The sequence below is a fragment of the Cryptomeria japonica genome, chromosome 3, assembly GCF_030272615.1.
Source record: "Cryptomeria japonica chromosome 3, Sugi_1.0, whole genome shotgun sequence".
NCBI classification, from domain to species: domain Eukaryota; kingdom Viridiplantae; phylum Streptophyta; class Pinopsida; order Cupressales; family Cupressaceae; genus Cryptomeria; species Cryptomeria japonica.
In genome coordinates this window covers 278,813,402-279,101,759 of record NC_081407.1, presented here as the reverse complement: position 1 = coordinate 279,101,759, position 288,358 = coordinate 278,813,402, and the positions used below count along the sequence as shown (strand labels likewise).

General features: G+C 34.2%; 1 protein-coding gene across 1 annotated transcript; it reads left to right on the top strand.

The window, feature by feature from the left end:
• The first annotated feature begins 240,253 nt into the window (after positions 1-240,253).
• Positions 240,254-240,682, top strand: LOC131874095 (WW domain-containing protein C660.06-like). Its single transcript, XM_059217335.1, has one exon. It carries the CDS (start codon positions 240,254-240,256, stop codon positions 240,680-240,682), a length of 429 nt encoding a protein of 142 aa, XP_059073318.1.
• The last annotated feature ends 47,676 nt before the right edge of the window (positions 240,683-288,358 follow it).

Sequence of the window (288,358 nt, the reverse complement as noted above, 5' to 3'; positions counted from 1 at the left end):
GATGATTTGTAGGAATCATGTAGGTTAACTAATTAATTGAAATTAATTAGCTAAGAGGAAGATTTGTGAGGATTTGATTTTTTTAGAAGAATAAAGAAAGGGATTGATTTATTAAATAAATCAATCATATGCTATAGTGACAATATTAATTATATTTAATTAATATTGAGAGGAATTTGAATTAACATAATTAATTAATTAATTATGCGAGGAATTAAAAATAATTAAAATAATTATTTTCAAGTGTCTACAGTTTACATTCATGGAGATTGATGGTGATGATTGTAGATAGTATATCTATCTGACTCATGGTTATTCTAGAGCATTGAAGATGTATTCAAATGTCCACAACAAATTTTGGCTAAGTGTGACGATTTCAACCAACAGACTGTTAGATAGGGTTCAATATTCTAGTCCACATTGAGTCACATTGATTCATCTTCACTTGTGGTTGTAGTATGATGTTGGTGGTTGCATTATTGATTCTATCTAGAACACATGGTGCTTTATTGTTATTCACGGCATGGTGGCAAAACCATGAGCAATCATCTTTGAATTGATGTGTTGAGATATCTTTCAATCAATTCCTATCTATCATTGCTAACCATTGGATGCATCTTCCATAATGAGGATTTTATATTTTAATCAAATACTACCTTTCACTCCAAATTGACAAGAAAAATTCTACATTGATGACTACATAGAGTCACCTAAAATATTTGATAATTCTTAATTGTTGACATCTTTGACATTGTTGACTTTAAAATTCATCAATTCTATTTTAGAATGGGCAATCAACCAAATTTAGGGTTATTCGCTAACCATTCATTTCATTCTACTTTGTCACCTATTATTCGATCACTCCAAGGTGCTGGGTAGCAGGTCCTCTACTCGAATGATCAATTAGTTCATACCATGTGGGCCGCTCAACTTAGTAATAATTAGGTTGGGCAATAAACAATCGATAGCCAGTCCAACTAAAATGCTCTAGTTATTGTGGATGAAATAAATGCAAATAAAACACTCTGTAAGAAAGATTTTACAATCCATAATGCATGATATCATGCTATTTTTTATCACATAAATGATGGATTTGAATGCTTCATTGGCATTATCATTGTGTGGCATTTTTCTGTGACCTCGTTCAATCATACATAATTTTATGGATGAATTCTTCATTCGTGGAAGCCCAAATACAATCTTTATTTTCCTTCTGTGAATAAGATAGTAGGAATCTGATTGAACTCATTACTTTTCACAAGTTGTGAAGATTATTTTTTATGTTCTTGTTATGCAATACTAGAGACTTGTGAATACATAGTTGCTTTATTTTGTTATTACATTTTCTTCCTCTACACCTTTGGAGAATTATAAATAATGTCCCTATTTTAAATCAATATAAGAAAGAATATCTTTTTAGGTGGAATAAATGTGATTTTGAAAAACAATTTTATATAAAACCTTAGCAAAACAAAATATTGTCATGATTTCGTATTACATGGTGAAAAGAAATAAAAATACACATTTCTTATAACTATAAACTATTCTATTATAAATGAATTTTGCATTTGTGGAAGCCCAAGAATGATCCTTGTTTTACTTCTATGAAGAAGGTGGTAGGAAGTTGATTCAACTCATTTCTTTTCACAAGTTGCAAAGATGGTTTCCAATGTTCTCATTTTTCCAATACTAGAAAGTTGCATTCTACTTAGTTGTTTTGTTTTGAAATTACTTAGTCTTCCTCTGCACCTTTGGGGCATTATATATAATATTCCTATTTTCTATCAGTATAAGAAATATTATATATTGTTCAATTGTCTTTGCAAGTGGAATGAATGTGAATCTGAAGAACAATTTTGTATGAAATCTTAACACAATTTCTTTTTCTCATGCTTATGTATCTCTGTTGAGCACAAAATACCACTGAGAGGGGGGTGAATCAGTGGTTTCTAAACTTTTTCTATTTCTGATCTAACCTCAAAATATCAGTTATTCACTTAACTATTAAACAGTCATACATGTAATGCAAGAAAGAAGACCAAAGAGATTATTCACACACAAGTAACTCAAGACACCAAATTTATGAGGAAAATCCAATACGGGAAAAACCTCGATGAGAAAATCTATTGGAGACTACTGCTCCAATCCAGCCTCATAGGTAAAATAGTGACTTACAAAGATTTTGGGCACCAACCCAAGGAGAACCAACCCCTGCACCAAGCTTCAACTTGGCGATGTATAGTGAAATACTATTTGAATACAATTAAGGCTTCTTGTTGCAAATGAATTCTACAACTCTTTGAATAAATAACTCTTTGCTGGTTGACAGTCATTTCTCCTCCACTGAATCTCGCACTACTAGTTGTGAGATATCTATCTTTGTTTCTTGACCTCTATTATCTTTCTCTCCTTCTCACACACAGTCTCTCAACATATTGTGTCACACTAGAATGTTCTCTGCTTTGCCACACCTTGCCGGTTAGGCTCAACTACAACTCTATAGTTCTGTTGGTAGAATCCTGTCACTAGTATGCTTGTTCACGCACCTTGCAACTTTATTAAAATTATTTCTAAGGCTAACAATACTTCTCCTTGCTCCCTCCTCCATTTTTTTCACAACATTAATTCTTCCTGTCTTGAGCTCTCATTTCTTGTACAGTGATTTCCCAACATAACACAATTCAAAAACCTGAGCGATAAGGGTTTTCTCTTTCCCACACATCATGAGATCCAATCCCACCTTTCTTGGATCGATCACGTGTCCTTGAAGGATGTGCCTGCACACAGTTTCCATTGTCCAATGCACATTTTCTAGAAAATGGCAATCTCGAATCAGATCTCCTGTCATGAAATCAGTTGACACATAAAGTGCTTCAGTAGTTTCCATTTCGAGGACTTCCTGAATTGGATTTCCTTTGCATAGATTCAGGCGCCAACTGCTCCCTGACCTTCCTCTGTCATTCCTTCTTCCTTGAGCCGCAATCAATTAGATACAATCCCATGATTTGAGGCTTCTTCATTAATGGCGATTATCTGTTTGATCGACACTGTCGATAAGGCTTGACCAACCATAGCATGATTTCCACCTCTGCTCTACATGGCATCACAATGATTAAGACATGGCCCACCAACACATAGTCTATCCAGAAAACACATACCGGTGCAACCATTTGCTAGTAGAGCTTTCTTCTTCTATTAACCGGTAGAGCACCCTATACTGGTAGCACATCTTTACCTCTGGTGGTGTGAGACAACTTTAACATTCTGCCTCTTCATCATAAGCAAGCAACCATCCTCCATACCACTTTGTATTTATTGGTAGGACTTCATTGTTTATGCTCACCCTTATGTGAATGTCCATCATGTCGGTTGACATCAATGACAACTTAGTGCCAAGTGCCAAAATGGGAACAATTTCCTCGTTTGGCATTGATGTCAACTCTTAGAGAGACACTCAATACCAGTACATTTCTCCCCCTTTGACACAATGACAAAGGATACTGTGCACTCCCCCTTTGACACAATGACAAAGGATACTGTGCACTCCCCCTTTGATTCATACCAAGCTCCCCCTAAACCACATAAAACCTACCTAGGTAGATGACACAACTCCCAACTTGTGTTAGAGGTACTCAAAAGTGCTTACCGGTAATGGTTTGGTGAAAATGTCTGCTATTTGTTCACCAGTAGGAACATAATCCATCCTTACCTCCTATCCTTCAACCTCCTCTCTGAGAAAGTGATACTTGATAGAAATGTGCTTTGTTTTGGAATGCAAGACTAGATTCTTTACTATATTGATAGTACTCAAATTGCCACATTGAATGAGAATAGGATAAGTGATGTCCACCTATATATCTTTGAGAGTCTACTTCATCCAAAGCACATGAGAGAAGCATGTAGCAGCAGCAATGTACTCAGCTTTAGTAGTAGATAGAGAGACTGAGTCTTGTTTCTTGCTAAGCCAAGAGACCAACCGGTCACCTAGAAAGAATGCACCACCACTTGTGTTATTTCTATCATCAATGCATCCTACCCAATCAACATTAGTGTATGCTTCCAAGATAAAATCTACCTATTTAGAATACTACAAACCATAGCTGAGCATTCCTTGTAGGTACCTAAAAATTCTGCTAACAACATTCATGTGTGACTGCTTTGGTGCAGCTTGGAATTTGGCTACCATGCACACTACCTGAACTATATCCGGTCTTGAAGCAGCTAGATACAGTAGATTGCCTATCATGGATCTGTATAGTGTCTAATCCACCACTGGTGATTCATCATTATTTCTCAATTTGTTGCCGGTCACCATGGAGATACTTACCAGTTTGCAATCATCCAGTTGGAATTTCTTCAGCATCTCCTTTGCATGCTTGACTTGTAAGATAAAGATTCCTTTATCTTGCTATAATATCTGCAAACCAAGGAAGTATGTGAATTCACCAAGAATTGACATCACAAATTCTGACTGCATTTGATTAGCAAATTCTTTGCAGAGAGTTTCCTTGTTGCCTCCAAAGATAATGTCATCTACATACACAACTATGATGATCATGTGATTCTCATCTTTCTTTATGTACAAATTTCTATCTACACTTCCCTTTTTGAATCTTTGCTCCTTTAGGTACTGATCTAATCTTGAATACCATGCTCTAGGTGCTTGCTTTAGACCATACAAGGCCTTCTTCATCTTGCACACAAAAGTCTCATCATCATGGAGCAGAAACCCTTCCAATTGCTCCATGTACACTTCTTCCAAATTTCCATTTAGAAAGGTATATTTTACATCCATTTGGTATACTTTATAACCTTTGTAGGCACAAAAGGCTAGAAACATTCTAATTGCTTCTAATTTGGCTACTGAAGCAAATTTTTCTTCAAAGTCAATTCCCTCTACCTAAGAGTATCCTTTCCACACTAGTCTAGCCTTATGCCTTACAATCTTACCTTCTTCATTCATCTTGTTCTGGTAGACCCATTTTGTGCCAATGATATTCTTGTCTTCTGGTCGGGACTAATTCCCAAGTCTTGTTCTTCTCAATTTGGTGCAATTCTTCTTCCATGGCATCCATCCATTCTTGTCTTTTATTGGCCCTATTGAATGTTTTGGGTTCAACTACAGTCATGAGACATAGGCTGACTTGTTCATCATTCCGAGAAAGTCTTCTTCTAGTCTGCACACCATCCCTCTTATTTCCCAAAATTTGCTCTTTCGGGTGATTCAATCGTACATACTGGTTGGGGACCTTCTTGGATGCTACCTCAGGTTCAGTATCCGACCAAAATTTATCATATTAATCACCAGAGTCATCATACTGGTTAATTTGTGTTTGACATCCTTTGTGCATATCTTCATCAACTTTTACATGCACTCTCTCAACAAATCTTCTTAGTCTTTTATTGTAGCATTTGTAGGCTTTGTTGTTCGATGAGTAACCAAGGAATATTCCTTCATCACTCCTGGACTCAAAACTTCCTAGGCCATCCATATCTTTCTTTATAAAGCACTTTCTTCCAAATACTTTTAAGTATTTAACTGATGGCTTCCAGTCATACCATAACTCATAAGGTGTCATTTTTTTGTTTGTTCTTAATTGAACCCAATTCAAAGTATATGTAGTAGTATGAACAACTTCTTTCCAATATGTGTCCGACAGACTGTCCTCATTTAACATGGTTCTGGATATCTCCTTGATTGTCTTGTTCTTCCTTTCTACCACACCATTTTACTGTGGTGTTCTAGGAGTAGAGTATTGCCTTCTAATTCCATGTTTTTCATAATAATCTTCAAATTCATTTGATGTGAACTCTCCACCTCTGTCTGATCTTAGGAATTTTAATCTGTACTCACTTTCCTTTTCCACCATCTTCTGAAAGATCTTGAATCTCTCAAATGCTTGTGATTTATCTTGCAGAAAGGTGACCCATGTCATTCTTGAGTAGTCATCAATGAAGAACATAAAGTATCTTTCACTGGCAAGTGCTTTTGTTCAAGTTGGACCACACATATCTGTATGCACAATTTCAAGTGGTCTTGAGGTGTTGTGCTCCTTTGTCCTGAAAATCACTTTAGTTTGCTTACCTTTTACACATTCATCACAAAATGTGTTTACCGGCTTGATGATGGGTGTAATATTCCTCACACACACCTTATTGCAACTAAATTATCAAAATTTATGTGGCCTAATCTTCTGTGCCACAACCAACTTTCATCTACTTGTCCTAACATACATTGGGACTCATAGCATTCCTTCAGATTATAAACATTTCTATCTTTTCTCTTTCCCTTTGCCACAACTTTACCGGTACTGTCTTTCTTTATTTGGAAATCAGTTGAGTCAAAAGTGAATTTGTAACCCTTGTCACACATCTGACTCACACTCAGTAGATTATGTTGTAGGCCTTCCACATAGTATACATCATGTGCCTTCAGTTTTTCATCAATTCTTAGCGTTCCTTTTCCCTTTATTTTGATGGAGGAATTGTCTCCAAACCTTACTGATCCACCATTCCAGTCTTCAAGTTTGATGAATTTCTTTTTGTCACCAGTCATATGGTTTGAACAACCACTATCTACCACCCATAGATTTTTCCTTTCAACATGAAAGGCGATCTGTACTATGAGACTTGATATTACCTTTTCCTTTTCTTTCTCAACCCAAACTAGTTTAATTTTCTTCTTCTTGTTAGCTGCTATATTGAGTTTAGGTTCAGTTAACAGCTCTTGATCTAGATTTACGTTCATCTTCTCGATCTTCTTTTTTTGCATAACTTTGGTATGTGTCTGAATTCTTGACAGTTATAGCATTTTACATTCTCATTTAAGGGGACGTCCTTAAAATTATTGTAGGGTACTAGTTTATTCTTCCTACAATCAAAAATCTTATGACCATATCCATTGCACTGATAGTAGACAACATTCATATTCTGGAGTGCATTAAAAGGATTTCTACTTTCATAATTCATAGAAGGCTTATTGTTTAACCTACAGTTAGCTATTATGTGCCCAAATTTGTTACGCCGGTAACAGTAACCATGGAAGTTTGAAACATACCTGGTTAGGTTGTCTTAGTCCTGAATGGAACCTCCTCATTGGGGGTCTTCCCTTCATGTTGTTGAGTCTGGTGAATCTTTCACGGTCAATTATTTCATTTCTTCCTGGGCCTGCATGTTGGTGCAATAAGTGTGGCCTCTGGTTCATTGCCGCATACAGATTTGAATGGTGATTTGCAAAACCATCTGCATATGTCTTTTTGCTGGTAACCTTTCCTACAGTGAATGTCTTCTTTCCTTCACCTTTAATTGAAGAGGTGAACTTTATTTCTTTGCCAGATTTATCTTTGTGGGTTTAAATTTGACCTTCTTCAAATCCTAAGCCACCAGTGTCTTTGGATTGCTTTTGTTTTCCCAACATCTTATCTAAGGCCTCAGTGCTACCTTCATACTTGCTCCTTATTTTTATTTCTTCCTTACTTTCTTCAAGTTCCTTTCTGAGTTTTCTATTTCTGCTTACAACTCTTGATGCTCCTTTTCTTTCTTTGTCAGATCAGAGCCTGTAGCTTTACAAATCCTCTTAGTTTCTTACAGCTATAGTTTTAAGTCAGATATGACTTGACTGGACTCATATAGAGACTGCTTCAAGAGATCTTGTTCATCTACTACAACAAGCTTAACCCTCTTGAGTTCTCTTCTTGTTTTACTCAATTCTTCAAGTGCACTGATAAGTTCACTCTCCAAATCCACTTTAGCTTTAATATCCTCTTCTTCCTCATCTTAATCAGTTGGTCTATCAAGTGCCATGAAGAGATTGACTTTTCTATCATTCTCATGGTAATCATCTTCTGATGCATTATCTTCATCTGTTGTGTCATCCTCAATTGTATATAGGTTGTTCTGGTTCCCGTAGCCTCTCCTTCCTTGCTGGTGGTCATTCCTTTCTCTATCTTTGTTGACAGATCTTCTGAACTCTCTTGACTCATCTCCACTGCTTTCTTTGTGAGGACAATTTGCAGCGAAGTGTCCTACCTTCCCATAGTTGAAGAATTTAAGTGGTAGTTTTCTTTTGTACCGAGCAAATCCTCTTTTGAGCTTCCTGACAAATTTTTCTACTTTTGCATTAGAGTCTTCACTGGATTCTTTATGAGTAGCATCTTCTTTGCCCTTTTTGGTGACATTGAATGATGCTTCTTTCCTTGAGGAAGTATCATCGGTTGTTCTCATCTTATAGGCTCTCAAAGAGCCAAATAACTCATCCATTGTAAAAGTATTCAGATCCTTGGCTTCTTCTATGGCTGAAACCTTAGTATCATATTTGGGAGTGAGAGATCTAAGTATCTTCTTGACAAGAATCTCATCTCCAATCTCTTCTCCAAGTCCTCTAATAGTATTCATAGTTTCATCAAATCTGTGAAGATAGTCTGCAATCTTTTCATCATCTTTCATTTTGATACTTTCAAGTTGGCCCCTTAGTGTTTGTAGCTTGGCTTCTTTGACTTTTTCATCTCCCTCAAACAACCTCTGCAATTTATCCCATGTCTCCTTTGTTGAAATACAATGATTGACTTTGACAAATTCATTATCGGATAGTTCACTCAAGTAGCATGTTTTGCCTTTGCATTATTCTCATACTCCTTTTTTGCATCCACATCAAAGGGAGGAGCATTAGGAACAACATACCCATTCTTGACCGACATCCACACATCAAAACCAAGAGAGGAAATATAGGTCTCCATTCTTCTGCTCCAGAAGGCATAGTTGGATCCATAAAAAATGGGGGCTTTTGAGGAAGCAGACTCACTTCTTTCCATTGTGTTCAAAGTCTAGAATCTACCAAAGGTTTAAAGATAACCGGGAACCTAAGATCTGATACCAATTGTCAATATAGAATACCACTGAGAGGGGGGTGAATCAGTGGGTTCTAAGATTTTTTTTTTTCTGATCTAACCTCAGAATATCGGTTATTCACTTAACTATTAAACAGTCATACATGTAATGGAGGAAAGAAGACCAACGAGATAATTCACACACAAGTAACTGACAACACCAAATTTACAAGGAAAACCAAATATGGGAAAAACCTCGCTGAGAAAAGTTGTTGGAGACTATTGCTCTAATCCAGCCTCACAGGTAAAACAATGACTTACAAAGATTTTGGGCACCAACTCTGCACCAAGTTTCAACTTGGAGATGTATATTGAAATACTATTTGAATACAATTAAGGCTTCTTGTTGCAAATGAATTCTACAACTCTTTGAATAAATAACTCTCTGTCGGTTGACAATATTTTCTCCTCCACTAAATCTCACACTATTGGTTGTGAGATATCTGTCTCTATTTCTCAACCTCTATTATCTTTCTCTCCTTCTCACACACAGTCTCTCAACACACTATGTCACAGTATGATGCTGCTTGCTCTGCCACACTTTACCGATTAGGCTCAACTACAATTCTATAGTTCTATTGGTAGAATCATGTCACTGGTATGCTTTCTCACGCAACATGAAACTTTCTTCAAATTCTTTCTAAGGGTACCAATACATCTCCTTTCTCCCTCCTTTTTTTTTCACAGCATTAATTCTTTCTGTCTTGAGCTCTCATTTCTTGTACAGTAATTTCCCACCAGAACACAATTCAAAAACCTGAGCAATAAGGGTTTCCTCTTTCCGACACAATCTTCATGAGATCCAATCCCACCTTTCTTGGATCGATCCCTTGTCCTTCAAGGATGCACCTGCACATGGTTTCCATTGTCTAATGCACATTTTTTGGAAAATGGCAATCTCGAATCAAATCTCCTTTCATGAAATCAGTCAACACATAAAGTGCTTCAGTAGTTTCCTTTGTGAGGACTTCCTGAATCTGATTTCCTTTACATAGATTCAGGCGGCAACTGCTCCCTGATCTTCCTCTGTCATTCCTTCTTCCTCAAGCTGCAAACAGTCAAATACAATCCTATGATTTGTGGCTCCTTCATTAATGGCGATTATCTCTTTCATCGACCCTATCGATAAGGCTTCACCAGCCACAACACGCTTCCCACCTCTGCTCCACATGGCGTCAAAACAATCAAGACATGGCCCAACAACACATAGTCGGTTCGAAAAACACATACTAGTACAACCCTTTGCTGGTAGAGCTTTCTTCTTCTGTTAACCGGTAGAGAACCCTATACCAGTATCACATCTTCACCTTCGGTGGTGTGAGACAACTTTAACATTTTGCATCTTCATCATAAGAAAGCAACCATCCTTCAGATCTATTTGTACTTTACCAGTAGGCCTTCATTCTTTATGCTCACCCTCATGTGAATGTCCATCATGTTGGTTGACGTCAATTGCAACTTAGTGCCAAGTGCCAAAATGCCAACAATCTAATGACAAAAAGAAAGAAAACCATAATGTTTCTTATAGAAGTAAACTATTCTAGCATAAATTCAATGTGATTTGCAGGCAATGTCATTACATCCTCCTTTTTGCATGTTTTCCTCTTTGCTCGCTTATACAATATAACTACAAAGAGTTATTGAAAGGTTATTTTTTCTTATCTAAAGAAGATAGGTTTTTATTTCCATTGTTGAATATCTAGCTTGCAACAATGAAATAGTATTGCAGTGGAATAATTAAGATCCATTATAATTGGACTCATTTAAAAAATCTAGTGCCTACCTAACATTTTTAAAATAAGTTGTAAGGGGCATGGAGGAATCGTAGGAAGTAAACTATGATGTCTATATTTACCATAAAATTCACCTCCTTTCAGGTTTTTTCACTCCAGTCATTAATTTACAAGCTATAGTGTTTTATGGTATCACATGCCTCTTTATAGTTAGAGCTTAGGTGATTTCCTTTCAATCTAATTGGAAGAAGTTTGTCATCAAGATATTTTGGGTTTTATCCACAACTTCCAAAAATTTTAGGATACACTAGATCCACACTTTTGTTGAGAAGTGTAATTTTTTATATGAATTCTCTCAATTACAAACAATTTGTAGGTTCATTTTTTCTAAAACTTCTTTTTGTGGGTGAACGTATCCAAATTTGTATTGTTATGATGAAAGAAAAATTAAAAATACCCATCAAACCCCATAATGAAGCTTTTCAAAGGATCTAACCTAAATTTTGGAGCTCCAGTGCTATAATATATTCAAAGGCATATATATAAATTGGTTCTCTTGGTGGCCTTTCCATATAAAAGAGTTTGGTTTCCTTCTCATATTAGTATGTTAGTGATATCATGATTTTATTATATAATTTGAGTTTAGTTAATGGTAAAAAGTTTGCATATTTTAATGTCAAGTTTATTGAGCCTGCTTTATAAAATTTTGATGAAGGTAGCTGAAAGTAAACATAACACTAATAAATTAAATTTAAGTTTACCAAATCAAATACCCCTACTCTTGGCTTTGTATCGGGTTGTGTTTCCGGTTTTCCTTTGGTTCCTTAAGGTGCTCTATCGAGTACTTACCTTATGCTTTCCATGGTTCCGATTCTCTCTCTACTGACTTCCAAGTCCCCCTTTTGGGTTCGGGGGCTCTCCTTTCTGTTTTAGAATGGGCAATCAACTAGAATTTAGGGTTTTTCACTAACCATTAATTTCATTCTACTTCGTCCCTTATTATTCGATCACTCTGAGGTGTTGGGTAGTGGGTCCTCTGCTCGAATGATCAAATCAGTTCATACCATGTGGGTCGCTCAACTTAGTAACAGTTAGGTTGGGCAATAAACAATCGATAGCCGGTCCAACTGAAATGCTCCAGTTATTGTGGATGGAATAACTGCGAATAAAATGCTCCGTAAGAAAGATTTTACAATCCATAATGTATGATATCATGCTATTTTTTATCACAGTAATGATGGATTTGACTGCTTCATTGGCATTATCATTGTGTGGCATTTTTCTGTGACCTCATTCAATCATACATCATTTTATGGATGAATTCTCCATTCGTTTAAGCCCAAATACAATCTTTATTTTCCTTCTATGGATACGATAGTAGTTCAATCTGATTGAACTCATTACTTTTCACAAGTTGCGAAGATTATTTTTGATGTTCTTGTTATGCAATACCAGAGACTTGTGTATACATGGTTGTTTTATTTTATTATTACATTGTCTTCCTCTGCACCTCTGGGGAATTATATAGAATGTCCCTATTTTCAACAATAAGAAAGAATATATTTTTTTAGGTGAAATGAATGTGAATCTGAATTTTTTTTTTTGTATAAAATCTTAGCAGAACTAAATAATGTCATGCTTTCGTATTACATGGTGAAAATAAATAAAAACACATGTTTCTTATAACTGTAAACTATTCTATTATAAATAAATTCTGCATTTGTGAAAGCCCAAGTATGATCCCTGTTTTACTTCTATGAAGAAGGTGGTAGGGAGTTGATTCAACTCATTGCTTTTCACAAGTTGCAAAGATGGTTTCCAATGTTCTCATTTTTCCAATACTAGAGAGTTGCATTCTACTTAGTTGTTTTGTTTTGTAAATACTTAGTCTTCCTTGCACCTTTGGGGCATTATATACAATATTCCTATTTTCTATCAGTATAAGAAATATTATATATTGTTCACTTTCTTTGCAAGTGGAATGAATGTGAATCTGAAGAACAATTTGGTATGAAATCTTAGCACAATTTCTTTTTCTCATGCTTATGTATCTCATGGCAAAAAGAAAGAAAACCGTAATGTTTCTTATAGAAGTAAAGTATTCTAGCATAAATTCAATGTGGTCGGCAGGCAATGTCATTACATCCTCCTTTTTTGCATGTTTTTCTCTTTGCTGGCTTGTAGAATATAGCAACAAAGAGTTCTTGAAAGGTTATTTTTACTTATCTAAAGAAGACGGGTTTTTATTTCCATTGTTGAATATCTAGCTTGCAACAATGAAATAGTATTGTAGTGGAATAATTAAGATCCATTATAATTGGACTCGTTTAAAAAACCTAGTGCCTACCTATTATTTTTAAAATGAGTTGTAAGCGACATGGAGGAATCGTAGGAAGCAAACTATGATGTCTAGAATTACCATAAAATTCACATCCTTTCATGTTTTTTCACTCGAGTCATTAATTTACAAGCTATAGTGTTTTCTGGTATCACATGCCTCTTTATAGTTAGAGCTTAAATGATTTCCTTTCAATCTAACTGGAAGAATTTTGTCATCAAGATATTTTGGGTTTTATCCATAATTTCAAAACTTTTAAAGATATACTAGATCCACACTTTTGTTGAGAAGTATAATTTTTTATATGAATTCTCTCAATTACAAACAATTTGTAGGTTCATGTTTTCTAAAACCTCTTTTTGTGGGTGTTAGTATCCAAATTTGTACCATTATGATGAAAGAAAAATTAACAATACCCATCAAACACCATAATGAAGCTTTTCAAAGGATCTAACCTAAATTTTGGAGCTCCAGTGCTATAATATATTCCAAAGGCATATATATAAATTGGTTCTCTAGGTGGCCTTTCCATGTAGAAGAGTTTGGTTTCCTTCTCATATTAGTATGCTAATGATATCATGATTTTATTATATAATTTGAGTTTAGTTAATAGTAAATGGTTTACATATTTTAATGTCAAGGTTATTGAGCTTGCTTTATAAAATTTTGATGAAGGTAGCTGAAAGTAAACATAACACTTCTAAATTCAATTTAAGTTTACCAAATCAAATGCCCCTACTCTTGGCTTTGTATCAACTTGTGTTTCAGGTGTTCCTCTGGTTCCTTAGGGTGGTCTATCGAGTACTTACCTTATTCTTTCCATGGTTCCGATTCGCTCTCTACTGACTTACAAGTCCCCCTTTTGCGTTCGGGGGCTCTCCTTTCTAACTCATGTGCTACGTCCAAGGGTTTCACATGCACTTGTTTCCTTGCTTCTCTAGAGAAGGATGTCTGATTGTGGATAATTGTTCAACTAAAGGTCGCTTCTCTGGAGAAGAATGTTTCATCATGGATAGCTTCTCGACTCATCTACTGCTTCTAAGAGTTCACAAGCACTCTCCCCTCGCTTCTTTGGAGAAGGATGTTACATCACAGATAGTTGTTTAATGAAAGATAAAAGGGTCATTCTCTTTCGGTCCAGAATTCTCGTAGTTTGTGTTATAGATCTGTTTGATCTTTGTGGTGTTGTACTTGAGATAACTAAGGATAGTTATGCTATTTGGTCCCACTTTTTTGTTGTTCTAATTTTTTTAGGTGGATCTGTAATGGGTTGGGGCCTCTCCCTACTTACTTTAATATAAACCCTTAATGAAATTTAATTAAAATAATTGATATGAAATTCAATGTAACATCAATGAGCTCTCAATTGTTGTACAAAGAAATATGGTCTTAGCTATTGCATAAAGTATTGTATCTTGTGAATTTATGATTTTGTGTTATCATTGATGTCAACCAAGGTCCAGAAGTATGTGATCAATTGTGTTGTATGTGGAGTTTTCTCATGTATTCATATTGATGTATGGAGATTGATGTTGATGACTATAGATGGTATAGATAGTTGACTTATGACTATTCTAGATCATTAAATACAGAATGTCTACAATAGATTTTGGCTAAGTGTGACAATTTCAATGAAAAGTCTGTTAGATAGGCTTTAATAGCCTAGTCTGTATTGTCACATTGATTCATCTTCTCTTGTGGTTCTGGTATGATGTTGGTTGATGCAAAAGAATTTTATCTCTAAGTTTTTCATGTTCTTATTTGTTCTGCAGTTGGTTTGGTGTCGGTTTGAGTATCAGTCATCTAGTGATAGTGTACCTGTTTGTAGGAATGCTTTGCATTCCTCTACCTTATGATGTTTTTGGTATTGTGATTCTTTGATATAGTATTGTTAGTGTTAGGTAATGCTATATTGTGCATCTACAGGTGTTTTGGAGGTCTACATCCAATTTTGAACATGTTTGAATGGGTTGCAGTATCGGTTCTATCTAGAACACATGGCTCTTTATTGTTGTTCTATGTATGGTGGCAAATCCATGAGTGAACACCTTTACATTGATGTCTTGAGATCTCTTTAGATCGATTCCTATCTATTGTTTCCTATCTATTGTTTCTTACCCTTGGATGTTTCTTCCATAGTGAAGCCTTTATATTCTAATCAAATAATACCTTTCAATCCAATTTGATAAGCAAAATTCCTCATTCATGACTATATAGACTCGCCTAAAACATTTGATAATTCTTAATTGTTGGCACATATGATATGCATCTTTGATCTCATGAACTTTAAAACTATTCTTTTCTATTATAGAGTGGACAATGAACCAAATTTCGGGTTGTTCGCTAACCATTGATTTCATTCTACTTTGTCACCTATTATCTGATCACTTTGAGATGTTGGGTAGCAGGTGCTCTACTGGAATGGTCAAATTAGTTCATAAAACATGGTGTGGTCAACTTATAATAGTGAGGGTGGTCAATAAACAGTCGATAGCCGATCCAATTGAAACGCTCCAGTTATTGTGGGTGGAATGCTTACGAATAAAATGCTATGTAAGAAAGATTTTACAACCCATAACGCATAATTTCATGCCATTTTTTGTCACAGAAATGATGGATTTGAATGCTTTATTGGCATTATGATTTTGTGGCATTTTGTTGTGGCCTCGTTCAATCATACATCTTTTTATAAGATAGTAGGAATCTGATTGAACTCGTTGCTTTCGACAAGTTGCAGAGACTTGTTGTATACATCATTCTTTTCTTTTTTTATTACTATATCTTCCTCTGTACTTCTGGGGTATTATATATAATGTTCCCGATTTCTATCAGTAGAAGAAAGAACATCTAGTGTTCACTTGTCTTTGCAGGTGGAATGAATATAAATCTGAAAAATAATTTTCTATAAAATCTTAATAAAACAAAATTTTCTCATGCTTATGTATCTCATGTTGAAAAGAATGAAAATTACAATGTTTCTTGTAATAGTAAACTATTCTACTATAAATCCAACGTGGTTGGAAGGCAATGCCATTACATCCTCTTTATTGAAATGTTAAATATCTAAAGTTCTTGAAAAGATGTTTTTGTTCATCTAGAGAATATGGGTTTTTATTTTCAATGTTATATATATAGCTTGCAATGTTGAAACACTATTGCAGTGGAATAATTAAGATCCATTATAACTGGACTCCTTTAAAAAATCTAGTGCATACCTAATATTTTAAAAATTAGATGCAGGGGGCATGCAAGAATCACAGGAGGCAAACTATCATGTCTGGTTTTACAATAGGATTCACCCACTTTCAGCTTTGTTCACTTCAATCACTAATTTACAAGCTATATTGTTTTCTGATATCACATGGCTCTTTCTAGTTGAGCTTAAATGAATTCCTTTCAATCTAACTTGAAGAAGTTTGTCATCAAGATATTTTGGGTTTTGTCCATAATTTCAAAACATTTTAAGCTCACTTCTGCTAAGATGTGTAATTTTTTATGTGTATTCTCTGAATTACAAATAATTTGCCACTTCATGTTTTTTTAAACTTCTTTTTGTGGGTTTTTGAATTCAAATTTGTACCACTATGATGAGAGAAAAATTAACAATATCCATCAAACCCCAAAAAGAAGCTCTGATAAAATCTAACCTGCAACTTTGTTCCAGTGCTATAATATATTCAATGGCATATATGTAAATGGGCTCTTTAGGTGCTCTTCCATGTAGAAGAGTTCAGATTTTTTTCTCATATGAGAATGTAACTGATATTTTCAAATTATAAATTATGATTTTTATAATATAATTTGAGTTTAGTTAATAGTAAAAACTTGTATATTTTAATGTCATTGGGTCTGCTTTATAAAATTTTGAAGTAGGGAGCTGAAAAGAAAAATAACATTTTGCAAGCCTAATTTAAGTCAATTAAATCAAATGCATAGATATTATCATTAATGAAATTTAATTTAAAAGTAATTGATATGGAATTCAAATGTAAAATTAATGAGCTGTCAATTGTTGTACAAGGAAAGATGGTCTCAGCTATTGTATAAAGTATCTTAGTTGTTGCATTAGAATACTTGATTATTGTGCAAGACTACTTAACTAGCATATCTATATTTTAATTTTTCTATGTAAGAACGCTAAGAGATATCATTATAATTCTTGATCTCTTAGCGAAACTATATTTTTTAAATATACTATTTAAAATTTCAACTCAAAAAATGTTATATATTATAATTTATATCAATAAAAATATTTTACAATAAAAATAGTTTAATATGACCTTATCAGTACTAAAATTAACGTTTTTATTCATATGATTAAGTTTTAAGGGTTGTGTTTATTGTGTTAATAAAGAAATACATCATCTCTTATATGAACACTTAACCTAACTATTAGGTGCTATTTCTTTAGTTCCTGGACTTACAATTGGTTGTATTATTGCATGCATTCTCTATATCATAGAACTCAAGTTATGAAAAAGTAACACTAAGACCATGGGTAAGTGCACCAAGATGGTGAATAGAAAAGTGGCCACATGCCAAAAAAAAACCAAATTTTTCATAACCCGTGCGGGCTCTAAAAATTCAAAAATGTGCTAGGCTTGTTAACACCAAGTATAGAGAAAAAACAATTTAAAAAACCAAAATTTCCTCAAAACCTATACGGGTTTTGAGGAACATTTTTTTTTAATAAAAATTTAAAAGTTTCTCAAAACCCGTACGGGTTTTGAGAAACATATTTCTTTTGTGTAGGCCACGGGTTTTGGCCATTTTCAATGCCAAAACCCGTAGAAAAATAGCAAGGAGAAGAAAAAAAGACATAGAACCCGCACGGGTTTGCGACTATTTAGGGTTTTCCCAACATCGAGAGCAATTTTCAATAATTGCACCCCATCAAACAGGTAAGATTTGATTTGTTTGATTGTTTTTGTTTCCATTTTGATTAAAATAGGGTTTTTTAATTGATTTAAGTTTTGTTTTTATTAATTTTATGTTAGATACTTCAAGCAATCCCCAAAAATGAAATAGACAACAAAGACCTCCTCCTGCACAAGCAACACAAGAAAAACCTATTAACATTGCACAAGAGCAACAAGAAAACCCTCAAAATCCTAAAAATGCTACTCCTTAACAACTACCACCACCCCAAAGTTCCCTCCATCTCATCAACTGCCTTACACAAAATAGTGCCCAAATTTCTATATTGGTGAATAGGTTGAGGACCTCTAGGCTTGAGCACCACTCAACCCTCGCCATAACACTAGAAACAATGGCTAATAGTACAAATGAGGTATCTAGGGAGGTTATGAAATGGGGTTCATGGAGGGATAGATGACAAACATTTTATGTGGATGTGTTGTCATATGATCAAGTGAAGAAAAAGGGCATAGGTAAAGATGACATATGTGCTCTTTTCACCGATCTTGTTAACAGTAACAACCTAGAACTAAATAGGAATTGATTTCCTATACATTGGTGTGTTCATGCTATGTTGAAAGAATCTTTTTGGGATAGGTGGTATATGGTATTTGACCAACCACCTTGTAATAATTGGGAGGTGCCTCTATATTTTTTTAGAAAGTTGTATTGTGAGTTTATCCTCAACAAGAGTCCAAATTACTTTGACATCCGAAAATTTTAGGGTAGAGGGAGAGGCTTTGCGCAGGATAGACCTAGGGCCCATATGGTGGTAGACCCACAACATAGGAGGTGTACAACTCCTAAACCCATGGTTCATGTCACTGTCACTATATCCTTGTAGGAGTCTATGGAATTACAGACTCTTCAGGCAGCTGCTTCATTGGTTGATGTCATTGTTCAGTATGGCATACGGTTGGTCGGAGGAGAGGATGTACTAGGACCTCCTTCATCAATGACACCTCCTTCATCAGCAACACCTCCTTACTTAGTGACACCTCCTTCATCAGCAACACCTCATGCATCATTTGGCACGAGCCAACCCATTCAACATATGTGTCCCACCTGCTAGGGTGTATGTTCTGGTGTAGACACTGACTCGGACAAAGATGGTTCGCCATCTCATTCGTGTACATGTTGCGGGAGTAGATGCCATGCTTCCACTACAGAGGATGTGGCCCTCACTGACAAATTGCTCAATATGTTCTACCCTCTCTATCAGACATAGGTGCGTTTAATTATGTTTATGACATGTTATCAATTAAGTGACTAAATCTTATAAAAATAAATGAATTTTTATTTTTAGAATAATTTAAAGTGACATATAAATAAAATGTATTGCAGGGTGCAGCAAGTGGTGGGAGTACACCACAAACTGTCTAGTCGACTCCATGGTCACGAGTAGTTTTGCCACCAGAGGTAAAGATTTGTAAATTTGTTAAAAATATAACAATACATTGGTTTCAAAATATCTTTTGTTAATTATATGTATCATTACTTGGTATTTTGTAGGGCTTATTAGTGGCTAAGATGTCCCAACTTGATGATATCATGCTTTTGGCCATTGACTTTGGCTAAGATAGCTATGCGGTACCATTTAGATTTATATATTTTTGACTTAAGTGATATATTAAATACATGCTCTTTTCCCTTATGTTAATTTTTTTCCGTTAGTTTACCCCACCTGCCTCGACGATATCTCATGTGGGAAAGCCATCCTCTAGCACTCTGAGGCAGAAAAAGATATCCTCTCGGACACCCAAATGACAGAAGGTAATTCACTATAATTTAAATTTAATTGTTGAAATGTATTATGATTAAACATGTATATGTAGATATTGATAAATGCACTTAATTTATTTGTTCTATATACAAAAACATATGGGGTTTATGGAACTAATATATGCACCTGATGTCGATGAGGTTCAGCAGAGGGAAGAGGTGATATCTTCATATTCACTTTAGATTGCATTCTTGCTTGTTCGAAATAACTAAATTATTTTATGTCAATATCATATGTTATCACTTTTCATACAGGAAATGGTAATTGTTGCATCAGATTCCACTAGGCCTCCTGAGGTTACGGGAGAACTATACGAGGCTTCGGTGTGCATTTTTTCTATATATGTTAAAAATATTTGTTTTATCTAGTTTATCAACAACTTTGTGTTATTAACTTGTATGATTGTCTTTAAACTATTACAGGCCCCTTCCAAACTTCCTACTGTTATTCGACCATTCCATTTTAGTAGAAGTCCTACACGTATATTATGGGATCCAACATGACGAAGGGAAAAGGTATGTCTGTCTTAGATCAACTCCTTTTCACTAAGTGCACAACAAAGTTGAAACCATCTAGTTAACTCCTTTTGGTTCACTTACCATGTATATAGGAAATGGTCATAACTGATTCATCTGTGACTTTGCCTCCTACGACCACAACACATCCATCTGAGGCTCTGGTAGGCTTTATTTTTTTAGTCTATTCATGTTTAGTTATTATGCTTTATTTGACATATATGTTATTAACATGTATTAATGTTGTTTTACCAGTTACAGCCTCCTTCAAAACATTCTACAGATCCTCAGCCTCACCTAATTGCACAAGACAAATATGAGGCAATCAACATTTCGATTTCAAACAATTTAGAGTTCAGTATTTAGTTATTTTGATGTTATATTGAGAAATATATCTGATTTGACATTTGAATTGTCCTTGTGTACCCACCTGCAGAGCCACATACTGCTTCGAAGAGGCTCGATTTTGATGATCCGCCATAGTCATAGATACTAATAGAGACATATAGTTATAGTTGCGGTCATTGAAGGACCAACTATTTTTATATTCAACATTTTTATATGTATATATCAACTTTGACAGACATGGCACATGCCACATTTTTGTAACTATTATTGATTTGGCATCTATGCCATTTTTTTATATGTACATGATTATTGTTCATTTTGATATATATGAAACTTGATATTCGATCCAATTTGTTCATTGATATATATGAAACATGATATTCTTGAAAATTAGTTATTTTCTACTGAAATGTGATCAAATTTGTTCATTGTGTATATGTCTTGAAATGTGATCCAATTTTTTCATTACTTGTAACTCATATGGAGTATACTTTTAAACTATCTATTGCTCATATTGTGTATACCCAAGTACTGATATCGGTAATGTTGATATTGTGTATTTTGATTGAGTGAATTTTCTTTGAGTCCTTCATGCATGAAGAGATTGGAGTGAATTTATCTAAGGATGAGTCGGCTTAGGTAAGATTTTCATTTAAATTTTATTCCATAACAAGTCGGCCTTAGGGTAAGAGACACACCTATTCATCCGAATTTCCTATAAAATAAGAGTTGGAGAACTTATGGATGATCCATGTGAAACAATGGGGCCATGTTGTCACTGCCTAAAAAAGCTTCTCTTAGTTTCAGGAAAATCGATTCCATTTTATTGTGGTGAGATTTTTTCTATCGCATAAAAAACTGTCAAAAACTGTCAATGAGAGGTGGCAAAATAGTGCATCTTCCATTTTTCTTGTCATGGGAATGAAATGTCAATGTGAGCACATCCAGGTGGTTGGGTTTATGCTAGGTGTTCCTTTGTCTTGCTCCCCAAGACATTTGATCATTATGAGCCACCTCGTAGTCACGTTTTCCCTTGAGCGCTCAAAGTGGGAAAAACAGTCAAAATTTAACGTCGCATAACTTGGAGACCGTGGCAATTATGGATGATACATGTCAACCAGTTAGGTCATGTTGTCTCTACCTAAAAAAACTCTCTCATTTTTGAGCAACTCGATTCTATTTTCTTGTGGTGAGATTTTTTCTGTTGCATAAAAATCCATCAAAAACCGTCAGTGAGAGGTGGAAAAATAGGGCATTTTTCATTTTGCTTGTCGTGGGAACAAACTGTTAGCGCGAGAACATCTAGGTAACTACATTTACACTAGGTGTGTCATTCTCTCACTCCCCAAGACATCCGATCATTACGAGCCACCTCGTACCGACGTTTTCCCTTGAGCGCTCAAAGTGGAAAAAATGGTCAAACTTTGACATCGTGTAACTCAGAGACCATGGCACTTATGGACAATCCATGTGAACCAATGGCTTCATGTTGTTTCTTCCTAAAAAATCCTCTCTCATTTTCGGCCAACTTGATTCCGTTTTCTTGTGGTGAGATTTATTCTGTTGCAACAAAAACCGTCAAAAATCGTCAATGAGAGGTGCCAAAATAGTGCATCTTTCGTTCTACTTAACGTGGGAATGAACCATCAGTGTGAGCATGTTTGGCTGGCTGGATATATGCTATGTGTGCCCTTGTCTTTCTCCCCAAGACATCCAATCATTATGAGCCACCTCATAGAGACGTTTTCCCTTGAGCACTCAAAGTGGAAAAAATGGTCAAACTTTGACGTCGCGTAACTTAGAAACCATGGAACTTATGGACTATTTGTGTTGACCAATGGGGTCATGTTGTTGCTCCTAAAAAATCCTCTCTCATTTTTGGGGAAATTGATTCTGTTTTCTTGTGGTGAGATTTTTTTTGTCGCATAAAAAATGGTCAAATACTGTCAGTGAGAGGTGGCAAAATAGTGCACCTTTTGTTCTGCTTGTCGTGGGAATGAACCGTCAGCATGAGCATATTTGAGTGGCCAAGTTTATGCTAGGTGTTCCCTTGTCTCACTCCCCAAGATGTCCGATCGTTACGAACCACCTCGTAGCGACGTTTTCCCTTGAGTGCTCAAAGTGGAAAAAATGGTCAAACTTTGACGTAGCGTAACTCGGAGACCATGGAACTTATGGATGATCGATTTGAACCTATGGGGTCAGGTTGTCTCTATCTAAAATATCCTCTCTCAGTTTTGGCTGACTTTATTTTGTTTTCTTGTGGTGAGATTTTTTTGGCGTATCAAAAACAGTGAAAAACCGTCAGTGCGAGGTGGTAGAACAATGCATCTTTCGTTCTGCTTGTTGTGGGAATGAACTGTCAGCGCAAGCACATCCAGGTGGCTGGTTTTACACTAGGTGTGCCCTTGTCTCACTCGCCAAGATGTCTGATCATTACAAGCCACCTCGTAGTGACGTTTTCCCTTGAGCGCTGAAAGTGGAAAAAATGGTCAAACTTTGATGTAGCATAACTCGGAGACCGTGCCACTTATGAACAATCTATTTGAACCTCTGGGGTCATGTTTTCACTACCTAAAAAGGCCTCTCTCAGTTTTAGACTATTCCTACTAGCCCTTCAAATCGGACAATTCAACAATAACTCAAAAATTTCCCAAAACACTTCGAAAACAATTTGCATATTCAGATACCCATTTGCAAGTTATTTAACATATGTTAGAATCAGACTCAGTTGTTTATAATCAAATAGTAAAAATTTATTATCAAATGGTACAAGTTTATTACAAATGTATTTATAATCAAATGGTACAAATTTGGGATCTAAAAATTTGCAAATCAGCCCCATGGACACTTTCATATATAAAATTTGGCATCTTATATAAATGATCAAGCTCATTACTATTTATATTTACCAAATTTTGCATCTAAATATGCAAATTACAACTCGTTGTTTTTTATACAAAAATTAGAGTCTAGATTTGCACATTACAACTCATTGTTGTTTTTTTATACAAAATTTAGCATCTAGATATGCAAATTACAACTCGTTGATGTTTTTATATGCAAAATTTGGCCCAATTGTAGAATACAAAATTGTCAAAATTATTCTACCATATTGTAGAATTATTATTTTAGATGGCCCAAAATCAATCAAGTGAACCTTTTGGATCAGCTCTAACCCTTAGTGTCTAGGGTATTGCCTCGTGGTCTGATTCATGAACTTTCCACAAATCCTTGTTAAGAGGTCTACCACGATATTTAATCAAATAAATATTTGTTGAAACAAGAAGGTTTCAGTAATGAAGAATATGTCTATGTGTCTCAAAGTCCTCAACCAACCAGGCATTAGAATTTTTGATAGGGTTCCTACATTTTATAGAAGGATAAGTTAATGCCAAAATCAATACAATGAGTACTGAATAAATGAGTTTAAGATGTCTCAATACAACTCGACACAACAATGGTACCTTCTAAGCCATGTCCCTGTCACAACAACGGATCCTATTGGGTACTCAATACCCTCTCCATCAACCACTGTAGAAGTCAATTTCTTTTGGGCATCAATACAATGACACAAAAAGTAATATGTTCCTTCTTCATTGTTCCCATCTGCAATAACTGAATATACATGACTTGCATTTAATAGAAGGAGATAAGTCAAAACCAAAATCAGCATAAGTTAACACTAATAAATTAAGCTTAAAATTGTAGCAAATTGCAACCCTTTACCTGGTTCAGCTATGTCAGATACATGGTCCAAATCCACTGACGCTTCAATCTGGTTCATTTGTAGTGCTCTAGGAAGTTGATATGTATCTAGGATTTGCAAAGGTCTACAAGACCATTGGTTAACCCACTCTTTTGTTTCACATTCATCCCACAAAAAATGCATGCACGAAGAGCAAAAGTATGCAATATATCTAGTATAAATAAGTATTGATGTTGCATTTGAACTTCTAAATAAATACATGTCACTTGATCCAGTAAGTCTACAACAATCTAGATAGTTTTCAATATTAGATTCACTTATTAACCAAAAATATCTAGAAACCATAGACTTACTTGCATTACCTGGTCCCATCGTAGAGTTACACCATTGCACAATTGTTTTTGCATCTATTAAGATTGCACCACCTGCGTACTTCAATTATTCTCTAGTAAGAGCTCTTTTCACACATGCTCCCACACCATCATGCTCTCCCTTTCCATTCCCTGCTTGAATGAAATTCCAAAAATGTTTCACACCTCTTGTCACATGCATCCTAGTGAACCAGTAGAACATCCTTGCATTCTTGAATTGTGCAGTGCAATTGCTCGACCATATTAAGTGTTGGTTGTATCTTATATCTCTTTCCCTTAAACTATCATAGAAGACTTTAAAGCATCATTGCACAAACTCTAAGGAATGAGTATGATCATCATTGATATAGAAGTGATATTCTCTTATAACCTTTTTGTCTTCCTTGGTGCTATCATGTGCATGCATGAATGCCATGTGTACAAAAATTGTAACTTGTGTAGACTACTAATACATAGATCGTACTTCATTTTGTGGCTTTAGTGAATAATTATTTACAAAATCAATGATACAGACAATAGTGCTGAGGGGGAAAGTGTCCTTACAGAACTTGAATTGCTCATATAACCACCTAGCTCTATGTGTGTGACCTATGTACTCATACACTAGTTTCTCTTGAAACATCTTCATAAAATCAGCTATGCATATATCCCTTTTCACTAACTCGCACCTCTTTAATTCTTTTCCAATAGAAACTAGTTCCTTACCAATTTCATGTGTGCTATCTAGATGTAGGCATCTATGCATCTATTGTAAACCGCCACATGTAGGACAAAAACCTATCAAACACATCATCTTATAGTAAATGCACTCGTCATCTCATCTACATAGTAAACTTGAAATAAATTCTCTCGATGACTTAGGAGGTCCTTGTAGACCACATTCTTGCAAAACATCATTACTATGCAAAGTACAACATATATAGAGATAAATATCATAATGCATGGAAAATTCAACATGGACCCTACAACAACATGTAGTACATGCATGATTAATCTCAACATAAAATATTTTTGTCATCTCAAAAAATCTTTGACCAATTTTAATCTGAGGAAAGCTTTGAAGAGACCTTTCATGAAATTGTGTTTGAGTGGTATCTAAATAGTGTTTTGGATGTGGCTCGCGATTACTGATTCCAATTCGGCTTCTAACAACATCTCTTTGGTTGGGTGAAACCCTTGTGTTGTCATGCCAATATTTCTCAATTAATGTTCTTAGTGCATCAACAACAACCTTGTCCTTGTGTGGGAGTCTACTGGAGAATTCCCAAAGAGAATTATTTTTAGGATCCTCGATTTTCTCTCACCTCTCTAAGGCATAGTGTAATGTGGTTCTACTTATCCTTAGTGACTTGCTTGTTTTGCTTATTAAATGATATTTTTTCATTTCCTTTCCCATTATGGTTGATGTGATGACACAACGAGTAACATTAGCATCTTTAGTGCATGATTTCAAACCAATGGCTTGGTATGCATCAAAAAGATTTCTCACAATGGTTCTTTCACTATTATTTTCAGATGTTCTTAACCCCAAAATTTTTAGTGTCTCTCTAAATTTCAGATTTTTAATCATTTCAACAACTAATTGGCATCTTCCATTTTGATTTAAGTTTTCAAAATGGTTATTCCAAATTCTTCTAACTATTATTCTACAAGTTCTTTCAGATATTTTATCATGCATTGGATTCACAATATTTTCATCAATATCTATTAGGAACTTTGGTTTTCTACGAATTATTATAAGAGGTGTTAAGATTGGTGCATGCTCTTTGTTTTCATTAGGTGCATTATGTGCATTGATCACATCAAATTCAAATTGTAAATCTTCTTCAATTTCATTAACATGTGCATTCACCGAATTATTTTCAAATGGTGTATGTTCATTGCATTCATCATATGTATTTGAATTGGTGTATGATCATTTTGATTTGGTGCATTCATCATATCAATTTCAATTGTTAAATTTCATCACTTTCATTAGGTTTATTAGATGACATACCTTCACGTAATCTCTTCATACACTCCCTTTGTCTTTCCTTTGCTACCTCTCTTTGTTCATTTGTTCCTCTCTTGTTATTTCCCATTGTCCTACAGATAACATCATGATGACAATCCATAATCAAATAGAAAAAAAACAACAAATAATCACCATTTTGTTAAATCTAAAGTAACAATAATAAAATAACTTCAAAAAAAACCAAAATACAAGACAAATAAATCATGATCAAAGCAAAAAAACAACAAATGATCATGATTTTGTTATAATATAAAGTAACAATGATAAAATAACTTAAAAAATAATCCAATATATGAGACAAATAAATCATTCCAAAGAAGAAGTGACAAAAGAATATGAAAACCTGACTGTTACTGTCCCAGAAAATCATGTGCAGAAGCAGTGGTTCCTTCAAACAACTTTCAATGCTAGTTTTTAAGCCATTGGGACTAAAATATATTCATATTTTCCCATAACTCGTATGGGTTATAGAAACCTTTTATGTCAATGTTCACAATTTCTCATAACCCATATGGGTTATGTAGAACTAGAAGTTTTTGCCTTAGTTATACGTAACATGTACGGGTTATGTAGAACTAGGAAAAGGAGAGGGGGAGAGGGAGAGAGGGAGGGAGATTGCGAAAAGGATGGATAGGGAGAGAGAGGGAGATTATGAAAAGGAGAGGGGGAGAGGGAGAAGGTGAGAGGGGGGATGGAGAGAGGAAGGGAGATTGGGAAAAGGAGAGGGAGAGAGGGAGGGAGAGGGAGATTGGGAAAAGGAGAGAGAGAGAGAGAGAGAGAGAGAGAGAGAGAGAGAATGGGATAGGAAGAGATAGTAGGAGGAGGAAAGGGTGAGAGACATGAGGTAGAGAGAGAACAAGAAGGAGAAAAGGGTGAGAGAATCAAAAAAGAGAGAAGTGTGAGGGGGAGAGAGATGAGATAGAACTCAATGAAGATAATTAGCGCTCAAAATAGACAAAGACAATGATGGGGGAAGGAAGATGAGAGAGAGAGGAAAAGAAGAGATGCATGCATGTATACAAACATATATCTATATAAATATAGATATGCATATATACATACATAAAATTGTATTATATAGGTATGTCTAAAAAATTTGTAGTAAATTTTAAGTTTACAAGCATACATTATTATGTCTTCATAACCCGTATGGGTTTTGTGAAAAAAAAAATGTTTTTAGTTCTTCATAACCCATACAGGTTTGGTGAAACAAAAAAATGTTTTTAGTTTTACATAACCCGTACAGGTTATTTAAAATTGTGAATATTACTTTTTGTTTTTCAAAACCCGTGTGGGTTTTGGCTTGGTAAGAGGGTTGGAAAATGACACTAAGGCTTGCAAGCCCATTTTCTCCCCTTTTTTGTCCATTTACACATTTTTTCATCCTCCAACATGATTTCTTAACTTCTTCATCATCAAGTTTACAAATGTTCAAGTGGGTATCTCTAAAATTACCACCATAATATCACACATCTTCTTAGTTTCTGACCATATAAATTTTTCTATTTTTTGACAACATTAGCATAGAAAACATTAATTTTCTTTATCAGTGCCTTGACAGTCCTCACACACATATGTCTACCATTTTTTTAATAAATTTTGATATATTTGACCAAATTAAAAATAAATTACATGTTATTGTTCTACACTAGATTCTATACACTTTGAAAAAAAACATTTGCATTATTTATTATTTTGATGCAAGTTATGCCCAACGCACAAACAGGTAGCAAATTTTCAGGATGTGGTTACTTCCAGAAATCATAAAAAAAATACTCAATGGAAAATTACAAATAAATACACAACTTCTATATCTCACTCTTACCTATCATCCTACCAAAGGGGTTTGCAAAATACTAAATCTAACTATATATTTTGTGCAGCGCATGAAAACAGCTATGTTATATTTTTTTGAAAAAATTAGGAATAGTTTTTTGTGCATGAAAGGTTTGATGCTCTTAATATTATCCCATTTTAAAAAAGTTTAGTAATTTAGAAACTATATTTAGAGTACTACAATTCTTATTCTTTTCTCAACTCCTAGTTTTGAGTGCATGACCTTCAAATAGCTCTTTGAAGTTCAGGTTTACCTATTTTCTGAAAAATAGTGGCCACTTATACCCCCATTTTTTTTCACCATTTTGGTGCACTTACCCCCATTTGAATGGAAAAATTCTTGAAATTGTGAAGTTGTTCATTATCAAGCATCAAAATAGAAATTCTTCTCAAACAATATGCAAACAGGATTAACTAAAAAATATTCTAGAGAATGTTAATACAAACTAAATGAAGAATTATGAAAACCACACAACTCAATATCTAGATTGTTCATATCGCAATAAAAATAATAAAAAATATATGACATGTTTTCGTATTGCATGCTACTTAATGAGAATCCAAACAACATATTTTTTCCACGATTGGGTAACAATTTCCATTTACAACCAAGGCAAAAGTATTCAAAGTCATGGTCAGATTATTATTTACAAAAATGCATCTCTTCTTAATAACTGATTGTAACATACACTAAATATTGGTCTATGAAGTATACATAGTCAATACTTGTCATGGTAATAATACATAATGTAAATTAAATAAAAAACAAGAATAACAAAATAAAAACTAAATTAAAGAACAAGACAAGGAACACAAATCTATAGTGGTTCACCAATTGGAACTATATCCACTTTCAACAAGGGGAAAATCTTCACTCACAGTTATTAGATACACCATACATGATCTGCACTCATTCTTATATACAAATGTTTAAATATTTGAATATGAAGAGACATGGAGAAATGGAAAGGAATGGTCATGTGACCATTGGGATTCAGATTCCTAGAAATTTCCTGTGTGAAGGCTAATTGGTACAACCATGCACTATGAAATCCCTTGCATTTCCAATTCTAAAATCATAAGTCAAACAACCTGCAAGATATTAGCTTTGCAAACTCTTGTTCACATACACTTCAAATAAGCCTTATCCAAATCAAATCAGAGTCAAAGAGATGAATGAAGAAGAGAAATGCTAGATCTTTCTTTGTTCTTTGCCTAATTCATGGGATTCTCTTTTTATGGCTATCGGTAGTACTTTTGTTGTTTTGAAGTCTAAAGATGTAGTGGCTGCCCTAATTGGTGAAGAGATGCAAAGGAAGGCATCCCACAGTTTGAATGAAGCCCTAACTTTTCATGGAAGACCTAAGGAGAAAGGCAAGAAGAATAAGAAGCACAAAATGTCCAAATCGAAAGGGAGATCGAAATCTCTTGGAAAGTTCAAATTCATTTGCTAGAATTGCAGTAAACTAGGTCACATCCGTAAGGACTGCAAAGAAGAAAATAAGAAGAAAAAGAATAAGATTTATTATTATTTTGAGTCTGAGAAGGAAGATGGTGATACATTTATTACAGCTTTGGCGTCTCATGTAGGTAATGATGCTTGGTTAATTGACTCAAGTGCATCTTTTCATATGACTGCCAATAGAGATTGATTTTCTAAATATGAAGAATTTAATGGAGGTAAGGTGTACTTGGGTGATGATTTACATTTAGACATTTTTGGGCGAGGTAAAGTTAGAATCAGGTTTTCTGATGGTAGAATAAAAAGGATTAATGATGTGTTGCATATCCTTGGTTTAAAATGAAATTTGTTATCTGTGAGCAAAGTGATAGATGTGGGTGTGTAGGTAGTCTTTTCTGAAGCAGGATGTAAGATGATTAAGGGTGCTATGGTAGTTGCTAGAGGGGTCAGGTTTGGCACTCTGTATAAGCTAGAAGCATACACTATTGAGTGTAATAGCACTTCTATAAAAAGTAAATTTTTGCAATATTTAAGGGTTTCACCTTCAGCAAATGGAAATGGATTTTGGGTACCTAAGGGTGCTCTTTCTTCTAAATCAAAGTTACCTGCAGAGAAGATTATGTTATGGCACTAGAGGCTTGGCCACATTGGAGAAAACGATCAAAGGACCTTGAAAAATAAAAACCTTGTTGAAGGTTTGAATGATTGTAATATTGACTTTGATTTCTGTGAGCATTGCATTTATGGAAAACAAAACTGCATTTAGTTTTACTCGAGTTCTCATTAAACTTATGGTATTTTGGATCTTATTCATTCTGATGTGTTTGGTTCTGTAGATGTTCCATCGATTGGAAAATCCACATATTATGTTTCATTTATTGATGATTTTAGTAGAAGGATATGGGTATATTTTCTAAAGAGTAAATCTGAAATTTTCAGTCAATTTAAAGAATTTAAAGCAATGGTTGAGTTGCAGAATGGAAATAAAATTAAAAGCTCGAGGACTATTAATGGTGGTGAATTTTTCTCTAATGATTTTGATAGATTCTGTAAAGTGTATGGCATTAACAGACAAAAGACAAGACAACTCCGTATTCTCCATAGCGGAATGGAGTTTTAGAAAGAATGAACATGACACTGATGGAGAAGGCTAGGAGTATGTTGAGTCATGTTGGTCTAGAACAATTTTTTTGGGCTGAAGTTGTTGCCACTACTTTCTACCTAATTAACAGGTCTCCTACATCAGCCCTTGTGGATAAAATGCCTATGGAAGCATGGTCGGGTCACAAGCCTTCATTGAGACATCTTCAAGTTTTTGGTTGTGAGGAATATGCACATGTGCCAAAGGAGAAGCCATCAAAGTTTGAGAACAAGGTTGTGAAATGTATCTTCATCAGGTATAGTTGTGGTGTGAAAGGATACAAGCTTTGGTTCCCTGTTGCACAAAAGGTAATTCATAGTAGAAGTGTTATTTTTAGACAAATTAAGTCTCTTTCTGTTACATTGCAGCCATAATAGACTAAGAAGGAAGATGTGATTCAATTTCCTTCTACACCTGAAAGAGTTGAATCGATACCCCTAGATAGGCAAGAAGTGGAGGAGAGCTCATCTAGCTCTGAATCTTTACAAGAGGAGGGAGAACCTCCAACTCAACTTGTTCATAGGTCTACAAGACATAGACAACCACCTAAAAGGTATTCACCCAATGATTGGAGATGTATTTTTTCTTTGAATACTAATGTGGACGAACTGAAATCTATAAAAGAGGCATTAGGTATGAATGATGCAGAATCCTGAAAGATTTCTCTGGAAGAAGAAATGGCATCTTTGAAAAAGAATGATACATGGGATCTTGTACCATTGCTTGAAGGATGAAATCTTGTTGGTTGCAAATGGGTGTTCAAGAAAAATATTGGTTCATATGGAAGCATTGAGGAGTATAAAGCAAGCTAGTTGCAAAAGGCTACTCTCAGATTGAGGGTGTTATTTATGGTGAGATATTTTCTCTAGTTTCCAAAATGACATCCATTAGATTTTTACTTTCTATTACTGCTCCTTATGATTTAGAGGTTTAGAAAATGGATGTGAAAACTACTTTCCTTCATGGTGATTTGGAGGAGGATATTTATATGACACAGTCGGAGCACTGTGTGGTGAAAGGTAAAAGTAATTTGGTCTGTAAATTAAAGAAATCCCTTTATTGCCTCAAGCATAGTCCTAGGACGTGGTACCAAAAATTTGATACATATGTGTTGAGTTTGGGACTTGAGCATTTAAATTAGATCACTATGTTCGTCATAAATCTGATGGTGATCATTTCTTCTACATTGCATTGTATGTTGATGATATGGTATTGATTGGTAAAGGGAAAGGTATGATTTCAGAACTAAAGTCTCAGCTCACAGCTAAATTTAAAATGAAAGATCTTGGTGCAAAGAAACAAAATCTTGGGATGGAAATTAGAAGAGATAGAGTGAACAAAAATCTATGGCTAGGCTAGAGTAAGTATGTGAATTCAGTGTTATAGAGGTTCAATATGCAGGATTGTAGACCATTGTGTGTTCCTTTTACAGTTGGAATGAAATTATCTGATGCAGATTGTCCTACATCCCCATCTGAGATGGAAGACATGAGTAGAGTGCCTTACCAAACTGTAGTTGGAAATTCGATGTATGCTATGGTATGTACTAGACCAGACATTTCCCAAGCAGTGGGATTTCTATTCAGATATATGTCTAATCCTGGTAGAGTTCATTGGGGTGTAGTCAAAAGTGTCTTCAGATATTTGAAGGGTACTTGAGAGTATTTTTTATGTTATCATGGTAATTAAGTTGGAAACATGATTTCCCTTGATATTCATGGTTATGTCGATTCAGAATGGGTAGGTGATATTGATAGGAGAAGATCCACCAGTACTTATGTGTTTATTTTATTTGGTGGTGCAATTAGTTCGAGGAGTAAGTGACAAACTATGGTTGCTTTGTCCACTACTAAAGCAAATTATATGGAAGCTACTCATGCTTGTAAAGAGGTCATTTGGCTTAAGAGACCATGTTCAGACATTGGAATAAAACAAGGAGCCATGACAGTTTATTGTGACAATCAAAGTGTGATCTGCCTATCTAAGAACCCAACATTTCATGCCCGGACCAAGCACATTGATGTTTAGTATCATTTTGTTAGAGATATGGTCAAAGATGGCAGGGTGAAGTTGGTTATGGTAGAGAATTTTCTTAATGTTGCAGATTCTTTAATGAAGACTATGAGCAGAGAGAAGTTCAGATGGTACTCAGAGTCTATGGGCCTCATGGCCCCTAGCAATTGATTTATTGTGTTGATACTCCCTTTTCTCTTGCAAGGTGCTCGACAAGTGGGAGATTTGTTGGGAAAATGGTGTCTCAAACTTGCATTTACATGAGGTTACTATTTATAGTAATTTTTCATTTGAGCATGAAATGGTGCAAAATTCTCCCCGAAGCTTCTGGTTGGCTAGATAAGCATTCCGGTAAAGTTACGTCGCAAGATCACAACTAGTTTTGAAGATATTAAATTTTATGTTTTGGAGGGGTCTAATGGAAGGTTTAAATTTGATTTTGAGGACTTTGAAGGCCCTAAAACATACTAAAAAGTGGGTGTAAATGGTGTATCTATTTACGAGGCAATAGAACACTACACGATATTTCCAATGCTTCAAACAATTCGTCAATAGGACACACCGCTCTCAAGTTATGGCCTCTGGAAGTTTGTAGTCCTCAAATAGGAAATATAAAATACATTGGACACATAAATGAGTTTTAAAAAGGGAGGGACATGTCATAGGGCATCTATAAGGGAGATAAGGTCGGCTAAACCTTATTGGGTGGTTTTAGCTCATGGTTTTGTAATACCGTTTGACGGTTTCTTGTATTGTATCTCCTATATATTAGATGCACGGGATAAAGGTTGTGTGTGAGAGTCTTATGGCTATTGAGTTACCTCTGAATCTCTGATTAGTGGTACTCATGCGAAGATTTTTCTCTGCAAGTATATTATAATATGTTTTTTTTACTGTGGAATAATATATTGGGTGGCTTTTGGAGTGTGAGGTTTTTCTCCCGAAAGTTTTTTCCCCATGTAAATCACTGTGTTATGGTTTGAATGTTATTATATCTATTTCTATTTTCATAACTGTTGTGATGATCTGTAAAAGTTTTTGCGTCACCCTCCTCTCAAGGATAGTGTAGGAAGTTGTTTTGCTACTTAACTTCCTTACAATGCCAAGGCTAACACTTATAATATTTTTTAGGCCTATGGATCTAATTGGCATAGATCCTCCAAAATAGGTTCTAAAAAACTAGTATGTAGGATTTTAGGTCCCTAATATTAGATCTAGTCCTTATTTTTGGTTTTGAAATGTTCACTAAATGTGAAATAATATTTTTGAATTCTGAAATAGGATATGACTTATGTTCTTGAGTTGGAGGTTAAATTCAAGGCTAGAAATGGTCCTTAAAATGTCTAGGGGAGTGAAAACTAAAGAAAGTGCTAACGAGACTCACAATTAAGGAATACAATTTACAACACTACAATCATGTAGATGGCTCAAGAAAGTCAAGAATGTCTTTTTTTTCACAAAAAATCAAAGATAAAAAAGTTTCATTACAATTAAGGATTTGATCATTAAGTCTAGCATTAAACTTATTTTTGAAGTATTTTATATGAAATGGACATTTTTATTGCATCTAGAAGCCTCACAAACCCTCAAGTTTATATGAAATATACCTAGGGTTAAGCTTTGGGATAATTTAAGATATTTTTAAATTTTGTTTAGTAATCCAAGTTGTACAATCTATACATCATATGGATTTGCATTTTTTAAAAAGATCAACATTACATTGCAATACAATGTATCTCACTAGTATTCTACAACAAATCAAACAACCTACAAATCCAATTAGACAAAGTTACAAACTGATTTAGCTAGCAAAATTGCCTTGCCACCAAGTGACTATCACTAGCCAATGATGCCACCCCTTACTCCACTCCTATGGGATAAATTCACTTTGTTGGAAAAAAACTACTTACACATTTGAATTTATAACTTTTCATGTAGTTTTGAGTAGTCTCAAGCAGTTTTTTGGCAATACAAAATGTACTTTTAGGAATAAAAGAATCTTAGAATATTTATTGATTAATATGAACATAATGCCACTATTTCTTCCCTCTCCAATTAACCCTTTTCCAATCTAGTCTTATTTTTTGTCGTCAAAATTTCAATGTTTTACTCTTGTTAATTTTGCTACTTTCTTATCTATCATGTTTTATATGAGCTATTTTTTGAGTTGTGTAGTTGTGTATATAGTTCCTAATTTTTGTATCTATCTTTATTTAATTTTAAATTGTAGGTTCTCACAAGTGATATCATGTAGTTATCACTTTGAGAACTTTTAGGGCTTCATTCAAGCTCATAATATTAATTTTAGGTTTAATTTTTAAAGTGCACTTTTTGTATATTTCTCCTTGATGAATATAGTTTAACTTTGACCTATTTTTAGCATTTATAGTGCATTGAGATCAAATATTTTTTTCTAGTATGATTGGTGGTAATTATGATCACACTAAGTATAAAGTGTCATTGTCATATTTTGTGGAGGTGTAAAGGTGATGGAATCATGTTCATTAGTCTAAACATGAAAAGTAGGAACCATACCAATTCACATCAACTCACATTGTTTAATAACCAATAGGACTAGCTACAAACCCTTGGGAAAGCTAGGCACATGAATTGGCTATTTCCATGTAGTGATTTGATATGAAATGATAAGATAAAATGATGAACTGCAAGAACTAGGTATAATAATGTAAAATTGATAGCAATCAACATTAATATTAAGCTACAAAATAAATATGCAAACTCTGAGGACATATCTAGAAAAAGGGATAAAAAAGAAACCTATTTTTGCAATTTGTGCCTTGAAGTGTTGGACTATGTGGCTATGTTTTCAGTTCCTAAAGGTATTTGATGTAGATATTATAAATAGATTTAGGACTAGGATATTGTGCAGATTATCTCCTTGAAATTTTGTTAGAAAAGTGTTGGAATACGTAGCTAAGCCACATTGTCTAGGGTTTTCTACTTCTTCAAAATCTAGATCTTGTTGGCTTAATCTACACTTTTTAAATTTGTAATCCTTCTCTATAACATTTGAAACCTATATACACAATAGAGAAAAATGGTGTTGGGTGTATAGGGTTTTCTAACGATCAAACCCTAGATTTGGAATTAGCTCTATAATGAAGAATTAATAGAAAAGAGAGCTTACCCTTGTAGGGAAAAGACCAGATCAGTAGCCTAGGAGATTTCGAAGACCATCACGGACTACATCGACCATTGGAGGGAGTGACAGGAGAGAGGTGTCTAGTGGTGGGGTCATGGGTCCTCCACCACCACCAGATAGAAGGGGAAGGAGAGATGATCCTGGGGCTTGGACTTCTAGGGCTCAGACTCTAACGAGGTTGGCTGGCTCTGAGGGAGGGAGTTCATCATAGCATTAGAGGGCTCCCTATGTATCAATTTTGTACCATTTTTGTATGATGATGTAGACACCTTCGGGTGATGTTTGTAGCCATATGTATTTTGATATCATTGTATCATGACACTTATGATTTTGATATATATATACACGAGATGATTCATCCTTACATAAACTATATGCATGTGTACCTATGTGATGTTACTTCTATGTGATGCTTATGATATGGATGAAAATATGTACAAGATGTAATGCAATGTGTTTTATTTTATTTTATATGTTTAATATGTTATGCATATGAGAATATATGAAATGCAGATGAATATGATAATGCAAATAACTATTTACATGATGAGAATGTAAAATCTACTAACATGTGTTGTGTGCAAGATATGGTGAAATTTTGATATCTATATGTATGTATGAAATGCTAATATGTAGTAATGCAAGTGCAAACTAAATGAAATCCAAATATTTTTGGAGTGTCATTATACTCAGTCATGTGATAGCGGGCTACGTAGACACTAGAAGGACAATGGAGGCCAATCAAGAAAGGGGGATTGAAGATAGAAGATATGTAAGTGAAAGAGCTTCTTGTGCTTTATCATCATTGAGATTTATTATGGAAAATAGGTTACGACAATCCAGATATAGGTTCGACCAAGAAAGTCATTGTATCTATTTGCATGGAGATCAGACAGTTGCAAACAAGGAATGCCCCAGTTCATACTAGACTCACAGTGTCCTCATATCCTTGGACAAGTCATAGCATTACTAAGAGATAATCCATAGACAAGAAAACAAAAGGAGGTAAATCATATCCCATCCTCACCTTTCTAGTCAAAGACATCCTGGAGATATAATCTCTAGTCAGAGACATCCCAAAAAAGCTAAAAGACATGTCACCAAAAAGATAAAATAAAAAGAAAACCAAGACTTGACACCATTATCCATTGTAGTCCTCAAGTTTAGTGTCTCTTCTCACTTGTACAAGTCTATTGGTTGTTCGGGTTTGACAGGGGATGTATTTGTGAAACATTTATGTTAAACCCTAATACTGACATGTGGCCATGCCTATTGACTTTCTATCTCTTGGGAGGGACTACGAGCAAGAGAAAGGTAGCTTCAAGGTAAAATTACTTCCATTACATAGAAGGGAGAAGAAGTAAAGGATGCCTATTTCATTTTCGAGGATAGATGTTGAGCCCTTTGATTATCATATTTTTGAGAATTATTTTATAAACACCTACTTTGCATTTTTCCAAGTGTTGGGAGTCAATGTATAGACCAATATGCTTGTGCATTTGATGATGTTTCCTACCATATTCAACACACATATACCAACAAATTTTTTTGAATTTGCCTCATTTATTTCTAATGCCACTCAGAAGGCCCTTCTAGATATCAAGAAAGGTAGACCTATTGTTCATTTAAGGTGGTATTCTTTATTGTCCCATATTCTTTTGTATTGTGGAAGTAAGGCTTGGAAATGGAGATTAGAGATAAAGTTGAGAAAGGTAGATGAGAAAAGTAATAATTTTGTGATCCAAGAATGGATGTACTTATGGGACATGCATTGTGAGAATTCCAATTATGTCATATTTGAGGAATTCTTTGTCAATATTATGATGTAAAATTTGGGTTGGCTAGTCAATTGGAGATTATCTGATAGTGAGGAGATTTTTGAGGCCCCTTGAGAAAGCACCTTGGGAGACTAGTTAGTCTACCCTAGGTATTGCTTCCATCAGTGTTTACGGTGCACCAGTTAAACTCCATGTTTTGCCTAGAGATGTACTAAATGAAATTTATTTTTTAGAAATTATTTGGTAGAATGATTTTGACAAGATTAATTTAAGAGATAACAAAAAGGTATCCTTCACTCAACCAAATCTATATTTCTTTGATTTTGAGATCAAAGGCAAAGAAGGATTGGACTTAGTATATTTCAAGTTACTGCCATATCAAATGGCTTTTGAAAAATTCATAAATTGTGATACAGAACACTTTATTTACCACACCAAGGTTGGGGTTAAATTGAAAGACTTTGATCACGAACAAGATTAGATTGAGGGCTTAATTAGATATACTTCTGTTAATGTAGAGGTTTAGAGGAGAAGATAGATATGAGTTAAGGTACAAATGGTAGATAAAAAAATGATAAAGATTGAGCAAATATACAAAGGGGCACACATTGATTTCGATGACAACCGTCATGATAGAATGATCATAAAGTTAGAAACAAGATGAGAGGAAGCAAATGATGTTAGAGGATTGGCATGCTCTACATTCATGTCTGATGATAAGTTTATGAAGTCCCTACAATTTAGGGACTTTTTCCTGAAGAACAAAGAGGAGCTATTTTCTATCATGGTCAGAGAAAGGTTGGCATCAAGGACTCATGAAGTTAATGATTGATTTATAGTCAAATTATTAGAGGAAGTTACTTTTTATATATCAAAGATGACCCCTAAGGAGGCAAATAATATTGCAAGGAATAGTGGATGTCTGTTACTAGAAGGATGAGACCTCTCTTCTGCAATTTTATTGGATTCCATAAGAAAGGGATCTTTATTTTTCCCAGCTTTACCAACTAAAGAATAGGCTTAGGAGTTGTATTTTGGATTAGGTTATAGCTCTCAATATAAGGAACTAGTAGTTTGGTCAATATTTTTTGATGACTATAAGCATCAGTTTACCAAGAAGGTGGGAGATCTTATTGGCAACTTGGTTGTTACAAGATCGAGTGACACATTTGCAATGCAATTAGTGTGCAATTTGAAAGATTTTGACAAGCTACAAGCTGATTTTAGTAAGTTGAAAATTGTCAATGAAAAATTGCTTACATAGTATTATAAGGTGGTGTCACTCCTCCCTTATCCATATGCTAGTTCTATTTCTTCTACTCCTTTGTCTTTCTAGCCATTAGATGATGGAGAGAAAAGAGTCAGTGAATTGCTTGAGAAAAATAAAAATGTTGTTTCACTCCTCCCTTCTCCATATGTTAGTTCTAGTTCTCTTCCTTTGTCTTCCCAGCCATTGGTGTTAGATGCTTCAAATTTAGTTTAGGAGTTAATAGCCCTTAGGTATGAAGTAGAAATTTTGGAAGATGAGCTCAAAAGGAGCAAAGAGGCCCAAAAAATGAGAATAGATGACGGAGAAAAAAGAGTCAGTGATTTTCTTGAGGAGTATAATAAGGTGGTGTCACTATCAAACCCTTGTGAATTCCTCTCACTGGTGTCTGATCAATATATTTTAAGTTAGATGATTATAAAACTGCTAAACCACATGACATCCAACATCATTGGTAGTGCCAAAAAGTTCTGGGAGTGTTATAAAACATTGAGAGATGCAATAAAAGTCCATGAAGAGGCACATGTGAGATTGTTGTGCTTCCAAAAATGTTAGTCTCCTCAAGTTAAATTTTTAAAAGTCTTTCTTGATCATGCAAAATTTGATGTTAATAGTTCAATTCTATTTCACAAATATTTGCAAAATTTGATGAGTTTGGAACCACCCTTCACACTAATAAGTATTTTCATGTCTTGTTAATTAAGCTACATAAAGAATGTGAGCAAATGCCAGTACTAGTAGATGAGATACTAACTATTTTGACAACAAAAGGTAATATGATGAAATTTTCTTATTGGAAAACTAATTTTTTCCTTTCTGTTTGTTGTGCAAATCGCATAATTAAAAATGATGGTGTTATAAACTTGAATATGATAAATGTTAGACTAGACAAGCTTTATTGCATTGAACATGAAATGGGAAGTCTTTGTGTTGCTATGATGATAGTAATGGGACGTTCAAGTCATGACAATTAGATTTATCATGTCACAATGGTAAATCAATTTTTCTAGTTTGAAGCCTAGAGAAAATTTGGAACAAAACAAAATTTTCCTCCATTGTAATTGTAAATGTAATTTTATGTTTGAAAGCGAGAAACATTGTTACATATGCAATTATATTTTCATAAAAGAAATAGCATAAAATATTATTTATTCTCATGCTTGGATCTCAATATAACCAACCCAAAAATGTGTCTCAATTTTCTATTGATTTTCCAATTAATGAATACATATAAGTATTTCTAATTTATAAAGTACAATATCTCTATCTTTTTTAAATCCCAAATAGAAAAAATGGGTTGAAATGATTTTCCAATTTATTAATAAGTTTTGATGGCTCGTTGGGGGGGAGATAGACAAAAGTGTTAATTTATTTCTTCTTTTAGCAAAAATCAAAGAACCCACAAGTCCAAACTGGGAGTGGGATTACCTAGCCACTAAAGGTTTCATGCAGTAGGAGAAAATTGATGAGGAGGATGCTATGGAGATAGTGGGTGTGTTGCAACTAGTACATGGGGAGGAATGGGTTGTGGAGAACAATCAAAAGTGGAAGAAGTTTCCAGGTTTGAATTTCATGCCGACTATGGAAAGGATTGTCCGATCATAAGGCAGGTCAAGAAAGTGAGAGAAATGAAGAAGATGGAAGATCATCACAATGTTGCTGATGAACAGGAGTAGGGTTGAGAAATACCTGGTTGATGGTCGAGGTTGTGTTTGTGAAGATAAGAATGATCGATGAAGGATCATATATATATTTTTCTATTATTTTTCTTTAGTAAATCATTGGAAACACTACCATGTACGTAGTGAATAAAACAATTTTTTGGTTTAAGTTTTTTGTAAAACAATAGTTTGCAAACTGCTATGATAAGATTAGTTATTAGTTTTATGTTTATGTTTTATGTTTTTTCTCCTATTCTTAGGAAAGGAATTGTCTATAAAACAATACACTGTTATTATAATATATATTAAGTTTCCAATATTAGTTCTAAATTTCTATGAATTAATTTGAGTCTTCTTCTTCTTCTTCTTCTTCTTCTTCTTCTTCTTCTTCTTCTCATCTCTCTTTTTTGTGTCTTTTAATTTCATAATCTTTAAATTTGGAGGGATGAGCATCAACAAAATAATTTTAATATTAGATAGTTGTTATATTTGCATGATTTAATATAATTTTATGTTTAATTATTATTAGATTAATTTAAAAATAAAATAATTAATAAATAATATTTTAATTAAATTTATGCTACATTTCCTAAAAGTATATCTTATTATTCAACCATGGAAGGTTCTTAGATTTATAAATGATATTGATGAGTGTTGTATATTTTCCCATATTCAAGTGTAATCTCATTTGTATTGAAATATCATTGAGAATAATTAAATATGTTTCTCCATCTTAAATTCTTAGAGGGCAAGTATACATTATCCTTTTGTATGCAACCTCGACATTAGACATTCTTCATAGATATTTTACTTGCATGCTCATTATCATAAAGGCAATGGTTACAGTGTTTAGTAAAACTATCACATGGGATTGGTTGCCACAACATTGTGATAGATATTAGTCATTACTTAAGCGATCAAAAACAACCTTGTCACCTATACTCAAAATCCTTACAGAGATTTAATCTAATACTTTGGCTCTATTTTTGCACACTGATTAATTATGGGCACTCTTTCCATGCTGAGGAATGAGTACTACCATGCACCACCTCAACTTCCTTGCAGTCATCATCCGATCAACCATCCCAATTTGGCAATGTGTGATAATGCCCATTAATATCCCGCCATCCTTTCTTTTAACTTTTTTGATAACCATTTTAATACACAATACTACCTTTCTTCGATTCTTTCCATATGTCCCTCTGTATACTTTGGGATTGAGTTGGTCCTATAACTTGTGCCACATATTTCTTAGCTAGCATCTGTATAACATTAAGAATTTAAGATGAGGAGTTGGCCACTCATGTGGAAACTTTTATATTATGTGGTGTTGTTTCATATTCTCATTCAATCTTCTCGATGAATCTTTCTAGCCTTAATGTGGAGTTGGTGGTTGCCTATTATGGACAATCCTATTAGGTTGAGGTGAAAAAGATGTCAAATGGCTTTCTTGAGCACGATTTCAACCTTTAGAATAAAGTGCATTATAAAAGGTCATCAAATTTATTTCATTCAAGAATTAGAATTGGAATCCATAAAAATAGTGCTTGTGCATGTTTTTTTGGTTGATGAGAATCGCTATAGAGTCAAATTAGACATTTCTTCCATATTTCTGGCTTCACTTCTAGATTTTGGGGGTGGAAAAGTTGATATTATCCTTATATTACGAGAGGAGTTTGATGGGGATTTTCTGGTGGATGATTTGGATGTGGTGGTTTGGGCGAAAATTGGTGTAAGTGTCCCTTGGGTGAATGGCATCCATAAACTAGATGAGGGAATTGAGCCAATCATTCACTAACCATTTATTCTAGGTTTGAATAATAGGGCACTTGGCCGCCATCATTCATTGGGTTATAGTGGGTTGTTATTTCCTATGAAATATAAAGGCCTTGGAGGTGGTGGATAATTTTGATTAAGTTGTTCTGCTTTGCATAGCTCGTGCAGGATGGGGTTTATTGGCTTGGAGAGTGAATTCTAATTGTAATTTTTTTCTTTTTGTATTTTTATATAATTAGAGAATGTAGATATGTCACCATTATCTTCTCTGACTCTTTTTGTACTTTTGGCCAGGGAAGCTAAGTTTTCCATTTTGGTTAATGGGGATCTATAAATGTGGTTTGAAATGTGTACTATGATGTGGGTGGTTGGTTGGGTAGCAAAAATTTTGTGGTTTGGGATTTTGATCGTCTTGGAATGTAATATATACTATGTACAACTTTATTCAATATAAATAAAAACATATATTACCAATTAAAATAAATAGTGATATAATTCACTAGTTAAAAAAAATTATTATTTTTATTTGAAGCATAATTTGCTAAGTTAAAATTTATAGTTTTATTAATTTCAAAAATTTCGCTTGTAAAAATTATTTTTGGGTTTATATCAAATGTTTGTTTTGCCAAAAAATATTTAATTTTTGAAAAGAAAGATAAATATTCGTCAACATTTTCTACTGATTTCTCCCAATTTAAAGAAACTTGCCAACCAAATTTGTATTATGTTTCCACAAAAAATGGAAAAATTGCCAATATTTTTTTTGATCTTCGACTAATGAAAAATTTGCCAATATTTTACACCATTTTTGAGAGGGGGTTTCTTAAATTTCTCACTAGTGGAATCTTGTGTCTAAACCTACACAAGAAAAAAAGGAGGGAAAAATGGTTGTGGCTATATAGGGGCTTTCCTTAATCAAACCAGCATTTTGGTGTTTCCACCTCCATAAATAGCCAAGTTGGATCTAAGATACAATTGTATGACTTGAACCTTAAGTGTGTCTAAGATTGCGGTGAGAAATAAAGTGCATAAAAATAAATTAGAGTCATACTCAAGTGGATAATAGTGAACCCTAGCTAAGACAATTAAAAAGGTGGTGTATAGACACCAACACAAGAATGCATGAAAAACATCAAATCTGAAGCTAAATTTCATAAATGCAAGAATGTGATGAATTCATATCATATATTTGAAGAGAGTTACAAGATAATCATTAGTTAGAAAATCCTTATCATTTTCCACATTCTTTGAATCTTCCATCATGATGAATGATAATTGATATAAGACAATGAAGATTTGATGTTGTTGATTGTTGTTCTAATTTACATACCCATAGACTCTAATTTGGTAGAGTTTTCTTATTATAACCTGGATAGAGTATTCATTATTATCTAAAATGAGGAAATCCACTAGCCTATATATGAGCTACAAGATTAAAGTTGATAAAAAGCCAACATAAAATGGTCATAACTAGAAATCAAGATTAGATTTTGAAATGTTTGTTGGGAAAATGGTGTCTCAATCTTGCACTTACATGAGGTTACTATTAATACTAAGTTTCCATTTGACCATGAAATGGTGCAAAAGTCTCCTTGAAGCTTTTGGTTGGCTAGATAAGCATTTTGGTAAAGTTACATCACAAGATCACACCTAGTTTTGAAAATATTAAATTTTATGTTTTGGAGGGGTCTAATGAAAGGTTTAGATTTGATTTTGAGGACTTTAGAGGCCCCAAAATTCCCTAAAAGGTTAGCATAAATGGTGTATCTATTTTTGAAGCAATAGAGTTATTCACGATCTTTTTGGCACTTCAAACAGTTTGTCAATAGGACACACAGTTCTCAAGTTATGGCCTTCATAAATTTGTACTCCTCAAATAGGAAATATAAAATTCATCGGACACATAAATGAGCTGTAAAAAGGGAGAGACATGTCATAGGGAATCTAGAAGGGAGATAAGGTCGGCTACACCTTATTTGGTAGCTTTAGCCCATGGTTTTGTAATACCGTTTGACAGTTTCTTGTATTGTATCTCCTATATATGAGGTGCGTGAGATAGAAGTTGTGTGTAAGAGTCTTATGGCTATTGAGTTACCTCTGAATCTCTGATTAGCGGTACTCATGTGAAGATCCTGCTCTGCACATATATTGTAACATATTTTTGAATGCAGAATAATATATTGGGAGCCTTTTGGAGTATGGGCTTTTTCTCCCAAAATGGTTTTCCCCACGTAAATCATTGTGTTATGGTTTGAATGTTATTATATCTATTTCTATTTTCTATAACTATTGTGACATTCTATAAAAGTTTTTACATTACCCTCCTCTCAAGGTTAGTGTAGGAAGTTGTTCCACTACTTAACTTCCTTACAAGTGGTATCACAACTTATTTGCCTTTTCTTTCAGTTGTGGGTTGTTGGGTTTTTTGAACTAATCCAGATTTGAGTGAGAGCTTTTGTAGTAAACACTTTTTGATCTTTATTCAAGAATTTTCCGATGACAAGTTCATTAGGGAAAATAGAGGTAGAGAAATTTAATGGAACAAATTTTGAGATGTGGAAGCTGAAGATGGAAGATCTGCGAATAGATCGAGATCTATGGGATGCTTTTGATGTGAATGTTCAAAGGCCCTCAAAACCTACTATGGCGGCTCAGTATGATGCTATGGACCAAAAAGAAAAGGTTCTAATCAGACTATGGCTGGCAAAATCTATTTCAATCAATATCCATGAAGAATACACTACAAAGAAGCTATGGACTAAGCTTGGTGAGATGTATCAAGAAAAATATTTATCAAATCAAATTTTCTTGAGGAAGAAATTGTATTCCTTGAAGATGGAAGAGGGTGGATGAGTTGTAGACTACCTAAAAGTATTCAATATGTTGGTAGCTCAATTAGTATTTGTCGATGTTAAGTTAGGGGCCCCAAGATAGGGCAGGGACAAGGGCACCACACCCCTTTCTTAGGAGGAGAGGGGCGCCACACCCCTATCTTTCCGTTATCCAGGACATAAAGCAAGTTTTGGATAGTGTGGAGTGCAGAAAAAGTGTAGTTTTTGAGGGTTGAGAAACTCTCGGATCTCCTATCATCCTTGGGGATTCAAATCGCCAACATGAAGACCCTAATGTGGTTACAAATTGCAGGGGTTAGAATTTTATGACACTACATTTAGCCCCCACTTTAGCGGGAGTATAAGCATATGCCAATACTATCGGTAAAATACAGGGAAACAACATTGAAAGGCTTCTACCATGTCAAGGAGGCAAGATGCACCAAACCCCCAGTGGACTAAGGATCTTACAACATCGATTGAAAAAATAAAAGGGAAGATCAAGAAGGGAAAACCATGACTTCAAGTAGCAAGGTTCCCCTTACTATGAGGCATGAAAACATACCAAAATTATAGAGCAAAGCAGAGTTCCCTAATTAACTTTAAGTATCAAGAAGGAAAATATGAGCAGAGTGTATTCTCCCACGTTAAAGCTATCACGCATGCCTTATCGAGAGTGATTTCTTTAAGGTAGGATACACCCAGGAGAGAGAAAAGAAAGGGAGCATGTTATCACAAGGATTTAGCTCCTATTCAAGGAATAAACCCAAGGATAATGAAGCACAAAACACAAGGTAGTTTCATTTTCCTCGGGGTCAGTATGTTGTATAATAACTCATGTATATCATGTATGTATATGTGCATATAATAATCGTCATTCCCCCAAAAAAGTATACTACCTTAGAAGAAAGGGAATAGAGGATGTCTTTTGAGTCAACATGAAAGAGACCAAAAGAGATCTCCATGATTTGTATCATCCTCAAGTAGACATTAAGGGAAAAATAGAAGAATAGGGATACACATAGAATAATAGTCACAAAAAGAGAAAGAAAGGAGAGAAGGAGAAGATCTTCAGTGCTAATATTGCTAATCTAGCACGACATCTACCTCCCGATCTTGATGATCACTATTTTGGGAAGGCAAGAAACATGCCAGAGGAGTGATATAGAGCACATCAGATGGAGCTAACACAAGATCCAAACAAGGATTATTCTCACGGGATAAGTCACTTTGTTCGATTCTAGGAGCTAGGATTAGAATTTTTGAAAATTAAATTTATAAATGCTTGTCTACATCAACATATTAATAGTCCCTATCATAATCTTTAGGAGTTGTATTCCATCATGAATAACATTTTCACTCATTTCTTCATCAAGATTTATAGACAGAGGAGCGCAGACATGAATAAGAGTAAAACCATCACATATTTTTTGCAATTTATGATTTGGAGATGTAGGTTCAACATATTTCTTAGGAGAAAAGGGAATCATGTCAACTATTGGAGTCTTGGGAGATTGAATAGTTTGAGGAACAACTTCATGAGCTTGAGCACAACGCCTTCACTGACAGTCTTTCGCACAACGTTTTCATTGAGTCTTAGCAAAATACTGAGAGGAAGGAGGAACATTTTTTGAAGGAGGAATAGTCTCCTCTTTGATAGTTAAAGGTTTAGGTTTATGTCTTTTAGGTTGGAAAAGAGGAGAGGTGTGTCTCTTCTCTCTATAAGAGGAAGGAGGTGGAATTGTGCCATATAAAGGAGGAATATTAGGTGTAGGAAGGAGACCAAGTCCATCATGGGGAGGTGGTATAGGTCTAACCTTAGAAGAAATATTATTGTTCTTGTTAGGAGAAGGCATAGTTACATCCATAGGAATAGATTGAGGATCTTAGGAAGAAGATTAGTCCTATCCATTAGGGGAAGGAATTCATCTTCAAGAAGGATGGGGATATAAATTGCTGGGGATCACTCCTTTGTGGAAGACATTGAAATTGCTTAGGCCAAAAGAGATCAATAGGAACACCTGGGCTTCTTTCAGATGGTTGAAATAAGTTGTGGTTAACAATTATGATTTCTCTTTTGTGAGGAAATTTCAAACACTTATTAATTGGAGAAGAAATAGCCTTCAAGGAAGATAGCCAAGGGTATCCCAACTTCACACAAAATTTATCAAAACAAGGAATGATAAAAAAGTTGACATCCATAGATTTAGTGTGGACTTCAATAGAAAGGGCGATAGAGCCAATGGTAGGACAAGAGAATCCATAAAATAACTTCACAACCACATTAGTGTCATCATAGATCAATTTATGCAGTCATAAAGTGAAAAGATACTCCTCAGTGATGACAATAACCATGCAAGAGGGATCAATAAGAGCACCGCAACAAGGTATGTCCTTAACCTTCGCAACTATGTATAAAGGGCCATCGGGTGCTTTAATGGTCTCACTAGGGTCAAATGTAATATAAGGGTCCTTAGGTATCACTTGTTTCTCTACCGTATTCACTAAATTCAGAGTTGTGGTAGTAAGATCAGAAGCAGAGAAAGAGGTATGTTCAGTCTCAATCACGTTAGAGGTATGAGAATGCAAATTATTAGTAAAAATATTAAGATTTTGATTAGGAGGACCTATTGATTTGTTTCCCTTATCATGCACAAATACCACAGATAGAGTATTATTATCAATCAAATCTTGAATTGTACTTTTCAATGCAAAACATTTCTTAGTATCATGACCAGGCTGACGAAGAAATTGACAAAAGGAATTGCTATCAAAATAAGGGGATGCAAGCTTAGATGGGTCAATTGGCTTTATAGGAGGAACTTTGATTAAATTTATTTGTAACAACTAAGACATAATACTATGTAAAGATTCATTCAAAGGAGTAAATTGTCTTTCTCTTTTAACGAATTTAGAAATAGGAGGCACACCTGTTGTAGCATTCACATTGTTGGTTTTTATTGTATCATTGAACTTGCTGAAGCTTTTTATTGGTTTGAACATCAAAAATGGCTGTTGAACACTCTCCCCCTTATCACTTGGAGCCATAGGAGTAGATTGTTCCATTTGATTCACAACCAGTTGATAATCGTGGTGTTGCACACAACTTTGAAAAGGAAGTAAACTTAGATAAAAGAAGATTTTCCCTAATATCTTTTTGCAAATTAGAAATGAAAATTCTTTGAATATCATTATCAGGTATAGGAAAAGAAATTTGAGCATACAAATGCTTATATCTACCAAGGAAATTAGTCACTTTTTCTTTAAGACTTTTCTTATAATGCAATAAATCAGTCAAAGTGATTGTAGGACCAATGTTGTTTTGAAATTGTTGAATGAAAGCATTTGCTAATTTTTAAAAAGAAGTGATAGAAGAAGAAGGCAAAGAGAAATACCATTGTAAATCCTTATCTCTTAGTGTTCTTGTAAACACTTTTGCAAGCAATCTTTGATCATAAGGAAAATCAATACACAAGGTTTGAAATGTTTTAACATGCATTAGAGGATCACCTTTTCCATTATAGAGTTCCAATTGAGGGACCTCAACATGCTTAGGCTGGACAACTTTAACAATATCAAAGGAAAGTGGGCTCACAACGTCAAATGTGGGCACACTAAACTTGGATTGACTCACGAAAGCAATTTGTTGTTGTAAAGAAGACATAGTTTGAGCAAGACTGTTAATGGTCGCTTCGGTAGAAGAATTGATGTTAGACATGGTTGATTAAGAAGGTGGTGTGATGTTATTGAAAGAATGCATGGATTGAGAATAAGGTGGTGGGACATTATGATAAGTAGGCATAGGTGATGATGAACAGGAAAAGGGACACTCAAAGGAGGAATAAAATTGTTGAATGAATTTCCCCTTGTGTTACATTGATTGGTTGAGGGATAATAGGAATACTTATTGAAGACATAGGTAAAGATGGATGATTAAATGAAGAAGAGAGATTTCCCCCATGACTAATTCTTGTAGGAATGACATTTTGAGTTGAAGTAGCCATGATGTTTGAGGTAAAAGTAGGAACACTAGCCATTGGAGTGGTAAAAGGATTAGAACAATTGATTTGATTTGAAGGTTGTGAATAACCTAGGTTTTCAGAACAACTCTTTATAGGAATGACATTGAAATCAACAATATGAGAAATGCCATGCGATATATCAATGTCATTCTTATCACTTTGAATCATTCATTCAAGGCCTTAAATTAATGGAAGACCTTCACTATTAGGGTACTCTTGGGACATCCATTGTTCAAAGTTATCAAATTGATTGTCCAATTTTGAAAGTTGATCTATGGAAACTATAGTCAAAGCTTTTTCATGTTCATCATGTGATTCATCCATTAGATAGATAGGGACATGATTAGGATGAGAAGAATTAGCATTATCCTCATTAAAGAAGATACCCAAATTATGCTCCATCTCCTCGATAATTAAACCTTGGGAAGCCTTAATTCTAATGCTTCATCTAACGGGGATAGTGTAGGTAGGATTAATAGTGGTGAAACTCATGCACTAGAGGGAGAATTTGAAATTTTGGATTTGAATTTTGAATTATAGGAACAAAGTGCACAAAAATTGAATAATGCAAAATTTGGGAAAATAATGATTAAACAATTTGAACTCTGAAAGAAGAAAATGACACAAATTTCCAAAAATAGTTTTATGATAAATGAAAGGAAATTGGAATTAAAAATTAGGGCCAATGGGATACCTCTTAATTTTAAAATTGGCAAAATCAAAAATTTTAAAATCAGGGCAGATTATAATTAACCACTTAATTTTAATTTTTTTCTTGAAATTTGAAATGTTGAATTTTGAAAGTATTTTTATTTTAGAGGGATAAAAAATCGACAGAATCAGCCAATTTTCTGGATTTAAGCTATTAAATACGGTCATAATAGTTTCTCAAAATTTTGGGAAAAAATTCAAGGACTGTGTTGAAAGTCCACATGGTCCGATTAACTTTTTTCCAAATTTTGAGGGATGAAAGTTACGATGATTTTAAAGCTAAGCCCCCAAAATTGGTGGATTTTATGATCTCTAGATAGGCAAAATTAAGGTTTGAATGTGAAAATATGACCCTATTAGGGTTTTGGGACCTAACCACTTAATTTTTGAAATTTTGAATTTTGAAAATGGAGGCAAATTAAAAATTTGAATTTTACAAAAGACGATAAGTCTGAAAACAGCCACAAATCTGAAAATTAAATGGAAATTCAATTTTTGCACAATTTCAAGATGATTTCTAAAAATTATGGTTTTGACAATTAACCTCTTAATATTATGAATTTGATTTGCAAATTAAACAAGACAATAAAGAAATTGAATTTGACAAACAAAGCAATTTTCAGATCTAAGACAATAGCAAGCAATTTTACAAGACACAAGTTCAATTTTAATTTTAAAAACTAGGATTTTGAATGAATTAACCATTGAGTTTGCAGAAAAATTAAACTTGTAAATGAAAAATACGCAATGATTTTCAGAATAAAGGATGCAAGATGTCGGGTTCACCATATTGTGATGTCAAGAAAAGTAAATGATGGAGAGACCAAGAGGAAATCTTTTCTTCCCTCCAAGGAGAGATGAAAGTTTCACTGGGGATTTCCCTTCAAACACTTTATCCACAATACATTAAAAGATGGGGTGAATTCACTAGATCCAATCTTTTAGGGAAGACATTGAATACTAAATGAATTGATAATGAGATAAAAAATGACAAGCTAAACCCTCTTTTAGAATGGAAAATGGTTGAATTATGTGTTTTGAGACTATATGTAAAGGTAGAAAAGAATTGATTATAACTTGAAATATAAGCGTGGGATTAAGTTGTGCACCTGGGTCTACCTATGATATGTCAAGAAGAAGCCACCCTGCAAATTTGAGGAAAAGTTGTCGAGACTGTGCTGAAAGTGCACATGGTCCTCCAAGAAATTCATGAAATGAAAAGGGGTTTTTTATGCCTTTGTAAATGGAGTTTGAATCTACAAACATAGCTGTGCACCTGCAACCTACACATAGAAAAGAGAGGAAAAGGGGTTGGGATTGGGGGTTTGCCTTCAGGTCAAACCCTAGTTTTAGAATTAACCAAATGATGAAAGAAAGTACTTGCAAGTAAATGTAAATGAAAGACTGAAATGTAATTCACCTCAAGGGAGGTTGTACATAGAATTCCTTGTATGGAATTGAATGTTGAAAGTGATCTCCTCTTCAATGGCTGAATCCTTGACTTGAGTGCAACACTTAGCCTTGAAGGGAGACTTGAGAATGCTCAATGCTTGAACTCATGGTCGATGAAAAATTCACACTTATACAAATGAGAGGACAAATGTGACTTATATATTCATCAATTCGGGTTAATTGACTGATTTTTCATCATAGGCCGACATAGGGAAACTTTTACCGCTCAAATTGAAAAGGCCAATGCAAAGTTTGAATCAAGGGGCCTCAAGATAGGGAAGGAACATGTGTGCCTTTCCCTTGTCCTAGGGGAGACAGGGGTGCCATGCCCCTATCCTGCCCTTATCCAGGAAAGAAAGAACACTCTGGGCAGTGCAGAGTTCAGAAAAAGTGCAGTTTCTGAGGGTTGAGCAAGTCCTAGGTCTCTGATTAGGCTTGGGGATTCAAATTGCTAACGTGAAGACCCTAATGTGGTTGCAAATTGTAGGGGTCAAAATTTTATGACACTACAAAAATGAAAATTAAATTAAAGGACAAGACAAGGAACACTAGTTTATAGAGGTTCACTAATTGGCTACATCCACTTTCAAGAAGGAAAAAATCTTTAATCGTAGTTAATAGAGAGAGTATATATGGTCTGTACTCTTTCTATTATACATATGTTTAACTCTTTGAATATGAAGAGACAAGGAGAAGTGAAAAGGAATAGTCATGTGACCATTGGACTTCACATTCCCAACATAGAAGAATCGTAGAAAACCATTGTTGCACTACGCAAGTGGAATTGTAGGAACCACCATTGTGAAATGATTAGAAAACCATGTTGATGTTACATTAATTGATTTGTATGCCTTAATTTACTTTTTCTAATTATAGGTGAGGTATTTTATTTGATTGAAACAAAATAAATTGAAACCTTAATCTTATATAACAAGAGTATTTTGAGAAAGGAAAGATTATACCAAATGTTATAGTGGAGGTCATGGCGATTGCCTTTAGAGAATTGGTCATTGTTAGTACTACCTATGATGGTCATCAAACTAAACCAAATATAATTAGTAAATTTAAGAAAAGTACACATATCATATGCATCTTTCAAACTATAAGAGGATTTGTCTATCGTGCAAGAGCACTTACTTGATGTGCACTCTTTTAGTTGTTGCACAAGAAGATTTGGTTTTGAAAAGGAAATTTTTGTTGTATAAAAAGATTTAGGTGGTGAGCAAGAAGACTTAGTTTTGTACAACCTCTTAGTTTCTATATAAGAATATTTAGTTGTTGTGTAAGAAGATTTAGTTTTTTCATAAGAGGACTTAGTTTTCGAGAAAGTGAATACAATCTCTTAGCATGGGAATATATGCAGATTTTAATAAAGTAGTGTTAAATATATGATAAATATTATAAATATATAGGGATGATGGATGGGGAAATGAATCTAGCTTCACATAATATTACTTAATTTATTGGTAATTAATTTTATTACGCCATTTAATCAAAATGGCCTAAAGCTAAAAGTGAATTGGCATTAGCATGGAAAGTTCAGGACTACAATAGTAAATTTTAATTGATGTGTATGTTATATTAGGAATTATGTCATGTTAATCAAATAAGGTAGATTTAAAGTAAAATTATTTCCTCAGATTAATCTAAGTTAACCAAATCAATATATACATCAACAAAAAATAGCTTAGATTAAAATAATATAACAAAAAAGGGATGGAATTAACTATCTCTCAACTCCTATACAAAGAGAGGTCCTATTGGCTACACAAAGTATCTTAGTTTTCATGTAATATAATTTAGTTTCAACATAATAGGAATTTAGTTTATTGTGTCAGAGAACTAATTAATTAGAAAAATAATATAGTTGGATTCATGGCATGTATGTAAAATTACTAATTTTCTGTTGTTGCACAAAGAAAGGCCTCACTTGCTACACAAAGAATCTTAGTTGTTACATAACCTCTTAGTTGCTACACAATATGATTTAGCTATTATACAAAAGGAATAGTTGTTGCACCGGATGATTTAGTTATCTCAATGTATTAAAAAATTATATTGAATGGGTAGGTTTGAATGCGAATTCTTGTTTAAGGAAAAATAAGATAAAAAATTTAAATTAGAAAGTGATTTTTGTATTATTGATTGATGAGAATTTCATAAAACTATATACAAGAAAATTTATGATGTCTTTTGTATTATTGATAGATAGGTTTCTGATAAGATCTAGTAGTCTCATTGCAAAATTTTATTGATATTTGACCACTAAAATCTTGTATAATGGCTAAGTTTGAGCCTCCATGTCTAAAATCAAAAACCCTTAGGCTTTGTCTAATCCTATGATATAATCTAATGTTGACTTGCAGTAGGAAATCATTCTTTAAGTCAGCCTTCATCTCTCAAGTCTTGTCTGAGACCAACTACTTAGTCCTAGTGACCACCTGAGCCCATTTTATTGGTTTTTACTAAGTTTGCCAATATGGTATACAAAAATTAATAAAAACTATTATTGTGCCATTGCAAGATCAAAATCTGCTTGATCTTTAAGAGCCACATTGATCCACTAGTATGCCAAGGCTTAGTGCATGAGCCCATGATTGATGAGATGCATCTTGTTTTGGCATGCACTCCTATAATATAACAATGTGTGGCTCCCAGATGGAAAGTGTACTTTGAGTTGGTGAAATGTGATTGGTGTATATGACATTGAATCATGTAAGTTTATTTTATAAATTTATCATCTAAATATTAGCCATAGATCTTGTTATGATCTGACTACATCAATGATTGGCATTTAAAATTCAAAATGGCTAGTTCATGGTTCCTTGGTCGAGTTACTCAACATTAATGGTTATTTGATCAAATTAGATTAGATTAGATTCTTATTCATTTCTTTGCAATATATACATGAATAGGACTCTTTTTCCAAACATGTTCGATTACAATCATATTTTCTAAGAAAACTAAGTTCTATGTCAAGAAAAGTGAAGAACTAGGGTTTTATAGACTAAAGTGCCTATAAGTGAAAAATAATCAATTCTTCAATCAGTCTACTTTAAACTAGTATTAATCATCATAAAATTGTCTATAGAGTGATAATGGTGAATGGCTAATCCTTTGTGATTTCTAAGAAACGTTAACCTATAGAAAATTATTGAACATGTAAAATGGTCAGGACATCTCAGACCAAGAGGGTTTTGAGAAAGATTTGTTTGTTCAATGTCTAGGATTAGCAAATAAAAGTGTGAGACTATCTTTGAAGAAGAAGAGAGATGAAAATTTTGCGTGTGCATTGGGAGTTTTTAGGGATGCAGTTGTACCCATTCCTAAATGGTCTTTATTTTAACATTGATACAATAAGAGATTGTTGATACTCCCTATGAGAAATGAATGGTTTTTAGAGATGAGAAAAGTTGTGGAGTCCAATGTGTTTATGGATACATACTTTGTCTAAGTAGTGGAAAAGATATATGATGTTCAATCAAAGAGGGTTTTAGCTCTATAAATGGAACCCCAATCATTGCATTCACAAAATCCTATGTTGCTAAGGTGTTTGACCTTAGTAGAGTTATAAAAAAATTAATCAATTTTGAATCTTTCAAGGCCAATTATGAAACTCATAGCATTATCTATATAGTAGTGTAGATTCCAAATCATAGAGTTAAGTGTCTAGATGGAGAAGGAGTTATTATTTTGGAAAGAATCCCTTCAATATTGAGACCTTTAAGGATAATTTCATAAAGACATGTTATTCATTGTGCTAGATTGTGGGTGAAGATGCCAAACAAAGAATGTCAATTCACCTAATGTATATGGGCATGGAAATTTAGGATGAAAATATAAATGTGGAGTTTGATTTTTCTTCCTTTTTCATAGAAAAAAATGCATAAATAATTAGTAGCCATAAAGGATAACATTGTATAATTTGAGTCCAAGGGGTTGAGCTTAATTTGTTAAAACATTGAGTTCTCACTATGGAGACCCAAGTTCAACTCCCAATAAGGACATCTAACATGAATTCTAAGCTATAAATATTGGCCTTCCATAAAAATGGGAAAGGTATAGGGTCAATCTAATAAATAATAATACTAATAATAATAATAATAATAGTAATAATAATAATAATAATAATAATAATAATAATAATAATAATAATAATAATAATAATAATAATAATAATAATAATAATAATTCAAAATACTACGGCTTCAGCCTATTACCTACCGAAAAAAAAAAACATTGTATAATTTGATTTCAAGTGGCACTCTTTGATGTGCCACATGTTTGTATGTGATAATAGAGAAGTTTGGGATTAGAATATAAGAAATTGTCAAATATAGCCAAGATCTAGAGCACAATTAATAATGCAAAAGAGAGACAACATATTGATAAGAATAGATGTATTCTAATAAAGATGCAAAATAAGATCATCTGGATCATTAAAATTACATACAATGTAGATGAGCTTGCTTATAAAGGAAATGCCATAGGGATATGTGAGCACACAATCATGACCTGTGGCTCAATGAGAAATAAGAGTAGGTGAGAGTAGGTATGAGTAGATAGGAGAAATAAAAAAGATTCCATAAGAGGTGAATCACCCAGCGAAGGTGGAATGTAACAACAAGATAAGGCCACAAAAGTTGGAATTTCTCCTACATGCATGATCACTATGTGTAGACTTCCCTAAGTGTCTCATATCCAAACTACAACAAAATGCATTGCCCTAACTCAACTTAAGTAAAGTATAATTAAGAGACATAATTATGAGATGTAATTATAAGTGCAACTTAGGGAATGTAGACTCAAGCTAACAATGCAAGATGGGTCCCGACTACTAGGACATGTTATCTACCCATGTACAAATGCAAATGCAAGCAATGCAATGAAATCTCTCACAAACAAAGAAAGGAAGAAAACTGTGTGGGAAAAAAACTCTACCCCAAAAGAGAGATGAAAACTATACAAAACAACTCTCGAAGAAGTATGAGAAGGACAAAACCCCATGTGAGGAAAAAGTCCCTCCCATAAGAGAGAAGAAGAGATATCAAGTATCCTCCCCTCAATACAGAATCCATACCAATGGTAGAAGCTCAAAAATTAATGAAGAATTTGCTTCATTATCATCAAACAATGTTCCTCCCATTAGGAAGAAACAAAACCAAAGGTGAATCTATGAAGTCTCCCTTATCATGAAGGGAAGATGTAGGAAAAAAACTCAAGATGTATGGAGCCTTTGAACAATGCTCAAGTGTCCCCATGTTGATGCTGAAATTTTCCCCCTCCAAATAAAGTGTCATGATCCACACTACTAAAAAAGGGAATCCAAGATCTAGTGGAGATGAATGTATAACATAATCCAAAGACTCACTTGTCTTCTCCAAGGATAAAGAGACCTCCTCCAAGTGTTGTACATAAGAATCCATAATCATGTCAACCTTGAAAGAATGATCATGAAGAGAATGAACAAGAGGGTCAGAGTGTTCCCTTGCAACAATCAAAGAAGGATCATCTTCATCAAAGAGAAGATGAATATCATCAAGGATGTCTCCCAAATCTGCAATGTATGACTCCACAAACAAACTCGAAATGATTGTTAAGTAGTCATCCCAAGGAACTAAATCTGGAAGACAAGAAATACCTTGCTACACTAAATCACAAGAAGTCCAAACTCTAGTAACATCTGCATCAATAGGTGCAATAGCAGATGTGATATCAATGGGAGGAGATTAAATGAAAGGCTCAAGAATGGGGTCACATTTAAGAACACCCAAAATTATCCTTGATATATGAATTCACACAGTAAGTGTGATCATCATGTGAAGAATAAATCTCATCAAGAGGAAAAAAATATACAAAGTAATATAACCAAGATGCATGATCCACCACCCCTATAGCAATGATAGCTCTAGTCTCCAAGTATCTTATGATAATTGAATCAGGTGTGAACTCCACAATTTTCTTTGTTTTTCCCTGAGTAATTTGATATATGGAAAGAAGATTGTTTGTCAAATGGGGTACACACAACACATCATTGAAGGAGTTATCCCCAATGGCAATAGATCCTTTCCCAATCACATTCAAATATGTATTATTTCCCATCAAAATCGGTGACATGCTGCAACACTCAAATGAAGAGTACCTAGATTGTGAAGATTCCATATGATGAGAAGCTCCTAAATCTAGAAGCTATCTCCCTGAATCATGACTTGTAGCACAAAGAGCTTGTCTCTTTCCTTTTGACTGTGAGGAAGAGGAAGGAGATGAATCCTTCTTCTTGTAAGTGGATGGAAAATAAATGTTTTTCTTGATGATGTTGGTCAACTCATCAATCTACTTGGTGTGGCAATGATGCTCATCATGACCATTGTTATTCTAATATGAACAAGAAAGCCTCTCCTTATATGATTTTACCTTAGGTGAGGATGTAGAATCATCTTGTTGTGGAGAGGAGAATTGTGCTCTATCTTGTTGTGTCTTAGGCTTGAACTACTTCTACTACTTGTTAGAATCCTTTTCTTGATTCTCTTGATTAGCCACCAAAGCCATAGAATTTGAAGGTTTGAGAATCACCATTCTTAACAACTTTGAGTGCTCCAACATTAGCATCTCTATTAATGCATCAAATGAGGGCATAGTGAAAGAACTACCTACTATAAAGTGTGTTGGCTTGATGATGTTGCTGTTGATGTATTAGGTTGATTGATGACTTGTATTTGGTTGTCATTGATGGCAACCATTTTTTTTAGTCATCTAATTCATTTATTCCAACTGGTAAAGCTTAACCGGTAGTGGAATCAATTAAATTGTGAACCGGTAAATAGTGATAGAGCTATGTTCAAGCGGCATGTATGGAAGATTGGTGAAGAATTAAGTGTTGTAGTTTGGAATGAATGTTCATGACATTGGAACCACATCAACAGATTTGATGGAATGAGTGAGTTATGATGTTCTGAGTAGTCAATCATGAAGAACATTGAATCAGTAGAACAAAATTACTTAGATCAGTAAACCTGTAATATTTTTGTGTTGTGTTATGTTTTTCCAACATAAGGAAAGTGTGATGAGAAATATTGAACAGATATATATTGAACCTAAGAAATTGTTCCAAGGGTTCTTGGCCGACTTAGCAAAGTTGTTTATAAAAAGAATATATTGTGTGATGATGTATGAGATATGAAATCTGTAGTGCGAACTTGATTGTGTGGTGAAAGAGGAAGCTCTGTATTGATGTTTAGTCAGTATTTGAAGTAGAACTGAAGTGGATCTTATCAAGCACATAGGTGCTACATGCAGATTAGTCACATGTTGTTCCCTAATAGTTGCAACAAGATAAAATTCTCTAACAAGGTCATTCCTAATAGGGTGTGATAGGATCCTCTAAGGTCCGAAGGTTAAATCCCTTAACAAGGTTACACATTAACTTGTGTTGTTTAAATCCCATAGTTGGGTAGCTCCTAACAAGCCTTATTGTAATAGCTCATAACTAGGCTAAGACACTCTTAACCGGGTGTGCTCCTAACAGAGCATTTGTAAGATCTTAATTGGTCAAATCCCTATTCTGCAGATAGTTGATCTTGTGGGTACCTATTCCTACCGTGGTTTTTCCCATTTGGGTTTCCATGTGAAAAACATTGTGTTATGTGGCTCTTATGTTATTGGTTGTTAGCTTATGTGGTTATTTTCCTTGCATGCTTATTAAATTTCAAATTGATAAAAGTGCTGATCAGATTTGGATTGTTATTTTTGCTTGCACTGATTCACCCCACCCTCTTAGTGCCTTATAATTTTATTAAAGTGATGACTTTGGAAGCTAGAAAAAATGGCACATATTCAAATGGAAGCTTTCCTAATCAATTGTAGACCAACTGCACATCCTTCTTATCAATGCTACAATGCTTCAGCTACACTCTTAGCTCATTTGGCTTAGTGGCATAGTCTTGGATTGTATAAAAGTTTTTTAGGATCCAACATGGTGAGATCATTATCAAGTTGATAGCCCCTAATCTCATTATGTTTGTCATAGAATTTTCCCAAGACATCCCGTACATCCTTAATTGTTGTACACTTTTCATTGTTGAAGATGAGATTCTTTGATATATACTTCCTTAGTGTCCCTATTGCCACAAAATTTTAGTGAGCCATTCCATGTGAGTATTATGTTGAGTTTTAGGATCATCTAGTGTAGTGATAGTTCCATCAATATAATGAGTTAATCTCATTTCCATGAACTTACTCCATGCATTAATTTTCCACGAAAGACAGTTATGTGGAGTTAAAAGTAGAAATTTAGGAGAACCCATGGCAACAAAATGAAAGAGAATAAATAAAAGAGAGGCACAATCACTCAATATACCCCTCCAAATTCACTCAATCAGAGAACCCCCCAAAAAAAATAAAAAAATGATGATTTAGCACTTTATACTTAGTGCGATTACAATGACCACTTGCAAAACAAAGTAAAAGTGGACTTCTAATTTTAACTTTACAACTTCCTCAAATAGCCTATAAGAAACTCAAATCAATAATGCAAGAGATGTAAATTGAGATCCAAGAAAAATACAAGCACCGATTAGGCCAAAAATGACAAAATACTAATAGTACAATTTCTACTCAAAATGGTGAAAATCTGATAGTGCCACGTGAAATTAGACAAAAAATTATGCGCTGTAAAAAAATTGACACTTAAAAAGGAGGTTGTATGAGCTTGAACAAGGGCTCTAAATTTTTCAAAATCGAGGATTAGATAGGTATAGCTGTAATAAACTAAAAATTCTAATAAATATATCCACCAAAATTAGAAAACACCACCACCACTACAAAGAGCATGAAAAATTAGCACAAAGAAAATAAAATTGCACTAAAAATGAGCTAAAATGAGTGAGATATGGGCATTCAAAGTTAGCCTCCAAAACCAAAAATCTCAATGAGAGGAGGTCCAAAATTTTTCAAAAAGGTGCTGACATAGGCTAATGTCAACACTTCATGATCCTAAATTTGATGGCCGTATGACCCTCACCAAACTATCACACCCCTTGCGTGGATCCCTATGGTAGCGTGTTGTACGAACATGTTGACGTGTTCGATGACATGACTATATGAATATGAAAAGTGTCAAAGATATGGTAGTACAAATGTACATGTGTCTTGTTGATTGGAAGCTAACTGGGTGCCTAGGTTGGCAATTTGTAGGCTGATGTGGGCAGGTGATATTGCAATCTGTATGCTAATGTGGATTGTATGAGAAATTCCATGTGGTATAGTGACTACATTTGTGTTGGAAAATTAGTGGAGGCCATGTGGCACCGAGTTGCAGGTCTTGATGAATCAAACGCCTCCACATGTTGGATGCAAATGTCATTGGAAAGGTAGGAGCCTAGTGTTGGTGGAATGCGAGTGGAGTCAGAGTGGCGCAATAGGAGTTGAGGTGACCACCAAGGGAGACACTGGGGAGGTGATATGCAGAGTGGTGGAGAACAGTGGCAGACAAGCGAGGCGATCGGGAGAAAGGGCGATCGTCAAGGCAACAGGCCCAACTAGATGACAAGATGGGGGTAGGGACCAAACACGTTAGTGGGGCCCATAAGAAAAAAAATTAAAAACTGCAAATTTATTAAAATAAAAAATGGAAATAATAATAAATAAATTTGTAGAAAATAAAAAATATGTATATATTTTGCAAAATCATACCTTACTATATATCCAAATTGGGCAAATTTTTCCTCCAAAGCCCAAAAACTAATTGTCACCAAATATAGGCAAATTTATACTCAAAATTCATGGAAATGGCCTCTTGGACACGATGATGATGTCAAAAAAATCATAGTTTTCCCAAAAAATATGTAGCTCCTCAAATTCAAAAATTGAATGCTCTAAAATCTCTCAACAGAAACTACTCAATGAAGCTCCAATGGCTCTGATACGATGTAACATTTTGTCAAATATAGCCAAGATATAGAGAAAAATAAATAGCATAAAAGAGAGACAAGATATTGAGAAGAATAAATTGTATTCTAATCAAGATGCAAAATAAGATCAGCTAGATCATTAAAGTTACATGCAATGTAGATGAGCCTTCTTATAAAGGAAAGGCCATATGGATATGTGAGCACACAATCATGACTTGTGGCTTGATGAGAAACAAGGGTAGGTGAGGGTAGGTGGGAGAAATAAAAAAATATTCCACAAGAGGTGGATCAATGACTGAATCTGGAATGTAACAAGATAAGACCACAAAAGCTGGAATTTCTCCTACATGCATCATCACTATGTGCACACTTCCCTAAGTGTCTCATATCTAAACTATGATAAAATGCATTACCAAAGTTTACTTTAGTGGTGAATATTCCCGAATGGTGAATTTTTCACATCGACCATGTCGGAAATGGCGAATATTTGGTACTGACTAGGGTGGCCATGTCGCCAAAATATTATCAATTTCTGTCAAAGTCACGGCTCGATCGTCATATGTTTTATGTAGTTAAATGTTTCTATGCAATGATTTTGCCAATACAATATATGGTGGACACACGGTAAATTTAATTATTTTTCCTACACTCTCTGAGGTTGCCTTAATAGATGACCTTAATTCGCCTATACGCATGTGAATAATTGTTAGCCAGGGGACCCAATTCGCCTGATATCTTGCCACCGCGTGTCTCCATTCACCCCAACTTTTGCCAACTATATTGTATTTGCCTATTATTTGGACGACCTATAATTGCCTCAAAAATTACATAAGTCATATTTTGACGACCTATAATCACCTCGAAAATTGCATAAGTCGTGTTATAGTTACGTGGGATTCGCCAAATATTTGCATACCATATACAATTCCCGCGGAATTTGCCATATAAGGATTGGTATAAATACATGCAAAGATCAGATCTATCTCAACACAATCTGGTGGGTTCTAGGCTCTGAATTCTGATCAATAGAAAAGTTTCAGACCAAGGAAAATCATTGTTGTTGACTGTATTGGCGACTGCTAGTGACCTAAAGAGTAAAGCATAAAGGTGAGCGATCATATTTTTGAAGTGGTATATTATACATTATAGTCTATTATTGCTTCTTCAGCAAATTGATATTTTTTTGGCAGCCTTTATTTCGTTGGAGATGTCAAACAGGAAGAGAGGTAGGAAACCTGAATGTTGGGAAGGCCAGGAGAGGCCAACAAAAAGAAGAATTTTGTCTTCGTACTTTGGCATTGGAAAAGATTGTGGTACTAGTAAAAATGAGGAAGGTACATCATCACAAGTACAAGTACAAAATTTGCCACCTGCACTGCATATTGAAGATGACGACAAACCTGATATCTTAGATCAGGATGATCTTGAAGAAGATTATCTAGTAGATACCCAAGTTAGCCAGAATGATGTAATTGACTTGGGTGATAATGCCATTGATGATAATGCATGGAAGGGGAAAAGAAAAGTCATATCAAAAAAGGATCGGGAGTGGGATATGTCAGTGAGGAATTTTCAAATTAATTGGGTATCAAAGTATCCATTAATTGAACCAGTGGAGAATCCAATTGAAGACGAGCCTCCAATAGAATGTAGGTGTAAGATTTGCACTTGGAAACATAACAAGGAAATTAGGTTGCAGCTAAAATTTGACACCATAGAGAAGCATATGGGTAAAGTTTATGAAAAACAAATGATAGATGGGGTTGAAAAATCAGTGATAAGATGGAAAACAAAGGATGAATGTAAGCATGTGAGGAATTCCGAAGAGTATTATTTTCATGAGAAATTACAGACGAAGCCTGCTGAAGTTAAAGGTTCTATTGAAGTTGTTTTTGGAAAAGCAATGGAAATAGAACATCTGGGAAAAGTTGTTCAGTTAAACATTGTTTTTCATATTTTGAGCAGAGGGCGTTCTATGATATATTTCCCATCAATTAGTGGTTTATTACACTTTTTGAAAGTTCCTAACTATCCTAATAGACACTGGTCAGTAAACAGTGGATGGGAATGGGCAAGTTGTCTTGGTGAGGTTGAAAAAGAAGATGTATAGGAAAAAATAAGAGAATCAAACTTCATTGAATTTTCTTTAGATGAAGTTACAGCAGTAGACAATACTTCATGTATGCATGCATGTTTATACTATAGAGAATCATACCCACCAATCTCATCTACTATCTATTGCTAAAATGAAGGAGATTGCGATAGCGGAAAATTTATTTCAACTAGTAATGAGAAGTTTAATTGAATATGGAGGTATGGATGACATGATGGTAGCCAAAAAATTGGTTTGTGTTGGAGCAGATGGAGCTTCAGTAATGCAAGGTCACATGAATGGTCTTTGTACAGAGATTGAAACTTCATTTGCATCGTACATTACTACAATTGACTGCATGACTCACAGAATGAATCTAGCTTTTGGAATTGTGAGAAAGTTTGCTTTGGTTAAAAAATTTGAAATTTTAATCAGAGAGCTCTACTCACACTTCTATCAAAGTCCCAAGCGATTTATGGAATTTCAACACTTTGCTGATGGATTAACTTATGGGAACCAGCTTCTCAAGGATAATGATAACGGATGGATCTCTTTGGATGGTCTAGCACATCGAGTGTTTTCAGAATATCCATCCTTGATTGGACTATTTCACACAACTCGCGATGAATTAGATCAACCAAAATTTCCTAAACTTCTTGGCAAGTTAAGTAATTTAGAGACACTCTTAAATTTAGAAGCTCTTCTGCACATGCTAGAGGAAATGAGGAATATTATGAAGGCTGCCCAAAAAAGAGCTTTGTATATTGCAGAATATGCTACGCTGCATAAGATGACATGCATGACCCTAGACAATCTCTATCGAAATCAACCAACACTATCTGATGAAAAATTTGTTAAGTGGTAGACACTTAGAGATTTGAACAATCCTAATAACTTTTTACAAATTGGTGTAGATGGGGAGGTATGTGCCAATGTATGGGGAGTTGAGATACCAGTGCACTTCTATGCCATGGTCGACCTCGAGGAACCAGGAAAGCGCCCCAAGAAGAAACTAGCGAGAGTTACAAAGGAAAATTTTGACAAGATTGTTGAGACTGTAACTAATTCTGTGAAGAAAATTGCATATGATCTTTCCTCACAAATTAGAAAAGGATTCCCTCCTGACAACCTACTTGAAGCCATGTCTATTGTGTTTCCTCATTATTGGAGCCTCAATAGTGCATCTGATTTTCGAAGTAAGTTACTGACTTTGGTAAAATAATTTTGCATATCTAGAGAATTTAATGGAGTAACTATAAATGGAATATCAGATGAAACTCATCTTAGAGAGCAATCATCTCATTTTGTATACACTATGAAAAAACAATATGCCAAAATGGAGAACACCTGTGAAGAGAGATCAGTAACAAGGATTTGAAAATATATAGCTGAGAATGCATCCTTGCATGATTCAATGCCAGAATATGTGAAGCTTGTTGATTTATGTCTTACCATGATATTGGGTTCGGTGGAAGATGAGAGAGTTTTCAGTGCTTTGGGGTTCCTAAAATCAAAGCTAAGAAACAAACTAGACAAAAATTTGGAAAATTGCTTGAGGCTCTATACATCTAGGTATGATGTCCACACTTTTCCTTACGATAGGGCACTGTAAATCTAGAGGTACAAATGTGAAAGAAGAGGTTTGGGCAACACTTCAAACCAAAGTGTTAGTGGGACTACTAGACATATTGGTAGCATTGAGATGTAGCTCGCTGAAGATATGCAGACTCAGACTCAGAGTTAAGAAACCACAGACGAGAATCAAGAAAGCACTAAAATTGATGAGGATGAATGGCAACTGTAAGAGATTGGTATTTATTAATCTTATTACTATATCTCATCATTCATATTACAAAAGCATATTACTTTTTGCAATTAGAATTTAATATTGATTTGTAATTGTTTTTTTCAACTTTCTATTTCCATATTTAAAATAGCATAATAAAAAAAACCATAATGTGTTTATTGATATAGAGATGTTTATTGTTTATTTATACATGTTTGAGTGTAAAATATATGTGATACATTTCAAAACCATATGATACAATTCATTCAATAGTAATACACATGTCGAGAACTTAGATTTTCATTAATTCTTTCAAAATATAGCCATATGATACAATTCATTCAATAGCAATACACCAATCTATGTGATTCTCCATGCCAATTGCAAAAGTGAATACAAAGTTTCAGAACCCTTTGCAAAATTGCAATTGACCCTGAATTCCCTTTTATAGAAACAAGGGAGCAACAACAACTTCAGGTCGAATTGCAAGTTTGCAACATGTGAACATTGAACATCAAAATCACAAACTCAGCACATATTTATATGGCCATCACAGGTTGTATTAGCAATTTAACATCTGCTACATGTTTGATGTCTCTTGTTCAAAAACTAGAGTTCAAAATTAAATATTAATTCACACAATGACAAATTAAACATAGATAATAGCAGTACCTAAAACCTACTAATCAGAAATAGAGAAATGCATAAATGTTAAACCAAGGGAAAATTTGAGAATACAAATTTAATGGCTGAAGTTTTGCACTATGCATCATAGATTCATAGGCTAGCTGCTGGATTAGCAAAATAGCAATAGCGAGTGTTGTTTTTTTCCTATTCATAAAATAGATTCATAGGCTGGATTAGCAAAATAACAATAGCGAGTGCATCATAGATTCATAGGCTGGATTAGCAAAATAGCAAATAGAAAAAACATAAAACCTTGAAATTAAGAATAAAAGAAAAAAATTGTGCAATACATACTATGATTCTTAAGAATTCTATGCCAGTTTTGTAGGGTGCTCCACTCTTCGTCTGATGGAAGGTCAATATTCTATAAACTATGGAAAGTCAACTCCAACTTCGTCAAGATTCAATATTTAGAATATTTTCTTGACATCACTGTTTCATCCAATACCGAATTTAGAGTTGTAAATGGTTGGATGAATTCCAGAAAGCTTTTGGGACTTGTGTCCTTTGGAAGAAAGTCCAAATCAGACCTCATTTTTATCTCCATGCTTTTTTTGTAAGATTCTTCTCCATTGAATTTATTTGATGTGTCAACAGGCATAGGAAAACCAAGTTTAATCAAATTATTTTTCTTTTCTTGCAGCTTCATTATCTTTTTTCCACAACTGTCCATAAGTTCTGATGTTTCCCTTAGCTTCTGGCATTTTTGAATGATAGATGACGTCTTAACTGTGGCATCAATGCGGCTCTTAATTCCCTTGGATGCCAAGTAGTTGTCACTAGAACTATAGACTACTTTCAGAATCTTTTTTTCCATTTCCTCTTTTGAATAAACATGTGTGCTCTTCTTATAGTGCCCTTTAATTTAAAAAAAAAAATGTCTCATACTTTCAGTCAATTGAAACCATTCACACAACTTCTCAATCCTCTGTATTATTTGCCGCCAAATGTTTTATTATATATACTTCATTGTATTTTTCATATTATCTTTCAATGTATCCTCCAAAGTTTTTATTTTATCATTTGCATTGTGCAGTTCTTCTTTCATTTGTGCATATTTTTTTCTTTCTTCGTCTACTTCCTCTTGCAAATGTTTTTCTTTTTCCTTCCCATGATCCAATAGGTCCTGTAATTTTCTCATTTCGGTGGCAACAGACTCATAACTTTTGTATAATTTTTGAAAACTGGCTTTTTCCTCGACAATTTGTTTACTTAGCTAGTTTTTTGGTTAGGTCCTTCAATTCTGCATCGTTCTTCTCCTGCTCTGCAATTTCTACTACAGAGCCCAAATTTTTTATCCTTTTTTGTAAATCATTACACTTTCTATCTACTGCTTTCCTCCTTGATTTTTCATTTTCCAGGTCTACCTGTAACTTTTCTATTTGTTTCTCTAGTTTATTTTTTTCTCTCTACACCTATAGCAGCGAAGTGTAGACCACTTCGTTAGTCATTTTTGACACACTAATTTTTTCCACATTATGTACTTTGGAAAAATCCATTTGGAGGGTGCTAACTTGAAATTGAGAGGGATCTATCTGATTGTGTGGTGGATTTTTATCTTTAGATGGGCACGGGGGCATAACAACCATGAACTCCATCATATCTTTCTGTGGGTCATATTTTGGAAATACCCTGTTCCTTGCAGGTTGTTCGTTTACAACTTTAGACACGGAATTCCTATGAAATGCTTTCTTTTTTTCTTTATTTGCTTTTGTTGTGTGTTCATATTTTTCATAGTAATCACGAAATTGAAATTTTGGGCTTGCTGAAGCAATTGAATGTTTGAAAGGTGACATAGAAATACCATAGGCTCCAGTTCCACTTATTCCTGTGGTTTTAACTAATGCCTGACTAGGATTACCAACAACAATTCCTGATGCTGTCCCACTCCCACTAACACTTTCATGTGTAGTTTTCATAGTCTTTTGAGGTGTATGATTTGAAGCTGCAAATGATTGATTTGTAGTGTCAGTTGCACTTAATATAGGATTCTCAATAGTATGAGATTGAGTATCTACCTCTAGTGGCCTCTTGCGAGAGATATTTTGTTGTTGCCCTTGTCCAACACCAAGACAACTACTATCAGTAGTAGTACCCATGCCAACCCCACCAATCATAGCGGCACTTGACTGAACAATAATAGGAATACTATCCCTAGATTCCCCACCAGTGGTAGTGGCACCTGATTCACCACCAATGGGAATACCATGATGTGGTGGTGGTTGTGGATTTGAACCTGAAACAAATGTAGGTGGACCCTGAGGGTAATGAGTAGTACCTATCCGTGATGAATCTGAAGAATCAAGTCTAATGATTGGTTTATAAGGACCTTTTGATTTTGACTGTGATGGAAGTTGTAGCTGAAGTGGATACTAGATGCCCTCTCCTCTGGGACCTAGACTACCACCTTCAAAACCCATTTTTTCTACAAGGTTTTCCCCTTTGCTATATTTTTCTTTCATGGACTCACTGACTCCATCTAATATTTTCGAGGCTGTAGTAGTTGTTGGAGGGGGCTCAACGGAAACCTCATCATCATCTTTAGTCCCGTCATGCCAATTTTCTAAACTCTGCATCCTCGTCGATGCTCTCAAATTTTGCACTTGTCTTTGGTTCACCAAGATTCCTCCTCATAGTCCAAAAACCATTTATTTTGGTTTGAGTGAAATAATTCTCTTTACATTCATGTAGAGTTGATTTGGGAATAGATTTGTTAGATGGATTAACAAATTTTAGGTAGAAATTGTAGAACCTCCTATTTTGGATGCCTTGGCCCTCCTCTGTTGTCCTCTCTATGTGCATTTGCAATGCCATAATTTGTGATGAAATTTCTTCTATTGAAATGTTTTTGTCAGCTGCAATTTTCTACATCTCTTTTTTAACCTCATCCCAGGACTTCATGCTTCTAAGCTTTTCTAGCAATGGTTTACTTTAATGTTGACATAATGCTGAAGAATTCCCATTTTTCTTAAGCCTTGCTTGAACTACACCGATTGGATCATATTGCCAAAGACACTCATCACCAAAGTTAAAAACTGTCAAAAAATCATGTGCCACATTGAATTCTTTTCTCTCAAATGTGAACCCTCTACATGAGAAAGGAAAGGAGGGAAATATGCTCTTCTTTTGCTGACCATGGAAGTGCCTATCTATGTTGTCCAATTGTCGTACATACTCTAATGCAAATACCCTGTCTGTCACATGTACTGGAAGTCCGTATGGTTTTATTGCCGATCCATAAAACCTTAACACAATGAATTCTTCCATGAAGAACCAGTCAGCCAACTCTATTTGACTTCCGAGTTGAATGCAATCTCTACAAGACACAAACAACCTAGGCATTGGAGTGCTTGTAATTTCATTATACATTGGTGCCAAAAATAAGTCTACAAAATGGTTGTAGTTCTTTCTGTTATCATGCATCCTTATCTTTGGGGTCCAATCATATATTGGAGACTTTGTTCTCTTCCCAGTCTTCTCATCAATCTTATAGCTCACAATTTAAAGCTTATTGGTCTTGAATATTGCATGATACTTGGATAGGAAGAGATAGCACAAGTAGGAGGAGAACCTAAATGTCTTACAGGAACCATTTTTTATCATCAGTAATTGTTTTTGCATGGATTTTATAATGTGCTCAATAAAATTATATCTTACTGGCTGACCTACATAATGGATATTATAAATCATTTCAAGAAGGCTTGCACCCACTTCCCTATCATTTCCCAATCCTAGGCAAAATGAAAGCAAGGAAATAGTATCCCTAACCCATGGAACAAATATGTTAGAATCATAAGGAGGCTTGGGATTCTGATCCAACACAATACTAGTACCAATCTTTATTAGACCTTTGATAAATAAATCTCTGCGACTTGGATCGAGACTCTCATAATTCCCTACTAGTTTTTCAAGGTCAATTTGGATGTTTGAGTTTTGGGCTTCAAATCCTAGGTTCAACAAATGAGCAAATTCTCCCTCGTTTATGGATAGAATTTCCTCTTTTATATTTTTATTGACAATTGCTTTTTTATATTCATCATAATTTTCGATGCAGACCATGACAAAATCAGGGCAAGGGAATACTTCAGGTAACACCATGCTTCCCAATCCAACATCCCACGATGTGATTTTATTTGTTTTTTGTTTTAACATTGGGTTGAAAACAGTAAATTTTGCACTGGATGCATCTACTGCCTTACTAGATAATGTATATCTAATATCTATGATACGCTTTTGACCATGGATAGCAGGGTCATAAATATCATGGTATTCATTAGTGAAACCTGGTGTTTTAACCAGTTCGGTTAGGTGCATTTTGTTTTTCACTTGGATTCTTGTTGAACTACTACTTCCCATTTTCCCCATTACGATTATTGTTAATAATTTAAAATAATGCTAGATAAAAACCTGAAAATGCTAACCCTCAAATTGGACCATGAGATTACCAAAAGAAAAAAATGCTAACCCTCAAATGTAGGTGTTCTAGATTTTACCCAAAAATTGGAATTTCTAGTTCACTAGATTGGCACAAACAATCTTTGTTGCAACTTGCATTCCTCAATCTAGTAGCTGTTTCTGAATCTCCCTCGATTTTATAGGTTTGTCCAAGAAATGAAAGACGATTATGATTTATGAGTCTCTTATTTTGAAAACTCTGAAAAGTAGACAAGTAAAACCTAAAGGGCAAAATATCTAGAATCATGTTGTAATTTTATTAATTACTATTAATAACTATTCGATGCCAGAGGAAAAAACATTCATTACTTCAGTATAAATTCTAAGGACATTAAGAATCATGTTGTAATTTTATTAATTATTATTAATCTATTCGATGCCGAAGGACAAAACATTCACTACTTCAGTATAAATTTTGAGGACATTAAATGTAATGCATTCAATTCTGTGCGAAGTTCTCTCAAATGTGTTCACTTCCCACATTCAGGCCGAAATCCACCCTAAGCCATTGATCTTTGCTCATCTAATGGATGAGGAACCAAGGTACTTGTTGTGACTTTATAGGTCTATTTTTTAAGTCTGTTTAATAATTTTAAACTTTCACCCGAAAAAGTTCTTTATAGAGCTACTTATATTTAATTAAATTTAAAACATTTCAATTCTAGGTGAAATTCTCCCAAATGTGTTCACTTCCCACATTCAGGTTGAAATCCACCCTACGCCATTGATCTTTTCTCATCCAACGGACGAGGGACCAAGGTACCTGTTGTGACTTTACGGGTCTGATTTTTAAGTGTATAATAATTTTAAACTTCTGCTTGAAAAAGTTCTTTAATGAATTAATTGTATTTAATTAAATTTAAAATGTTTCAATTCTAGGGGAAGTTCTCCCAAATGTGTTCACTTCCCACATTCAGGCCGAAATCCACCCTAAGTCATTGATCTTTGATCATCCAATGGACGAGGGACCAAGGTACCTATTGTGACTTTACGGGTCTGATTTTTAAGTCTGATTAATAATTTTAAAATTTCTGCCCAAAAAAGTTCTTTAATGACTTAATTATGTTTAATTAAATTTAAAATGTTTCAATTCTGGGCGAAGTTCTCCCAAATGTGTTCACTTCCCAGATGTGGGCCAAATTCCACCCTAAGTCATTGATCTTTGCTCATCCAATGGACGTTGGTACCTGTTGTCAGTTGTCATGGGTCCCATGACTTCTGCCAGTTTTCAGGCACATCACCATACTCGTGTCACTTGTCCGGGCAAAGTTCTCAGAAATTTGTTCACTTCCCACATTCACCCCGAAATCCACCCTAAGCCATTGATCTTTGTTCATCTGACGGTCGATGGTACCTATTTTTAGATGTAGTTGGTCCCACAACTTCTGCCATTTTTCTGGCATGTCACCATAATCGTGTCACTTTTCAAGTTTGATTTGTAGTCTATTTAATCATTTTAAACCTCCGCCTGAGAAATAATTAAATATAATTTAGTCTATAGACTTAATTATATTTAATTACATTTAAAATGTCCAATTCTGGGTGAAGTTCTCAGAAAGGTGTTCACTTCCCACATTTGGGCCGAAATCCACCCTAGTCTTTGATCTTTGTTCATGCAACGGTCCATGGTACCTATTTTAAGATGAAGTGGGTCCCATGACTTCTGCCATTTTTCTGGCATGTCACTATACTCGTTTTACTTTTCGGGTCTATTTTTAAAGTCTATTTAATCATTTTAAAATTCCGCTTGAAAAAGAGATTTATAGTCTATAGACTATAGACTTAATTCAATTTAATTAAATTTAAAATGTTCAATTCCGGGCAATAGCTTGAGATAACTATCAAATATAATGTTAATATAATTTGTAATTAAAGATGTGCAATACTTTGAGATAACTATTAAATATAATGTTAATATTATTTGTAAAAATTTCAAATTCAAAAATAGTATAAAACATGAAACTTAGTTTCTAGAATAAAACAAATAACTAAATAAAAATATAAATTTTGATACACAATTTGAAAGGTAAAAGTTTAATATTAAAAAGAAAACATTCAATATTAAATCTAAAATATTAATTTAAGGTTTAACAAAATTATTTGAAAATATGTTTACGATATATAATTTTCAAAAATAGTTTAAAAATATATATAAAAGTTCAACATAAATTTAGTGTATTAATTTAAAAAAATGTGCAACTATAGTCCTCAACCTGTTAAGGCGAGCAAATTTGGAAAGTATAAATGCCAAGGTGGCAATTAATTGTTGCAGACGGAGTTGCCTGCCACATGTCGTGTGAATGGAGGAAGGGGAGGATGGTAGGAAATCTTTTTCCTGATCTCATGGCATTAATGTCTTATCGTGCACATTCATTACCTAGCCTATAAGACGGAGGCAGATTTTTTTACCTTTTGATCTGTGTAGTGTGTACCACTTTTTGCTTTGAAGCAGCTGCAAAACAAATCTGTAGTTCATAGAATCGTACCTTTTGTAAGACATTTTTTGCAGGAAGTGATTTTAAAGTTGCAGGTGACAATGGAGGCCAATTTCACACTTCAAACAGATAAGAAGTTGGTGCCCTTTTTGGGCAAAGTATCTGATAAACGAATGCAAGGACTGTTCAGGTTTAAGGAGGAGAAGTTGTGGGCGGTAGCTCGACTGATGGTTGCAAAGGAGGTGGCACATATCAGTCACTGGAATCAAACTAACATGGAGGTTTACTCTTTGATTATGGCGTGGGCCTGTGAATTCAAACCGGAGGTGGAAAAGGTAAAACTCACATTGGTCAAATTGATTGATGGGGAGTTTTTGATTAACCCGGATTCAATCTTAGAGTGGGTGGTGCTGGGAGTTGGCATTCAAATTAAGGAAGGGGATGACCAGGAGGAATTGATTCCTTTTATTCATTTCCCAATTTACCTCAGCAATCAATTAGTGGTACAACAATATAAGCCCTAGAACAACAATAAATCATGATTGTACTTGCTGATTTATGATAGTACAACAATGTAAAACCTTAGAATAGCTATAGAACATGGATGTACTTGCTGATTTATGACAGTATAGCAATGTAAAAACCCTTAGAACAGAAATTTTGATAGTGGTATCTCCTTCATTCTATGTCTCCAATTTATCCCAAATAGCTTTAGCAGTAGATTGGTCTGATAATCCCATGATTTGTTGATCTGACAAGGCGCTCAAGAGTGCTTCTCTTTCTTTGCAATCATTCTCTTGATCCTTACCCAATGTCAGATCAACAAATCCATTTATGATAGTATAGCAATGTAAAAACCCTTAGAACATAAACTAATTAATTAATAGAAATCTGGGTTAAATTTTATTAGAAGCTAAGGGTGATAAATTAACATTTAAAATAAAATTTATCAAATTGAAATCAAATACAAATTTACATATAAATTAAAATTATTGAAAAAGACGTAGGTGATTTTTTAAAAAATTTTCAAATGTTAAAAAAAACTTATTAAAGGAGATCTTAGTTATCAAGTTTCACTATGTTGTCTTTTTATTATTCTATACATGGTGATCTTAGTTATCTTTTCTTTTTCCTATTTAACAAGGTAATCAATTCTAGTTATTATGAAGTATGAATCTATGAGACCTAATTTCTCTCCCTTGTTCATCCTTGAAAAATAATTAGGATACTGGTTTGTTATACCTGGTCTTATTATAATCTTAAAAGAAAACTTTGAGAACAACATAAACCATCTACAAATTCTTTATCTAGTTTCACTGTATAAAATAACTCATGATTATACTTGTTCTTTCCTCGCAAGACCGACTCAGAGTTTTGAGACACTCTAGCTCTTTCAAGTTTAATGAATTTGCATGTCTCATAAGAGCATTTACTAAGTTTCATACAAATACTAGCTCAAGGAGGACTTCAAGTGCACTAGCTTGTATGCAAAATATATGAAGACAGAAGGAAAAAGAAATAACATCTTGTCACTTATTCATCCAACTAATTGCACCACCAAATAAAGTAAGCACATAAGCATTGATGGATATTTTTATATCAATATCACCTCCCTAATTTGAGTCCACATAACCATGAATATCAAGGGAAATCACGTCTCCAATTAAATTATCGTCAAATCAGGAATAGCATTTATTGCACTTGTATTATCACACAAAATCTTTATTGGTTCAGGTATTTCCATAATAGCATGGATAACAAGTTAGTTAAAGATGCTCTTACTAGTATAGATGCAAAGTTTAATTAATATAAGGATTACCCCATGATAATGTCTATTATGGAGTTGTTATCAGTATTAAGCTTATATATTTATTTCTATCATGTAATTCTTACAATAACATAAGAGAACATCCATCTTTCTAGAACAAATGTTAGATTGTATTGGATTATGGTAGTGATTATGATGCTATGTTCCTAGTATTACTTAAATTGGACCTAGGATCTTTGAATGCAGAACCCCTCCCTTGTCCCTTATAGACCCTTATAAGAGACACCTATATTGGTAAAAAGGAAAGCCAAACCATCGACCTCCGAGGAGGGAAGGGACTGGGAGGAGGCGACCCAGGGGGATAGTGAGACTGAGTGAGCGGCCTATCGATAATGAACTAGTTTTTTTGCTTGCTTGCTATAAGTTGTGGGCAAATTTTGTATCTTGAAACTTTTGAATTAATAGAATGAAAAAACCTTTACCAATAAACTTTTGTATGTTGATACTTTTGAAATTTAATATTTTTAATGACTATATAGTATATATTTATAAAATTATAATCAACCATAATCAATGTACAAATAATTAATGGAACGAATTGAATTTTTTTTTTTATAGAATTACATAAAAAAGATCATGGCATTAAATTTATTTCCATTGTTTAACAAATAATTGAAATAACGTAGCTCATATATAATAAGCATTTGAAAGAAATTAATTAATAAAAATGAAATAGAATTATAGAAAGCATTTTTATATCCACAAGACTGTAAGAGGCAAACTGAAACAAATTGAAATTTGAAAAATTATCATTAATATTTATGCTTTTGAAATTTACAATGTTTTCATCAATGACTTGAGTCCCCCAAAAACTTAAAAGCCAAAATGAGTGAGCCATTGACACTCAGCCTGTTAGGGTTTAAGGACATAGGAAAAAAAAAACACAGGTAATGGAATTGTTTACAATTTTGCCCTAAGAATCTGGACCTCCTTCCATGTAGAATTCTTCAGATAGCATAAGCTGAGAGAATTCTTCAAGCCACATGTAGTTTGGAAAGTCATCCAGGAAGAACCATTTTTGGAGGAAGTCCCTGCCAATCTATACCAATTTTCTGTGACGCGCCAGCTGCTCCACATTCAGGTTTAGGAGAAATGGTTGCCTGGCCATTGGCAGCATTTGGTCAGGGAGGAGAAGCTTGGATAAATCACTCATCCAAGGGATCCCCACCCCTACTTCTGTAAGAACGACAAGAGTAATGTCATCTACAAAGAAGTCTTCCTTAAAAACCTTCCTCAATAGCATCAACATATCCACCTTGTCTCCTCCCAAGTCCAGAAGAGATGCTAAGAAGCAAGATGTAAGGTCTGTGTTAACATGGTACCTATTTTTGTTTCATAGAAATTCTCTACCTAGCAAATTGTCTGCACAACCTCATTGGTGAACGACCCAACCTCCTTGTAGACTGATTGGAGGGTTGGGTCTCTAACAGAGCCTAGAAAGGCCCTCTGGTCCTTTGTAGAAATGCTTCTCAAGCAGATGGGAGTGTCCATCTTGAGAAAATAGATTAACAAATTAAACAACCTGAGCAGTGAGCCTATAAACCTAAAATACTATGAGCTCTAACGATTTATCTACCAAATGGAAAAGGCTAATTGAAGATGAAAGAAGCAGAGATCATATATAAATTGTTGTAGCTCTTGATTGTAATAATTACTTCTTTAACAGTATTAACTGCTATAAAATTTTTTAAATCTTTCGTATCTCTGCAAATCTTTCACATAAATGCATGAGTGTGGAAAATTGGAAACAACTATGAACCAGTACCAAATTTGGCAAGTATCACATTGGAAGTTGTGGGGCCAGAGTGGATTGCCATAAGTAAATAGATATATATTAAATGAATGAAATTATCGATCATGATTCGTGACATTTGATACGTGTCTATTGAATCCAATTCCATTCCCAACACTTTCTGGTGAGCTATGTTCTCTTCAGAAAATTGGGCCGAAATAAAACTTCAGCCATTGGTCTATGATCATCGAAAGGTTTAAAATCATTGATAGATTTTAGATATGTGTCACCCTTTACGTGTCAAAGAGGCCACACTTATTGATACATCGTGCAGAGTCCGGACTCAATGTATTATGTGATGTGATGTGTCTTGTCTATTAATGGAAATGAGTTTATGAAATTGCCAATGAATTATATATTGTACCATAAATAACAAAATATTTGCCAAAACAAATTAAATAATTTTCAAGAAATGGATAAAACTCGCCAATACATTTAAATAATTTTCAAGCGGTGGATAAAAATCGCCAATACATTTAAATAATTTTTCCTTCGGAGTAAAATTTTTCGCTCATACAATTATAATTTTTTTCCTTTTAACAATAATTATTCGCCTGCCACAATAAATATTTTCCCCATAGAACAAGGTATTATTCGCCAAAAATTTATGGCATTTTCGTACCCTAGAAAAACAATCACCAATACAAAATAATTTTTTCCTCATTTAAATTTTTTTTTTTGCCATTGATATGAAAATTTCCCCCCGAAAATAATGTCTGATTCGCTAGGATTTTACATAGTTGCCCGGGGGGTTTCTTAAAGTTATCCCTGTGCATTACCCTAATTCAACTTAAGTAAAGTATAATTATGAGACATAATTAACACCAACACAAACCTTGAGGGTGTGAAGATTTTATGATAATAAAAAGCCTCTCCAAATACAATATTGAACCTATTTATGGGATAAGGATTGTGGGAATGAAGAAATTTCATGATTTTTGAAGAATTTTTTATCAAAAATGTGATGGCATATCTTGGAGATCATGTGGATAGAATTTTTAAGAAGATAATGGATTTCATTAGGTCATATAAAAGGACTTTGGAATTGGGAGTTAGACACAATTGGAGAGATTAAAAAGTGAACAAGTAATCCACCTATTTCAAAAATTATGGGTTTCCTTTAAGACATCATTTGTTACAAGTAAATTTACTTAGAGGATTTCCTACTTGTACAAATGAAAGGTTCTTCCTTTCCAACTGCTCTATAATGGTGTGATTTCCAAATGGTCAAAAAGTAAGGCCTTGATCAAATTTACCCTTTGTTGAATAAATACAACATGTCCTATGCTTTTACTAAGGATAGCTTTGATTGTAAGAGATTTATCAATGCAATCAAGTTTAGTGTGAAGAAATATCTCATTTTTTATAGGAAGTATTTTGATAAAGACATGACAAGTAATTCCTCATCATTTGAAGAGCTGAAAGATAAGCAAAATAAGTGGCTTAGAAATTTGAAGGCTAAGAAAGAGAAAATAAGGAAAGATCCAACATTCCAAAGCTTTTTTGTAGAAGAATAGGATAGGATAGTTAGGATTAGAAAGATGTTGGAGAATAAAAATCAAAAAATGGTTCTTGAGGAAGAGAGGCATATAATTCATATAGATCCTAGTGTTCTATTGAGGTGATATGCCATTCCTAGAAGCGGGGAGCTAGAAGGGGCATCTCAATATGTTGTAGGCATTTATAGTCGAGAAATTAAGAGGTAAAAGGCCTCAGAGGACAAAGGCAAGATTCCAATAGAGATAATTGATGTTTAAGATGTTCATGAAGAATAAAAATCTGCTCAAGTTTATCCTCAATCAACTAGTATAATAGTGCCTTCAATTCCATTCAATAGGAGCATTAATTTTTTTAAAGTTGGCAACAATGAACCATGATACATAAGGGCCAAAGCTTACCAAAAGTTTTTGTTTGATGATATTTTTGTAAAAACAGAAGAGTTTAGGGATTTTATGGTATGAAGAAGGCAAGATGAGTACAAGAATAAGCTTGTAATGGAAATAAACAAGGTCAATTCTTCACAATGGTAAGAGGTAGAAAATAAAGTTTTATTTGAGTTTGTTATCAATGCTGATAGCATAACTTATGATGAAATGAGGCAAATGGTGATTGTGAGTGGTATGCTATTGTTGCATAATTGGGACTTATTAAGTGCCATTGCATTTGAAACCATGAAAAGACAAAATAAGGATGTCTTCTCCATTGAAGAATAATTTGAAGAAGTGTTTGGGACTAGATTTAGCCTGTCAATTGTGGTATTAACAATTTGGACATGTTTGTCACCAAGTACAAATAAGTTATAAATAGTGGAAAGTGTTGATAAGTTGAGTCTTGTTCTAAGAAGAATATTAGATACTTGAAATCCTAATGCAGCAACTTTAGTAGTATATAAAACCATTTTTAGTCAAGAAATTGTAAGGAAATTAAAGTAGGATCATAATGAGTTGCAACAAAATTACGTGGAGGTACTTGTAAAATTAAGAGATTTGGAGGATAAAGAAGCAACATCCTCTAGTAATATTGTGCCTATAATCATGTCCCCCTAGTGAAGCTTTCCCATTAGATAGAGATGTCCCTCTTGCAAGAATTATAGAGATGAAAGATATAGTGCTAGAACTAAAGGTAGATAGAATGCAATAATATAGTAAGATAGTGTTAGTTTTAGTTAACCACTAATTAGCGAAAATTAATGGAAGAGTGGATGATGCATCTAAGGAAATTGTAAACCTTAACCATGCCTTACAAAGACTTGAGTATGATTTATATATTCAATAGGATATCATATATATATGGATGCCAAGGAATTCCATAATCAAACAAATGGCTAAATTGGCTTGACATGATCCTAATAAACCGCCTAATTTGCAAGGAGTTCTATAGACAATGGGAAAATTATATGATGTTGTATCATACATTATGAAGCTAGATAAATAGTTGAGAGAAAATTTGAAGGAAATTTACTAGATTGATGTCAAAATATTTCCAAGCTTTAAAGATTAGAAGTGTCAAGCCAAAACCCTAGATTAGTGGTTCCAAAATAGAATTCAATGTTGTTATACCTAATGTTATGTTTTTGGTGTATTTTGATGGTTAATATAGGGTTAGTCAATTCAATTTTCATTGAGTTAATTTCACTAAAAAAGGTCTATGACAATATTGGTAGAGAACAAAGAGCAATTTTAGATGCCCAATATGTCAGTCATAATGAGAAGTTTGCTAAAAGTATTTAATTCCAATTGCCTAATGATATGATGTATGAAGATTTGGAAAAAAAACATGAAATTGATTAATACACATTTGCATTTCAATTGGTCATCAATTTTCTATTAGAATAAAATCGTGCAAATATGACCTAGATTTTACAACTTTTAAGTGGTGTAACAATTTTTGGCCTATTTCAATAGACCAAACACTAGGATTAGTTCTCTTGATTAAAAATCATGAGATTGAGCTATATATTTTAATTGACAAAACCGAATATTTTAATGAGAACAAGGTTCCATTTTTGTTTTTGTAATGTAAAAGACAAAATATTGTAAGAAGCATTTATTAGGTCCTAGGCCAAGATATTGTATACTTTTTCTATAAAATATGAAACTTTTAATATTATAAGTGATCTAAAATATTTTGAGCATTTGAGTTATATAGTAGTCAGATTCGATCTAGTGTAAAGTTCAGCGATCTTGGAGAATATTAAATAAGAGAAGTGCAACTCAATATTGCAGGTTATATTTTTAATGTGTTATTTACATTTTTGTATGAGAATTTTCTATTCATATTGAATCTTGTATAAAAAAAGCGATGTGTATATTATTTATGATTTCCTTCTTGAATGTTATAATTTCCTTTTAAGTGAAGATACTAAAGGTTTATAAGCATATCAATATACATTTTCTATATGGTATATCTATTTTACTGATTTTATTCACGTAATAGAACATATATAATGTAAACAAGATATGGGGGAACACTTGTTGTGTTATAGGATCATTAAGAAGAGTTACATATAATACCCTTCCTTTGACATATTATTGTAAATTAGAAATATTATTACTATTAGTTCTTTGAGTATGAATTTTTGTTCTCATAAGAAGGAATTTGCATGTAGAGTTTGACTCTATTTCTATCTAGATAGACACCAATCTAAGGATACCGTCTAGTTAAAAACCTATATTTGGATTCTCTAAAATTTAAAAATAAATATTATACTTTTTATATTGGCTCAAGATCTTCCATATTCTCAAGGTGTTGAACAAGATAAATACTAAGGTTTTAGCCAATCTAAGGTAGAATCCATTCAAACCATAATATAAGTGTGAGAAAATTATACTCAAATCAATGTCAATGTGTAGAGAAAAATATTTTAGATATTGAAGTAAGGGCTATCCACAAGGTCTAGTAGAGCCTAAAGTGTAGAGAAGAATAAGTCATTACATCATCTTCATTGACCACTATATTAGAGTCATGATCCTTGAAGATAGATATTTATAGAGATAACAATAAAATAAGTTGGAAACACCAATAGATTGGAAACATTGTGGGGGAGTTGTCCACAATAGAGCCCTAATCTAGTTATCTATTTTACAATAATTGCAAGTTTACTCCCTGATAATCCACCACATAATGAAAATAATCAGAATAATTATGCTATGGGTAAGGAATCTATGGAGGGGCTAATAAAAATCTAAGTTGAAATTTACAAACAAATGCACTAGGAAATGCAAACCAAAATGTAAACCAAAATCCCCTAGGAAATCAACTTGCATGTCAATGTTCAGGGAAATGTTAATCATAAAATGCATTCTAATTAAAATATTAATAACAAAAAACATTTTGGGTAGGATACCTATGCATCTTGAGAGATATAGACAATTGGATATCAATAGTAATATTAGATACCCTAAATTTGTGTCAAATGAAATTAATATTGCACTATTAAAATTTTGAATATTAATGCAATATCTAGTGAGGAACATCTAAGGGCATTTTCAAATCTAATGGATGACATTGAGGTAGAGCATGAGGATTTGGTTATGAAATTGTTTATGTATTCTTTAATTGATGAAGTTGTGGAATGGTATAGGAACTTTCTTGATGCAAGTATAAGATCATGGGATGAATTCAAAAGGGTAGTTAGAGAAAAATATGGGGATAAAACTAATCCAAAGTTTATTATAAATCAATTTACTAGCATTACAAATGGGTCAAATGAATTTGTTGATTCTTTCAATGTTAGGTAATGAGAATTTTGAATAAGGTTTTGCCTAACATAAGACCAAATGAACTAATGTGTATGGTTTTGTATACTAATGATTTTGATGCTAATATGGGATATGAGCTTAGGAATAAAATTCATGTATCTTTAAGAGATGCTTTTAGGATTGTAAGAAATATTGAAAATAACAAGAAGACATTTGTTGATTGGAATAAGAATCTATATAAGGTTTTTTTGCAAAATCAATACACTATAACTCAACATAATAGATCAACATTGGAAGATATATTAGACAAGGTAACAAGTTCTTTAAAAGATTAAATAGATAAGGTTTCTAGAACAAAAAAAAGGCTTAGGTTTTGAAAAATGTTTTAATCAAAAACAAGAGAAAAAGCGTTAGTCACATGACATGCCATAAAATGAAAATTGGCATAAGTAAAAGCCTATTTACAATAATAATAATCAGAGAGGTCACTCAAGTAAAGAAACTTCTAGTCCTTTGAATAAAATTGTTAATATGATTGATGACACTCCTTAGTGTGTGGTCTATTAGATTCCTAAATCACCATTGCAATGTATTGTATCTAAATATTTTTTAGAATAATATTAATTCTTGTGAAGTATGCAATGAGCCTCATTGTAATAAGGATGACGTGATTAAAATGTTAACTAGTTTCGGAAATATAAGAGGGAACTTTAATTGTTTGAATGATCACAATGTAGAGATTCATGTGATTGAAATAAGATATCAAAAATAGTAGATTTGTAAGGAGATCCTTTTTGATAAAGAAAATAAGGATAATTAGGTTTATGGCGTAGATTCATACATCCCTAATGTTGGGTTGAGGAGACAATTAGATGAATAGATAAAATATTTAATAGATATTTCATTTTCTAATGTCAAAGGTAACTATAATCTAAGAAGAACATAGGTCAAACTAATGATTTTGAAAAACCAGGAAGCTTGTTCATGAAACAATCTAGAGTGATGCAAAAAATTAGATTGCAACTAAGTATTCAAAGGAAAAAGGAAAGACTGTGGAATCTCATAGAAGGTAGACTAATGATAACAAAAAAAACAAAAGGACCAATCAAATACTAGTGCTAAAATCAAAGGTGATGCCAAGACTATTTAGACTTGTGATAAACGTAAGATCAATAGTACATCAGGTACAAGCCAAATTTATACTCATATGCAAAATTAGGTTTCATTTAATATGACTCAAGGACTATCTCAAATGAATGTTTATGTACCATTGCTTGAGATGATAAAAAATTAAGAGCATAGGAATAAGGAAGTGGCTTTAATTTTTAAGATCACTAATGAAATAAAACAAAATAATAAGCATAAATCTATGATGGGAAAATAATATATAAGAAGAATTACAAGAAGTAATAGAAGTTTATTTGGGCACTACATTGACTAAATGTCCATCTTAGATAGAGACATTTTTTGTCACTTTTCTTATAAATGATTTGTTGCTAAAAAATTGCATGCTTGATCTAGATGTATCTACTAATATTCCCCAAGTCATTATGAAGCATTTGGAGATGCATATAGAAAAGACTTGTGGCAGATGTTTTTCCTATTGAACACTTTTAGATGCTCAGAAGGGGGCGTGAATCAACATAAATTAAAATAACCAATTTAACCATTCATTCCAATTACCACATGTGTAGAAGAAAAGAATGGAAACAAAAGAATAATCACACATGAATACCAAGATTTTACATAGAAAATACAATGAGGGAAAAACATGGTGAGAACTATCCCACTATATGAAAATAGGTTTAAAAGTTTTAGGCTCAAGGCTAAGGAATTTTGTTTCTCCTAATTTTGACTTGCAAGAATAGGGTGCACAACCTTAGTGCAAGATACAATGGACTTGTAAATACTACAAATCACTTGTTTAGGAAAAAATACAATAGATCTGACTATAATGAATCAATATATTTGAACTATGGAGAAACACGTTGTCTGAAATGTTGATTATAGTTCACTATTGTTACATATTTGAAATTGACTTAATCATTTCTCAACTGCAATTTTGAACCTTTTCCCTTACAAAATATACCATATGAAACTTTGAATCTTAGTCATACTAAGTCTACCATCCACCAAATAGATTTCATGTTTATGTACCATTCACAACCAAAGCAACATCATTTAGGTTGGCCTAGTTAGATGTAATGTGTAGGATATAAACAATTGGCCCAAAATAATCTCCAAAGAAATGTAAAATAAAAAATTAAATGTGTGATTTATCACATCATTTCATCACTCCTTATTATCCATTTCAAATCGATGCCTACATCTCACACACTACCATAGAAACTAAAACTATATAGGTCGACTCCAAAAGATAGATCTAATAAAGCACACCAACCAAATTTACTAAAAACATGATGCAAAGCACCAATAATTTTGCAGATGCACAAAATAGAATCACCTAACACCAATTAAATCATTGATCAACACCATGGAAACAACTAAATATGTATGAATGTGCAACACATTCCTACGAATTGTCACACTATCATTGTACAAGTTGTTGCTCAAACCATCACAACTAAAATTGTAAATAAAATGACAACATAAAAATTAGAATTCATATAAGGAATTTGCATCCACCAACATTGTTTTCTAATTTAAAGTAATGATGAAGCAATACACCATAACGTGGACCATAAAACTATGTCTAGTCTAGTAGACTATTCACCAAGATAGTCACCTTTAACCAACTTCAACTGTGGACGATAGAATACACTTACAAAGTTCCAAAAAAATCACAAGACAATATAATATACCATATAAAAAAACTACAATTATTCTCCACACATCTGAATGAAATCATAACCAATCCTTTGATACTATGTTACTCCAAAATAAAACTAATCAAACTTCTCGACCAAAGTTATCATCAATAAAAACAAGTTTGAAATCAATAACAAAAACTCATATTTGCAATAATCTCCCCCTTTGTCATTATTTGTAAGACTTATGCCAACAACAAATTATTATCATATCACTCCACAAAAAATTCTCTGCACCTTTGATATTAAGTACAAAGGGTGCCTCCATAATACAACACAAAGTAAATGAGTGTATACGACTCCCCCTTAGGGTAAAAGAAAATTGGAAACTAAAACTATATTTCACCATCCTTCCACTTATCCACATATGTATGCACAGGAACAAATTTTTCTTAAAAATAAAAAATAAGTAATCTACATAGCTTGAGGCATAATTCCATTATGAAAAAACTTGAGATGAGACCAAGTGGTCTTCCAATCATTCATCGTAAGGGTCAAAATGTTGTATTGACTTTCCATCTTCAAAAGAAGATCCTCTACCTTGCTGCAGTTTCCTAGAACCTTTACTATCTAATCCAACTTTTGAGATTCAAGAAGAAGTCTCACCATTATTGTGATATGCAAGTCTACAATATCTCTCATATGAACCAATGTTCTCATCTTGGCCTCATTAAGAATCATGACTAAATCATCTCCCCATAGTTTGTTGATGATCACATAAATGAATATAATATTTAAACATAAAATTATTTTTTAATAATTTGAGTTTTAGTTGGGTGTAGTGGCCCCATATTCTTTTCTGACAACCTTCATCACATAGTTAGACTTAGAAAGTTATCTCGTTTAGCAAGCAAGTAGACCATATAAAGAGTCATATATAAATTTTTAGTTGCAGCTAAAGTAGTGAGTTGTTCATGAATATTATCACCTATCATTTGTGCCTATCCAAAGAACTCCTATTTCTTCTAAATCACCTATATTAATACATCCTATTGTTGTAAACCTTGGACTAATAATTTCCCATTACTTGACCTAGAAGAGTGATAATGTCCCCTATTTGTTTATAAAATTTATTTAAAGTAATATCCTTAAGAACTTTTGCTAACTCTTTTATAAGGTTGAGTAGCCATGAATTGTTAAGGTGCCTTACACATTACTCTTCCTTTTATTCAAAATACTCTACTATTTTATCCTTTGTTTAGGTATTAAGTGCAACCATGAAAGGTAAACCAAAGACATACAATTAGGTATGGGTTAATGTCTAGGATAATATATCCATCTAGATTTCTTGTGTGATGGTTGATAATGTGCTACATAAGCTAGGATCAATTCAACACATTGAAGGGTAGCTAGGAATGAATCTATATGAAACTAATCTAAAGTTTACAATGATTCTAGAATGAGTAGTGGTTTTGTATTCAAAAGTCCTATTATAGAGATCATCTAGGATAATATCACCTAAATTTGTGTTAGAGACATCCTACACTATAGTGATAATATTTAATACATTGGATACTCCCTATAATTAATCATTCATCATGTTAGGTATCCTCTCTAATTCTCAATTTTTTTATCAACATTCTTGGTAAAAAAATTATTAGAAATTTTACATTAGGTGATATAGCCTAAGAAATTATTAAACAAGCTTACCTATTCACTCATATCCTTAAGCATATTAAATTTCAAAGATATTATTCAACCATAGGAAAACAATTTAGAAGATGATTGAAAATATTAGGAATCAAATATACATACTAAAAAATATATAATTGTTTTGACATACTAACAGGAACGAAGAACTTATAACCAAATATTAGGTTATTATAGATTTTTGGAACCTAAAAGAAAGTAGTGTATGTTAATCTAGCTAAAAATTTGGGAGTTTAGAAGAACCATGAACCTATAACCAAGTCCTAGGTTCCTACTGGATCCTAAAGCTCAATGGGAAACTATTTAAGGGAAAACCACCATAACGTATAAGCCAAGTTGCATGATGTTCCATGAACCCTAAACCAAATTCTTGGTTCCTATTAGGTCCTAGGTCCTAAGAGTAAATAAAAGGAAATTATTATTTTGAGTTGGCCATGAGGATAAGGAGGAACAAATAATTTTGAACCAAGTTATAGGTTTTGTAATCCATTCAACTTTTGAGAAAGTTCTAGAAAAGAATGTGAATGGCAATTAAAAATTATTAGAGAGAAAGAGAAATATTGCATGAAAGTTATGGAAAGGAGTTGAGGGTTGAAGAGAAATAGGATCTTAGAATGTTGGTTCTAGGTAATAAGTATCATCTAAAACTTGTGATCCACATGATGAAGTTAGAGGTCATGGTGTTAAAACCTAGGGAAGATGAAATGGGAAAAAAATATAAAACATGAAAAAGTTCTAGCTAACTAAGGGCTACACCAAGGAAAGAAGAAGGAAGAAAAGAGATAAACAAGGAAAATAAGGATAATCTTCCCAAACTAATAATTAAAATTAAGCTTTAGTGAATGATTAAGATCTAGGGTTGAGGAATGAATGACCAAAAACTAGAAGAAGGAAAAAATAAAGATAAAACAATTAGAAAAGGAAAAGTGAAAAGGTGGAAAGGGAGAATGAAAGAAAGGGAAATATTTCCTTAATAAGTGTAAAGGAAATAAATGATGTGAATTAAGAATGAGTGAACATAATGTAAGGTACTTGAGAACACAACCAATCAATTAAAAATCTAAGAAAAGGGGAGAATGATGACAAGGAGTAGTTTGTAGGGTTTCTAAGGATGTGGGGTGAAGTAAAGTGATTCCCAAAGAAATAAATAGATTGCAAGGGGTACAGAGTTTGTTATGTCATACATTAATAAATATAGATATAGGTAGGAAGGAGAGATGGTCAAAGCTAAGGAACATGAGGAACCACAAACTTGGAACTAGATTGCAAGTTCCAATTGGGATGTACACTTTGAAAAATAAGAAATAGAATAAAAGAAGAAATAATGCTCAAAATTTGGGGTTGGGAGTTTGTTGGAACAAAAAAATTGGAACTAAGTTCCATGTTGAAAGTGAGTACCATATATTGACAAGAACTAAAAGGGTCTTAGGGATTTGAAAATCTCTAGGACCCATTGGATAAAGATATAAGGACCTAAGAAAAAAATAAAGGTAACAAGTGACCAAGGAAAAAAAAAAAAAAAATAGTAAAGAGGGTCATCATATCCTTGTACACAAACAATAACATGCCATGTATGTAAGCTATAAAAAATCCTCTAATGATTCTCTAGAGAAATTATCCTCTCCATGTATGAGGAGAGTCAATAAATTCCCTTGTGATTAGAGGTTAGAAGCTACACTTCAATTTTTTGAGGATTGACCCCCAAAATTTGAGCATAGCTTAGTTGTGGACTATTCTTTCAAGGCTTCTTGGGTTTTGAAATCATCACTATAGGCCAACTTTCTTTTTTTTGTAAGATGTATAGACCTAGAAGTGGTTTTGCTTCTATGATTAGAATGGGAGATGTCAAAGTGAAATCCTAGATCTTATGTTCAAAAGATTGATATTGATAGAAAATATTTAAAAACTTTAATAGAGAAAACATTGAGTGTATGTCTTTTATATATAATTTGAATATCTACTCTCTCTCCTTGGTTCAATCTATAAAGACAAAAAAATATACAAAACCTTTTTGAATTTTAGTAATGAAAAAGATATCTAATTCAACAAACAAAAGAGAGCCCAAATAGGTAAACTAAGCAATAGTCTAGGAAACATAGAAATTTCCCATTAGAGACAATGAAATTTGTAGTCTAGGGTGAGAAGGAAAGAAAGGAAGAATGGAGAAGAAACTAATGAAATGATTAAGAATGACTTGAACATGGTGGGATTGATTAAGAGAAAGAAAAAATACTGGTAAGGTTATGCATGGCATCAAGGTAATTCTACTCATGAAAAGTTCTCTAACCAAGAACATGAATAGTAAAATTCATGTCAATTGGAAGAAGTACATCTAGGGGTGTTTTAGTAGACATATCTTGTTGAACACTTTGGGGGAAAATTCCCTAGGTCCCTTGAATGACGGTGCCATTTTCATCTATCCTTGAACATTTAACTCTTACAAGAATGATTTAGTTACATAAAATTGAGGCTATTAAAAAAGGAAGAAAACATTCTAGGAATGGTAACCTATAACACACCACAAAAAATATAGAAAAACAAGACCTACTCCTACTTTAGAAGAGGTAATGTGAAATCAAGATGATACAACACAAAAACCTCAAAAATCTCCTCCTCTCTCTTCATTAGTTGTTTTACAAGATTAACATTGTTACGATATTTTTTCATTTCTTCACTTTGTATGATATTTTGATGATTTCTTTCTATGTTAGGTTTACCACATCTTCTTGTTAGGTCCCGAAGACAAATGAGAGGGGGGGGTGAATCAGTTGTCAAATAAATTTAAACCAAAAACAATTTAACCAACTTAATGCTTAATACCAGTAAACTAGTTAAGTATGCCAGTAGACAGTTATAACAGTTAATTGCTATACAGGTAAGGATTAGTGCATGAAACATAAACACAAAGTCATCCACAACACATAACACCAATATTTGTACGTGGAAACCCTATAAGGGGAAAAACCATGGTGGGAAACCTTACCCACAATCAGATGATACTACTGTAGATAGTAAGTGTACATAAATGGGGTCTGCACATGCAGAAAAGCTAGTAGCCTAGAGATCATTGCTGAATCACAAAATCCGAGTCACACTGACTACAGTTGGATGGTTAAATCCAATAAGAATGTACTACACAAAATAGCATCTTCATATGCTGGATTCAGTACCGGTGTAATGCTCATATGCTTCCACAAAAGCCCTCCTTCAATCTTCAAAATGATGTCAGTGTGTATAGCTCTGCTTAATCTCGCATATACCTTCACACAATCCTTTTTCGCGTTTCCACATTTGATCTTACAAATAAAATCTTACATTTATACCATAACCTAAGACCAATTTTATTAGGTCGGCTCTACAAGATATTACAATAAAAACATTTTACAATCAATATAATATCTGATACAATAACCGATTGAACATGTCGGCTTAATGCATTTACAAAAATAATTAATCATCTCCATAGCATGCCATGTTGATCTGGAAAAGATAAACTTGCCAGTGTAACCCTAGACCTATTTGCCGGAAACAACAAATATGCAACTATGAATATACCAATGAACAAAACTCTAGGACAAGATGTCCAGACAATGTCTTCGAAATAACCATGTGTCTTCCATGCTATTCCAAGTGTCGGTGATCATTATATCTTGTCACTGTATCAGGTACCAGTAACTATGCAATAGTTACTTGCTTGCCGGTGAATGTTGTTGGATCTCCAAAGTGCTAGTGTTTTAGTAGGTGTTGACATCAATGACAAAACCAGACCAAAATACCAACAATCTCCCCCTTTGGCATTGATGGCAACACAAGATGGAAAAACCATCAGAGTGCCAAAATAGAAATGCCAAGTACCAAAAACCAATAATCTCCAAAAAGATTATAACCAGAAAGTAATAATCTGTCCTAAATAACAATCTCTCCCCCTAGGAGCAACATGTGTTTTCCAAAGGTTTTCCATACTAATCTCTCCCCAAAAGATAATAAAGATAATGTGTTTTTCCATAGATATCTCTCCCCCTTTGACATCAAATGCCAAAGCTACAATAAAACCAAGTTCATATACAAAATACCAATCAATTCAGTATAGCAACTACTCCCCCTGAGATGTAGCTTCCTCATCAAAGACCAGAATAAAAGATTTCTCTGTTAATTCTGCCAGTTGATGACAATCATCAATTGTCTAAATCTCTACTAGTGGTGGTATGACTCCAAGCTGATCTCTGAGATATTCAAAAGTCTCCTTAGGTAAAGGTTTAGTGAAAATATCTGTAATCTGCTTAGTATTCACATAAACCAATTTTATCTCCTTTGCTTCAACTTTTTCCCTTAGAAAATTCAGTTTGATAGAAACAGGTTTGGTTTTAGAATGTAATACCAGATTCTTAGATATATCAATTGCTGCAGTGTTATCACAATAGATAGTAATAGGTTCCTTGTATTTTACCTTAATGTCTTTCAACATTTTCTTAAGCCAAAGTACCTATGTACAGTTAGTTGTTGCTGCAACATATTCTGATTCTGCTATTGATAAAGATGTACAACTTTGTTTCTTACTCAACCAAGAAACTAGTCTGTTTCCAAGAAAGCATGCTCCGTAGGTGGTGCTTTTTCTATCATCCACATCTCCTACCCAATTTGCATCTGTGTATGCACATAATTCAAAGTTTTCATCTCTAAGACAACATAATCTAAGATTTATAGTGCCTTGCAAGTACCAGAAAATCCTTTTTACTATTGATTCATGATTTTCTCTAGGATTACTTTGAAATCTTGAAACAATACATACTGCATTCATAATATCAAGTCTGGTTTGTGTCAAATACAGTAAACCTCCTATCATAGATTTGTATCTAGTTGGATTAACAGGTGTGGATTCATCCCTTTGTGATAATTTGTCATTTGTTGTCATAGGTGTGCTTACTGGCTTAGAGTTCTCCATCCCAAATTTCTTTAGTAACTCATTTAAGTATTTGGATTGACTCAAGAATATACCTTTATTAGTCTGTGAAATCTGCAATCCTAAAAAGAATTTAATTTCTCCAATCATAGACATTTCAAATTCTTGTTGCATTTTAATAGAAAATTCCTTACACAATTCATCTTCTCCTCCAAAGATTATATCATCAACAAATACTTCTATAATCAAGATGTCATCATTAGTTACTTTATAATATAAATTGATGTCTGCATTTCCTTTAGTAAAACCAATCTTTAAAAGATACTTATCCAATCTTGCATACCAAGCTCTTGGAGCTTGTTTTAGTCCATACAGAGCTTTTCTTGACCTGCAAACGATATCATTATCATCTATCAAAAAAATCCATCAGGTTTCTCAATGTATACTTCCTCTTAAAGATCTCCATTCAAAAATGCACATTTAATATCCATTTGATAAACTTTGTAATTCTTGTGTGTTGCAAAAGCCAAAAATAATCTGATTGCCTCAATTCTAGCTACTGGTGCAAAGGTTTCATTGTAATCAACTCCTTCTTTCTGAGAATATCCCTTGCACACTAGTCTTGTTTATTTCTGACAACCTTACTATCTTCATTAAGTTTGTTTCTAAATACCCATTTGGTTCCAATTACATTTTTATCTTTAGGCCAGGGAACTAATGTCCAAGTGTTATTTTTCTCAATTTATTCTAATTCTTCTTCCATAGCTTTAATCTAAATTTTTTCTTCACATGCCTCATTAATAGATGATGGTTTAATTTGAGAAATAAGACATACCTCTTCATTTGCCAATCTTCCTCTTGTCATAACTCCTTTAAACTTGTTTCCAATTATCTGATCTTCAGAATGATTCAGTCTTACTTATCGGGGTGTCTTTGTTTGTTGTTGTTCCTCAATTACTATGGAATTCTCAGATGATACTGAGGTAACTGGATCTTCATTCTGTACCGATGGATTTAGAGTAGGTTCATTTGTCAAAATTTCTGTTGCCAGTTCACAGTCTATATACCTTGAAGTTCCTATGAATTGTTCATCAATCTTTACATTTGTACTCTCAACAATTTTCTGCAATCTCTTGTTAAAACATCTATATGCTTTGCTCTTAGATGAATAACCAAGAAATATTACTTCATCACTTCTAGGATCAAATTTGCCAATATACTCATCTCTTCTGATATAACATTTACTTCCAAAAATTCTGAAATACTTAAGAGTAGGAGTATTACCAAACCATAGTTCATGAGGGGTCTTACCAGTTTCACCTTTGATGTGAACTTTGTTAAATGTATAGACCGATGTGCTAACTGCTTCTCTCCAATACACATGTGGTAGGTTTGCTTCTGATAACATACTTCTTGCTGCATCCAAGATAGTTCTGTTTTTCCTTTCAACAACTCCATTCTGTTGTGGTGTCCGAGGTGCTGATAGTTGTCTTTTGATTCCATTCACTTCATAAAATGTATTAAATTCCTTGGATGTAAATTCACCTCCTTGATCTGATCTTAAACATTTTATTTTCTTACCGGTTTCATTTTCTATGATTGCTTTGAATAGTTTGAACTTTCCAAGTGCTTCTGATTTTTCTCTGAGAAAAGTAACCCAACACATTCTAGAATAGTCATCAATGATTAGCATGAAATATCTATCACCTTGTAAGCTTTTAGTTCTAGCTAGACCACATAAATTAGTGTGAATCAAATCAAGAGCATTATTGGATTTTTCTAGAATACTTTTGAAACTATCTCTAACTTGTTTTCCAAATTGACATTCCTTACATACTGTATTCTGAGGTTTGACAATTTTAGGTAAATCTCTAACTGCCTTAGTAGTACTGATCTTTACCATGCAATCAAAGTTTACATGACAGAGTCTCTTATGCCATAACCAACTTTCATCAATATGTGCAATTAAGCATGTCTTTTCATTGTTATTCATATGAAAGATATTACCTCTAGTCTGATTACCGGTTGCAATTTCCAAACTAGTTTTGTTCATGATTTTACATTTTCCATTTTTAAATTGTAACTGAAATCCTTTTTCAACTAATTGACCAACACTCAAAAGATTATGCCTTAATCCTTCAACATAGTATACATTGTCAGTGTTATGCTTACCATCAAGAGATATTGAACCCTTACCTTTGATTGAACAAGCTTTGTCATCTCCAAATCTCACTAAGGCTCCATTGTATTCTTGAAAGTTCAAGAATTTACCTTTGTCTCCTGTCATATGATGTGAGCATCCTGAATTAATGACCCATTCATCCTTTACTTCAAATTTAGCTGCTAGGGCCTATACTACCAGTTGAGTAGTAGGTACCAGTTGATCTTCTGTTATAGCAACAAAAACCCATCCATTGTTTGCTGGATCCTCATCAGAATCATCAGTCACACCTTCAGCAGCAATGTAACAAGATTTGTCTTTATTCTTCTTAAATCTATATCTCTGATATTCAGGGTTAGGCTTGTATGTTCTTCTAGCTTCTTCTCTTAGTCTAGCATGTCTATCAGGGCATCTTGAAGCCACATGACCAATCTTATTGCAGTTAAAACATTTAAAGGGTGCTTTACCTTCATACTTACTTCCAACTGGACCTTTAGGCATTTTCCTTGCAAATAGTGCTTCAAGTTCTTCAAGTTCTTCATTTTCTTTCCTACTTTCTTCAAGTTCTCTTGCATAAAAGGCTTTCCAATCAGATTTGTCAAATGATGGAGCAGATGATGTTGATGCTTTAAAGGCCAAATCTATCTTTATAGTAGCAACATGACCAAATTCTTCAATTTCAAAAGCTGAAAGTTTCCCAATCAATGTATCCCTAGAAATTGATGTATTAGGCATTGTTCTTAACTCATTTATAGCAGTGACTTTCATTTTATATGCCGGTGACAATCCTCTTAAAACTTTTGAAACAATTTCATCCTCACTTAAGGTTCCTCCACAACATTTAATACTCAAAACAATTTCATTTACTCTTTCCATAAAAGAAGAAATCCTTTCATCTTCTTCCATTTTCAAATGTTCATACCTAACTCGGAAGCTTTCAAGTTTTGCAATTTTGATTGTGGAATCTCCTTCATTTAGTGTTTCCAAATGATCCCAAATAGTTTTAGCAGTAGACCTATCTAATATTCCCATGATTTGTTGATCTGATAATATGCTCAAAAGTGCTTCTCTTCCCTTGCAATCATTTTCCTCATCTTTTGTCAAGTTAGCTGGACTAGGCTGACCTGGTACAACAATAGTATAACCATTCTTTGTAACTTCCCAAATGTCTTTTCCAATGCAATTTAGATGTGTCTCCATTATGATCTTACATATGCCATAGTTGGTTCCATCAAGTTTAGGATTGTCCTTCCTGAAATAATTAGTACACATTGGATCTCCTCAAGTTGTTAAACTTCTGCAAAAGAGGACTAAGCTTTGATACCAATTGTTAGGTCCCAGAGACAACTGAGAGGGGGGGGTGAATTAGTTAACAAATAAATGTAAACCAAAAACAATTTAACCAACTTAATGCTTAATACTAGTAAACCAGTTAAGTATGCCATTAGACAGTTATAATAGTTAATTGCTATACTAGTAAGGATTAGGGCATGAAACATAACACAAAGTCATCCACAACACATAACACCAATATTTGTACGTGGAAACCCTGTAAGGGGAAAAACCATAGTGGGAAACCTTACCCACAATCAAATGATACTACTACAGATAGTAAGTGTACATAAATGGGGTCTGCACATGCAGAAAGGCTAACAGCCTAGAGCTCACTGCTCAATCACAAAATGAGAGTCACACTGACTACAATTGGATGATTAAATCCAATAAGAATGTACTACACAAAATAGCATCTTCATATGCTGGATTCAGTACTGGTGTAATGCTGATATGCTTCCACAAAACCCTCCTTCAATCTTCAAAATGATGTCAGCATGTATAGCTCTGCTTAATCTCGCATATACCTTCACACAATCCTTTTTCGCATTTCCACAATTGATCTTACAAATAAGATCTTACATTTATACCATAACCTAAGACCAATTTTAGTAGGTCGGTTCTACAAGATATTACAATAAAAATATTTTACAAACAATATAATATCCAATGCAATAACCGATTGAACATGTCGGCTTAATGCATTTACACCAATAATTAATCATCTCCATAGCATGCCATGTTGATCTGGAAAAGGTAAACTTGCCCGTGTAACCCTAGACCTATTTGTTGGTAACAACAAATATACAACTATGAATATACCAATGAACAAAACTCCAGGACAAGATGTCCAGATGATGTCTTCGACATAACCATGTGTCTTCCATGCCATGCCATTCCAAGTGCCTGTAATCATTATATCTTGCTAGTGTATCAGATACCAGTAACTGTACAATAGTTACTTGCTTGCCAGTGAATGCTGTTGGATCTCCAAAGTGCTAGTGTTTTAGTAGGTGTTGACATCAATGACAAAACCATTCCAAAATACCAACACTTCTCACATTTTTTATGTCATTTGTACTACATATTTTGAAATATATTTTATATTATTATTTTTTATTTTACTTTTAATTTTCACTTCTCATTATATGTTGTAGCTTGTCTCCCTTCTCTACTTAAATTCGGGAAAAAATTTCAATCATATGATAGTTTTTCTCATCAAATAATAGATCATTGAATATAATTAGAAATATTTATACAAAAAATCACTACACAATTATTACCAAAAACCTTCACAATCATTTACATAAAGTGTAGAAATATAATATCTATTAGAAAAATGATATATCACAACTTTTAAAATGTAGAAATATAATATCTATTAGAAAAATTGACATATCACAACATTTATATTTCTAATTATATAAAAGTAAAAATTATGAAGATAATGACATGGTTTAGTATCAAACTAAAATTCTATAATAGTAAAAAGCAACCCAAATAACTATATTATCTATATCAAGCCTATTATCTCTATTAATTATTCAATAAATTAATTTCACAAAATTACTTATAATTCTTCAACCATTTCATATTTAACATTTTTGCACCAAATACATTTTAATAACTTTAAAACTGAAGTAGGGTGCAACTGAACAATCTGTACCGAAACCAGCTTTATTATATATTTCATAGCATATATTTGCTACTTCTGCTGTCGACCTAGATGAAACTAGAACCCCTTAATTCTCAGGTCCATGGCCATGGCCAGGAGGACCGTGCCCACCTCTCCTACCACCATGCCCACCACCACCATGTCCACCGCCACCATACCCACCACCACCGTGCCCACCATTATAATACTTCTCTTCCGCCACCGCACCGTCAATACAAATATGAGGCCCAGCAAAATATAGCATATCATCTTCGTAGGAGACGCCATTACTAACTCCCAAACATGCACAGATAAACAACTAGGTTTGAGAAGCTCTAGAATGATGTTTCCTATTTATAGGCTTTCAACACGCCAGTGTATCAGTCAAATGATCTACATTACCACCAGGCAAAATAATTGTACATGAGATAGTTGATAATTTTACTAGGAGATATTTATGTGTACTTTTGTAAAATGTTTGATAAACTATGCCGATCCCGTGAAACCCTAAGTTTTTGACATTGAAGGATATTTGATATTATCCTCATCAACTGTTTATACCATCAAAGCCTACGCGGCGTTCTCTGCACCACATTAACAAATCATCGGTAAAATTGATATAGCCATTGCTGAGAATAAATGCATAAGAGATTAGATTCTCACGTGGCCATTCTGGCGAATTTGATATGTATCATGTCCCCATTACCCACTGAATCCATGGACTAAGGAAAGAAACAAATGTAGTTGTATTCATTCACTAACGACATTCAAATCTGAATCTGTATTCATTCACTAACGACATTCAAATCTGAATCCATTGTCCACCCCTTGGACCCTAAAATACACTACCTACTTATACTGAGTCCACTATCATCCATTCTTTAGCTCCAATAAATGTCAGGGCACATTTATGTTCACCCCATCCAATTGACATTGTTTAAAGATTTATTAGTTTAGATATGGTGGGCTTTGTGGGTGTGTTCTGTCCAGCATACCTACTTGATAAATCTATACCATATGATTGTTAGGTTCACCTTGCCATTGTCTATCTAGTCTTTAGAATGTACATTTTGTGTTATTTATTAATTAATTAAAAAAATTCATTTTATTCTGATTTTCAATTAATTAATAAATACATTCAAATGTACATTTTGGCAGCTGTCATGTGCAACACTTATCATTATTAAGATTTTTTACTCACTAAAATACATTTATGTTGGTAGAGGGGTTAGTATCTCGACACTTCATTTTGCAACCATGTAGTAGCTACAAATAATGTTGTAGACTTACATTTTTTAGAAGTGTGAAATGACCTTTTTATCTATTTATAATTAAAGTTTGGACTTGTGACTTAACATACAACTTGTCACTTCTTTTTTGGCAGATGGCCCTCTAGTTTGGGGCTTTCATTTCTTGCGAGACTCTAGGTTTCTTCACTTTAGCAGCTATGTAATGGTTCGGGCCTCTCTCAGTTTAGTCTATTTTAACTTAGGAGAAACTTTACATTCAAAAGAGGGGCTTCAATCTACTAGATCCAAATCCAAGGGAGACAAGGATGTGAATTCCAAGTGGATTGCAAGGATTGAAGAATGTTTTGCCCTCTTTTGTAAATAGGAAAGTTGACATGTTGAGTTTGTGGAACAAATAGAGAAAATGAGTGAAATGAGGAGCTACTGGTTTGGGATTGTATCGTAACTTCAGATCTGAGCTAATTAGATTGATAAGAATCTACCCTGCAAATCTAGAGAAAATTCATCGAGATTGTGGTGAAAGTGTACACGGTCTATCGAAAAATCCACGAAATGAAAAGGGTTTTTCCGCCACTACCAATAGAGTCCAATTCTGAAAGTATAGCTGTGCACCTGCAACCTACACACAAAAATGAAGGGAAGAAAGGTTGTGGATAAGGGTTTGCCTTAGTCAAACCCCGGTTGAGGAATCAACCTTGAAAGAAAGTAATTGCAAATGCTAAAATATAAACAATGGAATTGTATACCTTGTAGATCTGCAATTTGTCGATGATGATTGCTTTCCTTCTTAAATGTAATCAAAATTGTTGCATGAAATGACATGTAACATGATAAAACCCTAACACACACACATATATTGTAATATTGCTCCAATGGATGAATGAAGAAGAGTTGAATGCTTGATGACGATAATGAAGACCTTTTACTTGAATTACCTTATATTATCCCCTATCCTCCTTATGTCAAATAAGGGAATTGAATCTCCTTTATACATGCCTCAAGGATTAATTTTCAATCACCGAAGGCCGACAAAGAAGAATTGTGAACTCTAAAGTCAGATTGTGCATAGGAAATCGGGCAAACCCAACATAGGGCTACCCTAAGAGGTGGGGACAGGGGCCTATTTTGGGGACTGGATAGGGTTTGGAGGCAGGAATAGGTCATGAGCAAGGAAGATCCCAAAGGTAAAAGTGCAGAAAGGGGTCTTGGTCAGAAAGGAGGATGTCATCGCCAAGGTGAGGAGCTCAAATGTGGTTAAAATTGATAGGGTCGCAATTTTATGACACTACATTTAGCTCCCACTTTAGTAGGAGTATGAATTACGACAATACTGTCGATAAAGTAGAAAAAATAGAGATGAAGATGAGAGATGTAGAGAAATACTAGGAGTATAAGATATCACTAATCTTGAGGAACAAAATCCCCCAATACTTGGATCTTTAACTCACTCAAACATATGCCAGAGAACACAAAATAAAAAGGAACAAGATGCACAAAACAAAAACAAAGTGCAAAAGATACATGATAGACACAAGACAACAAACCAACTAGCAGAAGAGATCTCGATACTTAGATGTCTCAATCAACTAATCAAGACACAAAGACAAATACCATCACATAAACACAAGTGATCATATAATAGAGAAAAGTTGACATCATCCATGAACCATCAATAGAAAAACTATGGGTTCATGAGAGGAAGGAGAGAGAGGACATGAGTACACACTTTGGTGATCTATGAGAAGAAAGGTGAACAAGAGAGAAACCATGGACATCTTGCTGTTACTACTTATCAGATTGCCATTAGTTTTATGTCAAAGTTATACTATATACTCTAGTCAGTTATCTATTACCGAAATATTCAGTCGGTATGTACAGTCTAGTCGGTTACAGAAGAAAGTAGTCACAGAATGCAGTATACACCAAGTTGTCTACCGAGTATCTTTACTTGTCTACCGAGCAGCAAAGATGACACATCGAGTTGATTTACACTGAGTGAAATGCGTTACCAGATTCATTGAACTTGGACATGCATATGAAAATGTGTTACAAGATCAAGGCACATCTAACCATTGTCACATTGGAAATTGCACTTAAAGATTGTGTATGATTTTGAGGTTATCTAACCAATGAAATATTTTGCATGATTATTCATCCAATAAATCATGTTTGTAAGATTGAAGCAATGAATTGGATCACCGTCATAAGAGATCTATTTATATAGCATGAGTTAAAGAGTTAAACGTGTGTGCATGAGTGTAAGAAGATTGCTACAAAGACACAAAGGTCACTGAGAAGGTTTTCAGAGAACAGTCGAAGAACAGAGTAAACAGAAGGGTTTACCGAGTTACTATATGGGTTATCGAGGTATGCTATAAGCAAGGTAATCTATTCTGAGCACATAGAATCTGCTATAACATTCCAGATGTAAAGTTGCAGATATTTGTAATCATTTTATTGTAGTATTTTGAAGTTGTAAGAGAAACCCTTAATAGGGTAAAAGACTTTAATCAAGTCTATAAAATGTAAAGCCTCTAACCAGGTGCATCATTTAGATGAAGTGTTGTTAAATCCTTTAGCAAGGTAGATCTAATAGATCTTGTTACTCCTAATAGGGTAAGCTATCAGAAATAGCTAAACATGTAGCTCTAACCAAGTACTCTTTATTATTGCAGTAGTGAAGTTGTGGGTGCCATCCCCACCGTAGGTTTTCTCTCTAACCAAGAGTTTCTGTGTAATCAAAATATATGTGTTATAGAGTGAATCATGTATGATTGTTATCTATTTGTTTTAGTTTTATATTATGTTACTGCACTATTCAATTTATGCATAACAGTAAAGATATTGTTGAAGAAATGTTTTGAAGTACCGATTCACCCCTCCCCTCTCAGTACATTAGCTTTCCATATTGGGCCTAACACTTGACCCTAACACTAGGTGATCCATGGAGAGAACAACATGGAAATATTGCCCCCAGTATCTGTCTGGGTGATCCATGTAAGTGAGGGGAGTGAGAAAACTATTAGCTTCACCCAACCTCAAGTGTGTGTGTGCAAATAAGGTTTGAACCACCTCATAGGAGTCTATGCCCGAGTATGCTACAACCTGTTATAGAATATATAGTACAAGTGTCAAGAAAGGCATGATATCTCACTCTAAGAGTTTGTGCTCAAGTTCGAGAATAATCACCTTGCATAGGAGAAACATAGCATCATCTCTCTCTAAGAGTCTTTGCTCTGGTTCCAAGAAAGACCCACTATACCAGGAAAAAGTAGTGTCATCTTTCTCTAAGAGTCTGTGGTCTGGTTTTGAGAATGACCTACTATACAATGCATGAGAGAAGTATGGTACAAAGGAGCAATGTGGGTGCCCCCCCTTAAGATGTCAACATAGGTTAGTGTTGATATCTTAAGGAAAGTAGAACAAGGATACCTACCTTCATCGCAAAGAAGGTATTCATTATGCAACAATGTCATAAATCCAAGCAAGAGAGGGGAATACTCTTCAAGTAAGGATAAGATAATTGAAAAGAGATATCTTGTTGTAATTATAAAGGTGATCCTATTGCTATTTACTAAGTTGTTGTTAGTTTTATGCATAAAGTCATTCTATATACTCTAGTTAGTTAATACTACTGAAAACTCCAGTCGCTAAACACCAAGCTCACCGGTGTCGGTTATAGAAGAAAGACAAGTCACTAAGATGATACACACCGAGCTGTGAACCGAGACATTATGCAGACTATCTAACGAGTAAGGTTTATATATTTACCGAGTAGCAAAGAAGGTATATCGAGTTAATCTAAACCGAGTGAAAATGTGTTACCAGATTCAATGAACCTAGACACACATATGAAACGTGTTACATAATTCAAGAAGATGAAACCGTTCTTACATAGGAAATTGCATTTAAATATTTTGTATAATTTTGAGGAAGAATATCCAATGAAACAATTTTTATGTTTATTCATTCAATAAAACATGTTTGTATGGTTGAAGCATGAACAGATCATCATCTTAGAGATCTATATAAACAGAATGATTTGAGTATATGAGATATGAAAAGTCAATCAAGAAAAGAGACAAAAAGGAATGACATAGTTCAGTATGAAGAAAGAAGATTGACTGAGATAATCACAGGTTACCGAGAAGATTTTAGAGAACAGTTTAAGAGGACAAAATATACAAAAGTGGTTACCGAGTTGATTTATCAATTACCGAGGAATTCTATGAGCAAGGTAATTTTATATTGAGCACATAGAGTCTGCTATAACATTTCAGATGTGAAGTTGCAGATGTTTTGTAAAGATTTTTGACTGAAATTTTAAGTTCTAATAGAAACCTTTAAGAGGGTAAAAGACTCTAATCAAGTCTATAAATTGTAAAGGCTTTAACCGGGTACAACATTTTGTAGAAGTGTTTGTAAAATCCTTTAGCAAGTTATATCTAAAGATCTTTATACTCCTAACAAGGTAAGCTATCAGAAATGGCTAAACATGTAGCTCTAACCGAGCAATCTTGATTACTGCAATAGTGAAGTTGTGGGTGTCATCCCCACCACAATTTTTCTCTCTAACTAACAGTTTCTACGTGACAAAAAATTTTTGTGTTATGGAGTGATATTTTGCTTTATGTTATTTCTATGATTATGTTTCAGTATTACATATCTTTGAGATCAGCAATACATAGTTTTTGTTTATCAGTAAAATTATTTTTCAAGAAAAGTTTTGAAGTACTGATTCACCCCTCCCCTCTTAGTACATTAGCCTTCCAAGTAAGACCTAACAATTGGTATTAGAGCCATATTCTTGGTAAAGGGTCTAACAGCCTAAAGAGAAATATCCTATCAATGGAAGGCTATAAACAATCTCATAGGATTGTGAATCTTGAAGAAAAATCGGATCATGCTAATCAAATGATTGTAGATATGCAGAGGCAAATGCAGAGATCACTGAAAGTTAGAAAAAGGTTGTCTGATGATTTACAGGACTCACAAGAGTTGGTGGAAAAAATTGAGACATCATCTGAGAACAGCATATTAGAAGAATCTAAAGAAATGATTGCAGAATTGAAAGAAAAGAACAAAGCACTTAATGAACAGCTGAAAGCAATGAGAAGGGAACATGAGTATTTTAGCACATAGATGACTAAAAATATTTTTGCATGGAGAACAACTGAAGATAATAAGTGAATTATAGAAGGAGAAAAACAACAGCTAGAAGCAATGGTGTCTGCAAAGAATGAGGAAATATCAAGGATGACTATAGTTCAACATAATCTATCTGATCAATTGGACTATGCACATCATGAAGCTACACTAAAAGAAAATGAGAACCAAGCATTGAAACTTGAAATATCAAGATTTAACGATGAACTAGAAGCAGAAAAGAAGTCAAAAGAAAGATTGAGGAAAATCCATGAAGCATCAAAAATGTTGGATGGGCAACTGAATATGAGAAAACCAAAAAAAAATGCAAGACTCGGTTACAAAGGAAACAACTCTACCGAGAAAGGGATCAACACTACCGAGAAAGGAGAATCATCAAAGCAAGCTAGAAACAAAGAGAACATCAAGGACAAGAAGCCTATTTGCAACTACTGTGGAAAACAAGGACATACTGCCAACATTTTCTAGAACAGAAAAGGTAAGCAACCAGATGTTACTAGGTTTTATGGTTATTATTACAATTGCAATAAGTATGGTCACACATCTAAGCAATGTAGAACAAAGTCTGTCAACAACTGTCAGAAGGAAAAATACAAAGGGTTTTGCAAAAATTGCAATAGATATGGACACAATATCGAGAAATGTTGGTTTCCACACCGAGCAAACACTAGAAGCTACCAAACTAACAGAAATCTCAATCGACAATATACTTCAGTACCATGGGATTACAATACAAGAATTTGGTGTGAATGTTGTGGAAGATATGGACATATAAGTGCAAACTGTATGATAAGGTTTGGAATGAACAACCAGAGATCATGGAGAAATCCAAGAATAACATGCTTTCATTTTCACAAAGTTGGACACATAGCTAAAGACTACAAAGACCAACCGAGAGGAGATACTGAGGAGATAAGAAGCAAATTGCAAAAATTTTGGAAAAAGAGGGAAAATGTGTCAACTAATGAAGAAAGCACCTTACCTACAGAGTCAGGTGCATCTACTTCGAATTAGTCAATAAAGGTATGGAGGGACTACATTCTCAAAGATTAGATCTTAATAGTTCCTATATATTTATGCACTTAATTCCAAAATCTGCATAGCTAAGATGCAATAGAAAGTTCAAAAAATTATCTAGTCTTTTGATTTACTAGAGAAGTCGGTAAAAGTATTAAACCTGTCTAGTCAGTAAAAGCTTATAAGAGAGTTAGTTGGTAAAGTAGAACCAAGTGCATTTAATGCCTACTTTAACCTAACCACACAAATCCCGATAAGGTCAAGAGGAGATATTTAAAGTATTGAGCGCGGTCATCTTTTACTTACCAGTTTTCAAAGTGAAGAGCAAAGCGACTCAAAAGGCGATCAAACATTTCCAAGAGCGAATTCAAGGTATTTAGCAAATCTAAAGTTGTATTTTTAGTAGTTAATTGATCAAGTCAAGTTGTGAATATTTGCAAAGTATTTACTAAGTTGGAAGCGTTTTCTGGTTATTTGAAACCCTAAGCTACTTCGTAAGTAGAATTTCAGTTTGTAATGGCCCCCAAAGTTCAGAAACCTATTGTAGTAGAAACCATTGAGAAGCCTACACTAAAATACACCTTACCTCCCAAAGTGTCTTCCGAACCTGATGAGAAAACTGCATTTTCTTTTATTCCAGATAGGGTTCTGTTGATAGAAGATGTTAGATTTTATACCAAGTGCAGAGTTGATGAGCTAGGTCATACTGAGACTAAGGATATGTATGATAAATTGTGCACCGATGGAAAATTGGATAGAAAGTTTGAGCATTTCAAAGTCAAGGGATTAACCGAAGCCCTAACCTATCCTCGAGTCTTCAAACCCCAATGGGTCAAATTTGTCTTGAGCCTAGTACATGATGATTTTATGTGGCTAGAGGATCAACCTTTCAAGATCACCAAGGAGATTATTCACATGATAACCAGATACCCTAAATTTGACCATTCCCGAGCACAGAAGATGATTTCACAGAAGGAATTGATAACATTAATAGGTGTTGAGTCTGATAGCAGAGGTCTTAAGTTGAACAATGTGACATATGCAGAACTTAATTTTTCTATTAGAGTTATTGGTTATTGTTTCTTTCAGTCGGCAAGAGAAAATAGTTTACCATGTGCAACTGTAGATTTGGCCTATAAAATTGTTAAAAAGGGTATGCAAATTGATTTATGTGAAGTGTTGTTGAAGAATCTTTTTGAAAATCTAAATACAATAAGGAAACTGAAGAAGAATAATACTACTAATACACTAAAGTTTGGGTCACTCTTAGTGTGTATGTTCTTCTAATTTCAGAAATTCTTTCCATCAGTCGGTAAAGCTGTTTGGGAATTACACCGACCTGTCACCCATCAAATAAATGATTTCATCAATCAGCTAGGTGATAATTTCAATATGATAATGGATGACTACTTCAACAAATTCCAAGAAAATATGCATAGCAGGTACAGGATTCTACCTTAGCTAGAGGAAAAATACAAGGATACTATATGTTTTGAATTGGATACAAACTACTGTTATTTCAATGCAGTAGAACCCAGGACTCAATCATTACTGCCTATGGGTTATGAGATAGATTGCAACATTGCTCAGTAGTAGATAGATGCTTTTTTAACACTTCCAAGGCATTCTACTGAGAAAAGATATGGCACCTATGAAGAGGTGAAAGAGAAAGTAAAAATGAGCATTGTTGTTTCGAAGGCTGCCAAAAAATCCACCAGAATGATCAAGGATTTAACTGAAAAGTTTGGAGAAGGTTCTACCTCCACTCCTACTAAGAGTGATCAACTTTCAATCAAGGAAGAATCTGAAGCTCAAGAAGCAGCAATTACACTGAGCACCAAGTTGCCAAAGGGCAAAATTTTGAAAAGAAAGAAACAGGATGCAACCAAGGTATCACTGACCCCACCAATGAAGCGACCGAACACTAGATGATTTGTTGTGTCACTCGGTAAGAAGCAAAAGAATGTAGAAATTCCTAAGGTGACAAAAAATTATAGAAAGAAGAACAAAAGACTAATTTTGGAAAGTGACACAGAGTTAGAAGATGTAAATAAACTTCAGATTGTAAAAGGCACAAAGGAAGATGTACATAGTGTCGATAATTTTTGTGCAAAATTGAAGAAATATGGTGGATTTGGGTCATTTAGATATGTAAAATATGATACTAGAATATATGAGAGAAGAGGAAAATATAAGAGACTGTAATTAGTACACTTCTCAAGTTCTGAGTAGTTCCATTGTAAGTGACTGGTTTTCTTCCAGAAGCATTATACTCACATTTTGATAATAGATGGAAATATGATATGGACTCGGAGAAGAAAATAAGAGAAAGAGTTATGGTACATCTCTTTCTAGATATGTTGGTAGATGAAACAAGAGATCACTTGAAAAACTACCAAACAAATTTTCAAGTAAAACAAAGGGCCTTAAAAATGATGAATGGACTATATCTTGAAGTTGAAAATGAAACCAAAGAGAAATGCAAGAAGATATTTAGGATTCAGACTGAAGAGCCAAAAGGTGAAGAAGAAATAGTTGACATCACTGAGCAAGATCCTGCTTCCACTATTCAGATAGATGAGGATGTCATAGACACTGAAGCACAGGAAGGAGAGATGATAGAAGGAAGAACCTATGCCAAACTGGTGTCCAGTGAATCAGTTTTGGAATAGATTAAGCCTTATCCTTAGATCACCCAACAAGTCTCAGCCGAGAAACCTCAGGACACAGATGAAGGCACATAGGCTCTAAAGGATAAACAAGATGAACCTACCTCTCAGGCCACCGATGAGCAAACTTCACAAGTTCCTTCAAGCACCAAGACAATTGCCATTGAAATTCCAAGCAAGGAAACACCAAAGGATACAATTGAGACTACAGGACTGACAAAAGTGTTGCCTCTACCGAGCAACATACCGAGGAAGGACAAGTCTCCAAAGCCATGGTACCCATTCAATCGGCAAAGGCATCATCAAAGGAGAAGAAAGAAAAATGACACAGTTTTAAGGTAGATCTGTCAAAGTCTATTGCGCTACCGAATGTTGACCTAACAAAATTGAAAGGGAAAGCACTGATAGAATTCGGTGAGATTTGTAAAGCTGAAGCAAAGTAGGAATGATAGATAGTTATTCAACAGAAGAACCAAGTACTTTAGAAGGTCAAAACATTATTGACAGAAATGATACTTGAAGCTACCATCAATAAAGATGATGTTATCCACGTGCAACTGGATGAACTACTCACTCAATTGGAGGAATCTGGAGTAGAAGCATCAGAATACCTTAGAAAATTGAAGGAAAAAGAGCTAACTGCCAAGATGATTGAAGAAGTGCAGAAAGCAATTGCTATAGGTAAAATAAAGCTTATTGAATTCATTGCTGAGTTGTCCCCTCAACTCAGGCATATTATTTATTTATTCCAGAAGTTATGTACATTTTCATTCTTCATCAAAGATATCAAGAATAAGACTGAAGTCATTGAAAAGGAGATCATTGAGCTCTCAAATAAATTGACTACCGAGCCAAATCCTCTTCAGAATTTTTATTCAAGGCTACAAACACTTATGGCTCAATAGTTAGACCTTCAGAATGAAGAGCATAAAATAAGGATGGATATCATGACTCTTCGAAAATTATTTATTCCCCATTTGTCATCAGTTCAAGAGAAAATCAACTGAGCTACCCAATTGTCAACTCAAGTCGAAGGAAGCACTTTAGATGGTTTGATCACACTGTCAGCTCATATTACAACTTAGATTACAATACTGGAAAGTGTCAAGGATGCACTTAAGAACACTCTTATAGAAGCTCATACAATGTATAAATCTATTTTTGATCATTTGCCCCCACCAAATGGTAACTAGTTTTGATGTTTGTCAAAAAGGGGGAGTGTACCAAACACATGACCGAGCATGAATATCTGAGTATACAATTGAAATTGTTAGGGGGAGCATGTAACATCAAGAGCATGGAAATACAGAGCATGGAACATCAAGTTATGTATAGAATATTGATAAGGGGAGTATGTATTTGAGTATGTATTTGAACATTGTATATACTAACATTTCAGTTTATTTTGTAAGTATATAGATTTTGTTTTATGACTTTGAAAGGAGTTTTGTCAAACATACCAAACTAATGTCAAAAGGGGAGATTGTTGCTATTTACTAAGTTGTCATTAGTTTTATGCCCAAAGTAATTCTATATACTCTAGTCGGCTAATACTACTAAAAAGTCCAGTCGGTAAACGCCAACGTCACCGGTGTTGGTTATAGAAGAAAGACAAGTCACCGAGATGATACACACCAAGCTATGAGCCGAGACATATGTAGAATGTCTACTGAGTATGGTTTATATGTTTATTGAGCAGAAAATAAGGTATACCGAGTTAATCTGAACTGAGTGAAAACGTGTTACCAGATTCAATGAACCTAGACACACATATGAAATGTGTTACATAATTCAAGAAGATGAAACCATTACTACATAGGAAATTGCATTTAAATATTCTATATGATTTTGAGGAAGAATATCCAATGAAATAATTTCTACATTTATTCATTCAATAAAACATGTTTGTATGATCAAAGCATGAACAGATTATTATCTCAGAGATCTATATAAACAGAATGATTTGAGTATATGAGATATGAAAAGTCAATCAAGAAAAGAGACAAAAAGGAATGACATAGTTTAGTATGAAGAAAGAAGATTGATAGAGATAATCACAGGTTACCGAGAAGATTTCATAGAACCGTTTAAGAGGACAGAGTATACAGAAGTGGTTACCAAGTTGATTTATCAATTACCAAGGAATTCTATGAACAAAGTAATTTTATATTGAGTAGATAGAGTCTACTATAACATTTCAGATGTGATGTTGCAGATGTTTTGTAAATAGTTTTGACTGAAATTTTAAGTTGTAATAGAAACCTTTAAGAGGGTAAAAGACACTAATCAAGTCTATAAATTGTAAAGCCTTTAACCAGGTACAACATTTAGTAGAAGTGTTTGTAAAATCCTTTAGCAAGGTAGATTTAAAGATCTGTATACTCCTAATAGGTTAAGCTATCAGAAATGGCTAAACATGTATCTCTAACTAAGAAATCTTGATTATTGCAATAGTGAAGTTGTGGGTGCCATCCCCACCGCAGTTTTTCTCTCTAACCAAGAGTTTTTGCGTGACCAAAAATCTTTGTGTTATGGAGTGATATTTTGTTGTATGTTATTTCTATGATTATGTTTCAGTATTACATATCTTTGAGATCAAAAATACATAGTTTGTGTTTATCAGTAAAATTGTTTTTCAAGAAAAGTTTTGAAGTACTGATTCAGCCCTCCCTCTTAGTACATTAGCCTTCCAAGTAAGACCTAATAGATCCTTGGAGGAGAAGAGATCGCTATTCAAAAGAAACACACAATGGTCTACAATCTTGCATGTTGAACCTCTATAAAACATAATTCACATACTTACTTAAAATCATTGTAATATTCATCTTGGAAAATTTCAAAAAAAGTTAGTCGGACCATGTGTGTTCCCGCCACGGTCCTCGACTTTTTTCCCAAAAATTTTGGGAGACTATTATGATTGTATTTATTAGCCAAAATCAAGAAGATTGGCTGATTTTATCAAATTTTTAACCCCCTAGAATCATAAATACCTTCAAAATTCAACATTACAACTTTCAAGAAAAATTTTTAAATTAAGAGGCTAATTATAGTCTACCCTCATTTTAAAAATTCTAATTTTAAAATTAAGTTGGCATCACTTGGTCCTAATTTTAAAATTCCAATTTCCTTTCATTTTTGGAAATTATGTCATCCTCTCCCCCCAACAAAGTTTGAATTGTCTAATCATTATCTTCTTAAATTTTGCAAGGTTTGTTCTACAACTAAAAATTTAAGTTTTCCCTCTAGTGCATGAGTTTTACCACTATTAATCCTACCTATCCTATCCCTGTTAGATGAATCTTTAGAATTAAGGCTTCCCAAGGTTTAATTAACAAGGAGATGGATCCTAATTTGGGTGACTTCTTTAATGAGGATCATGGTAATTCTTCTCATCCTAATCATGTGTCTATTCACCTTATTAATAGATCCCATTATGAAGAAGAAGCTTTAACTAGGGTTTCTTTAGATCAACTTTCTACATTGGACAATCAATTGACAGCTTTAAACAATGGATGTCCCAAGAATACCGTAATAGTGAATTTCTTCCATTAATTGAAGGTCTCTAATGCATGCTTCAAAATGATAAGAATGGAATTGATATATTGTGTGGCATTGCACATATTGTTGATTTTAATTATGAGATTTTGCCAAGACCAAGAGCTCAATGAAAAGTACAATAGAGAGACAAAATATAGGACAATAATAAACTATATTCTCATCAATAGATAAATGATCAATAGATCAATAATTATTCATACAATGAATATGAGCCTGCATATATAGGCAAGGCAATATGGATATGTGAGCACACAAACATGACATGTGGCTCAATAAGAAACAAGGGTAGGTAGGAAATAGGTGTGCTAGGTAGGAGAAACAATAAAATATTCCACATGAGGTGGATCACCCACCGAAGGTAGAATTATCACTCCACAATAAGTGAATATCATAAAGTAGTAACAAGATCAACATCATAAAAGGTGGAAACTCTCCTACACAAACTATCCCAATGTGGCACGAACACACAAGTGTCTCGTACCCAATCTACTATGAAATGCATTTCCTTGGTAAACTTAATTAGGGTGTAATAATATCCATGATTAATAATTATTTACACCAACACCTCGGCTTAAGTGCAACTTAGGGGAATGCACTTAAGTCTACAATGCAACTAAGAAATGCAAGATGGGTCTCAGCTATGAGGCCATGTTAGGTACCCATGTACAAATGCAAATGGATGCAAACCAATGCAATGAAATCTCTCATAAAGTGGGGAAAGAGAGAAAAACCCAATGGGACAAAAACCTCCCCCAAAAGAGAGATGAAAGCTATACAAGAGAATTCTCATAGAAGAATGTGAGGAACAAAACCCCATGTGAGGAAAAAGTCCCCCCCATATGAGAGAAGAAGAGAAGGTAGGAAGGAACCCCTCAATGTAAAATCTGCACCAATGATAGAAGCTCGATGATGTATAAAGAAACTTCTCCACGAACATCAAAAAATAGTCCACCCTTTAGGAAGAAACAAAACCAAAGGTGTATCCATGAAATCTCCCCAATCATGAAACGAAGATGTAAGAAAAAAACTCCTGATGAATGAACTCTCTAAAAACTGCTCAAGTGTCCCCATGTCGACACTGAAAGATACCCCCTGCAAAGGTGGTGAACTGCTCCACACTGCTGAAAAAGGTACTCCAAGATCTAGTGGAGATGGATGTAGAACATATCCCAAAGACTCAAATGTTTCCTCTAAGGATAAAGAGACCTCCTCCAGCTGTTGTACATAAGTATCCACAATCATGTCAACTTCGAAAGAGTGATCATGTAGAGAATGAACAAGAGGGTCAGAGTGTTCCCTCGCAACAATCGAAGAAGGATCATCTTCATCAAAGAGAAGATGAATATCATCAATGATGTCTCCCAAATTTGCAATGTAGGATTCCACAAACAAACCTACAATTTTTGTCAAGTAATCATCTCAAGAATCTGAAGCTGGAAGACAATGAATATCCTGATGCACAGAGTCACATGAAGGAAAAAATGTCGCACTATCTGCATCATCAGGTGGAATAGGTGATGTGATATCAATAGGAGGAGGTGAAACAAAGGCTCAAGAATGGGATCACATGTGAGAATCCCCAAGTTCAAGTACCCAAAGTTCTCATCAAAATCTAAACCATCACAAGAAGTGTGATCATCATGTGTAGAATCGTCATATGTGAAATCATTATCATCAAAAAAATCTAAAAAGGAGTATAAGCGAGATGCATGATCAACCACCCCAATCGCAATGATAGCTCTAGTCACCAAGTCTCTAATAAAAACTGAATCAGGTGTGAACTCCACAATTCTCTTAGTTGTGCCATGTGCGATATGATAGATGGAAAGGAGATTTTTTGTCAAATGGGATACACACAACACATCATTGAAGGAGTTATCCCCAATAGAAATAGATCCTTTCCCAATCATCTCCATGTATGTATGATTGCCCATCAAAATCTGCGGCATGGTGCAAGGCTCAAATGTGGGAAACATAGACTGCAAAGATGCCATATGATGAGAAGCCCCTGAATCTAGAAGCCATCTCCCTAAATCATGACTTGTAGTCGCACAAAGAGCTTTCCTTTTCTTGTCCCAAAAAAGTGAGTCTTCCCACTTGTAGAAGCCATTAGCTCTTACCCTTTTCCTTTTGATTGTGTGGAAGTGGAAGTTGATGGATCATCCTTCTTGTAGACATTAGGCAAATCAATGTTATGCTTTTTGAGGATATGTGTGAGCTCATCAATCTTCTTAGAATATCAATGATGCTCCTCATGACCAAAATTTTTACAATAGGCACAAGTAGGTCTCTCCCTCTTTGTTGAATTGTCCCTCTTGGAAGAGGATGAATCTCCTTGTTGTCAAGAAGGTGATCCTTTGTCCTTGGGCTTTGATTGCCATTTTTTCTTCTTTTGAGTTGTCCTTTCCTTGATTTCCTTTGTTCCCATGATTTTCCACTAATGCTTGAGACTTAGAAGCCTTAAGAATGCCCATGCTTATCAACTTAGCTTGGTCCATCATCAACATTTAAGTGAAAGAATCAAATGTAGGAATTGTGTAGCTTAAACCCATTATCATCCTATGGGTTTGGAAACTAGAAACAAATGTTGCATATTCTTGTGAAAGTTTGCCCATCAAATTGAAGATCAATTGAGTATCCTTCTTATCAATGCCACAATCCTTGAGTTGTGCCCTCAACTCTTTTGCCTTAGTGACATAATCTTGTACAGTATCAAAGTTCCTGGGATCTAACATGGTGATATCACTATCAATTTGATATCCCCTAATCTCATCAACTTGACCATACAAGTCTTGAAACTTTTGCCAAGCATCCTTGATTAGAGTACATTTCTCAATATGAAAAATGAGATCCTTTGATACATACATTCTTAAGGTACCAATTTCCATGATATTTTTAGTGAGCCAATCCAAGTGACCAATAGGATCAGCTTTAGGATCAGCGGGAGCAACAATAGTTCCATCAATATAATGAGTTAGTCCTTTTTCCATAAGTTTACTCCATGCATCAATTTTCCAAGTAGCATAAATATTAGGAGTTAAGTGAGGAAAATTAGAAGAACCCATAGAAGAAAGATGGAAAGAACACAAAAGCACAAAAGCACAAGAGGCACCCCCCAAATTCAATCAACCAAAGTACCCCTCCCCCAAATATGATGATTTTGGCACTTTATATGTAGTGCGTGTACAATAGGCCACTTGCAAACAATGGCAAGATAGAATTATAATTTTTTTTTAAAAGTGCCCCAGTAGCTGATATGTACAAAGGAAAAACTAGCTAGATAGATCTATGCAATACAAGTGCCAAATTGGCAAAAAAAAACCATATGCTGAAAGTAAAACTTCTACCCAAAAATTCCTCAAATTGATAGCATATTATGAGAGCAGACAAAAAATTATGAACTTTCAAAAAAAATGGCACCTTAAAAGGAGTTCATATGAGCCCAAACGGAGTCCCAAAAGTTGCAGAAATGAGGATTGGACAGGTATAGTAACCAAAAACTGAGATTTCTGATAACTTTGTCCATCCAAATCAGAAGATAATTCCACCACAAGAAATCACACTAAATTCTATCCCATTTCAAAAAAAAATCATTAAAAAAGGAGCAAAAATGAGCAAGATATGACCAGTTGAAGTTGAACTGCAAAATCAAAAACCTCAATGAGAGGGCCCTGCAAAACTTATAATTTCTAAGAAAATTTCCATCGCAGCTTCAAACTTCCAATGCCTCTAGATTTGGCCTCCAAAGTCGTATTTTGATGAAACAAAAGGAAAATATTACTTTCTTGGACCTCCTCAATGCAATGGTAACCTTAGATTTGAGCCATCAAGCTTCAATAATAACCTGCAATAGAAAGCTCCAAAATACAGAACCCCAAATACCATTAAATTTCTCTCAATTAGCAAATGAATGACACTCTAATGGCTCTGATACCATGTGAGATTTTGCCAAGATCAAGTGCTCAATGAAAAGTACAATAGAGAGACAAAATATAGAACAAGAATAAATTGTATTCTCATCAATAGATAAATGATCTAAAGATCAATAATTGTTCATACAATGAATATGAGCCTATATATATAGGCAAGGCAATATGGATATGTGAGCACACAAACATGACATGTGGCTCAATAAGAAATAAGGGTAGGTAAGAAATAGGTGTGGTAGGTAGGAGAAACAATAAAATATTCCACATGAGATGGATCACCCACTGAAGGTGGAATTATCACTCCATAATAAGTGGATATGATAAAGTAGTAACAAGATCAAAACCATAACAAGTGGAAATTCTCCTATGCACACTATCCCAATATGGCACAAACACCCAAGTGTCTCATACCCGAACTACTATGAAATGCATTTCCTAAGTAAAATTAAGTAAGGTGTAATAATATCCATGATGAATAATTATTTACACCAACAGTAATTTCATGCCTATCAAGAGTTGTGCTGAAACACTAGGTTACTCATAACCTTCAACACAAGTCAATTCCTCTATTCCTATGACCAATCCTATGACTAGTATTCCTACTTTCACATCCAACATCATGGCTACTTCAACTCAAAATGTCATTCCTACAACCATAGGTCACAGGGGCAATCCCTCTTCTTCATTTAATCCTTCATCATTACCTATGTCTTCCATGAGTATTCTAACTATTCCTCAACCAGTCAGTGTGACACAAGGGGGTAATTCCTTCAACAACTTTATTCCTCCTTTAAGTATCCCCTTTCCTACCTAATCATAATGGATGCATACTTATCATAGCGTCCCACCACCTTATTCTTAGTCCATTCCTTCTTTCAACAACATCACACCACCTTCTCAATCACCTGTGTCTAACATGAATTCTTCCACCGAAATGACAATCAACAATCTTGCCCAAACTGTGCCTTTGTTACAACAAAAAATTGCTTCCATGAGTCAATCCAAGTTTAGTGTGCCCACCTTTGATGTTCTGAGCCCACTTTCTCTTGATATTGTTAAATTTGTGCCACCTAAACATGTTGAGATCCCTCAATTAGAACTCTATAATAGAAAAGGTGATCCTCTTACGCATGTCAAAATATTTCAAACCTTGTGTACTGATTTTGCTTGTGATGAAAGATTGCTTGAAAAATTATTTACAACACTATGAGATAAGGCCTTACAATGGTATTGATCTCTTCCTTCTTATTCTATCACTTCCTTTCAACAACTAGCGAATTCTTTCATCCAACAATTTCAAAACAACATTGGTCCTAAAATCACTTTGACTGATTTGATGCATTGTAAACAAGGCGTTAAAAAAAAAGTGACTGATTTCATTGGTAGATATAAGCATTTGTGTGCTCAAATTTCTTTTCATGTACCTGATAATGATATTCAAATAATTTTCATTTCTAATTTACAAAATGATACCAGGGAAAAGCTTATTTTGTCTGAGTTTACTTCCTTTCTGCAGTTGTGCACAATGCTCCACAATTATCAACTAGTTGTGAGTCAAATGGAGCAATCCACTCCTATGGCTCTGAGTGATAAGGGATAGAGTGTTCAACAACCATTTGCGAAGTTCAAACCAATAAAAATATCCATCAAATTCAATGATCCAATCAACAACAACCATGTGAATGCAACAACCGGTGTGCCTCCTATTTCTAAATTTTTCCAAAAAGAAAGACAGTTTACTTCTTTGAATGAATCTTTGCATAGTATTATGTCTCAGTTATTGCATAGAAATGTTATCAAACTTCCTCCTATAAAACAAGTTGATCCTTCCAAACTTGCATCTCCTCATTTTGATTACAATTCCTTTTGCCAATTTCATTGTCAACCTGGTCATGATACTGAGAAATGTTTTGCATTGAAAAATAAGGTTCAAGACTTGATTGATAACAATACTATATCTATGGTAGGTGTGAATTCAATAAAGGGAATAAATTAGATGCTCCTACTAATCAAAATCTTAACATTTTCACTGATCCCTTGCCATCTCATACCTCTAATGTTATTGAGATTGCTCCTAGTTCTCTATCTTCTGAAACACTCATTTGTCTAGCTTCAAACTTGGTTAATATGGTAGAAACACAATATACACCTAAGGATCCCTGCATTACATTTGACCCTAGTGAGACCATTAGAGCACCCGATGGCCCTTTATACATAGTTGCAAAGGTTAAGGATATCCCTTGTCGTGATGCCCTGATTGATCCCTCTTGCATGGTTAATGTCATAGCTGAAGAGTATCTTTTCACTTTACAATTGCATAAACCATTATATGATGCTTCTAATATAATGGTGAATCTATTTGATGGTTTCTCTTGTCCTACCATCGGTTCTATCACCCTTCCTGTTGAGGTTCATTCTAAATCCATGGATGTTGACTTTGTTATCATACCTTCCTCTGAGCAATTCCATGTGAAGTTAGGCTATCCATGGCTATCTTCCATGAAGGATATTGCTTCTCCAATCCACAAGTGTCTTAAATTTCCTCACAATGGAGAAATCATAACCGTGAACCATAGCTCATTTTGTCCATCCAAAAGAAGCTCCGGTGTTCCTATTGATCTCTTTTGGCCTAAACAATTTCAATCTGTTCCATCAAGGAGTGATTCTCTTTTTCAATCTTATAAAAAATTGAAGAATGATATGATCTTATCTTTAAGTCAATCTAGATCACCAACACTTGACATTCCTATTATTCTTCAAGATGAGGTTCTTCCCCTCTCGGATAGAACTAATCTCCCTCCTAAGGAAAATTGTCCATCTACTCCTATGGATGTGACTTTACCTTCTCTTAAGAAGAACACCAATATTATTCTTAAGATTAGACCTATACCTCCTCCTCATGATGAACCTGGTCTACTTCCTACACCTAATATTCCTCCTTTCTATGGCATAGTTCCACCTCCTTCCTCTTATTGAGACAAGAGGCCTACTCCTATTGTTCAACCAAAAAGACCTCAACCTAAACCTTCCACTATAAAGGAGAAAGCCATTCCTCCTTCTTCTTAGTCTTCCACTAAGACTCGACAGAATTTTTGTGCAAGAGAATTCTGACAGAGACATGCTATGTTTGAGCTCGTGAAGTTATCCCTCAAAATACTCAGTCTCCTCAGACTCCAATAGTTGACATGATTCCCTTTTCTTTTAAGAAAGATGTTCAACCTACATCTCCAAATCATAAGTTGCATAAAACACGTGATGGTTTTACTCGTATTCATGTTCTTGCTCCTCTTTCTCTAAACTTTGATGAAGAAATGGGTGAAAATGTTATTCATAATGGCAATACAGCTCCTAATGCTTCTAATAGTGAGTATGAGTATGTTGATTTGGACAAACATTTATCGGATGAGTTTTCACAAACCCTAATCTTAGCTCCTAGAATCAAACAAAGTGACCTACCATATGAGCATAGTCCTTGTTTGTATTTTGTGATAGCTTCATCTTCTATGCTCGATATTGCTCCCCTGGCGTGTTTCTCACCTTTCTAAAATAGTGATCAATAAGATCAAGAGGCAGATGTCATGCTAGATTAGTGATATTAGCACTAAAAATCTTTCTCTCTCCTTTCTTTCTCTTTTGTGACCATTATTCTATATGTATCCCTGTTCTTCTATTGTTCCCTTAATGTCTACTTGGGGACGATGCAAATCATTGAGATCTTCTCATGGTCTCTTTGATGTTGACTCAAAAGACATCCTCTCTTCCCTTTCTTCTAAGGTAGTGTCCTTCTTTGGGGAATAAAGATTATTATATGCATATACATACATGATATACATGAGTTATCATATAACATACTGACCTTGAGGAAAGAAAAAGTACCTCATGTTTCGTGTTCATTATCCTTGGGTTTATACCTTGATTGGGAGCTAAATCCTTGTGATAATGTGCTCCCTTCCTTCGCTTTCTCTTGGGTGTATTCTACCTTCAATTAATCGCTCCCTATAAGGCGCATGCAATCGCTTTAACATGGGGGCATACACTTTGCTCATATTTTCCTTCTTGTGACACGTAGAATTATTAAGTGAACTTTGGTTTGCTTTGTAATCTTTTGTATCCTTGCTTTCATGACTCATAGTGAAGGGAACTTTGCTACTTACAGTCATAGTTCTCCCCTTCTCGATCTTCCCTTTTACTTTGTCACTCAAAGTCATAAGATCCTAAGTCCACTGGAGGCTTGGCGCATCTTACCTCCTTGATGTGGTGAAACTCTTTCAATCTTCTTTCCTTGTACTTTACCAATAGTATCGACATATGATCATAGTCCCGCTAAAGTGGGGGCTAATTTTAGTGTCATAAAAATGCGACCCTAGCAATTTCCAATGGCATTAGGGTCATCACACATGTGAACTTGAATCCTCTAGCTTGATCAAACACCTTCTTCCTTGGCCTCCACATCACTCTGCCCTAGAGACATGGGCAGGATAAGGGTGTGGTGCCCCTGTCGCTATCCTATTTTGGGGTAGGATATTTCTAGAGCATGTCTTGTGGGTTGTCTCATGAACGGTAAATCCCCCCAATGTCAGCCTATGATGAAATTCAAATCCTTCAAACATGTATTTAAGGGGTAATTTTATCTCTCATTTGCATAAGTTGGATAGGTCAAAATTGGAAAGATTCATGTTGCACAAGTGATAAAGCATTCAAGGATTCAATCATTCTTTTCTAGCATTGAGAATTTTCAAGTTTCCCTTCAAGGCTAGGTGTTGAATTAAAGTCAAGGATTCAACCATTGAAGAGGAGATTGATTTCAATATTCAATTCCACACAATCTTTTCCATCAACATTGCTACTACAACCTCCCTTGAGGTGATTTACAATCTAGTCTTTCATTTACATCTACTTGCAAGTACTTTATTTCATTATTTAGTTAATTCCAAAACTGGGGTTTGACCTAAAGGCAAACCTCCAATTCCAACACATTTTGCTCTCTTTTTTATGTGTATGTTGCAGGTGTTCAGCTGTACTTTTGGATTTGGGTTTCACTTATAGAAGTGAAAAAAACATTTTCATTTCGCGGATTTTTCAGAAGACCGTGTACATTCCTACCATAGTCCGGACAACTTTTCATCAATTTTGCAAGGCTACTTTGTCTCGACATTTTACTGCCAAATCCAAGTGCACATATTCATCCCATTTTCAGATCTCAAGTTATAATCATTTATTTGTTACTTTTGCACTACATAATTCAATCAATTTCCTTTCCAAATCAAACAAAGGAATAAGGGGATCATCATAACATCCTTAATTCATTCAGGATTTAATCTATCATCTTTGTGTGGAGATTGGATCTAGTAAATTACCTCATATCTTCCTAATGTAATGGTAGAAAGCGCTTGAAGGATAATCAATAGTGACATTCTCATCTCTCTTTGAGGGAAAGGGTTAGTTTTTGTCTAGATCTATCACTCATCATTTTTCCACCAATACACAAGCTTCAACATCTTTAGGTTCAATCTTGGAAATCAAACATACTTCTTCAACAACAATTCTTCTCCTAGTCATCACACCTTTATTTTTATCACTCTAGGAGGACCAGATAAATCAGTATGCACATGATCTATTAATCCATTAGATGTATACTACTTACTCTTAAATGAAGTTCTTGTTTGCTTTCTCAACTAACATTCTTTACATACCAGATTAGAAGGTTTCACAATCTTAGGCAAATCTCTAACAACTTGAGTAGAACTTATCCTTATCATGTAGTCAAAGTTAACATGACACATCCTTCTATGCCACAACTAGCATTCATCTATCTGATAAATCAATTTAACTTTTCTCATCGACATTCAAATGAAAGATATTACCTTTAGTATTAGTTCCTGATGCAATCTCCACATGAGAGGTATTCAGAATCTTGCATTTACCATTCTTGAATTGCAAATGATATCCCTTGTAAACCATCTATCCAACACTCAAAAATTATGCTTCAAACCTTCAACTTATAAGACATCATTAGTATTATGCTTACTATCAAAGGAAATAGAACCTCTACCATAAATTACACAAGATTTATCATCTCCAAATCTCACTATACCACCATCATACTTCCATATTCACAAATTTACTTTTTTCACCTATCATATGATCTGAACAACCACTATCAATTACCCATTCATATTTCTCTTTAATATTAACAACCAAATATTTCTCCTCACCAATGCAGCTTGTAGAATTCACTGGTACCGGATTATCTTTCTTAATAACAATAAATACTATAGACACCTAAAATTGTCCTCTTTAATTAAATAAATATTTTTTATGTATTTAATTATTCAAACCTAATTCTTCTATTAATTAAATAAATCTTTATTTATTTAATTAATTCATTTATCCTCTTCTAAGTCTTTCCTCATTTAAATAAATACTTTTATTTATTTAAATTGTCTTTTTCCTAAATTAAATAAATACTTTATTTATTTAATTAATCTCATTTCCTCTATTAATTAAATAAAACTTTATTTATTTAATTAATTCATTAGCCTTTTCTACCCATGACACATGTCATTCATCTCTTACTTCCTACACAACCTACCCTCTCATTATTTTATTATTTCTTCTACCTACCCTTTAATCCTAGCTGACCATCTATCTTTTACACCTCTTAATCTCATCCCTCCATTTCCTAGAGTGTCTTCTATATAAGATGATGCAAGTCTTTCATTATCAATTCTCCTAAGCTCCTACGCATTCTAATCTCCTAAGAACTCCTATGCATTCTAATCCCCCAAGATTCTAGCATTCGAACTTTTATATGCGATCAAGCCTACTTGCAACCACATTTCTGTTCTTTGTTGAGCTCTTACGCACACATACAATTTGAGAGAAAATATATCAAGCCAGATCAATCGGGATAGGAAGAATGGAGATTCAAACCCTAGTGGACATATGATGGTATAAGCTTTGTGATTTTGTTGATTTGCATTGTCTTAGGTAATCTTCATATGTTATGGTGGATCTTTGTTGTTGTTGTTAGGCTAGGGTTTTGTGGTTGAATTCATTTAGTCTTTCAATATTATTTTTCCATTATTCTTTTCACCATAAATTTTTGGCACAACCAATGGGACATGGATTTTTGTTAGATCTATGTCTTTTTGTAGGTTTTTCTAACCCTATATTGTTGTTGTGTAAAACGATTTGGAGAATAACCTTGTGTAGCTAGGGTTTTGGACACAACATCAAGATCTTGGAGAGATTTGATCCAATCTCCCAAATGGCTTAGAAATTTTTCACCAAATTTTGTTTGCAGGTCAAGGATAGCATAAAAATCTCTCAATCCAAAATTCATAATTTTTGGACTATATTTGCATTTTCTATGAATTGTTTATGATTTTTCATAAAAATATAATTTTCAGAGCAAATTAGTGAATTTTTCATATTTTTTTACATTTTTTGGAAAGTTATGAGAATTATACAAGGAGTAAATTTTTTTGTGATTTAAATTTGGGTGAAAAATATTTCATGCAAAATCAGATTTTTTAAAATTAGGGTTTTACATTATTTTGATCAAATCTCATAAACAGCATTGAATTTTGGTGTCAAATTTGTTTTGCAGCTAGAGAACGACATAAGAAGTAGTTAGTTAAAAATTAATTTATTTTGAAGTATATTTGAATTTTCTATGAAGTTTTTATGAATTTTCATAAAAAAATAATTTTGAGAGAAAATGAGCGAATTTTTTGGATTTTTTAAAAGTTTTGGAAATTTATCTAAATTATACATAGGATCGGTTCTTTGTGATTTTAATGTTTATGCAAAACAATTCCTAAAAAATTGGGTCTTTAAAGATTAGGGCTTTGCATTATTTTGATCATATCTCACAAATGACTTGGAATTTTTGCAGGACTTTTTTTATGCAAGTTTAGAAGAATGTTAGGAGTTTCCAGTAAAAAAGTCAGTTTTTGGATAAATTTTGCATTTTATATGAATTTTTTATGTTTTTTCATAAAATATTAATGTTTGGAGCAAATTAGAATTTGTTTTCGATTTTCTTATATTTCTAGAAATGTCTTGAAATTTTACAGGTGCTCTATTTTTATGATGCAAAATAACTCATGGAAAATCAAATCTTTGAATTTCTCAAAAAAACGCATTGTCAAAGGCCCCTATTTCACACAGTGTTTTGGGATTTTGTTAAAATAAACCTAACTTGTTTTCTTGCAGGAAGGGGTAATCTTTTGAAACAACCCAAACTACTAAAAAACCTTTGTTGCAGGATCTTGGAAAGGGTTTTCTTTTGATTTTCATTGTGTGCCTTGTTTTCAAAGATTAGAAAACTCTTCAATTTGTGCACTAAAATGGAACCATTGTCTTTTGTGTCTTGAGAAATAGGCTCTTTGTGTTTTAATATTTAGAGGGTCTCCCTCCCTATGTGGTCATTAGGATTACTAGTGAGAAGGGAATGACCCAAGTGGTGGTGACGAAAACCCACCTCTTCTGAACCACTATAAATAATTGTATCCATGGTGAAAGCTATGGGTAACGTGTGTTGATTAGTTCATACCGACACTATGTCTCCCCATTAACCTGTTTGATCAAATTTATTTGATTAGTAGTAGGGCATGACCCCTACTGGCTAAGATCCTTCTATATTTAGAGATCTTAAAGTGCCACATGTATGGCCACATGAGTGGATGCCCTTACTAGAACCTTTTTGTTTAGAAAGCCAAAATATTTCTAGTTGTTGGGGTAGGAGGCCAGACCTCTGGAGTGGCCCACACAAATATGGTTCTTAGTAGATATACAAATCTCGCCATGGGGAGTTTTCATGGGGACTGGTGCTTGGCTGCCTCGGAGAAGTGAGTATCGTGGGTGGAGCTAGTGGGGTCAAGCATTTAAGTATATGCTTTGAATAGCGTAGCCTCGGGGGAACCCCATGTGGGATCAACAACTATTGTCCTATCCAACCATAAGAATTGTGCTTGTCTTATTTTAAACATTCAAACATTCAATATCAAACATCAAAACATTGTAAATTTGGTGTCTTCAAGTGTATGCAAAACATTTCTATATCAAACAACACACTTTCTTTTGAGTCATTTTGAGTCCAAACATTTACAAACATAGAGTCCTCATCAACATTGTGTCCTCTTGTCATGAAAAATGGTCAAAAATTCAGATTCGGTCACAAAAACAGCTTTACAAATTGGAAAAATTTCACTCAACTTCTAGAAACGCGTCTGTGTCTGACAAAAACACGTCTATGTCCTATAACCACGTCCGTGTAGGACAAAAACACGTATGTGTTATCATAAGAAAAACTGCATTCACAAATTTTGGAAACACATCTATGCAGTGTTTAATCACGTCTGTGTTGGGTAACCATGTCTATGAAGTATACATGGACGTCTATGTTTAGAATTAAAAAAATCTACAATCCAACAAAATAAGAGCAATCAATTTTCATAATTCTTGAGCTTCCTAGGTTGTTTCTTTGGGTTTTCATCTAGAATTAAACCTATTTCTCGGTCTCACAAAGTTCATGATTTCTTTACACCTTGCATTACATTCACATTTGTCTAAACTTGAGTCAAAAGGTCACTTGCTTGTCCTCATCTTACTTTGTCAACATAATACATACAACAATATTTTGCTAAGTGGTCTCGTATCAAGGTCTATTACCTTTGAGTCTCATTTGGTCTTACTTAGAGTCAAGGTCAACTTACGTCGTCAAGAGATCTATCATCTCTTTGGAAGTCACACCTACTCTACTACATGCATACTTGGTCTTACAATTTGGACATTTCAAGTACACCTAAGATTCATTTACGTTCCATCCAACTCTTGGTCTTCCATACTCTTTCCATTTTTCATCTAGTCTCACACATCCTAGTGAATACCTAGTTCATGGTTGAAACCCGTTCCAAAAAATCTAGGAGAAAAGCTAAAGAGGCTCAAGAGTCTGCAAACATGAGTGGCTATGAGTATGACAATGATATATTTTTCAATTCATATCATACCACATTACCTGACATGGACATCTATAGAAACATTCTGAATGTTGAGAACACGGATGATACAAACAATAATGATGGACAAAATGACAATGTGGACAATATTTCAGTACATTCATCCGAAGTGGAAGAGTCTATCATGGATCCCCATTTTAATAGACTGGTTGAAGAGATCATGAGAAGAGATAGACAATATTTCCTACAAGTGATGGCACAAAGTGGAGCTAAGATACCTCATGATTTTGACATGTCCCAAATAGTGGAAAATCGATCTATTCAAGAAATTCAACTCAACATGGATCAAAGGAGACCTAAAAGTGGAGGTAATAGAGGACCATGTTTTGTGCCTGAGTCACCATCATCCTTGTTTCAAAAACCGGAGATCCCAAATACACATGGTCACTCTTATGATACTCATGAAATAACATCTCATGAAAAACTCTATCTACACAGACCCTTATGGAAATCCTATGTGGATAAATACACTCAATCACATACCAATGCTAAGGACCAACCTTAAAAGCAATTGGATAACCAAAGACATGCTCAAAATTTCTTTTTGCAATCATAAGCCTTCATTCCTCATCCACTTATTCTGTACATCCTTACCATTTTGATGATACATCATGGACCTTTAATGGAACTTCCTCGAAGGACCTTTTTATTAGGGATGCCCAAACTTCTTTAGGTGACAGGCATACGGGCTTGTGTAGTCCACATGCTAGTAATTCTATCTCATTTACTTTATCAAGGAAGATAGTCACTCACACTACACATCATTCAGTCAAGGAATGTTGTAGCTATAACCATAAAGTAAAGCCTCCCACATTTGAGGTGGGTGATTTAGTTCTCAAAAAAAATCCTAAAAACCAGCAAGACGGAGAGAAGAAGGGAAAGTTTGAACCAAATTGGCTTGGTCCTTACATCATTACAACAATCTATGGATCAGGTATATATCAACTTTCAACACCAAAGGGAGAACGTTTGGAAGATCATATCAATAGCATGCACCTTCATAGGTTTTACACATAGCTCTTATGAATATCTTAATTCAAAAATATAAAAAATGTCAAAAATACAAAAAACTTTAAAAACAATATCAAAAATACAAAAAAAAAAAAAAAATCATAAAAATAAAAAATCGCTACTTGGTGAAAACCTCGCAAATAGGCGCCTTGTGACACAAAAAAAAAATTGAAAAAAAATAAAAAAGGTTAAGATAATTTAACTCATCCAACGTTGAAAACCACTTCGGCAATGCCCTAGGAAAGTACCATGGTGAAAACTAGGTTACTAGCGCCATGTGTAGATACATTGGTCGTCCCTCCTTCATAATTCAATCTCATCCTTTCACTTTGCACACACTCACAACCTATCCATCCATAATGACCTTACCCATTCCCATCATGTCATGTTATTGATCTACCTAAGATTGATTAGCCATTCATAATAATCCCTTCTTTTGACCCCTTTCCATCCATAATTAATCAGCTCCTATCTATGGATAAGGAAAATCCTAAGTCTAGTATTGGGTGTGGAACTAAGAGCATCACATGTTCTGATGAGTACAGTTTCTTCTAGTTTTCCTTTGTCTATCCACGCAAAATCCACAATAAAGAAACACTTGCATCATAGATCCACAATAAAGTTTAGCCTTCTCTGCAATAAATTATCAGTTTTAGATGAGACACAATAGCAATAGACTTTCAACAAATCAAATCTTTCAACAGACACACAAAACTATGGTTCAGTGCTATCTATCCTTTTGTGAACAAAAATATTGTGACCACAATCAAATAGACTTATACAAGTGACAAGAGATACTAAAATTTAGGACTATAGTGGATGTTGGTGTCGAGTCTTGGTTTTCTTTTGATTTTATCTTTTTGGTAACATGTCTTTTAGCTTTTCCGGGATGTCTTTGACTAGAGATCTTATCTCCAAGCTGTCTTTGACTAGAAAGGTGAGGATGCGATTTGTTCACCTTCTGGTTTTCTATTTGTGGATTGTCTCTTAGTAATGTTATGACTTGTCCAAGGATATGAGGACATTATGAGTCTTGTGTGAACTGGGGCATTCCTTGTTTATGAATGTCTGATCTCCATGCAAATAGGTACAACCTATTTGCCATAATAAATCTCAATGATGATAATAGCACAAGAGGCTCTTTCACTTCCATATCTTCTACCTTCCATTCCCCCTTTCTTGATTGACCTCCATCGTCCTTTGTGAGTTCGTGTAGCCTTCTATCACATGACTGAGTATAATGACCTCTCATCATATTCATCTGCATTTCATGTATTTACATTTGTATTTGCATAACATTAAAAGCATAAAAGAACAAAAATATATTGCATTTTATCATATACATATTCACATCCATATCATAAGCATCATATAGAAACATGCATCACATAGAAGCAACATCACATAGGTACACATGCATATAGCTGCCACAAGGATGAATCATCTCATATATACATATCAAAATCATAAGTGTCATGATACAATGGTGTCAAAATATATATGGCTACAAAATCACTCGAAGGTGTCTACATCATCATACAAAAATGGTACAAAAACTGATAGATAGGGAGCCCTCTAAGGCTATGATGAACTCCCTCCCTTGGAGCCAGTTGGCCTCGATGAAGTTTGAGCCCTGGAATTCCCTACCCCAGGATCATCTCTCCTGCCCCCCCTATCTAGTGGTGGTGGAGTACCCATGACCCCACCACTAGACACCTATCTCTTGTCTCTCCCTCCAGTGGTCATCGTAATCCACGATGGTCTTTGGAAGCTCCTAGCCCACAGATCTGGTGGCACAACTCCATAATACAAGTCCCTCTAGTAGGCTATCTCCTCCCCTGCCCATAGAACATAAGCGTATTTAGCCCCTGTGTCCTTTTTTGCTTGCCTTTCCACCCTCAGTGCTATCTCAGCCTCCATGTAGAGTTGAATAGCCTTATCTCTTTCTCGCTTAGTGTCCACTAGTTGTCTCCTAAGCCTAGCCCCATCCTTCTCTAGATCCTGAATCTTGTCTCCCTATCCCTGGCAGATCTCTCTCAAGGATAGTATCTCATCCTCCTCATCTCCTAACTCCTCACCCTGCCCCTATCCCTGTCCCTATCCGAGAATATGTGCTGCTAGCACCTATAAAGGTAGTCCATCTTTACCTCTGATTACATGAGCATGTCTCTCCTCTTCTCCATTTTTCCTCCGAGCTACCCTCCTCTCTACTACTCCACCTCACCTCCACCATCCCCACTATCATCCCCACCATCACCCTCTATCGTCTCTCCTAGATCTGTCAACCATGGAAATAGATGCTCTACCCAATATACATTGTACTCTGCATCCATCCTTATGTCCTCCACATCTGTCCAAATATCCCAAGGCATGGGAACCATCTCTAGCATCTATGCCACTACCTGATCATAAGACAGTAACGAACCTAAATGATCCTGATCTCTCATTGTCCGCACATCCATCCTTGAGCCATGTGGCATCCATCGTATCATGCCAAACTGCCTGCATACTCTATCTATCAACTAATGCTCAATAACATATGGTGTCTTCCCAATCAGATACCTACTCGTAAACACATATGGAACCTCTAGTATGTCATCCTCCCACTCCTCACAATATAGGTAAGGCCTCCATACCACACTATCTACCTCATCGATCACTTGGCACCAATACTCTAACCTCCAAATTTTTGGCTAGAAAGTAATCATATCATACAAATGCACATAATTGTGCCCATGTCCCTTTCCTCTAAAGTGTATTGGTCATGTAATCGAAAGATGCTTATATGCCCATAACTGTAATAATGTCACTTTGCATCCAAATCCATCTAATCTGTGATACATAAACTGATGCAGCTCATAATACAATTGTGCCAATAGAAATGACCCCCTTGCAAACCTAGTGTGCTCAGTCACCAATGTCTCTAGAGTCCTCCCCCATCCCTCATGTCACCCTATCTGGACAAAGGAATCCACTGATAATTTCTACCAGCACCGTCGGTAGCACCAATCCTATAGCTGTCATGGAGTCCTAGGCCACATTTCTTGCCCTCATCTCTAGTCCTGGATCTTGTAACACTCATCTCAATGCCTCTTGATCTCCCTTTCAATTGTAAGGAACCAACTCCCCATCGATCGGTATCCTCAGTATCCTATACACATCCTCTAAGGTGACTATCATCTCACCCATCAGCAAATGAAATGTGCATGTCTTTGAGTGCCATCTCTCAGCTAATGCAGTCAGCAACCCCATATTCACCTGAAACTCAGGCATATACATAAGATACCATAATCCCATGGCCTTTACTACTGCTCTATCATCAAATGTCATCTCTACTCGTAAACCCTGAGTCGAAGGGAATCTCTTCCATGACTCTAGCATAGGTAGGTCCTCCTACAATCAAGCAAATCAACTATGTCAATCCTAGTAGTACTCCCTATTCATCACTAAGTGCTACTTTTTTATCCTAGTGCTTATATTTATCATATGGCACTCTATCCTAGTAGTACTCCATGTTCATCACAAAGTGTTGCTTTTATCTTATCTTTTAGGGCACCTACTTGAGTGTGTCCTCTTGAGTAGCTTATCCAATTAAAAATGTATGTTCTATCACAAAATTATCAATTTCAGCCTAATCCAATTAGCAATGTATGTTCTATCACAAAATTGTCAATATCTATGGTACTCCCTCTTCATCACAAAGTGGCTCGTTCTATTCTATCCTAGGGCCTTTGCTTGAGTGTATCTTCTTGAGTAGTTTTCTAATTGGCAACGTATGTTCTATAACAGAATTGTCAATCGTAGTCCTCTTTGTTATTGTAGCCTAACCTAGAGGACCTGTTTGAGTGTATCCTCACAGTAGCTTATCCAATCGACAACGTATGTTTATCATAGAATTGCCGATTCAACTTTGAAGACATAAATGCACATTCATGAAACAAACACACTTACATACTTCATAGACATTTCTGCATTTCACAGACGCACTTGAAATACACAGACGTGCCTCTGTTTTGCACATACGTGATTGCCTTGCATAAACGTGCCTGCATTTCACAAATACGCTCTCATTTGACATAGACGCGATTGTATCCTATGCAGACATGCTTAACCTACCCAGACATGCTTGGCACCAACGCAGATGCGCCTTGTTTTCTTTTGACCCACTTGACATTTTCTAAAACATACCTAACATGCATTTATGACAAAAATTATTGCAACAAGGTACAAGCAGGGTTTTTGGCACTTACCAACTCTCCTACATCTTGCTGGCCTCTGATATCGGCGAATACGATCGAATCAGTGCACCAATGCCATCACTATTGATTTCTCTCTACTCTCTCTCCACTCTGATCTCTTAGGTGTGTGGATGACAACGAGGATGTTTTCCCTCGTAGTCTATATTAAAGACTACCCTAGCCCTAGTCCCCCACGTCTGTCTTCTTTATCCTATGACGTTGTCACTCTATCATATCTTGTCATTATTTTCTAACCTTTCTTTCTTATTGAGAGATTGTCTGCAATCTTTTCAAAAAAAATTAATCCAATCTCTTGAGGGAGCATATCATTCCCATCTTGGGGCAACTTTGTACCAATTCATCTTATCTTCTTTGAAACAACACAACAAGCTACATTGTCTCAAAGAGGGACAAAATGTAGACACCTAAAATTGTCTTGTTTAATTAAATAAATATTTGAATTTATTCAATTATTTAATCCTAATTATTCTATTAATTAAATAAATCTTTATTTATTTAATTAATTCATTTATCCTCTTCTAAGTCTTTCCTCATTTAAATAAATACTTTTATTTATTTAAATTGTCTTTTTCCTAAATTAAATAAATACTTTATTTATTTAATTAATGCCATTTCCTTTATTAATTAAAAAAATATTTATTTATTTAAATAATTCATTAGCCTTTTCTACCCATGAAACATGTCATTCATCTCTTAATTCCTACACTACCTACCCTCTCATTATTTTATAATTTCCTCTACCTATCCTCTAATCCTAGTGGACCATCTATCTTTTACACCTCTTAATCTCATCCCTACATTTCTTAAAGTGTCTTCTATATAAGAGGATGATTCTTTCATTATCAAGTCTCCTAAGCTCCTAAGCATTATAATCTCCTAAGAACTCCTACGCATTCTAATCCCCTAAGCATTCTAGCATTCGAACTTTCATATGCGATCAAGCCTACTTACAACCAAATTTCTATTCTTTGTTGATCTCTTGTGCACACATAAAATATGAGAGAAAATATATCAAGTGAGGTCAATGGAGAGAGGAAGAATGGATATCCAAACACTAGTGGACATAGGATGGTATAATCTTTGTAATTTTGTTGATCTGCATTGTCTTAGGTAGTCTTCATATGTTATGGTGGATCTTTTTTGTTGTTAGGCTAGGGTTTTGTGGTTGAATTCATTTAGTCTTTCAATATTGTTGTTTTCATTATTCAGTTTTCACCATAAATAAATACAAAATCATCTTCTCAATTCCTATTCTTTGATTCTTCGTTTGTCAAACCTTCATCAGCAGCATAATAATAGTTCTTCTGATATCTGTACTTTTGGTTATGCTTGTAGGGCTTATCATACTTATCATCCTTCTCATATCTATCATGCTTATCAAATTTATCATGCCTATCATATCTTGACATTCTTTCAGGAGACCTAGAAGGAAAATTTCCTATCTTATTACAAGAGAAATATTTCAAAGGTAACTTCTCGTCATACTTATCGGCTCCCTTAGGAAATCTCTGAGCAATTAGTGCTTCAAGCTCATCCAACTCTTTTTCTTGCTCTTCCATTTCTCTCATTTCTCTTTCATATCTAGAAATCCTAGATGAACTTTCTCCCATATACAAAGGCTTTAAATGCAGTCTCAAACATACCATGAGATTCTCCAAATTTCCTCAACCTAAATGCAACAAGCTTACCAACCAGCATATCTCTTTCCATGGTAGTCACAATCTGGATCTCATCAATAGCAACAACTTTATATTTATAAGAAGGAGTCAAAGATCTCCACCTTAGCAACAATCTCATCTTCTTCAAGAGTTTCACTGATACATTTAATGTTCATGACAAGTTTATTCACTTTATCCATAAAGGATGATATGTTGTCATCTTCTCCCATCTTCAACATCTGATACTTTCCTTTCAAACTCTACAATTTAGCAACTTTGACATGTTTATCTCCTTCTTACAAAGTCTCTAACTTTTCCTCGATCTCATGTGCAATATATAAACCCATCACATTAGTCATCTCTAAATCGGTCAAGGCACTCAACAATGCTTCCTTAGCTCTTATGTTATGTTCTACATCCTTGATCTCAACTGCAATAACCAGACCATTTAGAGGAACATTATAGGTATTCTTTGTAATCTTCCAATAATCATCTCCAAGATACTTCAAATGACACTCCATCTGATCCTTCCATACAATGTAGTTGCTTCCATCAAATCTCACTCTCTTTCTTAAAACCATAGCTTTCCATTTCGAATCTCCTCATGTGGTCAAACTTATTCCAAAGGATCTAGCTCTGATACCAATTGTTGACAACAACAATGAAAGAAAACTGACAAGGGCAGTGAATCAGTTTTGACCATTTTAAACAATTTAAGCACTATTTTAAATCTGATCAATTGCAATAACAACAAAGATAAACAAGATAACAACAACACACACAACATGAATATTTTGATGTGGAAAACCCAGTTAAGGGAAAAACCATGGTGGGAACCTACCCACAATAAGATGATACTCTGTAGTAGTATGTGAAAATATTATAATGGGGAATGCACATGCATTAAGGAATACTTCCTAGACATCATTGCTCAAAATAAGAAGATACCCCTAAAGGCTACAACCCTAGGAAAGGCTCATTTCCTTACAAAGATTCAGTCTCCAATCTAGATTACATGAACTGAAAGGATAGCATCTTGTAATGCTTGATGACAGTTTTGGTTAAAGATATTTTTCTATCTCGCAACAATATCTTCTCTACACTTCACATTGAAAGATGAATTCACTTAATCACACATACACCACTCTTAGATAATGCAAACACAAACACCATTCTCCAAATTACATGAATATAACACCCATTTATATAAATCATCAACCTTGACTACAAGGTCGACTCAACCCTTAGCACCTAATTATAAAATTACATCACAGGATACATAGATTGACCATCAGACCAATACAATATCATTTTTGACATAGCATGGAGCCAAATCAAATCCTCGAACACACAACACCACCAAAAATCTTGCCAAGATCAAATGCAACATGCTATACCACCAAAATGTCACATAACATGAAGAACATCATAAAACCCATAAGATATTCAATAATATGAACAAGGATAAATGAATAACTACAAAACAAATAGGACATGATTAGGAAAAACCAACAAGCATATTAGAACCAACCTTAATAGCAGCACCAACACCACTTAATCAAATCTTCATTAATCAACATGCTGATACTCAAGAATAATCAAACAACAATAACTGGGACTAGAAACATAACTTGTGGAACACCAAATCATGAACCATCTAAATTGAAGATACACATGAACATCGCAAACACTCCCAAATCTGCAACTCAAGATATAATCATTCTGGAGCACAATAGATCAAATACTAGAACACTACAACACGAAACACTGAAAACCAATCTTCATAATGAAATCCATAACTCGATAAAATCACCACATATCATCATGAAATCAATATTGAATGGAGTATCTCTAGCATATGAAACAAATAAACCAACCAGATCAACTCACTACAATCACCATAACACTAAAACAACTTTGTACAATATAGGAACAAAGGAATATGTTGACGTCAATGACAATAACATATCCCAGCAACAACAATATCCAACACTTTTAACTATGAAATAGCATCACCAAATGCCCGAGTACAGTTTTGGTTAAGTACATAACAAAAATTCTTATAATTCTCTACAAATTTTCTCTGTTTTGATTATTTGCATTATAGTGGAGCTCTGATCTTCATCATTCTCACGAGAATCTACACAAAATTGCTCATACAGACTTTGCGCATATCCGTCAATTTCAAAAAATGATCATATAAAGTTGTCTTATATATCCACATCATTAATTTAGATCATCACCATGTCAGCTTCAAGAACATGACACAAAATATGAACATGCTCACAAGTCGGATAAATTCCATCTCCAATGCATATGCAAACCAAAATAAAATTTCCACACACTTCCCACATGACAACTCATCAACCTCAAACACATAATCAATTACCAAAATCAATCCACAAGATCCACAAAATGAATTATCACATTTTACAACTGATATGCATTGTTCCTACCAAAAACATGATTATCGGATCTCATAACTTGCACAAAAATCATCATCGAAAGGCCACAATCCTGGAATAAGACATATTACATATCTAAAAACTTTCCCTGAAATCCGCAAATCATAATACGCAACCAAAATAATCCACTCACCACCAAACTATTCACTTTGTCAAGCACTATGTTCCACTTTCCAAACTTAAGAAAAATTGGACTTTAGACTTCTGGTAGGATGAATCCATATAGTCCTGAATTAAATCTCTAAGCTGGGTTGCCATCAATGACAACATCTCAACATACTTTCAGTGTCTCTTGCCAACACACACACTATGGTGAGACCCATAAAATATCAAACATGCTAACAATATCACAACACCTAAAGAACACAAATACGTTTCCAAACCTCTAAACTAATATATCCATTATACTGAAACTATATCGGATGAAGATAACAATAATATTCAACACCAACAATAGATTTAGAACCCAAGTACTTCTGGAAAAACCAACATAGTAATTGAACCAAAATATCATCAAGATAACTCTGCACCATAGACATTCTAGACCAAAAGTAAAACAATAAGTTTCACGTCAATGACAACTACATCAACACATCAACTCATATTTCAGACAAAAATAAATTGCCACAATCCAATTTGTCAAAACTATATATAATATAATAATAATTTACTATTAGATTAATATGACTACATCTTAATCATACGTATGTAAACAAATGATCTATTCCATTCTAACTAAAATTCAAAGTAAATTATTAGAAAAAAATTGAATGTGTCGTTGAATAGGAATCTCCTTAAATACTTCAGTTGCAGTTATATTGGGGAGTTTAGATTTAAATAGAAAACTAACTTTGGGAGCTAGAAACAACGAATGACTAGTGGAAATAGAGAGTTGAGACTAACTCGTAGGCATTGATTACATTTTGGAAGGAGAATCTTCTAGAAAATCTTAAGTTATAACTTAGTGGGGAGAACCAATTTCAGCCACCATACCATTTCACATTTATAAAAAAAATTGCATGATTGGAGGCTTGAGAAAGAAAGCCACGAATCTTCCTTACCTGCAGGCGTAAGGATATGGATATGATAAGGTAGGTGGGAGCATTAGTAGGGAAGATGAAGAAGGATTACTAGAAAAGAACTCAGGGATGATGCCTTGGGGACCCTTAATCCTATAAGTTTTGAAAAAGTCAACAATACAAGTTCTAGGTATGAAGTAGAAAGTAGATGGTTGAATTAGAATAGGAGATTTAAACTCCATAAATATTATATAAAACATATGGTAATGACTCGGTCCATATGTATTATCAATCTGTTTAAAGTGAATAGTTTGGGGCTTGATTGATTAGATAGTGAAGTGTAATATTGCCATTACCATTAAAAGACTAGGCTTTCTTCATAGTGAATCAATCTGCATTGACAAGAATCCATTTAGAGATCTCAAGATCATTTATTCTTGATGCAATTGTGTAGAGGGGATTTTCTACCCTCAAAGTGATAAACCTTAATGAGCAAACCTACCTTCGCTACATCACTAAATTGGTGCTCTCGTGAGATAGGAAGATATAATAATAGTAAAAGAAATCTATACTAATATGGAAATAAAAGAAGTTTATACACTATTGGAAATTAATTTTATTGTACAAAATTAAATGCTCAACAATATATATTAAGTTTACTGATAGTTTGTTTGGGTTTCAGGCTCAGGATGTCAACACGCTTCGTGGACGTTTGCACATCATGTTGTGTTTGTATGAATAGAGAAATAAAAATTGTTGAGTAGTGTTCTAAATCTGTTTTTCAGTCTTCAAAACTATTTGTCACCTAAACAAATTAAGATAGGGAATATTATTGGTTTTTGCCTTAGTCAAACTCCCGCTTTGGTGTTTACACGTCCATGAACAACCAGATAGATAGATTTAGATAAAAGATAAATAATAAGGCAATAAAAACAAACTCCTCTAATAATAAAAGTAGGAAGTTATATACCCCAACTTGGTGGGGTCATCAATTTTTGTTCAGTGCTCAAAATCAAAAGCTATTTATATTGTTGGAAGGACCTCAAAGACCTCTAATTTTAGCCCTTTAGATCCGATTCCTTTACCTATTCAATTCAAAGGATCAATGACATTTTTAACTTCAAATTCTCTTGTGAAGGCCCCTAAAAATATAAATAACTAAAATACCAAAAAAATGATTTTTTGTTTTTTATTCCATTTTTTCTTGTTCTCTCACTCCTAGCCTACTCTAGATCACCCTTGGACTATTTTGGATCACCCCTAGACTATTGTAGATCAACATCAATCTAATCTGGATCAAGGGGTCACTTGATATCACAATATATTTCTTGGTAGGGGGTTAACAAACATTTTAATATTGATATTTTAAAAATAAAGATAAAATTTATTATTATATTGACCTAGGAAGTAGAATTGGGATAAAAATTAGCCTTCAAAACAACCATAGGGCTTATTTTGGGGAAATTATTCTTTAGACATATCAAAGATAAATAGATGAAACACAATACCTAAATTGAGGGAAATTTCAATGCTATCAAGTATAGAATTAACATCACATTGTTCTAAGGACATGAGAGGGTAGAAAGGAAATTTCTTTTAGGCAGTTATATCTAAGGTAGTTTATAAGAAAGAAATGATAGTTAAAAATACATTTCTAAAAGTCCTTAAGGGTGTAGTATTTGATAAAAAAATAATCTTAACTCATCTTAAGATGGTAGTAAGACCCACACAAATATCCCACCTAAAATCTAATCAAAATTTCTTGAAATTTGAGAAATGTATCGATATGCTTTTTACTCTTCAATTTTATATCTTATAGAAAATTTAACCTTTTATAAATCCAATCATAATTATAATTCCTTCTCTACTTAATTCAAACCTTAGAATTCTCACAATAACTTTTCTACCAATCCATCACATGGTAAATTCTTTAGAGTCTATTGGATCATAACCCTTAATGAACTATAGGAAAGCAATCAAAATATCTTTGTAAATAATATACTATATGATGTTTTTCTCTTTATCCTCCTCATAAGAGGAAGGATCAATTTGTATACTCTCATCCCCTATAATATTCTTCCAAAATCTTTATTTATAATGACACATAAAGGGCTATAACATCTCTACATAATATAGTTAAATATTAGATTAAATAAGATACTGTAAGCCACATAAAAGAGGCCAAATAAGGGTTCATTTTCAAGGAATAATAATTAATTATAATTTGTAGTACAGTATTATAGGAAAATCATTATGACACAAACTAACTCAAGGCTCAGAATAAAAGATTATCTTATGCAGTTCCTTGATATATCATTTTGAAGGGGCATTGATACAAATAAAAGTCTAGTTAAGAAAAAAGGACATAAACATAAGATCAGAAAGGAATAACATTATTAATGTGGTCAATAACTTTAAGAGGTAAGGTTTCCATTTCCCTCCAATTTCTTAAACCATTCATTATGACTCCTAAGTTGGTCAATAAATTAGTTGTCCTCTTTCATTCATGATAAACATGATCCATACACATTGGTGATGAAGACAAGTAGTTCTCTATAATTTTTAATGATATTGTTGTCATTGTATTAGGGTGGAGGAAGCCCCTTGAGACAGTTGTCCTTAATAATTAGAAGATAATTCTCTTGTAGCGTAGCCTTAAAGCTCTACTAAATTATCGTATTTCTCAAATATTTATTTTTTAAAATTTATGAAATCGTTAAACATATCATGTTTTGAATATTTAAGTTACTAAAAGTTTAAGAATATGTTAATAGAAGGATCAATGAAAGAGTAAAGATTAAACAAATTACACTCGATATTAGATTCAGATTTTATAAATATATAGAGAAGAAAACAAAGCCACAGAACTTGCCATATCTTAACTAATAAATCTTTAAACAATCTCAATTTGGTAGGGTTGATATCTAGTTTAGCACAATGGTCAGGTGAGAATCTTATCTCTTAGTAACTATTTTAGCCAATGATCGCCGCGCACTTTTTGATGGTAAAACAGTGGATGAGGATAATACCAAATATCCTCATCAACACATAAGGTTTCGCCACTGGATTTTTAGTAAGCAGTTTACAAAAACACATATCAATATCTTCTGGTAAAATTAGCATCTCATGTGCAATAATTTTACCTGATGGTAATGTAAATAGCTTATAAATATGAAATACCATTCTGGAGGTTCTCAAAGCTGGTTGCTTTATCTGTGGATGTTTGGGAGATAGTAATGGCGTCTCGTACGAAAGTAAAATGCTATGGTTTGGTTGGCCTTATATTTGTATGGACCCTGATAGACGGCGCGGTGGCAGAAATGAAAGATCACAATGGTGGGCATGATGACCATTGGGGAGGTTGGGGAGGTGGTGCACCTGGCCCATGGGGACGTGGTGGTGGAGGAGGTTGGGGACGTTGGCCTCCTGGTCCATGGGGACGTGGTGGTGGTGGAGGTGGACTTGGTGGTTGGGGTCGTGATCCTGATCATGGCCCATGGCATGGTGGTCATGGTGGCCGAGGTGGTGCTCCAGGTCCATGGCAAGGCGGTCCTGGTGGCCCAGGTGGTGCTCCACGTCCATGGTAAGGTGGTGTTCCAGGCCCATGGCAAGGTGGTCGTGGTGGTGCTCCAGGCCCATGAGAAGGTGGTCTTGGTGGCTGAGGAGGTGGGAGTTGTGGTTGGGTTGGTGCTCCTCACCATGACCATGCTAAGGGATTGTAGTTTCATCTAGATCAACAATAGAAATAGTATAGTTATGCAATGAATTATGTAATAAAGTTGATGTGATAGATTGCTCAGTTGATCCCTAGTTCATTTATTAAAATGTATTTGTTCCAGAAATGAAATAAGAGATTCTAGTTTCGATCACAGATTGCTCAATTGGTGTCTACTTATTATAATGCATTTGCTCCAAAAATGCTTCATATGAATGGTAGAAGAATTCTAAGTAATATTATAATGTTCTTGTATATTTAATAAAGATAATAGGTTTGAGAAGATATAATAATAATTTGGGTTGCTTTTTAATGTTCTAGGATTTAATTTTGATACCAAAGCATTTCATCATCAAGTTATAAATCTATTTTTAACAAATTAGAAAAAAAAATGTTGCAATATGTTAGATTTTCTATTTTAAATGAATGTGAATGTTTTTGACAATTATGTAAATTTTTGTATCAGTATTTGTATGATTGTAAATTTTTTTTAATTTAAATCAATAGAAGATTTAGTAATAAGAAATGAAATAGCAGGAAAAAAGAACAACAGATAAGGGAGACAAGATGGAAAGTATGATGAAAATGAAAATGAAAATAAAAAGTAATACTAAAAAAATATTTAAAACTATGTAGTAAAAAAATAAATTAAAAAATGTAATAAGATGTGGACAAACCTAACACAGAGATAAAGCATCACATTATCATTCGAATAATTTAAGAAAAGAAAAAAACGCATAACAATGTCGATCTTGTTAAATAACTAATGAAGGAGGAGGAGTTCTTTGAGGTTTTGTATTTTGTCTTCTTGATTTCACATTACCTTTTCTAAAGTAAGAGTTGGTCTTGTTTTTCTATATTTTTTATGGTGGCTTATAGTTTATCATACCTAAAACGCTTTGTTCTTCTTTAAATAACATCAATTTTATGTTACTCTATCATTGTTGCAAGAGTTGAAGGTTCACAGACACGTAAGAATGACACCCCCACTCAAGATATAAAAGATATCATAACCCTATTTAGTAAAATTTCTATATTTGAGTCATGGATGTATGGAGTGATGAAGCTTATCTATGTTAAAGGTCACCCCATACATTGGTTGCAAGAAATTAGCAATGAGTAACATTTAAAGCTATGAGATTTCCACAATCCATTTTGTATTTCTAGTGTTATTTTTTTCTGGATTCGATTGTGTGTATATTTTTCCATCAACGTTTCGAATCACACTCTGTGATTCATCATCAGGATGAAAAGAATTCCCAAGACATGAATCACGGAGTGTGATTCGAAACGTTGATGGAAAAATATACACACAATCGAATCCAGAAAAAAAATACACTAGAAATGAGTAACATTGTTAAATAACCCAATTCATTCTAAGAGGGAATTTGTAAATGACATCCTATGTGATGTATTCTTGTGTTGTTAAAGTACAAAATAATGGTTTAAACAAGGTTGGAGTTTTGGGCAATAACTTAGGTCAAAAGGTGGTCTATCAACACTATCCCCAGTTGGAGTTGATAGAATCTTTCAAATATTACCGAAGAGTGAATGATGCAATCAGTATGAGATTGGTCAGATTGATGGAAGGGGATAAAGCTAAAATAATCTTAGTTGATGCACAACATGCCATTAACCCTCATGGGAGTTTCTTCATACAATTCCCAAAATTCTCTTATATCCGAATTGAAGGATATTCAGGTTGCCTATACATGCATTCGAGGTACCTAAAAAATAAGGCCGTGTTGTTCGAATTTTTATGGAAATCTCTAAAATTACATCAAATGTTTGATGCAATACATTGAGGATGTGTAAAGCTACCAGAGAAATAGATGCAAAGTTGAACATGTTAAATCTCAAGGCTAACTATGATCCTTATAATATAATTGAGCAACACATCTATAGAACTGGAAACCTGAACCTCATTTAGAGGATTATTGGGCGGATTGCCAAGATGACCATGAAGTAAGAATGAGGCATTACCATAGGTTGACTCTAAAATAGATCAAGACTCTCAGTGTTATAGAGGTCCCACAACAAATTATAGAAGATGATGAGAATGTCATGGAATCGGTATATAAGTGAGAATGAATATTTTATCAGACCCTTTCTGATCCAATTGGTCTGAACCCGATGTTACTTCTCTACAAGATATTTCAAAAAGGTTATAGAATTCACTTAGATAATATGGATTACCCACTTTGCTCAGACTCTCAAGAGACAAGGGGTAGAAATCACATGCTCCAAACAAGATAAGCGAGGAGGGAAAAGGAAGGTAGATACCCCTCTATATGATTATTTCTTGTCATAGAAAAAGAAAGTTGAGTAGATAAGAATGGCTGAAGCCATACGATCAATTGAGGAAGCTGATATGCCACCAACAACAAGAGTGATAGTTTTTGCCCCTCATAAGGCTATCACCTTAGCCCCTACAATGGCCACATGATTTGTGGAAGCCCAAGGTTATACTATATACCAGTCCCTAGGCCTACTCAATTTGAGGTCGGTGCATCAAGTAAATCTACCATTGGTAATGGAGAATATTGTCCTGCCAATGAGTAGTCACCATGCATACATAAGTTCTAGAATGGTGCATTCGACTCTAATTTCTCAACCCAGCATGTCATCATCTAAAACTCCCATCTCACTCTCCTTAGTGCCTGAAGTTAAGAAGGAGATAAAGTTGGTTACCCCTAAGAGTAGGGTAAGGGAAGAGTCTACTACTATTATAACTACATCATCTTTGGTTCAAATAGGCTTGAGAACTAAGAAGCTACTTTTGAACATTCTCATTATAAAGTTCAGGAAGATCAAAATCCTAAAGAATCTCAAGTTTCGTTTCCTATAATACCGTTATCTATGCACATCATGAACAAGATCCTCTTTCTATGCATCATAAAGATGTTGATAAAGATTTCATGGATAATTTTTATGTTGATTCTCATGCACAAGCTCATATAGCTCATATAGATAGATGCATTCAAGGGTTATGAAGATTAGCCTAAAGAAAATTCTTAGGGTTTATGAAGACCAACCTGGAAATGTGGCACATTCACATGAAGATTGAGCTATGATGGGAGATAAGGTGGTGTGAGCTAAGCTAGCCTTAAAGTTCTTTAAAAAAAGCATAACAACTTCACTCAAAGCTATCCTTTGATCAAAGGCATTATTTTTTTGAGAAATATTTTATTTTGGATCTTTGTTCGAAGGTGATGTAAGTATCACCTTCAAATAAAGGTTGACCTTTGAATGGAGGTAGGACCTTTTATTGGAGATGATTGCAAGAACTTCATTTAAAGGAAATTTTTTGAATGAAGGCAGTTGCAAATTTTTTTCTCTCTTAGAGTTTTTATGTAATAAATAAGTCTTATCATTTATCTATAAAGTAAATGTTATTGGTAATTTAATATAAGTTAGAAATTTGCATAGCATACTTTTTTTGATCGACTAATCTAGGATATTTAGCCTATCCTAGACTAGGTGAGGCCATAATTGAGGGACCTTATCTATTGTATGAACACATAATTATCAACACTTGTGAGCATGGTAGCCCATTAGGGCCAAAGAGCCCATGAATAGACTAACCCAACAAAGGTATGGAACATAGGCATGAAGACAGGTACTAAGTCACTTATCATTAATGACATCAACATCAATGTTGAGATTCATACATGCAAGAACATTGGATCAACAATGAGCCAATGGAAGTTTAGATCATGATGGCCACAATAACAACACCACTACTTAACCATCAAATGTGAGATAACTCCCAATTTGTGTTGTATTGTAAGGAATCTTATTCATTTTTCTCTAAGATAGTACTTTATCAAAATCATTTTCAAAGCTAACTTTGTAATGATATTATACACTTTTCTCAAAAAAATAATGTAAGAGAGATATTTATTTGTTAATGTAAAATTTTTGCTATTATTTGGTTAATTATTTTTCAGAGTTTTATTTTAATTTTCATAAACACATTTGTTGTGCTTATATTGTAGTTTACTTAGTTTGTAACTAAGCATTGTTTATTAATATTTTGAAATGTTATATGTGTAATAATTGGTCTAACTCATGGATAAATAAGTATAGTTTGTGTTTGATGAACACAAATGCATTTAAGGACTTTAACTTTGGAAAATAAAACATAGTAAATAAAACCTTTTTAAAACTATAGGTCACAATTGAAATTACTTAAATGAATTTATTATTGACTCCATTCCACTATAATTGAAACCAATCTATACTTTTAAAATCACACACTTCACATATTTAAGTAATAAATCATTTAGAAAGTAATTTAACATGTTTATTTATTCACATTTCATGTAATGGTAAAAAAAATAACAAATGGTTCTATCTAATCATAGAACTCTTGAATTATTGCATAAGACTTAGATATGATCAAAATAATTAAATTATAACTTTGAATACTTTTGTTATATTTTAATTATTTCTTAAATTTAACCTATAATTTCCTCTGAAATGGATAAGAAAAATTAAATATTTATAAATATAATTGTATATATCATTAAAATATTATAAGAACACTCTCCTAAGTCTTAAAAAATCAAACTATAAATTAGTTGATATGCTTAATAGAGAAGATGGAGAAAAATTAAATATTAATAAATATAATTGTATATATCATTAAAATATTATAGGAACACTCTCCTAAGTCTTAAAAAATCAAACTATAAATTAGTTGATATGCTTAATAGAGAAGATGGAGAATGGTAAAAATGAAATGCCTAAAAAAGACAAGAAATAACATTTTAATTGAAAAAAACATATACATTCCCAACACCTGTCATGTTAAAATATAATTATTTCACCATTTATTATGATTTATAGCCCTCAATGTTTTAAGAAATATAGATTGCTTGTGTAAATAATAATGGTATGAATCATATATAATAATAAGAATACATAATATATTCTTCTTTGGAAGCTATAATGTGATTCTAAGAGTAAGTAGTTTAATTTATTTTTGTGGATTATAGTTTAAATAATAGTGATTTCTCAATAATGTAGTAATTTTATTGTAATATGTTATATTTAATTTTTATTTATTTTAAAATTCAAATATGATAGATTAATGTGTATAGATAATATTTTTTTCAAATTTATTTTATTTAATACTTTTTTTTATGTTTATAATTTTTTTATTTTGTAATTGAGACCAACAAAGTAAATGATTATACTATTACACATAGATTACCATTGATTTAATTAATAAATCCAATATATGTAAAATAGATTTAGTTATGACAAGGTATAACAATTAATCTCACATCACATTGCAAGATGCAATAATTAATTTATGCTATTAATTTTTTGTAACTTAAATGAAAACAAGAATTAACTTTTACATTTTTTGGTATATATATGTATGTATGTATGTATGTATTTATACATACACACACACATACACACATACATATAGTGTAAACACACACACACACACTGCATTTTATTTTTTGAGGAAACGTTTTTAAGATTTTAATTTTTTTTTATTCTCCAATCTCAATTTTGAGGTGAACTTTTTTATATTTATTATTAAAATTTTAAATTTATTTATCAAAAAACAACAAATCATAACTTCGTATATAAATTTATTTATCAAAAAACAACAAATCATAAATCATAAATTTATATACGAAGTTATGATTTGTTGTTTTTGATAGATAAATTTAAAATTTTAATAATTAATATAAAAAAGTTCACCTCAAAATTGAGATTGGAGAATAAAAAAAAATTAAAATCTTAAAAACGGTTCCTCAAAAAATAAAATGCAATACTATATCTAACTAGTTACTTTCAAATGGAAAGTTATTTCTTACTAAATTCATTTATAATGTCGTACCTCAAACCTAAATCCCTTTCTATATCATTCAACAAGTTCATGATTCCCAAATTTATGTAATATTTGTTGATATGAATATTTAATTGCACCTTATTATACTAAATTTACGTAGGTATTTTATTTAAGTAGGATAATTTAGTACATGTTATTTATTTTTCCGTGGGATTCTATTTTTTTTGTACCTTCTTAAAATTGAAAAATTAGTTAGAGTAGTCTTTTCATTTTTTTTATTCAATATTTAAATATTCATTTTATAGTTAGGTATTAGACATTTGGTCTTGGGTTCAATTTCTAGTGTAAATTTTTACCACGTTACCAATTCTATAATGTCTTAAAGTTAATCTATTTCTAATTTTTTTAAGAATCATTATAGTTAGGTATTAGACATTTGGTCTTGGGTTCAATTTCAAGTGTAAATTTTTACCACGTTACCAATTCTATAATGCCCTAAAGTTAATCTATTTCTAGTTTTTCAAGAATCATTATAACAAATTCTAGAGGATTTATCTTTTTGATTTTATGACATGTAATTTTTAGATCTGTATGGAAAAAAATTGAGCTCACCATAACATTGTAAAATAGATTAACAAATCTACCTAGTAACTTAGTTAACTAGTTGTACTCATTCTTCTATCAAAGTCCCAAATGACTTTTAGAATATCAAAATTTGCCGAGGGAATAATTCATGGAAACAAGATTCTTAAGGATGTTGATACCATATGGATCTCCTTTCGGGGACCACCAGAAAGAGTTTTCTCTGAATATAAATCCCTGATTGGTCTAATGTACGAGCAACAAGAGTTAGTAAACAAAGCTTCTGAAAATTTACATTGGTTAAGCGATGTAGAGACACTCTTAACTTTGTCTGTTATTCTCCCACTTTTGAATGAAATGAGAAACCTTGTGAAATTATTTCAAGAAAGAACTCTGTATATTCAAGATTATACTAGTCTACGTACAAGGTTAATAATGACCCTTGATAATATGTATCTATCAGAAGAGCATTTTATAAAGAAAGAATTTGGTAGTTGGCATCAGATGACAGATCTAGAAAATCTTGATAATTTTTTAAAGATAATTAGCACTAGTTGAGAGTTATGTGTCCGCGTATGTGTATAAGAGATACCAATGCACTAGTATGCCATGTCTTCTAGTGGTTACATATGCTTAAGTAGAATGAGAGATGTACTTATTACCAGGGAAGCTTTTAACAATATTGACAGTTTTATAAAAGTTAATTTAAAGAAAATTGTGAGAGAGGTTTCAGATGAGATTTTAAGTCAATTCCATCAAGATGAACTATTATAATCCATGTCTATTATGTATCCTAATTATTGGCTCAGTTGTAATCGAAAGGATTATTTTAATAGGTTAAAGTGTTTGAATGATCATTTTTGTAAGAAATCCATACGCAATGTCGATGGAAAGGAAATAGATCTAGAAGTAATTTATATAAATATAAGCTTTCACAACAATCATCTGAATATTCAACAACAATGAAGGAGAAAGTTAAGTCATTGGAAATTCCCCACCTACCGGTATCAATAACAACGGTTTGACAAAAAATAACTCAAAGCACATTATTGATTGATGCACTATCATAATTCGTCAAACTTGTTGATTTATGTCAAACCATGATATTGGGATTTGTTGAGGATGAGAGAGTTTTCATTGCATTGGGGTACTTAAGATCAAAGACAATAAACCAACTAGACAAGAATTTGGAAAATTGTTTGAGGGTGTATATAAGTAATTATGATGTTCAAAGTTTTCCTTATCAAAGGGAACTAACAATCTAGAATTCCATTTATGATAGGAGAGGGTTGTGCAACACTTCAAATGCTAGTAATTTTTATGGTGGAGAAATTGATGGTGGCATAATGAATGATAGTCTTGAGTTCATTTTAAGCAAAGGTATGCAAACCCAACAAGATGAATCACAGGTTATAGACGAAGCTCTAGAACAGGAGGAGTCAGATTCCAATTGGAATTTTGAATTGGATGGTACTAACAATTGACAAAACAATATTTTCTAGGTATTTATAGTTTTAACTTCAATTCATATTGAATCCCATCGCCTATTCCAAAATACAAACTGTAATAGTCTAATTGATGATATTATATACTTTTTACTATATAAGTGGATGTTGACATGTAATTGCAATTTTAAAATTTTCTATGATTCATTGTATAATTTAAAATGTAAACGTTGTCTTTAAATTTTATTTATTAAACAAAATTTTTTAATTTGTATGTTTCCTTCAAATTAACCATGCTTTTAATTTTTCATATTTTCATCACATCACACAAGGTTTATACATCATAACTTTATAATTACGAAAGATCATTTGGTAATTTTAGTATTTTTTTTGTAAAAATAGGTGTGTGTACTGTAAGTATTGACATCCATTGTCAGATCATCAATTATCAATGATGAAGGTTCAATTCCAGGCCTAAGGTCTCATAGAACAATTTTTTTACAAAGCATAGCTGGAACTAAGACAAGTGTCACCTTTCTATTGTATTGCGAGTGCCATGGCAATGAATTATAATTACTTGACGGCTAACATTTTCAGCACTAGTTTGGTTAATGTTTAATGTAGTGTATTTTTCTCTATGTGTTTAAACTTTAATGTTACATATATTTTATTTTTCTCTGTGGGACCATGTGAAGACTACTTCCTTAGTTACTTTGTTCTTTCCCCTCCATCACATGGCATCTTTTAGACCATGTGGAATACTATGTGTGGGCGAGGGGAGTACTTTTCACATAATATAATACAATTAAAAAGTATTTCCCCACTGCCCCTTGCAGTTTATTTGACCATTTAGATATCCCTAGGGGTGAACACATCATGTATAATTGCATCATAGAATAATATTTTTTTAAATTATACAATAACTATGCTTTTATGTTTTAATATTTTTATCACATCGTGAAAGGTTGTTATATGAAAACATTATAATTATGAAAGCTCATTTGGTAAATGTAGTATATTTTTTTCAAGAAAGAGGTGTGAGTATTCATGACCACTATCAGATCATCAAATATCAATGACGAAGGTTCAATTTTGGGCCTAATCTCTGAAAGAACAAATTTTGTACAAAGAACGATCAAAACTAAGACAAATGTCATCTTTCTATTGTATCAATAGTTCCTTAGTGCTGAATTATAATTTATTGAGCCCTGAGCATTCGATGTATTTTCTCATGTGGGACCAACCTTTAGGTCCAATTTTAGGCCTTAGTTCTAACAAAAAAAAAGTCATACAAAGTGTAACCAGAATTAAGACATGTGTCAAGGTGGATCCCAACTTGGAGCAAAGATTTTAAAAGTTCATTAAAAACAATTTTTTAAAAAATTTTATTTCCATCAAATCACATTGCTTTATTCTGTCTCATATTCATATGATGGGTCGTAATAAAAATATGTGATCATACAAAATCATGTTGATGAAGATCAATGAACCAAGTTCAAAGCTACTAAGAATGTCTTAGTTATAGGCTATTACTTCATGTGTTAATGGCCGTCTTCATTGATATTACTAATCAAAAAGAAAAGATCTAAGAAGAGTGAGTGTACACGGTAATTGAAGCAGTGTGACCAATTTCCAAATTACAGGTAACCCATAACTGCAAGGGTTTGATTTTGCATAGGGTTTGTTCATTTCTAGTTCTAAAAGAATCTTCTCAGTCTTCTAGGGCTTAGTTGTTGAAATTGTGTAGTCTAAATACTAAATAATCATTAAATTGTATAAAGAAATTTTGATTATTCAATTTCCCCAGGAAGCATAGTTTCTATATTTTCTTAATAATAAGAGGGGAGTGAATTAAGATATTATTTCTCAATTACCTGGATCATCAAAATGGGGAAGTCATGCCCATGGTACGAGTATTGTATTTGATAGACTTGTGGACAAGGCAACATCTTTTGGGGATCCTTATGTTCTAATTAGTGGATGAAATATTCTTATGAAAAGAGTAGAGCCCCAATACCAACGAAAATGGCATGGAGATTGGATTTGGGAAATGTTGTCATCCCAAATATTTTTGTCAATGTAGATCTAATTAGAGTAGTGGGAAAAAGATATAGTCAAGACACTAGGCCTGTCTATACACATGAAGGTGTTTTGTTGTCCTAGTTTGACAAGGGATCTATTTGTGAAACATTTACATTAAACCCTAATGCCCACATGGGGCCATGCCTATTTACTTTCTATCTCTTGGGAGGGACTACGAGTAGGACAAAGGTAGCTTCAAGATAAAATGGCTTCCATTACATAGAAGGGAGAAGAAGGAAGGTACGCCTATTTCATTTTGGAGGATAGATGTTGAGCCCTTTGATTATCAGATTTTTGAGAATTATTTTATAAACAGCTACTTTGTAGTTTTCCAAGTGTTGGGAATCAATGTATAGACCAAGATGCTTGTGCATCTAATGATGTTGGATACCTTATTCAACACACAAATACCAACACATTTTTTTGAATTTGCTTGATTCATTTCTAATGCCACTCACAAGGCCCTTCTAGATATCAAGAAAGGTAGACTTGTTGTTCATTTCAAGTGGTATTCTTTATTGTGCCATATTCTTTTGTATTTTGGAAGTAAAGCTTGGCAATGGAGGTCAAAGCTAAAGTTGAGAAAGGTAGATGAGAAAAGTAAGATTTTTCTGATCCAAGAATAGATGTACTTATGGGACATGCATTGTGAGAATTCCAATTATCTCATATTTGAGGAATTCTTTGTCAATATTGTGACGCAAAATTTGGGTTGGCTAGTCAATTGGAGATTATCTAATAGGGTGAGGGGATTTTTGAGGCTCCTTGAGCAAGCACCTGCGGAGACTGGTTAGTCTAACCTATGTATTATTGCCATCAGAGTTTATAGTGCACTAGTTAAACCCCATGTTTTGCCTAGAGATGTACCAGATGGAATTGCTTTTTAATAACTTATTTGGTAGCTGAATGATTTTGACAAGATTGATTTAAGAGATAACAAGAAGGTCTCCTTCATCCCACCAAATCTATATTTCTCTGATTTTGAGATCACAGGCAGAGAAGGATTGGACTTAGTATATTTCAAGTGACTGCCATATCAAATGGCTTTTGAAAAATTTAGAAATTGTGATACAAAACACTTTATTTACCACACCAAGGTTAGGGTTAAATTGAAAGGCTTTGATCACGAATAGGATTAGATTGTGGACTTAATTATAAATACTGGTTTTGATGTAGAGGTTTAGAGGAGAAGAGTGATATGGGTTAAGGTACAAATGGTAGATGAAAAAATGATAAAGATTGAGCCAACATACAAAGGGGCACACACTGATTTGGATGACAGCCGTCATGATAGAATGATCATAAAGTTTGAAACAGGATGAGAGGAAGAAAATGATGCTAGAGGATTGGCATGGTCTACATTCATGTCTAATGATAAGTTTATGCAGTCCCTAGAATCTAGGGACTTTGTCCTAAAGAACAAAGATGAGAAATTTTTTATCATGGTCGGAGAAAGGTTGGCATCAAGGACTCATGAAGTTAATGATCGATTTATAGTCAAATTATTAGAGGAAGTTAGTTTTTATATATCAAAGATGACCCTTAAGAAGGAAAAGCATATTGCAAGGAATAGTGGATGTCTGTTACTAGAAGGATGGGACCTCTCTTTTGCAATTTTATTGGATTCCATAAGAAAGGGATCTTTAGTTTTCCCAACTTTACCAACTAAAGAATAGGCTTAGGCGTTGTATTTTGGATCGAGTTATAGCTCCCAATATAAGGAACTAGCAGTTTGGTCAATATTTTTTTATGACTATAAGCATCAATTTACCAAGAAGGTAGGAGATCTTATTGGAAACTTCGTTGTTACAAAATCGAGTGACACATCTGCAATGCAATTAGTATGCAATCTAGAAGATTTTGACAAGCTACAAGCTGATTTTAGTAAGTTGAAAATTGTGAATGAAAAATTGCTTACATAGTATTATAAGGTGTCATCACTCCTCCCTTATCCATATGCTAGTTCTATTTCTTTTGCTTCTTTGTCTTTCTATCCATTAGATGATGGAGAGAAAGGGGTCACTGAATTGCTCGAGGAGAATAAAAATGTCGTTTCACTCCTCCCTTCTCCATAGGCTAGTTCCAGTTCTCTTCCTTCTTCGTCTTCCTAGTCATTGGAGTTAGATGCTTCAAATTTAGTTCAGGAGTCAATGGCCCTTAGGGATGAAGTAGAAATTTTGAAAGATGAGCTCAAAAATAAAAAATAGGGTCAAAAAAGGAGAATAGACGATGGAAAAAAAAGATTTATTGATTTTCTTGGGGAGTATAATAAAGTTGTGTCACTGTCAAACCCTTGTGAATTCCTATCACTAGTGTCTGATCAATATGTTTTAAGTGAGATGACTATAAAAATGCTAAACCACATGACATCCAACATCATTGGTAGTGCCAAAATTTTTTGGGAGTGTTATAACACATTGAGAGATGCAATCAAAGTCCATGAAGAGGCACAAGTGAGATTGTTTTGCTTCCAAAATTGTTAGTCTCATCAAGTTATATTTCTAAAAGTCTGTCTTGATCATGCAAAATTTGATGTTAATAGTTCAGTTCTATTTCACAAATATTTACAAAATTTGATGAGTTGGGAACCATCCTTCATGCTAATAAGTATTTTCATGTCTTGTTAATTGAGATACAGAAAGAATGTGAACAAATGCCAGTACTAGTAGATGATATACTAACTATTTTGACAACAAAAGGTAATATGTTGAAATTTTCTTTATGGAAGACTAATTTTTTCCTTTCTGTTTGTCGTGCAAATCACATAATTAATAATGATGGTGTTATAAACTTGAATATGATAAATGTTACACTAGACAAGCTTTATTGCATTAAGCATGCAATAGGAAGTCTTTGTGTTGTTGTGAAGACAGTAATAGAATGTTCAACTCATGACAATTACATTGATCATGTGACAATGGTCAATCAATTTTTCTAGTCTAAAGCCTCGAGAAGATTCGGAACAAAACAAAATTTTCCTCCATTGTAATTGTAAATGTAATTTTATGTTTGAAAGTGAGAAACATTGTTACATATGCAATTATATTTTCATAAAAGAAATATCATAAAATATTATTTGTTCTCATGCTTGGATCTCAATATAACCAACCCAGAAATGTGTCTAAATTTTGAATTGATTTTCCAATTGATGAATACATAGAAGTATTTCTAATTTACAAAGTACAATATCTATATCTATATCGATTGTAAAGCCCAAATATAAAAAATGGGTTTTAGTTTTGTATTGATTTTCCAATTAATTAATACATTTCGATGGCTCAATGGGGGGTGATAAACAAAATCATCAATTTATTTCTTCTTTTAGCCAAAATCAAAGAACCTGCAAGTCCATACTAGGAGTGGGATGCTATGGAGATAGTGGGTGTGTTGCAACTGGTACATGGAGAGGAATGGGTTGTAGAGGATAATCGAAAGTGGAAGAAGTTGTCAGGTTTGAAGCTCATGCCAACTGTGGAAAGGATTGCCCGATCATAAGGCAGGTCAGGAAAGTGAGAGAAATGATGAAGATGGAAGATCATCACAATGTTGCCTATGAATAGGAGTAGGGTTGAGCAACACCTAGTTGATGGTCGAGGCTATGTTAGTGAATATAAGAATGATCGACAAAGGATCATTTTTTATTTATTTTTGGTTGTTGTTGTTGTTTTCTGTTGTTTTGCTTTAGTGAATCATTAGAAACACTGCTATGTACGTAGTGAATAAAATAGTTTTTTGGTTTAAGTTTTTTGTAAAACAACAGTTTGCAAACTACTATGATAAGATTAGTTATTAGTTTTAAGTTTTATGTTTTATGGTTTTTCTCCTATTCTTAGGAAAGGAATTGTCTATAAAAAAATACACTGTTATTATAATATATATTAAGTTTTCAATATCAGTTCCAAACTTCTATGAATTAATTTGAGTCTTCTTCTTCTTCTTCTCATCTCTCTTTTTTGTGTCTTTTAATTGCAATAATCTTTCAATTTGGAGGGATGAGTATCAATAAAATAATTTTAATATTAGATAGTTGTTATATTTACATGATTTAATATAATTTTATGTTTAATTATTATTAAATTAATTTAAAAAAAATAATTAAGAAATAATATATTAATTAAATTTATGTTACATTTCCTAAAAGTATATCTTATTATTCAACCATGGAAGGTTCTTATATTTATAAATGATATTGATGGGTGTTGTATATTTTCCCATATTCAAGTGTAATCCAATTTGTATTGACCTATCATTGAGAATAATTAAATATGTATCTGCATCTTAAATTCTTAGAGGGAAAGTATACATTATGCTTTTGTATGCAACCTCAACATTAGACATTCTTCATAGAGATTGTACTTGCAAGCTCATTACCATAAAGGAAATGGTTACGGTGATTAGAAAAAAAATCACATGGGGTCAGTTGCCACAATGTTGTGATAGACACTAGTCATTACTTAAGCGATCAGAAACAAATTTGGCACCCATACTAAAAATCCTTGCAAAGATTTATTCTAATACTTTGGCTCTATTTTTGCACACTAATTATTGATGGGCAATATTTCCATGCTGAGGAATGTGTACTGCCATGAGCCACCTCAACTTCCTTGCACTCACCATCCAATCAACCTTCCCAATCTGGAAATGTATGATAATGTCCATTATTATCCCGTCATCCTTTCTTTTAACTTTTTGATAACCATTTTAATACCCAATACTACCTTTTTTCGATTCTTTCCATCTGTCCCTCTGTATGCTTTGGGAGTGAGTTGGTCCTATAACTTGTGCCACATATTTCTTAGCTAGCATCTGCATGACATTAAGAATTTAAGATGAGTAGTTGGCCACTCGTGTGGAAAATTTTATATTATGTGGTGTTGTGTCATATTCTCATTCAATCTTCTCGATGAATCTTTCTATCCTTGATGTGGATTTGGTGGCTGCCTATCATGGACAATCCTATTAGGTTGAGGTGAAAAATATGCCAAATGGCTTTCTTGGGCACGATTTAAACCTTTAGAATAAAGTGCATTATGAAAGGTCATCAAATTTATTTCATTCGGAATTAGAATTGGAATCCATTAGAATAGTGCTTGTACATTATTTTTTGGTCGATGAGAATCGCTATGGAGTCAAATCAGACATTTCTTCTAGATTTCTGGCTTCACTTCTAGATTTTGGGGGTGGAAAAGTTGATATTATCCTTATACTACGAGAGGTGTTTGATGGGGATTTTCTGGTAGATGATTTGGATGTACTGGTTTGGACAAAAATTGGTGTAAGTGTCCCTTGGGTGAATGACATCCACAAACTAGATGAGGGAATTGAGCCAGTCATTCACCAACCATTTAATATAGGTTTGAACAATAGGGCACTTGGCCGCCATCATTCATTGGGGCATAGTGGGTTGTTATTTCCTATGAATGATAAAGGCCCTAGAGGTGGTGGATAATTTTGATTAAGTTGTTTTTCTTTGCAGAGCTCATGCAGGAAGGGGTTTATTGGTTTGGAGATTGAATTCTCCTTCTAATTGTTTTTTTTTTTTTTTATATATATATACTCAGACAACGTAGATATGTCCCCATTTTCTTCTTTGACTCTTTTTGTCTTTTTGCCCCAGGAAGCTAAGTTTTCCATTTTGGTTAATGGGGATATATAAATGTGGTTTTGAAATGTGTACTATGATGTGGGTGGTTGGTTAGGTAGCATAGATTTTTTGGTTTGGGATTCTAATAATCTTGGAATGTAATATATACTATGTATAACTTTTTTCAATATAAATAAAAACATATATTACCAATTAAAATAAATAGTGATATAATTCACTAGTAAAATTATTTAATTTTTTTTATCCGAAGCATAATTCGCTAAGTTAAACTTTATAGTTTTATTAATTTCAAAAATTTCGCTTATAAAAATTATTTTTGGGTTTATATCAAATGTTTGTTTCGTCAAAAAATATTTCATATTTGAAAAGAAAGATAAATATTCATCAACATTTTCTACTGATTTTTCCCAATTTTAAGAAACTTGCTAACCAAATTTATATTATGTTTCCATGAAAAAATGGAAAAGTTGCCAAAAAAAAAATTTGATCTTTGACTAATGAAAAATTTGCCAATATTTTATACCATTTTTGAGTGGGGGTTTCTTAAAGTTCTCACTAGTGGAATCTTGTGTCTAAACCTGCACAAGGAAAAAAGGAGGGAAAAATGGTTGTGGCTATATAGGGGCTTGTCTTAATCAAACCAACATTTTGGTGTTTCTGGCTCCATAAATAGCCAAGTTGGATCTAAGATACAATTATGTGACTTGAACCTTAAGTGTGTCTATGAGTGCAGTGAGAAATAAAGTACATAAATATAAATAAGAGTCATACTCAAGTGGATAATAGTGAACCCTAGCTAATACAGTTAAAAAGGTGGTGTACAGACCAACACAAGAATGCATGAAAAATGTCAAATTTGAAGCTAAATCTCATAAATGCAAGAATAGGATGAATTAATATCATATATTTGATGAGAGTTACAAGATAATCATTAGTTAGCAAATCCTTATTATTTTCCAAGATTCATTGAAGCTTCCATCATGATGAATGATAATTGATATAAGACTTAATGAAGATTTGATGTTGTTGATTGTTGTTCTAATCTACATACCCATAGACTCCAATTTGGCAGAGTTTTCTAATTATAACCTAGATAGCATATTTATTATTATCTCAAATGAGGAAAGCCACTAGCTTATATATGAGCTACAAGGTTAAAGTTGATAAAAAGCCAACATAAAATGGTCATAACTAGAAATCAAGACTAGATTTTGAAATGTCTATTGGGAAAATGGTGTGTTAACCTTGCACTTACATGAGGTACTATTTATAGTAAGTTTTTCATTTGAGCATGAAATGGTGCAAAACTATCCTCTAAGCTTCTGGTTGGCTAGATAGGCATTCTGGTAAAGTTACGTCACAAGATCATAACTAGTTTTGAAAATATTAAATTTTTTGTTTTGGAGGGGTCCAATGAAGGTTTAAATTTGATTTTGAGTAATTTTGAGGCCCTGAAATGCCCTACAAAGTGGGCATAAATGGTGTATCTATTTATGAGGCAATAGAGCACTTTGTGATCTTTCTAGCACTTCAAACAATTCGTCAATAGGACACACGGTTCTCAAGTTATGGCCTCCAGAAGTTTGTACTCTTGAAATAGGAAATATAAAATACATCAGACACATAAATGAGTTGTAAAAAGGGAGGGATATGTCATAGGGCATCTAGGAGGGAGATAAGGTCAGCTACACCTTATTGGGTGGTTTTAGCCCATCGTTTTGTAATATCGTTTGAGGGTCTCTTGTATTGTATCTCCTATATATGAGGTGCATGAGATAGAGGTTGTGTGTAAGAGTCTTATGGCTATTGAGTTACCTTTGAATCTCTAATTAGTGGTACTCCTATGAAGAGCTTGCTCTACAAGTATATTGTAATCTATTTTTTATTGTGGAATAATATATTGGAAGGCTTTTGGAGTGTGGGTTTTTTCTCCCAAAAGGGTTTCCCTGTGTAAATCATTGTGTTATGGTTTGAGTGTTATTATATCTATTTTTTTTTTCTATAACTATTGTGACAATCTGTAAAAGTTTTTGCATTACTCTCCTCTCAAGGTTAGTGTACAAAGTTGTTCCACTACTTAACTTCCTTACAAGTGGTATCAGAGCTTGATCACCTTTGGTTTCAGTTGTGGGTTGTCAGTTTTTTTGAACTAATCCAGATTTGAGTGGGAGATTTTGAAGTAAAGACTTTTTGATCTTTTTGCAAGAATTTTCAAATGACAAGTTCATCAGGGAAAATAGAGGTGGATAAATTTAATGGAATAAATTTTGAGATCTAGAAGCTGAAGATGGAAGATTTGCTAATAGATCGAGATCTATGGGATTCTATTGATGCGAATGTCCAAAGGCCCTCAGAACCTATTGTGGTGGCCTAGTATGTATTTATGGACCAAAAATTCAAGGGTCTAATCAGACCATGCCTAGTAGAATATGTTTTGATCAATATCAATGAAGAAAACACTGCAAAGAAGCTATGGACTAAGCTTGGTGAAATGTATCAAGCAAAATCTTTATAATATAAAATTTTCTTGAGGAAGAAATTGTATTCCTTGAAGATAGAAGAGGGTGGACGAGTTGTAGACTACCTAGAAGAATTCAATATGTTGGTAGCTTAATTAGTATTTGTCGGTGTTAAGATGCATGAAGAGGAGAAGCACTAGATCTTGTTTTGTTCTTTGCCCGATTTGTGGGATTCTCTTGTTATAACTATGGGTAGTACTTCTATTGTTTTGAAGTCTAAAGATATAGTGGGTGCCCTACTTGGTGAAGAGATGCAAAGGAAGGTATCCCATAGTTTGAAGGAAGCCCTAACTGTTCATGGAAGACCTAAGGAGAAAGGCAAGAAGAATGACAAGCGTGATAGGTCCAAATCGAAAGGGAGATTGAAATCTCTTGGAAAGTCCAAAGGCATTTGCTACAATTGTGATAACCCAGGTCACATCCATAACGACTGCAAATAAGAAAATAAGAAGTAAAAGAAGAAGATTGATTATGATTCTCAGTCTAAGAATGAAGATGGTGATGCATTTATTGGATCTTTGGCGACTCATGCAGGTAATGATGCCTAGTTAATTGACTTAGGTGCATCTTTTCTTATGACTGCCAATAGAGATTGGTTTTCTGAATATGAAGAATTTAATGGAGGTAAGGTATACTTGGGTGATGATTCACATTTAGACATTGTTGGTCTAGGTAAATTTAGAATCAGGTTTTCTGATGGTAGAATAAAAAGGATTAATGGTATGTTGCATATCCCTGGTTTAAAATAAAATTTGTTATCTGTGAGCAAATTGATAGATGCGGGTGTGCAGGTAGTCTTTTATGAAGCAAGATGTAAGATGATTAAGGTGCGATGGTAATTGCTAGAGGTGCTAGGTTCGACACTTTGTATAAGCTAGAGACATACACTGTTGAGTGTAATAGCACATCTATAAAAAGTAAATCTAGGGAATAATTAAGGGTTTCACCTTCAGCAGATTGAAATGGATTTTGGGTACCTAAGGGTGCTCTCTCTTCTGAAGAAAAGTTACTTGTAGAGAAGATTATGATATGGAACTAGAGACTTCACCACATTGGAGAAAAGGGTCTAAGGACCTTGAAAATTAAAAACCTTATTGAAGGTTTGAATGATTATAATATTGACTTTGATTTCTATGAGCATTGCATTTATGGAAAACAAAACCGCATTCAGTTTTACTTGAGTTCTCATAAACTTGTGGTGTTTTGGATCTTATTCATTCTAATGTGTTTGGTTCTGTAGATGTTCCTTCGATTGGAAAATCCACATATTATATTTCATTTATTGAGGATTTTAGTAGAAGGATATGGGTATATATTCTAAAGAGTAAATCTAAAGTTTTCAGTCAATTTAAATAGTTTAAAGAAATGATTGAGTTGTAGACTAGAAATAAAATTAAAAGTTTGAGGACAGATAATGACGGTGAATTTTTCTCTATTGATTTTGATAGATTATGTAAATACTATGGAATTAATAGACAGAAGACAATTCCGTATTCTCCATAGCATAATTGAGTTGTAGAAAGAATGAACATGACACTGATGGAGAATGCTAGGAGTATGTTGAGTGGTGTTGATCTAAAACAAAAATTTTGGGCTGAAGTTGTTTCCACTGCTTGCTACCTAATTAACACGTCTCCTACATCAGCCCTTGTTGATAAAATGCCTATGGAAGCATGGTTGGATCAGAAGCCTTCATTGATACATCTTCAGGTTTCTGGTTGTGAGGCATATGCACATGTGCCAAAGGAGAAGCAGAAAAAGTTTGAGAACAAGGCTGTGAAATGTATCTTCATCTTGTATAGTTATGGTGTGAAAGGATACAAGCTTTGGGACCTTGTTGCACAAAAGCTAATTCATAGTAACAATGTTATTTTTAGAGAAATTAAGTCTCCTTCTGTTATATTTCAGCCATAATAGACTAAAAAAGAAGATGTGATTCAATTTCCTTCTACACCTGAAAGAGTTGAATCGACAGCCCTAGATAGGCAATAAGTTGAGGAGAGCTCGTCTAGTTCTGAATCTTCAGAAGAGGAGGGAGAACCTCCAACTCGGCTTGTTCGAAGGTCTACAAGACATAGACAACCACGTAAAAGGCATTCACCTGATGATTCAAGATGTATTTTTTCTTTGAATACTAATGTGAATGAACTGAAATCTATAGAAGAGGCATTAGGTATGAATGATGCAGAATCCTAGAAGATTGCTATGGAAGAAGATATGACATCTTTGGAAAAGAATGATACATGGGATCTTGTACCATTGCTTGAATGACAAAAGCCTATTGGTTTCAAATGGGTGTTCAAGAAAAATATTGGTTCATATGGAAGCATTGAGGAGTATAAAGCAAGGCTGGTTGCACAAGGCTATTCTCAGGTTGAGGGTGTTGATTATGGTGAGATATTTTCTCCTATTTAGATTTTTGCTTTCTATTTCTACTTATTATGATTTAGAGCTTGGGCAAGTGGATGTGAAAATTTCTTTCCTTTATGGTGATTTGGAGGAGGATATTTATATGACACAACCGAAGCACTATGTGGTGAAAGGTAAAAGTAATTTGGTTTGTAAATTAAAGAAATCCCTGCATGTACTCAAGTAGAGTCCTAGAATGTGGTACCGTAAATTTGATATATATGTGTTGAGTTTGGGATTTGAGTGTTTTAAATCAGATCACTATGTTCATCATAAATCTGATGGTGATCATTTCCTCTACATTGCATTGTATGTTGATGATATAGTATTCATTGGTAAAGGGAAAGGTATGATTTCAGACATAAAGTCTCACCTCATTGCTAAATTTAAAATGAAAGATCTTGGTGCAGCGAAACACAATCTTGGGATGGAAATTAGAAGAGATAGAGTGAACAAAAATCTATGGCTAGGCCAGAGTAAGTATGTGAATTTAATGTTATAGAGGTTCAATATGCAAGATTGTAGACCATTGTGTGTTCCTTTGACAGTTGGAACAAAATTATGTAATGCAGATTGTCCAACATCCCCATCAAAGATGGAAGACATGAAAAGAGTGTCTTACCAAACTATAGTTGGAAATTTTATGTATGCTATGGTTTTTACTAGACCAAACATTTCCCAAGAAATGGGAGTTCTATCCAGATTTATGTCTAATCCTAGTAGAGTTCATTGGGATGCAATCAAAAGTGTCTTTAGATATTTGAAGGGTACCTCAGAGTATTCTTTATGTTATCATGGTAATTAAGTTGGAGATGTGATTTCTCTTGATATTCATGGTTATGTAGATTCACACTGGGCAGGTGATATTGATAGCAGAGGATCCACTAGTGCTTATGTGTTTACTTTATTTGGTGGTGCAATTAGTTGGATGAGTAAGTAACAAGTTGTGGTTGCTTTATCCACTACTGAAGTAAAGCACATGGCAGCTGCTAATGCTTGTAAAGAGGTCATTTTTCCTAAGAGACTATGTTCAAATATTGGAATAAAATAAGGAGTCGTGGCAGTTTATTGTGACAATCATAGTGCGATCTTCCTAGCTAAGAACTCGACATTTCACACCTGGACCAAGCACATTGGCATTTAGTATCATTTTGTCAGAGATATGGTCAAAGATGGCAGGGTGAAGCTGGTTAAGGTAGAAACTTTGATGAATGTTGTAGATTCTTTAAATAAGGCTATGAGCACATAGAAGTTCATATGGTGCTCGGAGTCTATGGGCCTCATGGCCCATAGAAACTGATTTATTGTGTTGATACTCCCTTTTCTCTTGCAAGGTTCTTGACAAGTGGGAGATTTGTTGGGAAAATGGTGTCTCAACCTTGCATATACATGAGGTTACTATATATAGTAAAAAATATTTGAGCATGAAATGGTGCAAAAGTCTCCTAGAAGCTTCTAGTTGGCTAGATAAGCATCCCGATAAAGTTACATCGCAAGATCACAACTATTTTTGAAGATATTAAATTGCTTATTTTTGTGGGCTTCAATGGAAGGTTTAAATTTGATTTTGAGGACTTTAGAGGCCCCGAAATGCCCTAAAAAGTCAACGTAAGTAGCTTATCTTACGAGGCAATAGAGAAATTTGCAATATTTCCAACGCTTCAAACAATTTGTCAATAGGATACATAGTTCTCAAGTTATGGCCTCTAGAAGTTTGTACTCCTCAAATAGGAAATATAAAATACATCAGACACATAAATGAGTTGTAAAAAGGGAGGGACATGTCATAGGGCATCTATAAGGGAGATAAGGTCAGCTACACCTTATTGGGTAGTTTTAGCTCATGGTTTTAGATAAGGGAGATAAGGTTAGTGTAGGAAGTTGTTCCGCTACTTATCTTCCTTACAATGTCAAGGCTGACACTTCAAATATTTTTTAGGACTATGGATCTAATTGGCATAGATCCTCCAAAATAGGTTCTAGAAAATTGGGATGTAGGAATTAAGGCCTTGATATTAGATCTAGTCCTTATTTTTGGTTTCGAAATGTTCACTAAATATGAAATAAGATTTTTTTATTCTGAAATAGGATATGACTTATCTTCTTGAGTTGGAGGTTAAATTCAAGGCTACAAATGGTCCTTGAAATGTCTAGGGGAGTTAAAAATAAAGAAAGTGCTAATGAGACTCTGAAATCAGACTCACAATTAAGGAGTACAATTTACAACACTATAAACATGTAGATGGCTAAAGAAAGTCAAGAATGTCTTTTATTTCACAAAAAATCAAAGATAAAAAAGTTTCATTACAATTAAGGATTTGATCATTAAGTGTAGAATTAAACTTATTTTTGAAGTATTTTAGATGAAATGGACATTTTTGTTGCATCTAGAAGCTTCACAAACCCTCAAATTTATATGAAACATACCTAGGGTTAATCTTTGGGATAATTGAAGGCCTTTTAAAAAAAAATTTAATAATCAAAGTTGTACAATCTATACATCATATAGATTTGCATTTTTTAAAAAGATCATCATTACATTGCAATATAATGTATCCCACTAGTAATCTGCAACAAATCACACGACCTACAAATCCCATTAGGCAAACTTACCACTGATTTAGCTAGCAACATTGCCTTGGCACCAAGTGACTATCACTAGCCAATGGCACCACCCCTTACTCCACTCCTATGGGATAAATTCACTTTTTTTGAAAAAAACTACTTACACATTTGAATTTAGCAATTTTCATGTAGTTTTGAGTAGTTTCAAGAAGTTTTTTGGGAATGCAAAATTTAGTTTTAGGAATAAAAGAATCTTAGAATATTTACTGATTAATATGAACATGATGCGACTATTTCTTCCCTCTCTAATTAACCCTTTTCCAATCCAATTTTATTTTTTGTTGTCAAAATTTCAATGTTTTATTCTTTTTTATTTTGGTACTTTCTTATCTATCATGTTTTATATGAGCTATTTTTTGAGTTGTGTAGTTGTGTATATAGTTCCTAATTTTTGTATCTATCTTTCTTTATTCTAAATTGTATGTTCTCACAAGTGATATCATGTAGTTATCATTTTGAGAACTTTTAGGGCTTCATTCTAGCTCATAATATAAATTTTTTGGTTTAATTTTTAAAATGCACTTTTTGTATATTTCTCCTTGATGAATATAGTTTAACTTTGACCTATTTTTAGCATTTATAGTGCATTGAGATCAAGTATTTTTTGCTAGTCTGATAAGTTGCAATTATGATCACATTAAGTATAAAGTGTCATCATCATATTTTATGGAGGTCTAAAGATGATGGAATTAGGTTCATTTTGGAATTATGGATGACTTTGTCATGTGTTGCATTGGTTTTGTCATTGATGTAAACATTTATCTTCTTGGAGGTCTACATTGGTGATTTTTCTCTATGGTTATATTAGTATGTTGTTGAACCGGCAATATTGTTCATTGGTATGGTTAGTGGCTTATGCACAGTCACCGGTATGTGTTCACCAGTAGGTTATAGTGTTCACCGACATTGATGATAACTTGGAGATCATTTGGTTATATTGAAGACATGGATTGGAAGTTTGGTTTTGGTGTTTTGTTTATTGGTCTTATTGGGTTGACAGATTTGTCTTTACCAACAAATAAGTCTATGTTATGGACCGGTATTCCATATCAGCATGACATGTCATGGAGATTGTTTATTGATTGGTTATTGTGGTAAATGTATTGAGCTGGCATGTTCTATTGCATCAAGACTTATTTGTAATTGATTTAAATGTAATATCTTTAGTGATCCGACCTATTCATTTGGTCTTAGTTTTTGTATAAATGATTATAAGATCTTATTAAATATCATGGTAAATAATGAGTGAGTGTGGATATTGAAGAGTGAAATAAGAAGATCCTTGTGCAAATCATGTAGGCATTATTTCAAGGTTGAAGAAAGGTTATGAAGGTGTTTTGACACTCATGTTCAAAGATTAACCGGTACTGAATCCAGCATTAGAGATGCTATTTTGAGCAGTACATTATCATTGGATTTAACCATCCAATTGTGTAGTCAATGTGACTCCTATTTTGTGATTGAGCAATGAGCTCTAGGCAGTTGGCTTTTCTGCATGTGCAGAGCCCATTTGTATACACATACTATCTACAGTAGTATCATCTGATTGTGGGTAAGTTTTCCCACCATGTTTTTTCCCTTATCGGGTTTCCACATCAAAATATCTATGTTATGTGTTGTGGATGTTGTTTCTCTTTGTGTTCCATGAATTAAGTTAAACCGGTACTACTATATCTATTAATTTATTTTACTGGCAATTAAGTTTGGTTTACCAACATTAAGGTTACATTGGAATAACTTTCATTTGTATTACAATTTATTGACAACTAGTTCAAAACTGATTCACCCCCTCTCTTAGTTGTCCTTCCCGAGACCTAACAATTGGTATAAGAGATAAGTCCTCTTTTTGCAGAAGTCTAACAGCTTCAAGAGATCCTATGGAAACAAATATTTTGAGGAAGGATAGTCCGAAGCTTGATGGGACTAACTCTGGCATATGGAAGATCAAAATGGAAACACATTTGATCTACATTGGAAGAGATATCTGGGATGTTACAAAGAATGGCTATGTTGCTCCTATTCTGAATCAACCTCATCCACCAGCATTGGCTAAGGACATGGACAATGATTAAAAAGCAAGAGAAGCACTTTTGAGCATATTATCATATCAGAAAATCATGGCATTATTAGACCGATCTACTGCTAAAGCTATTTGGGATAAACTGGAAACTATGAATGAAGGAGATACCACTGTCAAAATTGCAAAATTGGAATATTACCGGGTGAAGCATGAAAATTTTAAAATGGAAGAAGATGAAAGAATTTCTGCATTTATAGAAAGAGTTAATGAAATTTTCTCAGGAATACAATATTGTGGAGGATCCTTAAGTGAAGATGAAATTGTATCTAAAGTTTTAAGATCATTCCACCCAACTTACAAAATTAAAGTGACTCCTATTAATGAAATGAGAACAATGGCTAATACTTCAGTTTCTAGAGATACTTTGGTTGGAAAAATTTCAGCATTTTAACTTGAAGAGTTTGGTCTCATTTCTACTGTAAAGATTGATTTATCTTTCAGAGCATCACCATCATCATCAACATCATCATCATCTGACAAAACTGATTGGAAAGCACTTTATGCAAAAGAACTTGAAAATATGAGAGAAAATGAAGAACTTGAAGCACTATTTGCAAGGAAAATGCCTAAAGGTCCAACAGGAAGTAAGTATGAAGGTAAAACACCTTCTAAATGTTTTAATTGCAATAAAGTTGGTCATATGGAAACTAGATGTCTTGATAGACATGCAATATTAAGGGAAGAAGCAAAAAGATCATCTAAGCCTAACCGTGAATATCAGAGATAAAGATTTAGGAAAAAGAAAGATAAGTCATGTTACTATGTAGATGAAGGTGTTACAGATGACTCAGATGAAGATCTAGCAGATAATGGATGGGCTTCTTTTGCAATAAAGGAATATCAACCAACACGTCTTGTCAAACCGGTAGAGCAGGCACTGGCAGCAAAAATTGAAGAAAAAGATGAATGGATTATAGATTCTAGATGCTCACATCATATGACTCATGATAAAAGAAAATTCTTATCTTTTCAGGAAATTCATGAAGGTCTAGTAAGGTTTGGAGATTATAAAGCTTGTTTAATCAATGGAAAAGGCACTAAATCTTTGGATGGTAAGCATAATACTCACAATGTTTATTATGTACAGGGTTTAAAGCATAATCTTTTGACTATTGGTCAGTTAATGGAAAAATGATTTCAGTTACAGTTTAAGAATGGGAAATGAAAAATCATAAACAAAACTAGATTGGAGATTGCAACCGGTAATGAAACTAAAGGTAATATCTTTCACTTGAATACGAGTGATAAAACATGTTTGATTGTGCATATTGATGAAAGTTGGTTATGGCATAAAAGACTCTATCATGTGAATTTTGATTGTATCATAAAGATCAGTTCAACTAAGGCAGTAAGGGATTTAGCTAAGATTGTGAAACCTCATAATCTAGTATATAAGGAATGTCAAATGGGAAAGAAAGTTAGAACAATGTTTAAGAGCATTACTGAGAAATTAAATAGTATTCTTGATTTAATTCACACTGATTTGTGTGGTCCAGCAAGAACAAGAAGTCTACAAGGAGACAAATACTTTATGTTAATAATTGATGATTATTCTAGAATGTGTTGGGTTACTTTTCTCAAGGAGAAATAAAAAGCTTTTGGAAGATTCCAGATATTCAATGCAATGGTAGAGAATGAAACTGGCAAGAAAATCAAATGTTTAAGATTAGATCATGGAGGAGAATTTACATCTAGGGAATTTAATGCATTCTATGAAGTGAATGGAATCAAAAGACAACTATCAACACCCCAGACACCCCAACAGAATGGAGTTATGGAAAGGAAGAACATAACTATTCTGGATGTAGCAAGAACAATGTTAATGGAAGGAAATCTACCTCATGTGTACTAGAGAGAAGTAGTGAATACAATGGTTTATACTTTCAACAGAGTTCACATAAAAAGTGAAACTGGTAAGACCCCTTATGAATTATGGTTTGGTCATATTCCTACTCTTAAATATTTCAAAGTATTTGCAAGCAAATTTTATATTAGAAGAGATGAGTATATTGGAAAGTTTGATTTTAGAAGTGATGATGGAATATTTCTTGGTTATTATTCATCTACAAGAAAGGCATATAGATGTTATAATAAAAGGTTATAGAAAATCATTGAGAGTGACAATGTGAAGATAGATGAACACTTTAGAGCAGATTCAAGATCTATAAAACTGATAGTTGAAATGATTATAAATGAACCGACACAGACTCCACCGATACATAATGAAGACCAGTCACATTGGCATCATCAGAAAAATAAACAGTGACTGAGGAATAGCAGCTTGTGAATGTTAATCAGAGCAAACCTAGGTTTGTAAGAATGAATCATTCAGAGAATCGAATAATTGGAAACAAGAATCAAGCTATTATGACTAGAGTAAGATTGGCAAATGAAGAGGTATGTTTAATTTCTCAAATTAAACCAGCATCTTTTATTGAAGCATGTAAAGATGAACATTGGATAAAAGTAATGGAAGATGTATTAGAAAAAATTGAAAAGAATAATACTTGGACATTGGTTCCCCGGCCTAAAGACAAAAATGTAATTGGAACTAAATGGGTATTTAGGAATAAACTTAATGAAGATGGAGAAGTAATCAGAAACAAAGAAAGATTTGTTTGTAAAGGTTACTAACAAAAAGAAACAATAGATTATAATGAAACCTTTGCACCAGTAGCCAGAATTGAGGTAGTTAAACTATTTCTTGCATTTGCATCTTATAAGAGCTATAAAGTTGATCAAATGGATGTAAAATATGCATTTTTGAATGAAGATCCTGAGGAGGAAGTTTAAATTGAACATCCTGATGGATTTTCATTGATAGATAACAAGGATATGGTTTGCAGGTTAAGTAAAGCTTTATATGGATTGAAGCAAGCTCCCAGAGCTTTGTATGCTAGATTGGATAAATATCTTTTGAAGCTTGGTTACACAAAAGGTAATGTTGACAGTAATTTGTATTACAAATTTACCAATGATGATATTTTGGTTATTGAAGTCTTTGTATATGATATCATTTCTTAAGGTGAAGATGGATTATGTAAGGACATTGCTAATCTGATGTAAAAAGAATTGAAATATCTATGATTGGAGAGATAAAAGAAATTAAAGGTTTGTAGATTTCAAAAATATATAAAGGTATATTCATATGTCAAACAAAGTACTTGAAGGAACTATTACTACATTTTTTTACAAAATACTTTTTACTATATATAGATGCCATTTTTTCTTATTATTCGAGCATTTACTATGGGTGTTTCATATGCAGGAGCATACTGAAGAAAATGGAGTTGTCCAAAGATTAATTGGCATTGGCAAGACTCCCAAACATATGCATATAGAATGGTGGAAAGGGCTTTGGAAACTTTCAAGTGTGTTGCGCTAGCAGAGGGAAAGCCTTTATTCCACATTGTTTGTGGGATAAGCTCGTTTAACATTTAAGTCCAAAGCGGTCGTATGATAACTACCAAAAGACAAAAGGCTTTTGGTGTGAAGAAGGCTGAAGCCAGTGGACCCCACATGCGCATGTATCTTGAGCAAACCAAAATTTTGCAACAGACTGGCGAGGATGGAGGCTAAAGATTGAGCAAGTTTGACTGATCAGATGGTGATCGCAAAGGATTTGATGGTCATCGCTATACCACAAGATTGAGATGCACGCTAGTTTAAACCTGCGAATAAGTGCATGAGGAAAAGGGGAGGTTAACAACCACATAAATTTGAGGTGGATCAACGGCCGTCACTATACCACAAGATAAAGTTGCATGACCTATATCATCTGGGACATAGCGACTGCCAAGGTGGCAGATGAGGTGTCATCTTGGTAGATCTGTAAGCAAATCAGGATGTGCCATGCAGTGGAGCATAGAAGAAGAACCACATATAGTGGCGAATGAAATGGCAAGGCAAATGGTGTCCAATGGCAGTCAAGGTGGATCCACAAGCAAACAAAAAAGTGACACACGACATGGACAGACAAAGAAAAGAGAGAGTCACTCAAGCAGGGTTAAAGGCCGAGTAGATAAGGATGATCAGATGGTCGGATGAATTGATCCAATGGTGGTCTCTATAACATGATCAAAAGGTGCTCAATGTGTATTCATCATGACTTGGCAACTAACCGCTAGTGGCAGGTAGTAGACTAAGTCGATTAAGGTAAATAGTTAAAGTGAAACATTCTGGCGGTTTAGAGCTTATCAAACAAACTTAGGTTGTGATGGATCTCAAAAGAGACTCACTGAAAGCAATAGTTTCATCGACATGAGGTTCATCAAAGAAATCAGACACGGTCCCATCAAAAACAGAAGGTATCGATGAAACTGAAGAATCGATAGGACGTGTGAATAGCTCACTGATGAGAAAGTTTGGCCAAAAAGATAAAGGGTGATCATTGAACGAACCAGAAGAAGATACGTGGCACAAATGGATGCACAACAAAGGGGAAAATTCCTTAAAAATAATAAAAGGTAAGTATATTCTCTGCTCTACGTTATTTAAAAGTGCATTAAAGATAAAATTTATTTATGTTTGAATGAATGCCTTGAATATACATCTTAGGGTAAAGTATAATTTTTATATAAATGGATGTTATATTCGCAGAATTATTTTCTTAAAATATAAATACTTTGGCTTTACTGGACTATTTTAAATAGGTATTTATACAAAGATAATTGACTTTTCAAAATCTAAGGTGGAGTATACCTAATTTTCAAAATTAAGGAATTTGATTGGCTTATATTGTGTGTAGGAAATAATGAGAGGATGATGAATATTTGCCAAAGATTTTTATCGAGACAGAGAATAGAAGACACATTATTAAAGCATCATTTAGTAATTTTAAAGGTTCTCATTTGTAATTTTTTATTAAACCAAACGGTGTGTCCTTTGGAGGGAAACTGTTTGGGTATGAAAGGGTGTGTCCTTTCATATATTCCTTTTGATTTAGATATTTATAGGGAGTCATTTTTTTATGTAAGAGAGGAGGTCACAAGAATGAGATGCTATAGGGATTGAATATCATTCTGTATCAGAGAATTCTATAGGAAGAAGAAGTACGGAATTATTTCCTGGACATTAATATACAAGGTTCATTGTCTCTTTTCCAAATGTTGTGTATAGTTTTGTGTTGATGAGTTATCTTTGTCCTCTTGATAAATCTGTTTATATATTATCTATTATGTGAATCACATGCCATTGCATTAAGCGAAAGATTGAGTTCTTATCATTTGTGTAACGCATACTAAACCTTCATAGTTGATGAAAAATTGTCTCATGAGTTGATAAGATGTTTTGTCCACAGAGTGTCATATATATCCCCGGATAGAGGCATTGGTTTGTTATTGATCTTTTAAGGTTTTGATCTATATGCATTCGAGGTCCTTAATAGAGAAGCATTCTTCCCAAATCCTATATGAACTGATCTATGCAAATTTTATTTAATTCTTGAAAGAAATCTCATTTTCAATATACATTCACAATCATTTGTTTTCAAAGCATTCAGATAAAGCACACAATAAAGCATAGTTACAGAACAATAATTTGCTAGTTGTGTAAACTTTATAAAAGGTTTAAATCAACTATAAATAACCTCTTTTGTGCTTGAGAGGAAGAGGCACACCAGGAAGAGGCACACCCACCTAAGTTCAGTGGAGCCTAAAGTGCAGAGGGATTTGGTCTTTGATCATCCTGTTCTTTGGCCAAGGCTGATTGGATTACCTAAGGATTTGGTAAGTCTTTTGGTTTTCCAATCTATGGTTTTGGGAACCAATAGATTGGCGAATCTACTGGGGAGTTGTCACACAAAGTTTTTAGAATCTTTCGTAGTTTATTTCTGACTCTACTAGAGGAGTGATCCCAGAAGATTAGTTAAGTTGGTAATATTTCCTCTTAGGAGGTGGTGACTCTACATTTTAATACATGAATAATAATTGGCATGTTGAGAAAATAAGAGAAACCCCTAGGAATTTGTCCATAATATTTATGCAAGGGAGAAGGTCTCTGCACAAGGGACAAGAAGTTTTTTTTCAGTTGAGTCCCAAGAATAGGAACAAAGAGAAGAAATCAAACATGGCATTTGAAGGATATAAAATATTTCCTAGTAGGGAGGAAGATTATTCATCTACTGGCAAATCTGAAAGTAGGGAGGAAAATATGTTCTATAAAATAAGTACAAAAGATAATAGACATAGTCATGATGAGATCTTGACTGAGGAGGACAAGCAACTGGATAAAATCATACTTAAGATGCCCGATTTAAATGGAGATGAATCCAAGATGGCGAAATATCTTAAGAGACAACCGGATTGGGTGTTTTAAAAACTAGGAATAAATAGAGATACAATTCAAAGCCCTAGGCAAGAAGAAATTGAAGACAAAAGTAAAGGCGAAGGAAATAGGCCAACAATTCCTAAATATAGTCTCCCTCATATGATAAGAATAGAACAACCTTTTGTAACTTATGATAACACATTATTAAATGGAACTAGAAGATGGAGGGATGTACGTAGAGATCAAAGTGAAGGGGGAAATGGTGGGAACTCGAATAACACAAATAGGGGTAACCATACAGGAGGTAACGGGTATGGCAACCATCAAAATAATGGATATAATAGAGGTAACAATGGAAATTATGGAAATGGAAATGGTGGAGATAGGAACAACAATAATGGCAATAATGGAAACAATGGCAATAATAATGGTGGTGGAAATAATGGGAAAAATAATAATTATGGCAAGAATGGTGGATTCAATACAAGAAATATGAACAATCAAGGCAACCATCATGTCGGAAGACAACCTATGATCATTGAAAGATACAAACAGTTGGATTTCACTGGAATTATTGGTTATCCAAATCAGATCACTAGTGATTTAATATCAGCAATCCCCAAATTCTTAGGAAATGGAACTGAATCAATAGGAACAACAAGTAGTTAATGTAAAAAATATCATTGAAGAATTTGAGTTTCCTCATGAGGATATATTCATGAAGTTGTTTGTTCAATCTTTGACAGAAGATGTAGGGGAATGGTATAGGAATCTTCATGATGGATGTATCGGCAGTTGGGATGAGTTTGTAACATTGTTCTTGGAAGAATTTGGAGATCACAATGATCCTTCATTTGCATCTAGTGAATTAACAAGTATAAAGAAAAATCAAAATGAATCAGTTGCTAAGTTTAATAAAAGATTTAATAAAGTATTAAATAGAATACCCAGAGATGTCAGACCTGATGATTCTTTTCTAATTAAATTTTACTTGAGTGCTTTTGAAAGAAAAACCCATTATGAGATGTTGTCTCACAAACTTGATACTTTACAACAAGCATTCAAGATTGCTGCTACTATTGAGAACAATAGGAAGGTTGCTGGGAAAATTGCTAAAAGAGATGATCCAAAGTTATACATTCCTAGGGTTCCCAAGAAAGATGACCTTACTCAAATCATGGATATGCTTAAGAACATAAAAGGTAAACAAAATCTTAATGAAAATCCTCCATACATAAATAATAAGAAAATGAATTTCAATAGGCCCAGACTCCACGATATGCCTTATAACACCAACTAGAAAGATGGCAAGCCAATAAAACCAAATCCGAGTAAAGAAACTCCAGATCTATTGAAGAGAGAAAATAAATTTATGGGAAATTTTCCATGGTGTGAGGTCTGCAATCTATCCCATGATAAAAAACAATGTATGATTGTACAGGGTCTGGTAGAGGATTGGCATCAAGAAGAGGAATGTGAGCCTACAATTAATATTTTGTCATCAGATCCTATGTGGGGTAGAGATGAGGATTCCTCTAAGGAAGAGAAACATTTAGATATACAAAGGATGAGAAACCATTAGCAGTATAGCATACAACAGGTTTTTTCTGATGATAATGAAGATACCCCTGCCTTGAGAAAATTGTTTCAAGAGGAAGCAGTGCCTTCTTTGAGAAATTTGACCGAGGAGGAGAAGAGAGCATTCATAGTGGCTACTATTTCTAGGGCCAAGAGTAATTACCAGCTGAGAAACATAACAATGAATCTTGAATAGGGCAAGCCTGCAAGAATATTCACAAAAGTCTCAAAACAAAGTGTGAACAAGGAGGCAAATGACAAGAAAGGAAAAGAAGATCCAAGTGAACAAGCAAAGCAGATTGATGCTTCAAAGTTGGGCAAGACTATGGAGAAAAAACAAATCAGTAAGCTTCTTTAAAATTGTGGAACTTTTATGTCTCAAGCATTGTCTCAAGTAAAAATTTCTATGCCTTTGCTTGAAGTGATGAAATTTCTAGATTACACGAATGAGACTTTGAAAATCATATCAAATGTGGGTGATGCCAATAAAGAAAATCCAAAATCAAATGAAGATCCTCCTGTGGTATATTTAGGCACGTCCATTACTAAAAACTTCACACAAGTGGATCCTTTTTATTTAATAAAAAATTGCATGATAGAATCAGGAGCAATAGTAAATATTATGCCTGAGGATGTCATGAAAGAGCTGGGAATGAAGGTAGATACCCCTTATGGAAAATAGTATGCAATGGATAATAGGTCAGTCCTAGTGGTCGGGATCATGAAGGATATTGAGTTCAGGTTTCCATCTTGTCTAGACACTACCTATACAATAGATGTAATAGTTGTACAAGTACCTGTGAACTATGGAATGTTGCTATCCAGACAATGGTTGAACTTGGTAGGTGGACATGTGCAATTAGATCTATCATATGCTACCATCCCAGTCAAAGGAGAAGAGGTAAGAATTGACAAAGAACCAAGATCTCCCTACCTCGTAGAAGAAGTTGATCTGGATCAAGTAACTTGCTTTTGCCATTTCGACATGGACAACTTTTAGGTAAGTATTTCTAAACCTTTAGAAGTTGAAAAAATTGCAGAGGCTATTAAACACAATGAAAGTTTAATTTGGAAATTGTATTTTGATGGTGCCTGTTGTAAGGATGGAAATGGAGCAAGAGTTGTGTTTATTTCACCTAATGGAAAATATTTTAAATACTCTTTCTCATTGGCTTTTGAATGTACTAATAATGTTTCTGAATATGAAGCTCTCTTATTAGGACTTAAATCAGAAAACAGACATGGCATTAAGTTACTAACAATTTATGGTGATTCAGAATTAGTTGTTTCACAAGTTAGAGGCAAATTTTCTGCAAAAAATACAAAATTTAAAAGTTATAGGAATGAGGTTTGGGATTATATTGAACTTTTTGATGCTTTTTCCATTAATTGGATTGAAAGGTCCAATAATATTTCGACAAATTTTATGGCTAACCTAGCAGTTAAACATAATGATATCCCTTTTGATGATATTTCACAAGATGAAATTAAAACAAGACCATCTGTTGTCAATAATGTTAAGAGTTGGCAAGTGTTTGATGATGACATGGATCTGCTAAGATTTGTCTTTTGTGAAGATTAGTATGAAGACCAATAGATTGATTGGAATGAACTTGTAGAAGATAAGGATGGCACAGAAACAATGTTTGGGCAAGAGGTGTTGCAACTGAAGACAAATAAAATCCCGAAGGGATTGGTAGAGCTAGAAATAATGTTTGATGGTAAAGACATGACTAGTTTTAGAACTAGTTTAGGATGGTGTGAAGGTGCTGAAAAATTTAACTTGGGAAGTGAGAGAAATCCAAGAGAAGTGTATATTGGAAAAAAGATCACACCGAAGATTAGAACATAATTGATAAATTTATTGAGGAAGTATAGGTATGTCTTTCCTGGTCATATGATGACCTTAAAGCATACAGAGAAGACCTTTTTCAGCATGAGGTACCATTAAAACTAGATGCTAAACCTTTCAGGAAAAAGAAAAGGCCTATAAACCCTACCTTGGCTCCTAAGATAAAGGAGGAGTTAATGAAAATGAGAAATGCAGGGATTATTGAGCCTATAAGACACTCAACATGGGTGTCAAACTTAGTACCAGTACGAAAGAAAAATGGTGATATTAGGTTATGTGTAGATTTCAAAAATCTAAATGTTCCATCTTTGAAGGATAACTATACTTTGCCTAACATGGAAGCTCTGTTGCAGAAGGTTACAGGAAATGAATTGCTGTCTATGATGGATGGGTTTTCAGGCTATAACCAAGTTAAGGTCAAGTAGTCAGAGAAATACAAGACAACCTTTACTACACCATGGGGGACTTATGTATATGCAAGAATGCCTTTTGGGTTAAGAAATACAAGAGCTAAATTCCAGAGGGCCATGGATGTAGCCTTTGAAGGGTTAATTAATCATATTTTAGCAATGTACCAAGATGATATGATTGCTTAATTCTAAAAATGCAGAAAATCATTGTAACGACTTAGAATTTTTTTTATTAGAGCATTAGAATATGACATATCTTTGAATCCTAAAAAATGTCACTTTAGGGTTATTGAAGGAAAGTTGTTAGGCCATATTGTTTCAAAATATGGTGTAAGAATTGATCCAAAAAAGACTGCTACTATTGATAAAATTCAAATCCCAAAAATAGTTAAAGTAATTCAATCTTTTTTTGGTCAGATTAACTTTGTAAGAAGATTTGTTTCAAACTTCTTCGAAATCATAAAGCCTATTGCTAAAATGATGAAAAAGGGTGCTGAAATAAAATGGACTAATGAGGCTCTTGGAGCTTTTGTAAATATCAAAAGAGCCATCAGAGAAGCCCCCATATTAAAATCACCCGATTTCTCTAAACCCTTCCAAGTGTTTTCATTTGTTTCATTCCATACTATTGTTGTTGTCATGTTACAAAAGAATGATGAAGGTCATGAACAACCAGTGGCATTTTTTAGTAAAACATTGCAAGCATTCGAGTTGAATTATGATTTAAATGAAAAACAAGCTTATGCTCTTGTGAAATCTATGAAATCTTTTAGACCTTATCTAGTTGGTGCCTATGTCATTGCCTATGTACCAAATGTTATTGTTAAAGACATCTTCAGACTGTTAGAAACCACTGGGAGGAGATGTAGATGAATAAATCAGATCCAAGAATTCAATATTGATCTATGAATCACAAAGTCGGTAAGGGGTCAGGGTTTGGCAAAGCTAATGGCAGAATTAAATTTTGAAGCAGCATGGGTAAATCAGGTAGAGTTGGAAAATGTACAAATTAGCCTTGAGATATGTCTTTTGTATACAAATATTGTATATTATTTAAGATACATGAAATGTTCAGATAGTCTAAATGATAGTCAGGAGAGGACTTTAAAGCTTCAAACATCTAAGTATGTGTTACTTAATGGAGATCTATATTGGAAAAATAGAGATGGTATTCTTTTATTGTGTCAAGCATATATTGTTTTGAGAAACTTACATGAAGGTGTATGTGGAGGCCATTTCTTAGCTAAAACTACTTCTCATAAAATTCTAAATGCTGGTTATTATTGTCCCCAAATTTTCAGAGATAGTCATGCTTATATCAAAAAATGTGAAGCATTTCAAAAGTTCTCAAGAAAAATTAAGTATAATCACTAATACATTTGGCCTAAAATTCCGACGGAGGTTTCCAACAGAGAAGGTATATTGTGAACGAATTTTTTTTTTTTTGAAAAATTGCCCACATTCGTCGAAATTCCGACGATAATTCAACATATGTTTTCGACAAAGAAGGAATTGGCAATGAAATTTGTGCTTTTTTACAAAAAGTGCCCGCGTTCGTCAAAATTCTGATGACAATGGGCAATACTTAAAAAAAAAGGACCAAGACATTTCAAATCATTTTTGTGGCCTCTTCACATTCTCATGTTGCCGCCCCAACAACATACTCCCACTCATAGTAAGCGTGAACCGTGACCTAGTTTGTCTCTTCGTAGTTCCACCTCTGTCAAACCCCAACAATAGAGGAAAGGTTGTGTCTGCATAATGCCACTGGTTTTTTCTGGGTCGAATAGAGATCATATCTATTCGAAATCAACACTCGAGTCCTGCTAGAAATGAATGGTGATCTCGAGCAAAGAAAAGCTCTTCTTCTCCCACCCAAGAATTGGATATGGAGTTTTCCATAGATTGAAGGCCCAACAGAAAAGGGATAATGTGCCAAAATGTCAGCTCATGGAATAGGGCATGCTCCTGGGTATGAATCAATATATATCGTATGAATCAACATCCTTTTTAGTTCATATGTTTTGTTTTGTGCTCCCACATTTTGTAGACATATCTACTAAGGGCATTCACAAATAAAACATCTGATAATCTCCCTTAATGTAGTTTTGATTGATTCCCAAACCCTATTCCAAGGTTCCAATCTCGGATGTGTACGAAGAGGGTGCTGGCAATGGTTGTCGATTTCGGTTGTACACCTACCATGTGCATTTTCATTAAGGTTTCAAAAGGATTTTCAACCAATCTAGTTTTTGCATATCGTGGCATTTCATGAGACATCATTTTTGTGAGGAATTTTAGTAGTTTGAATTCCTTGTTCATGTCTTCACATTATTGAAAGTTTTTAAAGCATTTTAAAAGGTCTATTTTGTGCAATCCCAGCGATCATTATGTTTGACGACTAAAGACCAATAGGCTTCATTCCCCTTCTTTAATACATTCATCGGTCACCCATCTATTTTGCACCTACCAATAGTGATGTATCTGATTCTCTGTTGGCATGGGCGCACATGTAAAGCTCTATCAACATCCCCCAGCCTGTGCAAAAATGGGAGTTTTGAAATGGCACACCGATTGTTTGACAAACTACCTTAGAAATTGTAAGTTTTTGAACAAGGTATGAACATCTATCATAGGATAAACAATAGAGGAATTTTGTTACTCATCCAAAAAAAAGCCATGTTAGAGTTATTGTCTTCAATACTTTCTCTTAGACAAGAGATAAAATTAAAAAACCACATGATTACTACAGTAAAATTATTTTCTTATTAAAAATATAAATAATTACATTAGATATATAATCTACTTAAAGAAAAGAAATGATGAAAATCATTTTTGTCTTAAATAAATAGATCAACAACTAAAACTAGGAAAATAATATCCTAAGGACGACTCCAGCCTAATTAGTATAAGATACTATATCCAATATTATACTAAGGATAAATATTCAAAAAGTATAATAATTACACAAATACATATATCACTCTCATGCATTCCTTAATTTTATATAAGGTCCCTCTATCCAAATATGAAGTCTCAAGGGAGTTGTATGTGTCAATTATTCAAGCTTCTTCTAAATATATTCCAACCTGTTCTTCGAGCACATGTCTTGATGTCGGTTGAGTATCTTTAAACTTTGAAAATAGGAATGAACACACTCCTGTAGACATTATTTAAATACCACATTTAATTATACACATGGATTCAATGGACATGATTTAGGATGTGTGCAATGAAGTGTGGAGGTTCATGATAAATATACATTGTATTTTTATAAAGAAGATTTAGGTTTCTATCCTCCTCCTTTGTTGGCATCCCCTCCCCCATTGTATAATATATCTATGACTTTTCCAACAAATTTTAATCACAACAAGAGATAATTTTGTATGAGTTTCTTAAAGCCAACTTTATTACTCTCCCCTTGAAAAATCGAAGGAAAAACCATAAACAATATTAGGACAATCCTTTTTTCAAGCATCATCAACTATTCCACTAATGAATGTCATGATTTGGAGATTAAAATTCAACAACTTATTGTAGTTCTAGTAACATTTAAATAATAGGTGACAATGAGTTATACACTCATCATATCCCTTCTAAATGACATTTATAACCTATTGTGTTTTTATCTTGCTATATGACATTGGTAGCTTAATTACCTATTAGGGGCTCACTGTCATTCATGGTACTACAATTTCATGTGCGATCATACTTGGGAGGAAACATAATAGCCTATTTCTTCTTGTCTCTACATTGCGGAGAAAGAATAATTGTTGTCAATTGTTCCTCTTTTTTAAGGATCCACTTTACCTTTGTTGATTTTTATCTTTTATAACTTGATATCCTTTCCAGCATAGAATTGTCCTGAATCCAAATCCTCTCCTTGCTTGGACATGTGTGTTCCTTGATTAGGACCTCTTTCATTGTTTTGTAGGAAATTAAACAAAGACATGGACCTCTCCTCTCTACTTATACACAAAATGGCTAATTGAAACCACTTCATAAACACAAAATGTCTCCTTGCACTAATCGAGCCTCAAAAATGTGGCACCCTTGTTCAACAAGGGTTGATACTCTACAACACAATGCCTATCATTCATGACCTCAAGGTGATTGCTTTCATACTCAATAAAAATATGATCAAAACTTTTTGTAGTTTCACCACCATCATAATATCATTTTACTATTGTTAACATCATACATCCTCATGCTACGCTGGCAATTCATTGGGCTCTTCAATTTATTCACTCTTTATATGTTAGTGACTACCTTTAACATATGAACCTTCAAATAAATCATCATAATGACTCCTTAAATATCTTGTGTTGAATGAAAATCCTTCAACTGGACCACATTGTACAAGAATTTGGTGTGGATCTTTCATTCTTTCCTTGATTTGACATTTTTATTGTTCCACCCTACAATTTTGTATTTGAGGTATGTAAAATAGTTGCTCTACAGAGTTTTTTTATCTGTCTAAATTCCTTTGGTTGCCTTCATTTAAATTATGTTTAATGTTTCCATAATATCTCTTTTACAACTATCTCTTCAATTCTTATAGCAATGAGGCATGTACAAGGATCTTTCTTCCTAGCTTGGAATGCATGTATGTTTATTAAGGGTATTTTCTTGGTGTTGAAGGTGCTTATCCTTGATCACTATCTAACTTAAGATATCAACCTAGAGGTATATTGACATCTTAAGTGGAGGCATATGAGCTCTCCTTTTTTCTCGTGTTAATTCTTTATGTTATATCCTCAAACTAAAAGTGTTGTGGTACATAGCACCCCCTAGGGCATGGTTATTATTTTTTTGAGATTCATTACTTGGAATAGCATGGATTAATGCTAGTGTGACCATTCTTGTTGTTTACACCTTTTCAAGTTTTGGTTATTATTTTTGTTTGTGTTTTGTGTCACTACAACAACCATTTTGTAGTAGAGTTTTTGGATTGCCTTGTGAACAAATGGTTTTGTTTGTTAATATTCTCTATCATGGATAACCTAGCATAACACAACTTGCTAGACAATGAAATCCATGATGTAACATGAATCATCTAACATTACACAACTTATTAGCTAGTAGTATTCATGTTTCTTCTCTTTTCTCTTACCATATGACTAATAGTAAGCATCTCCTTAGTAGACCTAGAAGTCATATCTCTTCTCCCGTGATAGAGTGTTCAAGTAGAATTGTTGGGACTAGGAGGTGTGGATGGACCAGATCCTCCACCTATCAGATGTAGACAAAATGAATGTTTTTTGCATTAGGATGGTACACATAATCTACTATCAAAAGGTTGTCAAAAATTCTTGGGACTAGGAGGTGTGAAATGGCCTACTCTTATGCTTTTCATGGCATCAAAATTTGAGTTTGATTGTCATCATTTACTTTACCAAATTCTTCACATGTAACTCCTAAATCAATTTCCTACACACAAAAATGACGAAAAATAGGTTTGTTGATGGGGGCTTTGCTAGGTGAAACCTCAGGTTGTGAATTAACCTTGAAGTATAATGTTTTCCTTTTGAGGGAAAGGATAGATCTATTCTTAACATTCTTAAAATTGAACATGATACCTTGATGAATCTTTCTTGAATCCTCACACAAGGTTTTCAGCTTTTATGCAGAATGTTGTGCTTTAACTTGAATTATCCTTCAATGCTTGATGAATGCTTGATTTCTTGTTCACTTGGAATTGAATTGATTTTATAATTAAGAGATCACTTGAATTGTAGGTAGACCCCTTCAAATGATAGGTTAGGCTTCCTTTTATACCTAATATATGTCTTGAAAGAATTTTATCCTGATGGCATTAAATGAAAGTACTTTCTCTTCTATCTAGTATTGGTTGAGCAGAGGTTGCATTGCATCGACCTAGGATACATATTTATGCAAATACAACACAAGTTAAATGTATCCCAGGTTGATGCAAAGTAACCTCTGCTCCAGAGATCACCAAAAAATAGAGAAATAATTTTAATTTAATGCCATCAGGATAAAAGGCTTTCAAGACAGATAAATGGTATGCAACTCTATCTATTTGGAATGCATTACCCAAATAATGAAATCGATCAGTCCCCTTTGAAAATAAAGTGGTATGATGAATTTTTTGGGCATAAAATAGATGAAATGCACTCCATACTACTTCTGCACAATATTTTGGTTGATGACATTTTTAAAATAGTAAAGGAAGGTGTATGGAACTGGCCTACTCTTCTGTTTTGCATGCCATCAAAATTTGAGTTTGATTGAAATCATTTACTTTGCCAAATTTTTCACACGTAACTCCTGAATCAATTTCCTACACACAAAATGATGAAAATAGGTTTGTTGATGGGGCTTTCCTAGGTCAAATAGGTTTGAATATACCTTGAAGTGTGCAATATGGAAAGTTTGTATTCTTAATCTCCTACCCATTTCTTAATTTAAAATAATGGTATGTTTATTAAATATCTCCTCTATTTTTGGAGGTAGACATCTTTAGGAAAAAATCTCTTACTCCCTCTTTAAAATGATCCCTTTAGATCTAATATAAAAATGCTTAAAATTAAACATGATACCTTGATGAATCTTTCTTGAATCTTCACACAATGTTTTAGGATGTCATGTAGACTGTTGATCATGAATGTTGTGTTTTAACCTGAATTCTCCTTCAATGCTTGATGAATTTTTGATTGCTTGTTCACTTGGAATTGAATTAATTTTATAATTAAGAGATCACTTGAATTGTAGGTAGACCCCTTCAAATGACAGGGTAGGCTTCCTTTTATACCTAATCATACATAAAGTGTTTGAATTTTTTCTCACATACGAGGCAAGAAATGAGGGGTCATATTTTGGGTCACAATCACAACTACCAGGGCACCTAAGGCATCCTAGTCTTGTCAATTTAGGATGTGACATGCTAAAGTGGGCATCAACGTCTCAAGATCAGATGAAAAATAAGTGATTGTCTCCCTTGCATATGATTTGTTTGGGTGATAAACTTCACCATTCTACTCACAAGAATTTTATTAAGTCTCAAATATAGGGATCATAACTTATTAATGATGTAGTGCAATACCTTCATGAAGGACTTCTAGAAGTATTTTTGGATGAGTCTTTGTCAAGTGTAGAGAAAAAACAATTGATTCTTAATGGATTTAAGGAACATTGTTTCAAATTGGAAGCCAAAGTTTTGAAGGATGTAGAGAAGAAGGTGGAAGAGAAAAGACTAGAAGTTTTGGTGATTAGATGTGCAACAACACATATCCAACTACAAGAAAGCATTATTTTTTTCTTCGAAAAGTGTAAAGGATCTAGTGGCGACATACATTTTCTAAAGGAAATGACCTAAATATACTAAGGATATTAAGGGTCACATAGATATTATAGAATCACAAATTGTACAACTATCCAATACTATAGACATGAAGAATGATGCAGAAGGAAATGAAAGGCTTCAAATAGAAAACTTGTACATGCAACCTAATCCATTGACTAATCAGAAGAACAAAATTAAGAAATGGTTCAATCATCTGAGAGATGTTGTAGACTTGCAACTCACTAGCTACTTAGTTTTTGTGGGTAAGAATTTTTTTTGTTTTGGTTATGGCTGTGCTATTTGTAGGGAGACATTTACAAATTTATATCTATTTTCACTATTTAATGGTTTATGGGTTTGTAAAGGTAATTTAATGTTCTTTCATATTTTTGTATAGATTCTTTATAATAGCCTATTATAGTGATTTGTTCTATTATGGATAATGTTGTGGCTCAGATGTCTTTGTTGTCAATGCATGAAAGCATTGAATGAGTTCTACTTTTAAAAATTGCATAAAATATTTTTTATTTATTTGATTTAGTGTTATTTGCAAAAAAAGATTATCAATGATATTTCCTTTCTCCAAGAATTGTCTAGGATCTTTCTGTCAGATAATATGTAACATCCAATGACTAAATATTTTCTTTACAAATACTTATTTTATTTAATTATCATCTGAGTGTGAATTATAATTTATATCTGTGCGGAAGCAGAAGATACAAGCTCAAGTTTCGTGCGCAAGTAAATTTCGTAAAAGAAAGCAAGCACACATTATCTTGAATGACATGGAGACAAGCTCATCAACTTCCTAGAAGAGAGCAATTAGAGAAAAGAAGAGGAAAGTGTTAAAGGGTGATAAATACATAGAGAGTATGCAATACAAACAAACAATGTCTGGAGTGTGTGATGTGACATCTCTAATTTATGTCTGGAGCGACTAACTGATTTTGGAATTCCTGGGAAACCTATTGGGCCACACTTGGAGGAAATAAATGTGTTCATGCAAGGGCCACCTTTTTTCTATTACGAGAATGATTCTTTTGCATCGCAAGATATTTGGAAGGCAATATCCAAAAATTTCTATATAGCGGAACCAGAGTTGGCGGACTCGAAGTACTTTTTGGCTTCCAGAAGACCAAGAGGTTATGTACACAATATTTCAATACAAGGGTGATTTCAAGCATTACTTCTCCCCCCCATGACTATTCAGGAAGCACTTTCTAAGACATAGGACTATTGGCCTCCATGGGATCAAAGAAAAAAATTGAATTGCTAGACTATAGATGATGTGGTGGTGTCCTTCATGAAGAACTATGCACTATAATTGAAAATTCATGAGGGAAATTGCAAGATAGTGAATAGAAATACATTCTTGAAAAGTGGGAAGAATGGATCTTGGTTTGGGTGGGGCCAAGTCAGGTGGCTCCTCTAGAGGTTGACAAGATAGAAATCATATTAGGATTTGAAAAAGATCACACTCGTGGAACTTCGTGTGCGACTGGTCAATTGTGCTATTTGGATAATGCATTCCAAATAGATACAATTGCATTACCCAAATAGTGCAATTGATCAATCGCACACGAAGTTCCACGAGTGTGATCTTTTTCAAATCCTAATATGATTTCTATCTCATCAACCTCTAGAGGAGCCACCTGACCTGGCCCCACCCAAACCAAGATCCTTTCTTCCCACTTTTCAAGAATTTATTTCTATTGACTATCTTGCTGTTTCCCTCATGAGTTTTCAATTATAGTGCAGAGTTCTTCATGAAGGACATCACCACATCGTCTAGAGTTTACGCTTCAATTTTTTTCTTTGATCCCATGGAGGCAAATAGTCCTTTGTCTGAGGAAGTGCTTCCTGAATAGTCATGGGGGGGAGAGATAATGCTTGAATTCGCCCTTCTATTGGGAGATTGTGTACATAACCTCTTGGTCTTCTGGAAGCTGAAAACTACTCTGAGTCCTCCAACTCTGACTTCACACTATAGAAATTTTTGCATATTACCTTCCAAATATCCTTCAGTTCAAAAGCATCATTCTCATAATAGAAAAAGGTGGTCCTTGCATGAACACATTGATTTCCTCCAAGCGTGGCCCAATTGTTTTCCCAGGAACTCCAAAAACTAGTTAGTCCGTCCAAACATAAATTAGAGACATCACATCACACACTCTAGACATTGTTGTGTGTATTGCATACTCTCTATGTGTTTATCACCCTTTAACACTATCCTCTTCTTTTCTCCAATTGCGCTCATCTAGGTAGCTAATGAGCTTGTTTCCATGTCATTCAAGATAATGCTTGCTTGCTTTGTTTTATGAAATTTACTTGTGCACGAGTCTTTAGCTTGTATCTTTTGCTTCTGCACAGATATAAAATATAATTCACACTCAGATGATAATTAAATAAAATAAGCATTTGTAAAGAAAAGATTTAGTCATTGGATGTTACATATTATCTAATGGAAAGATCCTAGATAATTCTTGGAGAAGTTATTGATATTATTTTTTCGCAAATAACATTGAATCAAATAAATAAAAAATGTTTTATGAAATTTTTAAAAGTAGAACTCATTCAATGATTTCATGCACCAATGACAAATCCGTCTAACCCACAGTATCTGATACTATCAAAATTCCAATGACAACTAAAGAAACATCCGATGAGGATGCTATATATCCAATGTCATTTCCTTGTCGGACAGTCGTCAAGGAGAAAACATAGCATCTGTTGGAATTCCGACCGTAATCCATCAAAAATTTTGACCAAGGGAGCAAATATAGCCATCGTCGAAAGAGTTCATAACATTGTTAGAATTCTGATACAAATGGTATCATTTGGAACACTAATGATGGGTTTTTGATGGTGAAACTGGTCGGAAGTCCGACGTGGTGTTGTCGGAATACTGACAATTTCCTGTCAAAAATTAGGCCCAAATATACTAGTGAATGGAGCCATTCCTCTTAGACCCATGCATACAGAGGAACCATTCCAGATGTGGGGTATTGATTTCATAGGGGAAATAGAAAACAAATCTAGTGGTGGGCATAAATCAATTTTGGTGGCCATTGACTATTTTACTAAGTAGGTTGAAGTCATTCCTACAAAATAGGCTACCAGCAAAGTTGTGATAAAGTTTCTTTTGGAAAACATTCTTACTATATTCGGGGTACCTCAAAAATTTATGGTAGATAATGGGATGTGTTTCAGATCCAATGAGTTCTCTGATTTATGTGAAAACTATGGCATCACTTTGTCTTGTTCATCACCTTACCATCCACAAGGAAATGGGCAAGCAAAATCCAACAATACAAACTTGTTGAAGATTATCAAAAGGATATTGGGTGATAATAAAAGAGCTTGGGATTTGAAATTGATATTAGCAATATGGGCTGATAGAGTGACAGTAAAAAATTCCATAGGATTTGCTCCATATGGGCTTCTATATGGAAAAGAAGCAAGATTACCTTTGAATAATTTGCTCCCAATTTATTAATTTGTTACAGAGACATTTTTAGAAGAAATAAACTTCATGGGGGATAGATTGATGGCTTTGGCTGAGTTGGATGAATGTAGAAAAGAGGCTTAGGAAAGAAATATTTAGAGACAACAGATGGTTAAGGCTTTACATGATAAAAGGGCTTGTGATAGAACTTTTGAGGAGGGAGAATGGGTACTAAAATGGAATGCTAAAGACTAAGATAAAGGAAAACATGGAAAATTTGATGCACTCTGGCTAGGACCTTATATCGTCTTTGCAAAAGTTGGAGAAAGATCATATTACTTGGAGGATACTGATGGAGAAGTGTTGGAATTTCCAGGTCATGCTCAATATCTCAAACACTTCTCTTAATGATCAGGGAGTACTTCTTGTATTATAGTAATATATTTTTTTCTCTTATTTTTTGTTATATGTTTTCAATTTTCATTTTGGTCTACTTTCTAGAGATAATTAGGATATTTCTATGTCCTTAAAGAGAACATACATCCCCAGAAAGAGCCACTGTTAGCACATATTTTTACAAAATACTTTGTGCTATATATAGATGCCATTTTTTCTTATCATTCGAACTTTTACTGTGGGTGTTTTATATGTAGGAACATACTAAATAAAATGGAGTTGTCCAAAGATTAACTGACATCGCTAAGACTCCCAAACATGCGCATATAGAACGGTGGAAAGGGCTTTGGAAACTTTCAAGTGTGTTGTACTAGCAGAGGGAAATCCTTTATCCCACATTATTTCTGGGATAAGCTCATTTAACATTTAAGTCCAAAGCAGCTCATATGATAACTGTCGAAAGACAAAAGGATTTTAGCATGAAGAAGGCTAAATCCAATGGACCCCACGTTCGCTCATATCCCGAGGAAACCAAAATTTTGCAGAAGACTAGCAAGGATGGAGGCTAAAGATCAAGCAAGTTTGACTGATCGGACGATTATTGTAGAGGATCTGATGGTCATTTCTATACCTCAAGATAGAGATGCACATTGGTTTAAACCCACGAATTGGTGACTAAGCTGTTGGATTTTGCCAAGATCAAGGGCACAATGAAAAGCATAAAAGAGACAATAGAATGACAAGAACAAACTGTATTCTCATCAATATAAAAATGATCAACTGGATTAACCAATACAATGAATAGAGGCTTGCATATATAGGCAAGGCCATATGGATGTATGAGCACACAAATATGACAAGTGGCTCAATGAGAAACAAGGGTAGGTAGGAAATAGGTGTGGGTAGGTAGGAGAAATAATATAATATTCCACATGAGGTGGATCACCCACCGAAGGTGGAATTATCACTCCACAATAAGTGGATATGATAGTGTAATAACAAGATCAACACCATAAGAGGTGGAATTTCTCCTACACACACTATCCCAATGTGACACAAACACCTAAGTGTCTCATATCCAAACTACTATGAAATGCATTATCCTAAGTAAACTTAAGTAAGTGTAATAATATCCATGATGAATAATTATTTACACCAACACCCCCCCTTAAGTGCAACTTAGGGGAATGCACTTAAGTCTACAATGCAACTAAGCAAGGCAAGATGGGTCCCGGCTACGAGGCCATGATAGGTACCCATGTACAAATGCAAATGCATGCAAACCAATGCAATCTCTCACAAATGGAGAAAGGGAGAAAACCCAGTGGGAAAAAACTCGCCCCCAAAAGAGAGATGAATGTACAAAAGAATCTCAAGGAAGAAGGACAAAACCTCAAAGAGGAAAAAGTCCCCCCCCATAAGAGAGGAAGGAGAAGTCAGCTGACCCCCCCTAATGACACATCCCACACCCCCAAGAGAGCTCGCAACTGCTGGAACTTACTCTCAATGAAAGGTTTGGTGAATATGTCAGCAACCTGCTCTGCTGTGGGACAATACTGCAAATCAATGACCTGCTCCTGGATGAGCTCTCGGATATAGTGCATATGAATCTCAATGTGTTTGGTCCGCTGGTGCTGGACCGGGTTCTTCGAGATGGAAATGGCACTCTGATTGTCACAATGTAGGACTGTCGGGCGTGGAGTAGTGAATCCAAACTCTGTGAGAATCTGCTGGAGCCAAATGGTTTCAGTCGCTGCGTTGATAGCGCCTCGATACTCAGCCTCAGTCGAAGAGAGAGCAATAGCATGTTGCTTCTTGCTCTGCCAACAAATGGGGCCCGAACCAAGGTGAAAACTGTAACCAGAAGTAGACTTACGATTAACTAGATCGCCAGCCCAATCAGAGTCTATGTAACCAACCAAGCGAAGTCCTGTGCCTATTGCATAGTGAATCCCATAGTGATGTGTACCCTGGATGTAATGTAGAATGCGTTTGGCGGCTTTCCAATGAAGCTCATGTGGTTTCTACATGAAGCGGGAAACCATGCCAACTGCAAATGAAATATCAGGGCGTGTATGAGTCAAGTAGATGAGACTACCCACAAGCTGACGATACAAAGTGGCATCAACTAGTGGAGAAGTACACTGAGCCTCAAGCTTGACTCCTGAAAGAAAGGGAGTCAGGGCAGGCTTACAATCAGCCATATGAAAGCGTGCAAGTAGATCAAGAGCATACTTGGGCTGCGATAGAGTAATCCCAGAAGGTGACTGTGAAATCTCTATCCCAAGAAAGTAGTGCAAAAGACCCAAGTCAGTCATAGAAAATCTGTCATGCAAAGCAGATTTGACCCTGCTAATGATGGATGAAGTACTCCCTGTAATGATCAAGTCATCAACATAGAGCACAAGTATCAAGTGAGAGTCATCCTGTCGCAAAATGTAGACATTCGGATCGGAATGACACCTGGTGAAACCTGCAGAGAGAAGAAAGGAATCCATCTTGGCATACCAAGCCCTGGGGGCCTGCTTAAGGCCATAGAGAGATTTCCTTAGTCTGCAAACCAAGGAAGTATCCTGGATGAAACCCTATGGCTGCTCCATATAAATCTCCTCATCAAGATCACCATGAAGAAAGGCATTCTTCACATCCATCTGATGTACAGCCCAACCATGAGCTGCAGCTATAGCAAGTGTCAAACGAATGGAGTTCATCTTAGCTACAAGTGCAAAGGTCTCAGTATAGTCAACACCTGCAACCTGCGAGAAACCTTTGGCAACAAGCCGAGCCTTATACTTATCCACACTACCATCCGCTGCAAACTTGGTCCGATAGATCCACTTACATCGAACCATCTTTCTCCCCTTAGGGAGATGGACTAGATCCCATGTGTTGTTCCTCATCAAGGAACTATACTCTTCCTCCATAGCTTGGTCCCACTCAGGAACCCCTGATGCTTCCCTAAATGTCTGTGGATCGGAAGCAGTAGCAATAAATGCATGTGGATGATCCTGATGTTGTGATCGAGTTCTCCGTGTATCCAAAGGATCCCCAACAAGAGAACCCGCAGACTCAAGTGTCTGTCGAGCCCAACGAGGTCTAGGTGGAGGTGGAGAACGAGGCACCTCAACTGCAAGTAGACCCTGCGGAGGTGTAACCCTGCGAGTCGGAGTTGAGGGAGTCTCATCATCTGAATCACTAACATCACTATCCACAATGGAGGAAGGTGGAGGAGGTAGAGAGGCTAAGCTAGGAGAGCTTTCCTCAAAGTGAACACTCCTCTCAATGAATACCTCATGTGTCTCTGGATCCATCAATCTGTATGCCTTAACACCCTCAGGATATCCAACAAATATGCAAGGCCGACTCTGTGGTTCCAATGCCTTGCGTTTCTGTGGAGGTATGCGAGCCCATGCTGGACACCCAAAGACTCTGAAATGTCTCACAATCGGTTTCCTACCAGCCCAAGCTTCAAAAGGAGTAATACCTTGTAAAGCTTTGTGAGGAACCCGATTCTGGATGTGTGTGGCACAACTGATAGCCTCTGCCCAAAAAGCAGGATCAAGAGAACGTGCATGAATCATACAGCTAGCCATTTCTTTGAGAGTTCGATTCTTGCATTCTGCAACCCCGTTCTGCTGTGGAGTGTATGCAACAGAATGCTGAAGATCAATCCCCTCAAATGTACAAAAATCTTCAAGTCTCTTGTTCACATATTCCCTGCCATTATCTGTACGAAGAATCTTGACCGCTTTCCCTGATTGCTTCTCCACATGAGTCTTGAAGTCCTGAAATCTATCAAATACTTCACTCTTATGAATGAGAAAGTAGACCCAAGTGAAGCGGGAGTAGTCATCAATGAAGGTAAGAACATAGCGGGCCTTACTAAATGAAGGTGCTGGAAATGGACCTGCTACATCACTGTGAACAAGTTGAAGAACTTCCAAAGCTCTCCAAGTTTTCTCTTTATCAAATTTCTCTTTGGGATGCTTGCCCATGGAACAACCTGAACATACACCCTCTGAAAAGCTGATTCGAGGAAGACCTGTGACCATGTCTTTAGTGCTGAGCTGCTGAAGATAGCGATAGTTGAGGTGACAAACCACTCATGCCATAGCTTACTTTCTGAATTTGAATGAGTAAGCAAGGCCTTAGAAGGTGAACTTGGCACAAAGTGGGAAAATGAATAAAGCCTTGAGTTGTCATTGACTTGTCCCATTGCTACCAAGGCATCATCGTCAAGTTCCTTTACCACAACTGAATCTGGTGTAAACTCAACCTTTTTCCCATTCCCATAGTGAGTGATTTGGTAGATGGAGAGAAGGTTGGTAGACAAGTTAGGAACATAGAGAACATTCTCAAATGTTCCATCATCCATGTCAACTGAACCTTTCCCTTCAACCTCTACTTGTGTATCATCACCTATGTAAATGTGAGGTACCTTAGATGGCTCTAATGAAGAAAACTGCTCATTTGTAGAACCCATGTGATAGGAGGCACCCGAGTCAAGTATCCATTGCTGTGAAGAACCTGTTGTAGCCACAAATGCTTGCCCTTTTCCCTTAGACTATGAGGAAGAAGAAGAAGATGAATCCTTCTTTGTGTAGGCGGATGGCAAGTTGATGTTGTTTTTCTTGAGAAGATTGGTTAACTCATCAACTTGCTTTGCGTGGCATCGATGCTCATCATGACCATACTTTTTGCAATATGCACAAGTTGGTTTATCCTTCTTAGGTGGTGTCCCCTTCTTGGAAGAGGATTGAAGATTGCCTTGTGATGGAGAGGAAGATTGTCCCTTTTCCTGTTGTGGTTGAGACTTAGATTGCTTCTTCTTCTTGTTGGAATTTTTGCCTTGACTTCCTTGATTTCCTTGATTTCCTTGATTTGCTACCAAAGCCTTGGACTTTTAAGACTTGAGAAACCCCATGTTCAACAACTTAGATTGTTCCAATATCAACATTTCTGTGAAAGAATCAAAAGAAGGCATAACATAAGAACTCCCCACTGTTAAACGATGAGTTTGGAAGCTAGATACAAATGCTGCATATTCTGGTGCAAGCTTGTCCAACAAGTTGAATATCAATTGAGCATCCTCTTTGTCAATTCCACAATCCTTTAGCTTTGCTCTTAGCTCATTTGCTTTGGTTACATAATCTTGGATTGTATCAAAATTCTTGGGATCTAAGTTGGTGAGCTCATTATCAATCTGATAGCCTCTGATTTCATCAACTTGTCCATACAATTTCTGAAACATATCCCAAGCCTCTTTAATTGTTTTACACTTCTCAATGTGGAAAATGCGGTCATCTGATACATACTTGCGTAAGGTTCCAAGAGCCATGCAATTCTTAGTGAGCCATTCTAATTGAGCATTTGGATCAGCCTTAGGATCAGGTGGTGCTATTATTGTTCCATCTATGTAGTGTGTGAGACCCTTTTCCATTAGTTTACTCCATACTTTAATTTTCCATGATGCATAATTATGTGGAGTTAATGGTGGAAACTTATTAGGACTCATTGCAACAAGAATGGAAGGAGCAGAAAAGAGGCACAATCACACAAGACACCCCCCCAAATTCACTCAATCAAAGAACCCCCCCGAAATGTGATGATTTTGACACTTTATAAGTAGTGCGTATACAATGGGCCACTTGCAAAAAATGGCAAAGTGGACTTCTGATTTACAATTTTACAACTGCCTCAAGAAGGCCAAAAGAAACTCAAACTGATAATGAAAGAGATCTAACTAAGATCCAAGCAATTTACAAGTACCTAATAGGCCAAATAAGACCAATATCTGAAAGTACAATTTTCACTCAAAATCTCTGAAATATGATCATAGATCTTGAAAGTAGACGAAAAAATAAGCACTTTAAAAAAAAACAGTACCTGAAAAGGAGGTCGTCTGAGCTCAAACGAGGCCTTTGAAGTTGCAGAACTGAGGATTGGACAGGTACAACTGAGAGAATCCGAAAATTCTGAAAAACCTGTGCATCAAAGTTAGAAAATAACCACACCACTACGAAGATCACGAAATTTTAGCCTATTTCAAAAAAAATTGCACCAGAAAAGGAGCAAAAATGAGCAAGATATGGCCTTCCAAAGTTGGACTGCAAAACTGAAAAGCCCAATGGAGAGGGGTTAAAAAAATTTCAAAAAGTGCTGATGTGGTGCTGACGTCAGCAAAACACTGTGTTAAATTTGACGGCCATATGACCGTCGCAAAAACTTCACCCCTGGCTGACTGTACGGACAGACTCTGTGGCGTGCTGACTGTGTATTCCGTACTGTACGGAAATGCTGACTGTGTGAGCTGATTTGGCTGATGACGTTGCGTACGGAATAGATGACTGGGCAAACACGTGGCTGTCTTCCGTATGGATGACTGTGTACGGTTTTCCACCTGTCTGGCTTACGTGGCACTGTTGGCGGCGGCTGTCTTCGGTGCAGCGCGGGGCGGTCTTTGGCGGAGCGGAGCGTCGGACAAGGAACAAGGCGGGTGTGGCACCAGGAAGCAGCACTGGCCGGGAGCGGAGCGCCGAGGAGGCGCTGCCAGTGTCGGGAGGCGGCGCGAGGGTTTTCGGTACGACACGAACGGAGAACGCCGGAGCTGGGAGGCGCTGAAGATGGCGCCGCTGGTGGCGAGGCGCGGGACACTGACAGTGGACGGACTGATAGGTACGATCGTCTGCGCGCAGAGTACCTGCAAATAGGTACGTACGACACGGGGGGGGTCTGCGAACCCCCCAAAAACCAAAAGTTTTCCCTTTTTTTTTTTTAAACTTTTTCAATTTTTTTTTGATCTTTTCAAATCTTTTTTCAATTTTTCAATTTTTTTTTTTGATTTTTCAAAAACAATTTTCTGAAAAAACGAAATTTTTTTTTTTTGAAAAATATATATAAAATTCGAAAATCTGTACGATATAGCAAAATTAGGAAAAAAAAATTTCCTCACCAAAATAGGTCGACTTTATAGTCGAAATTTATGGAAATGGCCTCCCGGATTCAACGGTGATGTCCAAATCGCTGTATGATACCTCCAAAAATGAAGATCCCCAAATCCAAAAATAGAAGCCTTCCACGATGTCTCCAAAAACTGATCAACGAAGCCCCAATAGCTCTGATACCATGTTGGATTTTGCCAAGATCAAGGGCACAATGAAAAGCATAAAAGAGACAATAGAATGACAAGAACAAACTGTATTCTCATCAATATAAAAATGATCAACTGGATTAACCAATACAATGAATAGAGGCCTGCATATATAGGCAAGGCCATATGGATGTATGAGCACACAAATATGACAAGTGGCTCAATGAGAAACAAGGGTAGGTAGGAAATAGGTGTGGGTAGGTAGGAGAAATAATATAATATTCCATATGAGGTGGATCACCCACCGAAGGTGGAATTATCACTCCACAATAAGTGGATATGATAGTGTAATAACAAGATCAACACCATAAGAGGTGGAATTTCTCCTACACACACTATCCCAATGTGACACAAACACCCAAGTGTCTCATATCCAAACTACTATGAAATGCATTATCCTAAGTAAACTTAAGTAAGTGTAATAATATCCATGATGAATAATTATTTACACCAACATAAGCACGTGTAGAAAAGGGGAGGTTAACGAGCATGCAAGTACGAGGTGGATCAACGGCCTGTTAGACACAATGCACCATTGAGAGGGGGAGGGGGTGAATAAGTTGTTCTCAAAAATTTCCTTTGTGAGAAACACTAGTTTGTGAATCAAGTTCAAAGAAGACTTACTGGTTTGTGAATCAAGCACAAGGAAGACTTACTGGTTAGTAATGAGACTAACTCAAATACACACACACACACAAGGAGACATAATATTACATCAGTATATACGAGGAAAAATGAAGATGGGAAAAACCTCAGTGAGCAATGTTGCTGGAGACTACTACTCAAATCCAATGAACCTCCTAGGGCACCAACCCAAGGAGCCCCAACCCCTGAATTTAGAGCACCAACCCAAGGAGCTACAACCCCTATCATTTTTATGGGCTAAAACCAAAAGGAGCATCAACCCCTGCACCGAGCTACAACTCAGTGTTCACAATGCAAACTTCAAATACATAAGTTGTTATCATGTTACAAGTGAATCTTGTAACCTTATCAAATGCCTTACTCTATCAGTAAAGTACCTTCTCTTCTTTACCGACTCACTCTTCTTTCTACTCCACACTTGCTGATTCTCTACGAGATCTACACCTCACCTTCAACACATCACTAGTATCACACTTTATCGGTGTAAGAACTATCAGTTCTTCTCTCCAACCGGTTGAAGGCTTCAACCAGGTTTTCTCTCACTCTCTTCTTAGATGCTTGTTAAACACTCGGTTGATCTTGTTCTTACCTGCAAAAGTCTTCCACTTCGCAACAACATAATATTCACCTCTTCAATAGCACCAAACAATCTCTTAGGCTCTTTTACTTATAGCCCAGATTTCCCACCAAATGCCAATTCAAAATTCAGGCGGTTAGGGTTTCCTCACCATTCTCAAGGCAAACCAAATCCAATCAAATCTTGCATGATCTAATCTTTCTAACATTTCAATCCACATCTCTGCCATAGTCGCATCTCCTCGATCATGCCCTTCATTCTTGGCGATTTTCTTTTTACCTTCACAGCAAATCCTTCAATTAGTCATGAAAGATCTATCGGGTTGTTTCCTTCATCACCCTGATCTTCTCAATATCTCTTAGCTGGCTCGTAGTTGTCTTCAAGACCTAGAGCCTCAAACCCCTACAATCGCTCTCTAGCAAGTCCGTTATTTGTGGGATCTTTCATTAAAGTTGACCAACCTTGCAACAACCCTATCATTGTAGATTCTATCTTTATCCAACCGCAGGTTCACCATGTCGACTATCTGCCAGCTAGGCACTTCAAGTCAGTCTAAGTAGGATCACCGAGCAACCACTCTAACGGTTTCTCACTCTGTCTAGTTTTCTAACCCTTCCGGTCTTAACCATTCTACCGATTACCTTGTCATATTTTCTCTCATCTTGAACCATTGATGGAACTCTCAAACCGGTTTCCAAATAGATAAGTGCAAGATATCTTCTACTACTGCTACTTGCTTATACAATAGATGGACTCATATACCAGTAACCACTCCTGATGACACCGTGTCATCAATCTCCCTTAGGCTCCATCTTCAATCAGATCTTTCTACTTGATTCTATTCCTTCCTCTACTAGTTTGTCATGGTGAGATACACACACTTCACACTTCCTCTGCACTAGTAGCTCCACATACCTCTTCTTTCGATCTAGTGCATAACCCTGATCACAAGCACTTAGGACATTCCTTCAATTCACCAGTGGATCTGGTGTGATCCTTCTAGTGGTTTCCTTTATCTCTTCAATCTTATCTCTCCAAACTAAGATGTACTCAAAGCATAATAGGAGATAAGCTCTACTTACTCGATGAGGTAACACCTTGTCTTCTGCATCCGACAATGCTCTTCATGTGATCTGGTGTGAGCATATTTACTATTAGTCATTGCTTTGCATGATGTCTTCTTCTTCACATGGTTAGAGTCCTATTATTCAACAACCTTACAGTGTACCGATTCATTCTGCTCTTTCAGAGTTGAAGTGATTCAAATAACATTCTGCCTCTTCATCACAAACAACTGCTCAAAACACTTCTCCATCTCATCACACAAGTCAGACGCTAACTTGTGTACTAATGACCTCTGTGATCATCTTCTTTACTTTTACTGGTGTTCAGCAACACAAGGTGATATCCAAGCTATCACATACTGTACTCCTTCATATTAGTGTTGCACATACATCTCATCTATCGGTGGTCATCTCATACCGGTTGACATCAATGACAACACAATGCCAACATGGTCGTCACTATACCGCAAGATGAAGTTGTATGACCTATATCACCTGTGACATAGCGACTGCCAAGGTGACAGATGAGGTGTCATCCGGATAGATTTGCAAGTGAATCAGGATGTGCCATGTGGTGGAGCGTAGAAGAAGAACCCAGGTCCAGTGACAGATGAAATGGAAAGATAGATGGTGTCCAATGGCAGTCATGGTGGATCCGTAGGAAAACAAAAAGGTGACATGCGCCACGGACAAATAGAGAAAAGAGAGAGCCGTTCAGGCAGGGTTAAAGGTCGAGTAGATAAGGATGATTAGATAGTTAGATTAATTGATCCAATGGTGGTCTCTATAACATGATTGAAAGTTGCTCAATGTGTATTCATCACGACTTGGCAACTAACCACTAGCAGTAGGCAGTAGACTGAGGCGGTTAAGGCAAATAGTTGAAGTGAAATAGTACACAGTACAGAGCTTATCAAACAAACATAGGCTGCGATGGATCTCAAAAGAAACTCACCGAAAGAAACAGTTTCATCAACATGAGGTTCATCAAAGAAATTAGAGACGGTCCCATAAAAAACAAAAGGTATCGATTAAACTGAAGAATCGATAGGACTTGTGAATAGCTCGCCAATGAGGAAGTTTGGCCAAAAAGATAAAGAGTGATCCTTGAACGAACCAAAAGAAGATACGTGGCACGAATAGATGCACACCAAAGGGGAAAATTCTTGAAAATAATAAAAGGGAAGTACATTCTTTGCTCTACATTACTTAAAAGTGCATTAAAGATAAAATTTATTTATATTTGATTGAATGCCTTGAATATTCATCTTGGGGTAAAGTATTATTTTTATATAAATGGATGTTATATTCGCAAAATTATTTTCTTAAAATATTAATACTTTGGTTTTACTGGACTATTTTAAACTAGTATTTATTAAAAGATAATTGACTTTTTAAAATCTAAGGTGGAGTATACCGAATTTTCAAAATTAAGGAGTTTGATTGGCTTATCTTATCTGCAGGAAATAATGAGAGGATGATGAATATTTACCAAAGATTTTTATCGAGACGGAGAATAGAAGACACATTATGAAAGCATCATTTAGTATTTTTAAAGGTTGTCATTTGTAATTTTTTATTAAGCCAAAGGGTGTGTCCTTTCATATATGCCTTTTGATTTAGATACTTACAGGGAGTCATTTCTTATGTAAGAGAGGAGGTCACAAGAACGACATGTTGTAGGGATTTAATATCATTATGTATCAGAGAATTCTATAGGAAGAAGAAGTATCATTTTGTGCAAGCAATCTATAATGAAGTATTTACAAGTGCAGCTTATGTATATAATTAGTTCCTCAAGATTAAATTAGAAAGTTCATTGTCTCTTTTCCAAATGTTGTGTACAGTTTTGTGTTGATGAGTTATCTTTCTCCTCTTGATAAATTTGTTTATAGATTTGCTATGATGTGAATCACATGTCGTTTCATTAAGTGAAAGATTGAGTTCTTATCATTTGTGTAACACATACTGAACCTTCATAATTGATGGAAAATTGTCTCTTGAGTTGATAAGATGTTTTGTCCACAGAGTGTCATATATATCCCCGAATAGAGGCACTGGTCTGTTATTGATCTTTTAAGGTTTTGATATGTATGTATTTGAGGTCCTTGATAGAGAAGCATTCTTCCCAATCCTATATGAACTGATCTATGTAGATTTTATTTAAGTCTTGAAAGAAATCTCATTTTCAATATACATTCATAGTCATTTCTTTTCAAAGCATTTAGTTAAATCACACAATAAAGCATGGTTGCAGAACAATATTTTTCTAGTTGTGTAAACTTGCTAAAAGGTTTAAATCAACTATAAGTAGCCTCTTTTGTGCTTGAGAGGAAGAGGCACACCCACCTAGGTTCAGTTGAGCCTAAAGTGTAGAGGGATTTGGTCTTTGACCATCCCTGTTCATTGGCCAAGGCTGATTGGATTACTTTTGTTTTGGGAACCAACATGAGCTTTTGAAGTAATTTAGTATGGAAAATTCCAAACTGGTAAGTACTCCTATGACTAAAACTGATAAATTGACATTGAAGGATGATTCAGCTCCTATTAATCCGATGAGGTACAAATCTATGACTAGAGGTTTACTATATTTCAAACAAACAAGACCTGATATAATGAATGCAGTATGTATTGTTTCAAGATTTCAAAGAAATCCTAAAGAAAATCATGAATCAGCATTTAAAAGGATTTTATGGTACATACAAGGCACAACAAATCTTGGTTTATGGTATCCTAAAAATGAAAATTTTGTTTTATGTGCATACATAAATGCAAACTAGGCAGGTGATGCAAATGACATAAATAGTACCACCAACGGTGCATTATTTCTTAGTAGCAGATTGATTTAATGGATAAGTAAGAAACAAACTTGTACATCATTATAAATAGGAGAATCAGAATATGTTGCAGCAGCAACTAATTGTACTTAGGTATTATGGATTAAGAAAATGTTGAAGGATATAAGGTAAAATGAAAAGAACCAATAATCAATTATTGTGATAATTCAATAGTAATTGATATATCAAAGAATCTGGTATTTCACTATAGGACAAGGCATGTTTCTATTAAGTATAATTTTCTGAGAGAGAACATTGAAGCAAAAGAAGTGAAATTGGTTTATGTGAATACTAAAGAGAAAATTGTGGATATCTTTACAAAGCCTTTGCCTAAGGAAACATTTGAATATCTTAGAGAGCAGCTCGGGGTAATTTCCCCACCGACAAAGACTTAGATGTTGAACATTGGCATCAAACCAACAGGAACTAACAAAAAATCTTTTTTTGGCTTTGATGGAGGAGAGCTACTTCTCAAGCGGAGTAGTTGGCAAAATGATAAGTTTTGAATTCTTAATTGCTTTTGCATTTGATGTCAAAGGGGGAGAGATATCTATGGAAAAACAAAAAATTATTCCTTGGAGGAGACATTATTCATTGGGGGAGAGATATACTCTTTGGATATATGTAGTTTAGTTTCTATTTCTATTACAAAAATTTGTATTGATCTATCTTTGGGAGATTGATAGGTTTACTGGTTTTGGCATTTTGTTTTTGGCACTTCGATATTTTTCCATCTAGTGTTGCCATCAATGCCAAAGGGAGAGATTGTTGGTATTATGGATGACTTTGTCATGTGTTGCATTTGTTTTGCCATTGCTATCAACACTTATCTTCTTGGAGGTCTATATTGGCGATTTGGCTCTATGGTTATATTGGTATGTTGTTGAACTGACAATATGGTTCACCGGTATGTGTTCACTAGCATGTTATATTGTTCACCAACAGCGATGATAACTTGGAGATCATTTGGTTATGTCGAAGACATGGATTGGAAGTTTTGTTTTGGTGTTTTTCTTATTGGTCTAATCAGGTTGACAGATTTGCCTTTACCGACAAATAAGTCTAGGTTATGGGCTGGTATTCCAGATCAGGATGGTATGTCATGGAGATCGCTTATTGATTGGTTATTCTTGTAAATCTGTTGAGCCGACATGCTGTATCACATCAAGACTTATTTGTAATTGATTTAAATGTAATATCTTTAGTGAGCCAACCTATTGATTTGGTCTTAGGTTTTGTATAAATGATTGTAGGATCTTATTGAAGATCACGGTAAATAGTGAGCGAGTGTGGATATTGTAGAGCGAAAATAAGCAGATCCTTGTGTGAATCACATAGTCATTATTTGAAGGTTGAAGGAAGGTTATGAAGGTGTTTTGACAGTCATGTTCGGAGCTTAACCGGTACTGAATCCAACATTGGCGATGCTATTTTGAGCAGTACATTATCATTGGATTTACCATCCAATTGTGTAGTCACTATGACTCCTATTTTGTGATTGAGTAGTGAGCTCTAGGCTATTGGCCTTTTTGCATGTGGAGACCCCATTTGTATACACATACTATCTGCAGTAGTATCATCTGATTGTGGGTAAGGTTTCCCATCGTGTTTTTTCGCTTATTGGGTTTCCATGTCAAAATCTTTCTGTTATGTGCTGTGGATGTTGTTTCTCTTTATGTTTCAGGCATTAAGTTAAACCGGTACTACTATATCTGTTTTTTTGTTTTACCGACACTTAAGTTTGGTTTACTGACATTAAGGTTAAATTGGAATAACTTACATTTGGATTATAATTTATTGACAACTGGTTCACAATTGATTCACACCCCCCTCACAGTTATCCTTCCCAGGACCAGACAATTGGTATCAGAGCTAAGTCCTCTTTTTGCAGAAGTCTAAGAACTTGAGGAGATCCTATGGCAACAAATATTTTCAGGAAGGCCAATTCAAAACCTGATGGAACTAACTATGGTATATGGAAGATCGGAATGGAAACACATTTGAACTACATTGGAAGAGATATATGGGATGTTACAAAGAATGTCTATGTTACTCCTATTCTGAATCAACTTCATACACCAACATTGGCTAAGGACATGTACAATGATTTCAAAGCAAGAGAAGTAATTTTGAGCACATTATCAGATCAGCAAATCATGGAATTATCAGACCGATCTACTACTAAAGCTATTTGGGATAAACTGGAAACACTAAATGAAGGAGATACCATTGTCAAAATTTCAAAATTGGAATGTTACCGAGTCAGGTATAAAAATTTGAAAATGGAAGAAAATGAAAGATTTTCTACATTTATGGAAAGAGTTAATGAAATTGTCTTAGGAATACAATGCTATGGAGGATCCTTAAGTGAAGATGAAATTGTATCTAAAGTTTTAAGAGCATTTACATTGGCTTACAAAATGAAAGTGACTACTATTAATGAAATGAGAACAATTCCTAATACTTCAGTTTCTAGAGATACTTTGGTTGGCAAACTTTTAGCATTTGAACTTGAAGAGTTTGGTCCTATTTCTACTGTAAAGACTGATTTAGCTTTCAAAGCATCATCATCATCATCAAAATCACCATCATCTGAAAAAACTATTTGGAAAGCAATTTATGCAAAAGAACTTGAAAATATGAGGAGAGAAAATGAAGAACTTGAAGAACTTGAAGCACTATTTGCAAGGAAAATGCCTAAAGGTCCAGCAAGAAGTAAGTATGAAGGTAAAGCACCTTTCAAATTTATTAATTGCAATAAAGTTGGTCATATGGAATCTAGATGTCCTTATAGACATGCAAGATTAAGGGGAGAAGCAAAAACATCATTTAAGCCTAACCTTGAATATCAGAGATATAGATTCAGGATGCTCACATCATATGACTCATGATAAAAGAAAATTCTTGTCTTTTCAGAAAATTCATGGAGGTCTAGTAAGGTTTGGAGATGATAAAGCTTGTTTAATCAAAGGAAAAGGTACTATATCTTTGGATGGTAAACATAATACTAACAATGTTTATTATGTAGAAGGTTTAAAGAATAATCTTTTGAGTGTTGGTCAGTTAGTGGAAAAAGGATTTCAGTTACAGCTCAAGAATGGGAAATGCAAAATCATAAACAGAACTGGATTGAAGATTGCAACCAATAATCAGACTAAAGGTAATATCTTTCACTTCAGTACCAATGATAAAACATGTTTGATTGCACATACTGATGAAAGTTGGTTATGGTATAAAAGACTCTGTCATGTGAATTTTGATTGTATCATAAATATCAGTTCAACTAAGGCAGTAAGGCATTTATCTAAGATTGTGAAACCTTATAATTTGGTATGCAAGGAATGTCAAATGGGAAAGCAAGTTAGAACAACATTTAAGATCATTACAAAGAAATCAAATAGTATTCTTGATTTAATTCATATAGATTTGTGTGGTCTAGCAAGAACAATAAGTCTATAAGGAGATAGATACTTTATGCTAATAATTGATGATTATTCTAGAATGTGTTGGGTTACTTTTCTCAAGGAGAAATCAAAAGCTTTTGGAAGATTCAAGATATTCAAGGCAATGGTAGAGAATGAAACCAACAAGAAAATCAAATTTTTAAGATTAGATAAAGAAGGAGAATTTACATCTAGAGAATTTAATGCATTATGTGAAGTGAATGGAATCAAAAGACAACTATCAGGACCCCAGACACCCCAACAGAATGGAGTTGTGGAAACGAAGAACAAAACTACTCTAGATGCAGCAAGAACAATATTAATGGAAGCATATCTACCTCATGTGTACTGGAGAGAAGCAGTGAATACAAAGGTTTATACTTTTAGCGAAGTTCACATCAAAAGTGAAACCGGTAAGACCCCTTATGAACTATGGTTTCATCATAATCCTACTCTTAAATATTTCAGAATATTTGGAAGCAAATGTTATATTAGAAGAGATGAGTATATTGGCAAGTTTGATCTTAGAAGTGATGAAGGAAATTTTTTTGGTAATTATTCATCTAAAAGAAAGGCATATAGATGTTATAATAAAATGTTGTAGAAAATCATTGAGAGTACTAATGTGAAGATGGATGAACACTTTAGAGGATATCCAAGATCTATAGAACCTACAGTTGAAATGATTATAAGTGCACCGACACATACTCCACCGGTACAGAATGAAGACCCTATCACACTGACATAATCATAAAACTCAATAGTGAATAAAGAATAGTAGGCTGTGAATGTTAATCAAAACAAATCCAGGTATGTAAGATTTAATCATTCAAAAAATTAGATAATTGGAAATAAGAATCAAGGTTTTATGACTAGAGGAAGACTAGCAAATGAAGAGGTATGTTTAATTTCTCAAATTGAACCAACATCTGTTATTGAAGCATGTAAGGATGAACATTGGAATAAAGAAATGTAAGATGAACTAGAACAAATTGAAAAGAATAATACTTGGACATTGGTTTCCCGGCCTAAAGATAAAAATGTAATTGGAACTAAATAGGTATTTAGGAATAAACTTAATGAAGATGGAGAAGTAATCAGAAAAAAAAAGATTAGTTTGTAAAGGTTACTCACAAAAAGAAAGAATAGATTATAATGAAACGTTTGCACCGGTAGCCAGAATTGAGGCAGTTAGACTATTTCTTGCATTTGTAGCTTATAAGAAATATAAAGTTTATCAAATGGATGTAAAATATGCATTTTTGAATGGAGATATTGAGGAGGAAGTTTACATTGAATAGCGTGATATATTTTCTTTGACAAATAATAAGGATATGGTCTGCAGGTTAAGGAAATCTTTATATGGATTGAAGCAAGCTCCCAAAGCTTGGTATGCTAGATTGGATAAATATCTTTTGAGGCTTTGTTACACAAAAGGTAATGCTGACAAAAATCTGTATTACAAAGTTAACAATGATGATATTTTGGTTATTCAAGTCTTTGTAGATGATATCATTTTTGGAGGTGAAGATGGATTATGTAAGGACTTTGCTAATCAGATGCAAAAAGAATTTGAAATGTCTATGATTGGAGAGATAAAAAAATTTTTAGGTTTTCCTATTTCACAAATAGATAAAGGTATATTCATATGTCAAAAAAACTACTTGAAGGAACTTTTGAAGAAATTTGGTATGAAAAATTCCAAACCGGTAAGTACTCCTATGACTACAACTGATAAATTGACATTGAAGGATGATTCGGCTCCTATTAACCCAACAAGGTACAAATCTACAATTGGAGGTTTACTGTATTTGACACAAACAAGACTTGATATAATGAATGCAATATGTATTGTTTCAACATTTCAAAGAAATCCTAAAGAAAATCATGAATCAGCAATTAAAATGATTTTTCAGTACCTACAAGGCACAACAAATCTTGGTTTATTGTATCCTAAAGATGATAATTTTTATTTATGTGCATACATTGATGCAAATTGGGCTGGTGATGTAGATGATAGAAAGAGTACCATTGGCAGTGAATTCTTTCTTGGTAGCAGATTGATTTCATGGATAAGTAAGAAACAAACTTGTACATCATTATCAACAAAAGAATCAAAATATGTTGCAACAGCAACTAATTGTACGTAGGTATTATGGATTAGGAAAATGTTGAAGGATATAAAGGTAAAATGCAAAGAACCAATAATCATTTATCAGGTGATAATTCAGTAGCAATTGATATATCAAGGAATCTGGTATTTCACTCTAAGACAAAGCCTGTTTCTATTAAGTATAATTTTCTCAAAGAAAATGTTGAAGGAAAAGAAGTGAAATTCGTTTATGTGAACACTAAAGAGAAAATTGTAGATATCTTTACAAATCCTTTCCCTAAGGAAACATTTGAATATCTTAGAGAGTATCTTGGGGTAATTTCCCCACCGATAGAGACTTAGATGTTGAACATTGGCATCAAACCGACAGGAACTAATAGAAAAATCTGTTTCCGGCTTTGATGGAGGAAAGCTACCTCTCGAGGGGAGTAGTTGACATAATGATAAGTTTTGAATTCTTAACTGCTTTGGCATTTGATATCAAAGCAGGAAAGATATCTATGGAAAAACAAAACATTATTCCTTGGAGGAGACATTATTCATTGTGGGAGAGATATACTCTTTGGATATATGTATTTTAGTTTCTGTTTCTATTACAAAACTTTGTATTGATCTATCTTTGGGAGATTGATTGGTTTACTAGTTTTGGCATTCTTTTTTTGGCACTTAGATGTTTTTCCATCTAGTATTGCCATCAATGCCAAAGGGGGAGATTGTTGGTATTATGGATAACTTTTATAATGTTTTGCATTGGTTTTGTCATTGATGTCAACACTTATCTTCTTGGAGGTCTACATTGGTGATTTGGCTCTATGGTTATATTGGTATGTTGTTGAACTGACAATATGGTTCACTGATATGGTTAGTGGCTTATGCACAGTCAACAGTATGTGTTCACCAGCAGGTTATATTATTCACTGGAAGCGATGATAACTTGGAGATAATTTGGTTATGTCAAAGAAATGGATTGGAAGTTTGGTTTTGGTGTTTTTCTTATTAGTCTAATTGGGTTAACAGATTTGGCTTTACTAGCAAATAAGTCTAGGTTATGGATTGGTATTCTAGGTCAACACATCACGTTATTGTGGTAAATGTATTGAGTCAACATGTTGTATCACATCAAGACTTATTTGTAATTGATTTAAATGTAATATCTTTAGTGAGCCGACCTATTCATTTGGTCATAGGTTTTTCATAAATGATTGTAAGATCTTATTGAAGATCGTGGTAAATAATGAGTGAGTGTGGATATTGAAGAGCGAAAATAAGCAGATCCTTGTGCGAATCATGTAGACATTATTTGAAGGTTGAAGGAAGGTTGTGAAGGTTTTTTGACACTCATGTTCAGAACTTAACCAGTACTGAATCCAGCAATGGAGATGTTATTTCGAGCAATACATTATCATTGGATTTAACCATCCAATTGTGTAGTCAGTGTGACTCCTATTTTGTGATTAAGTAGTGAGCTCTAGGAAGTTGGCCTTTCTGAGTGTGCAAACCCCATTTGTATACACATATTATTGGTAGTAGTATCATCTAATTGTGGGTAAGGTTTCCCACCGTGGTTTTTCCCTTATCGAGTTTCCACGTCAAAATCTCTATGTTATGTATTGTGGATGTTGTTTCTATTTATGTTTCATGCATTAAGTTAAACCGGTACTGCTATATCTATTAATCTCTTTTGCCGACACTTAAGTTTGGTTTACCGACATCAAGGTTAAATTGGAATAACCTGCATTTGGATTATAATTTATTGACAACTCGTTCACAACTGATTCACCTCCCCCCTCTCGGTTGTCCTTCCCAGGACCTAACAGTTGAAAAGTAGGAATCAAACCAATTCACATCAACTCACATTGTTTAAATAACTAATAGGACCAGCTACAAACCCTTGGGAAAGCTAGGCACATGAATTGTGTATTTCCTTGTAGTGATTTGATATGAATTGATAAGAAAAAATGATGAATTGCAAGAACTAGGTATAATAATGTAAAATTGATAGCAATCAACATTAATATTCAACTACAAAATAAATATCCAAACTCTAAGGACATATCTGGAAAAAGGGACAAGAAAGAAACCTATATTTGCAATTTGTGCCTTGAAGTGTTGGACTATGTGGCTAGGTTTTCGGTTTCTAAAGGTATTTGATGTAGATATTATAAATAGATTTAGGATTAGGATGTTGCCTTGATTATCTCTTTGAAATTTTGTTAGAAAAGTATTGGACTATGTAGTTAAGCCACATTGTCTAGGGTTTTTTACTTCTTCAAAGTCTAGATCTTGTTGGCTTAATCTACACTTTCTAAATTTATAATCCTTCTCTATAACATTTGAAACCTATATACACAATAGAGGAAAATGGTGTTGGGTGTATAGGGTTTTTTCTTGATCAAACTCTAGATTTAGAATTAGCTCTATAACAAAGAATTAATATAAAAGAGAGCTTAACCTTGTAGGGAAAAGACCTTATTAGCGGGCTAGGAGCTTCCTGAGACCTTCACGGACTACGACGACCACTAGAGCAAGAAACAGGAGACAAACATCTAGTGATGGAGTCATGGGTCGTCCACCACAACCATATAGAGGGGGAAGGAGAGATGATCCTGGGGTGGGGACTTCTAGGGTTCAGACTCTATCAAGGCTGGCTGGGTCCGAGGGAGGGAGTTCATCATAGCCTTAGAGAGCTCCCTATGTATCTTTTTTGTACCATTTTTGTATGACAATGTAGACACCTTCGGGTGATGTTTGTAGCCATATGCATTTTGACATCAGTGTATCATGACACTTATTATTTTGATATATACATATGAGATGATTCATCCTAGTAGCAACTATATGCATGTGTACCTATGTGATGTTTCTTCTATCTAATGCATGTTTCTATGTGATGCTTATGATACATTGAACCATAATATTGTTTGAGTCTGTTGAACCATAATGTTTCTATGTGATGCTTATGATATGTTGAACCATAATGTTATCTATAGGATAGATAGTACTGAACCATAATGTTGTCTGAGTCTATTGAAGCCCATTGTTGTTGTGTCTCATCGGAAACTGACTGAATCCATGAAAATGATACTTTATTGCAAAGCAGATGAAACATTCTTGCGGATCTATGATGCAAGTGTCGCTTTAATGTGGATTATGCATGGAAAGACTAAAGAAAACAGAAAGAAATCGCATTCCTCAGAACATGTGATTCTCTTAATTCCACACCCATCACTAGACTTAGGATTTGTGTTAGCCACAAAAAGGAGTTGATTTATTATGGATGGACAGGGGTGAAAAGGAAGGATTATTATGAATGGCTAACCAATCTTAGGTAGATCAATAACAAGCCATGATGGGAATGGGTAAGTTTATTATGGATGGATAGGTTGTGAGTGTGTGAAAAGTGAAAGGATGAGATTGAATCCTAAAGGAGGGAGGAGCAATGTCTCTACATATGGCATCGGTAATCGGGTTTTCACCATGGCACTTGCCCAGGGCACCATCGAAGTGGTTTTCACCATTGGACGAATTTATTTCTCTTTACGTTTTTCAATTTTTCCAATTATTTTTTTGTGTCACAAGGTGCATGTTTGCTAGGTTTTCACCAAGTAATGTTTTTTTATTTTTTATGATTTTTTTGTATTTTTGAATTTTTTGTTTTTTTTGTATTTTTTAATTAAGATATGCTGAAGAGCTACGTGTAAAACCTGCAAAGGTGCATGTTGTTGATAGGATCTTCCAAAGGTTCTTCTATTGGTGTTGAAAGATGATATGAACTTGATCCATAGACTCTTGTGACGACATAATGACCCAGCCAATTTGGTTTGAACTTACCCTTCTTCTCTCCGTCTTCCTAATTTTTAGGATTTTCCTTGAGAACTAAGTCACCTAACTCAAATAGATGAGGCTTAACCTTATTATTTTAGTTGTGATTCAGTCTGTGTCAAATCCTAGTAGTACTCCTCATGCATCACAAAGTGTTTCTCTTTTATCCTAGTGCTTTTAGTACTCCTTCCTAGTAGTACTCCTTGTTCATCACAAAGTGTTGCTTTTATCTTTTCTTTTAGGCCACCTCCTTGAGTGTATCCTCTTGATTATCTTATCCAATTGACAACATATGTTCTATCATAGAACTATCAATTTTAGCCTAATCCAATTGATAATGTATGTTCTATCACAAAATTGTCAATTCCTAGTGGTACTCCCTGTTCATCACAAAGTGCCTCACTCTATGCTATCCTAGGGCCTTTGCTTGAGTGTATCTTCTTGAGTAGTTTCCTAATTGGCAACATATTTTCTATTATAGAATTGTCAATCCTAGCCCTATCAGTTATCCTAGTCTTCCCTAGAGGACCTGTTTGAGTGTATCCTCTCAACAACTTATCCAATCGACAACGTATGTTTATAATAGAACTCTCAATTTGACCTTGAAGACATAAATGTGCATTCATGACACAAATGTGCTTATATACTACACAAACATTCCTACATTTCATAGATGCACTTGGATTACACAAACATGCCTCTGTCATGCATATACGTGCCTACATTTCACAAACACACTCACATTTGTCATAGATGCCTTTGAAACCATAAATGCATTTGAATTTGACACAGTCATGCCTAACCTACCCAAACGCGCCTTCCCATATTTTGCCTCACTTGATAATTTCTAAGACATACCTCATATGCATTTATGACAAAAATTAATGCAACAAGGTACAAGGAGGTTTTTTGGTGCTCACTGGCTCTCCTGCATCTGCTCACCTCTAATATCAGCAAATGCGATCGAATCTGTGCACCAATGACATCACTGCTGAATGCTCTCTACTCTCTTTGCAGTTTGATCTCTTAGGTGTATGGATGACAATGAGGATGTTTTCCCTCATAGTCTATCTTATAGACTACCCTATTCCTACTCTCCCGTGTCAGTCTTCTTTATCTCATGACTTTGTCACTCTATCCTATCTTGTCAATTCTTTCTAGCCTTTCTTTCTTATCGAGATATTGTTTGTGATCTTTTCAGACATTTTCATCCAATCTTTCAAGGGGGAAAATCATTCCCGTCTTGGGGCAACTTTGTATTAGTTCATCTTATCTTCTTTGAAACAACGTGACAAGTTGCATTGTCTCAAAGAGGGGTAAAATGTAGACACATAAAATTGTCCTATCTAATTAAATAAATATTTTATTTATTTAATTAATTTATCCTAATTCTTCTATTAATTAAATAAATCTTTATTTAGTTAATTCATTCATTCATCCTCTTCTAGCGTTTTTCCTCATTTAAATAAATACTTTTATTTATTTATTCATCCCATTTCTTCTATTAATTAAATAAATATTTATTTAATTAATTAATTAGTTACCCTTTCGTACCTATGACACGTCATTCATCTCTTAATTCCTACACTACCTACCCTCTCGTTATTTTCTTCTTTTCTCTAACTACTCTTTAATCCTAGCCAACCATCTATCTTTTACACCTCTTAATCTTATCCCTCCATTTCCTATAGTGTCTTCTATATAAGAGAACGCTTTTTTCATTATCAACCCTCCCAAGCATTTTAATCAATCTAATGCAATCAAGCCTTTTTGCAATTAGGCTATCAACCACATTTCCATTCTTTGTTGAGCTCTTGTGCACACATTAAATCTAAGAGAAAATATATCAAGCAAGATCAATGGAGATAGGAAGAATGGAGATTCAAACCCTAGCAGACATGTGATGGTATAATCTTTGTGATTTGTTGATTTGCATTGTCTTAGGAAATCTTCATATGTTATAGTGGATCTTTGTTGTTGTTAGGCTAGAGTTTTGTGGTTGAATTCATTTAGTCTTTTAATATTGTTGTTTCCTTTATCCACTTTTCACCATACACAATATTAAATAATGAGTTTGAAAAACTATTGTAGGAAACCGGTTCACTTCTCCTACACTCATAACTTCTATGGCATGATCCATTACATTGATAGTAGATGAAATTAATCTATCAAAGTGCAGAAAAAGAGTTTCTATTTTCATAACTCACAGTGGGATTATTCATTAATCTATAGTTAGCTAACCTATGTCCAAATTTGTTACACCAGTAACAATAACCATGAAAGTTTGGAACATACCAGTTCAGTTGCCTTAGTCCTACAAACAACTATCTAACTGGGGGTCTTCCTTTCATGCTGCTAAATCTAGTAAACCCTTCATGATCGACTGGTGTAGAGGCACCTAAGCACACAAGCATACCAGGAGGTCAAAAGTCATAATATGAGCAATTTTATTATATTTGAGTCATTCATAATGTATTAAGGTTATTTGATTCTATTGAATCATAATATGTAAGGCTAAATGAGCCATTTTTTCCAAAGATATCATATCTAGTCCATATTGAAGTTTTAAAAGTGTCCATGTAAGAGTTAGAGTCATTTATGTCAAAAATTGTAAAAATTGCAAAGCTACAATATTGCCAAAAAGTGCAACAAAAGTGTAAAAATGAAATCCATTGGTTATGAGATGGTTCAAGTAGCTAGAAAGGAGTTGTAAATGGTTTATAAAACCATGTTTGGTCGAAATCAAGAGGGTAGATCAGTTTGGAAGGGATTTGACAAAGATTATCCATCAAACCCTCAAACTGTCATGAGATTTTAAGGAATTTGTGACTATCATAGATCCATGGAAGATCACATTTGATGTAATTTTTATATTTAGATGTTATTTAATGATAGATTGATGAAATATCTTTCAGATGAATCCTTTATTGTGCATTTTTGTGGAGTATTTGGCAAGATATGTTTTTTTTTTCAATGATTGTCAAAACCTTGCCAAGGGTTACCCAGTTTTGAGAAAATGATCATATCTTTTGATTTAACCGTTGGATATGGTTGAAATTTTGAGATAACTTGTTTAACTAATTAATATAAATTCTGACTGAAGCGATTTTCTTTATGAGAAATATTTAAAATGTTATTGATGACTGTTTGTTATGGTTCATGGTGAAAAGCAAATTAGTGAAGGCAGCAACAACCCGTTTGTAGAATTTGGTGTGGTCACATGAGGGATAATATTGAAGAAAGGATATATGTGTTGGAAAGGTCTCTGAATCTTCTTTCTAGTTCTTTTTTCCTTATGTTATTTGGTTAAGAATTAAATATTTTGTGATCATTTTGGTGAAAACAGTTGTTAAGGGATGAAACCCTAAACTAGGGTATTCCATGGCAATAAAGAATTTGTTCTCTCATGTTATGGTGAATGTTATGATCTGAAATATTAAATGAAGGTTTTTAAGGATGTAATATAACCTTTGAAATTGGTTTGAAGTTGAGAAGAGTGATTTATCTTGTTATATGTCTCTTGATTCAAGTTTAAAGTTTACCCTTGAATGAAGGTTTTATGGTTTGTGATAGATGCTCTGCATCAAATTGGTATCAGAGCAAAGAGGAGAAATCCTAGGTGAGGCAAGGAGATTGTTGTGAGATGATGTAGCATGGAGAGGTGGACTTATGGTTGGTAAAATCACTTGGGTGGTAGCCACTACAAACTCCATTGATAGGAGTCACAAAGAGATTGTTTGCAAAGAAAGAAGCAACATAAAGAAGATGAGAGCAGAAGCATAAAGAGGCATAAAGAGGTAAAGATGAAGACAAAGGTGAAAATTTCACTCAAAATTTTTATTGTAGGTCATTGTACCCTTGTTTCCAAGGGACTTGGAAACTTTTCAAGGTCGGGAGTATGGTGCAGAGGCACCTAAGCACACAAGCATACCAGGAGGTCAAAAGTCATAATATGAGCAATTTTATTGTATTTGAGTCATTCATAATGTATTAAGGTTATTTGATTCTATTGAATCATAATATGTAAGGATAAATGAGCCATTTTCTCCAAAGATATCATAGTTGGTCCATATTGAACTTTTAAAAGTCTCCAGGTAAGAGTTAGAGTCATTTATGTCAAAAATTATAAAAATTGCAAAGTTGCAATATTGCCAAAAAGTGCAACAAAAGTGTAAAAATGAAATCCATTGGTTATGAGGTAGTTGGAGTAGTTAGAAACGAGTTTTAAATATTTTATAAAACCATGTTTGGTCAAAATCAAGAGGGTAGATCAGTTTGGAGGGGATTTGACAAAGATTATCCATCAAACCCTCAAACTGTCATGAGGTTTTAAGGAATCTGTGACTATCATAGATCCATGGAAGATCACATTTGATGTAATTTTTATATGTAGATGTTATTTAATGATATATTTATGAAATATCTTTCAGATGAATCCTTTCTTGTGCATTTTTGTGGAGTATTTGGCAAGATATGTTTGTTTTTTCAATGATTGTCAAAACCCTGCCAAGGGTTACCTAGTTTTGAGAAAATGATCATATCTTTTGATTTAACCATTGGATCTAGATGAAATTTTGAGATAACTTGTTTAACTAAGTAATATAAATGCTGACCAAAGTGATTTTCTTTATGAGAAATGTGTAAAATGTTATTGATGACTGTTTGATACAGTTCATGGTGAAAAGTAGATTGGTTAAGGCAGAAACAACCTGGTTGTAGCATTTGGTGTGGTCACATGAGGGATAATATTGAAGAAAGGATATATGTGTTGGAAAGTTATCTGAATCTTCTTTCTAGTTCTTTTTGTCTTACTTTATTTGGTTAAGAATTGAATATTTTGTGATCATTTTGGTGAAAACAGTTGTTAAGGGATGAAACCCTAAACTAGGGTATTCCATGGCAATAACGAATTTGTTCTCTCATGTTATGGTGAATGTTATGATCTGAAATATTGAATGAAGGTTTGTAAGGATGTAATATAACCTTTGAAATTGGTTTGAAGTTGAGAAGAGTGATTTATCTTGTTATATGTCTCTTGATTCAAGTTTAAAGTTTACCCTTGAATGAAGGTTTAATGGTTTGTGATAGATGCTCTGCATCATCGACCTTTGAATTTCTCCTAAGATCTGCATTCTGATACATTGAGTGTGGCCTCGGGTTCATTGATTGTGTATACTAGTTTGTGTGGTGGTTTCTAACAGCTTATGTATAAGTCTTCTTACCAGTATCCTTGCTTACTGTGAATGTTTTCTTCTCTTCACCTTCACTAGAAGAAGTGAACTGTATCTCCTTACCTGATGTATCTTTTCTATTTGAACTTTGACCATCTTCAAATCCTAAGCCAATGGAACATCTTGTCTGAGGCTTTTGTGCTACCCTCATATTTGCTCCTCATTTTTAATTCATCCTTAATCTTTTCAAGCTCCTTTCTAAGCTGCACTAGTTCTTATTCGAGGTCTTGATGCTCATTTTCCTTTTTTTATCATATCTGAGGATGTAACTTCACATATCCTCTTGTCTTCTTCCAACTAGAATTTCAAGTCAGAAGTCACTTGATTGGACTCATCCAGAGATTTCTTTAGGTGATCTTGTTCTTCTATTGAAACAAGCTTGACTTTCTTGTGTTCTCTTCTTGTCTTACTTAACTCCTCAATAGCACTTATGAGCTCGCCTTCTAGATCCACTTCAGCTTCAATATCTTCATCTTCCTCATCTTCCACAACCGGTTCATCTAGTGCCATAAAGAGATTAACTTCTCTTTCATCTTCATGGAAGTCATTTTTTGATGCACTCTCTTCATCTATGGAATCATCCTCAATGATATATAGGCTATTATGTAAATTCTAGTAGATTATTCTTTCTTGCTCGTAAACTTTCTTTTCTTTGTTTTTAGTGAAATATCTGCCAAAACTTCTTTGTTCATCTCCATCGGTTTCATTATAGGGACATTTTGCAGCAAAGTGTCCAACTTTACCACAGTTGAAGCATTTGAGTAGTCACTTTCCTTTATACTTACTGGATCCTCTCTTGATCATTCTGACAAAGTTTTCTACCTCTGCATTTGATTCTTCACTAGATCCTTTATGAGCAATCTCTTCCTTGCCCTTTTTCATGGAGTTGAAAGCTGCCTCTTTCCTTCAAGATGCTTTATCAGTTGTCCTCATTTCATAAGCAGTTAAGGAGCCAAATAATTCATTCATTGGGAAGGTTTTCAGATCCTTGGCTTCTTCTATGGCAAAAAATTTAGTATCATACTTATATGTGAGAAATCTAAGTATCCTTTTGACAATAATTTCATCAGGAATTTCTTCTCCAAGTCCTCTGATGGTGTTCACAGTTTCATCTACTTTGTGAAGGAAATTTGCAATCTTTTCTTCATCGTTCATCTTCAAGCCTTCAAACTAACGTCTTAGTGATTGTACTCTGGCCTCTTTGACTTTGGAATCTCCTTCAAATAATCTCTGCAATTTATCCCAAGTCTTCTTGGCGAATGAGAAGTGCATGACCTTGACAAACTCTTTATCTGACAACCCACTTAGAATAGCATGTTTAGCCTTTGCATTATTCTCATACTCCTTCTTAGCATTAGGATCTGTGGGAGGGACACTAGAGACACTATACCCATTCTTGAAAGATATCCCTGCAGCAAAACCAAGAGAGGAAAGATAAGTCTCCATTCTTCTTCTCTAGAAGGCATAGTTAATTCTATTAAACATGGGATCTTTTGAGGAGGAAGACTCATTTCTTGCCATTGTGTTCTTTGACCAGAATCTACCCAAGCTAGAGAAGGCTTTGACTAGCTAGGAACCTAAGGCTCTGATACTAATTGTTGAACAAAATATACCACTTAGAGGGGGTGAATCAGTGGTTCCTAAAAATATTTTCCTTTTAAACCAAGCTTTGAGTACCAGTTAACAACCTAAACACTAAGCATTCAAACCAGCAAGATATGAGAGGATATTCAAAAGAGGAAAATACACAAATGCATAACCCACAACAGCAGATGTATGAGGAAAACCCGATATGGAAAAACCTCATTGATAAATGTTGCTGGAGTTTACTTCTCCAATCTAGCCCCACAATGAAACAACGGGTTACAATGATTTAGGTCGCCAACCCAAGGAGAACCAACCCCTACTAATTTAGGGCACCAAACCAAGAAGCACCAACCCCTACTGATTTAGAGCACAAACCTACACAAACCTAAAGAGCACCAACTAGGTGTAATACAATGAAATATAATTTTAATTCTATGATAGCACCTAGTTGCAAATGAGTTCTGCAACACCTGATCAACTAATTTCTGTTGGTTACCACCTTCATCCATTTCACTGGTCCTTCTATTGTCGGTTATTAGATTTATCTCTCTCATCACTTACCAGTTACTCTCTTCGTTTCTTCTCTTTCTCAGAACCTTACCCTACACATTACCACACATGGATGCCTTCCTAACCATTCAATCTCTGCCGGTACACTTGACTATTAAGACTATAACAGTTGACTGGTTACTCTGTCTCTGTCGGTTAGAACCTATCATCGATTTGGCATGCTAACTCCACACTCTAACTCTTTGTAAAAGGAACTCTCAGATAGATAGTCTCTCTTCTTTCTCAATCTCTCTTTTCTCTCACAACTCGCATCCAGCATGGACATCATCAGTCTTTGAGTTGACATATTTATATTTGAGGGTTCCCGCCAAAAGTAACATTCAAATGGCGGTGTGCTAGGGTTTCCCTCTACCAAATCAATGTGTATCAAATCTGATTGGATCTTCTTTTCTCGAATGATGATTTGCATCACATCAATAAGCACCGCCATCACCTCACCTTACAATATGCATTTTCTATTTTTAGATATCTACAACATGCTTTTCGTTGTTGCTCTGTCAAACACCATTAATGGCTCAACTATCTACTTCAGCCAATGATTACAAGGATCAGATCATTCTGCAAGGCTAGTTCAATCACCTTGCCACTCTGTCTCTCTTGAGCCAAAACATCTTGCGATCATCTCATGATTTATGGACTCTCCATTAATGCCGACCTAGTCATCAAGTAACATGTCGATGAACACATCACTGACCTATGCATGCTTACCACCTTGTATCCACCTATACTTAGACTGCAATGTTGGTTTGGCAAAATCTTCAAACTGCTATGTCAGTTTGACATCCTTCAAGGACCAAGACTCACTATTGGTTCAACTCACCTTACCAATATAACATAACTTCACTGGTGGACCTTCATACTTGCTAACATTTCCTTTATCGATGGATCAACTTGGCCTTCCATCAAATATGCTAGTTCATCCACTTAGTCCATTTGTTGATTGCTTTATACTTCTCTCTATATACCAGTGATCACATCCCTTTGTTCTTCTTTGCTTCCTTTCTTGCTCACCGGTGGTCCTGCTTTATTGGTAGATGTTGCACTTCATGTGTACCTACATAGCATACCTTTTTTGTCTACTTACACACTCCATCTTTCATATTGATTGACATCATTACTTACTTCACCCATACCAGTCACCACTACTTACTCACCGGTGACCATTCCATGTCGGTTGACATCAATGACAACATAATGCCAACATAAGCCTCAATTATTTCCTATAAAGTTCTATTCAATGACCTCCTAATAGTTTGACTAGGTTGTTCAACATAATATTTTAATTTCTCTATATCCATTTCAAGTAAATGATCTAAATTTCTATATGAAATTTTTCTCTTCACCTCTTTAAATAGATTCGTTCTCTCATCCATAATAGAAGGAAGTGATCTTGACCTCTCTCTAATATCCACTTTTTTCAATTGGACTTCCTCCTTGACATCAACTATATTTTCTTTAGCCTCCTTTTCTCTAGTATCTAAATCAGGCTTTGTGATGCCCCACCCATACATGTGAATAAGAACTTCTTGTTTTAATGTTACTTTGTGATATTTTATTTGATTCAGATGATGTGGACATTTGGTCTATGATTACGTCTAGATTATACTACATTACAAGTGTAAAGGGGTATAATTATAGTTTTGAATGACTCTAGTTTTCCCAGATCACTCAAGTGTCTTCCAAACTTTCTAATGTGATTGGATTGTGCTTATGATTCTATTTGATAGTGGAATATTCTTTTAGTGATTTGACAGGTGATTTGTTACAAGGTAAATCAGTCTAGTTAATATCATGATTGAGTAACATATTTCACATTCATATTAATTACACACTAATTTTAATGAAATATGTGCCAAAAGTTTGTTTGCATCCTTAGTTATATGTGTTTTGTTAGGGTTGCATTATAAGTGTGAATTGAAATTGTATGATGTACCTATTGATTATTTTATTATTGGTTTCATTTAATGATAACCTCTCTATATTTGAATAATGAACATAATGTTTTAGGGGTGTCATAATGAATATTAATATTCTACTAGCAACATTTGTTTCTATGACAACATCTATAACATATAAATACAAGTATGCTCTCTCATTCGGTAGAACAAATATTATAAAGGCTCCCTCTACCCATCACATTATAAAAACATTAGAAATATGATTAAGATAGAAGGAGTACACATAATGCAATAAAATTAGTCTTATTCATATCACCAACTATTATATTTTTTTTAATTAGACACAACTATAGGGGAGAGGACCGAGTAGTTGAATGTGTTCCAATTGTTGTGATAGTAGTTGTTGATTTAATACCCATACTTGTTGATTTAACATGTCCATTTTTTTGAACAACATTGCACCAATAGTTGTCACTTTAAAGTTTCTATTGCTATGATGACTACCCATAATTGAATGTAATGTAGCCTTAGTTGTAAAAGTCAACCAATCATGTGATGCCACATAGCTGCACAAGTATGTGAGCCTCTTTTGCACGACTATTGGTCTCACCTTTTTTTTGGGTTGTTTTGGACACCTTGACAAAAAGAATATTGATGTGGCTCCAAAACCTTAGATATAAGTAGGGGACTTGCCAAGTAAGCTAATGTACAAAATTGGAAGTGATTTTAAATTTCCACGTTGGATTTTGAGAAGCACAAAGTATTAGAGACAAAGAGAAATATTGCATGAAAGTTATTGAAAGGAGTTGAGGGTTGAAGAGAAATAGGACCTTAGAATGTTCGTTCTAGGTAATAAGTATCATCTTTGCACTTTTGATCCACATGATGATGTTATAGGTCATGGTGTTAAAACCTAGGGAAGACAGAATGGAAAAAAATTATTAAACATGAGAAAGTTCTAGCTAACCAAGCGCTCGACCAAGGAAATAAGAAGGAAGAAATGAGATAAACAAGGAAAATAAGGATAATCATCCCAAACTTAAAATTGAAATTAGTCTTTAGTTAATTCTTAAGATCTAGGGTTTAGGAATAAATGACCACAAACTAGAAGAAGGAAAAAATAATGAGAAAACAACTAGAAAAGGAAAAGTGAAAAGGTGGAAAGGGAGAATGAAAGAAAGGGAAATATTTCCTTAATAAGTGTAAAGGAAATAAATGATGTGAATTCAGAATGAGAGAACATAATGGAAGGTACTTGAGAACACAACCAATCAATTAAAAATATAAGAAAATGGGAGAATGAGGACAAGTAGTAGTTTGTATGGTTTTCAAGGATGTGGGGTGAATTAATAGTGATTGCCAAGGAAATAAATGGCTTGCAAGGGGTACAAAGTTTGTTATGTCATAAATTTATAAATATAGATATAGGTAGGAAGGAGAAATGCTCAAAGCTAAGGAATATGAGGAACCACAAACTTGGAACTAGGTTGCAAGTTCCAATTGGGATGTATAATTTGATAATTAAGAAATAGAATAACAGAAGGAAATAATGCTAAATATTTGGGGTTGGGAGTTGGTTGGAACCAGAAAATTGGAACTAAGTTCCATGTTGAGATTGAGTACCATATCTTGACGGGAACTAAAAGGGTCTTAGGGATTTAAAAATATTGAGGACCCATTGGATAAGGATAGAAGGACATAACAAAAAATTTAAGGTAATAAATGACCAAGAAAACAAAAAACAAAAGAGAATAGTAAAGAGGGTCATCACAACCTTGTACACAAATAATAATGTGCCATGTATGTAAGCTATACAAAATACTCTAATGATTCTCTAGAGAAATTAGCCTCACCATATATGAAGAGAGTCAATAAATTCCCTTGTGATTAGAGGTTTAAAACTATACTTTAATTTTTTGAGGATTGACCCCCAAAATTTGAGTGTAGCTTAGTTGTGGACTATTGTTTCAAGGGTTCTTGGCTTTTGCAATCATCACTATAGGCCAACTTTTTTTTTTTGGTGAGATATAGAGACATGGAAGTGGTTTTGGTTCTAGGATTAGAATGGGAGTCAAAGGGAAATCCTGGATCATATGTTCAAAATTTTGATATTGATAGAAAATATTTAAAAATTATAATAGAGAAAACATTGAATGTATCTCTTCTATATATAATTTGAATCTCTACTCTCTCTCCTAGGTTCAATCTATAAAGACAAAAAATTCTAAAAAACCTTTTTTGAGGTTTAGTAATGAAAAAGATATCTAGTTCAACAAACAAAAGAGAGCCCAAAGAGGCAAACTAAGAAACTCCATCCATTCTAGGAAACATAGAAATTTCCCATTAGAGACAATAGAATTTGTAGTCTAGGGTGAGAATGAAAGAAATGAAGAATGGAGAAAAAAACTAATGAAGTGATTAAGAATGACTTGAACATGGTTGGATTGATTAAAATAGAAAGAAAAAATATTGGTAAGGTTATGCATAGCAGCAAGGTAATTCTATTCATGAAAAGCTCTCTAACCAAGAACATGAGTAGACAAATTCATGCCAATTGGAAGAACTACATCTAGGGGTGTTTTAGTAGACATATCTTGTTGAACACTTTGGGGGGGGGAATTCCTAGGTCCCTTGAGTGACGGTGCCATTGTCATGTATCCTTGAACATTCAACTCTTACAAGAATGATTTAGTTACATAAAATTGAGGCTATTAAAAATGGAAGAAAACATTCTAGGAATGGTGACCTATAACACACCACAACAAATGTAGAAAAACAAGACCTAGTCCTACATTAGAAGAAGCAATGTGAAATCAAGATGATACAACACAAAAGCCTCAAAAAAATGCTCCTCTCTCTTCATTAGTTCTTTTACAAGATTGACATTGTTACAATATTTTTTTCATTTCTTCACTTTGTATGATATTTTGATACTTTCTTTCTATGTTAGGTTTATCCACATCTTACATTTTTTATGTTATTTTTTACTACACATTTTGAAATATATTTTTTATTATTATTTTTAATTTTACTTTTCATTTTCACTTCTCATTATATGTTGTAGCTTGTCTCCCTTCTCTACTTAAATTCATTACAATCATATGATAGTTTTTCTCATCAAATAATAGATCATTGAATAAAATTAGAAATATTTATAAAAAAAAAAACTACACAATTATTACCAAAATCCTTCACAATCATTTACATAAAATGCAGAAATATAATATCTATTAGAAAAATTGAAAAAAGCACAACATTTATATTTCTAATTATATAAAAGTAAAAATTATGAAAATAATGACATGGTTTAGTATCAAACTAAAATTCTATAACAGTAAAAAGCAACCCAAATAACTATCTTATCTATCTCAAGCCTATTATCTCTATTAAATATTCAATAAATTAATTTCACAAAATTACTTGGAATTTTTCAACCATTTCATATTTAACATTTTTGCACCAAATTCATTTTAATAACTTTAAAACTGAAGTAAGGTGCAACTGAAAAATCTGTGACCGAAAGCAGCTTTATTATATAATTCATAGCATATATTTGCTACTTCTGCTGTCGATCTAGATGAAACTAGAACCCCTTAATTCTCAGGTCCATGGCCATGGCCAGGAGGACCGTGCCCACCTCTCCCACCACCATGCCCACCACCACCATATCCACCACCACCATGTCCACCATGTCCACCGCCACCATGACCTCCACCACCATACCCACCACCACCGTGCCCACCATTATAATACTTCTCTTCCGCCACCGCACCGTCAATACAAATATGAGGCCCAGCAAAATATAGCATATCATCTTCGTAGGAGACGCCATTACTAACTCCCAAACATGCACAGATAAACAACTAGGTTTGAGAAGCTCTAGAATGGCGTTTCCTATTTATAGGCTTTCAACACGCCAGTGTATCACTCAAATGATCTACATTACCACCAGGCAAAATAATTGTACATGAGATAGTTGATAATTTTACTAGGAGATATTTTTGTGTGCTTTTATAAAATGTTTGATAAACTATGCCGGTCCCGTGAAACCCTAAGTTTTTGACATTGAAGGATATTTGATATTAACCTCATCAACTGTTTATACTGGTTTTTCGAACACCTTATTTTACCATCAAAGCCTACGCGGGGTTCTCTGCACCACATTGACAAATCCTCGGTAAAACTGATATAGCGATTGCTTAGAACAAATGCATAAGAGAATAGATTCTCACGTCCCCATTACAATTAATAGAAAGAAACAAATGTAGTTGTATTCATTCAATAACGACATTCAAATCTCAATCCATTGTCCACCCCTTGGACGCTACGATACACTACGTACTGTCATCCATTCTTATAGATAGGGTGGGCTTTGTGGGTGTGTGCTGTCCAAATACATTGAACTGCTAATGGTGCGCTGGATGTTATCGATGCTAACATTGATAATGATATGAACGTTGTGTCTTGAAACTTCGGAGCTGGAGCTTTGTTTTGGGTTAGGGATGGAGGTAATGATATGCACTTTGTGCCTATCCACCATACCTACTTGATAAATCTATACCATATGATTGTTAGGTTCACTTTGCCATTATCTATCTAGTCTTCAGAAAGTACATTTTGTGTTATTTATTAATTAGTTAAAAAATTATTTTATTCTGATTTTCAATTAATTAATAAATACATTCAAATGTACATTTTGGTGGCTGTCATGTGCATCACTTATCATTATTAATTTTTTTACTCACTAAAAACCATTTATGTTGTTAGAGGGGTTAGTAGTTTTGACACTTCATTTTGCAACCATGTAGTAGTTGCAAATAATTTTGTAGACTTTCATTTTTTAGAAGTGTGAAATGGTCTTTTTATCTATTTATAATTAAAGTTTGGAGTTGTGACTTAACATACAACTTGTCACTTCTTTTTGGCAGTTGGCCCTCTAGTTTGGGGGTTTCATTTCTTGTGAGACTCTAGGTTTCTTCACTTTAGCAGCTATGTAATGGTTCGGGCCTCTCTTAGTTTAGTCTATTTAGTACATACAACTTATCATACATGGAGTTAGAAGTATCCTTAAAATATTGCATTGAGATAAGAGGATGGATGATGATTAGATTTTCTACATGGTTAGTTATGGGAACTTGCAACATTGAGTTAATTATGATTTCAAAGATAGCATAGTTATATGATTTAGTGAGAGCTTTTGAAACATGTTTTGGTGATTTTTTTATTTTCTTGGCTTGGAGATCTTCGTTCTACATCTTTTCTAGAGCTGTTGATTTGTAGTTGTGTGCATGGACCATGGATGATCTTCATTTGGGAGATGGTTATCATGATGCCATGGAGAGATTGATATCACATTTCAATGGGATCTTCAACAATGATGTGGATTCAACACATAGTGATGGTTGATCTTCTATAATGGTTGTTGGTATCAAGGAGGAGTTCTTGGATAGTACTTGATGTAGTGGGAATTTTTCAAAAAAATGGTTTATTGTTAGAACATGCTTATCTTCGTGTGATTAGAGATGTTGACATATTTGTTGATCATGGAGGATTTTTGGAGTTCTTGGTTGAGGTGTTAATTTATGACTTTTTTATTTTTGACAAGTGATCCTTAATTGAGAGTACGATTTTAAAATTATTTCTTAGCTTCCTCTAGATATTGATTAGAGTCTTGGTATGATATAGATTCGCTTAGGAGCATGTGATGATATTTTGAGAAGATATTAGATCATAATATAATGATATGTTCTCTACTCCAATGTTGGAGCCTTGGAAATGATCTAGATAGTTCTCTTAGTATCAAGTACATTTGTCATTTTCTTGAAAGTTTCATGAGAGTGTTGTGCTCCATTCAGATCTTAGCATGGATTGATCAATTACATGTGCTCATGAATAGTTGGAGACTTGGGTGAGGAATTTGTTGAGATTGTTACTCTTTGGTGGTTTTAGGAAAGTCCTAGGAGCCTTCACATAGATATGGACATGAACTAATGATGGAGCTATGAAGAAGATTTTTCTTTAAAGAGAGTCATCATGGCTTGTGTATCCTCAAGTAGAAATCTCTTTCCCTACTCTTGGTCTAATCAATATTTAATAATCTATTAAGTATTTTTTATGCTTATTTAGATGCATTATTTTTTATTAATTATCTTCTCATGGATTTGAATATTGATCTATAGGTTTATGCAAAGGACTCATTTAAAGAGTGTTTGGCAATTTTATCTCCTTGCTTGGATTTATTGTCATTGCATTGACCACTCTTTTGAAGAGTGCATATGTGAAGCATTAGATGGGATGTATGGATAATGCTTGGATACATTGAGGATCCAATTAAGGAGCTTGATATTTTAAAAGCATTTAAGAAAAAATTGTAAGTATTTTTTAATATTTTCATTGCTAAATAATACAAGTGTGAATTTTTTTTGTTTTTTTTAAATTCCTCTTGGGGATTGTTAAATGGTGTAACATGTTTTATCATGTGATATATCTTTGATATTTACATATGGTTCTTATGTAATTATTTTATATCTCTCATTGAAATCCATACTATAAGGGATTTATCATTGGACAAAATAACAAATGAGATCAAGCAAAGGGGTTTTTCCCCTTGTATTTATTTTTGTAATGGCTCTTAGTGGATGATAAACTCTAATAGCTTGAAAAATATTTTTAAGAGACCTTATCTCAAAATTTAATCCAATAAAGCCAAGTTTTGTTAGCGAAACATGAGTGCAATGGGCATATATAATCTATTTTTTTTTTAAGTATAACTATATAAAGCTAATCTTCTATGCAAAATGTATGAGGTCCCAAAGTTGTAGTGGATTAAAATATATTTGAGATGGTAGCCTTTTAAGAGAAATGGTAGTGTAAAGTAGAAAATTGAACCCTAGTGAATCCCCACCTAGGAGAGAGAAAGGAAGCCACTAGGATGTTTTTCACTTAGGAGAAACTTTACATTCAAAAGAGGGACTTGAATCCACTATATCCAAATTCAAAGGAGACAAGGATGTGAATTCCAAGTGGATTGCAAGGGTTGAAGCATGTTTTGCCCTCTTTTGTAAATAGGAAAGTTGACTTGTTGCCTATGTAGAACAAATAGAGAAAATGAGTGAAATGAGGAGCTACTGGTTTGGGATCGCATCATAACTTCATGTCTAAGATAATTAGATTGATAAGAATCTGCCTTGAAAATCTAGAGAAAATTCATCAAGACCATGGTGAAAGTTTACACGGTCCTCTGAAAAATCCATGAAATGAAAAGGGTTTTTCCACCACTGCCAATGGAGTCCAAATCTGAAAGTATAGCTATGCACCTGCAACCTACAAACAAAAAATAAGGGAATAAGGGTTTTGGATAAGGGTTTGCCTTAGTCAAACCCTGGTTGACGAATCAACCTTGAAAGAAAGTAATTGCAAATGCTAAAATATAAATAATGGAATTGTATACCTTGTAGATTTGCAATTTGTTGGTGATGATTGCTTTCCTTCTTAAATGTAATCACAATTGTTGCATGAAATGGCATGTAACGTGACAAAACCCTAACACACACATGCTTGCAAATGAATATTGTAATATTACTCTAATGGATGAATGAAGAAGACTTGAATGCTTGATGATGATAATGAAGTACTTGAATTCCTGTATATTATCCCCTATCCTCCTTATGTCAAATAACGAAATTGAATCTCCTTGTATAGATGCCTCAAGGATTAATTTTCAATCATAAAAGGCTGACATAGAAGAATTGCAAACTTGGAAGTTGGATTGTGCACAGGAAACTAGGAAAACCCAACATAGGGGCACTCTAAGAGGTGGGGATAGGGGCGCCATGCCCCTGTCCTGCCCTATTTTGGGGACTGGATAGGGTTTGGAGGTAGGAACAGGTCCTGAGCAAGGAAGAACCCAAAGGTAAAAGTGCAGAAAGGGGTCTTGGTCAGAAAGGAGGATGTCATCGCCAAGGTGAGGACCTCAAAAATGGTTAAAATTGCTAGGGTCGCAATTTTAGGACACTACATTTAGCCCCCACTTTAGGAGGAGTACGGATTATACCAATACTACTAGTAAAATAGAAGAAATAGAGATGAAGATGAGAGATGCAAAGCAATACTAGAAGGAGTATAAGATATCACTAATCTTGAGCAACAAAAGCCCCCAATCCTAGGATCTTTAACTCACTCAAACATATGCTAGAGCACGCAAAACAAAAAGGAACAAGATGCACAAAAAAAAACACATGACAAACACAAGACGACAAACTAGCTAGCCGAGGAGACCTCGATACTCCGATGTCTCAATCAACTAATCAGGACACAAAGACTAATACCATCACATAAACATAAGCGATCACACAAAATAGAAAAGCTGACATCATCCATGAACCATCAATAGAAAAACTATGGGTTAATGAGAGGAAGGAGAGATAGGACATGAATACACACTTTGGTGATCCATGAGAAGAAAGGTGAACAAGAGACAAACCATGGACATTTCGCCCCTAACACTAAGTGATCCTTGGCGAGAAGGACATGGAAATCTAGTCCCCAATATTTGTCTGGGTGATCCATGTAAGGGAGGAGAGTGAGAAAACCATTAGCTCCACCCAACCTGAAGCATGTGTGTGTAAATGAGGTTCAAAGTGCCTCATAGGAGTCTATGCCAGAGTATGCTACAACCTATTATGGAATGTATAGTACAAGTGTCAAGAAAGGCATGATATGTCTCTCTAAGAGTTTGTGCTCAAGTTCTAAGAATAATCACCTTGCATAGGAGAAATGTAGCGTCATCTCGCTCTAAGAGTTTGTACTCTAGTTCCGAGAATGACCCACTATACCAAGAAAAAGAAGTGTCATCTCGGTCTAGGAGTCTGTTGTCTAGTTCCAAGAATGACCTACTGTACAATGCATGAGAGAAGTATCGTACAAAGGAGCAGTGTGGGTGCCCCCCCCTCTTAAGATGTCAACAAAGGTTAGTGTTGATATCTTAAAGAAAGTAGAACAAGGATACCTACCTTCATCACAAAGAAGATATCCATTATGCACCAATATCATAAATCCAAACAAGAGAGGGGAATACTCTTCAAGCAAGGATAAGATAGTCGACAAGAGATATCTTGCTATAATTGTAAAGGTGATCCTCGGAGGAGAAGAGATCTCTATTCAAAAGACATCATCCTCCAAGAGGAGGTGTCTTAGACAAATGTAACATCTTCTAGAATAAGAAAAGGAGAGAATAAGAATGCAATTGCTCATCCTATTTCAAGGTGAAAGGGCTTGTTGATAAGGGATGACTCACTTTTAGCCACAATAGGGATGGGTGAATTTATCATTGATGTACATTACCTAGTGTGAAAGAGGTTGTAGTCAAGGATCTACACCTCTTGTATAAGGAATAGCTTTTGAGGAAACTACCAACAATTTCACACAAGGAATGACATCAAGTAATATAAATCACACCATCCACAAAATAAGGCAAAGTGGATCCCTAGAGAAAGAGAGAGAGATAATTGCCCCCCAAGGGTAGGGATAATGAGAAGAACTTAAAAAATCTTCTAGAGATAGATTATCATAATCAAATGTACAATGTACTTTCATGAATGCATGCAAGAAAATACATTAGTATATGTAAAATACACGTCTCAAGAAGTGGTAATATTCTAAAGGAATAAAAAGTATCAGATATTCCCCAAGAGGGATTAAGCATATAGAAATGATAATCATATATGAAAAATACAGCCCCTAAAGGAAATAGTGATACATGAGATAGAGAGAAATGGACAGAAGTGAAATTATTTGCCCCCCAAGTAAGAAAGACAAGGGGAAAAAGGGGTACACATTTTCCAATGGTGTTTATTTTCAAGTGATATACCTTCCTAATGGAACAAATTCTCTAGAGAAAGGAATATGTACCTCTTGAGAGATCATATACTTTGATGTTGAAGATAGGTTTTACACGAATAAGGAGGATCTCAAGATTTAAGAATGTTGATGTTTTGATTTTACCCCCCTTGCTCAAGGGTATGTGTAGAAGAAGATGGGTCCTTGTCACTTTCCAATGCTTGCACTTGTAAAAGGAACACACAATGGTCTACAATCCTCCATGTTGAACCTCTGTAATACTGTATTCACATACTTACTTTAAATCATCATAATATTCATCCCTAAAAAATTTCTAAAAAAGTTGGTCAGACCATGTGCGTTCCCACCACGGTCCTTGACATTTTTCCCTGAAATTTTGGGAGACTATTATGACTGTATTTATTATCCTAAATATAGGAGATTGACTAATTTTATCAATTTTTCAACTCCCTAGAATCCTAAATACCTTCAAAATCCAACATTGCAACTTTCAAGAAAAAATTTAAAATTAAGAGGTTAATTATAGTCTGCCTTGATTTAAAAAATTCGGATTTAAAAATTAAGTGGTCATCACTTGACCCTTATTTTAAAATTCCAATTTCCTTTCATTTTTGGAAATTCTGTCATCCTCTTCCCCCAACAAAGTTTGAATTGCGTAATCATTATCTTCTTAAATTTTGCATTACTCAATTTTGTAAGCTTTGTTCTACAATTAAAAATTCAATTTTTTTCTCTAGTGCATGAGTTTTACCACTATTGGTCCTACCTATCCTATCCCTATTAGAAGAAGAATTATAATTAAGATTTTGCAAGTTTTAATTACCGAGGAGATGGAGCCTAATTTGGGTGACTTCTTTAATGAGGATCATGCTAATTCTTCCCATCCTAATCATATGCCTATTCACCCCATTCATGGATCCCATGATGAAGAAGAATCTTTAACTAGGGTTTCTTTAGATCAATTTTTTACATTGGACAGTCAATTTGATATCTTTCAACAATGGATGTCCCAAGAATACCCTAATAGTGAATCTCTTCCATTAATTGAAGGTCTTAAATGCATGCTTCAAAGTGATAAGAATGGAATTTATATATTGCATGGCATTGCACATTTTGTTGATTCCAATGTCATGCCTATCAAGAGTTGTGGTGAAACCCTAGGTTACTCACAACCTTCAACACAAGTTAATTCCTCTATTCCTTTGACCAGTCCAATGACTATTATTCCTATTTTCACATCCAACATCATGGCTACTTCAACTCAAAATGTCATTCCTACAGCCATAGGTCATGGGGGCAATCCCCCTTCTTCATTTAGTCCTTCATCATTACCTATGTCTTCCATGAGTATTCCAAATATTCCTCAATTAGTCAGTGTGACACAAGGGGGTAATTCCTTCAACAACTTTATTCCTCCATTAAGTGTCCCTTTTCCTACCCAATCATCACGAATACCTACTTATCAAAGTGTCCCACCACCTTATTCTTAGTCCATGCCTTCTTTCAACAACATCACACCACCTTCTCAATCACCTATGTCTAACATGAATTCTTCCACCAAAATGACAATCAACAATCTTGCCCAAACTATGTCTTTGTTATAACAACAAATTGCTTCCATTAGTCAATCCAAGTTTAGTGTGGCCACCTTTGATGTTGCAAGCCCACTTTCTCTTGATATTGTTAAAGCCATGCCACCTAAACATGTTGAGATCCCTCAATTGGAACTCTATAATGGAAAAGGTGATCCTCTTATGCATGTCGAATAATTAAAACCTTGTGTACTGATTTTTCTTGCGATCAAAGATTGCTTGCAAAATTGTTTACAAGAACACTAAGAGATAAGGCCTTACAATGGTATTTCTCTCTGCCTTCTTATCCTATCACTTCCTTTCAAAAACTAGCAAATTATTTCATCTAACAATTTCGAAACAACATTGATCCTAAGATTACACTGATTGATTTAATGCATTGTAAAAAAGGTGTTAGAGAAAAAGTGACTGATTCCATTGGTAGATATAAGCATTTGTGTGCTAAAATTTCTTTTCATGTGCCTGATAATGATATTCAAATAATTTTAATTTTTAATTTATAAAAAGATATCAAGGAAAAGTTTCTTTTGTTTGATTTTACTTCCTTTTCGTAGTTGTGTGCAACACTCCACAATTATCAACTAGCTATGAGTCAAATGGAGCAATCCACTCCTATGGCTCTGAGAGATAAGGGGGGGAGTGTTCAACAACCATTTTCAAAGTTCAAACCAATAAAAATCTTCATCAAGTTCAATGATCCAATCAACAACAACCATGTGAATGCTACAAGAGGTGTGCCTCCTATTTTTAAAATTTTCCAAAAAGAAAGATAGTTTACTCCTTTGAATGAATCTTTGCATAGTATTAAGTCTTAGTTATTGCATAGAAATGTTATCAAGCTTCCTCCTATAAAACAAGTTGGTCCTTCCAAACTTGCATCTCCTCATTTTGATAACAGTTCCTTTTGCCAATTTCATCCTCAACCTGGTCATGATACTGAGAAATGTTTTGCATTGAAAAATAAGGTTAAAGACTTGATTGATAAAAATACTATATATATGGGAGGTGTGAATGATAAAGGAAATAAATCAGTTTCTCCTACTAATCAAAATCTTAAGATTTTCACTGATCCCTTGCCATCTCATACCTCTAATGTTATTGAGATTGTGCCTAGTTCTCTCTCTTCTGAAACATTCATCTGTCTGGCTCCAAAATTTGTTAATATGGTAGAAACACAAGATACACCTAAGGATCCCTGTATTACATTTCACCCTAGTGAGACCATTAGAGCACCTGATGGCCTTTTATACATAGTTGCAAAGGTTAAGGATATCCCTTGTTGTGGTGCCCTGATTGATCCCTCTTGTATGATTAATGTCATAACTAAAGAGATATTTTCACTTTACGATTGCATAAACCATTATATGATGCTTCTAATATGGTGGTGAAGTTATTTCATCATTTCTCTTATCCTACCATTGTTTCTATCACCCTTCCTATTGAGGTTCATGTTAAATCCATGGATGTTGACCTTGCTATCATACCTTCCTCTAAGCAATTTTGTGTGAAGTTGGGCTATCCTTGGCTATCTTTCATGAATGCTATTGCTTCTCCAATCCACAAGTGCGTTAAATTTCCTCACAATGGAGAAATCATAACCATGAACCATAGCTTATTTCATCCATCCAAAAGAAGCCCTGATGTTCCTATTGATCCCTTGTGGCCTAAATTATTTCAATCTCTTCCATCAAGGAGCGATTCTATTTTTCAATCTTATAAAAAATAGAAGAATGATATGATCTTATTCTTAAGTTAATCTAGATCGCCAACACTTGACATTCCTATTATTCTTCAAGATGAGGTTCTTCTCCTCTTGGATAGAACTAATCTCCCTCCTAAGGAAAATTGTCCACCTACTCCTACAGATGTGACTTTACCTTTTCTTAAGAAGAAAATCAATATTCTTCCTAAGGCTAGACCTATACCTCCTCCTCATGATGGACCTACTCTCCTTCCTACACCTAATATTCCTCCTTTCTATGGTGCAATTCCACCTCCTTCCTCTTATCGAGACAAGAGGCCTGCTCCTCCTATTGTTCAACCAAAAAGACCTCAACCTAAACCTTCCACTATAAAGGAGAAAGCCATTCCTCCTTCTTCAAATGTTCCTCCTTCTTCTCAGTCTTCCACTAAGACTCGATGAAATCATTGTGCAACAGAATGTTGACGGAGACACCGTGTTCGATCTCATGAAGTTATCCCTCAAAATACTCACTCTCCTCAAACTCCAACAGTTGACATGATTCCCTTTCTCCTAAGAAACATGTTCAACCTACATCTCCAAATCATAAGTTGCATAAAACATGTGATGGTTTTACTCCTATTCATGTTCTTGCTCCTCTTTCTCTAAACTTTGATGAAGAAATGGGTGAAAATTTTATTCATAATGGCAATACAGCTCTTAATGCTTCTGACAATGAGTATGAGTATGTTGATGTGGACAAACATTTATCAGGTGAGTTTTCACAAACCCTAATCCTAGATCCCATAATCAAACAAAGTGACTTACCATATGAGAAGAGTCCTTATTTGGATCTTGTGATAGCTTCATCTACTATGCTCGATATTGCTCCTCTAGCATGTTGCTCGCCTTCCCGAAATAGTGATCAGCAAGATCAGGAGGTAGATGTAATGCTAGATTAGTGATATTACCAATGTAGATATTTCTCCCTCCTTTCTTTCTCTTTTGTGACCATTATTCTATATGTATCCCTATTCTTCTATTGTTCCCCTTATGTTTACTTGGGGATGATGCAAATCATTGATATCTTCTCTTGGTCTCTTTTATGTTGACTCAAAAGACATCCTCTCTTCCCTTTCTTCTAAGGGAGTTTCCTTCTTTGGGGAATGAAGATTATTATATGTATATACATACATGATATACATGAGTTATCATACGGCATACTGACCCTGAGGAAAGTGAAACTACCTTGTACCTCATGTTTTGTGTTCATTATCCTTGGGTTTATACCTTGATTGGGGGATAAATGCTTGCAATAATGTCCTCCCTTTCTTCTCTTTCTTTGGGGTGTATCCTACCTTAAAGTAATCACTGCCAACAAGGTGCGTTCAATCTCTTTATCATGGTGGCATTCACTCTGCTCATACTTTCCTTATTGTGATACATAGAATTATTTAGTGAACTTTTCTTTTCTTTGTAATCTTTTGTATCCCTCCTTTCCTGACTCATAGTGAAGGGAACTTTGCTACATGCAGTCTTGGTTCTCCCCTTCTCAATCTTTCCTTTTACTTTTTCAATCGAAATCATAAGATTCAAAGTCCACTGGGGGCTTGACGCATATTGCCTCCTTGATGTGGTGAAAGTATTTCAATCTTGTTTTGTTGTACTTTACTGAAAGTATCGACATATGCTCATACTCTCTCTCAAGTGGGGGCTAAATACAGTGTCATAAAAATGTAACCCTAGTAATTTTTGACTGCATTTGGGTCCTCATGCATGCAAAATTTATGCCTCTATCCTGATCGGAGACCAGAGAGTGCTCGGCTTGTGAAAACACCTTCCTTGGCCTCCGCATCACTATGTCCACACTCTACCCTACAGAAAATGGTAGGATAGGGGTGTGGTGCCCCTGTCACCCCATGGATAGGGGCGTGGTTCCCTTGTCCTCCTAGGACAGGTTCGTGGCATCCCGGTCCCTACCCTATTTTGGGGCAAGACCTTTCTAGAGTATGTCTTGTGGGTTGTGCAGTGAAAGGGAAATATCCCCGATGTCAGCCCATGATGAAATTCAATTCAAACATGTATTTAAGGGGGATTTTTATCTCTCATCTACATAAGTTGGATAGGTAGAAATTGGAAAGATTCAAGTTGCACAAGAGATCAAACATTCAAGCATTCAAGCATTCTTTTCCAGCATTGAGCATTCTCAAGTCTCCCTTCAAGGCTAGGTGTTGCATTCAAGTCAAGGATTCAACCATTGAAGAGGAGATTGATTTCAACATTCAATTCCACACAATCATTTCCATCAACATTGCTACTACAACCTCCCTTGAGGTGATCTACAATTCAGTCTTTCATTTACATCTAATTGCAAGTACTTTATTTCATTACTTGGTTAATTCCAAAACTAGGGTTTGATCTAAAGGCAAACCCCCCAATCCCAACACATTTCGCTCTCTTTTATGTGGGTAGGTTGCAGGTGTACTTTGAGATTCAGGCTTCATTTGCAGAGGAAGAGAAAACCTTTTCCTTTCGCATATTTTTTGGAGGACCGTGTACATTCCTGCCACGGTCTAGACAACTTTCCCTCAAATTTGTAGGGGGACTTTGTCTCAACATTTTACTACCAAATCCAAGTGCACAACTTCATCCCATATTCAGATCTCAAGTTATAATCATTTATTTGTTACTTTTGCAGCATAATTCAATCAATTTCCTTTCAAAATCAAACAAAGGAATAAGGGGATCATCATAACATCCTTAATTCATTCAGAATTCAACCTATCATCTTTGTGTGGAGATTGGATCTAGTGAAATACCCCTTATCATCCTAATGTAAAGGTGAAAAGTGATTGAAGGATAATCAATAGTGAAACTCTCATCTCTCTTTGAGGGAAAGGGTTAGTTTTCCTCTTGATCTATCACTCATCATTTTTCCACCAATACACAAGCTTCAACATCTTTAGGTTCAATCTTGGAAATCAAACATACTTCTTCAACAATAATTCTTCAACTAGTGATCACACCTTTATTTCTATCATCAATAATCTGATTTTATGAATGATTTAATCTCACATACCTTGGAGTCTTCTAATTTTTTTGATACTCAAGGTTTTGAAATTTGTCATCGGTAGAAGAAATATCTAGATTACCTATCTCTACTAGATCAGTCTTCTTTAGGACCTGAGACTGCACTTGCTTTGAAATAATATCTTGATCATCAAGTTCATATCTACATGCTCTGATCTGCTTTCCATGGCATTCGTCAACCTTCACCTTTGTACTTTCCACTATCTTTTTCAACCTTTCATTGTAACACTAGTAGGCCTTGCTCTTAGTAGAATCACCCCAGAAGATTCCTTCATCACATCTGGTATAAAACTTTCCTATATCTTCATCTCTTTTGATATAACATTTTCTTTCAAAAAATTTGGAATATCTAACTTTAGGAACATGACCAAACCATAACTCAGAAGGAGTCTTACAAGAATCAACTTTTATATGCACTCGGTTGAATGTGTATACAATAGTGCTAACCTCTTCTCTCCAAAAGGTCTTCACAACATTCCCTTCAATCAACATAGTCCTAGCAGCATCCAAGATACTTATGTTCTTCTTTTCAACAAATCCACTCTATTGAGGAGTTCTAGGAGTAGATAATTGTCTTCATATTCCAATCTTCTCACAAAATGAAGCAAACTCAATGGATGTGAATTCTCCTCCTCTGTCAGGTCTCAAACATTTCAGCTTCAATCTTGTCTCAGTCTCCACCTTAGCTTTGAATATCTTGAATTTCTCCAATGCTTTTGCTTTATCCCTTATAAAAGTAACCCACGCCATTCTAGAATAGTCATCAATAAAAAAAATGAAATATTTCTCACCCTGCACACTTCTCACTCTAGTAGGACTAGAGAATTCGATATGCACAAGATCTATAATCCATTAGATGTATACTGCTTACTCTTAAATGAAGTTCTTGTTTTCTTTCTCAACTGACATTGTTTACATACCAAATTAGAAGATTTCACAATCTTAGGCAAATCTCTAAAAACTTGAGTAGAACTTATCCTTATCATGCAGTAAAAGTTAACATGACACATCCTTCTATGTCACAACCAACTTTCATCTATCTGAGAAATCAATTTAACTTTTCTCATTGAGATTAAAATGAAAGATATTACCTTTAGTATTAGTTCCTGATGCAATCTTCACACCAGAGGTATTCAGAATCTTGCATTTACCATTCTTGAATTACAAATCATATCCTTGTCAACCATCTATCCAACACTCAAAATATTATGCTTCAAACCTTCAACATATAAGACATCATTAATATTATGCTTACTATCAAAGGAAATAGAACCTCTACCATAAATTACACAAGATTTACAATCTCCAAATCTCACTACACCACCATCATACTTCTATATTCACAAATTTAATTTTGTCACCTATCATATGATTTGAACAACCACTATCAATTGCTCATTCATCTTTGTCTTTCATGTTAACAACCAAAGATTTCTCCTCAACATTGTAGCTTGTAGAATTCACTGGTATCGGATTATCTTCCTTGATAGCAATAAATAAAAAATTGTGTTCTCAGTTTCTATTCTTTGATTCTTCATTAGTCATACCTTCATCAGTAGCATAATAACATTTATTCTGATATCTGTACTTTTGGTCAGGCTTGTAAGGCCTATCATACTTATCATGCTTCTCATATGTATCATTCTTATCAAATTTATCATGCCTATCATAGCTTGACATTGTTTCAGGACACCTAGAAGGAAAATGTCCTATTTTATTACAAGAGAAATATTTCAAAGGTAACTTCCCATCATACTTATTGGCTCCCTTAGGCAATCTCTGAGCAATAAGTGCTTCAATCTTGTCCAACTCTTTTTCTTTCTCTTCCATCTCTCTCATTTAACTTTCATATTTGGAAACCATAGATGAACTTTCTCCAAGATATAGAGACTTTAAATGAAGACTCAAACTTACCTTGAAATTCTCAAAATTCACTCAACTTAAATGCATCAAGCTTACCAACTAGCATATCTCTTGCCATGATAGCCATAGTCTGGATCTCATGAATAACAACAACTTTAGATTTATAAGGAGTAAAAGATCTCACCACCTTAGCAATAATCTCATCTTCTTCAAGAGTTTCACTGACACATCTGATGTTCATGACAAGTTCATTCACTTTATCCATAAAGGATGATATGTTTTCATCTTCTCCCATCTTCAACATCCCATACTTTCCTTTCAAACTCTACAATTTAGCAAATTCGACATGTTTATCTCCTTCTTACAAGGTCTCTAACTTTTCCTAGATCTCATGTGCAGTCTGCAAACCCATCACATTAGTCATCTTTGAATCGGTCAAGGCACTCAACAATGCTTCCTTAGCTCTTATGTTATGTTCTACATCCTTGATCTCAACTGCAATAACCCGACCATTTAGAGGAACATTAAAGGTATTCTTTGTAATCTTCCAATAATCATCTCCAAGATACTTTAAATGACACTCCATTTGATCCTTCTATACAATGTAGTTGCTTCCATCAAATCTCACTCTCTTTCTTAAAAATATAGGTTGCCATTCTGGATCTCCTCAAGTGGTCAAGCTTATTCTAGAGGATCTAGCTCTGATACCAATTGTTGACAACAACAATGAAAGAAAACTGAGAGCGAGGATTGAATGAGTTTTCACTAGTTTAAGAAATTTAAGCATATTTTCAAATCTGATCAACTACAATAACAACAAAGATAAATAGAATAACAGCAACACACAAAACACCAAGATTTTGACATGGAAAACCATGTTAAGGGAAAAATCATGGTGGTAACCTACCCACAATAAGATGATACTCTGTAGTAGTATGTGAAAATATTACAACGGGGAATGCACATGCATTCATGCACATTGTCTAGAGCTCACTACTCAAAATAAGAAGATACCCCTAAAGGCTACAACCCTAGGGAAGGCTCATTGCCTTACAAAGATTCAGTCTCCAATCTGGATTACATGAACTGAAAGAATAGAATCTTATAATGCTTGATGACAGTTCCGGTTAAGGATATTTTTCTATCCCGCAACAATCTCTTGTCTACACTTTACATCAAAAGATGAATTTCCTTGTTCACACATACACCACTCTCTGATAACGTAGACACAAATACCATTCTCCAAATTACATGAATATAACACCCATTTATATAAATCATCAACCTTGACTATAAGGTCGACTTAACCCTTGGCACCTAATTATAAAATTACATCACATGATACATAGATCAACCATCGGACCAATACAATGTCATTGCTGACATAGCATGGACCCAAATCAAATCCTTGAGCACACAACACCACCAAAAATATTGCCAAGATCAGTTGCAACACACTATACCACCAAAAATGTTGCATAAGATGAAGAACATCATCGGACCCATAAGATCTTCAATAACATGCACAAGGATAAATGAAGACCAACAAAAAAAATAGGACATGATTAGGAAACACCAACAAGAATATTAAAACCAATAGTAATAGCTGCACCAACACCACTTAATAAAATCTTCATTAATCAACATGCTGATACTCAAGAATACTCAAACAACAACAACTGGGACTATAAACATAACTTGTGGAGCACCAAATCATGAACCATCTGAATTGAAGATACACATGAACATCCCAAACACTCCCAAATTCACAACTCTAGATATAATCATTCCTGAGCACAACAGATCAAATACCAGAACACTGCAATACGAAACACTTAAAAACCAATCTTCATATTGAAATCCATAACTTGATCAAATCACCATATATCATCATGAAATCAATATTGAATGAAGTATCTCTAGCATATCAAACAAATAAACCAACCAGATCAATTCATTGCAATCACCATAACACCATAACAACTCTCTACAATATAGGAACACATGAATATGTTGACATCAATGACAACAACATATCCTAGTAACAACAATATCCAACACTTTGAACTATGAAATAGCATCACCAAATTCCTGAGTATAGTTCTGGTTAAGTACATAACACATATTCTTATATTCCTCTACAACTTTTCTCTATTTTGATTACTTACATTATAGTGGAGCTCTGATCTTCATCATTTGCATGAGAAGCTGCACAAAATCACTTATACACACTTTGCGCATATCTGTCGATTTTAAAAAATGATTGTACAAATTTGTCTTATATATCCAGATTATTGATTTAGATCATCACCATGTTGGCTTCAAGAACACGACACAAAATATGAATGTGCTCAAAAGTCGGCTAAATTCCAACTCCAATGCATATGCAGACCTAAAAAAAATATCCACACACTTCCTACATGACAACTCATCAACCTCAAACACATAATCAATTACCAAAATGAATCCATAAGATCCGCAAGATGAATTATCACACATTATATCTGATATGCACTGTTCTTGCCAAAAACATGATTATCGGATCTCATAACTTGCACTAAAATCATCATCCAAAGGCCACAATATCACAACACCTGAAGAACACAAATGTGTTTGCAGACCTTTGAACCAATATATCCATTATATCGAAACTATATCCAATGAAGATAACAATAATATTCAACACCAACAAGAGATTTAGAACCCAAGTACTTCCGGAACAGCCAACATAGTAACTGCAGCAAAATATCATCAAGATAACTCTGCAACATAGACATTATAGACCAAAAGTAGAACAACAAGTTTCAGGTCAATGCCAACTACATCAACACATCAACTCATATTTCCAACAAAAATAAATTGGTACGATCCATTTTGTCAAAATTATATATAATATAATAATAATTTAGTATTTGATTAATATGACTACATCTTAATCATACGTATGTAAACAATTGATTGATTCCATTCTAACTAAAATTCAAATTAAATTATTAGAAAAAAAAATTGAATGTGTCGTTGAATAGGAATCTCCTTAAATACTTCAGTTGTAGTTATATTGGGGAGTTTCGATTTAAATAGAAAACTAACTCTGGGATCTAGAAACAACAAATGACTAGTGGAAATAGAGAGTTGAGACTAAATTGTAGGCATTGATTACATTTTGGGAGTTGAATCTTATAGAAAATCTTAAGTTATAACTTAGTGGGGAAAACCAATTTCAGCCACCATACCCTTTCACATTTGGAAACAAAATTGCATGATTGGAGGCTTGGGAAAGAAGGCCATGGATCTTCCTTACCTGCAGGCATAAGGATATGGATATGATAAGGTAGGTGGGGGGCATTAGCAAGGAAGAGTAAGAAGGATCACTAGAAAAGAACTCAAGGATGATGCCTTGGGGACTCTTAATCCTGTAAGTTTTGAAAAATTCAACAATACAAGTTCGAGGTATGAAGTAGAAAGTTAATGGTTGAATTAGAATAGGAGATTTAAACTCCATAAGTATTATATAAAACATATGGTAATGATTCGGTCCATATGTATTATCAATCTGTTTAAAATGAATAGTTCGGGGCTTGATCGATTATATAGTGAAGTATAATATTGCCATTTACCATTAAAAGACTAGGCTTTCTTCATAGTGAACTAATCTGTACTGACAAGAATCCATTTAGAGATCTTAAGATCATTTATTCTTGATGCAATGGTGTAGAGGAGGGGATTTTCTACCCTTGAAGTGATATACCTTAATGAGCAAACCTACCTTTGCTACATCACTAAATTAGTGCTCTGGTGAGACAGAAAGATACAATAATAGTAAAAGAAAGCTACACTAATATGGAAATAAAAGAAGTCTATGCACTAATTGAAATTAATTTGATTGTACAAAAGTAAATTCTCAACAATATATATTAAGTTTACAAATAGTTTGTTCTTTGTTTTAGGCTTAGGATGTTAGCATGTTGCATGGACGTTTGCACACCGTGTTGTGTCTGTATGAATAGAGAAATAAAAATTGTTGATGTGTGTTCTAAATCTATTTTGCACTCTTCAAAACTATTTGTCACCTAAAAAAATTAAGATAGGTAATATTATTGGGGTTTGCCTCAATCAAACTCCTCCTTTGGTGTTTCCACCTCCATGAACAACTAGATAAATCATAGATTTAGATAAAAGATAAATAATAATGCAATAGAAAAAAACTCCGCTAATAATAAAAGTACAAATTTAGATACCCCAACTTGGTTGGGTCATCAATTTTTGTTCAGTGCTCAAAATCGAAAGCTATTTACATTGTTGGAAGGACCTCAAAAAGATCTAATTTTAGCCCTTTAGATCCAATGCCTTTACCTATTCAATTCAAAGGATCAATGACATTTTTAACCCCAAATTCTCTTTTGAAGGCCCCTAAAAATATAAATAACTTAAACACCAAAAAATTGTTTTTTTGTTTTTTATTCCATCTTTTCTTGTTCTCTCACTCCTAGCCTACTCTAGATCACCCTTGGACTATTTTGGATCACCCCTACACTATTGTAAATCAACCTCAATCTAATCTGGATCAAGGGGTCACTTGATATCGCAATATATCTCTTGGTAGGGGGTTAACAAATATTTTAATGTTGATATTTTAAAACTAAAGATAGAATTTATTATTATATTGACCTAGGAAGCAGAAAAGGGATAAAAATTATGCTTCAAAACCACCATAGGACTCATTTTTGGGGAAAATATTCTTTAGACCTCTTAAAGATAAATATATGAAACACAATACCTAAATGGAGGGAAATTTCAATCTTATCAAGTATAGCATTAACATCACATTGTTCTAAGGACATGAGAGGGTAGAAAGGAAATTTCTTTTAGGCAGTTATATCTAAGGTAGTTTATGAGAAAGAAAAGATAGTTAAAAATACATTTCTAAAAGTCCTTAAGGGTGTAGTATCTAATAAAAAATTAATCTTAACTCATCTTAGGATGGTAGTAAGACCCACACAAATATCCAACTTAAAATTTAATCAAAATTTCTTAAAATTTGGGAAATGTATTGATTTTCCTTTTACTCTTCAATTTTATATCTTTGTGAATATTTAACCTTTTATAAATCCAATAATAATTGTAATTCCTTCTCTACTTAATTCAAACCTTAGAATTCTCACAATAACTTTTCTACCGATCCATCACATGGTAAATTCTCTAGAACCTATTGGATCATAACCCTTAATGAACTATAGGAAAGCAATCAAAATATCTTTGTAAAAATTATACTATATCATGTTTTTCTCTTTATCCTCCTCATAAGAGGAAGGATCAATTTGTATACTCTCATCCCCTATAATATTCTCCCAAATTCTTTATTTATAATGACACATAAAGGACTATAACATCTCTAGATAATATAGCTGAATATTAGATTAAATAAGATACCGTAAGCCACATAAAAGAGGCCAAATAAAGGTTCATTTTCAAGGAATAATGATTAATTATAATTTATAGTACAATATTATAGGAAAATCATTATGACACAAACTAAATCAAGGCTAAGAATCAAAGATTATCTTATGGAGTTCCTTAATATATCATTTTGGAGGGGCATTGATGCAAATAAAAGTCTAGTTAAGAAAAAAGGACATAAACGTAAGATCAGATAGGAATAACATTATTAATGTGGTCAATAACTTTAAGAGGTAAGGTTTCCATTTCCCTCCAATTTCTTAAACCATTCATTATGACTGCTAAGTTGGTCAATAAATTAGTTGTCCTCTTTCATTCATGATAAACATGATCCATACACATTGGTGATGAAGACAAGGAGTTCTCTATAATCTTTAATGATATTGTTGTCATTGTATTAGGGTGGAGGAAGCCTCTTGAGGTAATTGTCCTTAATAATTAGAAGAGAATTCTCTAATAACGTAGCCTCAATGTTCTAGTAGATTATAAAAACTTCAACAACATGATTTGATAGAAATCTTAAACATCTAGAAAATATATTTTCATGTATCATATTTCTCAAATATTTATTTTCTAAAATTTAGAAAATCGTTAAACATATCATGTTTTTAATTTACTTTACCTATTAAATTCTTCTTAATATCTAAGTTACTAAAAGTATAAGAATATATTGTTAATAGAAGGATCAATGAATGAGTAAAGATTAAACAAATTACACTCGATATTAGATTCAGATTTTATAAATATATAGAGAAGAAAACAAAGCCACAGTACTCGCCATATCTTAACTAATAAATCTTTAAACAATCTCAATTTGGTAGGGTTGATATCCAGCTTAGCACAATGGTCAGGTGAGAATCTTATCTCATGTGATGCAAAGATCGCCGCGCACCTCTTTGATGGTAACATAAGGTGTTCGGAAAACAGTGGATGAGGATAATACCAAATATCCTTCAATGTCGAAAACATAGGGTTTCGCCACTGCATTTTTAGTAAGCAGTTAACAAAAACACATATAAATATCTTCTGCTAAAATTAGCATCTCATGTGCAATAATTTTACCTGATGGTAATGTAAATAACTTGAGTCATACGCTGGGGTGCAGAAAGCCTATAAATATGAAATATCATTCTGGAGGTTCTCAAAGCTGGTTGCTTTATCTGTGGATGTTTGGGAGATAGTAATGGCGTCTCGTACGAAGGTAAAATGCTATGTTTTGGTTGGCCTTCTATTTGTATGGACCCTGATGGACGGCGCGGTGGCAGAAGTGAAAGATCACAATGGTGGGCATGATGACCATTGGGGAGGTTGGGTTCCTGGTCCATGGGGACGTGGTGGTGGTGGAGGTGGACCTGGTGGTTGGGGTGGTGCTCCTCATCATGCTCCATGGCGAGGTGGGCCCGGTGGTTGGGGTCGTGATCCTCATCATGGCCCATGGCATGGTGGTAGTGGTGGACATGGTGGCCCAAGTGGTGCTCCAGGCCCATGGCAAGGTAGTCCTGGTGGTCGAGGTGGTGCTCCAAGCCCATGGCAAGGTGGTCCTGTTGGCAGAGGAGGTGGGAGTGGTGGTTGGGTTGGTGCTCCTCATTATGACCATGCTAAGGGATTGTAGTTTCGTCTAGATCAACAATAGAAATAGTATAGTTATGCAATGAATTATATAATAAAGTTGGTTTCAGTCATAGATTGCTCAGTTGATCCCTAGTTCATTTATTAAAATGTATTTGTTCCAGAAATGAAATAAGAGATTCTAGTTTCATAATGCATTTGCTCCAAATATGCTTAATATGAATGGTAGACATTATTGTAATGTTGTTGTATATTTAATAAAGGTAATATGTTTGAGAAGATATAATAATAATTTGGGTTGCTTTTTATTGTTTTAGGATTTTATTTTGATATCAAAGCATTTCATCATCAAGTTATAAATTTATTTTTAAAAAATTAGAAAAAAAAATGTTGCAATATGTTAGATTTTCTATTTTTACATTTTCTGTAAATGAATGTGAATGTTTTTTGTATCAGATAAGGGAGACAAGATGGAAAGTATGATGAAAATGAAAATGAAAATAAAAAGTAATACTATAAAAATATTTGAAACTATATTGTAAAAAAATAAAATAAAAATGTAATAAGATGTGGATAAACCTAACACAGAGATAAAGCATCACATTATCATTTGAATAATATAAGAAAATAAAAAAACTCCTAACAATGTCGATCTTGTTAAATAACTAATGAAATAGGAGGAGTTCTTTGAGGTTTTGTATTTTGTCCTCTTGATTACACATTACCTTTTCTAAAATAAGAGTTGGTCTTGTTTTTCTATATTTTTTATGGTGTTTTATAGTTTATCATACCTTGAACGCTTTGTTCCTCTTTAAATAACATCAATTTTATGTTCCTCTATCATTGTTGCAAGAGTTGAAGGTTCACAGACATGTAAGAACGACACCCCCACTCAAGAGATAAAAGATATCATAACCCTACTTAGTAAAATTGCTAGACTTCCTAAGGTAGGAAAATTTTAGTCATAGATGTATGGAGTGATGAAGCTTATCTATGTTAAAGGTTACCCCATACATTGGTTGCAAGCAATTAGCAATGAGTAACACTGATAAAAAACCCAATTCATTCCAAAAGGGAATTTGTAAATGACATCCTATGTCACGTATTCTTGTATTGTTAAAGTACACAATAATGGTTTAAACAAGGTTGAAGTTTTGGGCAATAACTTAGGTCAAAAGGTGGTCTATCAACACTATCCCCGGTTGGAGTTGATAGAATCTTTCAAATATTACCGAAGATTGAGTGATGCATTCAGTATGAGATTGGTCAGATTGATGGAAGAGGATAAAGCTAAAAGAATCTTAGTTGAATCTTAGTTGATGCCCAACATGCCATTAACCCTCATGGGAGCTACTACATACAATTCCCAAAATTCTCTTATATCCGAATTGAAGGATATTCAGGTTGCCTATACATGCTTTCGAGGTACCTAAAAAGTAAGGCCATGTTGCTCGAATTTTCATGGAAATCTCTGTAATTACATCAAATGTTTGATGCAATAAATTGAGGATGTGTAAAGCTACCAGAGAAATAGATGCAAAGTTGAACATGTTAAATCTACCAGAGAAATAGATGAAAAGTTGAACATGTTAAATCTAAGGGCTAACTATGATCCTTATAATATAATTGAGCAACACATCTACAGAACTGGAAACCTGAACCTCATTTAGAGGATTATTGGGCTGATTGCCAAGATGACCATGAAGTAAGAATGAGGCATTACCATAGGTTGACTCTATAATAGATCAAGACTCTCAGAGTTATAGAGGTCCCACAACAAATTATAGAAGATGATGAGAATGTCATCGAATCGGTATATAAGTCAGAATGAATATTTTATCAAACCCTTTCTGATCCAATTGGTCTGAACCCGATGTTACTTCCCTACAAGATATTTCAAAAAGGTTATAGAATTCACTTAAATAATATGGAGTACCCACTTTGCTCAGAATCTCAAGAGACAAGGGGTAGAAATCACATGCTCTAAAGAAGATAAGCGAGCAGGGAAAAGGAAGGTAGATACCCCCCATATGTATATTTCTTGTCATAGAAAAAGAGAGTTGAGTAGATAAGAATGGCTGAAGCCATACGATCAACTGAGGAAGGTGATATGCCACCAACAACAAGAGTGATAGTTTCTGCCGCTCATGAGGCTGTGACCTCAGCCCCTACAATGACCACCTGATTTGTGGAAGCCCCGGGTTATACTATATACCAGTCCCTAGGCCTACTCAATTTGACGTCGTTGAATCAAGTAAATATACCAGTCCCTAGGCCTACTCAATTTGAGGTCGGTGCATCAAGTAAATCTACCATTGGTAATGGAGAATATTGTCCTGCCAATGAGTAGTCACCATGCGTACACAAGTCCAAGCATGGTGCATTCGACTCCAATTTCTCAACCCAGCATGCCCTCACCTAAACCTCCCATCTCTCTCTCCTTAGTGCCTGAAGTTAAGAAGGAGATAGAGTTTATTACCCCTAAGAGTAGGGTAAGGGAAGAGTCTATTACTAATATAACTACATCATCTTTGGTTCAAATAGGCTTGAGAACTAAGAAGCTACTTTTGAACATTCTCATTATAGAGTTCAGGAAGATCAAAATCCTAAAGAATCTCAAGTTTCATTTCCTATAGTACCTTTATCTATGCACATCATGGACAAGATCCTCTTTCTATGGATCATAAACATGTTGTGCACATCATGAACAAGATCCTCTTTCTATGGATCATAAACATGTTGATAGAGATTTCATGGATAATTTTTATGTTGATTCTCATGCACAAGCTCATATAGATAGATCCATTCAAGGGTTTATGAAGATCAGCTTATAGAAAATTCTTAGTATTTATGAAGACCAACCTGGAAATGTGGCACATTCACATGAAGATTGAGCTACGATGGGAGCTGAAGTTGTGTGAGCTGAGCTAGCCTGTGTGACAATTTTATTCTCTGTACTTTCAAACTGTAGGCCCAAAATGAAAAAATAACTGTCTAGGGCTTTTAAAGTTCTTTAAAAAAACATAACAACTTCAGTCAAAGCTATCCTTTGATCAAAGGCATTATTTTGTTCGAAGGTGATGTAAGTATCACTTTCAAATAAAGCTTGACCTTTGAATGGAGGTAGGACTTTTGATTGGAGATGATTGCAAGAACTTCGTTTAAAGGAAAATTTTTGAACGAAGGTGTTTGCAATTTTATTTTTTCATTCAGAGTTTTTATGTAATAAATAAGCCTTATCATTTTGCTGTAAAGTAAGTTATTGGTAATTTAATATGGGTTAGAAATTTGCCTAACATACTTTTTTTTATCGATTAGTCTAGGATATTTAGCCTATCTTAGATTAGGTGAGGTCATAATTGAGAGACCTTATCCTTTGTATGAACACATAACTATCAACACTTGTGAGCATGGTAGCCCAATAGGGCCAAAGAGCCCATGAATAGACAAACCCAACAAGGCTATGGAACATAGGCATGAACACAGGTACTAAGTCACTTATCATGAATGGCATCAACATCAATGTTGAGATTCATACATGCAAGAACATTGGATCAACAATGGCCCAATGGAAGTTTGGACCATGATGGCCACAATAACAACACCACTACTTAACCATCAAATGTGGGATAAATCCCACTTTGTGTATTATCGTATTGTAAGGAATCTTATTCATTTTTCTCTAAGATAGTACTTTATCAAACTCATTTTCAAAGTGAACTTTGTAATGATGTTATACACTTTTCTCAAAAAAAAATAATGTAAGAGGGATATTTATTTGTTAATGTAAAATTTTTGCTATTATTTGGTTAATTATTTTAAGAATATTATTTTAATTTTCATAAACACATTTGTTGTGCTTATATTGTAATTTACTTAGTTTGTATCTAAGCATTGTTTATTAATATTTTGAAATGTTATATGTGTAATAATTGGTCTAAGTCATGGATAAATAAGTATGGTTTGTGTTTGATGAATAGAAATGCATTTAAGAGCTTTAACTTTGGAAAATAAAACATATTAAATAAAACCTTTTTAAAATTATAGGTCACAATTGAAATTACTTAAATGAATTTATTATTGACTCATTTCACTAGAATTGAAACCAATCTATACTTTTATAATCACACACCTCACATATTTAAGTAATAAATCATTCAGAAAGTAATTTAACATGTTTATTTATTCATATTTCATGTAATGGCAAAAATAAATAAAAAATGATTCTATCTAATTGTAGAACTCTTGAATTATTATATAAGACCTCGATACGATCAAAATAGTTGAATTAAAACTTTGAATGCTTTTGTTATATTTTAATTATTTCTTAAATTTTACCTATAATTTCCTCCCAAATGGATAAGAAAAATTAAATATTCATAAATATAATTATATACATCATTAAAATATTATAGGAACATTCTCCTAAGTCTTAAAAAATCAAACTGTAAATTATTTGATATGCTTAATAGAGAAGATGGAGAATGGTAAAAATGAAATGCCTAAAAGGGATGAGAAATACCATTTTAATTGAACAGAAACATGGATATTAGCACATATACATTCCCAACACCTGTCATGTTAAAATATAATTATTTCACCATCAATTATGATTTATAGCCCTCAATGTTTTAAGAAATACACATTGCTTGTGTAAATAATAATGGTATGAATCATATATAATAAGAATACATAATACATTCTTCTTTGGAATCTATAATGCGATTCTAAGGGTAAGCAATTTAATTTATTTTTGTGGATTGTAGTTTAAATAATAGTGATATCTCTATAATGTAGTATATTTATTGTACTATGTTATATTTAATTTTTATTTATTTTAAAATTAAAATATAATAAATTTATGTGTATAAATAATATATTTTCAAATTTATTTTATTTATTATTTTTTTTTATGTTTATAACTTTTTTATTTTGTAATTCAGATCAGCAAAGTAAATGATTATACTATTACATACGGATTATCATTGATTTAATTAATAAATCAAATCAAAATTTTGTGAATCTAATATATGTAAAATAGATTTAGTTATGACAAGGTTATTGAATGTATATCTAACAATTAAATTAACATCACATTGCAAATGCAATAATTAATTCATTTTATTAACTTTTCGTAATTTAAACAAAAACAAGAATTAACTTTTACTTTTTTTGGTTATATAAAAAGTAGAGTACACATTTGAGAGAAATGTATTTTGATGGATTATTGTTTAATATATAGTTATATCTCTATAATGTAGTATTTCTATAATAATATGTCACATTGAATTTTTCTTTATTTTATCTCCTACTCCTTTCTATGTTCACGATATTTTTATTTTGTAATTGAGACCAACAAGATAAAAGATTGTACTACTAGTTCACATAGATTGCCATTGATTGAATTGATAAATGAAATCAAAATTATATGAATCTAATATATGTAAAATAGATTTAGTTGTGACAAAGTTATTAAATGTGCATTTAACAATCAATCTACCATTACATAGCAAGATGCAATATCTAATTCATTTTATTTACTTATTGTAAATTCAACAACAAAAAACTCAACTTTTTATAAATATACATATACACATACACATATATATATATGTATGTATGTATGTATGTATGTATGTATGTATGTATGTATATATATATATACACATACATACATACATACATACATACATACATACATATATATATACATATATATATATATATACATATATATATATACATACATACATATATGTATATGTATGTATATATACACATATATATGTATGTATATATATACACACATATATGTATATGTATATATACATATATATATGTATGTATGTATATGTATGTATACATATATGCACATGTATATATACATATATGTACATATATGTATACATATATATATATATATATATATATATATATATATATATATATATATACATACATACATACATATATATATGTACATGCATATATATATATATACATACATATATATGTATATATATATACATGTACATATATATTTGTACATATCCATATACACATACACACATACATATATACATATATATACATATATACATACATACATACATACATACATATATCTATATGTATATGTATATGTATATATGTATATGTGTATATATATATACATATATATAGATATGTATATATATATATATATATGTATGTATATGTATACATATGTATATATATAGATATGTATATATATGTACATGTACATATATATGTACATGTATATACATATGTATATATACATATATATATATGTACATATACATATATATATGTATATGTACATATATATATATGTATATATACATATGTATATATATGTATATGTATATGTACATGTACATATGTATACATATCTATATATATACATATGTATACATATACATATATATACATATGTACATGTATATATATATATATACATATGTATATATACATATGTATATATATATATATATATACATATGTATATATACATATGTATATATACATATGTATATATACATATGTATATATATATATATATATACATATGTATATATACATATGTATATATATATATATATATGTATATATGTATATATATATATATATGTGTGTGTGTGTGTGTGTATACATATGTGTGTGTATGTATGTATGTATATATTTGTTGTTTTTTGATAAGTAAATTTAAGACTTTAATAATAAGTATAAAAAAGTTCACCTCAAAATTAAGATTGGAGAATTAAAAAAAAATGAAAATCTTAAAAATGTTTCCTCAAAAAATAAAATGCAATACTATATCTAACTAGTTGCTTTCAAAACATGGAAAGTTATTTCTTACTAAATTCATTTATAATGGTGTACCTCGAACCTAAATCCCTTTCTACATCATTCGAGAAGTTCATGATTGCCAAATAGAGAACATTATGATCATATATTGAAAAGTATAAATCATACAGAACTTTACTAAGCTTCCTCATCTTCTCACTTTCCCTTAGAAACTAAATTGGACCTTTTTATGTAATATTTGTTGATATGATTATTTAATTGCACCTTATTATACTAAATTTACGTAGGTATTTTATTTAAGTAGGATAATTGAGTACGTGTTATTTATTTTTACGTGGGATTCTATTTTTTTATATCTTCTTAAAATTGAAATATTAGAGTAGTCTTTTATTTTTTTTGCCTTTTCATTATCCTCATTCAATTTGAAATCTCGAGACTATATATTGGTGTTCTTTCTTTCCATTCAATGAATAATTATGATATTAGTCTCATGTATTAAATATTTAAATATTTGTTTTATAATTAGGTATTCAACATTTGGTCTTGGTTTCAATTTCTAGTGTAAAATTTTTACACGTTACCAATTCTATAATGCCCTAAAGTTAATCTGTTTCTAGTTTTTTAAGAATCATTATAACAAATTCTAGAGGGTTTATCTTTTTGATTTTATGACATGTAATTTTTAGATCTATATGGAAAAAATTTGAGCTCACCATAACATTATAAAATAGATTAACAAATATAGCTAGTAACTTAGTTAACTAGTTCTACTCATTCTTCTGTCGAAGTCCCAAATGATTCAGAATATCAAAATTTGCTGAGGGAATAATTGATGGAAACAAGCTTCTTAAGGATGTTGAAACTATATGGATCTCCTTATGGGGACCACCAAAAAGAGTTTTCTCTGAATATAAATCCCTGATTGGACTAATGTATGGACAGTAAGGGCTAGTAAACAAAGCTTCTGAGAATTTACATAGGTTAAGCAATGTAGAGACACTCTTAACTTTGTCTGGTATTCTCCCCCTTTTGAAAGAAATGAGAAAGCTTGTGAAAGTATCTCAAGAAATAACTCTATATATTCAAGAATATACTAGTCTACGTAGAAGGTTAATAATGACCCTTGATAATATGTATCTATCAGAAGAGCATTTTATAAAGAAAGAATTTGGTACTTGGCATCAGATGACAGATCTAGAAAATCCTAATAATTTTTTAAAGCTAATTAGCACTAGATGAGAGTTATGTGTCCGCGAATGTGTATATGAGATACCAACGCACTAGTATGCCATGTCTGCTAGTGGTTACATATGCTCAAGTAGAATGAGAGATGTACCTATTACCAGGGAAGCTTTTAACAATATTGACAGTTTTATAAAAGTTACTTTAAAGAAAATTGTGAGAGAGGTTTCAGATGAGATTTTAAGTCGATTGCCTCAAGATGAACTATTAGAATCCATGTCTATTATGTATCCTAATTATTGGCTCAGTTGTAATTGAAAGGATTATTTTAACAAGTTAAAGTGTTTGAATGATCATTTTTGTAAGAAATCCATATGCAATGTCGATGGAAAGGAAATATAACTAGAAGTAATTTTATATAAATATAAGCTTTCAAAATAATCATCTGAATATTCAACAACAATGAAGGAGCAAGTTAAGTCATTGGAAAGTCCCCACCTACCAGTATCAAAAACAACGGTTTAACAAAAAATAACTCAAAGCACATTACTCACTGATTGACTATCAGAATCTGTCAAACTTGTTGATTTATGTCAAACCATGATATTGGGATTTGTTGAGGATGAGAGATGTTTCAGTGCATTGGGGTACTTGAGATCAAAGACAATAAGAAAACTAGACAATAATTTGGCAAAATTTTTGAGGGTGTATATAAGTAATTATGATGTTGGGAGTTTTCCTTATGAAAGGGAACTAACAATCTAGAATTCCATTTGTGAGAGGAGAGGGTTGTGCAACACTTCAAAGGCTAGCAGTGTTTATGGTGGAGAAATTGATGGTGGCATAATAAATGATAGTGTTGAGTTCATTTTAAGAAGAGGTAGACAAACCCAACAAGATGAATCACAGGTTATAGAAGAAACTCTAGAACATGAGGAGTCAGATTCCAATTGGAATTTTGAATTGGATGTTACTAACAATTGACAAAACAATATTTTCTAGGTATTTATACTTTTAACTTCAATTCATATTGAATCCCATGGGCTATTCCAAAATACAAACTGTAATAGTCTAATTGATGATATTTTATACTTTTTACTATATTAGTGAATGTTAACATGCAATTGCAATTTAAAAAATTTCCATGATTCAATTTATAATTTAAAATGTAAACATTGTCTTTAAATTTTATTTATTAAACAAAAATTTTCAATTTGTATGGTGCCTTCAAATTAACCATGCTATTAATTTTTCATATTTTCATCACATCACACAAGGTTTTACATCATAACTTTATAACTATGAAAGATCGTTTGTTAAATTTAGTAATTTTTTTCTAAAAATAGGTGTGTGTAGTGTTCGTATTCACATCCATTGTGAGATCATCAATTATCAACGATGAAGGTTCAATTCCGGGCCCAAGGTCTGATAGAACAGATTTTGTACAAAGCATAGCTGGAATTGAGACAAGTGTCACCTTTCTATTGTATCACAAGTGCCATAGCGATGAATTATAATTGGTTGAGCCCTAACGTTTTCAGCACTAGTTTTGTTAATGTTAAATGTAGTATATTTTTTCTCTATGTGTTTAAACTTTAATGTTACGTATCTTTTATTTTCTCTATGGAGCCACGTGAAGACTGCTTCCTTAGTTACTTTGTTCTTTCCCCTCCATCCCATGACATATTTTAGACCATGTGGAATACCATGTGTGGGCAAGGGGAGTATTTTTCACATAATACAATACAATTACAAAATATTTTCCCACTACCCCTTGCAATTTATTTCACCATTTAGATATCCCTAGGGGTGAACACATCATGTATAACTATATCATAGAATAATATTTTTTAAAATTATACAATTACTATGCTTTTATGTTTTAATATCTTCATCGCATCACACAAGGTTGTTATATGGCAACTTTATAATTATGAAAGATCATTTTATTAATGTAGTATATTTTTTTTCAAGAAAGAGATACTCATGACCACTGTTAGATCATCAAATATCAATGATGAAGGTTCAATTTTGGGCCTAATCTCTGAAAGAACAATTTTTGTACAAAGCACGATCAAAACTGAGACAAATGTAATCCTTCTATTGTATCAAGAGTTCTTTTGTAGTACCCCTACCCTAATCAATCTCTAATCTTGGTTTAATCTTGGTTAGTTTATCTTAGTATAATGTTATAGTCAGATGTTTGATTTAACGCATAGCTGTTGATGTGGTTTTCACACTAGTTGTATGCAAGTTATTCAGTGTTCCTATTTCGTGATATTAGTATCGGACTAATGCTCTCATTAAGTTATTATATATGTATGCATGTATGACTCTTGGTTGCAGGATAATTAAGGTACAACGCCGCATGAGTGCGAGGTTCGTCTTCACCTGGATGTACAGGTTTGAGTGTACCTCTTTAATCCTTAGAGTTGGATTAGGTGGTCGTAAGACCCTGGTTGACCTTCGTCGTGCTCAAGTGAGCATCGTCAGTCGTTGTCGGTTATCCCTTTTTGTTTGGGTTTGCGAGTCGTCTATTTGGTTGACCTTCTCGGTTTGCGTGCCTGGTGTGCATGGTTAAATTGATTAATTAGTCCTTAGTAATTATTTTGATTAAATATGTATTTTTACATTAGAGATAAATGGATTAAATTAATCGGATATGTCGTTATGCGATTTTTGTGATTTTGGATTACTCGTTTTAAATTGGGAGTGAGTTCGATTAAATGACTGGTTTTGAATATTAAATGCATTTTATATGCTGTTGAAAAAGAAAGTTTTGTATTTTATCGCAATAGATTGATTGTATTCTATTGGCTTTTGAAATTAGAAAGATTAAATTTCAGTTGATTAAGAAATCGATTTTGGAATTGAAAAGCAAGTTTATTGTTGCTAATAGTTTAAAAAGGAATTATTTGGAGAGTTATTTGGAAATAAAATTTTAAATTCCAAAAATAGAATTTTTTGGTCAACTCTTCCATATAACCCAAAATTTGGGGAAAATTGGGAGGATGGACATTTTTGGGAATTTTTGGTTGGAAAATAATTTTGAACAAAATTGGGGGTTTTGGAGAGAAAGAAATTTCTTCTGGATCTGGCAGGATTGGGCTCTCCTTCAGCTATTCCAGGAATGTGTATGGAGGTAGGATTTACCCTAACTGTTCTTCTTTGTTGTTTGAAATGATCTGTTGGGTGAATTTGATTGTTGTCAAAGCCAATCTTTTAATTGTTATCAGATTTAAATTTGGATTTGTGGGTTAAAATCCATGCCTTAGTTTGTGTTCTTCAAGAAGATTTTATGGCTGTATCATTGTGTTAATATGATCCCTTTTGCCATGCCTGGTTTTGTTAATAAAAATCAATAGAATTAATGGAGGTGTGTTATTCCTCACAGTTGTTTGGGTGTTTGAAACCCTTTGGTATTTGGGATGAATGTATATCATCAAAAATATGTCACCAAACTCAGTTTGTTGAAACCGAAATTATAGTAAATTGAAATTCATAACATATTTGGTGGCGTTTTTGTTTATTTCGAACTGTGTGTCAAATAAAATAATAGTGTAAATGTTTTTTTTAAACTGGGCGTGTGTTTTTTGTTTAAGTCTATTGGTATGGGGTTGGAGGGCGGGGAGCGGAGCTCCACCCGCTCCTCCTCCCTCCCCCTCACGTTTTCCTTTCTCTTGCTCGCCTGCACGCTGCGGCCGCGGCTCACGGTGGTGGCCGCAGGGGCCGTGGTAGCCACAGGGTGCTGCGGACCTGCGGGCACCACAGTGGCGCTGCCCGCATGGGACTTCCCTACAGTTTTTGTGTTGAACGACGTTAGGGTTAGGGCACGGCCCGCCCTCGCCTCTTTCTTTTTTAAATGCGCTTTTTTAAATAGTTTTTTTTTAATGTATTTTTTTTATTATTCAAAAAAAAATGCATATAATATTTGTAAATATTATTTTAATGATTAAGTTTTAATTAGTTCTTGATTATGATTAAGGTGGCATTAATCTAGATTAATGTTAATTTGATATTGATTAAGTTTGTAATGGAGTTTATAGGTTAATCATTATTCAAATTCATTTCATGATTTATGCACCCCTTCTAATTAAGTTCTACCATGTATTTTCGCAATTGGATATTATCGATTATATTCTGATTGATCTTGATCTAGGAAATTTATATCTTACCTTCTAGCTGATTAGAGCATTTGGCTAATTAAGGTAGTATTGTTTAAAAACAAAATAGAGAATAATATGTTATTGGAAAATCGTTGAAATACGATGTAATTACTAATTGATGATGTTAAATATTATCATAAAACATATCATTTGAGTAATTGAGAAATAATACGAAACTGTAGAGGTCAGTTTTAGACCAGTATGTTAATGATGTTTTGCTGGAGATTAAATATCTTGATTGATTGATTAAGGGTTGTCTGAATTTTATTAACATGAATTTGGTTTAAGAACTCATTATGGCTTTTTATGTCTGTTCGATGCTTTGAACCTTAAGGAGTTAGAAAACCAAGGACAACTTATCCCTAGTTGAGGTAGATAACTGTAATTTGATTTGGATCTTGTAGAAAACTTGATCGACTTTTAATGTTTAGATCAATTCGGAAAGATTGTATCTGTTGGATTATTGCCTATGCGAGTTTAATTGTTGTATTCGCTTTTGCTTATGAAATGGCAAGTTTTGCTTTGTTTGGTAGGACCCTATCGTATGGAATGATTTGGGGTACCTATTTCAGTCCTCTGTTTTGAGTTGACGGTTGTTTTGTGGTGTCGTCGTAGTTGGTCATATCCTCTTTGTGTGAGTCGAATGATGATTTATGGTTGACCTTAGTTTGTCAGGTCTCTAGTTAGAGTACCGTCAGTAAGTGTTCATCTTTGAGTCGTGTTTGACCAAATGGTTGTCCTCTTCTTCTTGAACTTCGTTCGTCTGACCATGTGTATTCCCTGGTTTTGAGTTCGTCTGAGTTTAGTCTAGTGTCATATGGGAAAGTGGCTTTCGATTGGGGGCCATGCCCAAAGTGGCTGCTGGGTAACCCGTCGAAAGTGAGTCTAATAAGTGATAACCTAAGTAGATTAGAATGTAATCTCTAAGTAAGATAAATGTGCCTCACACATGGGACGAGTGCTATCATAGATTCGACATGCTGTGAGAAGGCCTGAAATGGCAAACCACCATCTTTGTCTTCACGAGAGGATGTGTGGGTCCACATGAGGCTTGGATGGGCCGGAAGCTCGGATTAGGTTGCCAGGGTGACCCAATGTATGGGGCTGGGACCTATGAAGACTTGCCATGGTATCCATACTAGGTTGTGTGATGACACTTGTCCCTGCGTTCGCTACTGTGTTGTCGTTTTGTCCTGTTAGGAGTACCTTTGTGGGTCATCCTTTTGTCTCTGTCCTTGTGAGTATCAGTTTCATGTTAGTCCTTGGGTGGTGATGACTCAGTTTTTTGGATGCTCTTCTGGACCTTTGTATTAGCTTGATTTTGTTCAACTGGATCCTGTTCTTTTCAGGGATCATTTATGTATTAATTGACCGATGTGGTCGTTTGTATATTGCTTATGTATCGCCTTGATGGCTGGATAGTAATTGGTGTAACCGCTTGTATTCTTAACTTCATTATTTATCAGAGGGGTCTTGCAGTTGAGCAGACCCGGAGATGTAGCCCTTTAGGGGTGAACTCCGAGATCATTATGGTGTTATGTGATGTATTCTCTCATGTTTCCTTTATTCAGCTTTATCATGTATGATTAGCTTATGTTAGAATGGTTAAGTGGATAAATGGAATTAACTTTAAATGCTTTTATTCAGTCCTTTCTTGAATGCCATGTTGATCGAATGCATAAGTAGTTTAGATGAGATTTAGCGTAGATGCTAGTATGCAATCGTCTTTTGAAATGCAATAAGTTGGAGTATGAATGAATGTATCTTAGAGTAATGAAATATACTCAGTTGTTGTTAAGGAAATGAAGTATGCTTGAATAGATCTCTTATGTTTATGATGAAATTCTAGTGTGTTAGAATATTAGATGTATGGCTTGTAATTTTAAATGAAAAGCTCGAATGAAGATAATGAATAGATCTTAATGGATGTGTCATTGCTTGTGATTTACACTTCCATCTTTTGAAAGAAATTATCCTGATTATGAATTATCTCGTTATTAAGATAATCAGCTTATTGGATTAATTGTGTGAGTTAAGTGAATTGTGAAATTTAAGTAATCTCGTTGGGAAACTCTTTAGGTGTTAGTTGATGCCTTCCGCTATGTAATCTGAATCTTTGATATCTTGTTGTATCTTAATGTGGTGTAACTTTTTAAAAAAAAATTATTGCACCTTATTCTTGTGTTTTGGCTTAATCCCTTTGGGGTTTCCTGGCGGGGCATTACATCTTTAGTGATTAATTATAATTTGTTGAGCCATGAGCATTTGACCTATTTTCTCATGTGGGACCAACCTTTAGGTCTAGTTGTGGGCCTAAGTTTTGACAAAAAACAATTTGTACAAAGTGTAACCGGAATTGAGACATGTGTCAAGGTGGATCCCAGCTTTGAGCAAAGATTTTTAAAGTTCATTATAAACAATTTTTTTGTAATTTTTATTTCCATCGAATGACATTGCTTCAGTCTATTGCATATTCATATGATGGGTCACAATAACAATATGCGATCATGCAAAATCATGTTGATGAAGATCAATGATCCAAGTTCAATGCTACTAAGAATGGATTAGTTGCAGGCTATTGCTTCATGTGTTAATGGTCATCTTCATTGATATTACTAGTCAGAAAGCGAAGATGTAAGAAGAGTGAGTGTACACGGTAATTGAAGGAGTGCGACCGATTACCAAATTATAGGTAACCCATAACTGCAAGGGTTTGATTTTGCATAGGGTTTGTTCATTTCTAGTTCTGAAAGGTTCTTCTCAGTCTTTTAGGGCTTAGCTGTTGAAATTGTGTAGTCTAAATACTAAAGAATCATTAAATTCTATAAAGAAATTTTGATTATTTAATTTCCCCAGGAAGCCTAGTTTCTTCATTTTCTTAAAATCCTAATTTTTATTAAGATGGGTGGAAATTTAAGAAGAGATAATAATAAGAGGGCCTTGAATTAAGATATTATTGCTCAATTGCCTGGATCATCAAAATGGGGAAGTCATGCCCATGGTACGGGTATTGTATTTGATAGACTTGTGGACAAGGAAACATCTTGTGGGGATCCTTATGTTCCAATTAGTGGATGAAAATTGTTCATGTATTCTTATGAAAAGAGTAGAGCCCCAATACCAATGAACAATGCATGAAGATTGGATTTGGGAAATCTTGTCATCCCAAATGTTTTTGTCAATGTAGATCTAATTAGAGTAGTGGAAAAAAGATATAATCAAGACACAAGGCATGTCTACACACATGAAGGTGGTTTGTTGTCTAGGTTTGATAGGGGATCTATTTGTGAAACATTTACATTAAACCCTAATGCCCACATGTGGCCATGCCTATTGACTTTATATCTCTTGGGAGGGACTACAAGAAGGACAAAGGTAGCTTCAATATAAAATGGCTTCCGTTACATAGAAGGGAGTAGAATGAAGGTAAGCCTATTTCATTTTGGAGGATAGAGACTAAGCCCTTTGATTATCAGATTTTTGAGAATTGTTTTATAAACATATTGTTTGTAGTTTTCCAGGTGTTAGGAATCAATGTATAGACCAAGATGCTTGTGCATCTAATGGTGTTGGCTACCTTATTCAACACACATATACCAACACATTTTTTTGAATTTGGCTCATTCATTTCTAATGCCACTCACAAGGACCTTCTAGATATCAAGAAAGGTAGAACTATTGTCCATTTCAGGTGGTATTCTTTATTGTGCCATATTCTTTTGTATTGTCGAAGTAAGGCTTGGAAATGGAGGTCAAAGATAAAGTTGAGAAAGGTGGATGAGAAAACTAATATTTTCCTAATCCAAGAATGGATGTACTTATGGGACATGCATTGTGAGAATTCTAATTATGTCCTATCTGAGGAATTCTTTGTCAATATTGTGATGAAAAATTTGGGTTGCCTAGTCAATTGGAGATTATCTGATAGGGTGAGGAGATTTTTGAGGCCCCTTGAGAAAGCACCTGGGGAGACTAGTTAGTCTACCCTAGCTATTACTACCATCAGAGTTTACGGTGCACTAGTTAAACCCCATGTTTTGCCTAGAGATATACCAGATGGAATTGGTTTTTAAGAAATTATTTGGTAGTTGAATAATTTTGACAAGATTAATTTAAGAGATAACAAAAATTTCTCCTTCATCCCACCAAATCTATATTTCTTTGATTTTGAGATCACGTGCAAAGAAGGATTGGACTTAGTATAGTTCAAGTTACTGCCATATCAAATGGCTTTTGAAAAATTCAGAAACTGTGATACATAACAGTTTATTTACTACACCAAGGTTGGGGTTAAATTGAAAGGATTTGATCACGAACAAGATTATATTGAGGACTTAGTTATAAATACTACTTTTTATGTAGAGGTTTAGAGGAGAAGAGAGATATGGGTTAAGGTACAAATGGCAGATGAAAAAATGATAAATATTGAGCCAACATACAAAGGGGCACACACTGATTTGGATGAGAGACATCATGATAGTGTTAGGATTAATGATAGTCCCAAAGATACTAAGAGAGGGGGGTGAATCAGTATCTAATTGGTTAACAGAATATTTGACCTTATTAAGTATTTTTCATTCCAAAACAATGTACCAGTAAATAAGAATTAATGCAGTAAACAGGAACAATAAAGATAGCATAGAAAACACACCATAACACAAGATGTTTAACGAGGAAACCCAGTGTGGGAAAAACCTCGATGGGATTTGTAACCCACAAAATTCACTCACTAGCCAATGAATGGATATTACTTACAATGTGGTGCCTGCACATGCAGGAAGTCCAACTGCCTAGACCTCACTGCTCAATCTACAAAATAGAAGTCTCACTGACTTACAAAATGGATTATGAAAATCCAATACAATGTATTGCTTCAATTCAACATCAACTATGCCAGGTTCAGTACCAATTTAAGCTCACACTATAACCATAAACCTTATACAAAATCTGTCCTATGCATTCACATATATCTCATCTTCTATCCCATCCACTATCCTTATCATCTATCATTCGTAAATGATTTACAAGATCTCATACATATATGAGTCTATTACAATATGGCATGTCGGCTTTACAAAAAGATGTTTATAATTAAATACAATAAACAAAAGTTTATTCCTATTGGCTGAGGTGTCAGTATGCATTATTGCCACTATCGGTGAAGTGTCTGCCGATGCTGATGTCTGCCAGTGTCTTTACCAGATGAATGTCAGGTGGTTTCCTGAAGGTTGCCGTAGGTTGCCATCAATGACAACACCTTCAATTCTCATTAGAGTGTATAATGCCAACAATCTCCTCCTTTGGCATTGATGGCAACACTCATGAGAAAAATCTAAAAACTATGCCAAAAACATGTGCTCCCCCTAAGTAGATGATCTCCTCTAATTAGCCAGTTTTCTCTATCCACTACTTCCCCTTTGACATCAATGACAAAGGTTGTTAAAAATTATCAAATGAGTGCAAAATTTCACCTTAAGGTTTGTAACCGGTTGGTTACAATCTGAAATATATCAACCAAAACCGAGTTTAAACTCTATATGAATATGTTGTTGTCCTTCATGGTTGCTTGAAGGTTGTTGATAGTTTGCCGTCAATGAAAACACCTTCAATTATCATTAGATTGTATAATGCCAATAGATAGAATGATCATAAAGTTTGAAACAGGATGAGAGGAAGCAAATGATGCTAGAGGATTGGCATGGTCTACATTCATGTCTGATGATAAGTTTATGCAGTCCCTATAATCTAGGGACTTTGTCTTGAAGAGAAAAGATGAGAAATTTTCTATAATGGTCAGAGAAAGGTTGGCATTAGGGACTCATGAAGTTAATGATCGATTTATAGTCAAATTCTTAGAGGAAGTTAGTTTTTATATATCAAAAGATGACCCCTAAGAAGCAAAAGCATATTGCAAGGAATAGTGGATGTCTATTACTAGAAGGATGGGACCTCTCTTCTACAATTTTATTGGATTCCATAAGAAAGGGATCTTTAGTTTTGCCAACTTTACCAACTAAAGAATAGGCTTAGGAGTTGTATTTTGGATCAGGTTAGAGCTCCCAAAATAAGGAACTAGCAGATTGGACAATAATTTTTAATGACTATAAGCATCAATTTACCAAGAAGGTAGTAGATCTTATTGGAAACTTGGTTGTTACAAGATCGAGTGACACATCTGCAATGCAATTAGTATGCAATCTGGAAGATTTTGACAAGCTACAAGCTGATTTTAGTAAGTCAAAAATTGTCAATGAAAAATTGCTTACATAGTATTATAAGGTGGCATCAATCCTCCCTTATCCATATGCTAGTTCTATTTCTTTTGCTCCTTTGTCTTTCAATCCATTAGATGATGGAGAGAAAAGGGTCACTGAATTCCTCGAGGAGAATAAAAATGTCATTTCACTCCTCCCTTCTCCATAGGCTAGTTCTACTTCTCTTCCTTTGTCTTCCCAGTCATTGGTGTTAGATGCTTCAAATTTAGTTTAGGAGTTAATGGCCCTTAGGGATGAAGTAGAAAGTTTGAAAGATGAGCTCAAAAGTAGAAAATAGGCTCAAAAAAGGAGAATAGATGATGGAGAAAAAAGTGTCAGTGATTTTCTTGGGGAGTATAATAAAGTTATGTCACTGTCAAACCCTTGTGAATTCTTGTCACTAGTGTCTGATCAATATGTTTTAAGTGAGATGACTATAAAAATGCTAAACCACATGACATCCAACATCATTGGTAGTGCCAAAAATTTTTGGGAGTGTTATAAAACATTGAGAGATGCAATCAAAGTCCATGAAGAGGCACAAGTGAGATTGTTGTGCTTCCAAAAATGTTAGTCTCCTCAAGTTAAATTTCTAAAAGTCTGTCTTGATCATGCAAAATTTGATGTTAATAGTTCAGTTCTATTTCATAAATATTTACAAAATTTGATGAGTTGGGAACCATCCTTCATGATAATAAGTATTTTCATGTCTTGTTAATTGAGCTACAGAAAGAATGTGAACAAAAGCCAATACTAGTAGATGAGATACTAAGTATTTTGACAACAAAAGGTAATATGGTGAAATTTTCTTATTGGAAGACTAATGTTTTCCTTTCTATTTGTCGTGCAAATCACATAATTAATAATGATGGTGTTATAAACTTGAATATGATAAATGTTACACTAGACAAGCTTTATTGCATTGAACATGCAATGGGAAGTCTTTGTGTTGCTGTGAAGACAGTAATAGAACGTTCAAGTCATGATAATTGCATTGATCATGTGACAATGGTCAATCAACTTTTCTAGCCTGAACCCTGGAGAAAATTTGGAACAAAACAAAATTTTCCTCCATTGTAATTGTAAATATAATTTTATGTTTGAAAGTGAGAAACATTGTTACATATGCAATTATATTTTCATGAAAGAAATGGCATAAAATATTATTTGTTCTCATGCTTGGATCTCATTCTAACCAACCCAAAAATGTGTCTCAAATTTGTATTGATTTTCTACTTAATGAATACATAGAAGTATTTTTAATTTACAAAGTACAATATCTATATCCATTTTAAATCCCAAATAGCAAAAATTGGTTTTAGTTTTATATTGATTTTCCAATTAATTAATACATTTTGATGGCTCATTGGGGGGAGATAGACAAAAGCATCAATTTATTTCTTCTTTTAGCCAAAATCAAAGAACCCACAAGTCTAGACTAGGAGTGGGATTACCTAGCCACTAAAGGTTTCACGAAGTAGGAGGAAATTGATGAGGAGGATTCTATTGAGATAGTGTGTGTGTTACAACTGGTGCATGGGGAGGAATGGGTTGTAGAGGACAATCGAAAGTGGAATAAGTTGCCAGGTTTGAAGTTCATGCCAATTGTGGAAAGGATTGTTCGGTCATAAGGCAGGCCAAGAAAGTGAGAGAAATGAAGAAGATGGAACATCGTCACAATGCTGACGATGAACAAAAGTAGGGTTGACCAATACCTAGTTGATGGTCGAGGGTATGTTTGTGAAGATAACAATGATCAATGAAGGATCATATGTTTTTTTTTTTCTGTTATTTTGCTTTAGTGAATCATTGGAATCACTGCTATGTATGCAGTGAATAAAATAATATTTTGGTTTAAGTTTTTTGTAAAACAATAGTTTGCAAACTGCTATGATAAGATTAGTTATTAGTTTTAAGTTTTATGTTTTATGTTTTTTCTCCTATTCTTAGAAAAGGAATCGTGTATAAAACAATATACTTTTATTATAATATATATTAAGTTTTCAGTATCAGTTCCAAACTTCTATGAATTAATTTGAGTCTTCTTCTTCTTCTTCTCATCTCTCTTTTTTGTGTCTTTTAATTTCATAATCTTTCAATTTGGAGGGATGAGTATCAACAAAATAATTTTAATATTAGATAGTTGTTATATTTGCATGATTTAATTTAATTTTATGTTTAATTATTATTAAATTAATTTAAAAATTAAATAATTAACAAATATTATTTTAATTAAATTTATGTTACATTTCCTTTAATAGTATATCTTATTATTCAACCATGGAAGTTTCTTAGATTTATAAATGATATTGATGGGTGTTGTATACTTTCCCATATTCAAGTGTAATCCCATTTGTATTGAACTATCATTGAGAATAATTAAATATGTATCTCCATTTTAAATTCTTAGAGGGCGAGTATACATTATCCTTTTGTATGCAACCTCAGCATTAGACATTCTTAAGAGAGATTGTACTTGCATGCTCATTATCATAAAGGAAATGGTTATGGTGTTTACAAAAACTATCACATGGGATCGATTGCCATAATGTTGTGATAGATATTAGTCATTACTTAAGCGATCAAAAACAACTTTGGCACTCATTCTAAAAATCCTTGCAGAGATTTATTCTAATACTTTGGCTCTATTTTCACACAATGATTAATGATGGGCACTCTATTCATGCTGGGGAATGAGTACTGCCATGAGCCACCTGAACTTTCTTACACTCACCATCCGATCAACTATCCCAATTTGATAATGTGTGATAATGTCCATTATTATCCTTCCATCCTTTCTTTTAACATTTTGATAACCATTTTAATACCCAATACTACCTTTGTTAGATTCTTTCCATCTGTCCCTTTGTATTCTTTGGGAGTGAGTTGGTCCTATAACTTGTGCGACATATTTCTTAGCTAGCATCTACATGAAATTAAGAATTTAAGATGAGGAGTTGGCCACTCATGTGGAAACTTTTAAATTATGTCGTGTTGTGTCATATTCTCATTCAATCTTCTTGATGAATCTTTCTAGCCTTGATGTGGAGTTGGTGGTTGTCTATCATGGACAATCCTATTAGGTTGAGGTGAAAAAAATGTCAAATGGATTTCTTGGGCAAGATTTCTTGGGAAAATAGAGGTGGAGAAATTTAATGGAACAAATTTTGAGATGTGGAAGTTGAAGATGGAAGCTCTGCTAATAGATCGAGATCTATGGGATGTTGTTGATGTGAATGGCCAAAGGACCTCAGAACCTACTTTGGTGGCTCAGTATGATGTTATGGACTGAAAATCCAAGGGTCTAATCAGACTGTCCTTGGCAGAATCTATTCTGATCAATATCCATGAAGAAAAAACTTCAAACAAGATATGGACTAATCTTGGTGAAATGTATCAAGCAAAATCTTTATCAAATCAAATTTTCTTGAGGAAGAAATTGTATTCTTTGAAGATGCAAGAGGGTGGACGAGTTGCAGACTACCTGGATGCATTCAATATGTTGATAGCTCAAGTAGTATTTGTCGGTGTTAAGATGAATGAAGAGGAGAAACTCCAGATCTTTCTTTGTTCTTTGCCCAATTTGTGGGATTCTCTTGTTATGGCTATCAGTAGTACTTCTATTGTTTTGAAGTCTAAAGATGTAGTGGGTGCCCTACTTGGTGAAGAGATGCAAAGGAAGGTATCCCAAAGTTCGAAGGAATCTCTAACTATTTGTGGAAGACCTAAGGAGAAAGGAAAGAAGAATGAGAAGTGCGATAAGTCCAAATCGAAAGGGATATCGAAATCTCTTGGAAAGTCCCAAGTCATTTGTTAGAATTATAGTAAACTAGTTCACATCCATAAGGACTGCAAAGAAGAAAATAAGAAGAAAAAGAAGAGGATTGATTATGATTCTAAGTTCGAGAAGGAAGATGGTGATGCATTTATTACAGTTTTGGAGACTCATGCATGTAATGATGCCTGGTTAATTGACTTAGGCGCATCTTTTCATATGACTGCCAATAGAGAATGGTTTTCTAAATATGAAAAATTTAATGGAGGTAAGGTGTACTTGGGTGATGATTCGCATTTAGACATTATTGGTTCGAGGTAAAGTTAGAATCAGGTTTTCTAATGGTAGAATAAAAAGGATTAATGGTGTATTGTATATCCCTGGTTTAAAACAAAATCTGTTATATGCGAGCAAACTGATAGATGCAGGTATGCAGGTAGTCTTTTCTGAAGCAAGATGTAAGATAATTAAGGGTGCTATGGTAATTGCTAGAGGTATTGGGTTTGGCACTTTGTATAAGCTAGATGCATACACTGTTGAGTGTAATAGCACTTCTATAAAAAGTAAATCTATGGAAGATTTAAGGGTTTCACCTTTAGCAGATTGAAATGGCTTTTGGGTACCTAAGGGTTCTCTTTCTTTTGAAACAAAGTTACTTGCAAAAAAGATTATGTTATGGCACTAGAGGCTTGGAGACATTGGAGAAAGGGGTCTAAGGACCTTGAAAAATAAAAACTGTGTTCAAGGTTTGAATGATTATAATCTTGACTTTGATTTTTATGATCATTGCATTTATGAAAAATAAAACCGCATTCAGTTTTACTAGAGTTCTCATAAAACTTGTGGTGTTTTGGATCTTATTCATTCTGATGTGTTTGGTTTTGTAGATGTTCCTTGAATTGGAAAATGCCAATATTATGTTTCATTTATTGGTGATTTTAGTAGAAGGATATGGCTATATTCTCTAAAGAGTAAATCCAAAGTTTTCAGTTGATTTAAAGAATTTAAAGCAATGGTTGAGTTGCAGACTGGAAATAAAATTAAAAGTTTGAGGACTGATAATGGTGGTGATTTTTCCTCTAATGATTTTGATATATTTTGTAAAGACTGTGGCATTAACATACAAAAGACAACTCCATATTCTCCATAGAAGAATGGAATTGCAGAAAGAATGAACATTAATAGACAAAAGACAACTCCATAATTTTTTGGGCTGAAGTTGTTTCCACTTCTTGCTACCTAATTAATAGGTCTCCTACATCAGCCCTTGTCGATAAAATGCCTATGAAAGAATGGTCATGTCAAAAGCCTTCATTGAGACATCTTTGAGTTTTTGGTTGTGAGGCATTTGTACATGTGCTAAAGGAGAAGCAAACAAAGTTTGAGAACAAAGCTGTGAAATGTATCTTCATCGGGTATAGTTATGGTGTGAAAGGATACAAGCTTTTGGACCTTGTTGCACAAAAGCTAATTTATAGTAGAAGTGTTATTTTTAGAGAAATTAAGATTCCTTATATTATATTGTAGCCATAATAGACTAAGAAGGAAGAGGTGATTCAATTTCCTTCTACACTTGAAAGAGTTGAATCGATACCCCTAGAAAGGCAATAAGTTGAGGAGAGCTTGTCTAGCTCTGAATCTTCAGAAGAGGAGGGGGAACCTCCAACTCAACTTGTTTGAAGGTCTACAAGACATAGACAACCACCTAAATGGTATTCACCTGATGATTGGTGAGGCATTTTTTCTTTGAATATGAATGTGGATGAACTGAAATCTATAGAAGAGGCATTAGGTATGAATGATGCAGAATCCTGGAAGATTGCTATGGAAGAAGAAATGGCAACTTTGAAAAAGAATGATACATGGGATCTTGTACCATTACCTGAAGGAGGAAAGCCTATTGGTTGCAAATGGGTGTTCAAGAAAAAGGTTGGTTCATATGGAATCATTGAGGAGTATAAAGAAAGGTTAGTTGCAAAAGGCTACTGTCACGTTGAGGGTGTTGATTATGGTGAGATATTTTCTCTTGTTTCCAAAATGACATCCATTAGATTTTTTCTTTCTATTGCCGCTTCTTATGATTTAGAGGTTGAGAAAATGGATGTGAAAACTTCTTTCCTTCATGGTAATTTAGAGGAGGATATTTATATGACACAACAGGAGCACTATGTGGTGAAAGGTAAAAGTATTTTGGTTTGTAAATTAAAGAAATCCATGTATGGCCTCAAGCAGAGTCCTAGGATGTGGTACCAGAAATTTGATACATATGTGTTGAGTTTGGGATTTGAGTGTTTTAAATCAGATCACTATGTTCATCATAAATCTAATGGTGATCATTTCCTCTACATTGCATTGTATGTTGACGATATGGTATTCATTGGTAAAGGGTATGATTTCAGACATAAAGACTCAGCTCATTGCTAAATTTAAAATGAAAGATCTTGGTGCAACAAAAAATAATCTCAGGATGGAAATTAGAGGAGATAGAGTGAAATAAAATATATGGCTAGGCCAGAGTAAGTATGTGAATTCAGTGTTACAGAGGTTCAATATGTAGGATTGTAGACTATTGTGTGTTCCGTTTAAAGTTGGAAAAAAATTATCTAATATAGATTGTCCTACATCCCCATCGGAGATAGAAGACATGAGCAGAGTGCCTTACCAAACTGTAGTTGGAAGTTTTATGTATTCTATGGTTTGTACAAGACTAGACATTGCCCAAGTAGTGGGAGTTCTATCCAGATATGTGTCTAATCCTAGTAGAGTTCATTGGGATGCAGCACAAAGTCTCTTCAGATATTTGAAGGGTACCTCAGAGTACTCTTTATGTTATCATGGTAAGTAAGTTGGAGACATGATTTCCCTTGATATTCATGGTTATGTAGATTCAGACTGGGCATGTGATATTGATAGCAGAAGACCCACTAGTGCTTATGTGTTTACTTTATTTGGTGTTGCAATTAGCTAGATGAGTAAGTAGCAAGATCTGGTTGCTTTATGCACTACTGAAGTGGAGTATGTGGCATCTACTCATGCTTGTAAAGAGGGAATTTGGCTTAAGAGACTGTGTTTAAACATTGGAATAAAACAAGGAGCCGTGATGATTTATTGTGACAATCAGAGTGCGATCTGCCTAGCCAAGAACTAGACAATTCATACCTGGAACAAGCACATTAACGTTTAGTATCATTTTGTCATAGATATGGTCAAAGATGGAAGGGTGAAGCTAGTTAAGGTAGAAATTTTGATGAATGTTGTAGATTCTTTAACTAAGGCTATGAGCAAAGAGAAGTTCAGATGGTGCTTGGAGTCTATGGGCCTCATGGCCCCTAGCAATTGATTTATTGTGTTGATATTCCCTTTGCTCTTGCAAGGTGCTTGAAAAGTGGGAGATTTGTAGGGAAAATGGTGTCTCAACCTTGCATTAACATGAGGTTACTATTTATAGTAATTTTTTATTTGAGCAATAAATGGTGCAAAAGTATCCCTGAAGGTTCTGGTTGGCTAGATAAGCATCCTGGTAAAGTTACAACACAAGATCACAAATAGTTTTGAAGATATTAAATTTTCCATTTTGGAGGGATCTAATGGAAGGTTTAAATATAATTTTGAGGACTTTAGAGACCCCGAAATGCCCTGAAAAGTGAGTGTAATTGGCATATCTATTTATGAGGCAATAAGGAACTTCACAATCTTTCCAACACTTCAAATAATTTGTCAATAGGACACACGGTTCTCAAGTTATGGCCTCTAGAAGTTTTTACTCCTCAAATAGGAGATATAAAATACATCAGACACATAAATGAGTTATAAAAAGGGAGGGACATGTCATAGGGCATCTAGAAGGGAGATAAGGTCAGCTAAACCTTATTGGGTGGTTTTAGCTCATGGTTTTGTAATACCGTTTGATAGTTTCTTATATTGTATATCCTATATATGAGGTGTGTGAGACAAAGGTTGTGTGTCAGAGTCTTATGGCTATTTAGTTACCTCTGAATCTCTAATTAGTGGTACTCCTGCGAAGAGCTTGCTCTGCAAGTATATTGTAATATGTTTTTTTTATTGCAAAATATATATTGGGCAACTTTTGGAGTGTGGGGTTTTTCTCCTGAAAGTGTTTTCCCCATGTAAATCACTGTGTTATAGTTTGAATGTTATTATATCTATTTTTATTTTCTGTAACTATTCTGACGATTTGTAAAAAATTTTGCATTACCCTCCTCTCAAGGTTAGTGTAGGAAGTTGTTCTGAGCTACTTAACTTCCTTACAATGTCAAGGCTGACACTTAAATTTTTTTTAGGACTATGGATCTAATTGGCATAGATCCTCCAAAATAGGTTCTAGAAAATTGGGATGTAGGATTTTTGGGCCTTGATATTAGATCTAGTCCTTATTTTTGGTTTTGAAATGTTCACTAAATATGAAATAAGACTTTTGAATTCTAAAACAGGATATGACTTATCTTCTTGAATTGGAGGTTAAATTGAAGGCTAGAAATCGTCCTTAAAATGTCTAGGCGAGTGTAAAATAAAGAAAGTGCTAATGAGACTCTGAAATCAGACTCATAATTAAGGAGTACAATTTACAACACTACAAACATGTATTCGGCTCAAGAAAGTCAAGAATGTCTTTTATTTCATAAAAAATCAAAGATAAAAGATTTTCATTACAATTAAGGATTTGATCATTAAGTCTAGCATTAAACTTATTTTTGAAGTATTTTAGATGAAATGGACATTTTTATTGCATTTATAAGCTTCACAAACCCTCAAATTTATATGAAATATACCTAGGGTTAATCTTTGGGATAATCTAAGACATTTTTTAATTTTGTTTAATAATCAAAGTTGTACAATCTATACATCATATGCATTTGCATTTTTTTAGATAAACATTACATTGCAATACAATGTATCCCACTAGTAATCTACAACAAATCACACAACCTACAAATCTCGTTAGTCAAAGTTGCCAACTGATTTAGCTAGCAACATTGCCTTGCCACCAAGTGACTATCACTAGCCAATGGCGCCACCCCTTACTCCACTCCTATGGGATAGATTCACTTTGTTGGAAAAAAACTACTTACACATTTTAATTTAGCACTTTTCATGTAGTTTTGAATAGTTTCAAGCAGTTTTTTGGTAATACAAAATGTAGTTTTAGGAATAAAAGAATCTTATAATATTTATTGATTAATATGAACATGATGCCACTATTTATTCCCTCTCCAATTAACCCTTTTCCAATCCAGTTTTATTTTTTGTCAAAAATTTTGATGTTTTATTCCTTTTAATTTTTCTACTTTCTTATCTATCATGTTTAATATGAGCTATTTTTTGAGTTGTGTAGTTGTGTATATAGTTCCTAATTTTTGTATCTATCTTTCTTTATTTTAAATTTTAGGTTCTCACAAGTGATATCATGAAGTTATCATTTTGAGAACTTTTAGGGCTTCATTCAAGCTCATAATATTAATTTTTGGTTTAATTTTTAAAATGCACTTTTTGTATATTTCTCCTTGATGAATATAGTTTAACTTTGACCTATTTTTAGCATTTATAGTGCATTGAGATCAAATTTTTTTGTTAGTCTGATAAGTGGCAATTATGATCACACTAAGTATAAAGTGTCATCATCATATTTTATGGAGGTGTAAAGGTGATGGAATGAGGTTCATTAGTATAAACATGAAAAGTAGGAATCAAACCAATTCATATCAACTCACAATGTTCAAATAACCAATATTACTAGCTACAAACCCTTGGGAAAGCTAGGCACATGAATTGGCTATTTCCTTGCAATGATTTGATATGAATTGATATGATAAAATGATAAATTGTAAGAACTAGGTATAATAATGTAAAATTGATAGCAATCAACATTAATATAAAGCTGCAAAATAAATATGAAAACTCTAAGGATATATCTATAAAAGGGGATAAAAAAGAAACCTATATTTACAATTTGTGCCTTGAAGTGTTGGACTATGTGGCTAGGTTTTCAATTTCAAAAGGTATTTGATGTAGCTATTACAAATAAATTTAGGATTAGGATGTTGCCCAGATTATCTCCTTGAAATTTTGTTAGAAAAGTGTTGGACTATGTAGCTAAGCCACATTGTCTAGGGTTTTCTACTTCTTCAAAGTCTAGATCTTGTTGGCTTAATCTACACTTTCTAAATTTATAATCCTTCTCTATAACATTTGAAACCTATATACACAATAGAGGAAAATGGTGTTGGGTGTATAGGGGTTTTTCTTGATCAAACTCTAGATTTAGAATTAGCTCTATAACGAAGAATTAATAGAAAAGAGAGCTTAACCTTGTAGGGCAAAGACCTTATCAGCAGGCTAGGAGCTTCCCAAGACCATCACGGACTACGATGACCACTAGATCAAGAAACATGAGACAAACATGTAGTGGTGGGGTCATGGGTCCTCCACCATGACCATATAGAGGGGAAAGGAGAGATGATCATGGGGCGGGGACTTCTAGGGTTCAGACTCCGTCGAGGCTGGCTGGGTCTGAGGGAGGGAGTTCATCATAGCCTTAGAGGGTTCCCTATGTATCAGTTTTGTACCATTTTTGTATGACGGTGTAGACACCTTCGGGTGATGTTTGTAGCCATATGTATTTTGACATCATTGTATCATGACACTTATGATTTTGATATATACATATGAGATGATCCATCCTTGTGGAAAATATATGCATGTGAACCTATGTGATGTTGCTTCTATGTGATGCTTATGATATGGATGAAAATATGTACAAGATGAAATGCAATGTATTTTTTTCCTTTTATGTTTTTAATATGTTATGCATATGTGAATATATGAAATGCAGATGAATATGATAATGCAAATAACTATTTACATGATAAGACTATAAAATGTGCTAACATGTGTTGTGTGCAAGATATGGTGCAATTGTGATATCTATATGTATGTATAAAATGCTAATATGTGGTAATGCAGGTGAAAACTACATGAAATACAAATATTTTTGGCATGTCATTATACTTAGTCATGTGATAGTAGGCTACGCAGACTCCAGAAGGATGATGGAGGTCAATCAAGAAAGGGGGATGGAAGATAGAAGATATGGAAGTGAAAGAGCTTCTTGTTCTTTATCATCATTGAGCTTTATTATGGCAAATGTGTTCTTACAATCTAGATATAGGTTCAAACTAGAAAGTCATTGTACCCATTTGCATGGATATTAGACAGTTGCAAAGAAGGAATGTCTTAGTTCATACTAGACTCACAGTTTCCTCATATCCTTGGACAATTCATAGAATTAATAAGAGACAATCCATGGACAACAAAAAAAAATGAGGTAAATCATATCCCATCCACACCTTTCTAGTCAAAGACATACTGGAGATAGAATCTCTACTCAGAGACATCCTCGAATTTAAGCTAAAAGACATGTCACCAAAAACATAAAATCAAAAGAGAACCAAGAGTCAAAAAAAACATCCACTGTAGTCCTCAAGTTTTGTGTCTCTTGTCACTTGTATAAGTCTATTTGATTGTGATCACAATGTTTTCATACACAAAAGGATAGATAGTACTAAACCATAATGTTGTTTGAGTCTGTTGAAAGAGTTGATTTGTTGAAGCCCATTGTTGTTGTGTCTCATCTAAAAATGACTAAATCCATGATACTTTATTGCAAAGAAGATGAAACTTTATTGCGGATCTGTGATGCAAGTGCTTCTTTATTGTGGATTGTGTGCGGAAAGATTGAAGAAAAATGAAAGAATCCACACTCCGCAGAATGTGTGATGTTCTTAGTTCCACACCCATCACTAGACCTAGGATTCTCCTTAGCCACAAATAGGAGTTGATTTATTATGGATGGATAGGGGTGAAAAGGAAGGATTATTATTAATGACTAACCAATCTTACGTAGATCAATAACAAGCCATGATGAGAATGGGTAAGTTTATTATGGATGGATAGGTTGTGAGTGTGTGCAAAGTGAAAGGATGAGATTTAATCGTGAAGGAGGGAGGAGCAATGTGTCTACACATGGTGCTGGTAACCCGGTTTTCGCCATGGTACTTACCTAGGGTACCACCGAAGTGGTTTTCATTGTTGGACGAATTTATTTCTTTTTACGTTTTTTGATTTTTTCAATTTTTTTTTGTGTGACAAGGTGCCTGTTTGCTAGGTTTTCACCAAGTAACGATTTTTTTTTTAATGATTTTTTTGTATTTTGGAATTAGGATATGCTGAAGAGCTACGTGTAAAACCTGCAAAGGTGCATGTTGTTGATATGATCTTCCAAAGGTTCTTCATCTGGTGTCAAAATTTGATATGCACATGATCCATAGACTGGTGTGACGACATAAGGACCCAACCAATTTGGGTTGAACTTTCCCTTCTTCTCTCTATCTTGCTAGTTTTTAGGATTCTCCTTGAGAGCTAAGTCACCTACCTTAAATAGATGAAGCTTAACCTTATGATTGTAGCTGTGACTCATTCTGTGTCAAATCCTAGTAGTACTCCATATGCATTACAAAGTGTTGCTATTTTATCCTAGTGCTTATATCTATCATATGGCACTCTATCCTACTAGTACTCCTTGTTCATCACAAAGTATTTCTTTTATATTTTCTATTAGGGCACCTATTTGAGTGTATCCTCTTGAGTAGGTTATCAAATTGACAATGTATGTTCTATCATAGAATTCTCAATTCCTAGTGGTGCTCCATGTTCATCACAAAGTGCCTCGCTCTATCCTATCCTAGGGCATCTACATGAGTGTATTTTCTTGAGTAGTTTCTTGATTGGCAACTTATTTTCTATCATAGAATTCTCAATCCTAGCCCTATCTGTTGTGCTAGTCTTCCCTGATAGTTTTGATACTTAATATAAGTATAGATCCAATAACCAACAAGATGAGAGGGGGGGTGAATAATACAAACTTAATCACCAATAAAAACATTAGATTCAACCTCGATAACATATATATCAGTCATATAACCAAAATTGTCAAACATGCAAAATCAAAAGCATATGAACAATATAAACCTCATAACACTAGATTTAATGTGGAAACCCACATAGGGAAAAACCACTATGGGATTTTAGACCCACTAAGAAATATACTCTTCTAGAGTATGTTCGGTTAAAAGTAAATCCTGTTAAAGATTACAAACACATTGTAGATGTGACCTGGTTAAGGGATTTCACTCAGATCTATTAGGATCTTCACTTTGTTAGAAGTGACCTTGTCAAAGGATTTCAAACACTCAATCAGAATGTCACCTTGCTAGAGGATTTACATATAAGACTGTTAAGTCCACTCGGTTAAGATATTTTCTGTCACTTTCACAAAATAATAGTAATAAAATCTATCTGCAACTTCACATCAAAAATGCTAAAGCAGATTCCTATTTGTTCAATACAATTTAGACATAGAACTAATCTTGTCTATCTGCTAGGCTTCTATACTCTATTATTCTAACAGGTCTTCAAGCTTTAGTGCTTGGTAATCACTATGTAGCATCCCTGTGCATACACTTGCCCGCATACATTGTTTATCAATAGTTTCCTATTTATAAACAATTAGGTAACCACTTAATCTCCTTGATCACATTTCCCATGATAAATCATAGCCATCAGATCTTCAATCTTGTCTAGGTTCAATGCATCTTTTGATCTGAAAATGTTTTACCTTGCCTTGGAACTTGCATAATAGTCTTGGAACTTGTGCCAGGGTATTGCAGTTCAATCTGAGCTGTAGATCTTCATGCTGACTTTCCATTGCCTTAGATTCATTAACAAACTTCTTCCATGGCTTACCAATCATTGATCCACTCCAGCTCATCAGCTTCTTTCATTAAATACCGCATGTAAACATTTAATGCATTCTATTATAGCTCGGTTACAACTTGATAACAACTCGATGAATACTAAACTTCACTTGATAGACATTCCACCTTCATTAACCGATAGCGATAACCTAAGGGTTTATCGACTAGGTTCCTTATTGTTTACCGACTAGATTATTTGCCTGATAACATAGTATAGTATTAACCTTTACATTTTACAACATATGTGTGATGTTAAAACAATCTAAAACATCATGATCTCATCATTGTCTGACTCAGTAGTAGTTGCCCATTGAATACCTTATTCATCCCTTTATTCATCATATTCTTTCCTGTGTCTTTTACCGACTTCTTTATAATGTTCATATCATACTTCTCAAGATATGGCAACATCATACTGAATTAGAAAATCAATTTCTTGACATCAATGACAAAATAATAATATCAAGATAGTTAAACATCTTTAATCAGTTATATCCAAAATCATCAACAACCTTCTTAATATCCTTTTTGAAATGCCAACAATCTTTCATTGTCTGTTATAATGCAATATTGCCAATAATCTCCCCCTCTGGTATTGATGGCAAAACCAATTGATTTGACCTTAATAGATTCAGATTGCTGTGATTTTGAAATGCTGAAATGCTATCCTCCATACATTAGACTTCTCCTGTTTTCTCAGTCTTCTTTCCAATCTATAGTCTTCTCTTCTCTTCTTTCATAGGTATTTTCTCCCTTTCATAGGTATTCTCCCCCTTTGACAACAATGCCAAAATGAAAAGAACTAAAAATATAATTTATTTCTGTAAGACGTGATTTCCTGCTGTTGTGTATCAACTGAGTCTCGGTCATCCCTGTAATATTCTTTGTATTATTTTCAGTATTAATTCTAGTACACTTTTAGAAAACATCCTAAAGTGTATAACTCTACCATCAACTCCCAAAAGATATTCAATAGAGTCATCGGATTGATGCTTTCACCAAACTCAGTCAGTGAGTAGAAGATAGGGGTAGGACCCTTAACTTACTTCTGAGATATTCAAAAGTGTCCTTTGGTAGTGGCTTGGTGAAGATATATGCTATTTGCTCCTTTGTGCTAACATATTCCAACACCACTTTCTTCTCTTGAGCTTCTTCTCTAAGATAATGATATTTGATAGATATGTGCTTTGTCTTAGAGTGCATAACAGGATTTTTTGAAATACTAATGGCACTAGTATTGTCACAGAATATAGTTACTAGCTCGGTAGCTTTCTCATTTATGCCTTCCAATAGTTGTTTGATCCATGCAATGTTGGTACAATTCAATGCTGCAGCAACATATTCAGCTTCTACTGTTGACTGTGAAACACATCCTTGTTTCTTGCTAAGCCAACTCACTAGTCTTTCTCCTAAAAAGAAAGCTCCACCACTTGTTCTTTTTCTGTCATCAATGCTGCCTACCCAATCAGCATCAGTATAAACTTGTAAATCAAAATCATTTCCTTTCCGATATACTAAGCCATAATCCTCTGTGCCTTTCAAGTATCTAAAAATTCTTTTGACTACTGTCATGTGTGTTTCCTTAGTATCTGCAGAGAATCTTGCAACTATACCTACTGCATGTGTTATGTCTGGTCTGCTGTGAACAACATATTGTAGTTTTCCAATCATGGATCGATAGAGTGTCTCATCAACAGATGCAGATTCATCATTCTTTGATAGTTTATAGTTGGTAGTCATAGGAGTACTTACTGGTTTTGAATCATCCATTCCAAATTTCTTCAAGATTTCCTTTATGTATTTGGATTGAGTAATGAAAATCTCATTTTTCATTTGCAGTATCTGTAAACATATAAAATACTTTATCTCACTGAATAATGACATCTCAAATTATTTGCTCATTTCATTTCCAAAGTTCTCGCATAAAGAGTCATTTCCACAAAATATAATATCATCAACAAATATGGTAGAGATCAGTATTCCATTTTCATCATTCTTCATGTACATGTTGTTGTTCTCATTTTTCCTTATAAAACCAATCTTAATCAAATAAGAGTGCAATCTTTCATACCATGCTCTTGGTGCTTGTTTCAAACCATATAAAGATTTGTTCAACTTACATACCTGATCTTTATTATTGTCTTCAAAAAATCCTTCAGTTTGTTCAATGAAAACTTCTTCTTCTAATATTTCATTCAGAAATGCAGATTTGACATCCATTTGATATACCTTGAAGTTCTTGAAAGCAACATAGGCCAACAATGTTCTTACTCCTTCAAGTCTAGCAACAGGTGCAAAAGTTTCACCATAATCAATTCCTTCTTCTTGCGCATAACCTATGCAAACTAATCTTGCTTTGTTTCGAATGACCTCCCCTTTTTCATTTAGCTTGTTTATGAAAATCCACTTTGTATCGATCTACTTCTTGCCATCCTTGATTATTCCCTCAATCCATTTCTCCACAACTTCAGCAATACTCTTGGCCCGTTGAACTTGGCTCATTAGCTTTTTATTTTTCGATGAAGTTGGGTCAAAGTTCCTTGTAGCATGAGATATTGGGAGTGCCCCAAGGCAACCAATACTATCGATGAACTGGACCAGAACATTTATGTGTCGCTTTAGTTCTCTCTTTTCTCACCCAACCTTCTCTGACCTAGTGAGCATTTTCTTTGTCAATACCTAGAAGAAATGATTTTCTATGTCTCTACTCATGTTTCCCAATTCCACTTTTGTGATCTCAAAATCATTAGGGCTAGCCTCCTTGTTTTCATCCTTGGGTTTGTACGAGGCAATTTCAGCAACCCATTTTCTAGTTCCCTTATCATTGTCAAGGCGAGCGATAGTCTTGAACCTTTTCGGCTTTGGATTCTTCTCTGTGTACATAACAACCATTTCCTAAATCTCAATAGTCGTGGGAATAAAACTCCACTTTTTGTTCATCGAGGTGGTCAACCACTTAGGAGTTGCACTGGAACTAGTGGTTCCTCCAATCATTTTGGAAGGTGGTGTCATAACCATAGTCACCATATGAGAATCTAGGGCACTAGCAACATCGCCATCCAAGTCTTCAATATCAAATATTTGGGAATCGAGTATGGTATCTTTCACCCCTGTATCCTTTGCCTGATCCATCTTTCAATGAAAACTTCTTCTAATATTCCATTCAGAAATGCAGATTTGACATCCATTTGATATACCTTGAAGTTCTTGAAAGCAGCATAGGCCAACAATGTTCTTACTCCTTCAAGTCTGGCAACAGGTGCAAAAGTTTCACCATAATCAATTCCTTCTTCTTGTGCATAACCTTTGCAAACTAATCTTGCTTTGTTTCGAATGACCGCCCCTTTTTCATTTGGCTTGTTTCTGAAAATCCACTTTGTACCGATTACATTTTTGTCCTTTGGTCTTGGGATTAGTGTCCATGTGTCATTCTTCTTGATTTGATCAATCTCTTCTATCATAGCATTTACCCAATCTTCACTGTTAAATGCCTCTTTTACTATTCTCGGTTCAAATTCAAATATCAAACATGTGTTCTGTCTTAGTTTGTTCCTTGTCATCACTGGATCATCCTTATCTTCTATAAGCTAACTTGGTGAATGATGTCTTCTAACATACTTGGCTAATACAGGCTTGGTAGGCTCTGTATGATCTTCTTCATCACTCGGTAACTAGATATTTTCTTCATTTTCTTCAACAGTTTTCTCGGTAGGACTTCTCGGTTGAACATAGACAAATTCATCATAGTCTTCTAGTTCTTTGAAATTTCCTTCATCATTTCTTTATGCAAATTCATCAATTTTCACATTTGTACTTTCTACTATTTTGTTAGATGATTTGATTAGACATTTAAATGCTTTGCTTCTAGAAGAATATCCTAGAAATGTTCCTTCTTCACTTTTCTGATCAAACTTGCCATTTCTATCATCTTTATGAACATAGCATCTACTTCCAAAGATTTTAAAATAACTAACATTAGGTTTCTTATCATACCAGATCTCATATGGTGTCTTCAAAGTACCTTTCTTCAATTGAACTTGGTTCAAGGTGTAAATAGCTATGCTTATTGCTTCTCTCCAAAATGTTTGTGGCACCTTCTTCTCAATCATCAGTTTTCTAGCACAATCCATAATAGAACTATTTCTTCTTTCAGCTATTCCATTCTACTGTGGAGTTCTCGGTGCAGAGACTTGTCTTTTAATACCATGATCATTGCAGAATAAGTTGAATTCATTAGATGTGAACTCTCCTCCTCTATCTGATCTAAGACATTTCAGTTGTCTTCCTATTTCATTTTAAACTCTTTCCTTGTACCATTTAAACATTTGAAAAGCTTCTAATCCTTGAATAGTCATCCATAAATAATATGAAATATTTATCACCATAATAACTTTGAACTTTCATAGGACCACAAAGATCAGTGTGCACAAGATCTGAAATTCCCTTAGAAGTGTAAGACTGCTATAATCCAATAATCATTAGTGTTTATGTGAGATATTAGGGCTTTTTCTTCATACCTTTCCTCATCTGATCCATCCTTGATAGCCACATAAACAACTTCCTCTATATCAGTCTCATCTAATTTATCATCATTAGATTCCTCATCAGCTATTAAGCATGTCTTTCTATCTCTTTTTCTGAAGTCTCAGTAATCTTTCTTTTCAGTAAAATCTTTATCAGGATAGTTAGAAGCCATATGTCCAATCTTATCACAATTGAAACATTTCAAAGGTAGTTTTCCTTTATACTTACCTTTGCCTCTCGGTAACCTTTTGGCCAGTAGTGCTTCAAACTCTTCTTGCTTTCTGATTTCTTCATACAGTTTGTGTACTTCTTCCATGTTCTTTCAAAATCTTTCACTTGCTCCACTATGATCTCCTTCAGAGTACTTATACTTTCTTTCATTGTAATCATTAGATTTATCAAGATGAAAAGAACTAAATGCAGATTCAACTTTATTTACCGAAGATCCACTGTTATCAAAATTACTTAACTCAAATGCATGTAGCTTACCAATATTAGCACCCAAGGAAACTGGCATATTAGGTACAGACCTTAATTCATTGATTGCTGAGACTCGGATTGCATAAGCTGGTAGAAGGGTTCTTAACAACTTACTTGTTATATCTTTTTCTTCAATAGTTCCACCTGCTTGTTTGATTTGATTGACAATCTCCTTTAGTCTTTTACTATACTGAGTTATGTTCTCACCTTCATTCATCCTCATATATTCAAGTTGTCCTCTTAAACTAACTACTTTTTCTCTTTGAACATGTTCATCTCCTCCATATACTAATATGAGCTTATTCCACATTGCCTTTGCATCATTGAAGCCTTCTAGATCATTAAACTCTGAATCGGTCAATGTAGATGTTATTTCAATCATTGCTTGAATATGTTCTTGCTTTTCCATTATCTCTTCCATAGTCAATGGATAGGTGCTTGGTGTGACAAAATCATTCTCCAAATAGTATACAACATATTCTCCAACTCCTGATAGATGTAGCTTCATCCTTTTCTACCATGTAGAGAAACTTAACTTGTTCAACTTCCGTGCATCTCTCTTATACATCTTTGGATCTTTAACTCAAGTGCCTTTAAACTTTCCTTCTAGAGTCCAAAGCTCTGATACCAATTGATAGTTCTGATACTTAATATAAGTATAGATCCAATAGCCAACAAGATGAGAGGGGGGGTGAATCATACAAACTTAATCATCCATAAAAACATCAGATTCAACCTCGGTAACATATATCAGTCATATAACCAAAACTGTCAAACATGCAAACTCAAAAGCATATGAAAAATATAAACCTCATAACACCAGATTTAACATGGAAACCCAAATAGGGAAAAACCATTGTGGAATTTTGGACCCACTATGAAATATACTCTTCTAGAGTATGCTAGGTTAAAAGCAAATCCTATTAGAGATTACAAACACATTGCTAGATGTGACCCGATTAAGGGATTTCCCTCAGATCTGTTAGGATCTTCACTTTGTTAGAAGTGACCTTGTCAAAGGATTTCAAACACTCAATCAGAATGTCACCTTGCTAGAGGATTTAGTTATAAGACTATTAAGTCCACTCGGTTAAGAGAATTTCTATCACTTTCACAAAATAACAGTAATAAAATCTATCTGCAACTTCACATCTAAAATGCTAAAGCCAATTCCTATTTGTTCAATACAATTTAGACATAGAACTAATCTTGTCTATCTCCTGGACTTCTATACTCTGTTATTCTAATAGGGATTCAAGCTTCTATGCTCGGTAATCACTATGTAGCATCCCTGTGCATACACTTGCCCACATACATTGTTTATCAATAGTTTCCTATTTATAAAAAATTAGGTAACCGCTTAATCTCCTTGATCACATTTCCCATGATCAATCATAGCCATCAGATCTTCAATCTTGTTTAGGTTCAATGCATCTTTCGATCTGAAAATGTTTTACCCCGCCTTGGAACTTGCATAATAGTCTTCGAACTTGTGCCAGGGTATTGCGGTTCAATTTGAGTTGAAGATCTTCATGTTGACTTTCCATTGCCTTAGATTCATTAACAAACTTCTTCCATGGCTTACCAATCATTGATCCGCTCTAGCTCATCAGCTTCTTTCATTAAATACCACATGTAAACATTTAATGCATTCTATTATATCTTGGTTACAACTCGGTGAATACTAAACTTCACTTGGTAGACATTCTACCTTCTTTAACCAATAGCGATAACCTTAGGGTTTACCGACTAGATTCTTTGCTTGATAACATAGTATAGTATTAACCTTTACATTTTACAACATATGTATGATGTTAAAACAATCTAAAACATCATGATCTCATCATTGTCTAACTCGGTAGTAGTTGCCCATTGAATACCTTATTCATCCCTTTTTTCATCATATTCTTTCCTGTGTGTTTTACCGACTTCTTTATAATCTTCATATCATACTTGTCAAGATATGGCAACATCACACTGAATTAGAAAATCAATTTCTTGACATCAATGACAAAATAATAATATCAAGATAGTAAAACATCTTTAATCAGTTATATCCATAATCATCAACAACCTTCTCAATATCCTTATTGAAATGCCAGCAATCTTTCATTGTCTGTTATAATGCAATATTGCCAACATTCCCTAGAGGACCTATTTGATTGTGTCCTCATAGCAGCTTATCCAATCGACAGCATATGTTTATCACAGAATTACCGATTCGACCTCGAAGACGTAAACATGCATTCATGACACAAACACGCTTACATACTATACAAAAATTCCTACATTTCACAGACGCGCTTCAATTACACAAAATTGCCTCTGTCATGCATATACGTACCTTCCCTTCGTGGGCGCGCCTTCTTTTCACAAATGTGCTCACATTTTTCATAGACACCTTTGAAACCATAGACGCATTTTAATTTTACACAATTGCTCCTAACCTACCTAGACACACCTGACACCAACACGGATGCCCCTTCCTGTCTTTTGCCCCACTTGTCAATTTCTAAGACATACCTCATATACATTTATTGACCTACCTAACATTTATTTATGACAAAAATTAATGCAACAAGGTACACGAAGGTTTTCTGGTACTCATCAACTCTCCTGCATCTGTTGGCTTCTGATATCAGGGAACACGATCGAATCTGTGTACCAATGCCATCATTGCCAATTGCTCTCTGCTCTCTCTGCACTCTGATCTCTTAGTTGTGTGGATGACAATGAGGATGTTTTCCCTCGTAATCTATATTATAGACTACCCTAGCCCTACTCTCCTGTGTCAGTCTTCTTTATCCCGTGACTCTGACACTCTATCCTATCTTGTCAGTCCTTTCTAGCCTTTCTTTCTTATCAAGAGATTGTCTGCAATCTTTACAGACATTTTCATCCAATCTCTCAAGGAGGCATATCATTCTCATCTTTGGGCAACTTTGTATCAGTTCATCTTATCTTCTTTGAAACAATTGGACAAGTTGTATTGTCTCAAAGAGGGGCAAAATGTAGACACCTAAAATTGTCCTATCTATTAAATATTTAATTATTTTATCCTAATTCTTCTATTATTTAAATAAATCTTTATTTATTTAATTAATCAATTCATCCTCTTCTATCATTTTTCCTTATTTAAATAAATACTTTTATTTATTTAATTCATCCCATTTCTTCTATTAATTAAATAAATATTTATTTAATTAATTCATTACCCTTTTCTACCTATGACACATGTCATTCATCTCTTAATTCCTACACTACCTACCCTCTCATTATTTTCTTATTTTCTCTACCTACCCTTTAATTGTAGCTGACTATATATCTTTTACACCTCTTAATCTTATCCCTCTATTTCCTACAGTGTCTTCTATAAAAGAGAATGCTTATTTCATTATCAACCCTCCCAAGCGTCTTAATCAATCTAATGCAATCAAACATTTTTGCGATCAAGCTATCAACCACATTTCCATTCTTTGTTGAGCTCCTGTACACACATAAAATCTGAGAGCAAATATATCAAGCAAGATCAATGCAGATAGGAAGAATGGAGATTCAAACCCTAGTGGACATGTGATGGTATAATCTTTGTGATTTTGTTGATTTGCATTGTCTTAGGTAATCTTCATATGTTATGGTGGATCTTTGTTGTTGTTAGGAAAGGATTTTGTGGTTGAATTCATTTAGTCTTTCAATATTGTTATTTCCATTATCCACTTTTCACCATACATAATATTAAATAATGATTTTGAAAAATTATTGTAGGAAACTGGTTGACTTCTCCTACACTCATAACTTCTATGACCCCATCCATTAAATTGATAGCAGATGACATTCATATCTCAGAGTGTAGCAAAAGAGTTTCTATTTTCATAACTCATAGTGGGCTTATTCATTAATATATAGTTAGCTAACCTATGTCTATATTTGTTACACCGGTAACAATAACTAGGAAAGTTTGGAACATACTAGTTTGGTTACCTTAGCCCTGCAAACGTCTATCACACTGGGGGTCTTCCTTTCATGTTGCTAACCCTAGTGAACCCTTCATGATTGACCTTTACATTTCTCCTAAGATTTGAATTTGGGTACATTGATTGTGGCCTCTGGTTCACTGATTATGTATAGTGTTTTGTGTGGCAGTTTCTAACAGCATCTGCATAAGTCTTCTTACTAGTATCCCTTCTTACTGTGAATGTTTTCTTCTCTTCACCTTTGTTAGTGAACAAATTTGTCCCTTTTTAAAATGATCAATTTTGAACTTTGTTGCCTTATATTAAGGACAAGTGTTTCACTAAACAGTTGGGTAAGTGTTGTATAAACCACTTCCCTCTGAATTTTTCATAGGTACAACTACCTATCTCAATTTTTCAAGGAATGCTTTTAACTATTTTAATTTGAATAGTAGCTTTTAACCTGAAAGCATGTAAGGCTGCCTACTTCATTCTTGGATGAGAGGCCAATATTTCGCACATGTTTCCTAAAAAGGAGAAAGCAATTTTTCCTATCTTTTCAATATAAGAGATGACAACAACTGAAACAAAGTTCAGTACACCATTTCCATAGGTTTAATAAAGAATGAATAGATTTAAGAAACCAAATCTATCCTTAAACAGGAATCTTCTCTAAAAGAAAACAAACACTCAAAGGAAGGAATATCATAAGAATAATAATTTTCTGCAATGTTAAGATCATTACTGTTGTTTGATTAGATAAACATATGCAAAGACATGTATCTACACAGATTCAAAACCCACAGATTTTCCTTCTCCCAAGAATAGTGTGATCAATCTATATATATATTCTTATGCAACAAAGGCACGATAATACATGTATAAATCTTTTTTCCATTCTAGATTTAGCAAATTTTATTCTTCCTTCTACAAAACAGAAAATACACAAAATAGAGGGAAAAATAAAAACCAACCAAAAATTGGTCACAAAATCTAACCCCCTTTCTATCTATCATTCCTTAATTTATAGTTTTAGAACAGGAGAGGTCTCCCTAAAAAATTGACCTCCCCGTAAACAGTTATGAAACCAACAAGATGTATTTTGGGATAGATGTCCCGAAGTCTTTGCATAACCATGAGAAATTACAAAAATAAAGGGAACCGGGCCTAAATCAATGCATTATGCCACTTTTCCATCATCATCATCCTCTCCACTTTCACAGGCATCATGAGCAGTTGTGAGTTCTTGAGCAATGGATTGGTTCAGAACTTTCATCGTGTTGAGCTTTGCCTTCGTTGCCTCCTTATTCCACAAGTGCTTCACCATCTTTTCGGCATGTTTCAGCAACTGATCATTTCGGATGGAAGTCATCGACTCAATCTTAGCCACCCTTGTTATATCTTTCAGAGTGAAATTACCCTTGGCCTTAATTTTCTCCATGTTCATCTGGAAAGACCTGATTGCATCCTGTGTATTCAACCCACAAATTCCCAACTGCCAATCATGGTCAGGGTTAACTAGCTTGTTATCACTAACTATGCTGCACTGGAGATGCTGGAGTTCATAAATAGAGGTCTTAGCATCAGTGATCACAGACTTGAAGGTAAGCACTCGTCACAGTATGGTTTTCTTCAGCACAAAAAAGTTGACATTCATCCACCACCAGTTTTATTGAGTGTTCCATCAAAAACCTGGTAACTCCATATTCTTCTATTTTGGCAAACAAGGGCAAGATATTCTACCATTTGTGCTCCTCCTTCTCCCATGGCAAAATCTGATTTTGAACTTCGGCAATAAGACCCTGTATCTCATCGCATAGCCTCCGAGAATCGGTAATGTACTTCTCATCATCCTTGATTATTCCCTTAATCCATTTCTCCACAACGTCAGCAATACTCTTGGCCCGCTGAAATTAGCTCATTAGCTTTTTATTTTTTGACAAAGTTGGGTCAAAGTTTTGTGTAGCATGAGATATTGGGAGTGCCCCAAGGCAACAAATACTATTGATGAACTAGACCAAAATGTTTATGTGTCGCTTTAGTTCTCTCTTTTCTCGCCCATCCTTCTCCGACTTGGTGAGCATTTTCTTTGCTGATACCTAGAAGAAATGATTGTCTATGTCTCTACTCATGTTTCCCAATTCTACCTTTGTGATCTTGAAATCATCGGGGCTAGCCTCCTTGTTTTCATCCTTGGGTTTGTACAAGGCGATTTCAGCAACCCATTTTCTAGTACCCTCATCATTGTCAAGGCGAGTGGCAGTCTTGAACTTTTTTGGCTTTGGATTCTTCTCTGTGTACTTAACGACCATTTCCTTAATTGGAATAGTCATGTGAAGAAAACTCCGCTTTTTGTTCACCAAGGTGGTCAACCACTTAGGAGTTGCACTGGAACTAGTGGTTCCTTTGATCATTTTGGAAGGTGGCGTCATAGCCACAGTGACCGTATGAGAATCCAGGGCACTAGCAACATCGCCATCCAAGTCTTTAATTTCAAATGTCTGGGCATCAAGAATGGTATGTTTCACCCCTGTATCCTTTGCCCGATCCATCTTTCTTTGAGCAGCACTTCGGGACTGGGTATGCCGAGGAGTACAAAAATCCAAAGCTGAATTAGACCTATGTCTAAGCTGGGGTGGCTGGTTATCCTTACCTGCACGAATAGGCATAGAAGCATTGTTAGAAAGATGCTTTGGTGAAGGTAGAGGATACTTATTACTTCTCACAAAAATAGACTTAACGCCTAATTTCATTGCTTTCTTATTAGCTACTCACACCATGGTCCTTTCCAAAACTCCTTTGGTCCTTAACTGTATATCATCTTTCTTTTCCTCATCCCAATAAATTGGAGGCATTTCAACTTTTGAACGGACTAAGTATCCTGGTTCGAATAGCTCTAGATAGTCCTCTTGGAGCCCCATAGAATCCAACTTTATCTGCAATAAAACAACTTGTTCTAACACTAATCTCATGTTTCCCCTTTTGAATACCTCGTGTTCATCTATACAATCTTCCCAGAAATCCTCTAATTGTGGCATTGGGATGTATGGCATTAGACCAAGATTTCGGGAAAATCCCTTATTATCAAAACCTTTCCTTTTAGGATACAGGGAAAAATTAAAATTCCTGAGATTTGCTCCAATGCTCATAGCATCAGACATTGAACTGTAGGACAATACACCCAATTGGATGGGAAAGTGACCCTCCCATTTATCCCTGGGTTGTGCCTTTTTGATTATAGAGGTCAGTTGTCTGCATATTTCTGCCAGAACAAAGCAATCTGAATAAAAGTGAGGGAGCTTGAAGGGCTCCTCTTCAAAGCCGCCTACCCTTATGTAACAGAAGCATGGAAACTAGATATAAAAACTACCAAACCTCTTTATCAAAGTCTGTGCATCCTCAGAGATTTTTTGGTTTATGTATTCTTCAATTCATGACATAGATCACCCAGAAAAGAATTGTGTACCCTTCTGAAATCCTATAAGGCTTTATCCTTTTGCAGCATGGGATAGAACTCATATATGGAAACAACCTCCTCAGTGAGTTGTTTCGGTATTCCAACCAAATCCTTAACACAGGCCAAATAATACAAGAGATATGAAGACATGAAGAAGTTCTGTTTGAACTGTTTAGCCATACTCAGTTGTTCTCTCATTGAATCAACAATCAATTCAGCCCAATCCAAATATTGCTTCCCTTCCTAGACGAGCTGCACATAGCAATAAATCCAGTCGTCAAAGCTATAAGCTTCAGTAGATCCTCTGGCTCGGTGCAACAAAAGCATTACGTCATGAATTTGAGGCAACATGTGATTCGTATTAGGATTATTGGGTAACCTAGAACCACCTCTTTGAGGAACCTTCAACCAGAATTTTGCTACATTGTTACGGTGTCCGGTTCTTTCTGCATTGAACTCGGTGATTGACTAAGCAAGGGAAAAGTTGGAGAACTAGTAATCAACTATATTGAAGATTGAAGAAATTACTCTATGATTTATGGCAAGAAGGGTTTCACCATTGTCTCTCCTAATGGTTTCAGACATTGGGTCGTATATAGCAATACATTCCCGAATTGATTCTGGGCAAGGAATGGCTAGGGGAAAAGTTGGCGCTTCTATGAGACCGCTAATCAAAATCTCCACACCAAAAGACTTGTTAATTCCCTTGAACACCCTCTCTTTCAACACCTCAAGGTTTTCCCCTTTTAGGTCAGTATCACTAACTATAGGTTCAGTGGATGCTAGGCTAAAAATGTTCCCAAACAAATGTAGTGTGGACTTCATAGTTTAAAACAATAAGCCTGAACGGGTTATAGCAAAACTTTCTGTAAGAGAGAAAATGCAAGCAAAAACCACTGGAGAGAACAAGAAAAAGACTCACCTTCATAGTTGAACAACCAGACGATAACTAGCAACAAACAAGACTCCTATCTAGGAAAAACAAAAACGTAGCAGCGAGGAACAAATGCAAAGCACTAACAATCCTTCATACCTTATTAGTGAAGGCAATGATACGGAAACATTGAATGCAATAATTCCAATTTTTAGTCTAAGTGTGTTAAGTTTGTGGATTAGACATCGCACGCATGCATTGACTGTATGGCAGCATTTTTTAAGTAACCGCCAGTTCCCAAAATGATTACTTACTTCAAAAAATCAAAGATTGACATCACTTAAGACATGGTTCTGCTTCCTCATATTTGGCAATGAATGCACCATCAAATCATTAAAACCCACGGGACCCACCAACTTTGAACACATATGAACATCCTGAACAGACTTCATGGGCGTTCAAGTAGTTCAAGATGTACGCTGCACTCAAGGAGAATTTTTCCAAGAAAACTAATAATATCAAGCTGCTGACCACTTGTGCTATATTGAACATGTTGAACACGTTTGAGCCTCTTGAACTTGGTTCAATGAGCTCAAAACCCAAAGAGAAATAAAGTAACATATCAGTGAACAAGAAACTTTTAGAGAGCTGCTACAAGACACTTAGAGGAAATATTAGTATGAAAAACCTCCCTAAACACCTAGGAACCTATGGAACCTAAATGAACCTATTGAACCTGGTTCAAAATAGTTCAACATGTTCACAGAGTTCAACCAATTACCTAAACTTGACATTTATGATTGAAAAATGATTTACAGACATACTAAGGACTTGAACTAAGGTGTCACAAGAAAGATTAGGACTCTGACTGAAAATTTTATAGGATGACTCACTCTTATCAAGAGGAATAAATGATGCAGTAACATTGGCTCTGACTGGGGATTGTATTTTACAAAGAAAAATGCAAAGAACTCCCAAACTCTAGTTTTGCATGACCAAAAACAAAAAAAAAAGGGAAAAGGATAAGGTGACTCACAACTAAGAACACCTAAGCTACTATATACGAAATTCTTGACCACAGGACTTACAATTTGTAGAGCTTGTGATCTTGCCCGTTGTAGGTATAGGGCATAACCATTCTGTTGGCATAGCTGAGTCTGAAAGCATTTTGTCCCACTGCTTCATAGATCTTGAAACAGCCTTTCCATAATGAATCAAACTTGTCGTGAGCACCCTTTAGTTCTTTCCTTTTATCCCATAACAGCACTTCATCTCCTATTAGGAAACCTCTAGGTCGAGCTCTCATGTCAAAAATCCTCTTCACTCGGCTCTGATGTTCCAAGATTCTATCCACCAACAACTTCCTCTCTTCTTCCAACTTCATTTGGTACATAATTCTTTTCTCCAAAGCATTCTGAAAGAAAGAATCCTCCACTACTGTCTGCAACCTGGCTGCTGACAATTCTAGAGGTAAAGAAAGTTTTGCACTGACCACATACACAAGCTCAAAAGGTGCCATTCCAATGGCCCTCTTGGGCATGGTTCTATCTGCCCACAAAGCCTCATATACCTTCTTATGCCAATTTCGAGCACTTTCGTCAACCAACTTTTTCATGATGACTATCAAGTTCTTGTTGCTGGACTCTGCCAGTCTATTACCCTGTGGAAAGTAATCAGACGAATGCGAGAGGGTAATCTGATGCTCATAGCAAAACATAGTTAACTCCTCAGAAGAGAAATATGATGTGTTATCTGCAACAATCTTTTGGGGAACCCCAAAATGGACTAGGATGTAATCCTTGAGAAAACTACACACAACCTCTGAGTTTGCCTTTTTAGTGGGAATGGCTTCTACCCACTTAGTAAAGTAGTCAGTTGCTATTAAAATGTACATATGACCAGCACTGGAATGAGGGTTTATTGGCCCTATAAAATCAATGCCCCACTGTTTGAAAGGTTCATCTACTACCACAGGCCTTAAAGGCAGGGCCGCCAAATGTGGCTTCCCAGAAAAGAGTTGGCATTTCTCACACTCTTTAACATAAATATATGCATCCCTAAACATGCCTTGCCAATAAAAAGAATTCCTCAAAATTTTGAAAGCAGTAACAAATGATGAGAAGTGTCCCCCACAAGCTTCACCGTAGTAAATCTCCAGAATTTTTTGTTGTTGAGGTTTATCTACACACCTTAAGTACATTCCAGCTAAACCTTTTTTGTACAAAACATCCTACCAAATTACATACTTAGCAACCTTTAACTTAAGATTCCTTTGTTCTTTTGCTGACAAATGACTTGGGTAGCTACCATAAGTCAAATAATAGGCCACATCAGAGAACTAGGTATCCTGTAATCCAACAAAAAGAGTTAATGGTAATTTGGCTTCTATTTCCATC

Excerpts from the sequence above, each read along its gene's own strand:
- LOC131874095 (XM_059217335.1), top strand. The coding sequence starts at position 240,254 with ATGGCGTCTCGTACGAAGGTAAAATGCTATGTTTTGGTTGGCCTTCTA.